The 288,358-nt window shown below is 37.0% G+C and overlaps 1 protein-coding gene across 8 annotated transcripts; it reads right to left on the minus strand.

The window, feature by feature from the left end:
- Positions 1-10,290: 10,290 nt before the first annotated feature.
- Positions 10,291-242,046, minus strand: LOC133532465 (nucleolysin TIAR). Of its 8 annotated transcripts, none has more exons than XM_061871153.1 (12): positions 241,712-242,034; positions 157,294-157,329; positions 133,755-133,776; positions 133,137-133,512; positions 44,222-44,309; positions 33,128-33,203; positions 31,536-31,638; positions 19,944-20,124; positions 18,732-18,861; positions 16,635-16,813; positions 11,563-11,722; positions 10,291-10,593 (listed from the first exon to the last, which is right to left on the minus strand). In XM_061871153.1, exons 4-12 carry the CDS (start codon positions 133,300-133,302, stop codon positions 10,552-10,554), a joined length of 1,125 nt encoding a protein of 374 aa, XP_061727137.1. In that variant the 5' UTR covers positions 133,303-133,512; positions 133,755-133,776; positions 157,294-157,329; positions 241,712-242,034; the 3' UTR covers positions 10,291-10,551. The 8 variants fall into 8 exon arrangements, with proteins under 8 accessions (XP_061727137.1, XP_061727136.1, XP_061727135.1 ...); XM_061871152.1 differs by having other exon boundaries at positions 133,137-133,615; XM_061871151.1 differs by lacking the exon at positions 133,755-133,776.
- Positions 242,047-288,358: the final 46,312 nt, after the last annotated feature.

Here is a 288,358-nt window from a genome sequence, read left to right on the forward strand (position 1 = left end):
TATAGTAATGTGGTAAATGTTCACATAATTATGAAGTGTTCACTCAGTTTCATTGCTATTACAGGTTATTTACATTTAATTATTATATTTTTTTAATAATTTTGTAGGTAATTAGTTTTAGTAAATGAAAAGCTGATGTAAACACACCTATCTTTATGTATTTTTTTAACCTGGGCAAATCAAAATATATTCAATTTAACAACGAAATTAAATCTAATAAAATAATTAACATAAATAAATTAACTAAGTATGTCATAACTAATTTCATTTTTATGAGATAAAAAAAAGCTACACTTGAGATAAAATAATATATAGTTTTAGGTTGGCCTAAAATCATATTAAACTATCAGAATATTTTTCTTACTTACAGGTTTTTTTAAATGTAATTAAAAAATGAAACTACAATCATTTGACTAAAACAAAACGCCATATCTTAAATATATTCTCCGTTAAGTTTTGATACACAAACGCAACGTTTGTTAAAATTATCAATAATATGCTGCAGTAAGAAAAAAAAACAAAGTATTTTTTGAGGCATCCTGCATGACCATCTTATTGTAAAGTAATAGCAATAAATCCGGTGAACACCTTTCAAACTAAAATTATAACTAATAGTAACAGTGACTTATGAACAATATTTTATATATATATTTTTTTTTGTATTTTTATTACACTTTACAATTAGCCCAACTTATCAAAAACTGACAATTTGACTAGGAGTCTGACAGATCGGGCCATTTTGACATTTACAGCGGTGACTGCCAGATAACAGAACAACTTAATAAATAGCTCAACAGAAACGCTCACAGACGAGCAAAGACCTAAAAGTACACTTATTCCTCTATTTTAAAAACTACATTAATATTTATGCAACATTAAAAAAAAATCTAATCAAAAGGGGGGGATAAAAAAAACGCCCCACTTTTTTCGTATTTTTGTTTTTTTTTTGGGGAACCTTAAATAGATCACATCACTATGATATAAATATATAAAGTCGCGTAGGATCAAGATTAATCAATAAATAGAGGGGGAGGTAAAATCACTAACACTTTCTGGTCATTTAGTTTCACTTTTGACGGCGATAGCTCATTCAAGCTCAGTACATGCGTTAGACAGCTGCGGGTGTAATATCACAGCACTCCACACTACAGTCGCCGAGTTTCTTGCGGGCCCCGTATCGAGTTACCCTCCTCTAATTTAGGAGGGATTTAAATCTTCTCAGTGTAACTATTAATATGTCCACTTTTAAAATAAACTATTTTTATCTTTACACGTGTATTGTAATATCACACCATATTTAATCTGAGATACGCCACTGTGATATGACATTGTTCACAAATATTAAATAAATAAAATTATGACTTTTTTACTTTTGGCTTTATGACGAAATAGGTAACATAAAAGCAACCAAAGTAATACATAGTATTTATTTAACTTGTGTATTACGGTGTGATTAGTAATGTGACGTCAGAAACATTCCAAATTTCCGAAATTGTGACATGAAATATTTCAGATAATTATTTTTATTTAAACTTCTCATATTTTTGTATGGTGATCGTAATTTTTCATTTCCGAAATGAAGCTTTTGTTTGCTGTGGAATTTTTCTGAAATATCCGAGAACTTGTTTTAAACGTTCCGCAACTGTGATATTACATTCGCAGCTAGTACAATACCAGGGTCTGCCTGCCCATCTACCGACCTAACCAAACAGAACTACCTAGTCTAGCTGTGACAACACTTATGGACGGTAGAAAAAAGGGGGGGCAGAAATAGGGGGAATAAAAATGATCATTTTTTCCGTTTTTTTTTGGAAAATAATGGGCTCATTTGAGAGATAGTATTCCTTTACGTCATTTTAGTTTTTTCGTAAATTTTATAATTTTACTGCTTTGAGATTCACCCAAATTAGGCAACGAAACGGAATTCGAAAATTAGCATTAAAATATAGAACAAGCTAAATATTCCAATAATTTGGAAAAAATAAGCATTTAAATATATTCCCCAACAAAGTAATCTTTACACGTATAGATTTGATGAGAGACATCTTCAAACAACACATAAGAAATTAAATATGGTCGACCTTTCAACTGTGCCTCTAAATAAGTTAGCATTTTCCATGATTTTTAGACAATGTTGAAGACATTTTTTCCGACCCTCTGACGCATACTGTTTACCAATGTACCGAAGAGACTTTTCAAAAATTGCAAAGTTTCCATGAAATGTTCTCGATATTTTTTTCTTCACGTTTATTGCCAAACCTTCTTACAGTTACTTTCGATTTATATGACACTTCAAGTAGACGTCAATGAGTGACGTAAATGTTAAATGAAACAGTCGTCAACAGTTACGAACATTGAGTAATAATCCCTAATCTGAACGGGAACTTTCTAAGTGGAAACATGCATGGGAATTTTCTCATGAAAGTTTCCAGAAATTTTGAGAATGTTTTTGGGCATGTTGAAAGGTCTAACCTTAAAATGGTCTAGCGGTTAAAAAACGAAATACTACGACATCTATTGCGCATTATTGCTGAGTTTATTGCAATATTCAAAATAGAAATCGACATACTACTTTTACTACACACATGCATACATGTAAGGAAAAAAATTGGGCTTGTAGCTCAATAGAAATGACAAACAATATAAACAAATCAATTTACCTTCAATACTTCGTAATCAGAATCACGCACTTTTTACGGATAACCTTGATTTTATCTACAGTTTATATACTATTAGAAATATTAGAACAAATTAAATTATTTTCAGAAAATATTCTTAGTATAATTCTTAGTATATGACATTTATTTCAGTTTATAGTTTATAAACTTACCTAATTTTTTTATTTATGTCATTTATTAGTTAAAATATAGTAATATAGTTGATATTATTTCAATGAAACTTTTGTAATAATGTTAGGTTATATGTCAAATGCTAACCAAATCTATCATGTTTGTTTACATTATTTGCCATTTTATTGAGCTCCATTTTATGTACTTCGCATCGATACGTTTATTTTTAACTACTCAGAAGGGACATTTGAGATTTAAAAATATTGTTTTAAATTACGATCACCCATGGACACCTGCAGCACCAGAAGAGTTGTACGTGCGTTGCCGGCCTTTAAGGGAGGACGCTCTTTTATTTAAGGTAAGAAGGTCTTATCGGTCCGGAAATACCTAGATGGCTCTTCAATATGATTATAACCCAGTACAGTTTATAATAATTTGCTATATTCCGTATTAACGACGTAAACCGTTGAAAAAAATTATCATTCAACTCAAAAAGTTGCGAAGATTGGCTAAATATGTTGTACCAAAAAACTCGCCTCTTTAACCAATCTGTCCTGCCCACCATGACCTACGGTGCCGAGACATGGACGCTCACTAAGGAGACTGTGCATAAAATTCGAGTGGCACAGAGAGCCATGGAGCGCGTCATGCTCGGCATCAAACTTCAAGACCGAGTGAGGAATGTCGAGATCCGACGTAGCACCAAGGTGCAAGACGTCGGACACGTCATTACCAAATTAAAATGGAGCTGGGCGGGACATGTTGCCAGGCAGAGTGATGGCAGGTGGGCCAAAATGCTAACGGAATGGTGGCCGCTTTCAGACGAAAAGAATGCCTGGCGTCCGTTGGCTCGTTGGGTGGACGACATTCGGAAGACTGCGGGTCACTTCTGGATGAGATTGGCTCGGGACCGGGATAAGTGGCGTACTAGAAGAGAGGCCTATGCTCAGCAGTGGGCGATAAAAGGCTGATATGATGATGATGATGATGACCAAAAAATTGGGTTACATTTGCCCTAGACCATTACTTTGGTGCTTGAGACAGAGATTAATTCGGTGAAGGTTTAGTTTCTGCTTTGAAATGATAGCATAATGTTATGTTTGATATTCTGTTTCTTTTTTATATGTGCTGAGTGTGTGGGCCAAAATTACCCGCAGTTGGGTTAATGTAACCCCACTTTATGGTACTTGATAATAATGATACCACAATCATTTCATGAACTGAATGAGTCACAAGTTATTTGTTTTGCATACTTTTAAATATCTAAAATAGACTACAGAAAAAGACTCTTAATAGTAAAATACGTACCGAAGCGTAGGTAATACAGCCCAAATAACAAATAACAAAAAAACATTGCGACTAGAAGATCTTTGTACATTTGACATTTCATGTCATTTAAGCAATAAAAAATCAACTATCACAACTAAAACACTTCAGACACATCTAACACTAGTTGGTAAAACACATAACATGTATCTCACTATTTTTGGCAACCCTAGAACTGTAGGGCTGTCGCTTAGAAAGTGTCTCTCTAAGCATAGTGCGAGAGCCGGCGAAAAACAGCTGGTACTCGTAATTTTTTAAATAATATTTTGAATCAATAAATCAAGTTTCGATTTTGTGATTTTGTTTGTACCTACGTTAGAAATATCAATACAGATCTTGATATTATTCTGACTAGAAAACCTTATTCTAATGTCATGTTATATCGCACTTTTAAAAAGAGATTTTTACATACTTACATACTCGCAAACGGGCCGTATTTCAATGCTAAAATGGCCAGATTTTAGATATATGTGTGACATAGCTGTTTTGTAGTTAAAACTAAAATTAAATAGATAACTGTTTCTCGCCATTTCCATTCTAGTGGAACAACCATCTTGGAAGAAACTTTCAGTCCATTCTTGATATCGATTTTTATTTTGAATATGTTTTTTTATATTAAAATATTGCTAATGGATAGCGCAGACTGGTGAAATCACCTTACACGTTTCAAAAAATATGTTTTTTGTGTACAAAACAACGAAGATTCTAAACACCGACTAGCATGACTAGAAACCAGGACTAACAGACAATACTACACCTCTATACCTATCGCGATTTCTGGAACATTTTAATCAAGTTTCCTTTGACTCTGTCGAGCGTGATAATTGTTTAGTTTACTTTCAACTCTAATGGGTTTATTCATAAACGCTTGTCAAGTCTAGTGAGCCCTCGATAATCGTTTAAAGTCCTTATCAACTTAGTGAACAAATCAAATAATTGAAATAAATAAAAAATATTGAATAATTTTCAAAGGCGCCTTGGTACAAATATTGCGTACTCGAGAATTTGGGACGATCATCACCGTAGCTGGGTAGACTAGAGATACAGGGCGTTAGCCGCGTAAGCTGAATAAGCCGGTACAAATCCGGCTTCCGCCAATTAAGGACATCTATTTCAGTTTATATTATATTATCTGTTATTTTAGACCTTAGTGTTTGTTAGGAAGGGTAAAATTTAACAAAGGTTTGCAAAGTTATATGAATAAAGGGGTTAGTTCTAAAACTTATGACATATGTATATTGAAAAAAAAAAATTAAAATGTATTTAAAACAATACTTATATAACGTTCTCCTGTCCTATTTGATACTAATGGTTCGAATCCCAGTAATTGCATTTTATGTTTATCTTCATTCTTTGTTTACAAGTTATAGATGATTTTTCTATTTTTTAAATATTAATCGTCTAGAACCAACAACATATACCTTATTGAACTTACGTGAGACCAGGTTCATTTATTTTAGAGTGTCCCAAAATATTTGTTTGTTTTGTTTCGGCACAAATGAGTATGTCTACAATTAATTATTAGTTTTGTAATAAATTATAACTTTTCAAATTTATATCGTTAATGTATCAGCTCTTAGAAGAATTTGTCAATAATATCGCAATAAAATTTTAAGTTTTAATGTTGTGTGAGTCGAATAGAAAGCTTTTTTTCTGCAAGTTGACAGAAATGTTCCAGAAATCGTCTTAATCGTCAGAAATCTCTTGGAGTTCCCGATTGTGTAATTGGTGTTTTTGTAGACGGATCAGCCCGAAGTAAAACGAAGTTTGGCACCGAGGGTGGGGGCGCTGGCTCCTGGACTATAACGATCTTTTGTCTTTGTGTGAATATTGAATTATGTGACGTTTAATTTTAAATATAAATGTTGTATGACGCTGGTTACGAAATAGAAAGCGCTGTCTCCTGGCCTAAAATATAATTTAGTCTACGTGTGAAGGTTAAATTTAGTGACGTTTAATTTTTACTCTAAAGGTTCTTTTATTAAAAAAATATTAATTGTTTTATATTGAAGGAAAATATCGTGAGGAAACCGGACTAATCCCAATAAGGCCTAGTTTACCCTCTGGGTTGGAAGGTCAGATGGCAATCGCTTTCGTAAAAACTAGTGCCTATAGGATTAGGTGCCAAGTGAACCTCGGGTCTAATGAGCTGTGGCAAAATGCCGGGAGAGCGCGAGGAAGATGATGATTTTTATTAAATGTTTTATGACGCTGGTAACGAAAGCCCCGGCTCCTGGACTAGAGAGCACGGTGTGAGGTTGTTTCGACACTGGCAGTTATATCGTTATATTATATTGTTCGTGTCACAATGTTATATAATATAACAGCCAATGTAGGAGCACATTAATGCTTCGTTTATAATTTGTTGATAAAATAACTTTGCGAATATTTTATAAGACGCTTGCTAGTTTTATGTGTGATAGTTAATCAATGTCGTTTTTTTATGTTATAATTTTATACTTGGAAAGTTTATGTAGGATGCGTAATAATTTAGCCATTATATTTTGGCATTTTTATTAGAAATACTTTTTATTTTGTTTTACTATATTTTATTTTTGCATAACAATCATCCACGTTACATAACGTAATTAATATAATATTATCATTCAATTGAATTATTTTTTCGAAGGAAAACATGTGTTTGTACTTTAGAAGTGTGAGTTTTGTTTCATAAGTTTAATTGTTAAAATACATAGTTTTGTATAGTTTTTATCTAAGTATTTTGATATACATTTATATATCATTTTTATGATTTAAGAATCAAACGAATCTGCCGCCAAAAAGAAAATAGAGTAATAAAGTTTTGCATGTAAAACTTCTACACGCTCTAATTTCAATGTATTATAATTTCTAGCATCACAAATACTGACATATCCGATCCATATCGTATCTAGACCTAATATTTGACATATTAAAGTTCGAATGGGGCCAGTACATAGATATATGTTACTTGAATGTTCAGAAATGAGAACGTAACTATGATTTTATGGGACCTATCAGATCGTATATATCATTTTTTTGTATTATATTTGTCTGTATGAGTAATAGACTAATGAAACTTTGTTTTGAGGGTACCAAGATCGTAATTGTCGACATGTTTGTATTTTTTATATGTATATTTGTATGAGTTGAAGGACCAAGATCGTATTAATTTGTCAAAATGTTTGTATTTTTTGTGTATTGAAAATGTTTATGAATGTATGTTTGTATGAGTAATTGCTCTTGCTTTGAAATTCCAAGATCGTATTTGATAAAAATTTTGTATTTATTAAATTATATTTGTATGAGTAATAGACTAAAAACTCTTGCTTTGAGGGTAACATGATCGTATTTGTTATTGTTTAGTATTTTTTATATGATTGTTTATTTGTATGTTTGTATGAGTAATATACTATTAACTCTTGCTTTTGTATTTTTATGTATTTTTTGTATGAATAGTGTGTATGTATGTATGTATGAGCGGACGCCCCCACACTGCGCAGACGGCGAAGATATAAGGCATCTCATAGTGAAGAACCGAAAGATTAGGATTACTCTAACACCTATTATATGCCGATCTACGTTAATTATATATATATTATGGTTATAAAATATTTGGTGTTTCCGTGGGATCTTAAACAATACCTTAATTATGGAATGGACAAAAAAAAACCACACAAAAACTGAATTACACAAAATTTGAATAGCCTATCTAAAAGATATAATATTTTAAGTTTTGCACATTGTATATATAATATACTTTAATATATGTAATTTCACCTAGCTAACATATCTACCATTTTATAATGGCTCATAATGATTATAGCTTATTATATCTTAGCATAGCTTAGTTTTAGCGTTAGCGTATATATATGTATAGTGAAGGAAGTATATAGCAACAAGAAAAGGCAACGATCTGCGTGTTTTTTCGGGGAATTAAAAAAAAATGCATTAAAAAAAAAGAAACGATCACAACTTCACTTTTCATACACGTACTCTGTACTTAAAACGATTGAGATAATTCTATGTCACATTTCTATGACAAATTCACACTTTTCTTAGGGAAAAAGTATTTACTTAATGATTTTTTTTAATTCCCCTTCTGCAGTCGGAAATGCTGAGTCTTAATCTAGTGGGTACATGCACTACACTATTTCAAGCGAATAATAGCCTTAAATATACCTAATCTCATAATATATGTTGACTATATCTAAATTTTCTATCTATTGGTTTCTTACTTTGATATCATAGCCTAGCAAACAAACTTAATACTATGGCATCTTTACTCTCGATTTGCGTTTACGACTTATCATCTGGGGTCAAATCGCGCCATTTGCGCTCGATTTCAGCTCTAAATGTATGTATATAAAGTTGATTTTTTCTTGACGCGGTATACTTGTATAGTAAAAATAATGTCACAGTTCTTAGGTAAAGTATATGCTATAGTATTATGTAATGTGCTTGAGGACGTACCTCTAACCGGCGTGCGTAAAAGCCCTCGCTTCGGTTTCCTTTCGATTGACTAGATGACACAATTGACTCAACGATTCGACCCTTATCTTAAATGAACTATATATAATAATATATAAATATTTTACTAGCGATATGTCTCTCAAGTTTGACTAATGCCCAACAGAAAGCTAATAGATGAAACAAATTAACTACACTCAATAAAACGATAACTTTCTCAATATAATATATAAAATACACCATTTACAAAATATTAATATCGAATTCTTAGGTATTGTGGATAGACACAGTACCTCCAAAAAGTTTCAAAAAAGACGATGTAGTACCGCTAGCTGTACTGGACGCTTGCGATTGTCGCATGCGACAGACACATCATGTCAGCGACGCGATAAATGACAAGCGACAAGCACCAGTGCGGCGCGCGGTCGAAACGAACGAACATTACCTACGACGATTACATGCCCTTAAATCTAAACAATAAATATTTTTTCTTTCTTAACCACCTATACAATAAATAAATCTAATATTTTTCACTAAGTTTTTTCGGTATTCCCTCGAACTTTTAAGTGTATCCGTTAAGTATAGACACAACCATGTTTAAGTAAGTAAGTCGCGGCCGTGTTTGTTTGGCAAGATCCGGACTAGCAGGAGTAGGCGTGCCGCATGCCACATGCCACAATGTTGCATACCACAATGGCGTATACCATAATGTTGCATGCCGCAATGATACATGCCACGCTGGTGCGCTTTAAGTTACCGCAGTGTTAAAAGTTGACGCAACCTACAAACAGCTGTATCAAGAATTATCTATATACCCTCATGAAAGTATAAGTGTTGACTAAGGTTTCATATATCGTTTACCAACCTGTTGTTTACAATAATTCAAAGTTATTTATCTCTGTTGCTAGATGGCGTTACAATCACTTTGATATAAAATTCAGAATTCCTTAATTACTTTTATACGCAGCTCTGTCACGCTGGGTAAACAAACGCCGCGTTTCAGCCGCACCAGCGTACAAAAAGCGCATGCCGCACGCCGCAGCCCAACGGAATATAAAATGTTTTATAAAACCTCTCACTCGGCTGCCTAGTCATCTACATTCCTACTAAACATTTTTCCAAAAATCTACATTTTTCCTCTAACTTACTCTATACTTGTGCTTTTTACGCATTCGTAAATCGAATAACCATCCGCAACCATATTGTGCCCGCGTGGTTCGCCTTAATCTAGCTTATTATATGAATATCTATAATATATCTTTAAAATTATTTCTTATGCATTCTGTAGATATAATCATAAGCATATAGAAACCAAATATTCGATAAGTGACTCACATTGCCTTTTCGACCCGTTCGGGTTACACTAAACGGCTTTAAGCCTAAAGAAAAGCTCACCCACCGAAACATCCTTAGTACTAAATATCCTTTTAGAACAGAACGGGGGGCTAGTCAAATAACAATCGTTTATAGAAAATGCCAATCAAAATGACGTTTCAAAAAGGCCGATCCATACCGCCATATATAAGATGATACTTGTCTACATGACAACAACATGATAAAGACAGTGTCTCTCACTTTCAACCTCACGGTGTTAAACAGCAGTGGCAGCATGGTTCCATTTTTATCACTTGTCACTATGCCCGTCACTTTCGCACTTACATACTTGTCAGAACGTGACAGACATGGTGACAAATGATAAAGAGCCGACCATCTTAGCCCTACAGTGTTGGTTATTTTATCACATGGATAAAACTATCCATAATACACCTGCCGGGCGCTTGCGGATTGTCTCATCACAATAACAACGCGATAAATGAATGATAATGTGGCTTTTCGTTGCATCATTCTGATATTTTACTTTTCGATACGCATTCATCGATATACGATTGTGTTGGCTACGGCCCAACAGAAAGGGGGTCGAAGTGGGAGGTTAGGGAGGGGGAGGGGGGGTTTAGACGCAGTCGGCGCGGCAGCAGCACCCGCGCCCTCACACCAGCAGGCTCGGTGCGAGCCACTCATCCTCACTAATCTGGAAAAAACGTGTCTTAATTATTTTCTAAAAAAGATCAAAGCTTAAAGATCAAAACGTCTTGCGTCGAATGATGGAGTGACAGTTCTTTCACTTTTGGTCGAGCTTAATTTAAAAAATAATTGAAATGTTTTTATGTCGAAATAAGTTAACGTGCTAAACTTCCAAGAAACGTCTACACATTTTTTTACATGACAGCTACTCTATATAAAAAATGAACTATCATATAGGGACTATCATTTGACTCGAGAGGTTTAAATAATAGTTATTGCTTTGGCACCATCTCACCTCCAACGGAAAAGCAGAGGGAAGGGCGGAAAGCGCCGTAATTTTAAACGTAATAAACATAAGAGCCTCGGTAGAGAGTACCATTTTGCGTTGAAACTCTAGGTCCATGGGATCCCAGCGCGGACTAGTTTTTTTTTTCAGAAATTGCTAGGTGGCTTCCTCGCACAACGTATCAGCATTGCGATACAACGAGAAAATGCCGCCAGTATCCTTGGTACAATGTCTCAAGGGCCTAATTTTAGATGTAAGCTAGTTTTTTTTTGTATAGTTACTGTAGTACCTCTCTACTTGTTAATTTCTGCAAAAAATAAGTTATTTGTGGTAATATGTAGTGTAGATAATAATTCGCAATTCGGTATACGAATAGATAATTCGCAACTCGTGTCGATTTAAAACACTCCCTTCGGTCCTGTTTTAACTTATCACCACTCGTTGCGAATTTTCCACTTTCCGTACTTGTATCGTAATTCGTACATAACTAGTGTTCGTATATCATACAAGATTTAGAATGTTTTATGCGAGTAAATAAAAAGCAACCCCTAGCACGTCACAATAGTTAATATTTACTTTACAAGGGAGAAAAGTTGTTGTTTAACCCCTCGTGCTATTGATAACCGAGCAAGCGAAGGATTCAAAATCGAACCACGCGCGTAGCGAGAATCCAGAAGTTGCAGAACTCACCGGCTGCACTTGAAAGTGCTGCACGGGGTAATGCAGCACCTGCGGCGGCTGCGACATCGCGGCGACCCCGCCGACGCCGCCAACGCCGCCGACGCCGCCGACTCCGCCGACGCCGCCAACGCCGCCGCCGAGCGCCCACGGCAGCTGCACGCCGCCCATTCTGGGGGGAACATCACTAAATAGTACATATTTTTTCGGTATTCCATACTGGGCGTTAGGATAGGTAAGTCACGCGAACTTAGAGGCCAATTAAACTAACATTTAGACATCATAATGATGTCATTTGTGACATTATCCATGAAAAGGGACCTTATTGTCGGAGGCGGTTACGCCATTATCAACGATGCTCCCATATTATAAACAACGCCGCGCTACGCAGTGCGGCGTAAGCGCCATCGACAATAAGGTCCCTTTTCATAGATAATGTCACATTTTGTTCTCATTCACCCGTGCATGTCCGGACAGGTATGAGCAAAATGCACGCTCGAAAGATAACTACATGAATGACATCATTTTGTTGACGTGGGTACGTTTAAACTGGCCTCTTAGCCGCCATATAATCAGAGTTACGTTCTCATTCTTAACGACATTCTGAAATAATATGAGAATTTGTTATGAACATTCAACTTTACAGAAGGTTTCTGAAAGTAACGAAGCGTTTTGCTTCAACATTTCTTATGCGAACTGCCAAGGAGTCGAATGCCCTGCCCGAGTCTGTGTTTCCGCATGAGTACAATCTGGGTCTCTTCAAGGCTAGGGTAAATAGGTATCTCATAGGTAAGCGTGCTCCACCGTAGACCGCATCATCACTTACCATCAGGTGAGATTGTGGTCAAACGCCTGCCTATCTTTATATAAAAAAAAAGTAAAGCAATTACTCAAACCTATTAAGATTTAGGTCACACTGAGCAACTTTTACTATGAGAATCTCAAAATCGCGAAAAAATTTCAACATCAGACCAGCAAAATGTATGAACCAGACATTTTTTTTGAGATTTCAGGGTTAGTCGCATGGTAAAAGTTTTTTTTTTTATACTACGTCGGTGGCAAACAAGCATACGGCCAGCCTGATGGTAAGCAGTCTCCGTGGCCTATGTACACCTGCAACTCCAGAGGAGTTACATGCGCGTTGCCGACCCTAACCCCTCCCCCCTCGTTGAGCTCTGGCAACCTTACTCACCGGCAGAAACACAACACTATGAGTAGGGTCAAGTTGTTCAGTATCTAAAAGTTAACGAGTTTAAGCAATTACTTTACTTTCAGATACATACTGTATATTTATATCTGGCATTAAATTACCTGTGCCGAAGACGGCCAGTCGTTTTTATTTTATTGTTAAACTGAACCCATTTACACTTATAAAAGTATTACCCCGACCACATACTCGATGACTATCATGGGAAGTAGCGAAGGAAGTAGATGTCAGGAATATTCGCATTCGAATTCGTATATATACGAATATTCGCATCATTTTAAACATTCGCATCAAATGAAGCGAATGTTTTGTGAATGCGAATGTGCGCAGGTCGTGTCCTGTCTCGTCGACTCGCGTATGGGCAGTGCGCGCAAACTGTTTTCATGTAATGCATTTTGACCAGTAGACAGCCTTTTCCAACACTTTATAACTTCCCGTTCTAAGGTAACTATGTTTTATGTACTAATAGATTTTTTCCTGATTTTTTCTAATCAGGAATGATAATAACAACTACATAATATTCCCTAACATTCGTATTCGCATTTGCATTCGGACATTCGCATGCTGGACGCGAATGTGAAGAATGCGACATACCAGACATCCCTAGTGTGGTCAAGTTACTTGTCATGCCGCTCGGAACTGGGCCTTCTTAACCATAGGTACCTTAGTTTTACTTGTTAGAAATTGTAATACTTTTACTTACAAAACTTCTACTTGTTCTAGATCAAGATCCCAGAGCCGCCAGACCTTACTTATTTTCTCATGACTAAAATGTATGGGATAATATAGAATAGAATAGAATAGAATAGAATAATTTTTATTCGTAGACACAAACAAGACACATTAAATGACATGATATAACAAAAACAAAGGAGGTATAAAGTGCCACGAAATGGCCTCATCTCAGCATGTTGCTGGTGGCTTCCAGCGCTGATCTTCCGATGAGACCATCAAGTGAGAAAAATCACGATAGGTAACAGACAAGAAGGAAAAAGACATAAAATAATATAGAGTGAACAAATTGAAAAATAGATAAAAGATAACGACTAAATTAAGTAAAGATTAAATTAAGTATCGGTCCGGTCCAACCATACCTTGGCTGAACATTACAGCTGCATACGCAACAAGCGCCAACGGTAGCTACACGAACTAAAAGGCAATGACAGACCAGACCAATATCGAGCGTCCATTATAATATATCAATTTACAAGATTTTTATATTATGAAAACAGCGTTATTATATACTTTTAAAGTCTGCATACTTGCTATATTGACCCGACGGCCATTTGTCCGGTACAAGGTGCTAAAGGTTGGTAAAAATATTACAAAATTTTCTTAAATTCTCATGCCTGTTTTTAAGTATGTTTTAGAAATCTGGCGGCTCTGGGATCTTGGACTATTCTACATACATATCTTCTTTGTGTATCAATTTTTAGCAACGAAGACTATTGGCAGACATAGAAATGGATAGAGGGGTTACGTACATGTTCATGCCAATGTCGTTCTGAAATGAGAGCGTAACTACGATTGTATGGAAGCGGCTTCCGGCCGAATGGAAAATTAAGTAATAATTTGTAACGTCACTTACTGAGCAGCACTGATGAATTGATCCATACATGTAAATGTTCAAAATAGTACATTACGATACAAGTGCAGAAAGTAGGAAACTCGCGACGAGTGGCGATAGATTAAATCGACACGAGTTGCGAATTAACTTTTCGCACGTGTATTGTACAACGTTTTACTGTACATATGGCCCTTTAAATTTTCTACATACGCACGCATAGTGCTAGTTACCGCACTAGGGCGGTAAATTAGCACCATATGTACTGTAATAGGACATTGTGTATTAAGGGTGGTAAACAAGAATTTACGAACAAGTGTTAATTAAGCCCGAAGCATAAGGCTAGGACTTAATAACACGAGTTCGTAATTCTTGTACCGCCCGTGGCACACAATGTTTTTCATCAGACTTGTGAGTAAAAATACTAAATTTTAAGCGAAATAATTCTTAAATACGGTGACATTTCAAACATTCCTCCGCTGTATTGTCATTTTTGACAGGTTAGGCGTCGAAGGCGCAGAACTAACCGGCATTCAGTCACGATTGAAAATTGTGTAAAAATAACAGCTATAAAATTCAACAAATTATTATTTATAAACTTAAAAAAGTCAGTGTTTTAAAAGTAAAACGTATTTATATCTACTTTAAAAAAAACATTATGCCCAATGTGCCCATGGGGTAATGAAAGAAAATAAATGTATTACCGCCCGTGAGCATATTATAGCTCATTCCATCTAAGTATGCTGGCATACAATAACACCGTTTACGAGCAAATGATGAAAATAAAGTAAAAGTATACAGCGAAAAAGAAAAAGTGCGATTTAAGTATTACAAATATATATAAAAAAAAAAAAAACAAAAAAAAAATACAAATTCGGATAACAACAGTGTAGTTTGAATCCGTACGAAACCTTAATACCAATAAACAATCTATTTGCATCCAGAGGTCACATCACAGCAAGATTAGTAAACATGGATAGCAAACACTAATTGATTTAGGTACATCGTAATTATATATTCCCTTTAGGCGTTAGGATAATAATGATTGTGTTGGTTCATTCATGATATTCTGTTTGAAAAATAACATTTGTTAAGATACTTAACTTAATACTTATAGCACAATCGGATTAAGACCAACCTCGAAATCTCCAGAACAGTCATGAAATTTGGTATGTATATAAATTAAAGTCCCATTTTTCATGCCCACACCATTTGACATTTGGGAACCTCGAGGAATCGCAGCCACCTTGGAAAATGTTTGCCATCCAGGAGAAATTCGCGTTTTACTCTAAATCTACATTCTTTATGAAATTATAGTGTAAGGCAACATTAAAGCTTATTAAATTCTACACAAAAATGTCCTGGATATCCTTAAATTAATATACATACCAAATTTTATGACTGTTCTAGAAATTTCGAGGTTGGTCTTAATCCGATTGTGCTATTAGGTCATATTGAATATTCGTCTAATCTCAAATACTGTATAAATTAGTCTTATCTAAAAGGCTGGTCGACTTCACAGGTGACCGAAGAGCTGGCAGCTTTCTCGCACAACGTATTAGCATCGCTATACAGCGGGGAAATGCTGCCAGCATCCTCGGCACCATGCCAAAGGGGCCAAATTTTTTTAGACATATTTTAATTTTATTTAGTATTAGTTTTTAGTTTTAATTTAGTTTTATTTAATAGATAAAAAAAAAAAAAAAATACTGTATTATATCGAGTTCGAAGTTTAATTTAGTTGAATAATTTACTTGTGTGTGTGAAAAAATATGTTTTTAAAAGTGTAATAAATTTCGCATTTAAAATACTGTAATATTTTCTATTATAATTTCTTTTCTTATCTCATTCTGATGCGTACAAAGTTTCTTTACGATAGGATCATCCGAAAGTGCGATATTACTGCCGACTGCATCGAGAATTTCATATGACAACTGACATTTCCTGCAGTAAAGCAATTTACCACAGCAGTGTCGCAGCGCGACATTGTACCGCAAATTTGCGGCAGTAATGTAGCGCTGCGAGACTGCCGCATAAGTGCAGCTGTGGTCGGAATTGCAACGTCACCTTTACGCAAAATATTTAGGACGCGGTAAGGCATGAATTGTGTATACATGCATTAGCTATAATTTATATATTATTTCAGTAAACACAATTTATGCTTATTTATGCTTTTTTTCAGGTCTTTTTGTTGTATTTTTCTCTTGTTGCGTTTCATCTTTTGTAAACTACAAATTGCATTTTGATATATTTATATGACTGTTTGGTTTGTGACTAAATAAATATTTTTTTTATTATTTTGATCGCACGTACCCCATATATTGCTGCTGGTAGCCAAACTGTCCGTACGAGTAGCCCTGCACGCCTTGCACGCCTTGCACGCCTTGCAGGAACCCACCCAGCTGCTGTGGGTACGTGTTGTACCAGTAGGAGGCGGGCGGGACGCCGCCGGTGTACGCCGCGCTGAACGGGCTGTAGGCGGTGCCGCCGAGCTGGAAATTGATAAATAAATGTTATAGGACATTTTACACACATTGAGTAAGCCCCACAATAAACTCAAGAAGGCTTGTGTTATGGTTTAATAACTTTAACGGTAGAACTGTAAAGGGATTTAGCTCTATACCCTACTGCAGTGGATATATTTGTGTTACTTGTCCACCGAGTGAAAAGAGGTCTCCTTTTTAGCTTGGAAGAATATAATCTGCAATGGCAGCATGGTTCCATTTTTATCGCTTGTCACTATGTCCGTCACTTTCGCACTTACATACTTGTTAGAACGTGATAGGCATGGTGACAAATGATAAAGTTGTCTGGATGTCCCCTACATTCCTCGCATTTTTCAAACGATTCTCGTGAAATTTGGTGAGCAGGTTCTTGAATTACATTTTTTTTACCAATTTTTTTTTTTAATGGTCCACTAGACTTAAATCGACCGGGATATAAACCGTGATTACCTTTAAAACAAACAATATAAAATTACCTTAAGCGAAAGTAACCGTGAATCATTAAAAACTGTTTTTGTAATGTTTCCGAAATGACGGAGCCTATAGCTCACAGAGCCACCAGTGTTTAAGCAATTTTCCGCCTTAAGTATCTTGAAATTTTAATAATAGCTCCAGACAAAATATAATTTTTACAACTTCATCAGTATTCACTTTAGAATTCCGTTTCACAGTCAATCCAGATAAATAATGTAAATTGGATCCATTTCAGGTACTACCAAGGAAAAGATCACAAGTTTTATGCTTAATTAGATTATAATTACTTTACTGAATTTTGCAAAAATCTTGGAATTTGCAAATGATTTTTTTTGAAAGCACTTTACTGTTATCTCTATTATATGACATAAAAGAAATATCTAAAATAAGTACGTACCTTACCTTACCTTCTAATCAATATAAATCTAAAACAGATAATATATACAGGGTGGAATTTCTTAATGGGTCAGCGAGGGCAGCTACCAGGTCCCGTGCTGCAACGCGAACAGTCTTAGAAGACCTTCCCTCGATTTCAAATTAATGAAGATTGGCGTAGTACGTTTGGAAAAAACATACAGGGTGTTTGAAAAAGGTCATTTTTGACAACCTTTTTTTTCATGCCAATCGATCCCATTGCTATGCAGAATCAAAAGCTTGTATGGGACCAAAAAGAAAAAAGCTAGAAAAGTCACAAATCGAGGAAAACTCTTCCCATACATTTTGTATGAACAAAAAAACTTTTATCGTATATAATTTTTTACATGTTATTTTTTTATGCCAATCGATTCTATTCCTATCCAGTGCCAATAGTTTCATAGGGGTCAACTTAAGGTAATATACTAAGAAGCCACAAATTAAAGATAGCTTTTTCCATACATTTACTATGGAGAAAACGTGAACATGAGGGCGACGGGCTGCCTGTTCACGTCGGTGTCGTGTCAAGAACTTGGCAACCAAGGTTCTCACCTGTACCCAACCCAACCTGTGTCAAACCCAAGGGGGTTTGAGCATTGTAAGGGTTCCTGAACTTTTCCCCTAGCTTTTCACGAGCTTCCAATTCACATCAGTGTCGTGTTAAAAACTTGGGAACCAAGGTTCTCACCTGTCCTGGGGATTGGGCATTGTAAGTTTCCCTGAATTCTTCCCCCAGCTTTCGACAAACTGCCCGTTTACGTTGGTGTCGTATTAAGAACCTGGGAACCAAGGTTCTCACCTGTCCTGGAGTTTGGTCATTGTAAGAGTCCCTGAACTCTTCCTCAGCTTTCGACGTGCTGCCCGTTCTCGTCGGTGTCTTGCTAAGAACCTGGGAATCAAGGTTCTCACCTATACTGGGGTTTGCGCGTTGTTGAGGACCCCGGATTCTTCCCCCAGTACTTGACGAGCTGCTGCCCCTTCACGTCGATGTTGAGAACCTGGGAACCAAGCTTCTCACCTGTCCCGGAGTCTGAGCGTTGTTAGGGTCCCCGGACTCCTTGCCCCAGGAGCATTTCACAGGCTGGCCATTCACGTCGGTGTTGTGGACCGCTACGATCGCGTGCGTTGCACTCTCCTTCGTTGAGAACCTGAAAATTAAGGGAACAACTTCAGTAATTGTCGAATATCATGATTAAACAAGTTTTTTGACTGGGAAAAGAAGGTTCTTCATATGTTGTTGTAGGCGATAGATACTTATTTTATATCTAAAGTAAGTTTGGGTATAATCTTATTCATTTAAAATATATAAATTTATTCCTGTTATTAAGAAAGCCAAAGATTTATTTATAATGTACACGAAAGTTTTCAAAAATCCCTGGCTACTTATTACGTCATTGTGTTAGTCGTAATTTTAATTATTAAGGTTTATTTCGTGCATGCTAACTCCATCTGTTGGACCTATAGTGTAAATATTCAAATAAAGTCTCAGAGGGCGCTGGCGTGTATAGTTGTATACTTAACCTATAACATATTGCGAATGTACCGTGGCCTATCTGCTCACCACGCGACACGCGAGCACTCTCTCATCATTTCACTTAAGAACCTAGTTTTTATCCATCTTCCACCTGCGTATCCTACAGTTGTTTTTGTAGAAGATTTGAGGTATGAAATAAATGCTTACTAAAATTATAATCTAAATGAATCCTGACCTGATGAAGGCTTATCCCTTTGAACACCCTGATCTGGAAAGATCCAAAGGGTCGAAATATTTTCTGGAGCAGATCCTCTAAGCCAGGCCTCTGCAGAATGTATCTTTCTATACTTTACTTCTTATATATATTTACTTTAGGTATATTTCTTAATTACTCTTTTAGTTATAGGTTAACTGGAAGAGATCCCTCTTATGGATAAGTTCGTCTTTGTACTACACAATTAAGTTCTATCTGATGTAATCAATATTCCTTTTTCCTCGTACAATAAAGTATTATTCACTTACATACTTACTTACTTAGAAATAAAGAAAATGTGGAAAAACTCACTGTCGCTGGCGAGATTTGAACTCGCGATTCTGGGATACCAGCCTATTGCCCTGCCAATTCAGCTACTAAGACTTATCAGAAGACAGTGAATATTTCCAACATCTTGAGCAGCTTCCCGGTGAGGCTGGCGGCCAAGCCCTTGCAGTACACGATGCAGTTGGTGGGCGAGCTCTGGTTGTAGAAACCCTGACCTGATGAAGGCATATCCCTTGTCCTTGAACACCCTAATCTCCTGGATGGAGCCGAAGGGCTGGAACGTCTTCTGGAGCAGCTCCTCGGTGAGGCCGGCGGCCAGGCCCCCGCAGTACACGGTGCAGTTGGTGGGCGAACTCTGGTTGTACACTTCGTCGAAGGTCAGCGGTTTTGAGTTTACTGGAACAGATAGATTTTACTAAGTATAATGATAGCTATTCGGTTTGTAATATATTGATGTTTTTTCATATATAAGCAAGTTATACAAAGAAATTTGGCACATAATTTAGTGGAAAAAAAATGCTTTTCCAAGTTTTTTAATTAAGTTAATGACGGATATATCCGCACTGTAGGTCTAACGCTGGAGACGGATTAATCTGTCACAGACCACAGAGCAACATAGACCTACGGGGATATGCATAAAGTTCAATTTCCGTTTTGATACTTCGTGGCGTCCAAGTGACAGCTTACGTGTTTGGCACGGCATCGAAATGTTTAACGAATCGTCAGTAGTTACATCCTGTATTCATTAAAAAAAAATACAAATATCGAATGTAATTATCTTCTAATTAGAACCTAAATGGTCGCGCACTGTGCGGTTTATGAGGAATTTCCTCCCGCGGACGCTCCGGCTGTGGAATGAGCTCTCTGCCGAGGTTTTCCCGAGGGTATACAGTATGGGGTTCTTCAAAAAAGGAGTGTACAGGTTTTTAAAGGGTCGGCAACGCGCATGTAGCACCTCTGGAGTTGCAGGCGTCCATAGGCAACGGTGACTGCTTACCATCAGGCGGGCCGTATGCTTCTTTGCCACCGACGTGGTATTAAAAAAACTCAATAGAAATCTTTAAAGCGACCATTCAGATGAATGTGGAGGACCCCGCTCGAAATCGCATTTTCATACACACGTGGTCATTTTCCTCTCTGAATATTAACTTAATTCAAATTATTTTGACACAATTTGTTGTATATGGAACACAGCTATGCCCCAACGTTTAAGCTTTTGCGAATTATTAATTATTACAAAAGTTAAGAGTATTTAAAAATTTGTATAAAAACCGTTTTCGCTCCTAATAATCACAAAATCTCAAAAAGTCAAACGCATGGGCAATAGCTATTGTTAATATACATCTAATTATGTAAAAATATTTTCCCTCAAGTCTTCAGAGTTCTATCCAAAGAGGAAAATGGGGGCTACGTTTGTATGGACAAGCGACCGTCCCCTTCCCTCTTAAACGGGTGATATTTTAAAACACATTGACCACAAACCGTTCCTTCCGAGAATGTTCCTTTGAACGGAAACTCGCTCGGAAATTGGGAAATAAATCACAAGACGTATAAAGAAGTTACATTTAACTTTTCTTCATGGTTTATCAGATGATTAAAAGGATACTTTAAATGTATCTTAAGGGCCTGTTTGATAATGTCCAAGTAAAGTATTGGATAGCTAATTGACAAATAAATTAACTGCCAGATAACATTTCCTACAAAACTTAGCACTTTACCAGTTAAGCTTATTTGAAGATTGTGAAACGCCAACGATGACGTTATTCGTCAGAAAATTGGCAAGTAGCTTATTCAGGACTTTACTTGGACATTATGAAAGGCCCTTACAATTTAAAGTTACTTGACAGGTCAGGCACTATTCACAGACAGTCGAATCGGCGTCTCTGTAGGTTTCATAAATTGAATAATTGACAATTCAAATAACCAGTGTAATTAGTAGATAGTGATAATTCAATCGGAAATCGGCTCTGAATATGAATGAGATCGGGATTGGTCCACCATTCATAATAATTGAAATTACTGCAATATTGTTAAAGGGAACAGTTACGAGCATAATAGGTTTGACGGATGAAATTAGGTTTAATTCACACGGTATTATCCTGCACGATTTTTTGCATTATACGTCTTAAGAGGAAATACTCGTACCAGCAGAGCCCTTTTTGAGATTTGAGTATTTTAGGTTGCGCTGACGGGGCGCTGCCCTTCCAATCCATCCCTTAAATTAAATATGTACAGTATTTAATGAAAATAAACAATTTTGTATTTGTATTCGGTGTGAAAATTAGTAACGAAAGAGTCATGTTATTAATGAAGAAAAAGGTGGAAGTCGTAACAACTATTAAAGAAAGGAAAGCTACATCTTTCGGGGAAACTCAAAATATGACTTATTAAAACGAATTATTGAAGGGAAGATTGAAGGGAAACGAGGACGTGGGAGAAGGAGAATATCATGGACAAGGAACATAAGAGTCTGGTTGGGCGTGGGCAGTACAGAGAAACTAATTCGCATGACTTCAGATAGAATGGCATATAGACATAAGGTCGCCAACCTTCGGGACGGAGAAGGCACTTAAAGAAGAAGAAAAAGAAGTGAGACCGATTTTTAAATGAATGAAAACCTACCGTGTGAACACCCGACTGGTTGTACGTTTAAAATCGAATACATAAAAAATATGCAGGACGTTGCCGTGTAAGCCTTGCCCTTTAATTTTAACTCCAAACTTATGATGTCTGGTCATCTAGAAAGTTTAATACCGTGCTCTTTATGTTGAAGTTAGTTGAACTGTTTAAGAGTATCCTATAAGATGTTGTGCAAGTAGCTTACTTTTAGACAGTAATACACCTAATGTGTGAATGTGACGCCCTCGCCAGACAGAGAATGAATGACTTTGGAGCAGGCTAGCTGGAACCAAAGGAATTCAAAATGCTATTCATGAGCTCCATCATCCGGCACATGGAGAGTCTAGGTAGCTGACGGATCTTTCCTGAGGGGGTAACTACACAGAAGATACTGCACTATGGGTCGAAGTGTATCCGCAAGAGCCCCCGAAAATCATAAGATAAGAGCTTAATTTTACTCTTAAAATTACCCCAATAAATAATAAATACCCAGATATGTTTTAGCCAGGAATATTACTACGCCCCCAGGTTACAGCCACTCAGTACGCTCGCGGAATGTATCTCCGTCCAATTTCCGCAGCTCGTAAATATATGAGCGATGTGACTCGAACTAACATCGTTAATAATACAGTGGAACCCCCAGTGGAGTCAAGGGAGACCCCAAAAACTTCGTGCTATAGATTTCGTCTTATTGCTGCTATATATGTAGCCGCCGTGCAGGTCAGGATCTCGACGACTCAAATAAAACTTCGATTTATAATGAAGTGAAGTACCTATACTCTTCCAAACGGTACTGGTTTAGAAGGGCCAAAACGGTTAAATGTAGAAAGTGGGTGTTGACAGTATGGAGGATGATGAAAGAGTGAATTTGCAATATTTGATCAGTACAAAAAGTGGTTTAAATTTAGATGCTTCTAATTGGCCGCGATATAGAATATGTGGAGCGCTCCTATTGGTGCTTATGAAAAGCCTCCGAATACTAGCCGAGCCCGACGGCTGCGTTTAGCTACTGCATTGGGAATATTTTTATATAATAATAAGTTGCATTCGCAACACTTATATATAGAGGGCATCGACTTAGCGAGGTTTTCATAGGTTTTTGTTCGCCTTAAAGACGAGACGCCCGCGCAAATGACAACTGATATGATTCCAATATCATTCGAATTTCGGTTTGAAGTCAGATGCAGGTTCGAACTGGCCTGTCTGACACACACTTGGCAGTACGAATACACTCATATTCTAATAGGGATACTTGACGTAGCACTTGGCATGAAAACTTAGCGTGGTCCGACTCTAGAAGCTCTTAGTACATTTTTGACTACAAAAAACGGTCTTACTAAAACCCATCTTAAAGGCCGGCAACGCACTTACAACACCTCTGGTGTTGTAGGTGTCCATGGGCGGCGGTAATCGCTTACCATCAGGTGATCCGTCTGCTCGTTTGCCTCCTCTACCATAAAAAAACTTATAATATACCCAATACAATAACACACTTTAAAAAAACTTTCAAAAATGTGGTTGGCAACTAAAAGTTTTGATTGGCCCTTTTAAATACTATTTAAATACTAATATACATATATATTTGTTACATAATCAATATAATCATCAAACATTTTTTGTGAGTACTAACGTTTGCTTAAGGGCAAGTGAACTTAGATATTATAATATCCTTGCTACGGCGCCCACTACCGGCATGGCACGGCAAGTGGTGAGTAAGGTTACCAGAGCTCAACGAGTGTGCGGAGTATTAGGGTCGGCAACGCGCCTGTAACTCCTCTGGAGTTACAAGACTGCTTACCATCAATGTTTGCTACCGACGTAGTACCTATATATTTAAAAAAAGATCCTTCAGCATATTACCGAGTCGTTCTCAGGCATGTTGAGGTGTCCTTAGGCATGCCGAGGCGTCTTAATACATGCCGAGGTGTAGTTGGGAATGCTGAGGCATCCCTCAGGCGTTCTCAAGCATACGAAAGTGTCTTAGACATGCCGAGGGGTTCTTAGCATTTCTGGATACCTTGGTATGCCTGAAAACGCCTGGGCATTCCCAAGCATACCTCGGCAATCTCGGCATGCCAGAACGCCTGGGCATTCCCAAGCACTCATCGGCAATCTCGGCATGCCTGAGGACGCCTCGGCATGCCTTAACCAACGCTTTATGTCATAAAGACAAACATCACTTTTGACGACCGATCTGGCCTAGTGGGTAGTGACACTGCCTATGAAGCCGATGGTCCCAGGTTCAAATCCTGGTAAGGGCATTTTATTCGTGTGATTAGCATGGATATTTCTTCCTTAGTCATGGTTGTTTTCTATGTATTTAAGTATTTATATATTGTATATGTCATTGTCTGAGAGTCCCTCAACACAAGTCTTATTGAGCTTACTGTGGGACTTAGTCAATTTGTATAATAATGTCCTATAATATTGATTTATTATTCATTTATCACTCAAACGCCAAGATCCCGGGCGTATGTAAACCTTATTTGAAAGTGTGAAGGTTTTGACAGCGTCCGCCATAACACCTATAGGTGTCCTTGGCGCTGTGGGCACGACTAGTAACGACGCCTTTAGGTGTTCTTGGTGGTCAAAAGGTTAAGGATGCCTCGGTAATACGCAGAAGGATCCCTTGCCATGCAATGTCGATAGTGGGCGCCTTAATTTCGTTTTCATAAAAACCTATACGTTTCCCCCGGCCGCCTAATTTCCGGTGCGACATTAACTACTTCCTCCACAGTCACTTCCGGTCTATTTAACAATGCAATAATATAAATTGCTCCAGACAAAAAGCATGACCTAGATTTTTTAGGTTATTCAGGTGTACTAATTGATTGGGTAAGCGAAAAATAGTAAGAACCGCTGACGGATCTAAAATCCGAGTGGCCGAAAAATTCGATGAATCTTCTCTAGAATATAATATATTCTAGGTATCTACTCTATCTACCTACGAGTAGGTGGTGGCCTAGCGGTAAAAGGCGTGCGACTTGCAATCCGGCGGTCGTGAGATCAAACTCGGCTTGTACCAATGAGTTTTTCGAAACTTATGTTAGAAATATAATTTGATAGCTTTTCGGTGAAGGAAACCATCGTGAGGAAACCGGAATAATCCCAATAAGGCCTAGTTTACCCTGTGGGTTGGAAGGTCAGATGGCAGTCGCTATCGTAAAAACTAGTGTCTACGTCAATTCTAGGGATTAGTTGCCGAGCGTACCCCAGGCTCCCATGAGCCGTAGCAAAATGCCGGGTCAACGCAAGGAAGAAGAAGAAGATCTACCTAGGTAGATAGATTTCCTTTGGTTTTTATAAACCATGCCTCGCACAGCTAAACTTGGCTATATTTACTATGGAATGAACTATCGCCTGCGGTATTTCCGGACTGATATGACCTTTAAACCTTCAAGATAAGAGCGTAATTCCATATCAAAGGCCGGCAATGCACTTAAAACCTCTTTGGTGTTGCGAGTGTCCATGGGTTGCGGTAATCGCTTACCATCAGGCAATTTGTCCGCTCGTTTACCTTCTATATCATAAAACACACCGAAACTAATTTTAAATCTTAAAGGGCTCCCTGGGGCCAATGACCTTCGATCTGAATCCCTTAGGTTTCTGTTTTTTGGAACCTATCATATGAACAGCAACGGCTTTAAGCAATATAGTATCCTATATTACTTAAAATTTCATTGGTGTCGAGATATTTGGCATCAAAGTTGAACAATTATGGGCCAAAAAACTGGTTTTCTGGCTATAATATTTTTTTATTACTTTAAAATTAAAATCTCTGACTAGTTTTTAAATACGTCAAAGACAAATCCAAATGTTAAATTTGCGTATATGTAAGATCATTCACAGCAATCGAGTAACGAAAAAAGTGTTTTTTTAGACAATTTATAAACAAAAAAACAAAAATAAATAAGTATTCATTTCTTTGAAAATCCGGTAGACCAGAATAGAGATAAAAGATTGAAGAACCGATAGCCGTTTGTCTTATAATTCTATCTATAGTGCAATTATAGGAGTAACGACTCAAAATTTGACAAAAATCGATGAAAACCGCGCAATGCGGGTTGGAGACTTCACACACAATCTATGAATTTCTTCGTGGATGTTTGCAGGTTTCTTCACGACGTTTTCCTTCACCGGAAAGCTAGTGGTAAATATCAAGTAATATTTCGTACATAAGCTCCGCAAAACTCATTGGTATGCACCAGGATTTGAACCCGCGACCTCCGGATTAAAAGTTGGACGTCAGATGCACTCGGCCACCACCGTTTAATGTTAATAAATGTTATTCTTAATCTTATAGCATTTATCCGACTTTATTCTGTTCAGTTTAATATAAGAATTTGTTTACATAAAGTTCACAGGAACCGTAATTGAAATGATAATTCCATTAACATTTATAAATACAAAAAAACAAAAACAGTTCAAAGGACGCAAATATAATGTCCAGGTAGCTATTCAACATTAGAACCACACAAATGCCTTCTAAGTATTCTTATATATTTACAAAAGTTACGTCTTCAATGAAATGTTATTGTTTATTGACCACAAAGAAGATAATGATTGTTATGGGAGCCTATAATGTCCCGCTGGGCAAAGGCTTCCCACTTTTTCCAGTTTTCCCGATCCTGTGCAATCTCTGGTCATTCCTTTAAAAATAAATCTAAGTCGTCTCGCCACCGCCGACGTGGTCTGCAAGATCCTCGTTTTGAGCAGGGCTGCTACTCTATGGCGATCTTGGACCACAGCACACTCTGCATTCGACAGATAGGACCAGCCCAGTCCCACTTTAGCTAAGCCGCTTTCCGAGCTACGTTGACTACTTTTGTTCTGGAGCGCAGCGTGGTGTTCCGGAACAAAAAGAATAACAACAAAAAAAAAGACGGATTTATATTTAAAAAAATTACGATCGTACTAGTTGAAATAAATCTCTTAACATACCTTATTAATGGCTCTGTAAGCTATATAGATCTTGCTAGCTCCCATGGTACAGTCACCATCAGATATATCGGAGCAACCGAGGTGGTCACAAATATCTAAACACGCGTCTATTATCAAGGAGTTAGAGCGCGTGTTCAGATATTTTTGAGCACCTTGGGCGCTCCGATATATTTGATGGCGACTGTAAGCATTTTTGAACAAAATGTTAAAAACCGAGCCAACAAAAAATCCATGTAATTATTTAGCCTACCCTCAAATTTCAAAAGAATCGTTTCAATAATGGGACCTGTAGATCAAACAGATATACGAAAGTTTATTTTTGCCCAAGCTGAAACGCAGATTAGCGCTTGGCCAATAAAAACTGAAATAAGTTTTTGGCAAAAATTTCGTTTTGGTACAAGCTTTTATCGCTGACTGTACTTTTCTTTCCACAGGCAACTAATACGTACTCATCGGGACGACAAAATTCTAAAAACCCCAAACACAATTAGGTTGCGTTGTTTCATCACACAGTTCCTATGGCCACCTCCTGTCTCCATCATCAGATCAGCTCGTTGGTACCATAATATTGCATTGTCACCCGACTTACATATGTATGAAAAATTTTAGCTCCATCGGAAACCGGGAAGTGGACCAAATTTAATTTGCTAGATTTGACCTGTACAAACATACGGCCCGATTCTAAAAATGATAAAGACACGTTTAAGATCCTGAAAAATCCTTAAAAGATCTATATCTAAACTACTTGTGAAAATTGAGGTTTATTTCGATTCCGCTGTGATCCCAATAAGATCTATCTACGATATTTCTAACGTCAAAGTGACATTGGTTGCCCGAATCGAGCTGCTTCTGTCAATTATACGACATACAAACGATATTTAAATGAGGACTTATGTAAATCAGAACTTATCGTTATCGTATCTCATTCTTCGAATCGGGCCAATAGTTTCATACGTACATTGCAAGTTAAATAAAAGCTTGTAAAAATGCCGTTACCTGGTTACAATTTAAAAGGCAGGGATCTTTAATAAATTAAACGCAAAAAGAGCTTATTTAGCTATGCAGCGGGCGGAAGATTAAAGTACCTACTAGAATGTATAAGTATTGTGTGGTGAGGGAAATTGAGTTTTATTATTAAGGGAGTTAGAACATTTGTGCGTGAGGGTTCAAATAACCAAACGAGAGGTCGCAATAAGAGTTTTGAATGATTCACGGTTAATTTCACTAGACTTACACCATGTTACACCACGCGCAGGGGAGCCTGGGGTCCGCTTGGCAACTAATCCCTAGAATTGGCGTAGGCTAGTTAGGGTTCCGTATCCAAATGGCAAAAATCGGCCAAGAGCATGTCGGGCCATGCTCAGAGTAGGGTTCCGTCGTTACTCTTCCGCCACAATAAGCTAAATTGGAGCTTAAAGTATGGTAGATTGTCAACCAAGGGATGAACTGTGGGTGTACGTCTTTTTACTATGAAGGGGAAACTTTTTGCGATAACTCAAAAACTTTACATGTAGGGGAGGTACCCTAAAAAAAAAAAAAAATATATTTTATTGTACGACTTCGTCGGCTTTGTTGATTTATATATCCATGGCAAATTTCAGCTTTCTAGCACTAACGACCACGGAGCAAAGCCTCGGACAGACAGCCAGACAGACATGGCGAAACTATAAGGGTTCCTAGTTGACTACGGAACCCTAAAAACGGAACCCTTATGGATTCGTCATGTCTGTCTGTCCGACTATGTCACAGCCACTTTTTTCCGAAACTATAAGAAGTATACCGTTCAAATTTGATAAGTAGATGTATTCTGTGAGCCGCATTAAGATTTTCACACAAAAATAAAAATAAAAAACCAATAAAATTTGGGGGTTCCCCACACTTAGAACTGAAACTCAATTTATTTTTCATCAAACCCATACATGTGGGGTATCCTATGGATAGGTCTTCAAAAAAGATATTGAGGTTTCCAATATCATTTTTTTCTAAACTGAATAGTTTGCACGAGATACACTTCCAAAGTGGTAAAATGTGACCCCCCCCCCCTCCTGTAACATCTAAAATAAGAAAATGGTAAAACTAAAAATAAATATATGATGTACATTACCATGCAAACATCCACCGCAAATTGGTTTGAACGAGATCTAGTAAGTAATATTTTTTAATACGTCATAAATGGTACGGAACCCTTCATGGGCGAGTCCGACTCGCACTTGGCCGCTTTTTTTACGAAAGTGACTGCTATCTGACCTTCCAACCCAGAGGGTAAACTAGGCCTTATTGGGATTAGTCCGGTTTCCTCACGATGTTTTTCTTTACTGAAAAGCTAGTGGTAAATATCAAATGATATTTCGTACATATTAAGTTCCGAAAAACTCATTGTTTTTGCGATTATACCTGTAAAACTGTCAACTTTTTATAGAAATGTAACCTATATATGTTCCTTCAGAACTATTGCTACTGACATTTCGTACAGCTTTCTTGATTGCCAGCACTCTTCATTACTCGGCCTTTTGTGTCCCGGATTCGATTCCGATGAATGCACGCCCTCAATACGGGCTTAGTGGCGACGAGAAATTAAAATGGACTTTTTAATGCCCGTGACACAGTTTTATGAGGGGTGTTCGTCGCACCACGCTAGACATCGTAAGTGACATTTGAAAACAAATAGGTAATATTTTCCTCGGTTGTTACCGCGATAGTTAGTCAAAAATAAAAGAATAGAATAGAGTAGAAAAACGTTTATTGCAAAACCATCTACAAACAGCACCACATTAGAAAACAAAAAAGTAAGAAAGAAGATCTAACACACTAAACAGTTATAACTACTTGTAACTTATACTAACATGCAATAGTTACAGTGATGATGCTGTAATAGAGGCTACAATTGGACACCACTCAGCATATGCTCTAACATATATCTGCTACAGCGCTGGTCTTCCGTGGAGCCCAGGGCAAGAAGATAGCTCAGAACAGTAAAGGCAGTGTCAGACAGTGATTTAGCAAGTATTCATATTTAACACAAGTTAGAAACTAATGCATGGAAAAATTTCAAAGCGGAAGTGAGTGGGTTGGGAATATCTAAAAATATATAAAAATATAAACAGGTAAAGTCAGACATGTACTTAGTTTAATATATAGTAGAGCATGTATACATAAAAAAGGCAACTCGTTAGCTGTGCGAGGTAGGAAATTTGCGGAGAAACGCACAGTTGAGGACTGCCAACCATCTGTGGTGAGTATGGATATGATGTCGTGTATAAGAGGCTATACTAACGTTTTTTTTGAGGTTTACACGTAGCCCAGTTGGTCCGGATATATCGGGACCTCGGCCACTGCCCGTTCATGATCCGGCCATATTGACTGTAGATCAAGGCTTGAAACCGGTTTTAAAAATAGAGGTAAATACCGGTTTATTTAGATTTTAATCAGAACTTTCATAAGAACGCGAACGTTTTACAAATTTTATTGTAACCTAAATAAACCAATTTATTTGACGGGCGACGAGCCATCTGGCCTGGTGGTATGCCGCATAAACAAAGACACTCACATAGGAAAAAACCGTCGACAGTCGACAGTTAATCAGAAAATAACTTCTAAATGTGCTCCTAAATACCGGTTTAAAAATAATGGTCTTACGAACGAAACCAAAATTTAAAGTTTTTGCGCCAAGAACGGTTTGGAAATTTGATCAGTTTCCAAGCCTTGCTGTAGATGATGGATCCACACCACATCTCATTCCTGAATAAGAGCTTGCGTACGAGTTCTCGCTTCATCTAAATGAGCCGTAAAAGAATATAATTGAGTATAATTACAGTGAGACACCTCATTCGGTTCTCGTATGTTTCTTTTATCCTAATGAATGTTTTAATTATACGGAATTTTGACTCTTAGAGACTCTAAACATCTCTAAGGATAATTTGATAAAAATCATTTAGTTCTGACATTTAAAGATATTTACACCACTAAATAATTTTAGTTATTTTTGTATCTTTTTGTGTTTTTTTTTTTAAATTGTAATTCGACATTTAGAGACTTTATATATCTCTAAGTAATAATAATATCTTACTTAATTTTTCTTTAAACAATAATACTTTAGTTTGCATTAATATTTTCAATGAAATGTATTGTATAAATTGTTGATATGCTTGTTTTTGTTTGTATGTAAATTCCATGTTGACGTGTAAAAGTGCCCTTGTGGCCTATTTGCTGAATAAATGTTGAAGTTGAAGAAGTTGAAATAAACTTACGTTCGTTTTTCGGCGCAGGAGGTTTACGCGTAGCCCAGTTGGTCCGGATGGACCGGGACCCCAGCCACTGCCCGTTCATGGCCGTAATCGCAGATTCTGCCTCCTGTGAATCACAACATTAAGAGATTAATACATATAAACATTACAAGTTAAATAAAAGCTTGTCATATAACCTTTACTAAGTCTGTACTTTACACGTTTGTACCTCTCTAATATAAACATTTGATTAGTTTTACCTCTGTGACCCGAAACCTCTTCGAGACGAACAAAAACCTATAAGTACCACTCTAAGTCGATACCTTCTTTTTAGAACTAAAACTCATAAATACGATTTTTTTAAGTATTTCCCTTAAGATTCGTGCTGTCGACGTTCTATTGTATTAGGTAACTGTTTAAACGATGAATTTTAGCTACTAAGCCACCATGTTTATCTACTGTTGCTACAGTACAAGTTTCATCATCATTCTTGGTCTTAAAAGTCTATTACAGACTTTAGAAACAGTGTCAGCTAGGGCGCCGACGTTTTTAAGGGAGCGGCAAACACGCCCACGAGCCTGGCAGGTGTAATGTACGCGTGGCGGACAGAAGTCGCTCTGATGACGCTTGGCTCGCTCACTTGCGAGTGTCTTAAACCAAACGTTATCGTGAATTTTACGCCCGTCAAACACCAGTTTGCTTCATTTGTCTCTGTCCTCGGCAAGATCCTCCCATTTGTGAACCGGTATGTTGAAGACGTGCATGTCTAGCTTGGCGAAATCCTTATGCCGTCATCGGCCGACTGACGCTTCTCTTGGCATCAACGATGGCGCCAAGCACAACACGCCGCGGCAAACGAGAAGGTTGCATTCGATGCACATGCCCCAGCCAGCGTAACCGTCTCCGCTTTAGCAGCGCAAAGAGGCTGGGAAGCTGAGGAAACTCAAGCAACCTCTCGTTCGTGACCCTATCCTTCCAGTGTATTTTCAAAATGTTCTGGATGCAGCGCATGTGGAAAGCGTTGACACGACGTTCGTAGTTCGACGATATATATTTTTTTTTTAATTAGCCCGTTTTCGAAGTTATATCAATACACCTTAATGAGTATTTCTCTTATCTCATGTTACCCAAGTTACCCCACTTGGCGAAACATGATAATAATTCAATTCAATAATTTATTTCAGTCATAATAAGACCATATCATTTGTTAGTAATACAATAAAATTAATCTTAATATGCTAATATTAGTAAAAGACAGATTCAAATAAAAATAAAAATACATTTTTTTACATAACATGAATAAAACTACCGCTGTAAGTGCAATAGCATCCAATGGTGCATTATATAAGTAGTAGTATTTATATATTTTTAACATTATTTGATTTCAAGTTTAATTTTTTCCTTATTATTTGTTAGTATTTTTTCCTGCACCAACATACACAAATGTCTCTGTTTGACCCAATGGCTGACTGGTAGAGAATGCCTTTTGGAATTAAGTTCGCCATTTGTACATTTTGCTTTATGTGTGCAATAAAGTTTAAATAAATAAATAAATGGTGCTGGAACGGGCAGTCTAACCTCTCGGCTAGCAATAATGAGAATTGAAGAGCACTTACCGATTTTTTGAGGAATGACACGAAGCCATAGCCCTTGGATTTGAGGGTCTGAGGGTCTCGGACAACTCGACAGTCCCTGGAACAAATGATTGTGGTTAGTGAAATAAATGAATTAGTAGATACTTAGTAGTACACTTTAAGTGCCAAGCGACCCATTTCCAATACACAATGAATACACCTAGCGTGTTTGGAAGTGAATGTGTTAAGCAAGGGTAGAAAATGGCAATTCCAGCTATGGGAGAAAAACGTTCCGGGAAACATCTTTCCTGTAGATTTTTTAAAAGTTTTAAATGTGTGTACATTTCATACCCTTGTATAGAATCTTCGTACTGTTTGTCTTGCAAAATAAACTATGTTCGTCATTTCATTTCATGTCGTTTTTAAGTTAATTTTACTATATATATATGGACTTCTGGGTCTGAAATAAAGGTATATTTAATTTAATTTTTTATTTTTATTTATTTAGTTATTATTTTATTATTTTAGAATTTTATTATACAGTACGTTACAGAATGAAAGGCAAAGAGACCCATTAATATTTAGGTCATACTGAGCAACTTTTTCTATGAGACCAACCCCAAAATCGCGAAAAAAAAATGTTTACTCTCCCATAAACAATAGGGTTGTTTCCATCTACAAATCTTAGGGCAGAATTGTATCCCAATAAATTCTTTTGGATTATAAGAACATGTTAAACTACTTTTAGGGGACCTGTAATGACCATATTTTTGTAAATATTGAATTTAAAATATCTTTTGGCACACGTCACGTGACCAAACTCGAAACGCCTTTGAAGATTCTGATGACGTCACAACTCTCTGATTGACACTGTTGACAGTTAGGCGATAAACAACAAATGACAAATGTCAGTTGACAGGTCGTATCTTCTACGTGTGTATGTAGTTATATGTCAAACCGTAAACTGTGACGTCACACAATTTTCAAAGAGCGTTTTGGGCGCGAAAGCATGCGTCAAAATATATTTTGTTAATTTAACATATTTAAAGCCGTTTTTAGTATAAAAGTTGAATTTTAGGGCAACTTTTAGTTAATATAGAACGTAATACAAGCGTTTCAAAAATTGGAAACAACCCTATTACAAGATTACAACATCAAACCAGTAAAATGAATAAAACAGCCAAATTCTTTTCCGCGATTTTAGGGTCTGTCCCATAGTAAAATATCAAACATTTATTCAGCAAATAGGCCATTGTCATTTCATGTACATTTTTACAAACAATAAAAATTACAAAATACAATTATACATATGGTATCGATGAAATAATATATACTTTATTAGAGATGTATACTGCCTCTTCTAAATGTCAAATTACACAAAAAAAACTATAACAAAAAAAAAAACCAACAAATACTAAAATTCTTTAGAGATGTATAAATCTCTCAGTGTCAGAGATAAAATATAGAAAAAAATTATTAAATTATCCTTAGAGATGTAGAGGGTCTCCAAGACTCGAATTCTTTTATAAATAATTAAGGACAAGAAATGAAATCAGACAAGTACTGAATGGAGTGTCTCACGTTAATGCCACTCAAAAGTAATGTTACATACTTATAACATAACATGTAGCCCGTGCAAGCTTAAACAGACCGGTCTCCACAAACAGCACCCGTTCACGAGTATGACGCGTATCTCAGCCATCATAAGTTGCTCAGTATGAGCTAAATATTAATGGGTCTCTTTCTTTGCCTTTCGTTATATTACATACTGTATAAGGTGAGGTGAGGTAAGACAAACATAGTTTATTTTGCTCGGGGCAAGACAAACCGTATGAGGATTCTATACAAGTGTTTGTCTTGCCCCGGTGACAGCCTTACCCCACCGGTAAGGTAACTTAGTAAACTTAGATGTATTGAACATGGGAAATCACGCTTCGTCCATTTATCTACACATATAAACTCTATGATGCGTTCAAACATCGAAAATTATAGCCAGCATAATGATAAACTATTTTGCTGCAACATTATTTTTTTTGATAATGTTATTATTGCGCCATATTTACATCGATATCGATTTAATAGACATTCGAATTTCGAACATCTCAGTTAAACAAAGGAATTTGAGTAGATCTCATTTCTAGTCAGTCGAGTTAATTTTTTATTGAGTGTGACATCAAACGCCGCAATGGCGGTCGTAACATGCGGTTCTTGAATACATGATAGCGAGCTTATAATTTGTGTGTAGAGTATAATACACCTTTCATTATGTAGCACTTGCGTATACTGCCATTATATTTATGATGTCGCCAAGGATCAGGAACCGGTTAAATTTCCAAACCGCAATCATGTACTTAGCGAAAAACCTTTTAATTTCTGTTTCGCTCGTAAAACCGTTATTTTTAAACCAGTGTTCAGGAGAACCTTTTCATAAAGTTCTTGTTAGATTAACCGGTTTAGAACAATAAAAACCGGTGTCTTTCCATGTGGGTGTCTTTGTTTACGCGACACACCACCAGGCCGGATGGCCGTGTCGTCGCTCGTCGAATAAACCGGTTTATTTCGGTTATAATAAAGTTCTTAACACGTTTGCGTTCTTATGAAAGTAAAGAGTAAAACCAAAATAAATCTGTATTTACCGCTATTTTTAAAACCGGTTCTGAAGCTTGGATGCCGCATAACCTCAATTCATAAAATATTTTTGACCGTTTAATTAAACATGCTTTTCCACGTTTCAGTTACATTTCTCCTTTTTTAACAAAACAAGGTTTTAAATTCGTCCAAAACTCTTATCGACGATGTAAACATTTTTACGAGGTACATTAAACATTTATGTCACAGAGAGAGACGAAAGATCTGGCCGGGCACGTGTCAGATAAGGACGGATGCGAGGGTCAGGAGGGTCGGCCATTTCATTTGGTTCAGTAGTCACGTCGGGTTTAGGGTTCCGCAGGTTGGATTGCAGATTTTATGGTTTTTGGAAAAGAGGCTTTAGTGTTATTCTAATAAAGTGGGTATTCCAAAAAATAAAGCTGATACTTTTGTGATAGCTTGTAAAGTTTTTAAGGCGCTCGCTGAGCACTGAGCGGACAGCCGTGCGTGTCCAGAATCCCTATCATTATTTAACAAAAACCTGTGGTTGATGAGTCAAAAATAAAATTACGCATTTTTAACCGACTTCAAAAAAGGAGGAGGTTCTCAATTCGACTGTTTTTTTTTTTGTATGTATGTTACTCGATATCTCCGAGAATCGTGAACCGATTTTCAATTTATCGTACGGGTATAACTCCGAGATGGTCCCGTTGACCAAGTCGGGGTCTCATGATGGGATCTTAGAGAAATCGAGGGAACTCTTCTAATGTTATAGGTACATGTATGGCGCTTTTGGTAATATTTGAAGTCGGTTTTATTTTTTGTTAAAAAGTTTTTTAGAAGCAATTTTCATAGTAAATAGCTTTTGTGTAGTTATTTATTTTAAGATTATTACAATAAAATGTTTACCCAGATATTGGTTGTTGCATTAATAAATAAATCATGCTTTGTATTTTTCGTGTATTACCTGACGAATAACTTTTTGAATTTAAATAGCGACTATTACATATTGATATTATACATAGACATTAACTGTTTTGGTAGGGCAATAAACAAGAATTTACAAACGAGTGTGAATTGAGACCTGAAGCTTTTGTGCAAAACTAGTTGCAAATTTTTAATGATTGGTTTTAGACCATGCTCGTGATTTTCTCCATCGAGCAACAGTTATACCGGGTGTGGCCTGTAATACGAGCAACAGTTATACCGGGTGTGGCCTGTAACACGAGCAACAGTTATACTGGGTGTCGCCTGTAACACGAGCAACAGTTATACCGGGTGTGGCCTGTACCACGAGCAACAGTTATACCGGGTGTGGCCTGTAACACGAGCAACAGTTATACCGGGTGTCGCCTGTAACACGAGCAACAGTTATACCGGGTGTGGCCTGTACCACGAGCAACAGTTATACCGGGTGTCGCCTGTAACACGAGCATCAGTTATACCGGGTGTGGCCTGTACCACGAGCAACAGTTATACCGGGTGTGGCCTGTAACACAAGCAACAGTTATACCGGGTGTGGCCTGTAACACGAGCAATAAATTTAACTGTAGACTGTACAGGCCAAGATTGCTACTTATTTGTATTTGTTGTTCAATCGTATTAAGATCTTAAAAAAGCGGACAAGTGCGAGTCAGACTCGCCCACCGAGGGCTCCGTACTTTTTAGTATTCGTTGTTATAGCGGCAACAGAAATAAGAGTACGTCATCTGTGAAAATTTCAACTGTCTATTATGGTTCATGAGATACAGCCTGATGACAGACGGACAGACAGACAGACGGACGGACAGCGGAGTCTTAGTATTAGGGTCCCGTTTTACCCTTTGGGTTCGGAACCCTAAAAAAGCGTTTCGATGTAGTTACGACCCTACATCTTAAAGCGGGAATGCGGAATGATATTTTTGTGACTTGTAAAGTTTTCAAATAATTACCTAATATTATGAGGTGTTCTTCATTTTTTTAATCTGAATAATTTATTAAAAACACAATTAAAATCATATCAAGACAGATGTCAGATCCACGACGCAGGCTTCGTCAATAAACACAAGCAAAAAAAAAAAACATCCACAACACGCTTCGTCATCGTAATATGCACCTATCCTACAAAATATATATCCACAACACGTTTCGTCAACGGCCTACCTAGTATCTATATAACAAAAAGCAATAAACAAATAGAAACCTACCCCCCACTCTGATTTTCACCCGGACCAAAAGTGCCAAAAATACTGGCGGCATTGGCATTGGCATTATTTAAAAAGTAACGATTTACTCTAAGAATAAATTAAATTACTTTTGTTACAAGTAGACACACTACTATCAAAGATGTATATAACTTCGTATACTATCTACACTATAAACGAAATAAATGCCATGTACAAAAAAATAAAAGAAGAAAAAAGAAGAAAGAAGAAGAAGGAAGAGAAAGGGAGTACCAGAAACCTTCAGAAATTGTCATATACTTGGGAATTTCGACCCATGCTACCGAGCCCAGGTGGCCGAGCGGCTCAGGCATTTGTCGCGTAAACGGAGGACGTTGGTTCGATTCCAGCCTTGGGCACTGAAGGCCTTGGTCATCTTTTCCTAAGTAACGACTTTGCGGAAATCCATATGAATTTAAACAAAAATATTACTTTACAAATCCGCGAAATTACAAATTAATTATTGAATTGCTCAACGAGGGGGGGGTCGGCAACGCGCATGTGACTCCTCTGGAGTTGCGGGCGTACATAGGCTACGGAGACTGCTTACCATCAGGCGGGCCGTATGCTTGTTTGCCACCGACGTAGTATAAAAAAAAATAGTAACATACTAGGTTACTTGCGAATTTTTTGCATTTCGCAGCAATGCCGCGCTGCAATTCTGTCAACATTAGAATGCAATCTTAAAGGTACATATTAGCCAAATTTCAAGGAAGGGACATGCTGTCGCTGCCTCTCAGAAATGGAATGCAACCTAAAATTATCTTCATATCTGAATAGATGTCGGCTTTCGGACGCCTCGTATTTTACTGCGATGATGCATCTGCCAACTCACAGACTAATATTCTAGAACGAGTCATACTTGGCGAGTGGGGCGCCATTCGTAGCGGAAAAATGAAGAACCAGGATATATCCGGGTGGTCTACATTTTTGTGTTCCTGCCGGTGAGTAAGTTTGCCAGAACTCAACGAGGGTGCGTAGTGTTAGGGCCGGCAACGTGCATGTAACTCCTCTGGAGTTGCAATAGTACATAAAAAACATTTAGTAATAGTAGTAAAACACTATTACAGGAAAAAACACACATTAGTACAACGGTAAGGGTATTTATTTGTGTGATGACCACAGATATTTCTTCCGGAGTCATGGATGTTTTCGACGTATTTAAGTACCTGTTTGTATATTTATATATATAATTGTCTGAGTACCCACAACATAAGCCTTCTTGGCTTACCGTGGGACTTAGTCAATTTGTGTAAGAATGTCCCTATAATATTTATTTTTATTTTTATAAAATATTTCAATGTCACTAATAAAAATTCAACAAACTTAAATTTAAATTATCAAAACTATAGTGTAATCGAACAAACATCAATATTAATATGCGCCTCCACCCTGCATCGTACCTGGCTCAAAAGTACCCATAATGCCTGCAGCATTTCCTCGCTGCACTGCAATTGAGATCTGTTGAACCAGGTACGATCCAGAGCGGGGGTCGCAGCCCCTCTCCCGAAGACGCCGACCCAGTTCTGCAATCAGGCGACGAGCCTCAGAGCCCCAGGGCCCCGCGGTCTCTATTGCCACCGGTACGAAATCGTATCTTGATTCCAGGGCGGAGTATTTAGTGTGCTTTAGCTTAGCGGCGGATTCCGCCGCTGAGCCAGCACACCGTGTGGTTTGCCTCAAGTGGGACGCGGCAAAGGTGCTTACACAAGTCGCGTCCCACAAGAGACAGCGTCCCCTTTATATAATGTATTTAATGAATTCAGTTTAAGGAGATTGGGATTCTTATTTACGTGTGTGTGTGTCATCCCATTCATTCTCACTTCGTTCCATTCGCCTCTCTCTAAATTGCACGACCAATAATAAAGTTCTGACCACAAAACGGTATTGGCGGCTATCCAAGTAGACCCGGGAATGTTTTGTTTATGGTTGTGAATGGAATCCATAAATAAACTATATTTATGTTTTTTCACGTATGCGCGATATGTTTTAGACATCATGAAAGCTGATAAGTTTAATTTGTTTTTTATTTTTCATTTAGTCGTATTTTAGTTTTAGTCTCTTAGGTTTTAAGGGATTAATTTTATTTTTCTTCATTACAACAAAATTTGTTATGTGCCGTAAAAAATACTGTATTTGAAAACAATAATAATAAATTATCAAATGTCAAAAAGTCTTAACTAAAAATATTAAAAATAGTAACTGCTATAGTAATAGTAACATTGTTAATTAAAGTAGAAAGGGTAGAAATATTTGTCAAGCAAAAATGCCTTATGCTTAGTTTGGAACCTGTTGACATTGGCCATGGTCTCCAAATCAGTTGGTAATCAATACAGAACAGAATAGTAACCTGTTAAACAAATGCAAACATATGTGAGCCTCAGTACACGCGGCTTAAATAGCTTGGACGCTAGACGCTACGCTGCACGCCTCGCCTCACGCTCCGCTTATCGCTGCCACTGAGGCCGTACACTAACGCTAACAACTGCATTTGGCGTGAACCCAAAACTACAAAGCGACGATAATTCGAAACCATTCTCGCATAGTTTTCAGTTTGTCTTAAGGGGAGACCGGGGTGATTTTGGATCAATAAATAAAATAAATACTTAAACAACTTTCGACCTGGTCCCACAATCATCATCACCGTCATAATTTTAGCCTCCACTGCTGAGCATAGGCCTCTCTTCGTGTACACCACTTATCTCGGTCCTGGGCTAGTCGCATCCAGAAGTGTCTCGCGATTTTCCGTATGTCATCCACCCAACGAGCCAACGGAAGCCATGTGCATCTGTCATCTGAAAGCGACCCCCAATCTGTCAACATTTTGTCCCACCTGCCATCACTCTGCCTGGCAATATGTCCCACAATATGTTCAGTAAAGCCAAGTGTACGATTTCGTCCCGGTTGCCGTTGAGACGGCGGGCCCTTGGTGTGCCGAGGCCAAAGCCTTTATCAAGAGCATAGGGCGTCGGCTGTCGACTGTTGACTTAAATACATAGAAAACACCCATGACTCAGGAATAAATATCCATGCTCATCACACGAATAAATGCCCTTACCAGGATTTGAACTCGGGACCATCAGCTTCGTAGGCAGGGTCACTACCCACTAGGCTAAACCGGTTGTCAGATTTATCTAGAGTTTTAAGTATGTATATCAAATAATTGATAGAATCAGGCGTTCTTTTGCGGATATCCATGCTAATTAAAACAAAAAAAATGTTAATTTATTAATCCATTATGTATAAGCAAAGTAACATTTCTTGTTTTAATTAGTATGTATATCTTCGTTTGGTACCCATAGTACTCAGGTACAAGCTATGCGTAATTTTGAGGCTAGGTCTATCTGTGTAAGATTCTTCGTTTATTATTTATTACCATGTCAACCTAACCCTGTTTGGTCCGTATATATATATTTTTCTTATTCTAATTCCGTTTACTGTCAGTAATCTCTAAGCCCGCTGACAGTGGGGCGGCATTGGCTTCTACCCAAATACTAGACGTTTTGCTTATAGCTCGATCTGTAGAAAGGACATCGTCGGTATGTTGTATAATATCGCCTTGCTCTTATATCGTATATATTGGAATATATCGAAATTGGATACTTTATATATCGACACATATAGTATTATTTCGACGACCGGTTTGGCCTAGTGGGTAGTGACCCTGCCTACAAAGCTGAAGGTCCCGGGTTCAAATCCTGGTAAGGGCATTTATTCGTGTGATGAGCATGGATATTTGTTCCTGAGTCATGGGTGTTTTCTATGTATTTAAGTATTTAGAAATATTTATATATTATATATATCGTTGTCTAAGTGCCCTCAACACAAGCCTTATTGAGCTTACTGTGGGACTTAGTCAATTTGTGTAATAATGTCCTATAATATAAAAAAAAAAAAAAAAATTTCAATTTCATTAGGTAACTTTAGCTATATAATAAATGCAGTTATTCATAATTTAAAACAGTATTAGGTCGATGTCGACACGTCGGTGGAAAACAAGCATACGGCCCGACTACAGCAGTCTTCATAGCCCACGTACGCTTAAAACTCCGGAGGAGTAACATGCGCGTTGCCGACCCTAACACTTCGCACCCTCGTTGAGCTCTGGCAATCTTACTCACCGGCGGGAACACAACACTATGAATAGGGTCTAGTGTTATTTGGCTGCGGTTTTCTGTAAGGTGGAGGTACTTCCCCAGTTGGGCTCGTTCTATTCTAGGAATGATATCCGCTGTGCTGTGACTTACCACACAAAGCGAGATGACATTCACCATGTTCATACCTCTCTTAAAATATTTCATAAGGTAACTTAATAATAACAATTCAGCCTGAATACGTCCCACTGCTGCTCCTCTCATGTTCGAGAGGATTAAAGCTATACAAGAAATGTAGGTATTTACATATTAAAATATGGAATCTACATGACTTTCTAGCCCAGTCAGTAGTGACCCTACCTATTAAGAAGCTAGAGACAGAGTTCGAATCTCGGAAAGGGCATTTATTAGTGTGTTGAATTTTTTATGAGAGTTAATGTGTCCAGCTGTCATGATTAATAATTTATTGCTTCAAATAAAAAGGTTTTTAATATCTGAAAGTATGTTTGAATTTTTTTTATATTACATCCGTGGCAAACAAGCATATGGCCCGCCTGATGGTAAGCAGTATCCGTAGCCTATGTAAGCCTGCAACTCCAGAGGAGTTACATGCGCGTTGCCGACCCTAACCCCCTCCCACCCCTCATTGAGCTCTGGCAACCTTACTCACCGGCAGGAACACAACACTATGAGTAGGGTCTAGTGTTATTTGGCTGCGGTTTTCTGTAAGGTGGAGGTACTTCCCCAGTTGGGCTCTGCTCTAGACCTGGAATGACATCCGCTGTGCTGTGCCCTACCACACAGAGCGAGATGACATTCACAATGTCCATGCCTCTCTTGTGGACGTAGTTTAAGGACGTACCTGGGTCCAAAACCTTGTATTTAATGAAGTGATTTACATAACCCCGCTGACAGTGGGCCGTATTGGCTTGTACCCAACTTCTAGACGGTTTGCTTATAGCTCTATGTCGAGTGGACATCGTCGGCATGTTTTAAATCTTCGTAACCCACTTTCAAGTGCCCTTAAATCGTAAATATTGGAATTTGTATACAGTGGGCTCGGATAACCCGACAGATTTTAAAGGTGAAAAAACGGACACGTTTTGCGAGTTTCCTTTACGACTTTAATGTCTGTCAGTAGGTATGTCTAAACCAAGTCATATAGTGGCAGTATAGAAACAAATTTTCACAAGAATTGTGCCTTCTCCACTCTCGATGGATCACGTTCTGCAACCTTGCTACCCGACAAAGGAGAGGGTTATAATTTTAGTAATACTTATGTATGTAATGACCAACCAGAAATATATGATCATTGTCAAGAGGGCGCTGTTATTCTCATGCATAGGGACTATAGGGTGTCAGTTCAGTTTCGTATGAAAAATATAGTTCCAATGAAATTCCGCAATATGGCGCGTGATCATATATTACTGGTCAGGCTTTATATGGGTATGTTTGTCGTATTTTCTAACGTAGCGTTCAATTAAAACTAGTGTTGGTTAAGACTCGAGTTGTTTGAGTCCTCTGCTTTGAAACTCGACTCAGTTTTTCAGACTCACATATTAATTCTAAGCTCGAGTTCTTTTCTTATAGAAATATTACTCGAAACTCTTCGTAGGGGGCGCCACTTCCAGAATCCATCACAATTTGAGGGTCTACCCCGAAACAAGAAAATAGAAATTTCGTTATCTAACCTCTCTATCACTCTTGCAAATTCGAGCGATAAAGAGGCAGACAATTTAGATTTTCACGTTTCCCGGTAGGCCCTTTGTAAACAAACCGCCTTGATGCATAAATGTCATATTTTATTATCTGTGAAAACTTATCAAAAGACAGTTTAAGGCACAGTATGGAGTGTGGAATTTATTAAAAGGAGTGAAATCTCTTATGGAAGAACTGTTGCAAAAGTGTCCAGCTGTCAGCTATAAATAATAGTTCCAAATCTCTCCAGAGAAGCGCTAGAGTAGCTAAGAACCTAGGCGTTATTGACGGAGTGAAGTGCGCTGTCTATGATTTGATTTTTTTGTTCAAGTATTCTAGGTATTGTAGCGCCACCTATTTAAGGTTTTTTGATGACAATTTTTGATATATGGCGATACCATAAAGGCACAATATGTATAAATTACTCAATGGTTTACGAAACGTGCTATTGTTGCACTCTGGCGGCAGAACATGGCAGTAATACTCCCTAATATTGTATACTCTACAGTCAATGATGCTTTACCGAGTAAATAGTGTGTGGTGTGGACACTTACGAGATCTCCCCGAAGGGCGCGAAGGCATCCCGGAGGCTTTGAGTTTCGATCTCGGGACTCAAGTCGCCGACGAAGATGTGGTAGTGTTCTGAAACAATGAAAAATTCAATAAAATTTATTATCAAGTCCGGTCGTGTATGGAGTATTGCAGCCACCTTTGGGATGGATCCGCTAAGTATCTGTTAACCGCCTTAGATTCTATAGAAAAACGCGCTAGGAAGCTAATTGGAGATGAGGGATTGGTAGAGGCTAGACTGCAGAGCCTAGAACATCGTAGAAAGGTAGCCTGTTTATCGGTGTTCTACAGGATGCATTTCGGGGAGTGTGCGATGGGATTACATAATCTAATCCCCCCATCTCCGTTCTGCCACCGTGGGACTAGACGCGGACTTGCGTTTCACCCTTACGTCGTTACTCTGCCGCTGATGCGCACTAAACGCTACGCATCCAGCTTTATCATGCGAACGGCTAAGGAGTGGAATTCATTTTTTGCAAATCTATTCCCCGTCCACTATAATTTGGATCTTTTTAAATCGAGAGTGAATAGACATCTTTAAGGTAAGCATGTTCCATCCTAGACTGCATCGGCACTTACCATCAGGTGAGATTGTGGTCAAATGCTTACCTTTTCCTAATAAAAAAACGGACACGGCGATATTTTTATTTAACTTCAGCAATTCTTTTTGTCATTAAATCATTGCCAATGATATCTTAATAAGCTTAACACACCGTACACCATTATACAATTAACTGTAAATAGGTATCGATTGTGAAGTAAGGTAAAAAATATATATCTTAAAATGCAGGCCCAGATTTAGAGACTTAGGACCCCTAGGCACTTGGTATGACCGTAAGTATTTAAGGGGCCCGGGCCTTGTGGACTTAGGCGAATATCCGACCCTGCTGAAATGTCCGTCCCATTACGTCACGTTTTAGTGTGATTTTTCACACTTTTTTGTTGGTGACGTGGAACGGACGTAGTGGAAGAAAACTAAATTTTCGTAATCTTTATTTTCACATTTTTAGGGTTCCGTACCAAAAAGGCACAAAAGGCACCCTTATGGTGCGACCCAGTCCGGCCGTCTGTCTGTCTATCTGTCACATCACTAAATATCTCGAAAACCACTTAAGCTATCGATTTGAAATAAGGAATACCAACAACGCTAACACAGACACATTGAAAGTATATATATTATATGGAAAATGCATGCCCAATATAAAAAGAGGGCAAAATTTCTCTTTTTTTTCGACAAACGCTCTTTTACAGTACTGAAGACACGTTAATTTACGCTCGGGGATCAATATTACGTCCTTTAAATTATAATTTTAATTAAATTAACTGAACATAACTAAACCAAAGTAAAGCAGGTTGTAACGAGACACTTTTATATTTATCGTACACCGTACAGTTAAGGTATTAAATACCGATACGAACAATGTGCCAAAAATATGTAAACACTACCTTGAAGTACGGGCAATAAGGGCGTGTATACATATTTTCGACACTTTGTCCGTGCCGATATTTAACACTTTGACTGTTCATCCGTGTGATTTTTTTTGCACTTTTTGTTCGTGACGTGACGTGGAACGGACGCAGTGAAGGAAACTAAAATTTTCGTACTCTTTTTTTCACACTTTCACTGTCTATAATCATGTAACAAATATTCTCATAAAAGTTCCTGAATAATAGCACAAAAGCTGACGTTATCTTCCATATAATATTCTTAATACGTCACGTGTCAATAAGCGAGCAGTCAGCGAACTGAGATATGGAACCCATCTATCTAGTTATAGAGGGCGGCACAAAAATACGTTGACAAAGATTTTTGGGAATATTTTTCTTTTTTAGGGTTCCGTACTCAAAGGGTAAAACAGGACCCTATTAAAGACTCCATTATCCATCTGTTTGTCTGTCTGTATTTCATGAACCGTTATAAATTAAAAATTAAATAATCATTTAATTCAGGCATAGCCCATATAACTAGACAGTTGAAATTTTCACAGATGATGTATTTCTGTTGCCGCTATGACAAGAAATACTAAACAGACTCCCATACAATTGTCGTGATTTTTTTGCCGTTTTTTACATAATGGTACGGAACACTTCGTGCGCGAGTCCGACTCGCACTTGGCCGGTTTAATTTTTATTGTTTACATAATTTTCTTACTTAATATTGAGTGTAAGGTCGTTCCACAAGCGTATCGCCTGAACAGTATAGGAGTAGGAATGGAAAGCTTAAGGCCACGGCACGGGTACGACGAACACCACTTGGGCGAGCATTAAGAGGCTGTCAATACCTAAAGCGCGCACACTGTCTATTTGTATCGGAGTAAATGAGATAGCACTGTCGCATGTTACTGGGCCTGGGCAAGGGAATAATAAGAAAAATATTTAAATAAAAAAAAGTGGATTATTAGTGTAATATTTTACTCAATAGCGGTTTAGATATAAATGTTTTGAAATTGTGATTTTAATTGCAGACCCATAAGTCAAAACAATAAAGACATAAAACCGTTTAATTGTGATTTTAAGACCAATCTTTGCAATTATTTTCTATCGAGCCGATTTCGTTCAATCATGTATCGAGTACAACCACGGTCTTTGAAATATAATTAATATGAACATATATTTTTCTTACTTGACTAAAACAAATAGTCTTTCTTAAAAAACTGTTTAAGTAACATCAATTTCAAGGACATTGGGTGTTGACAGCCTCTTAACAATTTTTTTGGATCTTAAGATATTCGGGTGTATTGGAATCAAAAAGAAAAGAAAATTCCGCACATGAAGGGTTAAACAAAACAATTTAGCATGAAAACTACTTTTAAACGAAAATTTCAAAGATAAGTTATAAAAGTTGTTAATATTTCGTAGTCAAAATACTTGTCAAATATGCCAAAGTATTATTAACATGAAAAAACGCTACACCCGCAAAACATGTAACGAATATTCAAATAAATCAGTTCAGTACCTAAAGACCTAAGATCTCCATCTGAGATTCGCTGTAAATCCTAGACCTAGTCCAGGCGACGCGCAGGTGGCACAATTTTTCCACAAAGGTAATCCAGCGGGCCAGATTGAATTACCTGATATACCAGAAAGCACAGACTTCTGGGTCGTGGATTTTTAGATTATGTTGAGACATCGGCATTTTGAGAGCAAAATTTAATAAAAGGCTCAGTTTAGGCTTTAATAAGTACAATTTTATAGGTTGTATAAAATTCGGTCAGGAGCATGTCGGGTCATGCTCAGAGTAGGGTTCCGTAGTTACTCTTCCGTCACAATAAGCTAAACTGGAGCTTAAAGTATGGTAGATTGTTAAGCAAGGTTAAACTATCATGTTGCATTGAAAGCCCTCGTCATCCACTCTGAAAGGTTCTGATGTGCTGTCTCTAGTATGATGCGCCCACGATTCCTGACATATACAGAATGACCTTAACCATTGGACAAACCCTGAAATCCCACGTAGGGTTACTTCTCAGGAATGCTCTGACGTTCAATAAATGGTTCAGCACACACATTTATTAGTGTCGTAAATAAAAAAGATAATCAAAAAGGTCGAAGAAGGTTACTATTCTTTACTATTCTTTGAGGATATTACCTTAGGAGCTACTAACACATACAGGCTGCTCCAAAGTAAAAAATGGTAATTTGTTAATTTCTTTGAAACCGCTACACCGGTTGTTATGATACTTTGTACACTGGTTCTAAATACCCTAATGCATATGTACATTTCGGCTTTGTCCAATGGCTAGGGACACACTGTATATGTATGTCATAACCTCATTTCTGTGTTCCAACATGACAGTAAAAACGGTTTACAGTCTACTATAAATCGGCATATATGTCAACATACAGGTTTAGTTTTATTTTTAATTTTGTTTATTATTGTATTAGGTTTTATTTATATGTAATTTTTATCAGAATAAGCTTGTATTTCTTTTCAATTCAATTCAAATATTCAAATATATTTTATTCATGTAGGCCTAGCAACAAGCACTTATGAATAGTAAGACAGTATTACATATAATTATCTTAAGCTAATTATCAGAGCAATTTAATGATGTTGTAAATATTATTCCATATATAATACTAACGAATGTAATTCATAGATCAAATTTATTACTAAAAATTTCACAAAATATAGTCATGCAAAAAAAAACTGTAATTGAAACATTTTTAAAACCATAATTATTTTTTTAATGTTATTAATCTTTCAAATGTAATTAATGTGTAAATGTCTTGGTTAAGCACTGTATAGTTGCATCTGGTTTTAAATAAATCAAAATTAAATGTATAATAATCTGAAATTTGGAGGTATATCGACGTGTGATGCAGCGACAAGGTTCCAACGGCTTTTGTATCTTGGCGTCCAACAACAATCATAATTTAATTTAATAAAAAAAAAAAAATCAGCCTATATACGTCCCACTGCTGGGCACAGGCCTCCTCTCATGTGCGAGAGGGCTCGGGCTATAGTCCCCACGCTATTGCGGATTGGGGACCCAATGCGGATTGGGGACTTCACATACACCTTTGAATTTCTTCGCAGATGTGTGCAGGTTTCCTCACGATGTTTTCCTTCACAAAAAAGCTAGTGGTAAATATCAAATGACATTTCGTACATAAGTTCCGAAAAACTCATTGGTACGAGCCAGGATTTGAACCCGCGACCTCCGGATTGAAAGTCGGACGCCATATCCACTCGGCCACCACCGCTTTTAATTTAATTTAATTTTAATATATTATTATTAATTTCACAGAAAACAAAGGAATATTTCATATTGATCGCGAAAAATTACAAAATCTAAATTGTTACCGATGGCGCATCGGTAACAGTGACAAAGCTGTTCTCGCTGGCACCATAAGCCTCTCTTATCGAGGGCTGCCACTCGCTCCACGTAATATAATAATATAATATAATATAATAACACGATATTCCTGTATCGCGGTTAGGGTTTAATTTAATCCCGAAATAACAACCTTTTACAACTTATTGAGGATTGTTAATACAGGCCCGAAAATAGTTTTTACAGGTTGGTCTGGAGTTAACTAACTTTAGGGTAATAATCGGGAAAACGGGCGTTTACTGTTGACAATATAATTGACCAAGCGAACGGGAAGCGCAAGCGAAGAGTCTCCGTTTCAGTTTGGGCAGTAATGTATTTCCTGATGTTCTCTTCCGGTGGCTTTCCCCAAGTAATTCTCGTGAAATTTTGAGATAGTATATGATTATATGTATTTTTTAAAATTAATAACACAATATTATTATTTCTGTCAGTACTTAATAAATAAAACTCTTATTTATTTCCCAAAAAAAAATACATAATAATAAGACTAACTATATACCTTAAATGAAATGAAAAAAAATGAAAATGAAAATATTTAATTCAGACACCAAGTTATCATATTTTTTTCTACAAGACTGTGTTAGTAAAATAACAAGAAAAATCTTTAAAATAAAGTTAACATTAATGTTAGTGGAACACATAATGCTCATTGGATCTAACATGCATTGTCATCCAGTGAGTTATAAGAGGGCTATCCACCCTTTCCGCAATCACCCTCAGGAGAGTGTTGGTGCTGCCCCGCACGCGGTCCCACAGGGACGCCACCCTCTTACGCAGCACTGCGTGGAAACCGTCTGTGCTCCACTCAGCGAACATTGCTGACGCGCTGCAGCGCCAGGGCAGCCCCAATAAACCCCTGAAAGCGTTGTTGTACTGGACACGCAGAGCACTAAAGGTTTTTTGGGTGTAGTTGCTCCACAGGTTGCACGTGTACAGGTTTTGGCAGTAGGTTTTAAATAATGTAATTTTTACCTCACGGGAACAGCGAGCAAACCTGCGTGACAACATGTTACCCCTAAACGATAGTGCTCTGCGTTCCCTCTCCAGGTCTTCATTATCTTTTAGAGTGTCTGTGACCCAATGGCCCAAATATTTAAATTTTGTAGCTGTCTGAAGAGGAGAACCGTCTAGGTTAATAGGTGGTATAGAATACGTTTTAGTACCAGACTTAAAGACTAAGATCTCACTCTTCTTGACATTATATTTGAGCCCGTGGGCCACAGAGTATCTCTCACATATACCCAGCAAGACTTTTAATGCGTTTATTGAGGGGCTCAGCAGCACCATATCGTCGGCATAGCTAATATTATTAACAAAACTGCCGTCCACTGAACAACCTACACCAGCGCTGCTGAGCTCCTCAATCAACCCATTTACATACAGATTAAAAAGTGTGGGTGACGTCAATCCGCCCTGTCTCACACCACATTTCATTTTATATGGGTCTGAGTATGCCCCAGCCCATCTCACAATATTTATTTGATGATCATACCAATACTCAAACATATTTGTTAACTCAACTGGTAAACCAGTCCCGCTGCGTAACTTGTGCCATAACAACTTATAAGATACAAGGTCAAATGCCTTCGACAAGTCCAAAAAACATGCAAAAACTGGCGTGTTCCGCTTAGTGTAGTATTGAACAGTATGCTTGAGACACAGTATAGCCGATTCAGTTGAAAGTCCGGGCCGAAACCCGAACTGGGCATCATGTAGGTTGATATGTCTATTCAGATACGAATTAAGCACACTGTCCAATACCTTCGCCAGTATAGTTGCCAGTGAGATTGGTCTATAGTTGGACCTGTCGGAGGCATCACCAGTCCTATTTTTTATAAATATATAAGATATTTCTTTACCAGTAATAAGATAGACAAATAAAAATAATGCGTTGCTTTATCTGAAACGAAAATATTTTATTTAATCTGTGTTTCTACCATTGAAACCATTTGTAAGAAAATAACTAAAGGAAAACCTACATACCTGAAACGAAAATAAACGACATTAAATGTCTATTCGTCTATCAGCATGTAAACTTAATCACTGATATTACTATTTCATAAATTATTTTAAATAAACGTTTTCTTTCGTACATTTCACATTTTTTATGACATATGTGACATTATCGACAGCCACGCATCCATAGAGTATGCGGCGGTCAAATAGGAAAAATAATAAAGTATAATTAATACTTTTTACATCTCCCCCCCTAAGGATAGAAAATTTTTCCAATAAAATTTTCGCAGGATCGTGAACTCTCCTCCGTTTCTTCTCCTTCTTCATCTATAATACGGACTGGAATAAGTTTCGTTATATGGAATAAGTTCGACTCTGCTTTTTTATGACCGACATCTATTCTGTATATAGAGTCTGAAATTTTCTCAGTAATTTTATAGGGTCCAATTTTCAGCTCATCTAATTTCCTTCTGTTTAGCTTGTTTCCATTTTCCACATACACCAAGTCTCCAACATTAAATTTATGATACCTTCGATTTTTGTCAAAAAATTTCTTATTGTAGTTGTGCGATTTTAAAGTATTTTCGAGTGCTATCTCTTTATCTATATTCCAATCACTTTGCAGTTCTTGCTTAAGTTCTTTTGGCAAAATTCTATCATCTGTACCATTCATAAGGTAAGATGGGGAAAAACCAGTGACTGAATGTTTTGTTTCATTGTATTTTTTTAGACATTCTTGTGCTATTGTGGCCCAAGCTCGTTTTTCTCCTCTTTCGTTTATTCTGCATCTTATCTTGTTTACTAATGTTTGATTTAATCTTTCATTTAATCCATTCGAGAAAGCTGTATTTACTGCTGTAAAAACTATGTTTATACCCTTGTTCTGCAAGAAAATCTTAAATTCTTTTGAATTAATTCCAGGGTATTGATCAGTAAGTATCATACCAATGTTGTTTGTTTCTGTTACATTTTTGAGTAGTTTAATAAAATCATCTGCGCTTTGGGTTTTGGATGTTAGTATATACGCATATCTGGTGAAGTGGTCAACCAACAAATGCAGATATTTTTTTGTTGATCTCGAACCTCCAAATCCTCCAATCGTGTCTATTGACATAATTTCAAAAGGTTTTGTAGCCGGACCCAAATGAGACATAAGTCCAAATTTGTCTTGTCCTCTTGATTTATTTTTTATACAAATTTCACATGTAGCGCAAACATTTTTGATATTAGTTGTTAAATTTTTAGCCGAATATAACGGACTAATAGTTTTCAGCATTTGTCCAACTCCAATGTGGCAAAACTGTTCATGTATATTTTTCAAAAGTGTTCTGCTAAACCTCTCTGATAGTAGTATTTTCTCTTTTGTCTTCATTTTTCTTAAATAAACGTTATGTTTCTTAATTAAATTCTCCTTTTTATTCTGTATATATTTATTTTGACTCTGATCTTTTAAAATATCTTCAAGTTTTATTAAATTAACAACTTTTAATTGTTCATCTTTATTTTCGTCACATTCTAAAACTGGATTTCTGCTTAAGCAGTCTGCTTCCAAGTTTGTTTTTCCTGGCGCATATTTTATTTGAAAATCATATTGAGACAGATAGTATGTCAAGTCACCCAGTTCTTCATCCGTTCTTGATTTAAGGTTCATATTTTCTAGGGGTTTGTGATCGGAGAAAACTGTGAATGATTTTCCAATCAGCCAGTATTGCCAGTATCTCACAGCCTCCTTAACAGCTAGACATTCCAAGTATATAGCTTTTTTTTTCTTTTGTGCCACATTCAATTTCTTAGAAAAATATGCAACTGGTTTTTCTTTTCCATTAGGCTGCATTTGTTTTAAAATAGCTCCAATGCCTTCCAATGAAGCGTCAGTATAAATATTTATTGGTAAATCTTGATCAAATATTTCCAGTACTGGTTGGGAGCATAGCAGGTTTTTTATTGTTTCGAATGCTTTCTGGCATTCTTCTGCCATACGAATTTTTGATTTTTTCTGAGTAAATTATGTAATGGGTCTAATATCATTGCACTTCTTGGTATATATTCATGATAAAAATTTATCTTCCCTAGAAATTGTCTAATATTTTTCTGGGTTTTTGGGACAGGAAAATTCTTTATAGATATTAAGTTATCTTTTACCGGTTGTATTGAGTTATTTTGGATTATGTGACCTAGATATTTGACCGAGTTTGATGCAAAAATGCACTTCGTAAATTTCAATCTAAACCCTTCAGTCTTTATTGCTTCCAACAATTGTGTCAGGTGATCAATATGCTCTGTGAATGTTCTAGAAAATATGAGAATATCATCTATATAATTAACAGCAAAAGCAGTAAGTTTATGTTTTCTTAATACATTGCTTAGTATCCTCTGAAAGATTGCAGGCGAGGTCTTTAACCCGAACGGCAACACTGTCCACTGAAAATGTCCTTCCTGTGTCACAAAACCAGTTTTCTTCCTGTCTTCGATTCGTAATGGGATAGACCAAAATGCAGAGTTTATATCCAAGGTAGAAAAGTAACTGCAATTCCTCGTTTTATTCATCAGATCATCTATTAATGGAAATGGCTGAGCCTGAGGAACTACTATTTTATTCAGATCCCTGAAGTCTATGCATAGTCTCGATTTTCTATTATCCTCTTTTTTAAATGCTAAAGTAACAGGAGCAGCAAATGGACTGTAAGACTCTTCTATTAGTTTATTGTCTAATAATTTTGCTATCTGTTGTTCGATCTCTTTTTTATCTTCTTCAGTGCACCTATAGGGCCTCTTACTACAGTATTTGTCAACTAATAAATCTATCCTTGCTTCATATTCATCAACTGTGCCAATATCGAACTTATGTTTTGCAAAAACTGACTTGTATTTATCAATTAATGTATTTATTTTAACTTTTTCTTCTCCATTCAAATGACCTATATTCATTTCAAAATCATCTTCCTTTACATGTTCATTAAAGTTTATTTTGTATTCTGTTTCACCTCGAGTTTCATTCTTTAATACTAAATCGTTAAAAATGTCTACTTTTTTATCATTTATAGGATCTTTGTCATTATTACTTCCTTCTTCTTTTTGAGAGATTTCTAAGTTTTCATCTTGTCTCAGTCTGAATAATTTTATTAGGTCTAATCCAATCAAAAAGTCATCTTTGAATTTTTCATCATCTAGAATATCTATATCTACATTCTTTTCCAGTTCGAAGATTTTTATTTTTAAGTTTGTCAAACCTTTTGTCTTATTAACACCACTAATTGTAATTAAATTTGCTTCGTTCAAACTGTTTCCTTTCCCTTTCAGTCTTAAAAGCTTGGAGTTAATAACAGAAACATTTGAACCTGAATCATAAAGTGCCTTCAATTCAAATTTATCATTTACTTTCAGTTTGACATATATTAATGGTGTTATTATTCGTTTTTTTGGTGCGTTTCATTTAATTCAGCTTCAATAACTGAGTTGTTGACATGTCTCACAACATTCTTTACATTCTTATCTTCGTCTTTTGTTCTAAACCAGCATAAGTTTTCTGGGTGGTAACGGGGTCCTTTATTTAATTTTTCGCAGATTTTACATGCGTTTAGATCTTCATTTTTATTGCTAGTTTTGGAGCTTCCCACTCTTCTCTTAAACACGTAACTTTTTCTATTTACCATGTGTTCCAGCTTGCTGACCTCATTAAATAAATCAACAGTATCATTTAATATTTCCCTGTCAATCTTGTTTATTATGTATTCCGGCAAACCAGATGCAATTAAATCCACCAATGTGCCGGCATCAATCGATCTTCTCATATCCAGTAATAATTTCTCTTTTTTAATAGCGTAGTCCAGCAATGAACCGTCTTTATATTTAAAAAACATTGCATTCGTAACTGGGTTCCATCCTTTATTTGCAAAAGAGTCACAGAATTTCTTTTTCCATTTGGACCAATCCGCGTCCATTGTTAATTTTATGATCATTGAACTAAACCAATCTGCACAACTCTTATCCATGAATAGCCTCAATATTTCAACCTTCTTCTCGTCTGCAATTTGAAAACGCTCACATTCTCTTTCGAAAATGTCTATCCACTGAACAGCGTTTGAATTCTTGGTTGAAAATTTCTCAATAACAAACTTCTCCGCAATATTTTTCAAACTCTGTTGTCGGTTTTCTTGTGTATTCTCTATTAATTTTTCCAATAATTTACCTAAGGCATCCGTATCTTTTTGAGGTTCAGTGGAGGGTTGTTTTTCATTTAATTCTTCTAGGTATTGATCTCCGAATTGTATGTTACCATCCTCGTCTATATAATTTTTCTTAAGTTCTTCGGTCATTGTTATCCAGACTCTTCTTATCTGATATCTCTTAGTTAAACTGTTTTTTACTTTACTATAAGCAGCTGTTTTCAGTATTTCTTTATGATAACCGACTGATTGTAGCTCTTCCGGAATAGCATAGATTTTATTATCACTCGTAGTTATAGAAGTAATACAGTAAATATTTGTCTTTCCATCACTTCCCGGCAATATCGTAAATTCGAAGCGAAGTTTCTCCATTTCCGATCGACTTAATAACAATAATGTCGTTTTATAAGATATTTCTTTACCAGTAATAAGATAGACAAATAAAAATAATGCGTTGCTTTATCTGAAACGAAAATATTTTATTTAATCTGTGTTTCTACCATTGAAACCATTTGTAAGAAAATAACTAAAGGAAAACCTACATACATGAAACGAAAATAAACGACATTAAATGTCTATTCGTCTATCAGCATGTAAACTTAATCACTGATATTACTATTTCATAAATTATTTTAAATAAACGTTTTCTTTCGTACATTTCACATTTTTTATGACATATGTGACATTATCGACAGCCACGCATCCATAGAGTATGCGGCGGTCAAATAGGAAAAATAATAAAGTATAATTAATACTTTTTACAAATATAAAGAAGCTAAAACCCGTTCTGAGCCACTCTGGGTCCAAAGAACTACATCACATCACACTAGCAGCGTTACCCCGCTGTATGGCGATGGAGACATGTTGAACAAGCCATGACTCAGAACGGGGGTCATTTCCTTTCTCCCTGAGTCGCTTGCCAAGCTCTCGGAAGAGCTCACGCGCCTCCCGCCCCCAGCACGGCTGTCTCGAAGGCGACGGGCACGAAGTCGTATTAGGTGACTTCCAAGGCAGAGTATTTCAGGCGCTTGATGCTTTTGGCGGCAGTCTCTGCTGCTGAGCCTGCCGACTTAGCAGTGTGTCAGCCTACATGGGATGCAGCAAATGAACTCACAGTTATGTATTGTATGAAACTAGTTTATATAGAATTGATGTATATCTAACTTTTGGGTCATAATAGGTCCGGAAAATAGAACCTTTTAATTGATAGAGTGAGCATGAAGCTTTTGCCGAATGTTCTTCTCTACAGGTTGCATTTCTCAACCTAGGTATTCTCATGAATGTTTGTAAGCAGGTTCGATAATTATACAGTATTTCGTACCCAAAGGTTGTCAGGAAGAGATCTCTCTTAAGGAATGAGACCGCCTGTTGTTACCTTTATCTAAATTTTATTTGCGTATGATTATGTACAATCTATTAGACGTTGACACGCCATTGTGAAAACAAACTGAATCGACAAAAATACAATATACAATACAGATGTAGTGAATAATCCTTTCCCATTCTTTTTTTTTCGGAAACGTACGAACGTGTTATGCTATTTCAGTCAGTCTCAGTACAAAAAGTACTGAGGTTGACTGAAGTAGCATGATAAATACGAACGATCCCGAGAAAATACGATGGGAAAGGATTATCCACTACATCTGTATTGTATATTGTATTTTTGTCGATTCAGTTTGTTTTTACAATGGCGAGGGTTCGCGTGATCTGCCAAGAAATAAGGTAGGCCAGGAAATAAGAAGAGGACAAATTATATGGCGCGCTCGCAAAAATTTCTACAGAAGTGATTACCTTCGCTCGGGCTTTTTACCATTTATCTAAATTTCGCTAAAAATAAACTTCTGTTTCAAATTTTGCTCGCCAGATGTCTCGACTGTAGCACTAACTAAAATAAATATAACAAAATAAAAGTGCTAGGGTATGCATGTAACGGAAAATAAATGAAGAATAGAAATGTTCGCACGCGCACGCAGGCGCCGGTCGCGCGCGCTCACGCACTGCTCAACTCCCTGCTCGAGGCGCAGCCACAGTGCGATTTGTTTGTGAGTGCGATGGGGCGAGTGATAATGGAATGCAAGAGGATATTAGAAAGAGATGCCTGAGAGTACTATACCGGTATGAATTCCTGTGTCTTAGCTGCTCATGTGTTATTGCTTTATAATGTTAATGCTTTATGTTGTTAATGTGTTCCAATTTGTGCCGCTTTGGCATTAGCTGTAAGGTGCAATTTGTTATTTGAAATAAATAAATAAAATAAATAAATGTTTTCATGGCGTTTGCCTTTGATTAAAAGTTGTAAAAAATCAAAATAAAACTGCAATGCCCCCTCTTTTTTTAGTAGCCTACATTGTGTCCCACTGCTGGGCAAAGGTATCCCCTGTCTTCCGCCATCGTCACGGCTTTGTGCATGCTCCCGCCAGTTGCCACAAAATGAGCCTCTGCCTCGGCTGATCTGTGGTGCTCATTCGGTTATTTTGGCCCATCTGTCCGGGTGCATCCTACAGATGTGTCCCGCCCAATCCCATTTGAGCTTGGTGGCCTTTACATCTACATCTGCGATATCAGTTTTGGAGCGCAGCTGTGTTCCTTTCTTCACATGATTCAACAGACTCCGAGATGCTGCGCTCCATTGCTCGCTGGCAAATCTCGAATCGGGACTTTTGATGAATATAAACTATTTATTATTAATACGAGTAATAGTGCGAACCCTACATCTGATCGAGTTTAGCGCCAATCAGCGATATAATTTGTTGAAAGAGACGCAATTTGCGATCATTCAGCCTCTCGCTCGCACGCTTATTTCATTAAGGTTGCTGAGTGCCTTTCATACCATATGTAAATATCTTGATACTGTAGGACACTTTACGGAGCTGGTTGGCGGTCACGGACATTAATAGTTGAGCCATTTAGAGCTCACTTTATAATGGAAACTTTATAGTTTAGCTATTGAAATAACAAAATTTGTTTGACACCTAGATAAATATAAATACATAAATATTATTTTATTTTCTATACTCGAGAAACAACAGAAGCGAGTACAATAATAGTATAAATGATAAGTTATCCATTGCAATAACCGGGCACCTACCTCCAAAAACTCTCTCACTAAGAATTATACACGGTGTTTTTTTTTATTTGCGTTAATTTCGAGGGTGCATTCCTGAGCTTAAATTAAGTAACTTTCTCAAAGACACCGGTATTCTAATTAACTCCATTTCGGAGATAATCAATCATTAATTTTTATCTTATAAGGCCCTTACGAGCGTGTTTAGTTTACTTATTGATTAGTGTTTAGTGCGAGTTCATACATTTGCTACTAAACGCAAGTACTATCTCAGACGATCGACGTTCGAAATGACATTGATATGTCACAGTTTTCAATTGTTTGGTTGAGTTAAATGTAATGCCCGTGTTACAACAACGCTATATGCAACATTTAGTTACTTTTTATTTAAAAAAAATAATAAAAAAAATCAAGAAAAAAATATTTGTTAACTAACTATGCCATTTAGTTTCCTTAAACGTACTTACCGATACCCCGAACTTAACGAAATTCAATAAAAACACGGTGTATACATATTATAATATAGATAAGGTAATGCTACAGTAAACTAGGCTAAACTTTTTTATTTATTTATTTATAAGGATTCTCTCATACAAAAAGTAGGTACTATTACTTATCGCTGTACGTTTCAATGAACGAAACTTATGATATTGGTTGGACATAATGTCCAATAATATTTATTTATTATTTACAGATCGACCTAGCCACAAACTAAGCAAAGTTATGAGTACAGTCAAGTGTAAAAATATGGGTGTACACATCTTACTCAAAAATATGTCCCATAGCATCTTATTCCAGTGTAATAAGAGCGTAGTACAGTCAGCATCAAAAGTAGCGGATGAAACAACGCGCCAAAAGTATCTAATATTCCGGATAACTTTTCCAAATATAGATAAATTTCTAAAATTCGCGCTCAAAAGTATATCTTTTACAGTCTTAGTTGTTCTATATTAAAGACATCACTTTTTGTTAAGCTGTTACAGAATGGTAGATACTTATGAAGCGTTATTTGATCCGCTACTTTTGATGCTGACTGTACCATATTTATGAGACGATTCTTTCGATACATATTTTTGCACTTGATTGTACTAGGCAACGATATATACATACTTATATAGATAAATACATAAAAAACATCCATGACTCAGGAACAAATACCCGTGTTCATCACACAAATAAATACCCTTACCGAGATTCGAACCCAGAGCCTCCCAGTTTCATATGCCACCATTATTAAAAATAAGTACCGTCCTAGTTTTTCTTAATAAAAATCTAGTTTAAACAAAGTCAACACTTATGTATAAAGGCGTGTCCACACGCGCGTGGCGTGACATATAAAGGCCTGTTCACACGTGACATGAATATTTACACGCCGCCCTGGTTGCATAATGACTACTTTTACCATGTTATAATCAGTCACATAGTCACTAGGGAGTTAGGTGTACACGGTGTTTTTTTTACGTCCGATAATTTCCAGGGTACATTCCAAGGAAACCCGTGAATAAGAATCAAAGTCAAATGGCGTTCTAAAAGTTTTAATTATGTGTCGAAAGATGGCAGTAAATTTACGTTGCTACAAAGTTTTCTTTGACAATGCACCTCTATTTCAAATTATTTTTGCTTCGTAAATACCCTATATGACACGGACCCCGGACGGAGCAGCCCAATATTTCCATCAAACATTGATATCCAACATACAATACATTTTAATATCCGGTATTCAACAAGTAGCTTTGTTGTCACTCCAACACGACAGTGACGCAGTGGAACTCACGTTTCTGAAGCTAACTACCAAAAATACATTATTCATATCTTATGCACTGAAAGCGGGTCATTGTTGTTCTATGATGTGTGCAGAAAAGTGATACGTTTCTGCTTTAGAGCATTTTACTCCCAAAGTACAAATTTTTTACGGTGAACTATTAAAATTAGATTTTTAACTACACATATTACTTTCCTTGTATTGGAAATGAAAAATAGATAGTTTAACTCGGGTAAAACAACTATTTCATCCTCTTCTTCTTTCTCCTGCCCTTATCCCACGTTATGTGGGGTCGGTACAACATATTCTTCTCTTCCATTCTCCTCTGTCTTTTGTCACCTCAGTAAATATTATTTATTTATTTTACATGGAGAACCAACAGCTATAACTATGCTAATAATAACATAAATAGTGACACAGAGCCAATTATAGGATCTCACATATAGCAACATCTTAATATTTAACATTATGCAACAATCCTACACCAATCGACTTAGCCCTCCAGCAGTGGCAGCATGGTTCCATTTTTATCGCTTGTCACTATGTCTGTCCTTTTCGCGCTTACATACTTGTTAGAACGCGACAGGCATAGTGACAAATGATAAAGAGCCGACCATCTTAGCCCTACTGAAAGCTCAATATTCATTAAAAATTGTTAGGTATATTCGGCAGGTATTTTAAGCTTATTGCACAGCTAATTATAAGAAAACACCACTTGTAAAAACTTACAAAAAAAAAAACTGCAAACGTAATAAATGCCCTTACCAGGATTTGAACCCGGTATCTCCGGCTTAGTAGGCAGGGTCACCACCGACTAGACTAGAAGACATAATATAAGACCGCCAGTTGCTACCTTTCTTTACATTGTAAATCTGTTTTTGTAAATTTGTCTTCTTTGTGGTGCAATAAAGAATATTTACTTACTTTACTTATGAACATAAGTTAAACAACAAACTTAGATCCCATGTACAATAAATAATTATTCTACAATCTTAAAGAAACTTTACCAAAATCGCAATTCCAATTCAAATTCTCTTGCTTGGATTATATTTGAGCAAAATATCTATAAAAATTTCATCCCTGATAAGTCCAAGCGTAAATACGATTCAGAAAGCCCGAACCAGAATGGCGTAAACGCCACAGTTGCTAAAATATATTTGTCGTTTTGTAAAATAGGATAAAAGTACTCAAATCAACATAAAAGTTGCGATATTACGTAATCCTGTTTTTATTTTTATTACAATTTTCTAAGAGCCATCGAGATACAGACATGTATTAAATAGACGTCGCATTTTGTGTAACAACGAAGTATACACCGTATATACATACCGAAGTATATACCGATAAGAGAGACGCTGGACCACCTTCCTCGAGCGCGCCTTCCATCCCGCAAACCTATTTGGTCTGACTACCAGCTACAGGGCCAAGGGCCATTTAATGTTTCTGCGGAGTGGAGAAAGCAGTGGCAAGAACAAGATGGTGACTCCAACATAGACCCCACTAAACTGCCGACTGGCTTTAAAGAACAACGGAAGATTTGGGTCACTATAAACCGTATCCGAACGGGAGTGGGGCGCTGCAATCACAACCTCCACAGATGGGGAATTTCGTCGACACCAGCCTGTGACTGTGGGGAGCCTATCCAAACAAACGCTCACATCGTAGAGAAATGTCCTAAGAGGCGGTTTGCCGGAGGCATGCAAGACCTGATTGCCCTCACAGCAGATGCAAGGGATTGGCTGCTCAATTTAGATTTAAAACTATAATTATATGTATATTTGTTTTTTTTTTTTTTGTAAATCCTCATTCAGGAAAAGCCATACGATATAATAATATAATACACCGTGAATTTTAATAACCTGACTGAATTTAAATCACACATCACAGTCACACACACAAATCTATTATAGAACCACTACATGGCCGCGTAGCCAACGTTACAATCGTTAACGCTCGGTAGCGTAGCGTAGTCATCTCTCTCTATCACTTCCATATTAGTGCCACTGTGACAGTAGCGTTTCGTTCGCCACGGAGCGTGAACGATATGCACGTTGGCTACGCGAGCAGGTCTTATTAAAGTTAATGTAGGGCAATATTTTAATATGTACTCGTAAAGTAAATGAAAATCGTGCCCCTGATTTTGACAGCTGTTGAAGGTGTCACTATACACTTATAAATAACTTTTTCATCCTTTTAAATACTAACCAAAGGAAATTCCTAACTATAAAGCCACACTTATGTACAAAGATCGCTGGAATGAGAAAGAAACTCGAAAACAGCGAAGAAAAGCCACAATGACAAAAGTTTCAAATAATATGACAATACAGGCGAGGCGAAGTTGGTGCTAGAAAGGCTTTCTGTTAGACAAGAAAAGCTATACTAATTTGAGAAAAGAAATGGGTCAATTGCGTTTTTTATTATATACGTGTTTTTTTTTAATTCCGTTAACTTCGGGGTATGGGTAATTTTATTTATTTAATCGTATGGCATACATATCGTAAAAAAAGAGACAATATAATTAATTAAATGTCTACACATAGACCAGTCAGCCACTTCATGGCTTCGTCGCTTAACGTGATCAGGTCTTCGGGAGGACCGGCGACATAACGCGTTATAGGGCAGTCTTGAATTATGTGCTGGATGGTTTGGGCTTTCGCACCGCAGCTGCAGGCCGGAGAATCCACCCACCCACAGCGGTGTTTGTAGTAGGTGCATCGACCGTGACCAGTACGAAGTCTATTAAGTCTACACCAGTCTCTTCTAGGGAGGTCCGAACCCATTATTCTGGAGCCAGGCGTAATTTCAGAGCCTAGTTTTCCCGCTATTGACAAATACCACGATTTTGCCCACTCGCGTTTTAGATTAAATTGAGTATCTGTTAGGTGTTTGGCGATACTACACGAGGGATTTCTAGATTTGAGGGGTATGGGTTATTACGCTTAAGGATACTAAATTAAAAAAATATATATATATATATTATAGGACATTATTACACAAATTGACTAAGTCCCACAGTAAGCTCAATAAGGCTTGTGTTGAGGGTACTTAGACAACGATATATATAATATATAAATACATAGATACATAGAAAACACCCATGACTCAGGAACAAATATCCATGCTCATCACACAAATACATGCCCTTACCAGGATTTGAACCCGGGACCATCAGCTTCGTAGGCAGGGTCACTACCCACTAGGCCAAACCGGTCGTCAATTCAAATGGCATAGTTAATTATCAATAACTTGTATTCCATTTATTTATTTAGTTTATTTTTGTAAAAAGTATTTTGATATTGCATGTAGTATGTTATAACGCGGGTATAACATTTAACCGAACCAAACAATTGATAACTGTGACATATCTATGTCATGTCGAACTTCGTTCGTCCGAGATAGTACGTACGTTTAGTAGCAAATGTATAAACTTGTACTAAACACTAATCATGTGTAAAGGTAAGTGCACACGCTCGTAAGCGCTTTATCAGGCAAAAATAAATTATTGTTTTTCTCCGAAATTTAGTTAATTAGAATACCGGTATCTTTGAGAAAGTTACTTAATTTAAGCTTAGGAATCAATACTTATATAACTCAGCATTGCCCCGAGCATATTAGGTTGGGCATAACTTGACGTCCCTTTGCGTCTACGACCACAGATAAGCAATAATTGAATATTGACAACCCTAAATAACCGAAAGGCGTACTATACATATATATACATAAGAAAGAGACAGCATGATTCGTCCCTGAATCTCTGTCTTTTTTTTTATAACGATAGGCAGGCGTTTGACCACGATCTCACCTGATGGTAAGTGATGATGCGGTCTACGGTGGAGCACGCTTACCTATGAGATAACTATATACCCTAGCCTTGAAGAGACCCAGATTGTACTCATGCGGAAACACAGACTCGGGCAGGGCATTCCACTCCTTGGCAGTTCGCATAAGGAATGTTGAAGCAAAACGCTTCGTGCGTATTTGTGGAATACCTACCATGAAGCGATGCCGGAGTGCCGATTGTCTGGTAGTCCGATGGTGAAATGGGGACGGAGGAATAAGGTTGTGCAGTTCCTAGGCACACTCTCCGAAATGTATCCTGTAAAAGATCGTTAGGCTGGCAACCTTGCGACGATGCTCCAGACTTTGGAGTCGAGCATTCGTCAGATCGTCATCATTAATGATTCTCTTGGCTCTCCTCTCAACTGACTCGAGCGCCTCAAGCTGGTATTTTGCTGAACCAAACTTCGGTTTTGTAGGAAGTTTCTCTTCTGTACGGTAGGATTATTACTTATTGTGTGTTTATATGTAAATTTAAAACGAATGTATCCTGTAATTGACTCACAAATCTGTAAATATATTCTTCACCTGACTGTGATCAATACGAAACGCGATCCCCAAAGACGGCCCTTGTTATAAATTGACAAATACGAATTACATTCATACAAAAATAAACTTTATTCTAAAAGGGTAAAGTTCATTTTCAAAGAAAATCTTAGAGGAAATTCACACTCGTACTTACATTGAAAAATAGACTTTCTGTGTAAATAAGTAGAGTTCATTTTGGAAGGACGTGTGTGAGAGGAAATGGGTGTTATATAATGAGACAGGGAATTGATCATGTGTTTGCGAAACAGACTGGAATCGTGTTTGTCAATTTAAAAGGGTACGTTGGGGTTATTACGGTTATGGGCGTGTTGGGGAAATATGTATGTATGTATGTGGTTGTTTTGACGACTTGTCTGGCCTAGTGGGTAGTGACCCTGCCTATGAAGCCGATGGTCCCGGGTTCAAATCCTGGTAAGGGCATTTATTCGTGTGATGAGCATGTATATTTGTTCCTGAGTCATGGGTGTTTTCTCTATTTATTTAACTATTTATAAATATTTATATATTATATATATCGTTGTCTAAGTACCCTCAACATAAGCCTTATTGAGCTTACTGTGGGACGTGACGTAGTCAATTTGTGTAATAATGTCCTATAAAATTTATTTATTTATTTATACCCCGGGCTTATATATAAAATGGCTTATCGGATAGGGTTTAATAACAACGTTATAGAATAAAAAAAATAAATAAAGAAGGCATTCGCTTTCACTTGTGTCGGGGTAAAAATTTGTAACTTTAGGGCTTCGAACTTAGTTACAAACAATACTTGTAACACGTTTAAAAACTTATCAAAATAACCCCAATACACCTTACGTATGTTACGGCTCATCAAAGTAAACATAGAATAAAATATATAGAAATAAGCATATTTATAAATAATACATTACGACAAAGGCCCAGCCTTGTATATTGTGTCACAAGAGAGCAAAATAGCATAAATATTTTGACGACCGGTTTGGCCTAGTGGGTAGTGACCCTGCCTACGAAGCTGATGGTCCCGGGTTCAAATCCTGGTAAGGGCATGTATTTGTGTGATGAGCATGGATATTTGTTCCTGAGTCATGGGTGTTTTTTATGTATTAAAGTATTCATAAATTATATATATTGTAGTGAATGCAATCCCGACTCGGGATTGCAAATTCGAGATCCCGCGGGATTAGAAATATCAATCCCGCGGGATCCCGGAATTTTCGGGATCCCGAGTAGATTAAAAAAAAAGTAAAATTTGAATGAATTAAAACGATAATAACGGTATGTTTGTGATGGTGACGTTAATTAAAATAACGTATTAATAGACAGAAAACAAAAAACTTTATTCTTTAATATTATTAACCAAATCATCATCAGTTTTCCTTGGAAATTAACAAAGGTAATCAAAACAATAAGTATAACTGTAATAAGAATCAAAACAACAAGGAATTAGAGAGTATTACAAGTGATTTTGAAAGTGACTTCTTAAAAAGCCAGCTGCTGAGAATGCCCTCTCCGACTCAACACTGGTTGGCAACAGCGTGTCGAAGCAATTATATGCAAACTGCAAAAATCTCCCACTTGTTCCTCCACACTCAAATAAATCCATTTCCTTTTTTATGACAGACTCGAATCTGTCTAAGCTCGTGGATACACGTGTAAAGGGACTTTTAGATGCTCGCAGAGTTTGTTCTCTTTAAGTGACATATTAGTTTGTACAGCAGTAGCACGTAAATTCAAATCTTCTGCAATCATTGAAAGAGGCAAGTCATCTTTGTTTAATACTGCCGTATTAATCTCTGCTTAGTTCGGTTCTTTACGATATAATACGTGTGTATCATCGCTGACGACTGCCGCCCAATCCCGTCAATCCCAAACGGGATCCCGTCATATTATGCGTCGGGATTGATCCCGAAAAATTACACGGGATCTCGCGAGATCGGGATCCCGCGGGATCGGGATTGCATTCCCTAATATATTGTTGTCTAAGTACCCTCAACACAAGCCTTATTGAGCTTACTGTGGGACTTAGTCAATTTGTGTAATAATGTCCTATAATATTTATTTATTTATTATTTATATTTACAGTGTGGACGTACATTGAATTCTGAACGAAGCGAAGGATTCCTTAATGAAGTCACAAGCGTAGCGAGGGATTCTAAAATATAATCCTGAGCGTAGTGAGGGAGTTAATTGTTAACGTCCATTGTGGAAATCATTTTGTATTGCTTTTTAATCACCTGAGAGGAACTTATTATTTTAGTTTGAAATTAGTAAAGATATAGTGTTCTTTCAGCAGGGAAGAAATGGTTATTTGTGTTCCAAGGAAGGAAAAGTAGGAAATTGCGTGCCGCATTCGGCGAGGGTGGCAAGCACGCCGGCTGGAATGTCCTACGTTTCTTCCCGTGCCGTGGTGCGCATACTAGTTTTCTGCTCGACGGAGGCGGAAAGCGGCAACTTCGTTTAGCGCAGCGGGAGCAAAGTTGACGCTTTCCGCCCGGAGGGCAGAAAATACATTTTTCTGAATAGGTGTCGTGAAAATGGCATTTATTTAAGTTGCAACGTTTGTATGTTTGAATACTTATTTGCAAGCTAAATTAGAGCCACTTCCCAATCTTCGATTAAATAAATAAATAAATATTATAGGACATTATTACACAAATTGACTAAGTCCCACAGATCAATGAAAGATGATGATGATGAGAGAGATGAAGTCGATTAAGCTGAAATTTCACATATGTAGAGAATGCCTTCTGGCATTAAGTCCGCCATTTGTACTCTTCATTTATTGTCCAATAAAGTTTAAATAAATAAATATGTTATATACGGTGCCCGTGAGCATTGCGTGAGATTTTAGAAACGCATTTCTAAGGCCAAAAGAAAAAAAATGTTATATGCGTTTAGGTCAATTTCACAAAAAAAAAATTGACTATTTTTCGTATGTACTTGTACAGTCGAGTTCATAAATATGTATACATTTTTTCACCTTATTGCAATGGATTAAGGCGAAGAAAGGCGACTGTATATAAAATGTAAACGTAAACGTATTTGTAAAACTGTACTCAAAAAAAATTTGAACTTTTTTTTTGAAAATCTCTTTTTTGCTAAGTGTTACTTGTCACTTTTCGATATACTAATCAATATCAATAAGGTTATTATTAGGGCTAGATCCCATAGTGGCAACATCGCCATCTAAAAAGCGATTTGCACTAAATAACAATAAATACAAATTATAAACGTCAGAAATTTAAAAGTATTATTATTAAGTAAAGTTTTTATGAATAAGTGACATAATTTAAAAAAAAAGCTATAACGCCCTCGGGAGCTATAGCTTTTTTTTTCACAATCCATAACTCCCGCGGGAACAAAATAGGCCTTTGTCCTTCAGTACACCTGCATAAAATGAGACCTTTTTCGAGTAAGTATGATGAAAATAATATTATGGTACCATTGAACTGATCTAACGACGGACATAGGAGGTGGCCATAGGAACTCTGTGAAAAAACAATTTAACCTAATTGTGTCTGGAGGTCCAATTCGAACTTTAAGTTACTTTTGATACTGACATATCTAATCAATATCGCATCTATGGAAGTTAGAGGCAAAAAAGTTACCTAAACGTATCAAGTAGTATTTTTGTTATATCATATATGGTTGGAAATAAATACACATACATATAATAGCTGTAACATACACTGACCAGTACCCCTAGTGTAAGTTTTATCGACATCATAACGTGACGAACGCGTTTGCGTTAAGTGTCATTTTGTATAGGATTTTGAGTTTCCAAAACGTCCCGCTTGGCGCGCTCTTTCTAAATCACATACAAAATGAGACTAAACGCAAACGCGTACGTCACGTTTCGAAATCGAATTTATTTACACTAGGGGTACTGAGTACTGCACTGAGACTGATAGTACATTACGATACAAGTGCGAAAAACGATACAAATGTGTATTTTACAACGTTTTACTGTACATATGGTCCTTTAAATATTCGATATAGTTACGTAATGTGCTAATTATTGCACTAGTGTGGTAACGTAGCACCATTTGTTGTACTGTACAAATCCTCAAAGTTTCGTTAAGTCTGTCTTTCCGCATGCCACAGTTTTTCTGACAAATATTTCTAGTAAAATAAAACATATTACTATAAACGATCGATTAACAAAGCAAAATTATTAAACTAAACATTTTGGAAATGTATCTAAAAACCACCGCTGGAAAACCTGTTTTTAAATAAATCAGTTTACCCGTTTGAGGGCTACAGTGCCATAGACAGACATACAGGCAAACACATACGCATTGCGGAATAGTACATTACGATACAAGTGCGAAAAATAGGAAATTCGAAAAATAGGAATTACCCATTCGCACATGTATCGTACAACGTTTTACAGTACAATTGGCCCTTTAAATGTTCGACACAGTAATGTAATATGCTAATTTTCGCACTAGTGCGGTAAAGTAGCACCATATGTACTGTAAAAACTATAACACCCCCTTTTTGCTGGAACAATTTGCCGCCACCCGTAGTTAACAGTAAGTCCCTGGCGGTTTTCAAACTGCGTTGCAAGGCATATTTACTGGACCTCCAAAAGGAAGTAACATACACTTTTGGTTGAATGACCTGCTCTATAGATATTTAAATTTAGTTATCATTTTTTTTTGTATTCACTGCGTATTGTTCGGTTTTGCTATCCTGTCTTAAATGTAATAGTGTTAATGTTTCTGCTGTCCTTAGCTAGATGTACAAATACGGCGGTGGCAGAATAACAGCGTCCGTTGCTGGAAGTCCTTAGGGCCGCTGTGCCCCGAGGCCTTTTGGCGCAGACATTAGCTGAGCCACTTTCCCTTTCAATTAGTTTGTAAGCTTTATTGTGTACTTTTATTATGTACCTATATTTAAACTTTTTGAATAAACGTCTTTATTATTATTATTTTTATTTTCAAGATTTCTCTTTCTCAGCCTAAGCTGGTAATTATAGTATCATCTACGGGCCAGAGCCAAGTAGATGAAACGTCGGATCAGGTTCAATTAATTCTTTCATCTTCTTGCAGAAACCTTCGTACGATTCTACAAGTATTTAGTATAGCTGCTTTCTGTAACTGTATATAAGTATTTGGTTTCAGGTCAATAAGTTTCAGACTGTGGTGGAGGTATTTAGGGATGATACCAGTGGTTGACAGAACTATAGGGACAATATATACTTTTTCCTGATGCCAGATCCTGATAATTTCATCTTTAAGGTCAGTATATTTTTGTACTTTTTCAGTAATAGTTTTATGTAGGTTGTGGGTGTTGGGGACAGCGATATCTATAAGGTAAGTGATTTTATGTATTTTGTCAGTCAAGGTTATGTCCGGTCGGTTATAGTGAGTCGTTCTATCGGTGAGTATGGCGCGGTCAAAGTACATTTTGTGGGTTTCGTTTTCCAGAATAGAGCTAGGGCTATATTTATAGTAGGGTGTGTTATTATGTGGTATAAGATTATGTTTCAGAGCTAGTTTTTGATGTACGATATTTGCTACCTGATTGTGTCGATGGGTGTAGTCTGTTTGTGTAAGATTAGAGCATGCTCCGGTGATATGCTGAATTGTTTCTGGATGGCTGTGACATTTTCTGCATCTATCATCAGAGAGTTGAGGGTCTTTGATTATATATTTTCTGTAATTTCTTGTATTTATGATTTGATCTTGGATGGCAATTATGAAACCCTCTGTTTCAGGGAACAAATATCCGAGTTTTAGGAACTTATTTGAAGCTACCGAATCTATGTGTGACTGTGATAGGTGCTGGGGGTGCCTCCCGTGCAAAACTTTTTTCTTCCACTGTTCTAATCTTAAGGCTATTATTATTTTTACGTCAGAGCAAGTCACTTAAAAAGTAGGTCAGGACAAAACAGCAGGTAAAAGAAAATAATACGTAATTATTTTCGTTTCCGTTAAGGATTCCGTTTGATCCCGCTGGTCCCATGATCCCATAGGACATTCTTTATTCTTTTTTTGTTGCAACTCTGGTATATTTATTTTATAGGCGCATATGTTTTTTTCATGGTATATTTCGTAGTTGTTTTTTAATATGACAGCTTTTGAGATATAGTAAATATAATAAATAAATATTATAGGACATTATTACACAAATTGACTTAAGTCTCACAGTAAGCTCAATAAGGCTTGTGTTGAGGGTACTTAGACAACGATATATATAATATATAAATATTTATAAATACTTAAATACATAGGAAACACCCATGACTTAGGAACAAATATCCATGATCATCACACGAATAAGTGCCCTTACCAGGATTTGAATCCGGGACCATCAGCTTCGTAGGCAGGGTTACTACCCACTAGACCAAACCGATGGTCGAAAATATTAAATTTAACTTTAATAAAAACAGGTTGATGTTATACAAAATATGTGATATAATTTTACAGTACATTATGGCGCTACTTTGCTGCACTAGTGCGATAATTAGCACATTACGTAACTATGTCAAAAATTTTAAGGGCCGTATGTACTGTAATACGTTGTATCATACATGTGCGAATAGGTAATTCGCAACTCGTGTCGATGTAGAACACTCCATTCGGACGTGTATTAATTTATCGCCACTCACTGCGAATTTCTTATTTTTCGCACTTGTATCGTAATGTACTAAAAAATAGAAATAGAAATAGAAATAGAAATTATTTATTGTCAGACCACAGGTAAAAATATATAAGATGTTATTGGTAATATGTCCTATCTATTATCTAAATATTAATTATAAAACACAAAATATAGGAAAAGGTCAATGTACGAAATTGTTCTTGCTTAGCGTCCTTACTTTAGGCGGGTGCTCTGTTCGTCGGTTTTCGCTACAAAATGTAAAAACGTGTTATAGGCTATAAGCGTAGCGCTTTTATGTAGCTTAGTCTGAAGTCTATTGTCCAAATAAAATGCAGCCAAATCATACTCAATTTAGAATAAAGTTCTATCTCAAATAAATCCAAGTTGGGTCATAAAATCAACCCCCCCCCTCCTCTTCAGTACCCAGGTGGCTGCAGTCGTAAAAACTTTGGTCGACTGTACTAACTCGGGAATCCGAGACTTTTAAAGGAGTTTGGGAGTTTTGGAAGTGGTTTAGTAGAAAAATCTTTAAACTCGGCTGCGATTTGCATTTAGCGGCCATTTTGGATTTGTGACGTCATGTTTTTTTGGTACCATCAAATAAAAACCAGTCAAGCCATGAAAAAACTAAAAATAAGTACATAAATATTATGGGAACGTTCTACATTTGTCAAGATATTATGAATGTCGCTCAGAATTAAGAGTTTTAACGTTTTTCCTCAATTACTCTGAAAATATATTTCTGTTTTGAATTTTGCTCGTGAAGTGCTCAGCTACGTTATCCTAAAATTATTGTACTGTCATTGTTCTTCATATAAATAAATAGATACTCATCGAAACAAATCTAACAAACCCTAACACAGCTAGGTTGCGTTGATCGTCGCGACTCGAATTGTCGACTGCCAGCGTATTTCGGATCGGCTTGACTCCTTGGCGCTGCGTAGAGATGTGGCCTCGCTCTGCATTTTCTATTGCATGTATAACGGGGAGTGCTCCGAGGAATTGTGCGGATTAATCCCTGCCGCTTCTTTTTACCATCGCCCTATGCGACAACAATTCCATCCTCATCACAAAAATGGTTAGCAGTCATCAACTGAAACTTCCTGCGTCGCACAGCTAAACTGTGGAATTAATTGTCGCCTGCGTTATTTCTGGACCAATACGACTTTCATGCCTTCAAAAAAAGAGCGTACTCCTATCTTAAAGGCCGGCATTGCACTTACGATCTCTCTGGTGTTGCGGGTGTCCATGAGTGGCGGTAATCGCTTACCATGAGGTGAACTGTCTGATCGTTTTTCTCCATATCATAAATAAATAAATATCATTTTATTTATTTGCGTAATTATTTTCGCAGTGCGAGCGTTATTTTTTATTAATATGCCGATATTAATGGCATGCAAAAAATACGCAAGTAATTGTAACGGGTTAGGTTAGAGGATTAGCAATAGGTATTTTTTTGTTTTTATTATAATAATAATTAATAAAGCCATTTATTCTAAAAAAATGTTTATATTACGTCAGTGGCAAACAAACATACGGGCCGCCTATGGACGCCTGCAACTCCAGAGGTTTTACATGCGCGTTGCCGACCATATGTAACACTCCGTACCCTCGTTGAGTTCTGGCAACTTACTCACCGGCAGGAACACATCACTATGAGTAGGGCCTAGTGTTACTTGGCTGCAGTTCTCTGTGTGTCTATATAAATTTCAAATAAATATTTTATAATTATAGTATATTCCTCAGTTGTGCGGTAAGCCATAGGCTTCCTCCAACTGTCTCCATTGGGCTCTGTCTGCAGCAACCCTCATCCAGTATGGCCTCAGAGAGACGAATGTCATATTTCCATCTTGTAATTGGATGTGCTTGCTTTCTAGTACAGCCTCTAGGGTACCATAGAGTAACCAGCGGTGGCATGGTTCCATTTTTATCACTTGTCACTATGCCCGTCACTTTCGCGTTTATACACTTGTCAGAACGTGACCGGCATGGTGACAAATGATAAAGAGCCGACCATCTTAGCCCTACTGGTTGCTCCATTGATCTATTGGGCAGGCATTCTATGAATGAATGAATGAATGAATATGTATTGCATGTCACATTACATAAATTGTTAAAGGTGGTACATTTTAGAAGGTATTCATTCATTCATTCATTTCTTTATTTATAAAATAACATTTTACACGTCAACTAGCTAATTACACTTCAATATTATAGCATATTATTAAGATAGTTACATTACAATATTTTACAGTTATTATAATCTAATATTTAATTAGGTTTCATTTAAAGTGTTTGTTCAGGGTCGGCAACCGTTATCGACGAATTCCTCGATATTATAACACGCTAAATTGGTTAATAATATTTTTAGTTTGTTTGCAAACAATTTATCGCTCTGTACTTCCGATATCTCTAATGGTATCGAGTTGTATAATTTGGCCCCCATGACGCCGAGGGACTTACGAGATTTAGCGAGTCTACTTCTTGGAATTATTATAAGATTACGTCTGCGAGTGCTCCTGCTATGTGCATGAGTCGTGTCGTAGTTGTGTAAGTTGGCTCGAGCGTACTTACATGCATTCAAGATGTAAACTGCCGGCAGCGTAAGTATTTTTGACTCCTTGAACAGGTCTTTCGCGGGGTGGTCATAAGGTTTGCGTGTTATTATTCTTATGGCGCGCTTCTGCATTTTGAATACTTTATCACGGTCAGCTGCTGTGCCCCATAGATCTATAGCTTGAGTTAGTAAGGAATGAAAATACCCATAATAGGCCTTTTTTATATTTTCAAATGATAGGGTTTTGGCAAGTCTAGAGAGTGCAAAGCACGCTGATGCCAACCTATCACACAGCGACTGAATGTGAGGGGACCACGTGAGGCCGGAGTCAATGGTGCAGCCGAGGTATTGAACCTGATCTACTTGCGGAACGTTGATTCCGTCAAGTGATATACTTAAGTTATTGTTGCTTGGTCTTAATTTGAAGTGCATGATGTTCGTCTTTTCTATGTTTAGTTGCAGGCCGTTAACAGAGAACCAGTTTGACAAATGGTACATTGCGTCATTTATTTTATATTGTAAGGTTTCATAGTTATCAGCATCTACCAATACACACGTATCGTCAGCAAAAGTTATGAATTCAAGGTCGGGACAAGCCGTAGGGATGTCGTTAATTAAAATTAAAAATAAATTATTCCCCATTGATGATCCCTGGGGCACAGCTCGATTTCCGATTTGTTCGAGTTCCGATACCGTATCTAGGACATACGTACACTGCCTTCTATTTTTTAAGAAGGAAGATATTGTATTGAAAAACCCTCCTTCGACTCCATATTCGGACAACTTTTTTAGAAGAAGCGTGTGGTCGACCATTTCAAAAGCGCGCGACAAGTCGCAGAATATCGCTGCGACCCGTCGCCCGCCCTCGAGGTGCGACAACACGCGCGCCACGACGTCACGACACGCGTCCGCCGTCGACCTGCCCGGCTGGTATGCGTACTGCTGACTATTTAGTAGGTCATTTGCCACTAGATATCTCATAAGTCTTGTACTAATTAAATTTTCGAATAGTTTCGAAAAAACGGGAATTAGGGATATCGGACGATAGCATTTCTCTAAACTCGTTTCACCTTTGCCCTTGTAAACTGGTAGAACTTTAATTAATTTTAAAATATCGGGATATACACCGTTTAAAATACATAGGTTAAATAACATTAGTAGAATTGATACAACTACGGGGGGCAAATAATCTAGTAAACGAGTTGACATGTCGTTAATGTCTTTTGAATCTTTTCTCTTTATTATTTTTATAGCTTTCATAATTTCTGTTAGAGTAAAAGGTTCGAATTGGAGGGAGGGCCTGTCTAGCGGCAGATATTTAGATAGATAAACGAGAGCGGAACGATAACACGGGTGTTTGTCACTTACGTTAGTACTTACGTAATACCGGTTTAGCCGGGACGCTGCGGCTGCGGCGCGTACCTTATCGCAGTTACCAGCTGATTGTGACACAAATAAGTTTATTGCACTGTTTTTGTTACTGTCATTTTTGCAGGTCTCGGAAGCGATTACTCGCCAAACACTTCGACACATATTTATATTTGGTTGTGATATTTGACTATTTATATAATCACTACGTTGATTTTTTAACATAGACCAGTAAGCTACTTCCAAATTTTGCAAAGTCAGAAGTACCTCGGCGTCAGTAGGGTGACTGATCAGTTTAACTTTTGTTTGCGTATTTTATCGCGTTGTTGTCGGATAGCGGCGCCGACCCAAACATTCACCGGTTTTTTTAATACTATTTTTTTAACAGGAAAACAAATGTCAAAATAGTGTTTTATAACATTCATAACTAACTCCATTTTGTCACCCGGGCACATACATTTGGATAATATACTATTCCAATCATACATGTCAAGGTTTGTAGTGAAGCTAGCTATGTTATTCTTAGTAAACGTTCGCCTCGGTACATGTTTGACCACTTGATTGTTTTTATGAATAACTACGGTAACATTAGTACATAAATGATCTGAGAGGTTAAGCTCGTTGCAAGAGATATTTAGTATGTCAGATTTAGGTATATTTGAAAATGCATGGTCAATACAAGTACTCGTGGAATTAGTTATTCTCGTAGGAATATTTATTAATTGCTTAAATCCAAATTGTTTTAGAATGTTATTAAGATTTTTGCATAATTTACAATTTGTCAGCAGATTGATGTTTATGTCACCGACTATTAATACTTTATAATTTTGTATGACTTCAAGGTTTAACAATTGAATGAGTTTTGAAAGATATAACTCTATATCGCCACTTGGCGGTCTGTATACGTGACGCCCTGCAACGGCATAGCAATTTAAGCCTTAAATTTAGATAACTTAAATCTATTAACATGTGGCCTGACCATTCCCACTTTAGATGGTCAATGCGATCAAGTATGTCTGTCATCTTTGTCTTCTTTCTTATCTTTGAGTTTATGATTGTTTTCATTAGTATGATTCTAATAACAATTTAATCTTCCACACACGATTAGATCCGCTTTGTAAATTCCATTACGTACATCAATTTGTACCCGCATCAGTGTCAATCTCTAAGTTTGCATCAAACTTGATCGGATTTAATTTAATCCCAAGAATCGTATTCTGATCGTAATAACAAGTTATGAATTTGATCTGGATTTGTCATGAACATGATCTGTCAAAGGTGACGTTTCTGCTTCAACAAATGTCATTTTTTATACTGACAGATCAAATCTAGATATATACAAGGTGTAATAAAAATAGCGGGGGCATATTCGTAATCAGAAGATTAGGAAAAAGCAAAAGAAAACATTTTTGACGCGAAAAATGATGTCCTTCGTATGGAAGGTTGACCAACTTGAGTGACCTGCCCCTTAGAAGTTTATTTTTTCAAATTAAGTCTTTTTTCTTCTACTTTTTAATCAGATCACGATAGCAAATATGTCCGTACGAATCTACTATTATTATTTATAATAAGTGACATTTATCCAAAAAATGATGTATCTACTAGTATTAGTTGAATATGTACAGTCAACCAATTTGAATCCTAGGCCACTATAGAACCATGCCGTAATGACTTCTACGACAGTGCTTATTGAGTGATGCGTGTCAAGTAGCAGGTTGCCAGAGCTCAACGAGGGTGGGAGGGGGTTAGGGTCGGCAACGCGCATGTAACTCCTCTGGAGTTGCAGGCGTGCATAGGCTACGGATACTGCTTACCATCAGGCAGGCCGTATGCTTGTTTGCCACCGAAGTAGTATAAAAAATAAAAAAAGTATCTAGTAAAGCGACAAGGTTCTATAGTGGATTCAAATTGGTTGACTATACCTACCTCAAAATGACCTGTAAAACATTGACTTTTATCAATAAATTTCTTGTATCTTATTGCACATTGTATATATCTGGATTTGTTATTGGTTTGATCTGTCAGTATCTAAAGTGACATTTGTTGAAGCAAAAACGTCACTTTTGACAGATCATGTTCATGACAAATCCAGATCAAATTCATAACTTAGATTTTATCAACCGATCAAGCATCTAGAAATCTACAAGGACTAGATGCTGAACTTCTGCATCCCACAACCTTGACGCTGAACAATTTTCTAAGAAAATTTTCCCAATGGACAGATGCCATAAGAACTAAAAACTGAACTATTACAATCAAGATACGCTTTTTGGGTTTAAATTAAATCCCCTCAAGTTTAATCCAAACTTAGAGATGACAGCCCCATCTCAATTGTTTTGAATAAAATTTTGCTCGCCCGATCCCTCGGATTTATCACTAGCTATCGGTTCGATTCGAAGAATGATTAGGATACGTTTATGATCTTGGAAAGATCGACTAAACGACATGACATAATTTACGTTTATTTCGATTCCGCTGTGATCCCAATAAGATCTATCTACGATACTTCTAAGTCTTCTAACGTCTAAGTGACATTGGTTGCCCGAATTAGCTGCTTCTGTCAATTATACGACATACAAACGATATTTAAATGAGAACTTATCTAAACCAGAACTTATCGTTATCGTATCTCATTCTTCGAATCGGGCCGTATAAGTGATGATGATGTAGTCATGTTATCCCTCACAAGGGGCATGTTCCATTTTCCAGCTCTTTCCAGCTGAGTCCAGTTGAGCCAGCCTCCTCAACTGATCGCCTCTATGTGGAACGAGGCCGCCCGACCGTCTACTGTCATATGTATTACTAGCTATACGTATTAATACGTATTATGTATCGTTACCTTGCATACTATGTATAGCAGTAAAATTTTAGTATAATACTTTACTAAAATTTTACTGCCACACGTAGAATGCAAGGTAAAGATACATAAATGAAAATAAATAAAAATGAGACTTGTAATCGTGTTTTTTTTCTATCTAGTCAGTTTATAAGATTTTGGTTGAAGTCTGCCCTTGTAAGTGTAGTGTATATTCCGTGTATTTTTTTTATTATGGCATTTGCCTTTAACTAAAACGTATATAAATAAACTTAAACGATTAATAGCTCTGTGAGCTGTAGAGCTCGCAAGCATTACTTAAAACCGAATAAATGTATGACTCAGCCAAAACTGAATTGACAAAAAAAACTGTCTCAATTATCGAACATTGTCACAAAATTTCACAAGACTTGCTTGAGAACTGCTACCAGTAGAGAACTTCCGGACATAAGATATCATTTTTGCCCTGGCTAAAACGGAGACCCTTGCTAAGGCTCGGTAAAAAAAAACTACTATTTTGTGTTTGCCGCTCTTTATAGGTATTTTGCTGAATTGAACGCTATGATATGTACCTAAGTAAGTTTAACAGAAATACAAATATCGTACAAATAAGTTTCAAGTTCAAGGTCATTCTTCGTATTTGTTTTCGTCACTCTTCGTCGTTGCCAAGTTTTATATCTCTATTTACGATCATATTTTCTCCCTACATCTACGACACAAGGTCAGAATAATATAAGGATATTCACATATTAATGTTATATAGTCAAAGAATGAACGAAAATCTTTATTTCAGGCAACTAGCGGCCCATACATAAATACCTTAAAACTAGCATTTATATTATAAAAATATAAACAAACACTACAAAACACATTAGGGCCTACGCTAGCTGACGCGGGTGCACGGAGCGGACGAGCGGGTTAACCAAGAATAGTATGAGCAACGCTAACTAAAGCGGACGCGGACCTACAAATAGCACCCGCGTGCGTGCGCACGCGGCGGGCGTCCGCGTCAGCTAGCGTAGGCCCTTATGTTTGCGATGCATTACGCAACCCCGTAGTGACTGGATATCACAAAGTAATTCGCCACAGATTCACAGATGACTTAAATATACTTAATAAAATATTTATATAAAATATTTGTATATAAGTAGTTAATAATTGTTATCAACTATTTACTCGTACCATCATCCTAGTTGTACGAATAGCATTAGTTAATGTAATGTACTGGTACTAATTAATTTAACCGTAAGATTACTGCATGTTCACTGGTAGAAGACACTTATATAAGATGTGGTTACCTATAATTAGATAAGCATCAGTCCTGATTGTCATATAGATTTAAGAGCATGTAAGATGTATTATCTGTTGGTAATCCTAAATAAATAAAATAAAATAAAAGTATCAGGGAGCCGGCCGCGGAACCGCCGAAACTTGACACTCTTCCAAAACCTTGTTGAAGGTCGCTAGACGTTCAGTTGGAAGTGTTGGAACACTCTCCACAAACGAATTAAAATTCGCATTGTGTCGATATTCAAAATTCGCGACCTTCATGGAGTCCGGACTTTAATGAAAATGAAAAATGATTTATTTAGGTATCAAAATTGCAGCTTATTACCCAGTAGAAAAGTATTAAATTTTTAGGAGCATTCTATTGTTAGAAAGCCTAGGAATAGTGTCCTGAGCCCTAAACTAGGTAAACCTGTCTTATAGGGATCAGGGAACCACCGCTATTTTTAGAAATGCAGCAAAGGTTAGTTGGGTACACAAATCTAAAAATTGGATAATCATTTCGCTTAATTAAGTATATACGTATACAATATCAGCTATTGTTTGTGACAACATTTTCAACTACCCGTATTATATATGTTTATATATATTTACTATTGGACTATTACTATTGTTTATTATATTGTTAGGATAATTACCTAAAACTGTATTTCACATGCTTTACGATGTGATCGACCTTCGTAAGGTAATGTAAGGGACACATACAGCAGCGTCGACGGTGTTGCAGGACGCAGCAAATGGTTGGGTCCAGTCGGTGCAGTACCGCACTGATTCTGACGAGCCGGGTTTCTTTTATTCTGCACCTTCTTGAAACCATCCTCGTCGCATCTCGACTCCCTTAGATTCGGTTGTGGTCAACAGGGCTCTGCACCCCGTTTTCTTCTCTTCTCCACCTTCTTGAAAACATCCTCGTCGCTTGCCGACTTCCTTGGTCGGCTGTGATTGGTTCTGCACCCCTTTCTTCGGCCGCTGCTTAGGCTTGGATACAGCAGACGGCTTTGCGGCAGTAGCTAACGTTGCGGGGCGAACGTACTCTCGTGTGATATGCGCGTCTCTGGAGACATAGACTTGGGGGGGGGGGGCTTTAGATAGGTTAATATTTTCCCATAAAAAACATTATCATGTAAAATGTTGCCAAGACGAAACCATAAGGCTCGCACTGTCAAAAAGATATGAGATCTCTTGTAGAGTTTACTTGTACGTCGGTGGCAAACAAGCGTACGGGCTGCCTATGGACGACTGAAACTCCAGAGGTTTTACGTGCGCGTTGCCGACCCTAACCCCCCCCTCGTTGAGCTCTGGCAACTAAGGTTGTCCGGCAGGAACACAACACTATGAGTAGGGTCTAGTGTTATTTGGCTACGGTTTTCTATAAGGTGGAGGTACTTCTCCAGTTGGGCTCTGGATGACAATTGATGACATTCACAATGCCCATACCTCCTAACCACTATGCCAACCATATATACTAACCATAGCTTCTAACTTTATATACAAGCCCTAACTTCACAACCCTAAGGGTTTTGATGATCATCAGTGAGTGAGTGAGTCAGTGACGAAATCGGGGTGTTTTAGATATGAATAAAATCTGAAGTATGAGAGCTATGCAATTGAAATTTTTTAATGTTTAATAAGTCCACTATTGACATTATATCCCAATTATGTTTATCTGGTATAATCCAAATTCAAGTTATGAGGGTTCAAAAAAACGACGAAGCGCTCCGAGAAAAGGTAAATAGTGCTTGCGCTTCGCTTTGCTCGTCTTGGCGGGGGCACTACCGTGCTCCCAGATTATTCTGTGAAAATTTCCAAGAATGTTTCCAAATTTTTAGAAACTTGTCGCAATTTGCACATAATAACCATTGGATATCCACTAATGCGGGTTCGAGTAAGATTCACGTAGTTCAATAGACAGTGTAAATTATGTAATGCAAACTTTACCTATAGTATATTTTATTAAAACCAAAAATCTTACACTTAGAACAAACTTAGAATAAAATGTAACCTAAAATTAAAACTAACTACTAAACTGAAATTAAAACGTACAAAAAGAAAAAAAAAATGAGTGACCTAGCCCAATAAGTTTATATTAAGCTAGATCACCCAGGTCAGATCCCTGTGGAAGGGTTCTCATAAGGCTGGTTGCCAAATTAATTTATGAGCGCTTGGGCACCACGGTCCTAAAGTTTCGACTGCAAAAGCCACAAATATATGCCGGTCAGTGAGAGCTATATAGGGACCGTGCGCGTTGGAGGCTCTGCCATCTTGTGGCCTGAATCGGAACAATAAACGTGCACATTTACACGTCACGTGTTGTGTTGTGCATGGTAGGTTCTGCCATGGACATTATTACACAAATTGACTAAGTCCCACAGTAAGCTCAATAAGGCTTGTGTTGAGGGTACTTAGACAACGATATATATAATATATAAATATTTATAAATACTTAAATACATAGAAAACACCCATGACTCAGGAACAAATATCCATGCTCATCACACGAATAAATGCCCTTACCAGGATTTGAACCCGGGATCATCGGCTTCGTAGGCAGGGTCACTACCCACTAGCTAGGCTAAACTGATCGTCAAAATAAATGGTCGCTAATTTCATGTTGCCGGCCACTGTCCGTCTGGTCCAGCGGGTTAAGTTAAGAATCGGACTGCTAAACGAGTGTTACGGGTTCGAATCTCGCCCAGTGACTAACTTTTGTTTTTTTTTATATGTTCAAGTTCATATATAATTTTTTAATTTTTATTGTTTTAGACAAGTTTAATTTAGTAAAAAAATTACCTATGTAATAAGAGAAATTGACAATAGATGGCGTTACTCTGTGACAAGTGCTGTAAGGTTAAAATCGATTGTAAATAATAATAATTGTCAGTTCACATTTTACTTTTTAAGTTTATGTAGATTATCACCTATACACCACCATATTACAATAAATAGTTATAACCGAGCAAAGCTCGGTCGCCCAGGTACTAGTTTTTAATATTAGACATGATCAGAGGTGGGGGCTTTGAATCTGCAATGATATTTCTGTAGGAATTTATTTATTTATTTTAAACTTTATTGCACATAAAAAAGAGTACAACAGGCGGACTTAATGTCAATAGGCATTTACATCACAGGCAAATTCTCTTGGTGCATCATAATGGACATTTAATGCTGGATTCAATTGATTGGATTGGATTTTGGTCGTAAAATATTAACTTGTTGATATTGTAGATTTTCCTTGATATTTTAAGCATAATATTTTCGAGTGAAAACAGTACATTACATAGCCAAGTATACCCTTTCTATGAGGTCTTTTTTTTTTTGCGAATGCCTTGCGTTCCCGTAAAAGGGTTGGTCTTGGACTGTCTAGAACACAAAATGACTAGTGTAATATTTTGCCTATATCCCTTTTAGTCTACATCGCAAACGGTCTAGAACACAAAATGCCTACAATTATTTAGGCCTTTATTTATCTACATTTCATCATTTTATCTTTACTTCAGCGATGTCGACGGAGCCCCGCTGCCGCTATTTCTGTGCGGTTTGGCCTTCGGCCATTAAAAGATAACTAACGAACCTAACCTACCTATAAGTGATCATTTTGTGTTCTAGACCGTTTGCGATGAAGACTAAAAGGGATATAGGCAAAATATTACACTAGTCATTTTGTGTTCTAGACAGTCCAAGACCAACCGCCGTAAAATAACTGTGTTACAGTCAGACGTTCATATTTTTCATGAGGATTGTATTGCGTTAAACAGACGATTATTACGTACATGAAAATATCCTACATGCTCCTGTCAAAACAAAACTATTTATTTAAATGGCTTTGAAACTTAATCCGACAGTTTCTCGGTCTCAGATACAAAGTTTAATATTTATACAAAGAGTTTAATTATGAAGTTTTATTTTAAAAATAAATTTTTTTATACTACGTCGGTGGCAAACAAGCATACGGCCCGCCTGATGGTAAGCAGTCTCCGTAGCCTATGTACGCCTGCAACTCCAGAGGAGTTACATGCGCGTTGTCGACCGTAACCCCGCCCCCCCTCGTTGAGCTCTGGCAACCTTACTCACCGACAGAAACACAACACTATGAGTAGGGTCTAGTGTTATTTGGCTGCTTTATTAGTGTTGTTTATTAAATACAAATATTTTTTAAAGTTATAAATTTCATACAACGAATTGGACGAGTTGTCTCAAATTCTAGTGGCGCCATCTACAATTAGCTTTCAGCCGCCTTCCGCATTAGCCCATCGCTCTGCCAACTGAGCTACTGAGCGGCTCGCACGGGACAGTGAATTATTTCATTTTTAATTTATAAAAGTAACTGTTAAATACAAACAGAAGATCTTCATAAAATATTTATATTAGAGCGACGGACTCGGATTAGCCGCGGAAGGAAAAATTAAGGGTGAGATAAAAGAAACATTATTTCATGGAATTTATTGTAGGGCTATAATACCCCGGGCGGTCCAAACCAGGGGCGAAAAGTTTATAAAACTAAGTTTATTATAAAGATATTGTTTGTGCGTGTGTTGCACTTAATATTGTTAAGAATTCGAGTCTTTAAATAAATAAATATTATAGGACATTATTACACACATTGACTAAGTTCCACAGTAAGCTCAATAAGGCTTGTGTTGAGGGTACTTAGACAACGATATATATAATATATACATACATACATACATATAATCACGCCTATTTCCCGAAGGGGTAGGCAGAAACCACAGATATCTACTTGCTACGATCCTGACATACCTCTTTCGCTTCCTTCACTTTCATGACATTCCTCATACACGCTCGTCGGTTTAGGGTGCTCTTGACCTGGCCTTTCTTCAGGATTCCATCAGAGAAAGTCCGCCGAGGTCTACCCCTTCCAGCTCCCTCTTCTACTTCTCCGTTATACACTCTCTTTGTTAACCTTCTTTCCACGTGTCCAAACCATCTCAACATACCTTTCTCAATTTTTGTCACTACATCTTCGTTCAGTCCACACTTTTCCCTTATCACACTTTTTAAAAAAAATATAATATATAATATTTATAAATACTTAAATACATAGAAAACACCCATGACTCAGGAACAAATATCCATGTTCATCACACAAATACATGCCCTTACCAGGATTTGAACCCGGGACCATCAGCTTCGTAGGCAGGCCAAACCGGTCGTCTTTATAAATTGAAGAACCTGGCTAATTTTTAAGAGACTCTGTTATTTTTTTATTATACGTATGGGAAACAAACGTAATAATAGAAACAATATCATTGTCCAACAGTCTCATTGTCCTCCCAAACATCAATCCATAGACCGTTATACTGTTCACTTTTACTACAATAGTCCCAATGCCTGCTGCGACCGGTTCATGGGTGTCTATTGTTGCGCCTGTGAACGGGTTCCAGCAGGCGTTCTACATGACATTAAAGCTCTCCAAGGGGCCTCTACGTGTTGGATCCATATCCCCACGCAAGCCTATCAAAAGACCGGGATTTATAGGCCCGTGAAATCCAAGGAGAAATAATATAATTAATTAAATGAAGAGTCACTAGGCGTGACTATCAAGATAGCCCTCGAACCGGAAGTCCAAAAGTGACGTTATTGGTTGAAGAGATATCACTTTTGACACTGACAGTTCAGTATCGTATCAGTGTGATATCTTATAAGCATTGTTCGAATAGGCCCCTTGTTGTATTAAAAACACAAGCTTTATTTACAAAATTTCCACGATTATGTGCTAGAAAAAAGCGTTAAACGCCACCCAATCGAACAACCCCGAAACCCAAATTACATCTTATTTGAATAGGAAATTACCAAAACTTGTAAATTCTCGGGAATTTTCGAGGCGATAAAAGGCGCAAAACTTTCTGGTCGCCCCTTTCGCTTTTAAAACGCGAATTTACATTGGTAATACTTTTGTGAGATGTATTCTTGTGACGAATACATTTGTTAATGACTATTTGGCGTTGTTCTGATACAGTGTAGAGAAATTTGGAGGTATTTTAATAACAAAACCTCTGTGAAATTCATATTTAAGGGGCTCCCTGGTGCCAATGACCTTCGATCTGAATCCCTTAATTTTCTAATGGTTTTTGGATATGGTTATCATATTAAGAGCAATGGCTTTAAGCAACATATTATTCTATGTGTACATCATTAAAGTTGAACAATTTTAGACCAAAAAACTGGTTTTCTGGCCATGACTTTTGTGTTAATTAGTTTAAAAAAAAATCCTTGCCCAGTGTTTAGAGACGTCAAAGGCGAACCCAAATATGTATATTTAAGATCCTTCACAGCAATAGAGTTATGAAAAATTTGTTTATTTATAAAATGAAAATAAAAAAATGTATTCATTTCTTTCAAAATCCGGCAGACAAGAATGTAGATAAAAGATTGAAGAACCGATAGCCTATAGACGAACCGGTAGACGTGCCTCGGCCAAAGCGGCACGCGCGTTTTCCTCACCTGAGCGCATCGCCTCGGCCGAGGCACGTCAACACTGGCTGGTTTGTGCGTGAGGAAATTTCTTCGCGCGTATGCTCGCTCTGTGTGGACCCGCCTTTATAATTCTATCTGCAGTGCACATGTAACAGTAACGGCTCAAAACTTGTCAAAAACCGATGTAAATTGTGGAGAGCCAAGAAAGACAAGAAAGTTAAATCAGACAAACAGACAAGAACAGAATTAAGTGTCTCACGTTAATGCCACTCAAAAGTAAAGTTACATACTTATAACTATGGAGTGTGGAATTAAAAGGAGTGAAATCTCTTAAGGTAGAACTGTTGCAAAAGTGTCCAGCTGTCAGCTATAAATAATAGTTCCAAATCTCTCCAGAGTAGTGCTGGAGTAGCTAAGAATGTAGGCGTTATTGACGGAGTGAAGTGTGCTGTCTATGATTTGTTTTTTTATCAAGTATTCTAGGTATTGTAGCGCCACCTATTTAAGGTTTTTTGATGACACTTTTTGTATATGGAGATCCCATTCCTTATCTCCACCTTCCGTAGTCTAGACTAGCTCCCACAGTGGCAACATCTCCATCAAAAAGGCGTTATGCACTATAACACAATAAAAAAAAAACATTTTTTTAAATTGGTATTAACTCAGAAACTAGGCGAATTAAAAAAAAAGTTAAAAGACCTTTTTGTGACTAAATACGATCCGGAATATATTGTTAAATCTTCAATTAATAAAAGTTTATTAATAACACTTGTTCAGCCTCTTTGAAGTTATATGTCAAATGTACTCTTTGGTTTATTTGATGAAATATAAAACGTCAGTCAATAAAGTCATGTTGTAATAAAAATACGTTTTCCTTACTAAAATTCAATAATTCACAATAATAGAGTAAACATGGTCCTTCGAACCGGATAGTTAAAATAAACAGAATAGTAAAGTTGTGTAAAAAGAGTGCACGTTACATTTACGTACTTTAGATAAAATTTTCGAAATTCATATTGAATATGTCAACAGCCGAGAAACTTATAAGTCTTATAACACTTCAACAAGACAGCTTAGAAACAACAGAAAAGGCCCACGTTAATTTCAAAAAGTCGCCAAAGGAAAGAATTACTGTAGGATACGTACAAGGGCGGCTAGAAACATTGGAAAATAACTACAAGGAATTCAAATCCATCCATCAAAAGTTGATAACCGCCGTTTCAAAGGAAGATAAATGCAAATTATCCTATTTTACGGAAGATCTATACGACACGTTTGAAGAACGTTATTATATATATAAGGGTGAATTAAAGACAGTTTTGCTGAAGTTTAATGCCGAAACAAGAGACAGCCAAATTACAGAAAATAGTTCAGGCAATCAAGCGTCAAGCAGTGATATAAAATTACCCCGTATTACTATTCCGACTTTCAGCGGTGAGTACACGGAGTGGCAATCCTTCCACGATTTGTTTAACACCTTAATTCATAAAAATAACTCGCTAGATGATGTGCAACGCATGCACTACCTCAAAGTTAACCTGAAAGGTGACGCGGAATACCTATTAAGACAATTTTCAATTACCGCCGAAAATTACAAACAAGCATGGACTATTTTGAAGAAAAGGTACGATAATAAAAGGTACATCGCAAATTGCCATTTTAAAAGGTTTTTTGGCCAGAAGACAATTGTCAAAGAATCAGCCACCGCTTTGAAACAACTGCTCGACACGTCTGTCGAATGTCTGAACTCTCTCAAAAATCTCGGTTTACCCATATCTCAATGGGATGCCATTGTAATTTACATCATTGTTTCAAAATTGGATACTGATAGCCATAAATATTGGGAAGAGTTAATAAATGGAGAAGATTCATCAGTATTTCCAACTTTCGAAAGATTGAAGTCTTTCCTAGAAACTCGGTTCAGAACTTTAGAAATGGTAGAACCAGATAATAAGAGTTGGAAACCAGCCGCCTCAAGGACGTTCCATGTCACAGCCAATGATGCTTGTTTAGAGATACAATGTGCATTTTGTAAAGAAGATCACTACATTTTCAACTGTAAACAATTCGCGAAGCAACCATTAGATGACAGATACAACTTTGTTCGAGAAAACAATCTCTGCTTTAACTGCCTCATACCCAATCATGCAGTGTGGCGATGTAGACAGAAGTCATCGTGCCAAGTGTGCAAGAGACGTCACCATTCATTACTGCATCGAGATTCAAAACCGGCTGAAGAAATGCAAGAAAACAATAAAGTTGACATGACCTTAGATGACTCAAAGGTAGTTGCGCACGTTAGACCAAATGAAGAAGCAACTGAGAAAAACATTATGTTAGCTACAGCGTTAGTAGATGTAGCATCGAAGTGTGGACCGTCGCAAGTGTGTCGAGCGTTCATTGACCCGGGATCTGAAATATCCTTCGTCACAGCTCGAGTTGTCGAGATGTTAAACTTGAAGAAAACGACAATTAGCGGAGTAGTCTCAGGAATTGAAGAAGGTAACGTGTGCATAAAAAATAAGGTGGAACTACAAATCTCGTCGAGGTATGAGCCCGATTTCGTCGTCAAGGTAAATGCATATGTACTAAAATCTATTACTCGTAGCTTACCAGCTAGGGAAGTAAATTGTAAACCGTGGCCTCAACTTGATGATGCAAAGTTAAAGTTAGCTGACCCCACCTTTAATATTCCGGGTAGAGTTGATATTCTTCTCGGTGCAGAGGTCTATGGCAAAATTCTTGAATCTGGGCTAATGAAGGGACCGGGCTATTTAGTAGCACAATATACACGCTTAGGTTGGATTGTGACAGGGGACACTAATACAACTTCTTCCAGACCTAACAAACACGCGAGCTTTCATGTTCTCCGCCAAGTAGAGGAAGACAACAATCTTTTGAAGAAATTTTGGGAGGTTGAAACAGAAGGTTATACAAACATGAAGGGATGGTCAAAGGAAGAAGAATTATGCGAAGATATTTACAAAACAACTACAAAAAGAGATGACACTGGAAGATATATAGTACACCTACCGTTGAAAGAAAGCGTGGAGGATACTGTGAAGTCATGCGGAGAGACCAAACAGCAAGCAACCTTGAGATTCAAACAGCTGGAAAGGAAGTTTGAGAAAAATGATCATTTGAAGAAGGAATACGCAAAAGTCATACATGAGTACCTGGAATTAGGTCACATGAAGAGAACTGAAGTGGAAGACGATGATGCAGCAGTGTACCTTCCACATCATGCTGTTATCAAGGAGACTAGAGACACTACGAAGGTTCGTGTTGTTTTTGACGCTTCAGCAAAAGGTTCTCATGGCGTCTCATTAAACAACGCTATGATGATAGGGCCCACACTGCAGCCGGGCTTACGAAGTCTAGTAATTCGCTGGAGAGCTCATAGAATATGTGTAATTGGAGACATTGTTAAGATGTATCGACAGGTGTGGATGACGGACAAACACACAGACTTACAGCGGATCGTTTGGAGAGATACACCTTCCGAAAAAATGGAGAGCTACAAATTACTTACTGTTACATTTGGAACTGCTGCTGCACCTTATCTCGCTGTTCGGACACTCAATCAATTGGCCGAGGATGAAGCACACACTTACCCAAGTGCGGCATCGGTAGTAAAAAACAGTTTCTACATGGACGATTTGATGACCGGACATGAGGATAAGTTTGAAATTAAGAAACTTTGCCAAGAGATTAACTGTCTGTTAAAGGCAGGCGGGTTTGAAATGCAGAAATGGTCAAGTAACTCTGAAGAGCTCCTCGAGTTTCTCCAACAAGGGAGAACATGTGAAGAACCTGAAAACAAAATTGAAATTAAATTAGACAGGGTTATAAAGATATTGGGACTTACGTGGGACAGAAAGAAAGATGTTTTCAAAATTACAGTAAACTTACCACAATCTAGAATCCCGACAACGAAAAGACAGATAATATCAGAAGTCGCAAGTCTCTTCGACCCATTCGGATGGTTAGCTCCTGTAATAATAACAGCTAAGGTGATGATTCAACGACTATGGCTATATAATCTGAGCTGGGATGATGAACTGCCACCTGAAGTTGTCGAGGAGTGGCGAAATTACCGTGAAAAGTTAAACGAACTTCAATCAATACAGATACCACGCTGGATCAAAATAACTTCTCGTAGCAAGAATATTCAACTTCATGGTTTTGCGGATGCATCTTCTGTTGCATATGCAGGTGTAGTCTACCTTCGAGTGATAGATGAAAATGATACTGTACATATTAGTATGCTTGCAGCAAAAACAAAGGTAGCACCTTTGAAACAATTGACTATACCGAGATTAGAGTTATGTGCTGCAGTATTGACAGCGAAACTTCTAAGAGAAATGTCAGATTTGTTACAGGTTTCGATGGACAATATATATGCTTGGACGGATTCAATGGTAGTGTTGTCTTGGCTACAGTCTCAACCAAGTCGATGGCAGTTGTTTGTCGGTAATAGAGTATCAGACATCATCCAACTCATCGACCACGACAAATGGAGACATGTTCCGTCAACAGACAACCCAGCGGATCTCGCTTCAAGGGGTGTAAGTTCAAGAGACATGGCCGACAGTGATATATGGTGGACGGGACCTAAATGGCTTAAATGTGAAAAAATAGATTTTGAAAGAACCAAAATACCATACACTGACCTCGAGATAAAGAAGATATTTCATGTAAGATTAGATGATAATCCAGTTTGGGAAACATTCTCATCTATGTCCAAATTGAAGAGAGTCTTAGCATGGTGTTTTAGATTTCGAAATCATACTGGTAACTCAAATAGAGAAAGGTATTTAACAGCAAGAACACAACAACAATTAATGGGCCAGCTTCCTGCTTCAAGGGTTACATCTCATCGCGCCTTCTTGAATAGTGGTGTCGACTACGCTGGACCTATACAGTTGAAGACTTCCAAAGGGAGAGGTTATAAGACTACGAAAGGATACATCTGCCTATTCGTTTGTATGTCCACGAGAGCTATTCATTTAGAAGCGGTTACAGATCTTACAGCACAAGGATTTATTGCAGCATTTAGAAGGTTTGTTGCCAGGCGAGGTCATTGTGCTCACCTTTGGAGCGATAACGGTACAAATTTTACAGGAGCGGCCAAAGAATTAAAGGACATGTTTTCCAAAGGTAAAATAAACATAGCGAGTGAAATAGCAGAGCTACTAGCTAACGATGGAACTACCTGGCACTTCATTCCACCAAGAGCACCAAATTTTGGTGGTTTGTGGGAGGCTGGTGTGCGATCAATGAAAAAACACCTCAATAGAGTAAGTAGTAATACAAAAATGACATATGAAGAAATATCGACATTATTGGCTCAAATTGAAGCGTGCTTAAATTCTCGACCTTTGTGTAAAATGGACGAAACATTAGCAACGTTAAGTCCATTAACACCTGGTCATTTTCTAATTGGCGAACCCTTAATCAACGTTCCTGAGATAAACTATGAAGAAAGAAATGTGAATTTGCTTACTAGATGGCAGTTCATACAAAATAGAATGCAAGATTTCTGGCGTAGGTGGAAAGTGGAGTATCTTAACACTTTACAACAACGATATAAGTGGCACGACACTGTGAAGTCTCCCTGTATTGGAGATATTGTTATTGTCAAAGAAGATGACATGCCTCCAACCAAATGGCTATTGGGTAAAATTAAGGAGCTACATCCCGGGGCGGACAATTTAGTCCGAGTTGTTACTCTTCAGTGTAAGGGTGATAATGTCATTAAAAGACCATTATCCAAATTAATTTTATTGCCAAGTAAAATGACATAGAGCGCTATAGGTTCATGGTGGGCGGTTAACTTTGCAATGTCACAGGAAGGTATTTATTGTTTTCGTTTGACAGGCTGATTGAATTATATTTCACTTAAGTTAGGTACTTTATTTGTGTTTGCTGACTAATATTGAACAGTGATATTAGTAAATAATGATATTATAAATGCTGTTATTGTGCATGTAATGTGTGTTACGTTTAATATTTTATTAAATTAGGATTTGTGACAACAGTTGCCATTTTTATGTTAATGTATTTTTTGTTACAGTCAAGCATAGATAGGTAGTATAAAATAAGTATTTTGGTGGGCGGTATGTTCAGCCTCTTTGAAGTTATATGTCAAATGTACTCTTTGGTTTATTTGATGAAATATAAAACGTCAGTCAATAAAGTCATGTTGTAATAAAAATACGTTTTCCTTACTAAAATTCAATAATTCACAATAATAGAGTAAACACACTTTTCGGTACATGGAGAATTCATTACTTACCTCTACCTTCCGTACTTATGACATAACATGTCTGTCAATCTAGCGCTGGTGGCCTAGCGGTAAGAGCGTGCGACTTGCAATCCGGAGGTCGCGGGTTCAAACCCCGGCTCGTACCAATGAGTTTTTCGGAACTTATGTACGAAATATCATTCGATATTTACCAGTCGCTTTTCGGTGAAGGAAAACATCGTGAGGAAACCGGACTAATCCCAACAAGGCCTAGTTTACCCTCTGGGTTGGAAGGTCAGATGGCAGTCGCTTTCGTAAAAACTAGTGCCTACGCCAAATCTTGGGATTAGTTGTCAAGCGGACCCCAGGCTCCCATGAGCCGTGGCAAAATGCCGGGACAACGCGAGGAAGAAGGAGAGATGTCTGTCAATCTGAATCGCCGTGATATAAACAGACTCTCATCATAATACATATCTTCATGAGAAGTATAAGCGGCTCATTATTCTGAAGATCAAAGGGTAACTTACAAAACGGCTCCGCCGCCTCGCTTGCAATTTAATGTCCCAAGTTTTGTTTAACCGACTTAGAAAGGGGGGTTACATTGTTCGTAGAATCGGTTAAGTTTACGTATATATGTGCTTTAAAAAGTAAGTACCTTATTAAACGCAAGGCATACAAGAAGGTCGCAAAAGTATTTATTTTTGTTGTATTCGTGCGTTGCATTTGTAAGATTACAATACAATATAATACAATACAAATCCTCTTTATTGCACAACCTCAAAATAACATTTACAAAAATGTGCCGATGAACCAAAAAGTAATATTATCTTTTTGGTTCATCGAAATGCCACAGACTTCGCTGGTTCGGCCATTTACTGAGGATGGGTGAGGATCGAGGTGTTAAGAAAGCTTATTTGGGACAACCGACTGGTCGCCGTCCAGTGGGTCGGCCCAGATACCGCTGGAGCGACAGTGTACAGGCGGATCTGTGCCAACTCAGAGCCGATAACTGGCAGGAAGTGGCACAAGATCGGGACAGGTGGCGTTCTCTCGTTTTGGAGGCCAAGACCCTCTTTGGATCACTGCGCCACAATAGTTAGTTAGTTTGGTTCATCGGATCGTATATTCTTTCTTTTCGGTTTCTTAACGTTTATAGCCGACAACTCAAAGCTGGCAGGAAGTGGCACAGGATCGGCACAGGTGGCGTTCTCTCGTTTTGAAGGCCAAGACCCTCTTTGGATCACTGCGCCACAATAGTTAGTTAGTTAGTTAGTTTAGTTCATAGTTTTTTCCTCACAAGTGTGATGAAAAACATTGTGTGCACGAATTACGAACTCGTGTTAATTAAGCTCCTCGTCTTTGGTTTCGTACTAAAAATTAACACTTGTTCGTAAACTCTTGTTTACCGCCCATAACACAGTGTACTATAGGGTGTTAGTTGGAGTCTTTGAAAAAGAAATATTTTTTTTCCTGTTCATTTTTTTCATTGCATTTGAGCTCTTAACACACTCCTGCCAACCTTTTGGTAGCGCTACGCTCGTAGCCGATCCCACCGTTTCTCGCTTTGTAGAGGAGAGCGACAACGAACAGTGAACCCGCCGAGCAGCTCCCGGTCTATTCAAGTATACTTACTTACTTATCAACTGTCTATACTCAATCTGTCAAGGTATACCTACTTATCTATATGGACCTAGTACTGTTGTATACTATTGTACGGCTACGGCATGGCGGTATCCGAATTATCTTCGCTCCCTTATTCTTTCAATCTCTTTTGTCTCGGAGATAAGGTTCTCATTATTCCAGTCCAAGTCACAAGAGGTCGTTGTGGTCGTTTGAAAATTATCAAAAAGTCCACGTAAACGAAATGAAGATGCTTTGTGACCAGGATGGACAGGGTACGCAACGAGTTCATACGGGGCAGTTTTAAGGTTGCGCCTATCACTGACAAAATGTCAGAGTTTCGCCTTAGATGGTATGGCCATATAATGAGGCGCAGTGAAGACCATGTGTTAAAAATCGCTCTAAATTTACCAGAACACAAGCGGGGTAGCGGCCGCCCGCCATTAACCTGGTGATCCAACATCGAGAGAGACCTTAAGAAAGCCCAATTGCAAAAACCGACATTCCGGGACCGACAGGCCTGGCGCAGAAGTGTGAGGAGACCCAACCTCAGATAACGGGAGCAGGGACGGACAAAGAAGAAGAAGAAGATTTACCAAAATGCACGATTGAAAATATACGAAGGTAATAAATGTAAGAGCCTCGGTAAATAGTACAATTTTGTTCCATTTGGTATTGACACTCTAGCACCATGCGTCCCAGCGCGCACAACTTTTTTGCAGAAGTCGCGAAATGTCTAAGGAAGTTTAGAAATACAATGCAAATATTAACCATACCGATTAATACGGCGCGCAATGGAAAACAACACGCAAGTAACGAGATACGAGGTTCATCGTCAACACAGAAGTTACGCGATAAAACTGTAACCCTTGTTGGCAGTTACTATAAAAACCTCGTATCTCGTAATGTCATGTTATGTTACGCCCGTAATGTTTGCTGTACATTGCTGCTCGGTGAGCAAAAAATAATTACGCGGTCATAATTAAGTAAAAAAAAAATCCGAATTGATGATTACACGCATAAATTCTATATCCGGTTTAATTTATTGCCCGTATTGGATTTGAACATTGTATTATATAGGTCATATTGAACAGCTTTTACTATGATACCAACCCCTAAATCGCAAAAAAAATCTATTGTCTTATAGAAAATAAACAATGACATATATTACGAAAAAAATTATGAGACAACAGATTTTTTTAGCAATTTCGGGGTTGATTTTATAGTAAAAATCGTTTAGTATGACCTATATATTCACCTCAAAATATGGCCAGACACAACAAAAACACTGTATAATGAAACCAAAAATATGTAATTCATTATTACCATACTATATGTACCATATGTCCTTGAGAATAAACTTTCTTTCTTTCATTCATTCATTCAATCATTCATTCATTCCACTGAAGATACACTCGTATTTCCAAACAGTTCAAATTCTTAGACGACCTCGCTAAACCTCGTCACTTAAGCCGCCTCCTGGCATCTCCGCGCCCTGAAGCATCGACACTGGATTCTCCGCTCCGCCTGGCGCTCCTAACTACGCTCCGAGGAACAATAAAGAATATTTAGATAAACAAAGTACTGATAAAGATTATTTTTTCACAAGCTTTTGTGCACTGCGCCCGGAGATCAATTCAAATTTAACGATCCGTTATGGTTAAAATTGAAAAAAGCGGCCAAGTGCGAGTCGGACTCGCCCATGAAGGGTTCCGTACCATTTATGACGTATTAAAAAAACTACTTACTAGATCTGGTTCAAACCAATTTTCGGTGGAAGTTTGCATGGTAATGTATATCATATATTTTTTTTAGATTTTTCATTCTGTTATTTTAGAAGTTACAGGGGGGGGGGGGGGGGGACACACTTTTTTTCACTTTGGAAGTGTCTCTCGCGCAAACAATTCAGTTTAGAAAAAAATGATATTAGAAACATAAATATCATTTTTTAAGACCTATCCGTAGATATCCCACACGTATGGGTTTGATGATATTTTTTTTTTTTAATTTTATGACGTATTAAAAAAAAAAACTACTTACTAGATCTCGTTCAAACCAATTTTCGGTGGAAGTTTGCATGGGAATGTATATCATATATTTTTTTTAGATTTTTTATTCTGTTATTATAGAAGTTACAGGGGGGACACATTTTTCCACTTTGGAAGAGTCTCTCGCGCAAACTATTCAGTTTAGAAAAAAATGATATTAGAAACCTCAATATCATTTTTAAAGACCTATCCATATATACCCCACACGTATGGGTTTGATGAAAAAAGATTTTTTGAGTTTCAGTTCTAAGTATGGGGAACCCCCAATTTTTTTTTTTTTTTCTATTTTTGTGTAAACATCTTAATGCGGTTCATAGAATACATCTACTTACCAAATTTGAACAGTATAGCTCTTATAGTTTCGGAAAAAAGTGGCTGTGACATAATCGGACAGACAGACGGACATGACGAATCTATAAGGGTTCCGTTTTTTGCCATTTGGCTACGGAACCCTAAAAAACGGTCAAAAGCATGTAGGGTTCCTTAGTTACCATTCTGTTGGAATAACATTGACATATGTCTAAGGACCGGTCTTACGGGCAATAAGAATGGGGCCAGTACAGCGGTGTCACGCACACGAATTTGGGCCAATCGTGCTGTCTAACGCTACAACGCGATTGGTTGATGATTTCGCATCACGCGTGCGATTGGTCGCAACTAGTTGCGTTAGACTGCACGATTGGCTTGAATTCGTGAGTGACACCACTGAACTTGCACCATTCTTAGTGCCCGTAAGGCCCTTCCATAGATATATGTCAATGCGGAATAAGCTTAACTGGGGCTATAAGTAAGTAATCGATCATGTTCCCTATAGTTTTAATGAATAATTATTAAGCTTCAGTTTTAAAAGTTTTTTCATATTTTTAGACCCATGTTTCAAAAGTTACAGGAGGACAGATTTCGGAGCGATTATTTCCAAAAATATTAACTGTATCAAAAATGGTTGTTGAAGACCCATAGTGGTTTTGACAGACCTAATCCAATGGTACCCCACAACATTGGGTTAAAGCGAAAAAAACAGTGAACGCTGTTTGCACCGTTAATGCTTGAGAAAGGAGACCTAGGCTCTCCGAAACATGTCGCGCGAGTGACTAAAAACACGTATATCAACCGTAAAATTAGTGTAATGTTAGTATGTCTGACGATAGTTTAAATTTGAATGTATAGGACAATCTTACACAAATTGATTAAGCCCTACAGTAAGCTCAAGAAGGCTTGTGTCATGGGTACTCATACATGGATATATATATGTAAGTATATTATTGTCATATGGTCCATAGCTCTGATTCGTCAAAATTCCTATATCGTCACTTTCCTATATTTTACACATTCCTATTTGGTCCACAGTGCTAATTCGTCCATATTCCTTCATGGTCCACATTGCTGGTATTGGTGGAAGTCAAATTGACAGGCCAACAAAAATTTCCAGTTGGAAAAAAGTAATACAAAAGTTAATGAAAAGTGCAGAAATTGTCTTTACAGTACATATGGGGCTACTTTATAGCACTAGTGCGAGAAGTAGCATATTATGTTACCGTGTCGAACATTTAAAGGGCCATATGTACTGTAAAACGTTGTACGATACATGTGCGAATTGGTAATTCGCAACTCGTGTCGATTTAAAACACTCTCTTCGGTCGTGTTTTAATTTATCGCCACTCGTTTCGAATTTCCTATTTTTCGCACTTGTATCGTAATGTACTATATTAATAGAAGGCAGTCAGTTTAATGAGTGGTAACAATAATATTGTCGAACTGGCACTGTGGACAAAATGGGAATGTAGACGATTTGAGACTGTAGTCAAAATATTAATGTGGACGAGTTAGGAAGGTGACTACTTAGGAATTGTATGCTGACGACATGGCAATGTGGACGATTTAAAAAGGTGACGAAATAGGATTGTCGACGAAGTCGGATTGTCAAAACAATTGAAATCGAGAACGATTGAAGTTATGCTGTTAATCTGCAGACAAGAACGGGAGAAGATGATGTCGGTGACGGTTCCTGGGTGAAACCCACTGGCTTGTTTAAGAAATGTAACGTGTGCTATGATTTGTAATCAGTCTTGCACAGTAAAGACTGTGAGTCGAACATCGTGTTTCATTGATCCTCGTCATCCACGATTGAAAGTTCTGATGTACTGTCTCTTGTATGACATGCCCACGATTCCCGACATATATATATCTAAATGTAAGTCTGGATCGCCATGTTGTAGGATAATTGTGTGTGAGGGCGCGGGGTCAACGCCCTATCGACCCAGCTGATGCAGATGTTTGTGTCTAATTTAGATAAGGGATGCTGCGTTTGTATCACGCAAGCTACGTATTTATATACTTACTGACCGAGTATTAGGAAAGATCTCAGTTTGATGGGCAGGTTTGATGGTAAATTAAGTAGATTTTATTTGTCGATGTAGTTTTTGTACCTTTTTTCAAAAGAGTGAAGACGTACTGTTAGGGTCCTACTGGACGTAGAAATGATAATGCGGAATGTATAAAAATAGGCTGGTTTATTCCGCCTTAATTACAGCTAAATCCCGACCAAACAATTATAAAAAAAGCGGCCAAGTGCGAGTCGGACTCGCCCATGAAGGGTTCCGTACCATTTATGACGTATTAAAAAAAACTACTTACTAGATCTGGTTAAAACCAATTTTCGTTGGAAGTTTGCATGGTAATGTATATCATATATTTTTTTTAGATTTTTCATTCTGTTATTTTAGAAGTTACAGGGGGGGGACACACATTTTTTCACTTTGGAAGTGTCTCACGCGCAAACTATTCAGTTTAGAAAAAAATGATATTAGAAACCTCAATATCATTTTTAAAGACCTATCCATAGATACCCCACACGTATAGGTTTGATGAAAAAAGATTTTTTGAGTTTCAGTTCTAAGTATGGGGAACCCCAAAAATTTATCGTTTTTTTTCTTTTTTTGTATATACATCATAATGCGGTTCATAGAATACATCTACTTACCAAGTTTGAACAGTATAGCTTTTATAGTTTCGGAAAAAAGTGGCTGTGACAGAATCGGACAGACAGACGGACATGACGAATCTATAAGGGTTCCGTTTTTTACCATTTGGCTACGGAACCCTAAAAACTACTACGGTATTCGTCAGTTGCCGGTGGAGTATGTGAAGCCGAGTGTGTGCCGCGCGGCGTTTGCGGCTTGCCGCGATGACGTCGCGCTCTGTCCGCCGCCCGCGCGTCTCCTCCCGTGCGTATGTCCAGTACTTATTAACACGTACAATTGTTTTCCTACTCCTCTACTGTTATCTGTCATTTATGCATTCATTAACACGAATATAAGAACATACATAAAAGATTTCAAGAAAAGTCTATATTGTCTATTCCTCATAAAAGCTCTTGTGCTTTTATAAGCTATAACGTTACTGCGATTAATGGCTACCAACCTAACAAAACCAAAACGAATACAGTTTTAAACTAAGTGCATTGCTGCCAACTTATAAAATATTCATTTGGTTGCATAGTAAAAATAATTACTTCATAAGTCAGAAACACGCATGTGACACCCGTAATATAGCAACACCCATAGACTACGAAGACCGCTTAGCGTTGCTTGTTAGTCTCCGTAGGCTACGGTGGCCAAAATTGAGAAAAAACTGTCCAAAAAATTAATTTAGCAAGTAGCAAGTACCAGGGCCTCATGAGTTACGAGGAGGTGTCGCCGACCGGCCGGCCGCGGCCGGGGGCGGGCCGGGCGCGTCACAAGGTATGCTCGCGCGTCTTGGCTGTATACTTTTGCTGTAATTTGTTTACCTAAATTAAGATTTATTTTTGTTGACTCGTAGGAAAAATATTGTATGCAACGTTTTATAAGTAGGTCAAAAAATTCTCGTGGCGTATTCCTTTACAATGTTCGCCTACGCCTTCGGCTCCGGCTCACATTGTAACTCACGCCACTCGCCTTTTTTGACCCTTCTTATACAACTGTTGCATAAAATACTATAAAAAGCTATGCTCGAAAAGCCTACAGCTCACAGAGCCAATGGTTTATAACTGTATACGTATTAACTTCTGTTCGTCACATTGTCCGCATTATTTAAGTAACACTATACCCTATAACACTAGACCCTACTCATAGTGTTGTGTTCCTGCCGGTAAGTAGGGTTGCCAGAGCTCAACGAGGGGGGGGCGGGTTTAGGGTCGGCAACGCGCATGTGACTCCTCTGTAGTTGCAGGCGTACATAGGCTACGGAGACTGCTTACCATCAGGCGGGCCGTAAGCTTGTTTGCCACCGACGTAGTATAAAAAAAAATACCTAATTAAAAGAAACCTGTCATAGCTGCCGCCTTACAGCCAAAATTACGCTCTCATTTTAATTAAATTTTTCATTCGTACAAATTACATACAAAAATATAGAAATGTTATATACAAAACTTCTACTCGCTGGCTACTGGAAGCGCTGGCGGCCTAGCGGTTAAGAGCGTGCGACTATCAATCCGGAGGTCGCGGGTTCAAACCCCGGCTTGTGCCAATGAGTATTTCGGAAATATCATCTGATATTTACCAATTGTGAAAACATCTTGAGGAAACCGGACTAATCCCAACAAGGCCTGTTTACCCCCTGGGTTGGAAGGTCAGATTGGCAGTCGTTTTCGTAAAAACTAGTGCCTACGCCAATTCTCGGGTTTAGTTTCCAAGCGGACCCCAGGCTCCCATGAGCCGTGGCAAAAATGCTGGGACAACGCGATGTGTAAACTATCTATTACTGGCTACCCTCCAATTACTGGCCACCTTATACTAAAATGGCTAAAATATATTTATTTATTTACACAATTCAAGTAAACTAAATAACTATGATTATTAAACAGAACCCCTTTTAGTATGAAGTGGCCAGTAATAGACGGTTTACCCTATATAGAAATATCTATAATACAGACATTTTCAAATAAAAATGTTGCCAAAACACGGCAGAGTTTCGCTGTTATGTAAGCGAAAGACAAAAGAACCTACTTATTCCGAAGCCCCACATAAGGTAAACAAAAGAAAGTCATTACAAAAGTGTACCTTTGCTGCTACTTTACATAAGTATCTTTCGTTTTTTAAAACAAATGAATGTAACCAAGCCGACTCCTAACACAGAAAAATGGCGCTAACGTATTAAGAATATGCAGTCAGTGTCAAATGGATAATAAATAAATAATAATGTGTAATACTTAATATAATTATAAAAACTATCATACATTTGTTATAATGCCATTTGATATAATATTATATGATATAATCAAATTTTTATTATACGTTTCTTTTGTTATATTGTGATTTTAAATAAACTGTCATTGATATAATGCCTACTGTAATATAATTTAAAGTTTATTGTATTATATTTTTGTTTAACGTTATATTTTTTTATAATTTTATTAAGTATACATAAATAGTATAACATATTTTGTCATATTTAATTTAACGATAACGTAAAGTTTTACATAATTTTAATAACAAGTAGTACGCAGGCCGTATAACTAAGTACCTACAGATTATGATCCCACCTAACCCAACCTAACCTATTCATTCAAGGTTAGGTTAGTATGCGGGGGTCGCAGTTCAAACCCAACCTAAGTCACATTTTTGCGAGGTATTTTATTCTACGGGGGGTCGAAGTTCTAACCTAACCTAACTCTCCTTTTGCTAGGTAGTTAGGTCTTGTTTCTGAATACTCTGTCACGTTTTTATCTATGTCTTCTATCAAATAAATAAAAAAGTTGAGTCCTATTGTATGTCTTTCTAGCTATAGATTATATTTTACATGATAATTATAAAAACTAAATCTCTTCTCATACAAAAAGCTGCATTACGTCACATTTTTTGGGAACAAAAAACAAGACAATGAAATAATTTTGACCCGGTTATTTATTAGTGCGGAGTCGCAGTTCCAACCTAACCTAACCCATTTATGTCATGCACTCATTATGCCACATAAATAATTATGTGATGTCACTTGTTAGAACAAACAATATGCTTTAGAGTATGTAATAATTATGGCAAAGTATATTAGACGAAGTGTAAATATACCTTATGACCATTATATTAAGTACAGGTTATACCTATTTAGGAAGCAGAGTTTCTAATTTAAGGAAATCTATGTGATTTGATGTTTATGAAATAAATTCATTCATTCATACCAATAATAACATTATGTTTGCCGTTAATTAGGTATTACGGTAGTATGCCATTTATAACGATATATCAAACTATAATATATGAAAAGTAATTACAAAAAATGTAGTGCACCCATTGTTCCCAAATGTTCAGCCAATATTATTGTTTATCAAGATATTATAATAATTTGAAAATAAATTAAAAGGGGCCGTAATAACTCATATTGGGAGCGGCTGAGGGTCAGATATCATTTGTGACTTTAAAATTACCATTTTCACCGAAAATTCTTGATTAAATACTTTAAGATTGGGAAATATGCTTACGGTGCTCCAAAATTCGATTTCGTAATTAAAAAATAAAATTATTATATGCCGATTTAAAGTAGTACTATCATGTACTCTTAAATGAGTTTGTGATATAGTTTTCATAGACAAAAACTGTACAAGCACAATTGGGTTCAGATTCTTTCCGTTGACTTGTTTCTGACCACTCTTTCACGCTTGCATTTGTGTCTTCTATCAAATAAATAAAAAAGTTGAGTGTTATTCAATGTTTGTTTGTTTAAACTTTATTGCACAAATTTACAAAAAGACAAAGGCGGACTTAACGCCTTGAGGTATTCTCTACCAGTCAACCCTTGGGCTAAACAGGAATAGTTTGGTGCAGGATTGCAAAGAGTTGATATGGAAATAGACACAAGTCGAGACTACTATGATACTATACTTACACAAATATATATTTTAAATATACATATTCAACATATATAAATAAACATACATATATATAATAATTATGTACCTTTTAGTGTGAGATTTCACGCAGACATTTAGTCACGAATGTTTTCAAATAAGTGCTTACGCAACTTGCTTTTGAATGTAAGCTTGCTCTGAGCAATGTCTTTCTAGCTGTAGATTATAATTCACATGAGAAAAAAAATTGTCATTCAAAAAGCTACACTTTGTCACATTTTTTGGAGAAAAACAGGACAACGAAAATAATTATATAATAAATAAATATTATAGGACAATATTACACAAATTGACTAAGTCCCACAGTAAGCTCAATAAGGCTTGTGTTGAGGGTAGCTTAGACAACGATATAATATAATATATAAATATTTATAAATACTTAAATACATAGAAAACACCCATGACTCAGGAACAAATATCCATGCTCTCACACGAATAAATGCCTTTACCAGGATTTTAACCCGGGATCATTAGCTTCGTAGGTAGGGTCACTACCCACTAGGCCAAACCGGTCGTCTATGATATGTGATTTTGACCCAATTACCCAATAGGTAGTAAAGTAGCTACATTTATCGGCTTTTATTAACCAAAGTCCTAGAAAATGACATAATGATTTATTTTCCGAAGCTCTCTGCCTTGTTTAAAGTATTTAAACGTTTAATTAAGGGCAGAGGCCTAATGACGCAAATGACGCACAGAAAGACAGTTAAATTTTATTATTCACAACGAGGGTCCGCTGTCTGTCAAGGATCACAAATGTTTACGTTTCGCGGGTTTTACTCAAAATTTGCATCATAAAAAAAAACAATAATCGCTTTTTGTGGCCATCTTGTGAGGGCGAGTCACCGTCTGCCGAAAATAAAATTGCATACCATTTTATTAGGCAGGCGTCGTCGGTTTTTTATACTACGTCGGTGAAAAACAAGCATACGGTTCGTGTGATGGTAAGCAGTCTCTGTAGCCTATGTACGCCTAGCACATGTTAGCCGCGACAGCAACTCGCGGCGAGATCGATCCCATAGCTAAATACATACCCCCTTATTCATAAACGTGTACCTACTAAAGTTACGATGCCGCTAATAATCGTTTGTCCCTTTCCATCATACCAATACGTCGGAAAGGGACAAACGATTATTAGCGGCATCGTAACTTTAGTAAACGTTTATGAATAAGTTAGTCCACTCCTTAACCTAGTTCATTTTAGATTCCATCGACTCTCAATAGTCCTTACCCTGGCCTCTGCGTGCGTCCCTTGACACGGGCAAGGACAGCATCCCCTCGGTGTATACCCTTTACATTTATTTGATAAAATAACTCATCCACGCATTATATGTACAGTCAACCAATTCCTAGGCCACTATAGAACCATGTCATAATGACTTCTACGACAGTGCTTATTGAGTGATGCGTGTCATGTATAGACTAGTTAAGGGCCTACTAAAGCCGTGAATACCGGTTCGTAAGCCACGCCCGATAGCTTCCTCACTCCCCGCTAGCACGCACACATGGAAGCGCTCCGCGGAGTCCGCGGCGCACGTGAAGGTGAAAGCTCCATCTAGCGTTACAAAAGTTAACTACGATTATACGCGGTCGGCCAGAAACTGAATTCTTAGAAAATAAAAAAGATGGCGTTATTACTTGCTACTAGAAAATAAAAAATTATATTGTTGTAAATTGTAATAAATCTGAGACTACAATATAGCCAATTTTTATTGTTGATTTTTGGAAGATGTCAATAGTATAGATAATTGTAGGTATAACACTACCTATCTTTTTAAATTCGGTATCTTACATTGTTAGTTATCATATTTTATTTAGTAATATATTGTTGAGGCAGGAAATACAGGGTGCCGTTTTCCGACGACCAATTTTTCGGATGATAGTGAATCACAGTTGTCACCTACATATAAAAAAGAAAAAAGTAAGTATATGGTAACAACGAAAACTACAAAAAAGTGAAACTTTTAAACAATTACTCAAACAATCAGGGTAATTCTTAAATTGTGTCCAGAAAAATATTTTTCACATATTGTTACGTATAAAAAGCATTTTTTGATGCATATGGTCAAGCTTAATACCCTCAGGAAAGGTAAATAAAATGAGTACATAATCACGGTTGTCACAAAGTGTCCCTCAGCCGTGACGTTTCGGCATTTTGGCGGCCAACTCCACTATTTTGAATTATACAATATTTTAAATATAGCCTAAGTTACTCCCATGACTACGACACATCGAATGACAGCTCATACATTGAAATTCGTCAAACTAACGCTGTAGAGCGTGACAAAGAATCGGATACAAATCATACATCCACATACACGCGGAAACCATTTTTCTGCTTCGGCAGTTGGGCAATAATAACAAATGAACGTAGCTAATACAATCCATTTCTAAAGAGTGAATATGCCTCTAAATTAATCAAACGAATTGAGAATGTCACGACCACGTATCTATATGACACGAACGTGGATTCAATAGTCCGTGGCGGGGAGAGAATTTTGAGGCCACTGTCGTGACAATTTGAAACATGTTCGGTATTACCTAAAAATTACCTTTTTGCAAATATTAAATAATTAGCTCAATCTCGAATGTATTAGGTATATCTTATGTTACAAACAATAACGTGAAATGAGCACTGACTTTTAAAAACTCAAACATGGCGGTGACGCGTTAAGGTTGACCTTTTTTTTTAAATTAACACAAAAAAATAATTTTCGACAACATTTCTCCCTTCAGCCATTTGCAAATCTGACACCAACACAGTATTGCTGTTCTAAAAAAAAAGCGTTAAAAAGGCTGCCAGACGTAAAGGTAACTTTCTACCGAGTACTGCATGTTTATGTTATCACGCGCGGCGGTGACACGAAAACTGATCACAAGACGTATGTTATTAAAATTGTTATAAAGTCGTTATATATCCATACAATTTTTAAACCGTATTGTGGAATAGGTGTAAGTGTTAACATTTGATATAAAATTCTTAAAAAACACTTTCAAAGAAAAATAAAATATCATAAAATCCGAGGAAGTCACACTACACGTTCCGTGACATTTAGAACTTCTTAATATGTTTCTAATAAATGCTCTTAGGATATTAGGTTGACATAAAACTAGAGGTAAATTACTAAGGATATTGATATTTAGTTTACTTATTTTCTTAAAAATATATGCTATTCTTACAGGTAACACAAAATTGACGTATGTATTTATGATTGTTATTTTGACTGTTTTTAATTTAAGTTAATTTGTATTGTATTTTCGTTTGTTTGTGATGTAATTATGGGTCTTTCACCTGAAATAAACGATTTCATAATATCGTTCCCGTGGCTTTGGTTCACTGTGATTTTCATTCCCGTGTGTTTTGATATAAAATGTATTCTTCATGGGCATGTACAATGTAAAATCATATGTCAAGTAAATGATTATTTACTTTCATGGATTAAGTAAAAATTATCGTAATCATAACAGTCGATCAAAGACATACTTATTTCTTTTCCCCTGGTTCTCATTCAATGCCTTTGGACTGGGGTTTCAACTAAAATCAACGTTTGGTACTTCGTTCTATAGATCTTAAAAATAACATTAAGTTGCTAAGAGCGTTCTACGATTCAGTGTATTATTTTGGAAGTAATTGTTCCGAAATTCATTGTCATTATGTCATTCCTTGTCATTCCCTTATCGGTTTTTTTCATTCCCTCGTCGCTTTTACATTCTTTTTATCGATTTTATTATTCCCCTGATAGGTAAGAAATTGACCAAAATGTATGCCTATTCGATTGATGGGCTTATATTGAAATTATATTTAATAATCTGATTTCAAAGAACGACCCTTCAATGCCCGCCATAAGCTAATTGGTTGGCTAATGGTTTCAAGAGCATGGACAAATAAAGTATTGACTAACATTATCAACACAGAATCGCGTTCCTCTGAAATGAAAAGTTTGATCGGGATATCCAAAATTGCACAACGCCGTCTATTAGGAACTACTTTAATTATCAGACAGTTAGACAAGAGGTTGAAGCACCGAACCAAGTGTAATGAACTGATACTGCTGTTAAATGGTGGTATCTGCTATAGCAGTTGCCTAAACTTACAGGAAAGACATTGTTAGTAAGCGATTTTGCTAAGTATAAAACTTTAATCGTCTTTGTCAAGACTAAGATATATTATTAAGGTAAAAAAGTATAATTTTAAAATCTGAAAAAAAATATTAAAAACAGTGTAAGTTCTAAGATATACATTATCAAAAACCATCCTGTATATGTTAACATTTATAGTATTTTTCAAACTCGATGGGTAGGGTGACAGGTGTTATCTCTATATAATTATTAACCTAAAAACGCCAAATCTCGCAAAATCGTATTGAAACGACAGCTGTCAGCGTACCCATATAAAAAAACTATAGATAGCACCATACACGAGCTGAATTTTCTTTTTTTTTTTTTATACTACGTCGGTGGCAAACAAGCATACGGCCCGCCTGATGGTAAGCCTGTATATGTTAACATTTATAGTATTTTTCAAACTCGATGGGTAGGGTGACAGGTGTTATCTCTATATAATTATTAACCTAAAAACGCCAAATCTCGCAAAATCGTATTGAAACGACAGCTGTCAGCGTACCCATATAAAAAAACTATAGATAGCACCACACACGAGCTGAATTTTCTTTTTTTTTTATACTACGTCGGTGGCAAACTAGCATACGGCCCGCCTGATGGTAAGCAGTCTCCGAAGCCTATGTACGCCTAGAGGAGTTACATGCGCGTTGCCGACCCTAAACTCGCCCCCCCCCCCCTCGTTGAGCTCTGGCAACCTTACTCACCGGCAGGAACACAACACTATGAGTAGGGTCTAGTGTTATTTGGCTGCGGTTTTCTGTACTGGCTGTGCCCTACCACACAAAGCGTGATGAAATTCACAATGCCCATACCTCTCTTATCACAATGCCCATCTCTCTCTTTGAATGGCAATTTTAAGAAAGGGACGATTCGGTACGTTTTTCTTATTGCTCCTTGTCAAGTAAAATCAAACTGAAAAGCATAGTTACTTTACTCTTTGCTGAAAAGTCATATTAGTCATTGACGTTTTGACAGTATCCTGTTAAATAAATTATGTGAATTGTTCTTAAGGCATGCGGATTACAAATCAGAGGTCGCTGGTTCAAACCCCGGCCCGTGCAAACGAGTTTTTTTTTTTCTAATAAACATGTTGATTTTTTTCGTTTTTTTTTTTATATAATAAGTATATTTGTTTTACATAAAGATTACCTAGGCTATAGAAAAATTGGTATGAATAAAATAAAATAATTCGTGTCATTAAAATATGTTTTTAATACACATATTTAAAAGAATAACCTTATTTCTGTATAAGACAGACAAGATTTACTTTTACAATAAAATAGAAAATAAGCAATAAAGATATTATATAGTAACAAAAAAAGAAAACAAAAAGTTACGATTAGATTCGATCGGTCTATAGATGTCTCGCTCGATTTTTTCTTTGGTGTCTACACGACCACACAGCTACCGATACATTACAGATGCTGTCGAAACTTCCTTACCCGTTGTAATTGTTCAAAGAGTATTTGACTTTGACGTAGCTAAGCAAACACGCACACATGCGTAACGTATAGGCCTGTAAAGATAGCTCCATTCGTAGTAGACCTCGGATTCCGTTACTAGTTAATAGAGCTACGACTCAACGTTTATTGGATATGTCGATTTTACGTAATTTGAAGCGCTGTGCGATTTGACATAGGTCTTACCTCTTTGAGGCACCACGGCCATCTAACATTACTGGCATAAAGGACGCATATATGACTTTGACGCATGACAAAAAGAGAAGTCGAACTGCGTAAAATGGGCGTTTTCTGTTGAATTCATAAAATCAAAAACGAGAATAAATCCGTTTGTATAAGATAATAAGTTAATATTTAGTTGAATGATGTTTAAGACGAGATGAAAACCTTTACTTTAAAGTGGATTATGCTGGATGAAGATGTGTTTTCTAGTTGCACTGAGGTAAACACTAAAAATGTAGATGTAACTTTGGATTTATATTCTATCGAGAAAATTTTAAGCCTTTTTGTTTCGACTAGTATCATACCTCTTATCATATAGTCAAGATACATATATCCGAAAATCACGTCTGTTTGTTTCCGGGGCTAGCCACTGCCACGCTTCAAAGATCCCGTTATTTTTCGATGCAGGGCCTTAAAGCGACAAGGTTCTATAGTGGCCTAGGATTTTAATTGGTTGACTGTACATAATAATATATAGGTAGGTGCATTTTTGTTGATATGGTGATTTTCGTTAAAACTATACCAAATATTAGTTTGTTCGCATATTTTTTGACACTTGTTACGCGTTTATTAAATAAAACTGTTTTTTCTATATATACATTTTTTTTTTTCTTTTATGAGCATAGCCAATCGGATTTTTGGGTTAATAAGCTAAAGCTTTTTGGACCCGGGTACGTCCTTAAACTACGTCCACAAGAGAGGTATGGGCATTGTGAATGTCATCTCGCTTTGTGTGGTAGGGCACGGCGCAGCGGATGTCATTCCAGGTCTGGAGCAGAGCCCAACTGGGGAAGTACCTCCACCTTACAGAAAACCGCAGCCAAATAACACTAGACCCTACTCATAGTGTTGTGTTCCCGCCGGTGAGTAAGGTTGCCAGAGCTCAAAGAGGGAAGGGAGGGTTGTTAGGGTCGGCAACGCGCATGTTACTCCTCTGGAGTTGCAGACGTACATAGGCTACGGAGACTGGTTATCATCAGGCGGGCGGTATGCTTGTTTGCCACCGACGTAGTATAAAAAAAATTAAATGGCTTCTAAAAATGAGCAATACTAATATTATGTTTGAACTCATCGATTACTTTTTTATTGTTAAATCGTAAATATAAAATAGAAAAACATGTAATCCGCGATTCCGGGCATACACAGCCATCTCGCTCACACTTAAGCTCAGTGAGAGTGAAAGAAGAACCTAAACCCGTACTAACTATGAAATACCAAAAAAATCAAACCAAATCAAATCAAAAAGAATAAATAAATTATCATTCGAAATCATCATTTATAAGTCAATTAATTCTACCAGCTAACATAAGGAAACAACTCAATATTTGCATCTGCGGTGGCATCATGGTTCCATTTTTATCACTTGTCACTATGCCTGTCACTTTCGCGCTTACATATTTGTTAGAACGTGACAGACATGGTGACAAATGATAAAGAGTCGACCATCTTAGCCCTACTGATTACTTTGCCCCACATGTGGATAAAATGCAACTTTCTCATTAGTTTTTGAACAATGTACAATGTAGGTTGGGGTACATCTCTAAAGAATTTTAGTATTTGTTGTTTGTATTTTTTATCATATTTTTTCGTGGAATTCGATAATTAGGGACTGTATACATCTCTAATAAACTATCTAAACTTTAATTGATTCCATATTTGAAACTGTATTTTGTTATTTATTATAAAAAAATTGACATGTAAAAGTGCCCCTGTGGCCTATTCGCAGAATAAATACAAATACAACAAATACAAATAATTTTATTGAAAACAGTATAAGTACAGTGTTAGCACTTAAAGACTAAGGATTAAGGATAAGGAAAAGTTTACAAATGCCTGAACTAGGAGTTCCTGTGTTTCAGGCAGAATAGGACCATATTAATTAATTTGTAATTATTCACTTAATTATAATTATAAATAGTACACAATAAAAATCTGGTAGGGTGATAACCTTAACAAAATAACTTATTTATGTATTCTATATCAAAGTACAGTAAGAAATCATTTTACTTGTTTTTTTTATTGTATGTCATTTGAAGGGCGCGTCGTAGAATATTCTTACAACCAGCATAGCTAAGTGGGTATAAGTCTAGTTTTGAATTTAACCTGTTGTACAAATAAGGGCCCAAACAGACAAAAAATCTAGATGAAAATACGTGTTTTCTTTGTACGGTTTGAATACATATAATATCTTAGCGCCTTTTGTTACTATATGCAGTGTTGAAAGGAATTTTGGTGTGCTGCTTAAGTGTTGTGCTTAATATAAATAGTTGACGAACAGTTAGTACTTCACATGCTTTATAAAGGAGTTCAGTGGGGTATAAGAATGGGCGGTAAGTAGCTACCTTTAGTACAGCTCTCTGGGCTCTTTCTAGGTTTAATAGTGTTGTTTTGTTTTAAATATATAAATGTTTGTTTGGTGTGGTGAAAAGTAAATTATCACTTTCGTCGGCTCGTTATCTGATTTGTGTGTTATCCTTAACTTTTTCACCAAATCGTTTCTTTTCCCCATTTCACAAGTGCCATCGTTTTTTTCCGAATTTTACGAATGGAGGACAATCATGAGATTGGTGGATTTCGGAGTCTAATTCCTTATTGCTATTGGTGGATTTCGTATCAATTTATTGGAGTTTATGGAATCCTTGAAGCCTATTGGTTTAAAAGGGCTGACGACAGCTTTAAATATCGTTACTCTACACTATATTCAAACCTATTTCGTAAAAAATTGTGAAAAAGATGATGGACTATGTCGGGATTTTATAGAGATTAGAAAATCATTTTTAGGTTTCTTTGATAATTTTTCATTATGAATGATCATATAGGATCTATAACGATTTAAAATAAAATTTGTTAGCCACCATTTCTGGCTTTCCATCACAAAAGGGTCCTTATTCTTCAAGTGAAATAAGGACCTTTTTTGAAATTCCAACAGAAAATCTCATAGAAAGGTCCTTATTGCACATGAAACATAAAAAGGGACCCTTTTATGATGGAAAGTCTCATTTACACAAAAAAGATATTACGCTGTCGGGTTAACTTTATTAAAAAAAAGAAACTGTTACAAATTACGGAGTTTTGTATAATAAAAACAAAAAAAACGATCGAATTGATAACCTCCTCCTCTTTTTCTGACGACCGGTTTGGCCTAATGGGTAGTGACCCTGCCTACGAAGCTGATGGTCCCGGGTTCAAATCCTGGTAAGGGCATTTATTCGTGTGATGAGCATGGATATTTGTTCCTGAGTCATGGGTGTTTTCTATTTATTTAAGTAATTTATAAATATTTATATATTATATATATCGTTGTCTAAGTACCCTCAACACAAGCCTTATTGAGCTTACTGTGGGACTTAGTCAATTTGTGTAATAACGTCCTATAATATTTATTTATTTATTTATTTTTGATGTCGCTCCTATAGAACTATTGGAGGTTTCAATTTTTCATGTTCATTTCAGGATTTCTTCGATTTTTCTTGCATTTTTGTATCAGGAATTATCTTATTCACTTTTCTTCACGTTTTTAATAATAATAAGTAACCTTACCACAGGGTTCTACTCGTAAATACGCTTACCTGAAACATAATTTATTTATTTAGTTAGTTTACTTATTTATTTATAATTTAAATTAGACTACGAAACATATATTATAAATAAGGTACCTATGTACCACTTTATTTATTTTTAGGTCAAAAATTAAACTATGAATGTTAAGAAACAATAACAAAATGTATTTTATTACTTATTGAATCATCGACGTATTTATACGAGCTTTGGCCGGTGTTGGCCGAACTTTAATTAGAATTGAAAAATAACCCTTACGAATTGAATCAATTATAACCGCTCGTTACGTTTTACCGTTCAATTTGTAATGGTTAGTTTTTAATTAGATTTGAAAAATGACCATTACAAATTGAACCATAAATTATAACCGCTCGTTACGTTTTACGGTTCAATTTGTAATGGTTATTTTTCAATATTTTCAATTCTTATTAACGTTCAGCCGTCACTGCTTGGAACTCAATGTGTGATATTAACTATATAATCGTTTTTTGTGAAAAGGGTGTAAATATTTAATAATTTTTTGGCAAAATTTCTGTTTTGTTACAATCTTTTATGGCTGACTGTACTTTTCTTTCCACAAGTAACTAATACTCATCGAGACAATTCTAAAAACCCCAAACACAATTAGGTTACGTTGTTTTATCACAGAGTTCCTATGGCCGCCTCCTGTCTCCATCATCAGATAATCTCGATGGTACCATAATATTGCATTGTCACCCGACTTACATATGTATGCAAATTTTCAGCTTCATCGGAAACCGGAAAGTGGGTCAAATTTAACTTGCAAGATTTGATTACAAACAGACAACGGTCAGATGAAAGTAAATAAAAGCTTGTAAAAAGTGGGCTTTGTTAGGACTGGGGCTTAAATGGGTCAGGTACCTTACCTTACAGACTAACATATATAATATGCATGTTATAAACTAAACATTATTTAGGTCACAAATAAATACATTTACTTTTTCAACATATATTTACTCGTATTTAGGAGCAAAACTGCCCCAAGACTAACATCTTAGTATAATATGGAGAAGTTGATGTCGATCAAAGGTACATAATACCTACTCCTAGAAATTTGCTACAAATCGGCTTAGGAAAAAATATACTTACATGCAATGGTATATGACCTACAACAAATATATACACATATATACGACTAAATACATATATATTCTATAAAACTAAAATACCACACACATCCTTTAAATTAAGTTTCGTCCGAAAGCCATAACTTTCTTAATTTCGCCGTTATCTTATTTGTTAGGCTGATTTGTATGAAATTTAATGAAGTACTGTTATGTATTATCATATACATATACCATTGAGCGATATCAACGTATTTACTTACAATTGGGACAGTTTTTCAATAAGTGTTTTATGAATTTAACTTTAAAATTGAACTTACAAACCCATTTAATAAACTAGTAACTGATACCCACTTTTGAATTAACAGCCTTGTTAATTTTAACGAACGTTCAAACGAATTTAGCAATTAATTAATATTAATTGCTGACTCCGATATAAATGTTATAATAATTATACCCCAGTCAACAAGAGGGGTGACCTCGACTCAGATGCCTCGGGGAATTAAACATAGAACATAGTGGATTAGTAGCTTATATCTTTCGCATCGAATGATGTTCCTTATTGCAGTTCTTCCAATTCCCTTCTGCTTGGACTTAATTAAAAAAAAAATGAGTAAATAATAATAAAAAATGTTATTTATTCAGGTATCAACCCATTAAATGACAATAACGCGACCTGTCTTCGGCTTGGAGTTCGCATCTGTGCTCCACACAGGTGCCCCTGCGGTAGTGAGGTCGACGAATTAGGACACCACGGGTTATCCTGTCAAAAAAGTGCTGGCCGCTTTTCCAGGCACGCCGCACTGAATGACATAATCCGCCGGTCTCTTGCATCCGTCAACGTGCCAGCTCTACTGGAGCCAACTGGCGTAGCCAGAGACGACGGCAAGAGACCGGACGGTATGTCCCTGATTCCCTGGAGTTTGGGAAGGGTGCTGGTGTGGGACGCAACCTGTGTAGACACACTAGCCCCTTCCCACCTCACCGGAACCAGTAACAGTGCGGGTGCCGCGGCTAAAGGGGCCGAAAAGCTTAAAATACAAAAGTACAGGGGTCTCGGCCCCGAATACATTTTTATGCCATTTGGGGTCGAGACGCTTGGCCCGTGGGGTCCTAATGCTCTACAACTTTTTAAAGAACTATCTAAAAGGCTGGTCGACTTCACAGGTGACCGAAGAGCTGGCAGCTTTCTCGCACAACGTATTAGCATCGCTATACAGCGGGGAAATGCTGCCAGCATCCTCGGCACCATGCCAAAGGGGCCAAATTTTTTAGACATATTTTAATTTTATTTAGTATTAGTTTTTAGTTTTAATTTAGTTTTATTTAATAGATAAGTTAGTTTATTTTTATAATGCCCAATTAAATGTACCTATTTTATCCCTTTCAACTAAAATATAAATATATTTTTCATAACGCAAATATACAATTAAATTAAATATACAATTAAATTACTCTAGACTAAAATTAAAGCTAATTATATAGGTTATAATATAACAGTTTTGGAACGATATTCATAGATATTTCAACATCGGTACCGAGAACTGTACCTCTAGTGTAAATTTATTCGTTAGCGAAACGTGACGAACGCGTTTGCGTTAAGTCTCATTTTGTATGGGATTTAGATGTCAATCCCAGTGTTTGCTTTTATATGATAAATTGATGAATTATGATGATCAAGCTCGAAGAAAGGTAGCCTTGGTACGGTTCTTTCTTCATTTACTACGAGGTCAGACATATAACAGGTACCTGTTAGCGCAAATATCTTTACTACGTAAACTACCCTTACTCAACCTCCCGAACACCAGTACCAAGTCGAATTTCCACTCACCTCTCTACCGAGCTCTAAAGCTTATTAACAGCATATTGACCCAGGACGATTCATTAGACCTATTTTCGACTCCTGAACCGAGATTCTTCGAGCCACAGCCGGGCGCTACCTCGAGGCTATAGTCGCCCCGAGCACCATTAGCACTAATTAGATAATATGTACTTATATTTAAATTCTGACTAACTGTTTTTGGTAGTAATTTATTATAGTTATGTTATAATTCAATTCTTATATTCCTATGTGTCATGTCTGGTGTATACTGTAAGTGACATTATTAAAATAAAATAATAAAAATAATAAAAAAATGATAAGAGCAAAATGGAGATATTTTAGATGTCGGGAGTTTCATTTAAGATGGAGGGCGCTTTTACCAAATATGACTTCAGAATCATAATGAAGGGCCGCGCCGCTCGGATCCTTAGATATCGATTTTCACCTTGATCGGATGAAAACTTCTAAAATTCAACCCGCCGCATTTTTTATTTATTTTGATCTCAAACTCATAATAAAAGGCCTCTCGGATCCTCAGATATCGGTTTTCATCTTGATCAGAGCAAAACCCAAAATCCCAAATGCCAGCTGAATTTTTCCAATTTTGACCTATCAAATTTACATTAATTTACATCTGACATATTTCTGTGCCACCTAACTAAACGTCGCAGGTGCCCTATAAGATGAACGACACAATGTATTAATTGGTTCGAAGGCTTAATTGCCTTTAAACACGTGCAATAAACGAACAGCCTTAAAATAAAATAATTAATTATCATACAAAAATATTGCATTTAAAACTAGTCTATATTGCATGAAACCGTCTACCTAGAGTTGGTTTCCATTGACATGTATTTTCAAGTGACAACGCTACAGCCAATCACAGCGCCTCATTTTATAATAGACCAATCGTAGTTCGGGTGGTTTAAATTGACTAATCATGGTCAAATAAGGTTTCGTCGAAGAAAACAAGACCTAAACTTTGACGAGTTGCAATTGGTCCGTTATTAGTATTGCGTGTTTTAATAGTGGGGCCACTTTTACGCTGATATTTTGTTTGACGTTAGTCTTCTATGTCTTTTTCGTTCGCTGTACCTATAGATTTATAAGCCTAAAAGTTCAATGGACGGCGCGGCGTGTGACGCGCGTTCAAGGTCATATTTCGGCAATGTTGTACGAATATCCATTGCCGGCGCCTCGCAGCCTATTATCACGAACTTAGGGAATCATCATATTACTACGCATGTTTCGGAAAAATAACACTTTTTTCTCCTATTAGGATCAAAAGAGCTTTGTAATTCTAGGTAAATATAAAATGGTCCCTAGACACTAATTTATTCTGACATACAATCTTCTTAAACATACTTCGTTTATTTTCACATTTACCGCCGAGCTACAGTCGTAGCGCTACGTCGTAGCCGATAACATGGGTTTCCCGATATGTAGCAGAAATGCTTCGTAGAAAACGACAACGTGTCTTGTTTAGCGGTGACGTGACGTTGAGGTGACGTGCCTGTTTAATGAAAAATACTTTTGAAATAGTACATTACGATACAAGTGCGAAAAACAGGAATTCGTGTCGAATTTATCGCCACTCGTTGCGAATTACATATTCGCACATGTATCGTACAACATGTTACAGTACATATGGCCCTTTAAATTTTCGACATAGTTACGTAATGTGCTAATTATCGCACTAGTGCGGTAAAGTAGCACCATATCTACTGTTAAATACGTTACAGCAAATATGTAAAACTTATAAAGTACATATGATTACTTACCTTAATTTGGTTTCATAAGTAATAATTACTTTAAATTTTTTAAACCATTTTTCAACAAAAATACACTTCAAGTTTGTGTACTTTTTTACTAATGCTAAAAAAATACGAATTATAAATTACTTACAATTTCCCACGCTGTCATTTTAACGAAACATCAATTCTAAATGACAGAACACATACAGGTGTCTATCAGACCAATCGAAACGTCATCCTACGATCACCCTGTATACGGTTCATCGTTCGCTAACACGTTTAAGCGTAACATTTTTGTAACCAATATCTTAAAAAGCTTTTTTTTGATAAAAACCTACAGCTTAAACTAAACCTTAAGGATTCATTTTTAGAGTCGAGATTCGAATGTAACTTTTGTTAAATTCCTTATAAACACACAACTTAAACTAAACCTTAAGTCTTACGCTCTAGAGTCGATAATCGTATGCAGCTTTTCATTATCAATTTTGTATTTCATGCAGAGTTTGAAATGCTTTGGCTGTTTTCCGCTCGAACAAAATTCAACTTTGGGTCAAAGAGTTATGGTAGGTATTTGTTTGTTTAGGAATTCACCCTCGTTTTGGGTTAGCGTATATAGGGGGATGTGAATTTTTAATTTAACGTCCGATCTTTTGCGATTAAAATAGGAGTATACTCAGGTCGAACAAATACTTAAATACATAGAAAGCACCCATATTCAACCTCTCCAACTTCAGCAACTGTACTACCCTTTATACTAGACTTTTGTCGCGAACGTATTGCGAACCAGCTAATATTTGCCAAAGTAACCGCTTCTAGGTTATTGGGATTTTTTTGAGGGAAGTTGAGAGGGTAGATGAGAACGACAGTAGGAAAAAGGAGGTTGTGTGCGAACAAATCGACGCGGCAGTGATATTTGCTTTTAGATCAAGTCAAGAACGTTCTTATGGTGTTATTAGAATATTGATGTGTCTCTGATATATTGTGCCAACGTTATCAGTACTCAGAGTGAACAGTGATCCAGTGAGGCTAATATGAACTTAAGGTAAACTTTGTGTGAGGAATGGGGTCGCTATAAGGGGAGGTTCGAAGGCGACAATTAAGCTCAAGAAACCAGGTGGATAATCATGTGATACTCATGTTATATGTAGGTAATGAAGTCGGACACCAGCACAACTCATATCGTCATCTCACTAACATCCAGGCCTCGTATAGGTATGTAGTACATTTACATATCGCTTTCCAGTATCCGTAAAAGCATTAGCTCATTCGATAGGTGAATAAGTATGGTGAGCTTGACGACAACTTTAAAACATTGTACAATCACGTCTAAAAATAATGATACGGACAAAGTGCCATAAATATGTATACACTACCTTAATTATGACGACCGGTCTGGCCTAGTAGATAGTGACCCTGCCTACGAAGCTGATGGTCCCGGGTTTAAATCCTGGTAAGGGCATGTATTCGTGTGATGAGCATGGATATTTGTTCCTGAATCATGGGTGTTTTCTATGTATTTAAGTTTTTATAAATATTTATATATTATATATATCGTTGTCTAAGTACCCTCAACACAAGCCTTATTGAGCTTACTGTGGGACTTAGTCAATTTGTGTAATAAAGTCCTATAATATTTATTTATTTATTATTTAATATATGGGCAATAAGGTCGTGTGTACATATTTTTGGCACTTTGTTCTTTACAAAATTTAATTAAAGACCCAATTCCAATTTTTCACTTTTACTAAAGGGATATTTACACCCTGAGGGAACGAGGGTTTAAATCGCACGTTTAATTGCCGACATGTGACGCTTTTTATCGATACTTAATGAAAATTTTTGGGTCTTTCCTGTTCGTTTCTTTCCACGTCAGATGATTGGTTCCGTTGAAATCATATTACATTTGATTAATTGCATACTTAATTAACAAGCCCCGTCACGAATGTTAAGGTCATTAAAAAAACCGGACAAATGCGAGTCGGACTCGTTTACCGATGGTTCCGTACTTTTTAGGGTTCCGTAGTCAACTAGGAACCCTTATAGTTTCGCCATGTCAGTCTGTCTGTCTATCTGTCTGTCTGTCTGAGGCTTTGCTCCGTGGTAGTTAGTGCTAGAAAGCTGAAATTTGAAATTTCAACTCTACAGTTAGGGGTATCGTTAGGTATCTCCAGGTCAGCTTATTGTGACGGAAGAGTAACTACGGAACCCTACACTGAGCGTGGCCCGACATGCTCTTGGCCGGTTTTAGTATTTTTAATGGTGTCAGACAACGGACAGCGGAGTCTTAGTAATAAGGTCCCGTTTTACCCTTTGGGAACAGAACCCAAAAAGGGTTGGCAAAACTGCGTTCCTACCCTAAATTCACCAATTAAATGACTACGCTTTAAGTAAATAAATACTGACGTAACTGGTGACCGAAGAGCTGGCTTCCTCGCACAACGTATCAGTATTGCGATACAACGAGGAAATGCCGCCAGCAAATGGTACAATGCCTTAAGGGCCTATTTTAGATTTCAGCTAATTATAGTAATCCTATGTAAACATTTTACCGTTATTAGGTACCTGCTTCATAAAATACCATAGTTCATGTTCAGATATTTTTGAGCACTTGGCCTCTAAAATTTTACATACCCACTCATACTGCATATTGAGATAGATAGATAAAATCTTTTTCACGTCAGCAGCTCGAACAAGGGTAATTTGCTGCTTAAAAACAGTGAGCAAAATCGCATTTTGCTCACCGAGTGAGACAAAATAACATTCAAGTGACCTTTAGATTCGAATGTCATTTCAACGTGCGGGGCCTAATACAAGTTCGAAATATTTGGATTCTATTGTCTTTATCCCTTTCACGTCATTAGCAAAAAGAAAGAGACAAAAAAGTGCATACTTAATTCAACGGTATATTGACGGTTTATAATATGACGACCAGTCTGGCCTAGTGGGTAGTGACCCTGCCTATGAAGCCGATGGTCCCGGGTTCAAATCCTGGTAAGGGCATTTATTTGTGTGATGAGCACGGATATTTGTTCCTGAGTCTTGGGTGTTTTCTATGTATTTAAGTATTTATACATATTTATATATTATATATATCGTCGTTTATAATGTCTTATTAAAAAAAAAAAAAAAAAAAAAAAAAAAAAAAAAAAAAAAAAAAAAAAAAAAAAAAAAAATAGACCCCCGAAATAAGTCAGACCGCATCGTTCCAAAACACCCTACGAGTCTTCATTCGTAATAATTAATTAATTAAATAAAAGTTTAAAATTTAATAAAAACACCATATTTTACGTATTTTATTATACAATCAAAACAATGAACTTATACAAATTTACGCAATTGTTACGCAGTAAATAATTCTACTTAACTACTTTTAACGATCTCTACTGTAGTTGACAAATAGTAGTATCCGCAATTCGGACCGTATCTTACAAAGTTTTTTTTTTACAAAAAAAAGTTGTCGATTGAACTGTCAATTGATGTTCGTTAATTCATTATTTTCGTATTATTTTATTGAAATTTCTTTCGTTTTGTTTTATTGCGGTAATTAAAGTTAATTGTTAGAATACCTTCAGAAAACATGAGTGAAATAGTGATCCGTCCGTCTGGAATACATTTTTTCAGGTTGTATTTTTTGATGGCTGACTGACGTGAAAAATTTTGTGTACTACACGAGATCAAAGTTATTTACATCTCGTGCGCTTTTGAGTCCCTTACTACGCTCAAGATTCTAAAAAAGGTTCACTCGCTACGCTCGTGAATCTATTACAGAATCTTTCGCTTGCACGGGACTCAAAACAAGCACTCGAAGAAATATCAAACTTTGCTCTCTTGTTGTACAAATAACTATATTCAACCACAACTTACATGCTTTGTGACACAAACAAATAACAAGAGAAAAAGAAAATTAACAAGAGACAAAGAAAAAGTAACATACAGTTTGACACTAATATCAATAACAATGTATTACGTGTCTTATTTTTAGATTAGTAGAGATATTAGTAGAGGGTCATGTGTTGTGGTAAAGAATAGGCGCTGACTCAGCATACATGCTGCGGAGACCACAGCGCTGATCTTCCGTCAGAACCTTAAAACCTACACTAATAAACGACCAGTGCAGCGCTAGTCAATGTACTTATATGTATAAATATAAATGCATATTACATATATTTGTACTGTAAGTATGTAGGTACTGTAAATATTTGCAAGAAAATATGACACGTAGTTATTATACTTATTAATTTATAAGATGTGAGCGCAAGTGGATAGGTAACGGCAGGTAATGGTGTGGTCAGGTGGGGTTAAGTTTTAGGCACTTCGTTTTTGGGTTCCTAATAGGTATTGTCGTAATTTAATTTTAAATTTTACGTAAATTACCTTAATATACAATTATCTCCCAATAGATCTGCTTTACTGTAATAGTATTTCATACAATCGTGATAAAATAGAGAGCTTTTCAGTCGACGAACGTGTTTATGCAACGGAGTTTGCTGAGTTGCCTAAGTAAGGTACGAGATTGAAAAGCTGGATTATATCACTATTGTATACAATTTTTCTGTGAGTCATCTAAAATAATACTTTTAAATAATACTTTACTTTTATAATTAATGAAAATTGGTCCCAGTAGACAAAAAATTTGTACAAAAGACAAACTCCGCGCCCGATTAGTATTTTCTATGGGAGCGCGGCGGCACGTGATTGGTAATTTTTTTTATAGTTGACTACAGCGTATCGAAAAGAATCTTATAGTTGAGTTGGGAGCCCATACATGAAAAGTACGCATAATCATAATCATAATCATAATCATAATAATTTATTGATAATATAAAATTACATGTCAGGGTTACAGTATGTAACTACAATATTATACAATGTTAAACTATAGGTTTAACTTTAACTTTATTAATTACATTTTATATAGCTGCTTGTGGTCGTAGAACGTCTGCTCGAGAAGCCATTTTTTAAGCTTCGATTTAAAAAGTGACGCACTTGGTGCTGCTATAATTTCCCGCGGTAGATGATTGTACATCTTACGACCCATGACGTGGGTGAGTTTTTTAGATTTCGCAAGTCTGCGAGGCTCTAGCGGCACCCTTCCGGCGCGGGCGCTGCGGGTCGCGTATCTTCGCGGGGGTTCGATAATGGGGTTCGCGTCCAATTCTTCGCGCACGTTAATTGCCATATGCAGTATCAAAAGTGAAGGCAGCGTTAATATGCCCAGCGACTTGAAGAGTGGTTTCGCAGAGCTGGTTTGCAAGCTTGCTATACCAAATCTCAATTCAACCAGTCGACGAGTAGAAAACAGCTTTTTCTGCGTTTACAGTATTCTCAAATAAAATAAAGCTATTAAGTAATTACGAAGTGCGTGACCCGTCCGCGTTTTAGTTTCAGAGCCTATTCCGAAAAAATATTCAATTCCGGCCCGATTCGAAGAATTAGATACGATAACGATCCATATCCATATCCATAGATATCCATGATAATAATAATAATAATAATTCAGCCTATATACGTCCCACTGCTGGGCACAGGCCTCCTCTCATGTGCAAGAGGGCTCGGGCTATAGTCCCCACGCTAGCCCAATGCGGATTGGGAACTTCACATACACCTTTGAATTTCTTCGCAGATGTATGCAGGTTTCCTCACGATGTTTTCCTTCACAGAAAAGCTAGTGGTAAATATCAAATGACATTTCGTACATAAGTTCCGAAAAACTCATTGGTACGAGCCAGGATTTGAACCCGCGACCTCCGGATTGAAAGTCGGACGTCATATCCACTCGGCCACCACCGCTTATATATCCATATGGATCGTTATCGTATCGCCCAGAGGGTCAACTAATAAAGATATCGATCGATATCGATAGAGGCCGTGAGTTCAAGTCTCACCCAAGACAGTAATTTTTCCATTTTTAAATTTATTCTAAGTTTGATAACGATGTCGTTTAGTCGTCGATCTTTTAAAGATCTTAAACGTGTCTTAATCATTCTTCAAATCGGGCGGGAATAGTTAAAACTGTACTTCACTACAGCCAGCCAAGTTCTCAGAATGAGGTCTAAAGGGACCCATTGATTACCAGTTCACCGGACGATATCGGCCTGTCAGCTATCGCAAAAGCTTACAATCGCGAATACCTGATAGGCCGATATCGATATCGGTCGGCGAACTGGTAATCATGTGGGCCCCTTTACCTATTGTTTTTTCTTACTAATGATTTGGGCAACCGTTTTCGATTAAGAGGCTGTCAATACCTAAAGCGCGCACACTGTCTATTTCTATCGGAGTAAATGAGATAGCACTATCGCATGTTACTGGGCAAGGGAATAATAAGAAAAATATTTAAATAAAAAAAGTGGATTATTAGTGTAATATTTTACACAACCACGGTTTAGATATAAATGTTTTGAAATTGTGATTTTAATTGCAGACCCATAAGTCAAAACAATAAAGACATAAAACCGTTTAATTGTGATTTTAAGACCAATCTTTGCAATTATTTTCTATCGAGCCGATTTCGTACAATCATGTATCGAGTACAACCACGGTCTTTGAAATATAATTAATATGAACTTTTCTAACTTGACTAAAACAAATAGTCTTTCTTAAAAAACTGTTTAAGTAACATCAATTTCAAGGACATTGGGTGTTGACAGCCTCTTAATTGTACAACCTCTTGCTAACTTAGCCGATAAACAGCTGCCAGAGGATCAAACAATATATATATTGTAGATAATTTAGTGTACTTCTTGCGAATAATGATCCCTGCTGCCAAGTTGCTGCTGCAATGTTGATAGAATTTTTTGGAAATTATGCACACTACTTTATTTACAAATGAAAAATTTTAAGAATCCAAATCTCGAAGGTTTTCGTATTAGTCCAGAAATACCGCGAGCGACAGTTTTCTGAGATAGCTCTCGGCCTATTCTGGTAAAAGTACGCACGCAAGGAAATAAGGTATTTTAACATATTTCACAAAAAATCTTAACAAAAGGTATTTGTTGACTGTGGTACAATGTTGTCTGGTTGAGAACGCTAGAGATAAGACCGTCTCTAGTTACCTGTTTATATTTTTCCGGTACAACGTGTCGTAGGGCACAGCACAGCGGATGGGTCCAGATCTAGAGCAGAGCCCAACTGGGGAAGTACCTCCTTACCTTACCTTACACAAAACAACAGCCAAATAACACTAGACCCTACTCATAGTGTTGTGTTGCCGGTGAGTAAGGTTGCCAGAGCTCAACGAGGGTGCGGAGTGTTAGGGTCGGCAACGCGCATGTAACTCCTCTGGAGTTGCAGGCGTACATAGGCTACGGAGACTGCTTACCATCAGGCGGGCCGTATGCTTGTTTCCCACCGACGTAATATAAAAAAAAACGAAGAATATATTTACTTAATCATTTTGGTGATTTTCACATACTAAAACAATTCAGTCTAAGCTTTCAAAATCCACTTAGTAATAAACAAAGATAGAAGCAATGAAAAGATTCACGCATATGACTCAAACTAGGTAGCTCAGTTGGTTAGAGCGATCGGACCGGTGTTCCGCAAGGTCGCAAGTTCGAGTCTTACCCGAAATGGTATTTTTTTCCATTTATCATTTAATGTACAAATTTATAACATAAACCTCTGTAGTAAAAGTCGGTTAATTATATAACCCCGTGTGTCGTGCCGCCTCGCCCCTTTAATCACCGCGGGGGCTAATGAACATGAAATTATTACACTTAGCCATGGCATACACTTTAGAGCGATGAAAACGTGTTACTTTGTATACTAAACTCTGACCACGCTAACTTTGCACTACACTGGCAGTATGAAAGCATACAGAATCAGAATTGAATTTAGTTTGCTATTTAGTTTTTTTTGCACCTCCTAATTAGTTAATTTAAGTTTCATTTCTCCACTACCTAAAGGTTGTCTGGAAGAGATCGCTCTGTAGCGATAAGGCCGCCTGTATCTTTATATTACGTCAGTGGCAAACAAGCATACGGCCTGCCTGATGGTAAGCAGTCTCCGTAGCCTATGTACACCTGCAACTCCAGAGGAGTTACATGCGCGTTTACCTCATCCACGCGCGTTCATGTTTACCTCTATCTTCATGTATTTTATGTGTTTCCATGTACATTTTTTCAGAGGTTGTGCAATAAAGAGGATTTGTATCGTAATTTAATTTGGACCCGGGTATTTCCTTAAACTACGTCCAAAAGAGAGGTATGGGCACTGTGAATGTCATCTCGCTTTGTGTGGTAGGGCACAGCCAGTGGATGTCATTCCAGGTCTGGAGCAGAGCCCAAGTGGGAAAGTACCTCCACCTTACAGAAAACCCCAGCCAAATAACCAGTGATCGGAACTATGGGCGTAAAACTTTAACAAAACTTATCAAGCGGACGTAAAAAGAGTGCTTATAGCCTTAAACATATTCGAATATCTATGAATGTAAATATTTTTATGGCTGTAAGTACTATACTATTCCTATCCCTATGGACATGAATATTTTTAGGGCTGTATGCACTATTTTATGTCCGCTTAACAAGTTTTGTTAAAGTTTTACTCCCATAGTTCCGATCGCTGCAAATAACAGTACACCGCACCCAAAATCTAAAATGCAAGTCGTAATACAAATTTAAATAGAATTGCCCATTTAGAAGCGACCTACTTAGCCTATGTAAACGGCAGCCTATTCAAATACGATGAAATAGTTTCTTTTTAGTCGTATCATTGACGACTATATTACAAGGAGTTAAGGCAGAGATTTGTTTGCAGGTTAAATTGGTGAAAGTTTTCACAGCAACGTTTGTGAATAAATATTTTGAAAGAAACAAGCAAAAACCCATTGTGCTAAAACTACTAGATTCGGGACAATAAAAGCTGATACTGAGATTTTTTTTATTAAAATGGCAACTATACAACCACCTACAATTTTTTCTGCTTTGCCCGAAGGTTGCATGGTAGGGACTGCCTCATGGTATCAAGTTCGCGTTTTGTACACTAAGTTTTTCTTTGGTGCTCTTCTGCTTAGACCTTTTCAATCTTAGAGATGTAGACATTTAATTCAATTTTTGCTATTCTGGTCTATCGGCCCGATTCGAAGAATGATTAAGACACGTGTAAGATCTTGGAAAGATCTTTAAAAGATCGATAGCTAAACGACATGTCAAAATTGACGTTTATTTATATTCCGCTGTGATCTCAATAAAATCTATCTCCGATATTTCTAACGTCAGAGTGACATTGGTTGCCCGAATCGAGCTGCTTCTGTCAATTATACGACATACAAACGATATCTAAATGAGAACTTATCGTTATTGTATTTCATTCTTCGAATCGGGCGATAAAGGGTCTTGACAGACGGACGGACAATAAAGTGATCTTATAAGGGTTCCATTTTTTTCGTTTGAGGTATTATATCGGTGACAAATAGTGGCAGTTAACTCCTCTTCTTCCTAGCGTTGTCCCGGCATATTGCCATGGCCCATGGGAGCCTGGGGTCCGCTTGACAACTAATCCCAAGATTTGGCGTAGGCACTAGTTTTTACGAAAACGACTGCCATCTGACCTTCCAACCCAGAGGGTAAAACTAGGCCTTGTTCGGATTAGTCCGGTTTCCTTACGATGTTTTCCTTCACCGAAAAGCGACTGGTAAATATCAAATGATATTTCGGTTTGAACCCGCGTCCTCCGGATTGCAAGTCGCACGCTCATACCGCTAGGCCACCAGCGCTTCCAAAAAAATGGTGGCAATCAACTGCCAGTTGACAAGTATTTAGTCCATGTAATGGTAAGCAGTTACCGTATTCTGTGGACGCCTTATTTTTAAACTGAAATAAATGTCATATACTAAGAAAAAGGGACCAAAGCCTCCAGTGTCCCAGGCTGGAATCGAACCAGCGTCCTCTGCTATCGCGGAAGGCGCATGAGCCACTCGGCCACCGGGTCACATCGGCATAGGTCGAATTTTTCCAAGTACATGCATTTCTTACTGAAGGCTTACGGCGCTCCCTAGCCATCCCTAAAGTTGAACAGTATTGTTCATACCTTCTAACTGGATCAACTCAGGTGATACCGAGCTAGCGAGAGAGATGGCGCTGCCAATCAATACAATTAGAAGTATTAGAACAAATTAAATTAAAATTATTCTGTAGCATTAGTTTATGAGACTGCTAGTTTAACAGTCCAGACGCGGTTTATTTATTTAGTACAAATTTTATTTTGACACTTGGAGAGACTTTACACCTCCAAATTTTATTAGTATTAGTACTCTCACATTGGGGACCTTTTACATCTCCAGATTTAATATGTTTTTAACCATAGAGACTATACATCTCTATTGTATTGTAGTAATTATTTATTTTAAGATTATTATAATGTAATGTTTACCCAGGTTGACTGTTGTATTTATAAATGTTGTTACGTATTTTTCATGTCACTATATGATGTTACTATAGATGTTGTATTGACTTGTAAAAGAGCCCTTGAGGCCTGCGTGCAGAATAAATTTTTGAATTTTTGAATTTTGAATTTTTGAATTAGAACTATTAGAACAAATTAAATTATTTTTAGAAAATATTTTAATTTGTTTTTATTTCAAGTAGAAACACTACTTTATAAATTATAAACTGAAATAAATGTCATATACCAAGAAAAAAAAACGCAGAAGGAAAAAGGGGGCGCCGTAAACCTTCAGTAAGAAATACATATACTTGGAAAAATTCGACCAATGCTGCCGTGACCCTGGTGGCCGAGTGGCTCAGCCTGCCGCGATAGCAGAGGACGCTGGTTCGATTCTAGCCTGGGGCACTGGAGGCCTTGGTGACTTTTTCTTGGTATATGACATTTATTTCAGTTTATAAATGAAATTATTTTCAGAAAATATTTTAATTTGTTTTTATTTGAAGTAGAAACACTACTATATAAATTACCTAAACTGAAATAGTTGTCATAAGAAAAAAAAAAACTGACTGAAAAAACTTTTTGACTGACATTATTGTATCTCTTTGGATTTCACGGGCCTATAAATCCCGGTCTTTTGATAGGCTTGCGTGGGGATATAGATCCAACACGTAGAGGCCCCTTGGAGAGCTTTAATGTCATGTAGAACGCCTGCTGGAACCCGTTCACAGGCGCAACAATTGACTGACATTATTATTATAAGGGGCTACCTATGTATTTGAGTAGGTAGAGCCCTGAGGCTACATTTACATAGGGCAGTTACACGTACTCCTGTGTCGTGTTACAATGCTCACAGTAAAATCTCACGCAGTAATCAGAGTCACGCTTAAATATAATATACCTGAATAGCCAAAATATGATAATACACTGAGTGATATTATATAGGGCCTGATTCGAAGAATGATTAAGAGATGCTTAAGATCTTGGAAAGAGATTGAAAAGATCGATAACTAAACAATATGTCAAAATTGACGTTTACTTAGATTCTGCTGTGATCTCAATAAGATCTATTTACGATATTTCTAAGGTCAAAGTGATATTGGTTGCCCAAATCGTGCTGCTTCTGTCAATCATACGACATACAAAAAACGATATCTAATTAAGAACTTATCGTTATCTTATCTTTTTGCGTACTTCATTCTTCGAATAGGGCTGTAAGTAAGGATCAATTTGCAAACATATGCTGGCAATTATATTTATATTTAAAAGTGTATTCTCACCAGCAAATATAGTATATTGTAAAGTAGGTAACAACATATCGGGTGTTTCCTGTAACACGAGCAAATAATTAAACAATATATTGTACTTCTCAAAAAATATAACTTTCTTTAGATTTTCTCTTTATTACAGAAATTAAATATTATTTTCAATGTAAGTTGCCATCAGTGTGTTTGACGTTGCCTGTCACGATTAAAAACGTCACAAAAATTGCAATACATTGCGCCTTAGAATAAACATTAAAGTGTAATAAAAATCCAAACATAAGTTCTTAGTTAAGTCCCTGCCGCTTCTTTTCGCCATCGCCCTACGCGACAACATTTCCATCCTCACCACTTAGATGGTTGGCAGTCCTCAACTGTGCGTTTTTCCAGAAACTTCCTGCCTCGCACAGCTAAACTGTGGAATGAACTGTCGCCTGCGGTATTTCCGGACCGATACGACCTTCAAGAAAAGAGCGTACTCCCATCTTAAATGCCCGCAACGTACTTACAACCCCTCTGGTGTTGCAGGTGTCCATGGGCGGCGGTAATCGCTTACCATCAGGTGATCCGTCTGCTCGTTTGCCTCCTCTACCATAAAGAAAAGTTATTTTAAAAAGTCGCTGACCAAATGTTGGTCAGTTTGAGGAGTATAGTACAGCCTACAGTTTAATTTATTGGTCCTGTTACAGGAAACACCCGGTAAACGTTGCTAACGAATTAGCTACCAATATTTTTACAGCTGATAGTATTCTGCTCTCAGTATATTTAAGTATGATGTTTTTTTGGAGAAAATTTGAAAACAAATTTGCTACGTTGAAACACCCTATTAATGAGATAATTACATGAGACCTCATTAAACAGATTCTAGAACCTCTTTTACCTAACACTTAACTGGCCACTTCAGGTTGATAAATCAAATGATACGTTGACAATGACATTTAAGTATGGAACGTATTTTTAAATAGATTTAGGTATAAATCTATTTAAAAAAATATATATATACAAATTATACAATGATTATTGTTTATTTTTATAGAATGGCCATCGCCAAGAACAAAGGAACAAGCCAAACATAGTCACCAACTGCTTGACCTAAAACTTAACATTCTAAAATTACAAACTACCCTTGTTTACTGTTCCTAGACTCCCTGCGAGCGAACTTGCCCAGCCCGACCCTCAAATATTCAGGCGCGCTAACAAGCCCCCCTTCCCCTAGGGTAAGGGGAGTTAATTCGTAATGCCTTGCCGACGGTGAGCAAGTTTTTATAATATTGCTACACGTGCAAAGTTGCGTTTTAAGACGATACGGGAGCTGAGATTTAAATATTTTAGGTGAATATATCCGTCCCGCTAACAGAAGCGGCTCCTAAAACTAGTGCGATAAGGACAACGCCTGGTTAGACGAAAAATTCTGCGTAAAAATCTCAAAACTTAACCAAATGTAACGAAATTTTGAGATCTAAATGGTAATGAAATTATATGTGTCGGACTGTTTTGATTTTATAGGCTAATTGATGTCAGTTTTGAATTTCGTGCCTCTGTTTGCAGCCTAGTAAAAAGCAAAACAGTCCGACACAGATATAATAATAATTCAGCCTATATACGTCCCACTGCTGGGCACAGGCCTCCTCTCTTGTGCGAGAGGGCTCGGGCTATAGGGAGCGTGCATGAACTGTAGGAGGCAGCACAGGAGCTGTCAGTTTTTGGCGCGAAGCGTAAATGTGAGGTTTATTGTTCCGATGTAGCACACAAGATGGCAGAACCTACTATGCACAAGAAAACACTTGACGTGTAAATGTGCATGTTTATGGTTCCGATTCAGACCACAAGATGGCAGACCCTCCAACGCGCACGGTCCCTATAGTCCCCACGCTAGCCCAATGCGGATTGGGGACTTCATATACACAGATATTAATAATAATAATCTGTGTTAAAAAACTCATTACTCTAGCTTCAAAAACTACGGAGGAAACAGTCGAGTACGTTTGTATGAAGAAATGAAATGACTTGAATGACACTCCTGTAGCCTCTTAAGGTGGAGTTTCTTATCTTATGTTTTTTTTTTATTTTATTAGCCTATTTGTGTGTCCCTGGCAAAGGCCTCCCCTCTAGCTTTCCAATCCTCCCTGTGCTGAGCAAGGTCCCGCCAGTCCCGCTGAAACGCATCCATCCATCCATACATCTTATGTTATGTGTGCAAAATTACGAAATGGATTTTTAAATTAATCGACTTCAAAAATTAGGTTCTCAAATAGAATCATTGTTTTTTAACCGACTTAAAGATTGAAAAGGACACGGTTCTCAATTTATCAGGATCTTTCCGTTTTTTTAAGTATGTACCTCGATTTTTCTAGAGTCAGACCAAGATAAGTTGGCAGCAATTTTGACAGCCCAGACAGTGCAAGCGTTACTTTAAACGTCAAACTTCTATGAAATCAATCTATTATATTCTTCAAGAAGCAGGTATTTAGAGTTCTCTAATGTTGGCAACGCACATTATAAGTGGGCACTGCTCCGATGTTGCTTATGTCCATGGGCGGCGATGACTGCTTCCCATCGGGCGGTTCGTCAGCTCGTTTGCTGCCTATTACATTAAAAAAATTGTGACGTTTACTTGCTCCTGACTAAACTATAATATTCATAAGCAAACGCTGAAGTCAACTTTAATGAATTTGACGAAACAAAACGATAGCTTAAATTTATTATACATTTTAGTTTGTATCATTTTGTATGGTAGAAACAATTGCTTCATAAGTCAGAAACGCACATGTGACACCCTTTATATTGCAACAACTATAGACTACGAAGATCGCTTAGCGATGCTTGTTAGTCTCCATAGGCTACTGCAGCCAAAGAGAATTTGAAATAGAGGCGTATTGTCAAAGAAAACTTTGTAGTGACGTAAATTTACTGCCATCTTTCGACAGAATTAAAACTCTCATAGATCAAAGGTATAGCAGCATCCTTTCGAGCGATGGCGCCATAACCTTTAAGTAGTCCCCAGTAAGATGGCGCCACTTTTTGATATTAACAAATTGAACACATATCATTATCAGTGAAAGAATAGGGATCGAAGTTAAATGGCGTTCTAAAAGTTTTAATTATGTGTCGAAAAGTGATAGCAAACTTACGTCGCTACAAAGTTTTCTTTCACAATACACATCTATTTCAAATTCTCTTTGGTCAATATCGATTTTTTTAATTTAATTTTTTCAATTATGATATGTCAAGATCTTAAAAGTGTCTAAGTCATTCTACGAATCGGGCTGTACTTCTTACGAGTATGGTAGATCTATACGATGTCCGCGAGGAAACAAAAAGATTTAACAATATATTCCGGATCGTATTTAGTCACAAAAAGGTCTTTTAACTTTTTTTTTAATTCGCCTAGTTTCTGAGTTGATACCAATTAAAAAAAATGTTTTTTTTTTTATTGTGTTATAGTGCATAACGCCTTTTTGATGGAGCTGTTGCCACTGTGGGAGCTAGTCTAGCCTACGGAAGGTGGAGATAAGGAATGGGATCTCCATATACAAAAACTGTCATCAAAAAACCTTAAATAGGTGGCGCTACGATACCTAGAATACTTGAAAAAAAATCAAATCATAGACAGCGCACTTCACTCCGTCAATAGCGCCTAGGTTCTTAGCTACTCTAGCGCTACTCTGGAGAGATTTGGAACTATTATTTATAGCTGACAGTTGGACACTTTTCCATAAGTTCTGCCTATGGAGATTGCGTTCCTTAACCCTACCTTCCATAGTCTAGACGTCCTTAATGTTGGCAGATATCAAAGTCTCAAGGAATACTTTGAATATAAGTAAGTAAGTAAATATTCTTTATTGCACCAACAATTATACATTTTACATACATGTAAAACTACAAATGAATTTTAAAGGAAAATAGAACCAGGTAACAACAGGCGGTCTTATCGCTAAAAAGCGATCTCTTCCAGACAACCTTTAGGTAGCAGGAAATATACTAGTTTTTACGAAAAAAAAAATCACCAATTCATATTAATCCATAAATTTTCCAAGAACATGTACTTGTTATGTATAAAAACATACAAAAAGTAATAAGAAAAAAAAGTTTTTGGCGGAATTGACTTAAATTTGTATAAGATTTTTCCTTCTTATTACCTAGAATACGTGGGTAAATTTTCTCCATTTCCTCGCGAGCCTTGTATATCATGTTTTTAAAGGTTGAATTGCCACCCATACCTTATTTATGTGGTCGTAAAGTGATCATGCAACACATAAAATATGCCAATATTGTCTGTAAACAATGAACCTCTATTTATTGGTAGTTTGCGGCGGAATATTATATAGATGAAGCTCTCTATTTTTGACTTCAAAAAGCGGTCCATCATTCATTATTTAAAAATTATGGCTTCAATTCATTGGGACTATTTTGCCAGTGTCGAGGTATTAGGAGCTTTCAATACGACTAAAATTGTACGGTTAGTACAAGACAGTGTACGGTGATTTAGCTGGACTTTACAAGTAGCACGCGGACTACCGGCCGTTGACTCCAAAATGGTGGTTAACTGCGCTTCAAGATTAATTCTCCATTCACTGCACACTATCACTAGTTTACTATATATTAGGCTATCGATACTTCACTTTAAACAATATAAATGAGCAAAAAACAAAGGAATTAATCACGAGGTTTGATAGTCAATATTAAGATGACACTCGAACCGGAAGTCCCAAAAAGTGGTCCACATGACTCTCACTTATTTGACATGTATCACCGACAGTTATCCTTTCCATTAATTAGGATGAGTAAATGAAAAAATATATACGAAGTGAGTGAATGAGTGAATTTTCTTTCTATCTTTTCTATGAAAACAAACACTTACCGAGTTTAGTGTGCATGTGTGTATGCTGGTGAACAAATGTTTACGAAGTGAGTGAATAAATGAACGGATATTTATGAAATGATTTAATGAGTGAACGAAAGAATAAACGAATGAGCAAATGTTTAAGAATTGAGTGAAAGAGTGAACGAATGATGAATGATAGAATGTTTTTGAAGTGAGTAATAAAAAAAATAAGATATTATTACACAAATTGACCAAGTCTCACAGTAAGTTCATTAAAGCTTGTGTTGTGTGTTTCATATGTCAGACCCACTAGGTCAGACCGGTCGTCGAATGAGTTAACGAAATAAATAATGAAAACTACTTTATTTCTATCTATGAATTAAAACACTTACCAAGTTTGGTGTGGGGGTGCGTATGTTGGTGCTGCTGAATCATCATGGGGTGCGGCAGCTGCAGTAGCTTGGGCTCCAGCTTGGCCTGCGCCACGGGGATGGGCCCGGCGTTGGTCATGGTCGTCATGGTGGCCGCGGGCATCATCAACGTCGACATGGCGAGCATCGTGGCAACATCACCTACTTCATTTCACTACACTATTACCTTTTTATCACTCTTTTCACTCTTTTTGTAGTTCAACCTTTTTTATAGATGAACTTTTTTTTAGATTGTTGTCCTACTTTTACGTTTTATCTTTTAGATTAGGAAACACTGTTTTTTGTATTTTGTTTTGTTGTTGACGGTCCTTTGGATGTATGTTTGAAATAAACTGCACTTTAAAAAAAAGCTTTGATTGGAACTTTTCGTTTTACTCGTATTTGTTTTTGTCTAGTATATTTATGTATAAACTGTTAGACGTATTTTGTATATTTTTAAGCTGTATTTTGAAAGTAAGTTCGGAAAACTTTGATCGGGAGGTAATTTTAGCACTGCCATAGAATAACTTCCGTAATATGAATATCCAGAGAGAAATATATTCAAACAAAAAGTCATCCACAGAAATGGGCTAATATTACCTAAGATTCAAAGAAACCCGAACTGATATTGTAATAATAAAAATAATGAGTTATTGATAATTTGATTAAATATTTTATCTAGTGTGGCCGTGAAATTTTATATTAATTTTATTCTAAAAGTAATTAAATGCCGGGCACTATAAAAATAAACTAACTTATCTATTAAATAAAACTAAATTAAAACTAAAAACTAATACTAAATAAAATTAAAATATGTCTAAAAAATTTGGCCCCTTTGGCATGGTGCCGAGGATGCTGGCAGCATTTCCCCGCTGTATAGCGATGCTAATACGTTGTGCGAGAAAGCTGCCAGCTCTTCGGTCACCTGTGAAGTCGACCAGCCTTTTAGATAGTTCTTTAAAAAGTTGTAGAGCATTAAATTTTATTCGCATAAAGTGCCGTACTTATTTGCGTAAGACTGGATGGAAGAATGATAATGATAATGAGAAATCGTTTATTATCTATTAGTGTGTAAATCTTTTATTTCCCGCAGGATTGTGTCATCTAACTTATGTCTAAAAAGATCTGCGTAAGCCGAAGGTGTCATGTCACAAGTGATAAGTTGAAAGATGTTAGTATTTGTGCTATATATGTTAAACTTATCGATTTTATTTAATTTTAAGCTGGGTGGAAGCTGGACTCCTTAGGAATTGTGAGATTGAAGACCTAGTGGCTGCGTTGGCTGGACCATCTTAAGAGAATGGACGAAGATTGGAACGTTAAAAAAGCGTACCTGGGTCGCCTAGCAGGAGGACGTCATATCGAACGCCCTAGGTATCGCTGGAGCGACATGGTGGAGGCGGATCTGCGCGAACTTCGAGTCAACAATTGGCGAGAGGTCGCACAGGACCGAGAAAAGTGGCGCTGTCTTGTGTCGGAGGCCAAGTCTCATTTTGGGGCGCTGAGCCAACGGAGTAAGTAAGTAAAGTGCCGTAGGTTCATAAAACGGAATGTTTAAAATATCGGACCGCTTTTTAGATCACAATAGCCAAAAAAAATATATCCCATTTTAGGGAGGGTTTTCTCTAGTGACTTCGTCGATTCCAATCCTAATTCACGAACTTAGGTTTAAAAAGTGTGTAGTAAAAATGTATGCACAAAAGTTAAAAAAATATGAAATTGCTTCAAAAATTGCGCTATTAGTAGTAACTTTTAATTGTAATATTGAATTGTAATTTTGAATTGTCATTTTATTGTAGAACAAATAAATATACAGAGTGAATTAAAACTTTTTAACAAGAAATATAACCGACTTCAAATATTACCAAAAGCGCCATACATGTACCTATAACATTTGAAGTTCCCTCGATTTCTCCAAGATCCCATCATCAAACCCCGACTTGGTGCCAACGTGACCATCTCGGGGTTATACCCGATCGATTAAAAAACAAAATTTTGAAAATCGGTTCAATATTTTCGGAGATATTGAGTAACATACCTACAAAAAAACAATTCAGGGAAATAATGAAATAATTTATTAATGCATGTGGAGAATGGGTGACAAATATTAGCTAAAATTGCTACTCTAGTAGTCTCACCAAACTCTACCTTTTCAGGCGTACATACATTTTAGACGATACACACACACACACACAGTCGAATTGAGAACCTCCTCCTTTTTTGAAGTCACGCTACTTAATTTAAAGAGATAATTTTATTCTTTATTTAACTCATACGTAACAAATGAATGTAGGTTATTCTTAACCCCTCACTGCTAAGCATAACTTATACGCCCATTAATTAAGTTGGCTAGCCGCCATTTTTGCAACATGGTCGTGTACGAGGGAATGCTTTCAGGGTTCAAATCCCGCGTGTTACATTTATTTAACTGACCCAGTTAAATGAGGGCAATTAATTTTAATGTAAATTGAATAAAACAATGTAAAAGGATTATTATAAATAAATATTATAAAATATTATAAATATTATTGGACATAATTACACAAATTGACTAAGTCCCACATTAAGCTCAATAAGGCTTGTGTTGAGGGTACTTAGACAACGATATATATAATATATAAATATTTATAAATACTTAAATACATAGAAAACACCCATGACCCAAGAACAAATATCCATGCTCATCACACGAATAACTGCCCTTACCAGGATTTGAACCCGGGACCATCGGCTTCATAGGCAGGGTCACTACCCACGAGGCCAGACCGGTCGTCAAATAAATCGTGTTTTCCAGCATTAGAACGAAAGATCTTGACATGATTTCCTTCAAGTCGTTTAATATCCGTCAAAATATCCCAAGAATTGGCGTAGGCACTTGTTTTAATGAAAGCGACTGCCATCTGACCTCCCAACCCAGAGGGCAAATTAGGCCTTATTGGGTTTAGACCGGTTTCCTCACGATGTTTTCCTTCACCGAAAAGCGACAGGTAAATATCAAATGATATGTCGTACATAAGTTCCGAAAAACTCATTAGTACGAGCCGAGGTTTGAACCCGTGATCTCCAGATTGCAAGTCGCACGCTCTTACCGCTAGGCCACCAGCGCTTCTATATGTTAATCAAAGTATTCATCTATAACATCTTATTTTCAGAGGTAAAGGGGAGAGTGGGGTCGATAGTTCCGGGTCAGATAGCGGAAGTAACCTTGTAACTCAATCTTTAATGCATATTTGATGATGTACCTACGTGTAGTATCTTACAACCCTTATGTTTACCCGGCTGTTATTTATGATCATTTCATTTTGACTCCTTTTTTTATACCTTTAAATTTTAATAGTATGTGTACTCTGATATTGGGGACCTTTTACATCTCCAAATTTAATGTATTTTTGATCATAGAGAATCTATATGTATTGACATCTCTGTTGCATTGTAGTAATTATTTATTTTAAGATTATTATAATGTAATGTCTACCCAGGTATTGGCTGTTGTATTTATAAATGTTTCTATGTATTTTTCTTGTCATTACCGGGATTGGAACCGGTTTTTTGCAAAAACTTCGAAATAACTATATATTTCGGTTTATTTTATATTCCAAATGTAGGACTCAGTTGGATCCGTAAGTGACCACATAGGCTCTCAGAGGGAACCATTATAACGGCTATCAAAGACCACACTAAGACCAGACACCAAAAAGAATGGGACAGTCTGACGGGTCTAAAGCACTCAAAGCTCTTCATACAAGGAGTAGACTCCGGTTGGAGCAAAACGCTATGGAAACTTAGTAGGAGACAACTCCAAATTATAACAGGGGTGTTTATGGGGTCAAATGGGTTTTGGCCAGGATGGGACACTCTGACAACACCGATTGTCGAATGTGTGGTGAAGAGGAAGAGACAGTAACACACCTAATGCGTGAATGTCACGCCCTCGCCAGACAAAGAATGAAGGACTTTGGAGCAGGCTATCTGGAACCAAAGGAATTCAAAAGGCTACCCATAAGCTCCATCATCCGACACATGGAAATGGTCAAAAAAGCTCTTGAGTAGCTAATGGGTCTTTCCTTAGGGGGCAACTACACAAAAGATCCCTATGGGTCGAAATGTATCCGCAAGGACCCCTGAAAATTAGAAGATTAAGACTCAGTTGTTTTTACATAACGACTTCATTTATCTAGTTCGTATTATTAGATTGCCCAATTAGAAATGAAATAAATAAAGAACGAAAAAATAACGTTTTCGTTCCCGTACAAAAAAACTCTGTCGTTAAATGATGTCAATGTTAATTTTTTGACTTGTGAAAGAGCCCTCGAGGTCTATTTGCAGAATACATTTTAGAATTTAGAATTGTCATTTATCACAAACAGAATAAACCTCCTCGTATCCGCTCGGCCACTGATCCAAAGACGTGGCACTAGGTATAAATAGGCACGACTTTTAGTTATAAATGTAGGTTCTTACCTAAATTTGTTCATAGGGCCTCTTTTAATGTCCAAGTCGAGTATCGGGTAGCTAATTAACAAATAAATTAACTGCCAGATAAACCTGTAAAACTTAGCTCTTTATCTATTATTTGAAGATTGTGAAACGCCAACGATGGCTTTATTCTTCAGGTAAGTAGCAAGTAGCTTATTCAGGACTTTACTTGGATATTGTGAAACAGGCCCTTAATATCGTATATTAATAAATTCTTTTTTTATACTCCGTCGGTGGCAAACAAGCAACGGCCTGGATGTAACATGCGCGTTGCCGACCCTTTAAAAACCTGCACACTCCTTTTTTTAAGAAACCCTCACTGTATCTCCTCGAGAAAACCTCGGCAACGTTCATTCCACAACAGAAAAACGGAAATATTTCGATTATTTTTAGGTATGTTTTAGTAATTAAGTCTATTTTTTTGTACTTAATATTTTAAGTGTAATAAAGTATAAATAAATAAATAATGTACATCGCCTCAACCCACAATCCCACACTGACGTGTAGACACACCTTCATCATACACACGTCTGTGAACCCCTTAATCTACATACACTCACCATTCATTACATTCTTTTTTTTTTTTTTTTTTTTTATAACGATAGGCAAGCGTTTGACCACGATCTCACCTGATGGTAAGTGATGATGCGGTCTACGGTGGAGCACGCTTACCTATGAGATACCTATTTAAGAGATACCTATTTACATTCACTCTTAACCAATTACCAAACCTCGCGTGCGCCATATTACCCGTTCGTTTCCGACTTGTTCCCTTACGGCTGTTTTACGTAAAACACAGGACCCTTCTTGACCGTCCCCGGTTATACGTGGCGCCCAACGTGGGGCCCGAACCCACAACCCTGAGATTAAGTCCCATGCTCTACCGACTGAGCTAGGCGGGCATTTTACTAAGTGGAATCACGTAGGTATTGATCTGACTATACATTTACTAGTACAATGTACTATACACGCACAGTCGGCGTCAACCGTCAGATTCCTAGCCCACAAATCAAACATTATCCGGGCGCGGCGGTCTACAGTAATGATTATAAGGTCACGTTTTACATTTAGCGGATCCAGCGCCCTCCAGTCCTTGTTGTAAAATATACTATGTATTTAAGTATTTATAATTATAATATATTATATATATCGTTGTCTAGGTACCTACAATACAAGCCTTATTGAGCTTACTGTGGGACTTAGTCAATTTGTGTAATAATGTCCTATAATATTTATTTATTTTATACTCGACCAATTGAAGAAGGCTCCGTTTCCATACATATTTTTAGCAATAAGCTTTTTAAGTCTTCTGCTCTTCTTAAGTTGATATGATGAGAAAGCAAGCGTTTAGTATCTAATATGAACCTAAAAGCGGTTCAATAACTTCCATGTTACGAACAAGTGTGTTGAGAAAATATTTTCCATAATGCCAACATTCAAGGAAGAAAGTGGCACCGACGTTTTTATGGCGAAGTGGTCGTCCATTTTCGCTTTAATATCGCATAATATTAACAACTTCTAACAACGGGAGTATCTAACTGGAATCATGTATAGTATCAAGCTGACTATACACGCAAATTCGGCGTCACCGTCGGATTCCTCGCCCTCTTCAAACATTATCCGGGCGCGGCTTACAGTAAATGATTATAAGGTCACGTTTCACATGAAGCGGAACTCGATGCACGTGAAACATAATTAAAATATCGGTTTCTAATCATGCCTCCTAATTTAAAAAATATATAGTTATTCATTAAAACAAAACAACCAAAACTATCGCATTCGAGTTTAAGATTTTGTTTTTATCGAGCACAGTTAGGATAAAAAAAAATATTACCTACTTATAGGAAATTTTTGCTTTCAATTAATTTGGATCCATTTCGCTTCCTTACTGAATAAACAGTTTCTTAGTTAATTTTGTATTAAGGTGCGGTAGGCTCAGAAAATGATTTTTTTTAAAGTCGTAGAGCTTTTTTGGATTACAATATGGCCGGACTTAAATTTTATTTAGCAATCTTGAGGTCTTTCTCGAAGATTTGTATTGATTCGAATTCTGAGTTTTTGGCTTTTGCTCGATAGAAAAAAAATGACAAACAAAGCCAAAAATATGAAAATCGCTTCTAAAACCACTGAACTAGACTGCTTCCATGCCACCATGCGCAAGCGCTGCGCCTCCCTGGTGCGCAGGGTGAGGGGCAGCTCCAACAGCATTCTGACAATGATTGCGAGCAGGTTCGACTGCGCATATATGAATCATTGTTGCATGATCCAACTTAATAAAAATGTTATTTATGATATTGATTATTAATGGGTATTTATGTGTCAGTTATGTGTAAATAGTGTAATATAAATAATTTGTGTATAATACTAGTATTTATTTGTGGTCTAATTTGTAATTGTGATTTTTAATTTAATTTTATTTTATTTCATTTGTAGTTTTAACTGTAAGATGTTTATAGACCCTGTCTGAAATAAAAGAATTTTATTTTATTTATTTATTTAAAACAGTCAAATCAAACTAGCCCCAAACTAATGGGGCTAGTCTGATTTGACTGTCCCCAAATATTTTGTTTTACCACGAGCGGTTGAAAACGCCTCCCGCTCCGCTTGTAAAAGGCAGTAACCTATTCCAGTAAATTTGGGCAAATAGCTCGTAATGCGTCCCGGGAACCCTTTTACCGTCCTCTGCCACAGCGGAGGTCGTTTACACTGGGAGCAAATGCGCCAAAAATATTTACACAGAATATGTTTCAAGCGTGGAATTTTTTTTCATGGTTACTAACGGTCCGATTCGAAGAATGATTAAGACACGATTAAGATGTTGGAAAGATCTGAAAATATCTATAACTAATAACGACATGTCAAAATTGACGTTTATTTAGATTCCGCTGTGATCCCAATAAGATCTATCAACGATATTTCTAACGTCGAAGTGACATTGGTTGCCCGAATCGAGCTGCTTCTGTCAATTATACGTCATACAAACGATATCTAAATGAGAACTTATCTAAACAAGAACTTATCGTTATCGTATTTCATTCTTCGAATCGGGCCGTAATATTTACATACATATTACATATAAAACATTCATAATACAGAACAAATATTTGTGATAATAAAATAAATAAGATAAATATTTGTATGTAATATGTCGTGTTTGACGACCGGTCTGGCCTAGTGGGTAGTGACCCTGCCTATGAAGCCGATGGTCCTGGGTACGAATCCCGGTAAGGGCATTTACTTGTGTGATGAGCACAAATATTTGTTTCTGAGTCTTGGCTGTTTTCTATTTATTTTTACTTTTGCATTTATAATATTATATACACACACACACGCACGCACGCACGCACGCGCACACACTCTCTCACACACACACACTCGCATACACATTACTCACACACACTTGAAAGATTCTAAAATCACATTTAAATTGAATATACCTAAACCGAATCACAATTTTAATTATATAAATTATTATCATAAACTATAAATTGTGTAACAAATAAATTAAGTATAGTTTGTTGCTTTGTGCCCTGATGGTAAGCAATCTCCGTAGCCTATGGACGCCTGCAATCCCAGAGGTGTTACATGCCGTTGCCGACCATAACACTCCGCACCCTCATGTTTTCTGTATTGTGTTAAACAATACACAAAACATGCACAATACACTTCGCTGGCTCGGTCACCTACTCAGAATGGGGGAGGATCGCGTAGTCAAGGAAGCGTACTTGGGGCGACCAACCGGCCGTCGACCGATCGGGCGCCCCAGGTACCGCTGGTGTGATGTCGTGGAGGCGGACCTGCGTCGGCTGAATGCCATGGCAGGAAACCGCGCTGGATCGGGACAGGTGGCGTTCTCTCGTTTCGGAGGCCAAGATTCTTTTTGGATCGCTGAGCCAAAGCAGTTAGTTAGTTAAACAAAATAAACTACATATTTTGTATTTTGTGTACTAGGGATAGTAGGAATTTGATTCAAAAATTCATTTATAACTCAGCTACCACAATTGATGACAAAATAAATTTTGTAGACATAAACGTAGGCACTATGTCGTTAAAATACATATTATGCAGCATAATGAAATTGTTATGACTCTCGCGGGAGCTACGACGTTTGGTTATTTCTCATATTTTTCTTTGCTACAATTCTGAGGCAAAAATAATGTTTTGATACCAATTTTTTTTATAAATTGACGGTCGACAAAAGGAAGTATTTATTGATTATGATCTTAACTTTGGGTTATGATTTTATGTAACCGTTAAGCGACCACTTCATTAAGGGCCTATTTCACAATGCCCATGTAAAGTCCAGAATAAGCTACTTGCCACTTATCTGACGAATAAAGTCATCGTTGGCGTTTCACAATCTGCAAATAAGCTTAACTGGTGGATAAAGTGCTAAGTCTTGCAGGATGTTTTATATGGCAGTTCATTTATTTGTTAATTAGCTATCTTTGTTAATTAGCATTTTTTTTTTTCAAAACTTAGGAATTTCTACTAAAAATCACGAGCGTTTTGATTGGTTCGAAATTTCTATATTATTTTCGAATACCATTCCGTTTACCGTCATTACTAGGTTTAGTTAGAAAAGGTAACAGAATAGAAACAATTTTGTATAACTACTTCTGAGTAGAAACAGCAAGAATATCCGGAATCTGGATAAAAGTGTAGTAAAATTAAATGTGGTAATTTTTTTTTATGTAATAGGCTGCAAACGAGCAGACGAGCCGCCTGATGGGAAGCAGTCATCGCCGCCCATGGACATAAGCAACATCGGAGGAGCCACTTATGCGTTGCCAACCTTTGAGAACCCTAAAAACCTGCTTCTTGAAGAACCCCATGTCATAGCGCAAGGGAAACACCTCAGAAGGTAGCTCATTCCACAACTTGCACGTTCTGGGAAAAAACGAGCGAGATGCCCGCTTAATTATTATAGATTATTATATTTTAATTTAATTCCGTCTTTGGATCACTGACTTGGGTACCATATCTCTCACACTGTTAACCGTCCATAGGTGGATCTTATTACAAAAGGCATAAGGTTCACCAATGGATTAAGAGTGTTGCTGTTTGTACATAGGTGTACGGTGTACCAAATATCGGTCCAGTTAACCAAGGCTCGGAAACCGGTTAAATTTCCAAACAGTTATCATGTACTTGGCACAAAACCTTTTAATTTTGGTTTCCCTCGTTGTTTTAAACCGGTTTTTATATGAACAGTTCTTGTCTTATTAACTGGTTTAGAGCAATAAAAACCAGTTTCTTCCAATGTCTGTGTCTATGTTTACGTGTCACACCACCAGGCGAATAAACCGGTTTTTTTAGGTTACACGTTCTTAAAACGTTCGCGTTCTTATAAAAGTTCGGAGAAAAACCGAATTAAACCGGTATTTAAGGAAGTCTCCTGGTTGGTTTCCGGTTCCGGTTATTTAATCAATTGTTTATTTTCTTTTCTTGTACATTTTTACTGATGCCAATAAAGAGTATTCTATATATCTTTTTACCGGTATTTTATAAACCGGTTTCAAGCTTTGGCTGTAACAAACGGACGAACAGACAGATAAACACACGAGTGATCCTTGAAGTGTTTCGTTATTTTCCGGAAACCTAAAACGTACCGGATTAAAGTTTCTCAAACATTGCTTGTGCTAAATAAAACGAAATGCTTTATTTTTACACCGAAATCGTCTACAACTGTCATGTCTACCGTCTGTCTGTCAGTCTGTCAGGCTTTATCCTTGGAGCACGATTTTCTTCAACAACATGCGATTTGGTAAATAAAGAATTAAGGTGAAAAATACCGTGTAAAAAGGAAATAGTATTGCTCTGTTTTTATTTTATGTTTTTACAAGCATTTATTTAAATTTCCCTGTTAGTATGTATGTTAGTTAGTTCGTGTGGGTCAAACTCCACAAAAATGTAATAGTTGGCCATAGTTTGACAAGCGTTTTGCCATGTTTTTTCGTGCCATCAAGCATGATTGGACGCTTGCCCCGTTTCCCCACATCCACAACTCTAAAGCCTGACTGAAAAAGCCCCATCTATTCAGGAATTCCGTTTCTGAGCAAAGCTCTTTGTACGATGTGATACAGACGTGCGGATTGAGTTCTTTACTCTGTCGATTCAGTGATACTAAATATATTTTCATCACACTTACTCGAAAAAGATCTTATTTCATGCACTGGTGCATTCAGGCATACATTCAGGTGTACTGAAGGACAAAGGCCTATATTGTTCCTGAGGGAGTTATTGATTGAGAAAAAAAAAGCTATTTCTACCTAGGGAATTATAACCTGTTTTTTAATTATGTCACTAATTCATACAAAAGTTACAAACCAAGTAGCTTAAAAGAGTTTTACTTTGAAAATACTGCCATTACTAATTTAATATGTTCATTTATGTTTAAAAATATTTAATTTGATCAATTTAATAGCCGTTTAAAATATTTTTACATAATTTTCAATCGTGGCTGAATGCCGAATAGGTTCGATGCCTCACCTGTCAAGAAATGACAATATGGCGGACGAATGTTTGAAATGTCACCGTATATAAGAATAATTCCGCTTAAAATTTAGTTTTTCTTCGCAAGTGTGATGAAAAACATTGTGTGTAACTCCGAGGGTAAGAACATTGCTAACTCGGGTCTTTAATTTACCACCCTCGCTTCCAAAATTTCACTTACCCCCCTCGTTACACAATGTACTATTTTCTCAATCTTGCAATGTAATGTTGACATGACTTACTTCAAATTAGGTCCGGAAATACTTCGTATCCGGAGCGATGAGTGAAGACGATACGTAAAGGAATCTCATACAGCCTTACACACCCAGGCCTGTACCTTCTGTAAGGCAACCTTCTTTTGTTTTTAAACGTCAAATTGTGACAACGTCTTGGCATTCAACCGTCAAGTAGTAGAAGATTCGTAATTTGTTTTGAGCTGTGTGACCTACGAATAAAACTTTACTATTTTTTATTTATTTCATTGCAGGTTTGAGAAAAGCACTATAAAAAACTCGGCGTGAAACGGGGTTGCCGGCCGCGTATCCTTATCCGTCTATCGGCCCGATTCGAAGACTGTGATACGATAACGATAAGTTCTCATTTAGATATCGTTTGTATATCGTAAATTTGACAGAAGCAGCTCAATTCGGGCAACCAATGTCACTTTGACGTTAGAAATATCGTAGATAGATCTTATTGGGATTACAGCGGAATCGAAATAAACGTCAATTTTGACGTTTAGTTATTGATCTTTTAAAGATCTTTCCAAGATCTTAAACGTGTCTTAATCATTCTTCGAATATGGGCCGTAAATCTACTTGGCCTGCAACCCTTCGTTTCCCGGCCTCTATAGTAATGTACTAATTTCATCTGACTAGGCAATGCGGTCTGTAAATAATAAATTTAGACCAAGGACTGTAATTTACGCCCAAAATTAGACAGGAGTTTTTTTTTCTTTTTTCCTCACAAGTGTGATGAAAAACATTGTATGTGCCACAGGCGGTAAAAGAATAACTAACTCGTGTTAGTCGTGTTTCACATACTTTTAATTTGTTTAAAACACCTTTTTTTCAAATAAAAGATAAATTTTTTTTTATACCACGACGGTGGCAAACAAGCATACGGCCCGCCTGATGGTAAGCAGTCACCGCAGCCTATGGACGCCTGCAACTCCAGAGGTGTTACATGCGCGTTGCCGACCCTAAAATCAATTAAAAAAAAATTTAAAAAAAAATATTTTTTTTAATCAGTTCACATCATACATCGTAAAACCAACATATGTGCATTACATCGCGATAATTAATTACACGATTTGCCGATAGATAGAGTTGTACACAATTATACTTAGTATACCTAGGTACTTCCGTTCAAAAGTCTTTCGCCTTTAGACTTACACGAAATAATTCGTTTGTATAGAACCCTCGGTGCGCGAGTAAAACGAACTCGCACTTGACCGGTTTTATTTTTATTTTTAATACATTTGCCTTTGCTTTAGACTGTGTTTCAGTTGAATGTTGTTCTTCAACCGTTCGGAACTCGGCTGTCAAACAGAACAATATTGACATCGAGGTCGTACCGGGCCCTTATTTACAACCTTCATTAGGATATTTGCGATCGCCAAGAAGCACTAGGGATGGGAATATGACAATATTTTATATCGATATTTTTATTTTATTTTTAACCGACTTCAAAATTGCGAACTAAGTAATTATTGATTTGTGGGAGACATTTCATGTTTTCTGGATTCTAGAAAAATACTGATATTAATATTTTTTTAGCTTCTTTTTACCATGGTTACTCATATTCATTGTTAATTTTTTTATGAAGTAAATATTTTTTTACATATAGAAAGTTTGGTAAGTTCTATGCTATTAAGGTCTGAAGGTTGAATGAGAAATGTTGTGAAATTACGAAATTCCATTCTTCTAATAATGCTGAGAATGCGATATTTGAACATTTAATAACTTGGATAAAAAATTGGCGGTAAAATTTCAAGCTTTGCGCATTCGTTCAAGGTAGCTACCATACAAGGTAAAAACATTCCGTAAACGACAATTTATGGGAATGCCCCTTTAAGTGTTCAATATAAATTTTCATTATAATAATTGACAAATGAATTCACATATCTAAATTTTTAACAGTAAATTATTTTACTGTTGTACTGCTCACGTATTATTGGATTAATGGTAACTAATATATAAATAATAATAAATAAATAAATATTGTAGGACATTATTACACGAATTGTGTTGTGTTTAGAAAAATACTTTTAAATACTTAAATACATAACACCCATGACTCAGGAACAAATATCCATGCTCATCATACGAATTAATACCCTTACCAGGTATTGAACCCGGGACAATCGGCTTCATAGGCAGGGTCACCCACTAGGCCAGACCGGTCGTCAATATATTACACATAATCCTCATATACATGATAATAACCAGTATTTTAACCCGTACATTATTTTATAAAAAAATAATATCCTGATAGTTATCGTAAAAGCGGATATAACGTGGCCTGGCATTAATAATAAAACACAAGTCATCGCACTCATAATAGGGACACGACATAGCTCTGTTTTCGTTAAAACTAGGTTATATATCTATGTACAATCAGCATCAAACAGATAGTGATGGGAAAAGTGAACCAATATATCGTAACACACATTTATTCCTATAACTCGAACCCACTTTTTTTTGTTTTTTGTTATGGGTTTAAAATTTTGGGTCCAGTCCCTGCGAAGTGTACCGGCGGCTGGATCCGTAAGGTCTGTGAGATGTTTAATATCTCTAATTAATTATGTGACACTGGGGTGATGTTGTGTTGTTATGAAAGGTGATGGTGGTAATGAATGTTAAGATATGAAGATGGATGGTGTAGATTAGTTGTTATGTGTTGTTGAACTTTTTTAGACTGTTGATTATGGTCCTGGATAGTTTGCAAAATGAGGTCAATGTACTTTCTCTGCTAATGAGGTCTGGGAGGCTGAAAGGTTGAATTTGGAGATTATGACAGATGATTTCATGGTTGAATCTTGCTATGCTGAATTTTGGGCATGATCGCAGAAGGTGGTCTATTGTTTGTGGGGTGTTTCTGTCACAGGGGCAGACTAAGTACATGTACAGGTGAAATTTTAATCACCGTTCATACTCTGAGTAGTGACTTTATAGTTCATACTTAACAATTTTTACTATAGGACCAATGCCAAAATCGAGAAAAAAAATTGGCTGTCCCATAGAAATCAGCGGCATCACATCAGCCCGAATGTATAAAATAGTTTTTTTTTTTGACATTTCGGCATGGGCCTTATTGTAAACCTCTTCGAGGACCTAGGGGTCTTGACATTACCAGGCGAACTTGTGTACCAGGTGGCGCTATTCACTCACTCAAACTTACACTTGTTCAAAAAACACGGTACAAATCAGAGTCATGCGCTCCGTAGCAATAAATACAGTTACCGTCTTGTTACTCCTAAGCATAAGCTTTCGAAGTCAGAGCGTTCTCCATACATTATGGGCCCGTCCGTTTATAACAGACTGCCCGCAGTGGTCAGAGATGCAGCCTCCACCGATATATTTAAATGTAGACTACGAAAGTGGCTACTAACCTTATCTTTGTATGACGTCGATGAGTTTTTTAAACTACCGTGTACATAGGTTATTAAGGTACTATGAAATTGTATTAACTTATATTATGTTGTTTATATGAAATGAGAATTAATGTGAATGAGATCTATATTAAATATTACTCTGTGACATTGATATGTTTGTTTTAAGTACTATTGTACCTATTATTAAGACATTATGACCTATAACTTTGGCGTTATTAATAAAGTTTTGTATTTGTATTTTGTATTATTTGTATTTGTAAAAATTGTTCAGTATGACCTAAAAAATCATTACGTAATGAACGGTGGTTAAAATTTCACCCTGTGTATTAAGAGGGAAGTATACCATACAAAAAAAAAAAAACGTTTTTCACTTCTTAATATTTTCCATTGTCCGTGATTATTTAGTATGTTATTGACACATTAAAAAACTATGTTTTTAGGTTTTCCTTTTTTTTCAAATTTTGCAAAACTATTTTTTTTTAACGAAATCGATAAACCTAGAATATATTACGCTCAAGCGATCGAAATGAAAATTAAAGTGATTTGTTAAGATTTAGTTAATAGAAAACGTTTTCTCCTGAAATGGAATTTCATAGAAAAAATACCGTTATTTCGCTAGGATTGCAAAGCTATTCTTTTCTCTTAATAAAGTTCCTAATTACAGTATTAAAGGACATTCTTACACAAATCGACTAAGCCCCGCAGTGACCTCAAGAAGACTTATTTTGAGGGTCGTCAGACAACGTTATATATAATATATAAATACTTAACTTTTTGACGACCGGTTTGGCCTAGTGGGTAGTGACCCTGCCTACGAAGCTGATGGTCCCGGGTTCAAATCCTAGTAAGGGCATTTATTCGTGTGATGAGCATGAATATTTGTTCCTGAGTCATGGGTGTTTTCTATGTATTTAAGTATTTCTAAATATTTATAATATCGTTGCCTAAGTACCCTCAACACAAGCCTTATTGAGCTTACTGTGGGACTTAGTCAATTTGTGTAATAATGTCCTATAATATTTATTTATTTATTTACTTAAATACATTCAAATATCTTTATTATGGCCGAATCTCACGGCGAACTTGCTTAAAACTATAGATATCAATGGCCATTTATATATATTTAGGTATTATATTTATATGTCATTCTCACTCTCTCGAAAAGTTTGTTTTATTTATTTATTTAACCTTTATTACACAATAATACAATCATACAAATATAAATAGTACGAAAATACAATTGTAAAAAAGGCGGTCTTAATTCTGTAAGGCATTCTCTACCAGTCTCTACCATCCTGTGGGCAAAGCGAGGTATAGCTATTGTCATTGGTTGCCGAGATTATTTGTCCAGGAAAACAGCAGTCTCTTCAATTCCATAATGTTAACATTTACTAAACATGCTATTTTCGGTTTCTGTTTAAAGAATTTTATTTCTCATAAGATTTTTTTACAATTCACTTACATGAGAATTAGGAGTAAATAAGTTAACATTGTACGGGTGAGCGTATGCATGCGTATTTACATTCACACAATACAAACAAGTGCCCTAAATTACCATATATTTTGTGTTAGCTAAAAGCCTTTTCCTAACTTCCAAAGTATAAAAAATCCTACCATTCATTCCTTACATTTTATTCAAAAATGCATTTTACAGCAACTCAATTCGTAAACGCAATTTTCAAAATAGCAATTTACTTAAAGACGGCTTTGTGAACATGACGTGACGTCACCGTTAAGAGGCGACTTGTGCGTTTTGTACGATTGTCGGACTTTGACTGTCATTTCTGAATGTTGTATTGCTTATAATGCAAAGGGTTTTATATAAGCTTGTGATCCTGAATACAAACTGAATCGACTGAGCATTAAAAAACTTGTCATAATAGCCTATTGTATCTAGACAGAACAACAACACAAAAAACGTTTCTATATCCATACATAAAACGATTGCGTTTTATGAAGTCATTACACACTATTACTACATAAATATGTGCGCATCTACCTACTTTCAAATATTCATTTTGCACTTAGCTGATAGAAATACTTTATTTCATACAGAAATCACGCAAAAAACGTTATTTTGGTGTCACTTTGATAAAAATATAACGGTTTTTGCGTGATTTCTGTATGAAACATAGTTTTTCTATCAATTTAGCACAAACTAATATTCGAAAGTAGATAGATACGCACATATTTATGTTGTAATAGTGTGTAATGACTTCATAAAACACAATTGTTTTTTGTATGGAAAACGAACCACTTTAACCCGCTCATGTATAACTATCGATATCGCCTGCTCCCAACCCTACAATTAACAGGGTTGACAGTAATGAAATTTCACAATGCAAACAAAAGCCGAGGACTTCATAAAATGGCCGCTATTTTACTTTCCTTCAGTACACGGGATATGTACACGAGCTCTAATTAACACTCGCGATTAAATATTCAAAAATTGTGGCTTTTCATCAGAAAAGGGACCTTATGCTTTATGTTCTTAAGGTCCTTTCCTTCAAAAAAAGGCTGCTACATGTGCATAACGACCATAATAAGATGTAATGTTTTGAAAAGATGTGTCCCGCCGAGTTTCTTGCCGGTCCATATTGGGATGCCCTCCTCCAATTGAGGAGGGATTTAAATCGTGGGTCAGAGGTGTAGGGTTAGAGCCGGTGTAGCTTTATTTGACGTTCATAAGCGCATTGTAATATGCCTACTTGAATTATAAACTATCTTTATCTTTAATATTTTAAATATTTTTTTTACCTTCAAGTACAGTGTTTATAAGTAGAAAAGCCAATACCTTGGCAATCATTATATTATAATAATCTTATAAAATATTATTACAATAAAGCATAGATGACCTATTATGAGCAATTACCTTTAGAAATAAGGACGGAAAACATCCGATACGATTTTCAAGCGTCGATTGAGAAACTTTTTATTATAAGTGATTTTTTTGAGATAACTGTATAATTTATTTTCCATATTTGACATTCGGCCCGATTCGAAGAATGAGATACGATAACGATAAGTTCTGGTTTAGATAAGTCCTTATTTAGATATCGTTTGTATGTCGTATAATTGACAGAAGCAGCTCTATTCGGGCAACCAATGTCACTTTGACGTTAGAAATATCGTAGATAGATCTTATTGGGATCACAGCGGAATCGAAATAAACGTCAATTTTGACATGTCGTTTAGTTATCGGTCTTCTAAAGATCTTTTCAAGATCTTAAACGTGTCTTAATCATTCTTCGAATCGTGCCGATTGTTTTTGTTTCTTATTGATTTCATTTTATTTTATTATTGCTTTTCTATAAATTCTGACGATCATTTTCAGGTGAAAAGTTCCATTTAATAATTGTTGCTATCTGGATTATGATGTTTTTAGTCATTATTAGAATTTATTTTTGACACCACAATATAGATTCATACAAATTGACATGAATGTAATTTGTAATGCAATCGTATGTTGTTAAATACATAAATCTGAATCAGATGTGTAAATCTCTATGGTGAATTATTAATTCAACTTGGAAATGTAAAAGACCCTAAAGTCATAGAAATTACTAATACTAATAAGGTTTAGGGTCAGCAACGCGCATGTAACTCCTCTGAAGTTGCAGGCGTACATAGGCTACGGAGACTGCTTACCATTAGGCATTGTTTGCTACCGACGTAAATTAAAAAAAAAGGAGTAAAGGAGTCAAAATTATTTTCGTTTTCTTGTTATTTGTCCCCAAAAAATATTTTCATTTTATTTCATTTCAGATTAAATTAGTGTTTAATTTATCTCATGGTAAATGAAATCTACAGCTAAAAAAATATGCAATAGCATGTCTTTTTTTAATAAAACAAGCATGACAGAGTGATCCAAAACAAGACAATGAAAATAAAATAGACCCAAGGCTCTCCAAGGATTAACAAAAAAAAACTAATTAAAATGTTTTTTATTTTTTTATAGGACATTATTACACAAATTGACTAAGTCCCACAGTAAGCTCAATAAGGCTTGTGTTGAGGGTACTTAGACAACGATATATATGTATAAATATTTATAAATACTTAAATACATAGAAAACACCCATGACTCAGGAACAAATATCCATGCTCATCACACGAATAAATATGCCCTTACCAGGATTTGAACCCGAGACCATCAGCTTCGTAGGCAGGGTCACTACCAAACCAAACCGGTCGACTAATTATATAAATTAAGTGTTCCGCAACAGGTCTTACAAACTAATGCTAAAGACAGGACGATTAGCAAGAATAATTTCGTACATAAACCCGCTATCTCTTTCGCACAAGTATAGTTATAATGTTGTCCCGCCTATGTTGCCGGAGGACAATGACACTGTGGGAGCGGGACAGTAATATAATTACGCACGTGCAATAGAGAACGGAACATTCGGGTCAATGTTCGAAATTCGTCATGCTAAGCTTCCTTTATTCATACAATTTGTTTGGACAGCTATGGTGGAGCCATTACTTAGTTTGCAGTACATATGGTGCTACTTTACCGCACTAGTGCGAAAATTAGCATATTACGTTACTGTGTCGAACATTTAAAGGGCCATATGTACTGTAAAACGTTGTACGATACATGTGCGAATAGATAATTCTCAACTCGTGTCGATTTAAAGCACTCCCTTCGGTTGTTTTAATTTATCGCCACTCGTTCCGAATTTTCTATTTTTCGCGTTTGTATCGTAACGTACTAATATACAATGAATTTATATTTATGGGTCGTATGCTTGTTTGCCACCGACGTAGTATTAAAAAAAAAAATCAACAAATCCCACTTTCTTATAAGTCTCATGACGCCAAATACGGACGCACTTGGTAAATTATATAAATAAATATTGGACATTATTACACAAATTGACTAAGCCCCACAGTAAGCTCAAGAAGGCTTGTGTTGTGGGTACTCAGAGAACGATATAAATAATATATAAATACTTAAATACATAGAAAACATCCATGACTCAGACAAAATAAATGCCCTTACCGAGATTCGAATCTAGGACCATCGGCTTCATAGGCAGAGTCACTACCCACTAAGCCAGACCGGTCGTCAAATCATTAATCATTATCTGTCAAAATATCGATCGCACATGTGTAATATGTCATTCGGTAGCTTAATAACTAGGGCAGCGGTGGACTAAATACGGCCCGCGGGCCAGCTTCGGGCCGCAGGTTTTAGCAGGTCCGCCGAAGGTCCTTCAAAAGATTTAGTATATGGCCCGTGAAGTAATAAAAATGCATTAGTGCTGCAATTTTGGCCCTCCTCTAAATTAAACTTTCTGGCCTCCAATGAAGAAAGATCGATAGATAGAATTTGAGGTAGATTTTTTTTGATATTCGTATTTTTAGGGTTCCGTAGCCAAATGGCAAAAAACGGAACCCTTATAGATTCGTCATGTCCGTCTGTCTGTCCGATTCTGTCACAGCCACTTTTTTCCGAAACTATAAAAGCTATACTGTTCAAACTTGGTAAGTAGATGTATTCTATGAACCGCATTATGATGTTCACACAAAAATAGAAAAAAAAACAATAAATTTTGGGGGTTCCCCATACTTAGAACTGAAACTCAAAAAATCTTTTTTCATCAAACTCATACGTGTGGGGTATCTATGGATAGGTCTTTAAAAATGATATTGAGGTTTCTAATATCATTTTTTTCTAAACTGAAAAGTTTGCGCGAGAGACACTTCCAAAGTGGTAAAAAGTGTGTCCCCCCCCCCGTAACTTCTAAAATAACAGAATGAAAAATCTAAAAAAAATATATGATATACATTGCCATGCAAACTTCCACCGAAAATTGGTTCGAACGAGATCTAGTAAGTAGTTTTTTTTTAATACGTCATAAAAATTAAAAAAAAAATTTTTTTTCATCAAACCCATACGTGTGGGGTATCTATGGATAGGTCTTCAAAAATGATATTTAGGTTTCTAATATCATTTTTTTCTAAACTGAATAGTTTGCGCGAGAGACACTTCCAAAGTGAAAAAATGTGTGTCCCCCCCCCTGTAACTTCTAAAATAACAGAATGAAAAATCTAAAAAAAATATATGATATACATTGCCATGCAAACTTCCACCGAAAATTGGTTCGAACGAGATCTAGTAAGTAGTTTTTTTTTTAATACGTCATAAAAATTAAAAAAAAAAAATTTTTTCATCAAACCCATACGTGTGGGGTATCTATGGATAGGTCTTCAAAAATGATATTTAAGTTTCTAATATAATTTTTTTCTAAACTGAATAGTTTGCGCGAGAGACACTTCCAAAGTGAAAAAATGTGTGTCCCCCCCCCCTGTAACTTCTAAAATAACAGAATGAAAAATCTAAAAAAAATATATGATATACATTACCATGCAAACTTCCACCGAAAATTGGTTTGAACGAGATCTAGTGAATAGTTTTTTTTTAATACGTCAATAAATTAAAAAAAAAACATTTTTTCATCAAACCCATACGTGTGGGGTATCTATGGATAGGTCTTCAAAAATGATATTTAGGTTTCTAACATCATTTTTTTCTAAACTGAATAGTTTGCGCGAGAGACAGTCCCAAAGTGGTAAAATGTGTGTCCAAAGTGGTAAAATGTTGAACAAGATCTAGCAAGTAGATTTTTTTTTAATACGTCTTAAATGGTACGGAACCCTTCATGCGCGAGTCCGACTCGCACTTGGCCGCTTTTTATTTTAAAGAATAGTTCACCACACCAACTGGTAAAGGCCCTCTTGACTGTTCAAAAACTAATGAGAAAGTTGCATTTTATCCACACGTGGGGCAAAGTAGTCAGATGCAAATTTTGAGTCGTTTTGGTAGAATTGACTTTTAAATGATGATTTTGAATGATATATTTTTATTATGTTCATTTTGATTTGTTTTCTTTTTGGTATTACATAGTTAATATTTTCCCCGCATTAGTGTGATGAAAAATGTTGTGTTTTACTCAAATGCAAAAATTTTCTAACCGCTCGTATTAATATTGAAGCCCGAGCAAGCGAAAAATTCTAAAATTGAACCACTATCGTAGCGAGCATCTTAAGCGTCGCGTGGGTTTTAAGGCACGTGGGTTAGACAAATTGAGCCACCGAGTGGAACACAATATTTTTCACCACACCAACGTGAGGAAAATTCTAACTGCAAAACACTAAACTAAATCTAACCTAATTAAATCTAAATGAAGGTTATTACATATATTCCATTCAAAATCGTCATTTAAAAGACAATTCTACCAGCTAAAATAATGAAACAACTCACTATTTTCATCAAAACTTTGCCACTCTTGTGGGTAAAATGCAACTTTGTCATTAGTTTTTGAACGATCAAGAGAGGCTTTACCAGCTGGTGTGGTGAAAACAAATAAGTTTCAACTAATTGAGATTTAAGGCCGTATTTAGGTTTGCTAAAAACACGATATGGATTAGATATGTCAGTGTCAAAAATGACGTTTGTTCAAAAAACGTCACTTTTGATACTAACATATGCAATCCATATCGTATCTTTAGGAAATTTTAGACATATCTGGTTCGAGCACCATCTTGAAGGTCACGCCTCGTGATTAATTCCGTTGTTTTTTGCTCATTAATATTTTTTAAAGTGTAATATCGATAGCTTATTATACAGAGTGCAGTGAATGGAGAATAAATGTTGCAACGCGTTTAACCACCATTTTGGAGTCAACAGCCGGTAGTCCACGTGCTACTTGTACAGTCCAGCTATCGCTTTACAAGAGCTAATAAAATCACCGTACACTGTCTTGTACTAACCGTACAATGTTAGTCGTATTTAAAGCTCCTAAAACCTTGATACTGGCGAAATAGTCCCACTGGACTGAAGCCATAATTTTAATAAGTTCTGGCTTATTTTACATTGCGTTGTTTTATCACAGAGTTCATATGCCCACCTCCTGTCTCCATCATCAGATCAGCGCGATGGCACCATAATATTGCATTGTCACCCGACTTACATATGTATGCAAATTTTCAGCTTCATCGGAAACTAGGAAGTTGGTCAAAAACTTGCAAGATTTGACCCGTATACGCAGATACATTGCAAGTGTTTTTTTTAAACCACGACGGTGGCAAGCAAGCATACGGCCAGCCTGATGGTAAGCAGTCACCGTAGCCTATGGACGCCTGCAGCACCAGAGGTATTACATGCGCGTTGCCGACCCTTTAGTGGGTAAAAAGTGAATAAAGAGCTTGTAATAAAAAAGAAGAAGAAGTAGAAGTATCTTAAAGGTCGTATAGGGCCGTTATTTTCTATATATAAAAGCCTAAAAGGGTTAATAGATAGAGGTCAAACTGACTATCGACCTCATGTGACCTTAACGTAAGGTCGAAAGACCCATTTTCAAGTCTAGCCTGCAGCTAATATGTTTTGATAGTAAAAACATGAAAAATATTAGACTTGCAGGCGCATTCGAACGTATACTATTTATTTTAACGTATACGTATACGTTTTGAGTTAAAACAAAATAGTGGTGCATTGCTTACTGAATTATTATATATGGAAACCGTCAAAAATATTTTTGACACACAATTTTATTGCCGACTGCACTTTCTCTTTTTTGTATGTCTATCAAGTACTTCTGAAGACCTTTCAAATGAGCCAAAACTCAATGTGTATAAGTTTTCCCATCGTAGAGTTCCTTTGGCTACCTTCCGACTGCATCATCAGATCAGCTCAATTTTAGTATACTATTGCATTGTCATCGGAAATACAGAAGTATAACAAATTTCAGCTCAAGCAGACACCAGGAAGTGGTTCAAATTTAAGTTACAAGATTTGAAGCACATCTATATATATATATGTAGATGTATACAAAGAAGATACGCGGTAAAGCTAAATAAAAGTGTGTAAAAAGTGTGTAAAAAGAGTGTAATAAAATAAAACTCTTCTGTTCTTTTATAAAACCTATGAAAAAGTGTTCATTAAAGCCTAAATTGATTACCCTTTGGTTATGCGGTCGTATCAAAAATACAAGCTGTATTTTGCGAGCCGCTTCTTACTATAGAGATTAAAATAAGTTTTTGGTAAAAAAAAATTTTTGGTACAAGCTTTTATCGTTGACTGTACCTTTCTTTCCACAGGCAACTAATACTCATCGAGACAATTTTAAAAACCCCAAACATAATTAGGTTGTGTTGTTTTATCAGAGAGTTCCTATGGCCGCCTCCTGTCTCCATCATCAGATCATCTCGATGGTACCATAATATTGCATTGTCACCCGACTTACATATGTATGCAAATTTTCAGCTATATCGAAAACCGGGAAGTGGGTCAAATTTAACTTGAAAGATTTGATAACAGAGAACGGGACAGGTGAAACTAAATAAAAGTTTGTAAATAAAATAAAAATATATAAATATACACCTTGTCCGCCCCAATATTTCTGACAAGTTATATTAAACATATAAATCGTATATGTTCTATCATTTTACCTATTTTTATTCCAACAATTCATAAATGAATAAGAAATGAAAACTTTTACCAGATAATTTTATTAAATAAGTTATTATTTGTAGGAGAAAATTAACCTGATTCTTTGTTTCCCTTCACACCGGAGCAGGTATCTGTAACAAAATAAATAAATATTAATATCATTATATTTAAACAATATCTTCTTCCTCGCGTTGTCCCGGCATATTGCCACGGCTCATGGGAGCCTGGGGTCCGCTTGACAACTAATCCCAAGATTTGGCGTAGGCACTAGTTTTTACGAAAGCGACTGCCATCTGACTTACCAACCCAGAGGGTAAACTAGGCCTGGTTGGTATTAGTCCGGTTTCCTCACGATGTTTTCCTTCAGCGAAAAGCGACTGGTATACCATATACACACACACACATATACCACATATGTATGTATGGTATATATTCGTACATAAGCTCTGAAAAACTCATTGGTACGAGCCAGGGTAATATTTAAACAATATATTAAATAAATAGTTACTTGTATTACGAGGAGGAAAAATTGTTGTATAACCGATTGAGCTATTGATAGCCGGGCGAGCGAAATATTCCAAATTTCTATAGAAATTGTACTTAATTGTTAAGGAATTAAAGCGAGTTGAATTTTTATATATACCTATGAAGCCGATGTTCCCAGGTTCAAATCCTGGTATTTATTTGTGTGATGACCAAGGTATGACCAAATTTTTGTTTCTGAGTCATGGTTATTTTCTATGTATTTAAATATTTATATTTTATAGTGTGTAAATTCAATATGGGTGAATATTTAAACGGCGGTTAGCATAGCATAGATCTAAGAAGCATATTGAAATAAATTTTATATCATAGGAATGCTAACCAGCGTTTATTCGCCCGTATTGAATTTACACACCATGTATAATAACGTCCTTGCCAGGCTTCGAGTCTAGGATCATAACTTTATAAACTGTGCTAAAACATATTAACGGGTTTATTCAAAGTGTATACATAATAAACGTATTAAAAAAACCGATATAAGAACATAAAATAACGTCGAGTATGAGTTAATAACAACCCAAATTTTCATTCAAAACGAACCGACTCGAGCGAAAAAGCTAAAACATAATTATTACTAAACACCATACGAATATTCGCCAGTCGTTCAAATTTACGACTATCCCCATCCCGTTCACTCCCATTCATCGTTATACATTTCGATTATGCCCCGTCTCTCTCGCCCCGCGCCTGCGCGGTGACTGCCTCTTTGTTCAGATGGTATTATGTACATTATATGTGTGTATATGAATGTATGGTTTACATTTTTGCTACGATCTTTTGAAGCTGTGAGTTTAGGATGCGTTATCCGACTTTTGTATTATTTTATTAGTGACATTGAACCGTTTTGGGAATGTTACCGGCTTCTTCATAGATAAAGATTAAGTTTATTTTTCAATAAGACATATTACAATGAGCTTATGAACGTCAAATAAAGCTACGCCAGCTGTAACCCTACATCTCTGCCTAGTACTCTAGTTAGCTCTATATAGCGATCCGGGCATTTATAAAGGCGTGCGCAGAACCGAAGCCAACATGTAGAGGCCCTTTTGACTCTTTAATGAAATGTAAGGGGTACATCAAGTGCCCTTGCCCGTGTCGTGGGACGCATGTGGAGGCAGCCGCCAGGGTATAAGGACTATTGAGAGTTGATGGAAACTAAAATGATATGGGTTATTGGGTGAAGGTGGTGGACTAAATACTGGGCTATGGGATAAAATAGGATGCCTGCCTAATAAGATAAGATAAGATAATGATTTATTTGCGTAAACATGGTAAATTGAAGTTGACATAATCATTATAAGCAGTAGGTATCACATGTTTAGCCAATGGCAGCATGCAGATATTGATCTTAAAATTAAGCTATATACATTCATAATAAACTATGTATTAACATTACATTAATTTCCCATTATACCTATTAATTAAATGTCATATTCATTATCATTATTCCAATACATAACTACACATAATTAATTTATAAATATCCAAATTTAATGTTATATTGACACAAAGTACGTTCATTTATAACTATTCATTAATTTAATGAAATACATGGTAAGTATATCATATACCGTAAAATGGGGTGAGTAGGGATAAAACTGACATTCAAACCTCGATAAAAAATATATTATAATGAATGTAAATTTGGTACGCTAATATTTATACATAAATAATAGTCGTCGTAATTAACTGTCGTTTCATTTCATAATTTTGACAATAAGCATAACATAGTGCATAATCCCACCTCACCCCGTAGTTGGGGTTATAAGGGATAGCAGGGTGAGTTGGGAAAATGTACGGGGTAAAACTTTCGGATTGAGAATTGCGGATTAGCGTGCTTTGATCCGCTGTCCGTTCCTCTCCGCTCATCCTTATCGCTGCTCTTCCGCGTGATCGCTCCCAGCCACCCTGGTCCTGCTCACGGCCCCATATCTTATACCTCTCACTTCGAGAGATTCCAGTTTTTTTATCGTTATAATTTGGCTATACTGATCCTGAATCTAGGCGCAATTAATTTTGTTTAGTATAAAGGACCGTGGGCTATTTTGTATGGAGCTTGGCTCCAAAACCAACACAGCTGAGAGTTAGGTCGTTAAATAGGTCTTCAAATCTAGTTCATTTAATTCTATGGGCACCAAGCGGAATTCCATTGCAGAACTGAGATATTTGTATTTTAGTCAAAATGTCATCACTCTTATTACCTATTTATGGTCCTTCCATTTTGACACTTGGAGACACTTTACACCTCTAAATCTTATTTGTATTAGTACTCTGACATTGGGGACCTTTTATATCTCCAGATTTAATGTATTATTAAGCATAGAGACTATACACTACTGTTATATTGTAGTAATTGGGTGAATCAACTTTTTTTGTTTTGTTATCCTGTCCCGTTGTCCAAGGGACAACAGTGGCACAGTTTGTTTGAAAAGACGTTGTATGCCGTTCTATTAACATGCTTAGTAGGGGGCCCATTATGGACATTGGTTATAACGACCACAAAAACGCAAGTTTAATACATTTAAGTACCATAAAATCAGTATTTCAATGAACTTTTGTCCCCTGGACAACTAATCGTAACCATGGCAACGAGTGACGCTAAAAAGTTGATTCTCCCAATTATTTATTTTAAGATTATATAATGTAATGTTTACCAATTTATTGGCTGTTGAATTTATAAATGTTGCTACGTATTTTTCATGTCACTATATGATGTTACTATAAATGTTGACTTGTAAAATAATTAATTTAGTCGTTATCTTTTATCTATTTTTCAATTTGTTCACTCTATATTATTTTATGTCTTTTTTCCTTCTTGTCTATTACCTTTCGTGATTTTTCTTACTTGATGGTCTCATCGGAAGATCAGCGCTGGAAGCCACCAGCAACATGCTGAGATGAGGCCATTTCGTGGCACTTTATACTTTCTTTGTCTTTGTTATATCATGTAATATAATGTGTCTTGTTTGTGTCTACGAATAAAAAATATTCTAATCTATTCTAAAAGGACCCTTGAGGCCTACTTGCAGAATACATTTTTGAATTGATTTTTTTTGAAAACCATTGCGTTCCTTCTGCCCCCTCTATGCCAAAACTGAAAATACGTCCAAAGATAGGTATGGGCATTGTGAATGTCAACTCGCTTTGTGTGGTAGGGCACAGCCAGCGGATGTCATTCCAGATCTAGAGCAGAGCCCAACTGGGGAAGTACCTCCACCTTGCAGAAAACCGCAGCCAAATAGCACTAGTCCCTACTCAAAGTGTTGTGTTGCCGGTGACTAAGGTTGCCACAGCTCAACGACGGTGCGGAGTGTTCGGCTCGGCAACGCGCATGTAACACCTTTGGAGTGGCAGGCATCTATAAGCTACGGACACTACTTACCAATAGGCAGGCCGTATATTTTTTGCCACCGACGTAGTATAAATAAAATAAAGTTTTTAAGCCATAGGTACCAACCCTCCTCATCAATATTATGAGTGGATTGACTATTTCTTGTCGTGATTATGTCCCGTCAGCCAGGGGACAATAGTTACACACTTTGCATAGTCCACTATGGAAAATACTTATAATTTTCACAAATGGCCGTTGTAATTCCCTAACATACTTATAAATGGGGTTGGAAAGATTCTCCTCTCTGCGAGTGCGGCGAGGAAGAGCAGACCGCTGACCATATTTTCCAACGCTGTCCCCTTCACTCGTATTCTGGACCAGCTGAAGATCTGGAGTCAGTCACGCCTGAGTTGGTTACCTGGCTTAGCGACCTCTAGGCTATACTCTGATTGCCTTCTTTATGCCTGCTTACGATTAAATAAAAATTTCACAAATACATGTTGATTAATTTAAATTTCATCATACCAGAATTTTAAGAGTGACACATGAGACAGTAACTATGGCAACAAGTGACAAGAGGAATTTTATTATTTAAATTACTTAACTGTAGATATTTGAAACCAAAATGATAGTCTTCTGAAAGTTTATTTTCAATTATTCGTATTCTATTTCAACTTGACCCGTTGTTTTCTTTTCATTGAGTTGAGACTAATCCCGAATTCATAGCTTCGGTAGTTTTCTTTAAATTTAGATTATTTAAATATTTCATTTTAGAATGAAACATTTACATAAACCTCTTTTAGTAGGTAGGTATTTATATTATAATAAGTGTAAAATGATTACCTTTTATAAAAAGAACATCTTAATCTGAGTCGGGAGGTAACCAAAGGAGCTCTTCGATGTAAAAACACAAATATCGAGTTTTTCTCAGAGTATAATTCAATATAAATAAGTTTTTGCCAAAAATTTCATTTCTGGTACAAGCTTTTATCGCTGACTGTTATTTTCTTTCCACAGGCAACTAATACTCATAGAGCCAATTCTAAAAACCCCAAACACAATTAGGTTGCGTTGTTTTACCACAGAGTTCCTATGTCCACCTCTTGTCTCAATCATCAGATCAGCTCGGTAGTACCATAATATTGCATTGTCACCCGACTTACATATATATGCAAATTTCAGCTCAATCAGAAACCGAGAAGTGGATCAAATTTAACTTGCAAGATTTGATTACAGACAGACAGACAACGGGACAGGTGAAACTAAATAAAAGCTTGTAATTAAAAACTAATTAACCGTCAAAAATATTTTTGACGCACACTTTTATTGCCGACTGCACTTTCTCTTTTTTGTATGTCTATCAAGTACTTCTCAAGACCTTTCAAATGAGCCTAAACTCAATGTGTTTTAGTTTTCCTATCGTAGAGTTCCTTTGGCTACCTTCCGACTGCATCATCAGATCAGCTCGATTTTAGTATACAATTGCATTGTCATCGGAAATACAGAAGTATACCAAATTTCAGCTCAAACAGACACCAGGATGTGGTTCAAATTTAAGTTACAAGATTTGAAGCACATATATGTGTAGATGTATACAAAGAAGATATGCGGTGGTGCAGCTAAATAAAAGTGTGTAATAAAAATGAAAAACACTTTCAAAGGTTTTATGTTCAACAACTTATTGCTATGGTTACGTCGCCTGGGTCACACTTTAAATAGTTAGTCATAATTAATTTCGAATTTTATTGCTATAAACAGGCATATTTTGGTAATATTAAGACCATTTCTTTGAATTATTAATACATTATACATTTAAATTATTAATTGATGTAAGAACCCACGTGTAACAGTATATTATCTTTATAATTCATCACGAGCTCACGAGATAAAACACCAGCAAAAAAAAATTACCTTTGCACACTTTAGCATTTTAAAACAAAGGTAACATTCAATCACAAAACAAATTCCCTATCAATCCCACATTCATTAACTATGTATACTCTTACCCCATTCCCGGATATCCGGGTCCTTTATCCGGGTCCATTACTAATGTATACTTTAATTGTAAAACTTCTCCAACTGGGGCCTTTACAACCTTAGTTTCCCTAATGTTATTTACCCAGTTGTTCCCCAGTTTACTCAATGCAGACACGGAAATATACAAGCATCCGTACATGGCAAAATGGTGTTCTGCCTTTTCGCCGAAGTTTCTCCGAATTTCATTTACCAACCAAATTTCGCTGTTTTATTAAATGTAATAGTTGGCAAACGAGCAGACGGATCACCTAATGGTAAGCGATTACCTCCACCCATGGACACCCGCCAGAAGAGTTGTAAGTGCGTTGCCAGCCTTTAAGATGAGAGTACGCTCTTTTGTTAAGGTTTGAAGGTCCGTAAATACCCAAGGCGACAGCTCAATGATAAGATAAAGATAAAAATAGTTTATTATTCAAGGAGGCATACTAAAATGCGCTTATGAAGGTCAAATAAAGCTACACGGGCTCTAACCCTACACCTCTGACCCGAGAAGATTTAAATCCCCCCTCAATTCGAGGACCGGCAATAAACTCGGCGGGACACATCTTTTCAAAACATTACATCTTATAATTAATATGCATTAAATAAGAAAAACAATTTAGATTACTATAGAAATCATGCAATTCATTCCACAGTTAAGATGTGCGAGGCGAGAAGTTTCAGTTGAGAACTGCCAACCATCTAAGTGGTGAAGATATAAATGTTGACGCGTAGGGCGATGGCGAAAAGAAGCGGCAGGGAATAATCCGAACAATTCCTGGAAGCAGTTTTTTTACTTTGGTTAACATTCGGCAAATTTTATCAACATTATTATATATCGGAGAACGGCTGAATCATGCCATTTAAGAGTTTATTGTCAAATGATTCGTTGATCATGGCATCTTTGACGAATGGAGAAAACTAGGGCGTTACCTAGTTAGTAACACCTGAGGAGCGTTGGTAAGGAGTGCCGCCAAGGCGTCATAGAGGGCGCTGTCAAGACAGACGAATGATGACATCGAGAACAATTGAAACTATGTTGCCAATCAGAATACGAGAAGGAACGAGAAAGTTCCTGAATCTAACCGACTGGTTTGCTTAGATTGAGGATAGTACTTATTATAACGAGTGCTATGATTAGTAATGGAGATACTTTACACCTCCAAATTTTATTAGTATTAGTACTCTGACGTTGGGGACCTTTTAAATCTCCAGATTTAATGTGTTTTTAACCATAGAGACTATACATCTCTATTGTATTGTAGTAATTATTTATTTTAAGATTATTATAATGTAATGTTTACCCAGGTATTGGCTGTTGTATTTATAAATGTTGTTATGTATTTTTCATGTCACTATATGATGTTACTATAAATGTTGTATTGACTTGTAAAAGAGCCCTTGAGGCCTACTTGCAGAACAAAATTTTGAATTTTAATTTTGAATAATCAGTCTTGTCTCGTTATTCATAATTAAAGGATCTAATGTAACGGCTTTAAATATGTTAAATTAACAAAATATATTTTGACAGATGCTTTCGCGCCCAAAACGATTTGTTAGATGAGTTTCCCAAACGCAGTTATTCCTTGCAGCTAATTTTCTTTTCGCATTTTTTCCCGAAAGCGATTATCCTAAACACTTTTTTTCTCTGCAGCTTATTTTTACAGTCGCTTTGCTTCTGATTCCGATTTTTTTTTGTCTGAATTTTAACCTGCAGTTAATTTTTCCTCTGCAGCTTATTTTTACAGTCGCTTTGCTTCTGTTTCTGATATTTTTTTGTCTGAATTTTAACCTGCAGTTAATTTTTCCTCTGCAGCTTATTTTTACAGTCGCTTTGCTTCTGTTTCTGATATTTTTTTGTCTGAATTTTAACCTGCAGTAAATTTTTCCTCTGCAGCTTATGTTTACAGTCGCTTTGCTTCTGTTTCTGATATTTTTTTTGTCTGACTTTTAACCTGCAGTTAATTTATAAATTATTTTTGTTTCGTTTTGTGTTTTTTTCTGTTTTTTCACCCGTAGCCATATTTCCTAATAGTTTTCTCACTGTTCCGTTTTTTCGTCTTGTCGTGTTATTTTAATGTCCGCGACCAGCTACCAGAGGGGAGAAGGGGGGGGGGGGGGATATATTATATATAATTTGAAAAAAGTCGAATTTGTATTTATGTAAAAATAATCATAATATTTAAAAAAAAATTGTGTAGCACCCATATTAATCTTTTAATGTAAGGTACACTCGGCTAATTCCGAAAATTACTAATATCACTAATATTCTACTAAACGCGGCTACATTATTTGCTCAGATTAGTGAGCGAGTGAAAAATTCCCGCTTTTTTGACATATCTTATTTATCTGCAATATATATATAATATCTTATTGTGTCCGTTGAGACACGGTGAAATAAAAAACCAATTTGTGTTGCTCTGAAAAGAGTGTACATTTTTATTAAGAACAAAGGTACAATGTATGCATGAAATGCATGTTTCATTGGACAAAAACTTAACTATAACTCTTACCTGAAAAGAGAAACAACATTTAAGGCTAATATTCCACGTATATCTTTATATTTTAGTTTATTCTTCATGTAACGTTATTTATTCAACGACTCCCTTGACATTTGACACGTCAAACTATACGTCAGTTCAAACACAAGAGTCACAGATAAAATATACAATTAATGAAGGAGAAGGCTTCATTTACATCTCCCCCTCCCACTCAGAAATATCATATCATGATATTTATACATATTCTATACTACCTAGGTACTTAAAATTATTTTGATATTGGAACAAGTTTAGTTATGTGGAAAAAGTTTGACTCCAATTTCCTGTGTCCCGTGTTTACCTTATAAATCGAGTTTGATATTTTTTCTATGATTTTATACGGACCAATTTTTACTTCATCCAGTTTCTTTCTATTTAAGCGATTTCCGTTTTCAACGTATACCAAGTCTCCTACTTTGAGTTCACACATTTTCCTGTTCTTATCATATTGTTGTTTATTGTAATTATGTGATTTTATCGTATTTTCTAACGCAATTTTTCTATCTTCTACTAAATTCTTCCACGTTCCTCCTTGCTTCAATTCTACCGGAAGAATATCTACACTTTGTCCTTCCAGCAAATATTTTGGAGAAAATCCTGTCACTGTATGTTCGGTTTCATTATACCGTTGGGTACATTCGTGAGCAATGGTTGTCCATGCCAACTTATCCTTTCTTTCATTAATTTTACACCTGATTTTATTGACCAGAGTTTGGTTTAATCTCTCGTTTAATCCGTTAGAAAATGGAGCATTTACTGCAGTAAATATAATGGGTATACCTACATGTTCTAAAAAGAGTTTAAATTCTCTTGAGTTTATACCCGGGTACTGATCAGACAGAATCATACCAATTTTACTGCCCTGAGGAACTTTTTGAACAAGCCTTATAAAATCACTAGCATTCTGTGTTTTTGATGTCAAGATAAAGGCATGTCTTGTAAAATGATCTACAAGTAAATGCAAATATGTTTTTGTGGAGCGTGAGCCACCAAATCCACCAATAGTATCTATAGACACTATTTCAAATGGGTATGTAGCAGGACCTAAATGTGACATTAATCCAAATTTATATTTGCCTCTAGATTTATTTTTTATGCAAATTTTACAGTTGTCACAAAACTCTCTGATATGCTTAGATAAATTTTTTGCTACATAAAAAGGTTTGATCTTGCTTTCCATTTGTTTTATGCCTATGTGACAGTAATAATTATGTGTGTTTTCAATAATCTTCTTACAAAAATCCTCAGTTAGAATAATCTTATCTTTTTTTTTAATATTTTTATAGTATACATGATCTTTTAGCTTCAGTTTGTTTCTATTTTGTCTTATATCTTCATTATTATCTTGGTCATTTATTATGTCCTCTAGTTTGATAAAATTAACGATTTTTAAAATTTCATGTTGATTTTCGCCTGGCTCTAATACCGGGTTCCTGCTCAAACAATCTGCCTCTAAGTTGTATTTTCCCGGAGAATAAACTACTTCAAAATTAAATTGTGACAGGTAATATGTCAGGTCTCCTAATTCTTCATCCGGCCTAGCTTTAATATTCATCCTTTCAAGAGGTTTATGGTCAGAGAAAACTGTGAACTTTTTCCCCATAAGCCAATGTTGCCAGTATTTTACTGCTTCCTTTATCGCTAAACATTCAAGGTATATAGCTTTTTTCTTTTTCTGAGTGTCATTTAATTTTCTTGAAAAATATGCGCATGGTTTCTCTTCTGCATTATCCTGCGGTTGTTTCAAGATCGCGCCTATGCCTTGGATTGATGCATCCGTGTAAATGTGTATTGGCAGATCCGGATCAAAGATTGCTAAAATTGGTTTTGAACACAGTAGTTTTTTTATGGTCTCAAAGGATTGTTGGCATTTTCCTGACCATATGAATTTCTGTCCTTTTCTTAATAAATTATGTAAAGGATCTAATATAATCGATATATTTGGAATGTATTTCCCGTAAAAGTTTATCTTACCCAAAAACTGACGAACATTTTTTTGTGTTTTTGGTGTTGGGAAATCTTTAATGGCAATTAAATTATCTTTCAGCGGAGATATAGTATTATTTTGTATCTCATGGCCTAAATATTTTACCGAATTTTGTGCGAAGTTACATTTTGAGAATTTCAATCTAAACCCTTCCTTGGATATTGCCTCCAACAGCAAAGATAAGTGTTTTATATGGTCTGCAAATGTTTCTGAAAATATTAAAATATCGTCAATGTAATTTACCGCGAAATCCGACAACTCATGTTTCCTTATAATACTGCTCAGTATTCTCTGAAAAATGGCAGGTGAGGTCTTTAAACCGAAAGGGAGACAGGTCCATTGATAGTGCCCTTCTTGCGTAATAAAAGCAGTTTTTTTCCTATCCTCAACCTTCATAGGGATTGACCAAAATGCTGAGTTTATGTCGAGTGTTGAGAAAAATCTACACTTCCCTGTTTTAATCATTAAGTCCTCAATTAGTGGAAACGGTTGTGATTGAGGAACTACAATTTTGTTTAGGTCTCGAAAATCTATACACAACCTTGTTTTTCTCCCATCTTCTTTCTTGTAAGCTAATGTTACTGGAGCGGCAAAAGGACTATAGGACTCCTCAATTAATTTTTTTTGTAATAGCTGTGATACCTGTTGTTCTATTTCCTTCCTATCCTCAATTGTGCACCTATAAGGCCTTTTACTACAATATTTATCTATTTGTAAGTCAATGTGTGCCTCATATTCTTTCACTGTACCTATATCAAACTTATCTTTTGCGAAAAGTGCTGTATATTTGCTAATCAGTTCATCTATTTCAGATTGCTGCAGCAAAGTCAGATGATTCACTGCAACAACAAAGTTTTCAACCTCTATGTGTTCATTAAAGTTTATTTCATATCTATTTTTAGTTTCATTTTGAGTTTCTTTTACTAAACATACATTTTTATGTTCTAAGCTCATATTTGTTTTTGTTCCTATCTCGGGACTCGATACACAGGGATACATTATAGCATTTCCGGAATTTCTTGTTTTCTCATTATTTTCTTTTCCTAACATCAGTGTATTTTGTGTAATTTCCAAAGTGTCATGTTGAGTGAGGTGAAATTTCCCTATGCAATCTAACCCAATCAAGAAATCATAGTCAAAATTTTCCTCATCTATTACAAACACATTAACATCATGTTCCATATCAAAAATCTTTATCCTTAAAGTCACCATTCCTATAGGTTTTTTTGCGCCATTAATTGTTTTCAAGTTTGCAGTTAAACCCTTATTGCTAATAGTGTTATTTTTAATACGTAACAACTTCGAATTAATCAAAGATACATTAGACCCTGAATCGTAAACTCCTAGAAGTTGTAAAGTATTATTTAACAATAGCTTAGTCTTAATTAATGGCGGAAACACTAGTTTTTTGGATCTATTTCATTTAATTCTACCTCTAACTCTGAATGATTAACGCTTCTTATTTGCTCCCGTTTTGGTCCGTCATTATTCTTATTTTTAAACCAACATAAGGATTCGGGATGATACCGGTTTCCTTTATTTTCTTTTTCACAAATTCTGCATGGATGATAGTCCTTTCCATTCTTCTCTTTAGTCTTATTTTCTAAACCCACAGTCTTTTTTCCCCAAATCTTCTTGCTCACCAAGTGCTCTAAACCTCTGAGACTATTAAATAAATCCTCGGTTTCCTTTAGATCTTCTCTGTCTAACCTATCAGCCACAAATATTGGTAAACCAATAGCAATAAGATCTATCAACGTAGACTTATCCATCCTTTTATTTATCTCTAGCAAAAGCCTTTCTTTTTTTATGGCATATTCAAGTAAAGATCCCTGTCTATATCTAAAAAACATTGCATACCTGACCGGCGACCAACCTTTGTCCGCATAAGTTTCACAAAACATTTTCTTCCATTGCGACCACTCTGAGTCCACTGTAAATTTAATTATCATTGACCTGTACCAGTCCAAACAGGAATCTTCCAAAAACAACCTCAGCGCCTCAATCTTCGGTATATCCTCTTCTATTCCTACACGACGGCACTCAGTCTCAAAAGTAGTTAACCATTGACTTGCATTAGTCGTTTTATTGGTAAATTTATCTAAAACCATTCTCTCGGTCTGCTTCTTTACGTTCTGATGCTTGAATATATCCCTCTTTTTATCAGCAAAATTTTCCAAAATCTTTGCCAGGGCCTCTTCTGAAATACCCGCAGCTGACGCTTGTGGTTGAGGTCCAACTGTAATCTCTTCTAACAAATATCCTTGAAACTGCATATTTCCGTCTTCATCCATATAAACCTCGAGCTGTTCTGGTGTCATCGATATCCATACTTGTCTCTTATCATGTCTTCTTTGTAACGTGAGTTTTACCTTTTCGTATGCTGGAGTTTTAATAATCATCTCGTGCAATCTTACTGGTTGCAACTTCTCAGGAATCAAAAAAATATTCTTGTCGGCATTCGTAATCGACGTCATGCAGCATACATTTGTTTTCGGATCTTCACCCGCTTTCACAACAAATTCAAACTTAAGTTTTTCCATGGTTGTTCAATAGCCGTAGAAATGTTGTTTTATAATATCTTATTGTGTCCGTTGAGACACGGTGAAATAAAAAACCAATTTGTGTTGCTCTGAAAAGAGTGTACATTTTTATTAAGAACAAAGGTACAATGTATGCATGAAATGCATGTTTCATTGGACAAAAACTTAACTATAACTCTTACCTGAAAAGAGAAACAACATTTAAGGCTAATATTCCACGTATATCTTTATATTTTAGTTTATTCTTCATGTAACGTTATTTATTCAACGACTCCCTTGACATTTGACACGTCAAACTATACGTCAGTTCAAACACAAGAGTCACAGATAAAATATACAATTAATGAAGGAGAAGGCTTCATTTACATATATAATAGATTTATCTTTATTTTTTATGAAATCTGTTTTTTGCTCCTAATTATTACAATAATAAAATAAAACCGGCCAAGAGCATGTCGGGCCATGCTCAGTGTAGGGTTCCGTAGTTACTCTTCCGTCACAATAAGCTAAACTGGAGCTTAAAGTATAGTAAATTGTTAACCAAGGGATGAAACGGTACCTTTCACCCGAGTTAAACAAATAGGCAAATTTGCATAATCAGTACCTAATGAAAGTAAGTCTTTTTACTATGAAGGGGAAACTTTTTGCGATAACTCAAAAACAGCTAAACTGATCATATCCGCTATAGTTTTCATTTAATGTCTTTTTTAAGCTCTACTTCCAAGATTTTTTTCATATTTTTTGGACCTATGGTTCAAATTTAGAGGGGGGGGGGGACACATTTTTTTTTCTTTAGGAGCAATTATCTCCGAATATATTCACTTTATCAAGAAATGTTTGTTGAAGACCCCTATTAGTTTTGAAAGACCTTTCCAACGATATCCCACACTGTAGGGTTGAAGCAAAAAAAAAAAGTTCATCCCCACCCTAAGTATAGGGGAGGTACCCTAAAAAAAAAATTTTAGATTTTATTGTACGACTTTGTCGGCTTTATTGATTTATATATCCATGCCAAATTTCAGCTTTCTAGCACTAACGACCACGGAGCAAAGCCTCGGACAGACAGACAGACAGACAGACAGACAGACATGGCGAAACTATGAGGGTTCCTAGTTGACTACGGAACCCTAAAAACGCGTTTGTAAACAAATTCGAGCATGTTAGAAATTGTTTTAGGGAAATATTGCGAGCAACAAATATACTACAGAGTAATAAAAGGAATGTAAAAAAACGCGTTTGTAAACAAATTCAAGCATGTAAAAAATTCGTTTTGGAAAATATTGCGAGCAAAAAACTATACTACAGAGTAATAAAACGAAAGTGAAAAAATGCGTTTGTGAACAAATGCGATCATAAAAGTCGCTACCGAGAAATAGTAAGACAGGGAAATTAAAAAAGTGGGAAAATTTGCGACTGTGAATAACGGCGAAAAGAAAATTAGCTGCAAGGAATAACTGCGTTTGGGAAACTCATCTAACAAATCCCCAAAACGCTCTTTGAAAATTGTGTGATGTCACAGTTTACGGTTTGACACATAACTACATACACACGTAGAAGATACGAACTGTCAACTGACATTTGTCATTTGTTGTTTATCGCCTAACTGTCAACAGTGCCAATCCGAGAGTTGTGACGTCATCAGAATCTTCAATGACGTTTCGAGTTTGGTCGCGTGACGTGTGCCAAAAGATATTTTAAATTCAATATTTACAAAAATATGGTCATTACAGGTCCCCTAAAAGTAGTTTAACATGTTCTTATAATCCAAAAGAATTTATTGGGATACAATTCTGCCCTAAGATTTGTTTGAAACAAACAACCCTATTGTATGTTTCTGATGATATTGTAGTACGATATCTGTTAAGTGTAACTAATAAAGAAAAATAAAAAATAAAATATGAATGTCATGTTATTTCAGAATGGGGTTATAAAATTCGCAATTCACACTATTTATTTTTTATTTCAATAATAGTAATATACACTTTATTGTACACAACACAGGTACAAATAAAGGTAAAATTTTAGACATACAGCTACAAAGACCAACCTATCCCGATAAGGGATCTCTTCCAGCTAACCTTCGAGTAGATTTTTTTATACTACGACGGTGGCAAACAAGCATACGGCCCGCCTGATAGTAAGCAGTCTCCGTAGTTTGTGTACGCCTGCAACTCCAGAGGAGTGACATGCGCGTTGCCGACCCTAACACTACGCTCCCTCGTTGAGCTCTGGCAACCTTACTCACCGGCAGGAACACAACACTATGAGTAGGGTCTAGTGTTATTTGGCTGCGGTTTTCTGTAAGGTGGAGGTACTTCCCCAGTTAGGCTTTGGATGAGGGGAGAGTTCAAATGATATAAGTAGACAAATTTATAGACCTACAAATAAATACAAAATAGTATGGCGGCAGTCAAGTTAGTCTTAAATGGACGGCCGTAGTGATGTCTCGCTCACACACCGGAGCCGCGTGCGGACCCAACATGAATACCGCCACACACTACACATTATTTAAGGAAGGGTCTCAATTTACATTTCATAAATAGAGGTCACGACCCCTAGGGTCCGCGTTAAATCTTTAAAGCACAATTAAAACAAAATGGCGGACTTTATGACGCATTCTTTGTCACTTAACGACCTTTTAGTTCTTTCAACGAGAATTTGAAATAGAGGTGTATTGTCAAAGATAACTATGTAGCGACGTAATTTTTTTGCCATCTTTCGACACATAATTAAGACTTTTAGAACGCCATCATTTCACTGATATGTGTTCATTTGTTAAATATCATAAAGTGGGCATTGGGCATTGTGAATGTCATCTCGCTCTGTGTGGTAGGGCACAGCACAGCGGATGTTATTCCAGATCTAGAGCAGAGCCCAACTGGGGAAGTACCTCCACCTTACAGAAAACAGCAGCCAAATAACACTAGACCCTACTCATAGTGTTGTGTTCCTGCCGGTGAGTAAGGTTGCCAGAGCTCAACGAGGGTGGGAGGGGGTTAGGGTCGGCAACGCGCATGTAACTCCTCTGGAGTTGCAGGCGTACATAGGCTACGGATACTGCTTACCATCAGGCAGGCCGTATGCTTGTTTGCCACCGACGTAGTATAAAAGAAAAAAAAAGTGGCGCCATTTTATCGGGCACTACCTAAAGGTTTTGGCGCCATCGCTCGAAACGATTCTGATATCTTTGGTCTTTGATCTGGGATCCCTTTCTTTCCCATATTCTTATTGTTCCGAATTTCGATAGTCAGAAATTGATATCCATATAATTAAAGAACATAAATATCAATAGTCATAATTTTTGCTAAGCATAACGTTTAATAGTTCGAACATTATCATTCTATAATATTAAATACTATAATCGCAAAAGTTATAAAATTGATTAGTATAACATTCTAAGGCCTATGCATTAATATTCAGAAATATTTTAAGGCATACATTTTAACGGACTAATGGTTATTATTCATATAGTTTTAATTACTAAAGTGAATTACACAAAACATGAACAAAAAATCATGTTTCCCCAGGTAGGTTCGTTAGTTACCTTGTGTCCCTCAGAGCGAAAATAGGAGTCCCGCAAAGCGGGGCTCCGTCGACTCGTTGGCGGCACGAAATGTATTAATAAGTTACATGAAATATAGGAAACAGAGGTAAACTCAGTAAGCCAAACAAAAAATCATGTTTCCCCAGGTAGGTTCGTTAGTTACCTTGTGTCCCTCAGAGCGAAAATAGGAGTCCCGCGAAGCGGGGCTCCGTCGACTCGTTGGCGGCACGAAATGGATTAATAAGTTACATGAAATATAGGATATCAAGTAAATATCGATCATTATACCTTGCGAAAATAAACCTTACGACAATTATTATAAACAAGCTTATTACCTTCTACATTATGTAATGATATAGAATCTGAGCTTTGAATATTATGACCGACAAATATTATGACTAACAATAATGATGACCTGCAAAAATCGGATCTACAATTTATGTCGTTAAATTTTATGACTATTAACAATATGACTAATAAAAATTATGGTAGAAAACGTTATGGACTGAGAAAATCGGAACTAAAAATTTATGGGAACCAATAGAGACCCCTTTGATCTACTAGATGGCGCCACTTTTTGATATTTTGTTAAATATCAAAAATTACGGTTGTGATTTTGACAATTTCATTGTTTGGTATGGCTCTATCTTTAGTAATAATAACTCAATGGATTTTTTGGAAAAATCATTCAACATATTGTTTTGCAATTGTTTTGTTTACTTGTAATACGTAAACAAAACAATTGCCTATGAAGCCGATAGTCCTGGGTTCGAATCCCGGTAAGAACATTGATTTGTGTGATGAGAACAGATATTAAATTTGATCCTGAGTCATTAATGTTTTCTATGTATTTATAAGTATTTGTATATTATATAAATAAATAAATAAAATAGAAAGTTTATTGTAGCAAAATAAAAATACAGCAACGAACAAACAAAACAAAGACACACAAGCATACAATAGGGTGAGGGTTGAGTTTAATGTGCAAAAATAAAAATAAATATTTTACATCATGTGCATGACTAAAATTATTGAGAAAAAAAGATGAACCTGACGTCATAGTAGTTAATCGTTTCGACTTAAAAAAAAGATGGAACTGACGTCATAGTCGCTAATCTTTTTGACTGTTCGAAAAAAAGATGAACCTGACGTCATAGTCGCTAATCGTATTAACGGTTCAAAAAAAAGATGAACCTGACGTCATAGCCGCTAATCGTTTTGACTGTTCGAAAAAAGAACTTGATTTGACCTAACAGTCAACCACCCTATAAGCATTAATTACAGCACAGTAGCAATAAGTATACAACTTTTTTTATAACACATTAAGCTGGCCATACACACTAGGGTATGCCTGCGCAGTTTTGCCGGTACAGTTCAATTGCACAGGTAAAGCAGTATTGGGACCGTGCGAAGTACGTGGTGGGGGTAAGTAAAGCGATCCCAGCGCATAAGATGGTAAAAATTTGAACTAACTGCGGATAGCGTCTTTAACATTTCGTACAAGTTATATGGCTCGAAATGAAACTTTGATTTACGATTTCTCCTGAAATATTCATTTAAATTGTATGGTGTAAGGGACCATTGTAATCTTTATGAAATGCTTAATATAACTAACGTATTTATTTTGATAATTGTTAATAATGTATCCATGTAAATAGCTTTGCAAATGCCACATATTACGTGATCTTTTTCTAGAAGTTAAGAATGGATATAGTAAGTTATCCTTAAAAGATAGACATTTCACATCGCGGACTTTTTTGTAGACCTATGAATGAGAAACAACCCCACCATACATTGTGTTGTTATAGCTCAAACGGATTAGGCAGCGTTTTCGATTAAAGCTCCTAGCCAGCGTGATTTTTTCCGACAACATCGTTTTATTTCAAACAATTTACACCAAAACTTAACAAGTTATATACTTAAGCCTTCCTCAAGAATCACTCTATTGATAGATGAAAGTCGTATGAAAATCCGTTCAGTAGTTTTTAGTTTTGGAGTAGTTTTATAAGATGTAGTGAATTGACGTTTTTCCCTAGACTTGCGGACACTAGGTTGCGTGACAGTCGTGCACGCTCCCAATAGGAAACTGTACAGTCGAATGCCACACACGCTCCGTTTTACCTGTGCAGTTGATAACACTGCGCAGGCATACCCTAGTGTGTATGGCCAGCTTTAGGTAAACGAGCAGACGGATCACCTGATGGTAAGCGATTACCACCCATGGACGCCTGCAACACCACAGGGGTTGTTAGTGCGTTGCCGGCCTTTAAGATAGGAGTACGCTCTTTTATATAATAATATTACATGTATAACTATATATATATCGTTGTCTGAGTACCCACAACACAAGCCTTTTTGCCTGCATTTTGTGACTCCCTATAATATCTATTTATTTAAACATTTCAAGTAACAAAAAGGCGTTAAAAAAGTTTTTGACCCTAACCTATAAAATTACTAATAATCTCCTTTTTGTACATAAAAATTGTATTGCTTCTGTAGCTGGCGTCGCCATAAATATCCATTTAAGCTAACGTGAGATTTATAAGCGCCCGAAATGACGTCTTTATTATCTAACTCATAACAGCCGTAATCATAAAATTCGGTTCTGACACCAAATCATTCGGAAACAAAGAAGATCTTCCTCGCGTTGTCCCGGCATTTTCATGGGAGCCTGGGGTCCGCTTGACAACTAATCACAAGATTTAGCGTAGTTACTAGTTTTTACGAAAGCGACTGCCATCTGATATTCCAAGTCAAAGGGAAAACTAGGCCTTGTTGGGATTAGACCGGTTTTTTCACGATGTTTTCTTTCACCGTTTACATAAGTTCTGATAAACTCATTGGTACGAGCCGGGGTTTGAACCCGCGACCTTCGGATTGCAAGTCGCACGCCCTTACTGCTAGGCTACCAGCGGAAACAAAGATGATATAAGAATAAAACAGAATAGAGTGTAGTTCAGTTTTTAGGGTTCCGTAGCCAAATGGCATAAAACGGAACCCCCCCCCCCCCTCTAACTTTTGAACCATAGGTCCAAAAAATATAAAAAAAATCGTGGAAGTAGAGCTTAAGAAATACATTAAATGAAAACTATAGCGGATATGATCAGTTTAGCTGTTTTTGAGTTATCGCAAAAAGTTTTCCCTTCATAGTAAAAAGACTTACTTTAATTAGGTACTGATTATGCAATTTTGCCTATTTGTTTAACTCGGGTGAAAGGTACCGTTTCATCCCTTGGTTAACAATTTACTATACTTTAAGCTCCAGTTTAGCTTATTGTGACGGAAGAGTAACTAGGGAACCCTACACTGAGCGTGGCCCGACATCCTCTTGGCCGGTTTTTTTAAATAAAATGGCTTCTGTCCATTGGAAAAATTTAGCGAGTGCCATGGTAGTGAGAGAAATACTAACCCCCTTATTCATAAACGTCTACTAAAGTTGACAAGCCGCTAATAATCGTTTGTCCCTTTCCGACGTATTGGTATGATGGAAAGGGACAAACGATTATTAGCGGCTTGTTAACTTTAGTAGACGTTTATGAATAAGGGGGTTAAATGTTAAATTTTGATTTATTTGTAAAAGTTGACCCTTCAACTCCTTTCCTTTCCAAGATCTTAAACTTGTATTACGGCCCGATTCGAAGAATTATTAAGTCATGTTTAAGATCTTTGTAAGATCTATAACTGTATCGTTTACCTTGGTAAAAAACCCGGTCAAGTGCGAGTCCAACTCGCCCACCGAGGACTTTTTTTTTACTTTTTAGTATTTGTTGTTACAGCGGCAACAGAAATACATCATCTGTGAAAATTTCAACTGTCTAGCTCTCTTCTTCTTCCTCGCGTTGTCCCGGCATTTTGCCACGGCTCATGGGAGCCTGGGGTCCGCTTGACAACTAATCCCAAGATTTGGCGTAGGCACTAATTTTTACGAAAGCGACTGCCATCTGACCTTCCAACCCAGAGGGTAAACTAGGCCTTGTTAGGATTAGTCCGGTTTCCTCACGATGTTTTCCTTCACCGAAAAGCGACTGGTAAATATCAAATGATATTTCGTACTTAAGTTCCGAAAAACTCATTGGTACGAGCCGGGGTTTGAACCCGCGACCTCCGGATTGCAAGTCGCACGCTCTTACCGCTAGGCCACCAGCGCTTTTCAACTGTCTAGCTATCACGGTTTATAAGATACAGCCTGGTAACAGACGGACAGACAAATAGACAGACAGACAGCGGAGTCTTAGTAATAGGGTCCCGTTTTACCCTCTGGGTTCGGAACCCTAGAAAACTAGATAAAAGCCGTTTTCTAATATTCAATAAATTGCTTAGGGCCATAATATATTATGTCCTTATTATACAGAGACCGTAACTTCAGCGCCGGGGACCAACCTATGAAATTACCTATCATAAAAATATTTAAATTTCTATATTTTATAGGAATTTAATATGGGAACTCCATAAGTACCGATTTTTAAATCGGTATTATGAAAGTGCCGATTAAAAAATATACTTAATAAAATGGGACCAACTTGGAGGTAACTCCTTTAAAAAAAAAAGAATTACTCAAGTCGGACCACAGGTGTCGGAGTAATCGGTGAACATACATAAAAAAACCGGCCAAGAGCATGTCGTGCCACGCTCAGTGTAGGGTTCTGTAGTTACTCTTCCGTCACAATAAGCTAAACTGGAGCTTAAAGTATAGTAAATTGTTAACCAAGGGATGAAACGGTACCTTTCACCCGAGTTAAACAAATAGGCAAATTTGCATAATCAGTACCTAATTAAAGTAAGTCTTTTTACTATGAAGGGGAAACTTTTTGCGATAACTCACAACAGCTGATCTGATTATATCCGCTATAGTTTTCATTTAATGTATTTCTTAAGCTCTACTTCCACGATTTTTTTTCATATTTTTTGGACCTATGGTTCAAAAGTTAGAGGGGGGGACACATTTTTTTTTATTTCGGAGCGATTATCTCCGAATATATTCACTTTATCAAAAAATGTTTGTGGAAGACCCCTATTAGTTTTGAAAGACCTTACCAACGATACCCCACACTGTAGGGTTGAAGCAAAAAAAACCTACTTTTTAACATTATTTCATTGTCTGTGTATTATTAACAATGAGGAATATTTACTTACTTAATAATACGAAAGTTGGCAATTTGAGGGATGTATGAGGCGAAAGTGTAAACGAAAGTGAAGACATTGAAAAATGTTTGCAATGTAAACACAATTGGACTGGAACTCAGTAATATTGAAGGTTGCTCAGGAATGAAATCTCCATGTACCAAAAAGTGTCATCCAACAACCTTAAATAGGCGCTACAATACCTTTGTTCAAGTACTCTTGAACAAAAAAATCTAATCATAGACAGCGCACTTCACTCCGTCAATAACGCCCAGGGTCATAGCTACTCAAGCGCTACTCTGGAGAGATTTGGAACTATTATTTATAGCTGACAGCTGGACACTTTTGCAACAGTTCTACCATAAGAGATTTCACTCGTAGTTTATCCAGGTAGGTTCCATCCAATTCAAGAAATTAGAGTCTGTCTAACCTTCAAAGTCCCAATGTACTTTTAAAAGGACAAAATAATAATAATTATAATGGGATAAAAGAAGGTTACGAATTCAAATCTGCAAACAGTTACTTAACTTCCATCTACCTTTGCACCGAATTGAACAGCACAAAGTAAGGGAGTGTCATTATGAACGACAATAAGAAATTTGACATTGCCACACATTGCAAATACCAAAGTGTGGGAACTTTAAAACATACACCAGCTATGAAAATATTCAGTAACATAATCGTAACGAGCAGGCCTAATTAGGCCCAACCCTAGTTTACGTCCGAGCTGCGTGACTGAGCGTGCTGACGCGCGTCGCACAGTGGAAGCTGAACTATTCGGGTCAAAAATTTTTTTAGTACGAGTCAAGGTTATGGTACTTTCCTGTGGACACAGTGGACATTATAAATTAACGAAAACCTAATTTTCATACTTGATCCTTATAGGCATATTAAAAATTTCAATAAATAAATAAAATAAAATAAAAATCATTTATTTCAGACAACACTGTTACACAGGGTCCATATGTTACAAAAAAAAATTAAAACTATGACTTAAGCCTGTACTTATAAAATAAATCACAGAAACAATAGATTAAGAATATAAAAGAATATTCCTAATGCACCTAGATTCAATACTACCATTATATAATAATGTCTACGGAACGAGAACTAATAATTTCATACTTACAAAAATAATAAATAGCCTTACGAAACATATACAAGATTTATACCTATCTAACTCTAAATCAATTAAAAAAGTTAAATATTATTTCATATCAAATAATTACGACTATATTTTGTAAACATATATTTGCTTTGTTATATAAATTAGTTTAATAAGTCCGAACCCTTGCTGTAATTAAGCCATTCATGACTTTAGCAGTAAGTAAACATGGAACTCTGCGATTTTTTTTTAAACTAATTGGAACTTTAATAAATAAATAAAAATAAAAAAAATGGCCTCTTTGGCCCCCTCCCTCCCTGCCCGCCTCTCCGATTAGATTGTACATGCAGATCAGTAAACCGGGCAAGGATGGTCCAGCCTATCTGCTATCATCTTTAGGATCCCGTTTCCGCTCGATTCTCAATCAGACTTTGGAACGTTCTGCCACTCTCTATCAGACAAGCGCAGACCAAATTCACATTCAAGCGCATGTTGCGCAAGCATTTCCTTGACAAACTTTCTTGAATCACACTTGGTATACATATAATTATGTATGTATCAATATATGTATGTATATTTGTTTTAAGTATACGCGTAAGTTTATCAATATATAGTTTTGACGACCGGTTTGGCCTAGTGGGTAGTTACCCTGCCTACGAAGCTGATGGTCCCGGGTTCAAATCCTGGTAAGGGCATTTATTTGTGTGATGAGCATAGATATTTGTTCCTGAGTCATGGGTTTTTTCTATGTATTTAAGTATTTATAAATATTTATATATTATATTATATCGTTGTCTAAGTACCCTTAACACAAGCCTTATTGAGCTTACTGTGGGACTTAGTCAATTTGTCTAATAATGTCCTATAATATTTATAATATTTATTTATTTATACTTTATATTTATATATAGTCTTGGTTAAAAATTCATTTACTTTACCTATGAAAGAATAAACGGTTTTCGAAAACTTTTGAGTAGCTCAGTTGGCAGAGCGATGGGCTAGTGATCCAGAGTCGCAAGTTCGAGTCACGCCCAAGACAGTGAATTTTCCCACGTTTTATTTATGTATTTCTAAACTTTGTGTTACATTTTTCAGGTTTTTCTGCTTCCAATTAAAATTAATTTTCTGCTTAAAATTAAGATCAATTTTCTGCTTAAAATTAATTTAATATTTTTCATTTCATTAGCGTGCAGTGGTATTGAAGCCTGTACAGGGTGGTTTGCGTGTCACTCGCACGTCGTTGGCGGGAAATATTATACCAAACGCCGCTTTTCGACGGATATGACGGGTTTTATACTAAACTAACTTTGGAAAAAGTTCAAATAAATATGGGCGCTGGAATTTGTCATTAAGTGTGTAATTTATGGTAAAGAGGTTTTTCGTATTGACTTGTGAAATATAAAAAGTTTAAACGATGGTTATAGTATTGTTTACAGTTATTTTTACGTAACTTATTTTATCCAAACTAAATTTTTTTTAGTTTTAAAAATCTAGTTTGGATTTGATACTAGAGCTCAACGAGGGGGGGAGGGGGTTTGGGTCGGCAACGCGCATGTAACTCCTCTGGAGTTGCAGGCGTACATAGGCTACGGATACTGCTTACCATCAAGCGGGCCGTATGCTTGTTTGCCACCGACGTAGTATTTAAAAAAATCGCTTGAATCGATAGATTCCCATCGGTATGCCTATTTTCTACATTTCTCATTACAGCAGAAAAGGCGAATCAGCTCCGGCTTGCCTCACAATCAGTCCAATTTGTCGTTTACAGATTACCAGTGTTGTCACATCTACCAACTTTTGGGTAGATCTACCTATTTTGCCTGCGTTCTACCTATCTACCTCCCTCGGCCTGAAATCTACCTATTTTTCAAAATGGTACAATTGTAAGTAATTCTCAATACATGTGACGGAACATTACTTAATTTCTACCGAATTTAGATTCAATGTAATGAAAACTTGCCAAAGAAACAGATTATACATGCAGATTCATTACCTACAAACAATGGAAATCCTCATTATTGTTTCGGTTTCTTTAATAAACACGTGTACTAACATCACAATATTAAAGACTAATAAATAATTTGAAAAAATGTATACACATTTTTAATCATCAAAATGTACTTGCTTTTTTTTTTTTTTTTTTTTTTTGTTTTTTTATTGTTTGTAAAAATGGACATGTAAAAGTGCCCCTGTGGCCTATTTGCTGAATAAATGTTTGATATTTGAGTGGTACATCTACCTGTTTTTCGTTTTAAAACCACCCATTTCTACCTATTTTTGCACCCTGTTCTACCACTTTGGCACCTTAGACGCCACTGTAACCCTTGGACCAATTTGTCTACTCCATATCACATTAGGAATTAGTGTAATTTAAGGGAAGGAAGCGTTAGAACACCGGAAGTGACCGGAAGTGCCCACCGGACGACTTCCGGCGACCTTTGTCACGCTGACAGACGGTGTGATAAGTGACATGTTTTGTCATGTCTGATCCGGACGTCTGGAGGTTGAGGTTAAAGGCAAATTGTATGTCAGGTCATCCTGTATGTGATTATTATCTTCGTTCTTTTTCATCACACTTGCTCGAAAAAGATCTTATTTTATGCAGGTACCGTAAAACTACCCAACTATAGTCCAATACTGCAACTATGGTCCACAAGTTCAAAAGGAAATTAAGTATCTATACCAATGTTCCTTTTGGTTTACTCCTAGTTTTACCTTCCATTTATAAACATACTTTGCCGTAGAACTACAAAAATGTAGTAAAATACACACCTGAACGAGAAAAATTGAGTTTATTTGTGGACCATAGTTGGGAGCTTTGGACTTTAGTTGGGTGGTTTTACGGTATATAGGTTTGACGACCGGTTTGGCCTAGTGGGTAGTGACTCTGCCTACGAAGCTGATGGTCCCGGGTTCAAATCCTGGTAAGGGCATTTATTCGTGTGATGAGCATGGATATTTGTTCCTGAGTCATGGGTGTTTTCTATGTATTTAAGTATTTATAAATATTTATATATTATATATATCGTTGTCTAAGTACCCTCAACACAAGCCTTATTGAGCTTACTGTGGGACTTAGTCAATTTGTGTAATAATGTCCTATAATATTAAAAAAAAAAAATTATAGATATAAAAGTAAAATAAAATACAACGTACAAAAATAATGCAAAATATGTACATATAAAATCGTCCTGTCCGCGGCCTAATAAAATCGAATTTAGCCACCCTGAATATTATTTTGACACTATAATTATGAGAGTACATTTTTATTAATTTTCAAACGGCGCAGTACGGCTAGCACATGATTACACGCGGGATAACTCGCGCCGCGAGAAACAACAGTCGCGTGTCACAAATTTCTATCTCGACTTGTCAGTTTCTCGATTTTGGTAGCATAAGTTGGCAGATCGAGAAAAGAATTCCACGCGAGAGAGCCATCCCGCGCGCGACTTAGCCAGTGTGGCCATTTATACTTGGAACAAACTTTTCTTTCGTGGCAACACTGAATCGGTACTAACATAATCGGAAAAATAATGAATAGTCAGCTTTAGGAACGGAGCGTCCCTAGTCACGATAACTTTGTCTCCTTCTCGCAGTATTAAGATTAAAGAAATAGCAAATATTATTTTGAAGTCGGAAATGACAATGTGTCAATCATAATTTGATTCGCTTTGTCGTTACAAGTTGGAGTACATTATAATATCTAAAGATAATTACCTACCTAATAATTAAATACCACTCCTTACGAATGATTGGTGTTTTTTTAAGATAATTGAGATTACACGAAAGTGTTGGCTAATAAGCTACCATCTTTACAAAGAAGACTGAAGATCTCATGATAATCCCCAACATATCTTCCTTGTGGCTGGCTAGTTGCTGCACCGCTGGCTTTGAAGATAGATTGATGACATGCACAAGTCTGTCATCAAACACGGCGCCTATACGTAAGCATGCTGCTGCTGGGCACAGCCATCCTGCCACGGAGGACATAGAAGGGCTCAAGTTGGGAACCTACTCCATACAACGACACTCGAATGTTAAAAACAATTATATTTGCGTGTTTTGTATTTTAGCGATCTATGGATGCAGCGTTAGTTTTTTAAGTTTTCTCATATTGCAAATACACAAAAACATTAAGTTATTTTATTTACTCTGACCTCTTTTAGATATTTAGATTTAAGTACGACTACTACGACTCCCACCGAACGGGCGGAGTCGGATCGCATTTCACATTTATGTGGCCGCAAGCCGGTCGGCTGCTCGCGGACGCGGAGACGCCTCCGGACGGATTCTATCGCTTCTGCGATATATAATATATAGGCACATTAAAAATGCGCTCCGGTGCGGCCTGACTCCAGCCAGTCGGTGGGAATCGTACATTAGGGTGGTAACTACAGAATACTCGTATTACGGCCGTGGCCTTTTGTAAGGTGGAGGTTGAGTTGGGCTGCCAGATTCATTATTTTGCATTATTTTATTTTCTGCGTATAATAAAATGATGCATATAGTAACAAAAGTGTACTTAGACACCTACTTAGGGTAAATAATAGGTACCTAAGTACAGTAGGTGTAGGTTACCTTACCCAATCTGAAGGCTTTCTCCAAAGTTTTAAAATACATTGCGTTTTTGTACTACTACTACTACTTCACTCGCTCATTGACCCAAACAAGATCTTGGCCTCTGACGCAAGAGAGCGCCACTCGGCCCTATCCTGCGCCACTTCACGCCAGTTGGGTATTCCGAGGGCGAACAGGTCTTTTAGGACTTCGTCACTCCAGCGTCCCAGATACCGGACGCCCAGACGGACGTTTTCCACCCGGGTGCACCACATACACTCTTCTCACAGCACGATCCTCTCCCATCCTCTCTAGGTGGTGCGTTTTTGTACACATATTATAAATCATTAGTACCCGGATATACCTATAATTAAACCCCAAGACCGCGGTTTATATCCCACAATCAATTGAAGCACGTGACGAGTTTTTGTACTTAGGTGGTGGTTTATTTAACTATTTGCGTATATATTTTTTAGGTGGTAGGTTGCATGCATTGACTGTAAAAATACGCGTGTAAGTGTAACGGGTTAGCACTGATTGACTAGCACTTAATTATTTCGTGGATTAGCGAAGTAATATTTTTGTATCAATTAATACGGATTTCCACAAAGTAATTTCTATTAATCACCCTCCAGTCAATTCGCCATCAAACTGTTTGCTTTGTTGATGTAGTGGCACAATCTTAGGCTTTTAATTTTTCTGTCGGGTTTTCATTTAACTTAAGAGAACAAACAAGTAAATGTGAAAAAATACAATCATTTTGTTATTACCGGCATGATATAGATATAGGTATCTTAATAAGCAAGTATGTTATAAAGCAATACCACGTACCTACACCTTACCTACCTAGCTAACGGACAAATCATAAAACTCAGGATTCATATTAAAATTACACAGAAAATTGCTGTAGTATGAAGTAAATACAAAATATAGAAAATTTACTTTCTTTTAGGACCAAAGTCAACAAAACTTCGACAAAATATGCTTCTCGCGACCCTCTAGCCTCGAAGACAGTTTCTCTCCTTTTGACGTTGAAACGCGGGATATTTTCTCTCCCATAGTGCACTTGTGCTACGAGTTTCGAGAGTATCCCGCGTGGAACTGTCAAACGACAAAATTATGTCGCTTTGACATTTGTCCGCGAGACAGCGGGTTGTCGCGCGCGTCTTATGCTACCGATTCGCGAGAAAGCTCTATGTCGCGGCATTTTCTCGCTTGTCGACTGTCGCGCCCGTCATGTGCTAACCGTGCAGATTTGTCAAATCTTACCGTTAATAATATACAATACTTAGTCAAGGAAAGTAGTAATGACTGACGCAATCTATAGTTATAAATATCAGGCTAGGCGGGATGCGTACTTGCATACCTCCAAGTAAAAACCGGCCAAGAGCATGTCGGGCCACGCTCAGTGTAGGGTTCCGTAGTTACTCTTCCGTCACAATAAACTAAACTGGAGCTTAAAGTATAGTAAATTGTTAACCAAGGGATGAAACGGTACCTTTCACCCGAGTTAAACAAATAGGCAAAGTTGCATAATCAGTACCTAATTAAAGTAAGTCTTTTTACCATGAAGGGGAAACTTTTTGCGATAACTCAAAAACAGCTAAACTGATCATGTCCGCTATAGTTTTCATTTAATGTCTTTCTTAAGCTCTACTTCCACGATTTTTTCATATTTTTTGGACCTATGGTTCAAAAGTTAGAGGGGGGGGGGACACATTTTTTTTTTCTTTCGGAGCGATTATCTCTGAATATATTCACTTTATTAAAAAATGTTTCTTGAAAACCCCTATTAGTTTTGAAGGACCTTTCCAACGATACCCCACACTCTAGGGTTGAAGCGAAAAAAAATTTCACCCCCACTTTACGAGTAGGGGAGATACCCTAAAAAAAATATTTTTTTAGATTTTATTGTACGACTTTGTTGGCTTTATTGATTTATATATCCATGCCGAATTTCAGCTTTCTAGCACTAATGACCACGGAGCAAAGCCTCGGACAGACAGACAGACAGACGGACATGGCGAAACTATAAGGGTTCCTAGTTGACTACGGAACCCTTAAAAAGAAAGAAAAGTGGCCTTAACTTGCAAGCTTACTTAATCAGATTTGTCATAAAATATGTTTCAAACGTCATACATTCCTATCTACCCCTCTGGGATGCCATAATTCAAATTAAACCTCCCTTCCGCTAAAACCACCCCTATCTCAAACGCCAAAAGATTTTAAACGCTACAACTAAACGTATTCTAGGAAAAGGACCATTTTGAAAAGTCATAAGGTCCTTTTTCCATATTTCTACGTGCTGGAGCGAATTTTGCAACGAATATGCTTTTATACTTTGGAAAAAGGTTTTAAATTCCTTATTTTTACAAAGGACTTGTGACGTTTTGGATTTAAGTGAAAGAACGCTAATATAGCCTGATGAAGGTATATTTTAGAGCACGTTTCATTAAAAAATTAGGTCGCACACACCCTCATGTGTGCACGCACACATATATCATAGGTTACGATCGGGTTCGCGCCAACTAGAAGGGTGAGCCGGAGATCGGTTCGAATTTAACAATTTGTTAAAGCCTGACCAGAAATATATGATCATTGTCAAGAGGGCGCTGTTATACTCATGTTACGCTCATTTTGACGACCGGTTTGGCCTAGTGGGTAGTGACCCTGTCACGAAGCTGATGGTCCCGGGTTCAAATCCTGGTAAGGGCATTTATTCGTGTGATGAGCATGGATATTTGTTCCTGAGTCATGGGTGTTTTCTATGTATTTAAGTATTTATAAATATTTATATATTATATATATCGTTGTCTAAGTACCCTCAACACAAGCCATATTGAGCTTACTGTGGGACTTAGTCAATTTGTGTAATAATGTCCTATAATATTTATTTATTTATTTATAGGGTGACAGTTCAGTTTAATATAAAAAAAATTGTTACATGTAAATTCCGCAATATGGCTGGTGATTATATATTACTGGTCAGGCTAGTGGCTGGTGGTGGTCTGGTTAAATATAGGACTCATGGCATTTAAGCAACACAACGGTCAGAAATGAGAGTTAAATTCTGACGCTCGCACTCGACGATTGAAATTGACGTTTATAGTTGTCGTAAAATTTATTTTTCAATAAAACGTACGGAATCGAATGGAACCAATTTTTTTGAGATTTTGGATTGTATTTTTTTATAATCTCAATATTTTTTATAATAAATGGCCCATTTTCTATCCATTTAGCTACGTTTTGTTATAATATTGAACATGTGTCAAGTACCCAATTGAACTGTCGGTTTATTTTTTATTTATTTGCAAGATCCTGCCCGTCCGGATATTCTCCTACAGGTCGCAGTTCTCAATCAATGTTCGATTATTCAATAGATTTTTTTGTCAATTCAGTTTCTGGCGTTTTCAAAATGGCGGAGCAATGGGGATTCGTCAGGTCTACAGCTCACAGAGCCACTATCATATTAGTTAGATTATTTATTATGTATGCATTTATATCCGTTGACTTTCTGGTACCTTTTTGTAAATTTTGCTGCATTTGTCACCCTCTTTTCACTCTTATCATCTACTCAAAGGTTAACTGGAAGAGATCCCGCAATAAGTTCTCCTTTGTACTTCTTACTCATTGTACGTTACTTTTAATACGTATTTTTGTGCAATAAAGAGTTTACTACTATTACTAGATTAATACAATGATTACATCATACCTACCATGTGGTAGGTGTGTACCCTGCCATTCCCTTGGCAGGCTGCTAATTAAAAAGTTTGTGTCCAAACGTACGAGGGTTAGGCAGACTTTTAGGAATTGAGACCTAATGTTAGGCAATGCGATGTACGAGCATGTATTGCATTACATAAGGCGCCTAGAGAACGATTTGTTCTAGCAAATTTATGTAATTTTTTATTTAAACTATACGGGACTTTTTAGCGTTTACTTTTAAAAAAATCTCACTTTTTTTTTTCAACTATGTTATGCGAATGTTTAAGGAGTGGAACTCAATTCCTGAACATTTATTCTCAGCCCACTACATAACTTGCTGAGTAGCCTAATGAAGGTGGAGATTGAAAAGCTTGATTATATCACTATCGCCTTAGATCACCTTACGTACATAATAGTCATGTATTTCTTATTAATTGCTTCGTAGTTTCACATGTAAAATGTATTGTTATTGGTTCAATAAAGAATATTTAAAAACTAACATGGAACTCTTATTTGAACATGATCGAGCGAATCGTTTTTAAGTTTTCGTAAAAAAAAATGATTAGAAACGTCACACGCCTGTTTTTATACCATTAAAAATAAAATAAAGATCATTTGTATTGTAAACACTAAACTAAGTTAAAAGGTGAAAGGCATTTAAATAACGAAACTCAATATCTTTGTCTAAAGCGTTGTATCTCATAATTGTTTCCCTTTGGTCCTTTAATATTCCGCCGCGCACTTTAATATCAACTCGGAAGTAAGGAAATAAATTAAACACACTGCTCCCTAAGGTATAAAAAAAATAAAGATTCCTATAGATATATAATATATATACAATGGCTTTTGCATTGTTTGTTGGAAACCTTTTTTTGGGGTATAATATCATATCATTTATTAAATGACAACTATGGTATTACAAGGTATTTATATATAGGGCAGCTTGTGGCGAGCTGTTGGGGAGTAGCGACCCCGCGTACCGGAGTGCTCCTGGGGAGTTCTGTTACCCGCAAGGAATAGGATTATCTGGCTCTGGCTTGCCTTAGCCGGCCGGCCAGAGTGGAGTCTTAGAGCTATAAGCTCCAAAAGTGTAACATGCATAAGACGCGAGTTGGCACAGTAGCTGCTTGCAGCCACTGGGTAGAAAGCGGCGTACACCTCTCGACACCCCTGAGCCGCTCACACCGGTGTTGCCTTTGAGCCAACCTCGATGTCGCTTTTTAAATTTTTAATAATCCTTAGAGATGTAAAGGATCTCCAAGACTTGAATTCTGATATAAATAATTAAAAGATACGAAATTAAATCAGACAAACAGACAAGAAACGAATGAAGTGTCTCACGTTATGGCACTCAAAAGTAAAGTTATATACTTATATCATGCAGAGCGTGTAAGCTTAAACAAACCGATCTCCACAAACAGCACCCGTTCTCGAGTATGACGGGTATCTTAGCCATCGCCTCCCTTAACCTTCATTCGGGAAAGTGGCGACCCGACCAACGACGCCACCGTACGCAAAGAATTTTAAGAAGAAGAAAATAAATGCTACTTTATTTGGTTTATGAAAGATTCTAATTATATTGAAACGGAGTGTACATCAAAATGCACATTGGGCCTTACGAGAATAGACCCATATAGTCGAACGCTCGGTAGACGCTGCAAATAGCAACCTTCTCAAAACTTCGTCTAAACAATCACTGTGTACAGAAAAACTACAGTATGCTAACAAAGCAGCCATGTTAAAACAACCGTGTATCTAAAACTAGTAGTTTCGCTACTCAAAAAGTTTGAGAAATTACCTAGCTTGCTAGCTGTTTTCATTTTAACAGCGTTTCAACGAATTGGGTTTATTTCGTTTTCATCACACTTACTCAAAAATACCTTATTTCATGCAGGTATACTGAAGGACAAAGTCCTATTTTGTTCTCGCGGGAGTTATGGATTGTAAAAAAAAGCCATAACTTAGGGAGTTATAATTTTCTTTTTTATTATGTCACTTATTCATACAAACCAAGTAGCGTAATGAGTTTTACTTTGAAAATACTGACGTTTATAATTTAAACTTATTATTTATGTTTAAAATTATTTAATTTGATTAATTTAATAGCCGATGCTACCTAAAGGTTGTCTGGAAGAGATCGCTTTTTAGCGATAAGACCGCCTGTTGTTACCTGGTTCTATTTTCCTTTAAAATTCATTTGTAGTTTTACATGTATGTAAAATGTATAATTGTTGGTGCAATAAAGAATATTTACTTACTTACTTACTTACTTTAAAAATATTACAAAATGGCGGACGAATGTTTGATGTCACCGTATTTAAGAATTATTTCGCTTAAACTTTAGTTTTTTCTTCGCCAGTGTGATGAAAAACATTGTGTGTAGCTCCAGGGGTAAGAATATTGCAAACTCAGGTCTTTAATTCCCTCCAGCCTGTGGCTGTCGGGAATTACCACCCTCGTATCCAAAATTTCACTTACCCCCCTTGTTGCACAATGTACTATAACAGAATAACTTTACATACACAATACATTATAACTTTTTGTACTCTCGCGGTTTGTATACATATTTAGTGATTTAAACGGTCATCCTATCCCTATCCGGCGTTCGCACGTTGAAGTCAAGGGATCTATTTTCGGACCAGTATGCAGATGTTGCAAGTATTTAATTGTGTCGTGCTATAGAAACATAAACCGGTCACAATTCAACCTTCAACATTTTTAAAAACTATTGTTGGCTAGTTTAGTGTATGGCCATGGCCGCATATAGTGCAACCCAGCTGAAACGTCCGATAAGGTGAAAATACTGAAATAATAATGCGATATAACACTCAATACACACCAACACCACAACGTTCCTACGCCGCTACTGCCGCCAAACCGCCTGCTGTGTCCAAGACTAAGCAGCGGCCGAAGAATGGGGTGCAGAGCCTTCGTGCTTGAACAGGCTTTCACAATGATCGATCACAGCTGACTCTAAAAGAGTCGGGATGCAACAGAGATGGTTTCAAAAAAGTGGAGAGGAGACAGAAGCCAGTTCGTCAGAATCAGTGCGGTACCGCACCGAGTGGACCCAATCATTTGCTGCATCCTGCAATACCGACGACGCTGCTGTATGTGTCCCGATTACACTTACGAAGGTCGAGGAGATCGTAAAGTATGTACAAGTCAAGTCCGATTGGTCCTGAGGGTCGTGAAGTTAGAATCTCGACACAGTGTGAATTTTAATTCTTTTGTGGTGAGCGTTCCGACTGAACACCTAGCGACCTTCACCAAGGAGGAGTTTTGGCCGAAAAAAGTCAAGTTCCGGTGGTTCCGCGAACTGCAACGTTTATAATAATATGTATGCTAGTTTATAAGGTATTTATATATGGGCTAGAAGTTGCCTGAAAATAAAAAAATCAAGTCAAGTTCAAAAGTCAAGTTCCGGTGGACACTGCGAACTGCAACGTTTATAATAATATGTATGCTAGTTTATAAGGTATTTATCTATGGGCCAGGAGTTGCCTGAAAATAAAATAAAAACATGCATTTCAAAACACTAGCATAAACAGTACACCACTTTCACAAAAGCAAATTCCCATTGTTAACGGTAAATATTTAATCAGATTTCCACACTCCCTTAACACAAAACGACTATTCTTTCGCAAAATTCTTTACACAAGTTCTAAAAGTAATACTACTGTTTTTTTCTCCAACTCTGACCCTTTGATGTTATTTTCTTTGATCCGGAGAATCCGTCTGACTTTAATACAACGAAAGCTTTATCTTTTATTTAAGGTTATACGTATTGAAAGCAATATAAGGGGAATAAAAATGCACATACTCTTTTATATATACTTAGAATGTTGCCTCTCTCTCCCAACACGACAAGCACAGAGCTAATTTTCCTTTAAACGCCAACATGTATAGTATAGATTGTTAACCAAGGGAAGAAAGGGACTCATTTCTGTCGAGGTAGTTTTTAGTCCGAGGCTGAAATTATTTCTTTCACCTGAGTTAAACACTCTAATTTTCATTTCGAATACGAGAAAAGTAAAAAACATGTATTTTTTAACACATGACTATAGTTTTTATAGCATTTCTTGAGGGTACTTCAATTAACCATTTAGGTAAAAGTGTCGTTATTTATGGAATGGGGAGTTAAATATCAAAATAAATCGTATAGCAAATCCATTTAAAACCAAATTTCAATCGCTTATCGTAAAATAAATTAAAAAATCTTGCTTGGAAAATAAATTGCTGCAAATGAATGTTACGTGGCAAATAAAATACTATAGGGCAGAAACTTATCACTTATTAGAACAAAAATGACCCTCTTTCAGAGAATGATAATTAAAAAATACTTTTCGGACGTACACCAACGTTGTTAGACCATATATATATAGTACCCATATAAAACTATCAGAAAAATTCAACGCCAGACCAGCCAAATGTACGAAATATTATTTCGTAATTTTATTTCGTGATTCCGGGTGCTCAGTGTGTCCTAAACATTTTCGGGTTTGAGTAAATGGTTGTATTAATAGAAGAATTGCGTAAATATTCAAGTTTATTGGCAATAGTGCCAGAGTCAACAATAACTGTGAACTAGGTCGATCGAACTCAGTGAATAATTGCATAAGTATATAATTATATTATTGCAGTCTAATATGTGTACGGTTAGTTGTATAATATTAAATATGTCGAGTTAATATCGAAAAATTCTTTATCTATTACACCCATGACGTAAACCCTCTATGATGTGTTTAAAACTTAACAGTCTAGACACAATTTATTTAGTACAATTTTTTTTTCCAATTTTTGATACTTGGAGATACTTTACATCTCCAAATCTCATTAGTATCACTCTGACATTGGAGACCTTTTACATCTCCAAGTCTGTTGTATTATTTACCATAGAGATACATTTCTGTTGTATTATGGTAAATTATTTATTTTAAGATTATTATAATGTAATGTTTACCCAGGTATTGGCTGTGTATTTATAAATTTAATGTTGTTATGTATTTTTCATGTCACTATATGATGTTACTATAAATGTTGTAAAAGAGCCCTTGAGGCCTAATCGCAGGATACATTTTTTAATTTTGAAAAAAACCGTAAATTACGACCAGCATAGAGATAACTGTTTTATTACAACAAATTGCTCAACTGTGAAGATAGTAGTAGTAAACTCTTAATTGTTCAAAAATACATAAAATTTGTAAGAAGTACAAGAGCGAACTTATCCCTTCGATGTATCTCTTCCAGTTAACCTGGAGATGATATATTATAGTATTTTATGTAACAGGTACATAATAAGGGGTATTAAATATCAAGGGCCAAAGTTACAAAACGAAACGATGAGTTTTGTAAAAACAGGTCCGAGAATTTTCAGAAGTACCCTTAAAAACTGTTTATTCCAAGCACATACAAAATCGCTTACTGTCAATTTTTACAGTAGAATTAAAAAGAAAGGACGGTTGAGTAATATAGTCCTTTGCGCCCTTAGAATATTAAATACGAGTACAGTCAGCGTCAAATATTTTGTAGCAACCAAAGTAGCCAAATAGTTCGGTACACCATATATTTAGTATGGTGTACCGAACTATTTGGCCACTTTGACTGCTACGAAGTATTTGACGCTGACTGTACATCGGTTGAGGCCGTGTCGCACATCTTTTTAACTCTTAACGCAAAAATAGGAGTGTTGAGTGTACGTTTGATACCAATGTCTGCCTGTTTGTTTTTTTATTTTTTATTTATTGAATCAAAAGAAGATTACAAGAAGCCTTAACTACTAATCTGCCAAACTGCAGTACGTGTACGTGTAATGTAGTGTGTGTCTGTCTGTGGCGCCGTAGCTCTTAAACAGGTGATCCTATTTGGATGTGGTATTTACATTTAAAAGCAGATTGTCTAGCGCTGGTTCTTAGACATGTTTTACCAAAATCGGCTCATCCGTTTGTGTATTGGCGGTTTTTAGAATTAGAAAGTGTTTCAATTATGCTAAGAAATTAAGGATAACAAACTCAGTCTCTGGTGAGATTCGAACTTACGACTCCGGAACATCAGACCGCCACTCTACCAACTGAGCTACTGAGATTCGCCCGTTGACAGCGAATATTTCGACCGGCTCCCTACTAATATTATAAATGGGAAAGTAATTATGTCTGTCTGTTTGTCTGTCTGTCTGTCTGCCTGTCTGTCTGAACCGATGAAATTTCTTACAGAACCACTAGTTTATTAGTTTAATAGTAAATTGTAAAGCTGACAATGAGAAATTGTTCCCATTTAGTAGCTAAATTAGAATCGTGGGCGTAATTATGGTAGCAAAGGTCACAAAGGATTTAATTATTAACTTATGCAATTTTTTATAAAGGTCGAGAAAATGCGTAACCTTTTTTACGGCGCGTAAATAGTTATTTACGATACAAGTGCGGAAAGTAGGAAATTCGCATTGAGTGGTGATAAATTCAAGCATGATCGAAGGGAAGGTTTTAAATCGACACTAGTTGCGAATTACCTATTCGCACATGTATCGTACAATGTTTTACAATACATATGGCCCTTTAAATGTTCGATACAATAACGTAATATGCTAATTTTCGCACTAGTGCGGCAAAGTAGCACCATATGTGCTGTAATAGTTATTTACAGTACATATGGTGCTACTTTACCGCACTAGTCGTATCGTAAATAACTATTATTTTCGCGCCGTAATTTATCGCCACTCGTTTGAATTTCCTATTTTTCGCACTTGTATCGTAATGTACTATACAAGTGCGGAAAGTAGGGAATTCGCATTGAGTGGTGATGAATTAAAGCATGACCGAAGGGAGGGTTTTTAATCGACACGAACTGCGAATTATCTATTCGCACATGTATCGTACAACGTTTTACAGTACATATGGCTCTTCAAAGTTTCGACATGCACAAAAAGTGCTCATTCCCGCACGCGTGCACCATATATACTGTAAATACATATATCAGTATAAAGCTTATAATATGGAAAGTTACCATAAACTTATTGAAACCCGGTATGTACTTTTACACGCGAATTCCTGTTGATACCGTATCTACCGTAAATATTTATTATGTAACCATAAATGTACTTTGTTACTCATGGCATTATTACACAACAACAACTTTAAGATGTGTTCTTGTGTTCTTTACTCAAGTGTTCTTTACTCAAGTGTTCTTTACCTAAGTGTTCTTTACTCAAGAAGAAAATTCGAACTTAAAATTATAAAACTTGATCACATTTTGAAATAAAGCCGTGTATCACCTTGCAGGATTTAACGCCTTGTCTGTAACTTTCTGTACAAAACAGTCTGCCGATTCTTGCGGAGGAGGGGCACGTCAGATAAATGTCAGTCAATACACTACGTGGGTAATACTGAAAGTTTCAGGAATGGGCCATTTAGAGGTCACGCAATGAAAATGTTTATTTATTGAAAATGGTTTGGTTGGTGATGATTTGTATTTTTTTATTTTATACTACGTCGGTGGCAAACAAGCATATGGCCTGCCTGATGGTAAGCAGTCTCCGTAGCCTATGTACACCTGCGACTCCAGAGAATAACAGAGATTTTAGGAATGCTGTTTGAAAATATATGTCAGGGATTTTTTAAAGTTTTTTTTTAACATTCCAGTAACTTTCAGTATGACCTAAGTAAGTAAGTAAGTTTTCGATACAGGGGTAAGCTCTTAAAGGCAACTCCAGATGTTAAATCCTCCAAGTGTATCACGTTCCACGTTATTGTACGTCCGAGTACAAACTTTAAAAGTTTCAGCCGCATTTTCAACCTCTAAGGAGCTGGAAAAGAGTCTTTCTTAGTGGTGCCCTAAACATTAGAAAAAACATATATGTGAGACTGTAAACACATGCCAATAAGTTTCGTATGTAAAACTTCCACTCGTCTTATTTATTTGTATTACATTTTTTTATATGAATAGGCAACAAACGAGCAGACGAGCCGCCTGATGGGAAGCAGTCATCGCCGCCCATGGACATAAGCAACATCGGAGGAGCCACTTATGCGTTGCCAACCTTTGAGAACCCTAAATACCTGCTTCTTGAAGAACCCCATGTCATAGCGCAAGGGAAATACCTCAGAAAGTGGCTCATAATCACAACTTGTACGTTCTGGGCAAAAACGAGCGAGATGCCAGCTTGTTCTTGATTTGCCACGTGCCGAAAAAGTGAGGCGGGAGGTGCGGTGGTATATCGTGATCGTGGCACCAATTCATAAACTTCTTTAGAACATTCCCCATTGTACAAACGGTAGAACAGGCACAGAGAGCCAACGTCTCTCGGAAGGCTGAGAGGTTCCAAACCGAGTGTGAGATCGGGATAACCAACAATACGAACTGCCCTACGAAGAGTCAAGTGGAAGGAGTTGGTATTTCGGTGCTCCAGACCAGAGGTGAGAACAGTACTGCATATGTGGTCGAACCTGCGCTTTGTATAACGAAAGCCGGTGACCTGGTGTGAAGTACTGTTTCGCTCTATTGAGCACCCCGACCTTCTTAGAGGCCTGTTTGGCTTTGAGTTCCAAATGACCCCGAAACTGGACTTCGTTCGTAATGTCGACACCGAGTATCCAGATACTCTTGGAGATGGTAAGGAATTTTGGCGCTAAGACAAATGGGGTTTTCTGAGCGGAAAACGCACAAACTTGTATCCTACTGGGGTTAAATTGGACGACTGAAGACTGGATGGGGTTGAACTGGACGATTTCGGATTTCTAATTACGAAAACTAATACCAGACATTGATATATGTTACTTGAATGTCCATGTCTCAGGTTGTTCCAAAATGTCATTTCGAAATGAGAGCGTAATTTCAATTGTATGGCGCGGCAAGATTCCTGTAACACTTAAACATCAAAAATACAAATATATACATTTAGATAATGATAACACATCAATAACAAATTCAAAAGTACGATTCTCCTTCAAGAAACTTGTATGACATTCAGTACACTGGTCTTTAAAAAGACCCATGTCATTGCCACTGTAACTAGGTCTGTCCTTATTTAGCATTTACAAGACATAGCGGTTCAAGTTACGCTGGTTTTCAAGCAACATTAGTCACAGTGACAGCTATCTTTGGAGCAACAGGTCTGGTTAAATACGAATATAGAATTGAGATGTATTCTCCAAACTCTCAAAGGCTTAGAAAAGTTTTGATCTGGAGAACTCTTGGAACAACACTTTTGAAGTTAAATCCGTTTGATAATAAGACTTCCGTGAGACACAGACATACGAAAGTAACTGATTTCTCTCTGTGTATCTGTTACCCGTTCATGCCTAAACCGCTGTACCAATTTAGTTGAAATTTTGGTATATGAGTTCGAGTCCCGGAGAAAGCCTTTGTTGCTGTTGTTGGTCCTAGGACACCCCGGAGGTTAATAGGGCCTCCACAAGATTTTTCCACGCCTTTCTATCTTGAGCAACCGTCTTGGGTTCGTTCCAGCTCAGTCTTACGGCTCGCAGCTCGTTCTCGGATACCCTGCTACAATTTAGGAGAGATTCAAATCTTCTCGGGTCAGCTGAGGTGTAGGGTTAGAGCCGGCGTAGTTTGATTTAACGTTTATAAGCGCATTATAATATGCCTACTTGGAAAATAAACTATCTTTATCTCTGCGCACCGCCTCCAGGCCGCCGCACAGACGCCATACTGGCGCTGTTCGCATCTCCTTTTCGAAGGGTATTTTCGATCCATCTTCATTTCCGCAGCGCTACTTCTTGGGCAATCAGAGAAAGATGTAGGATAGTTTTATTAATAATCATCTTTATCAACCCACGAACACGAAGTCACGGGCATAAACTAGTATTAAACATGTTAAAATGAGTAACGAATTTTAAGTCGAAAATTGCTTAACATGTTTCTCTTCATAATGATTAGCATGAGAGGGAGCATGCGTTGGCGGACCGAACATCGACATCTAGTCAGCGCTATGGAAAATATAGTCGGTCATACAAGTTTGTCAGTAGAAAAAGACCTTTATCATTTTTTTAATTTGCCGCATTTTTCTACTGACGAAAATGGCTTGACAGACTTTAGCGTCGCTGCGCAGTAGCGTCAACGCCGACGAGCAGCAGCCACAGAGCTGACTAGACGCCGACGCTCGGGAGATGCTAGTGTGTGGGATGGCCCTTAGCTATACTTTTTGTAAGTAATTATAAAACTATATTATACTTTGTAAAAAACCCTGTATTGTATTATGTTGGATTGTTGTGAAGTCAGTTCTCTCCTGTCAAAGATTATTTATTCATCATTTTAACCATCACACGCATAATAATGAACACTTTAAACAGAATATTCAAACAGTTTACAACAAAAATATTCGCTAAATTGAAATTTCAGAGATTAGTCTCAGATCAAAGGGAGCGCTGGTTTATTTCGAGAAGGTATTAAGCGCCGGGAATAACGTATTAACTTAGGGTCTTTTGAGTGAAGGGCGATATGTAAGGGTGTGGTGCAAGGGATGGGATAAAGGCGGCATATTTCGCCGTGAGTTCAATTTCGGTGTATGTGACAGTCCAAATGAAAAGGGACCTTATGGCGGTCGGCGTTTACACCATTATTAGCGCCATAAGGTCCTACACGACGTAAGCTCCAACCGCCATAAGGTCCCTTTTGATTTAGTTCTTAAACTTTCACGATTTTTTCTCATTATTATTGACTAAAACGGGATTAACGGCCCGATTTGACCTTTAAGCTATGTCAAATATTAGGTCTAGATACGATATGGATATGGATCGAATATGTCAATGTCAAAAGTGACGTTTCTTCAGACAGTTATGCGACAATGAACGTCAAGATAGCCAAGATGACAATCATACAACGACAGACGCCAAACGGATATAATAGTAGATTGTTAACTTGGCGCTCGAACGCAGGATATATTTCATTATGTAGTATTTTATATATATTTTTTAGTTTAATGGAACATATGTAGTTTATAAGTAGGGGGAGTCCAGGAGACTTGACCAGGTGGGAGACTGGGACCATCCCCCCCGGCCTCCCCCTAGAGTTTTTTATTCATTTAATATAATTTTCTTTCGGCACCAACTGTTTGCTTGTCAGCAATGTAATGAGAAATGAGAGGGCCTACTGCGTACCACGTTCGACGTGTTGCCTCTCTATCGCACTTATAAATAAATAAAAAAATAAACCGCACGTAAGTTTCGACAGGGAGGCAAAACATCGAACGCGGTTCGTGGTAGGCCCCCTGTTTGGCCATATGGTTGTCTAATAGAGAACGCCACTTGGCATTAAGTCCGCCATTTGTACATTATTGTATGTGTATATTTTGTGCAATAAAGTAAAAATTTATAAATTATATTTACGTAGCCACCAAATAACTTTAATTAAATTAATTATTCGCTACAGCCTCTCACTTGTAACTGGCGATGTCTAACGACCTGACAAGCGCCACGTCATGCTGGGGCGGGGGTTCAATCCAGACCCGGCCCAAAATGCTTAACAACTTAGTGACAGGCTTTTTGTACCTGCTTAAGGGGAGATATCAATGTTCTGGGTCATTATTCGTGTTAAAACTGTTAAATTTAAGTTATATTGTATAATTAACTGAATACGAAATTGGATGTCCCTGGTTGGTTCCCGGCAAAGTTTACGGATAATTTGGCGACCGCTTTGGTCTAGTGGGTAGTGACTGCCTAATGAAGCCGATGGTCCCGGGTTCAAATCCTGGTAAGGGCATTTATTTTTGTGATGAGCACGGATATTTGTTCCTGAGTCGTGGGTTTTTCTATGTATTTATATATTATATAAATCGTTGCCTTAGTGCCTACAACACAAGCCTTATCGAGCTTACTGTGGGACTGTCAATTTGTGTCATAAATGTAATAATGTCCTATAATATTTTAAATATATATACATATACTCGTATATTTAATTGTTCCATGTTTCTTGCCTGGATTCGAATCCAGGACTTTGCGATTCGTAAGGTACGGACTACCAATGCTAAAACGTAGTTTTATACTCTAGCAATCCACCATACAAAAGTAATTGGTATTAATGGTATAAAAAAAATGTTTTTTTTTTTTTAAATTGAATAAATCAAAACAAAAGCAACTTTTGTTCGAGTTTTATATTATATAATCAAATATTATTTCATTGGAGGTAATTTGTCCTAATTTTAGGACCGTGGGACACTAGAGGTTAAATAAACATCGACACGTAAAAACTTTTTTCACCGCTGTCACAGGTGCAGTCACGCTCCGTGAATGTTGAGCCAAGGGTTCTAGCTAAATTGGACATCCATAGCGTAAGTATTGAATTACCAATTTAGTTAGGTCCCTCAACGGCTCATCAATCATGGAACAGTCACGTCTGAAAAAACCGATACGGACAAAGTTCTAAAAATATGTATACACGATCTTATTGCCCATATATTAAGGTATTAACTTACTAGTTTGGAGCAACGACCAAAAATGAGTCTTGGCCTACCGACTGCGCCATGTCAGGGTAGGCGTCAATGATACTTGAGTTGGACTGTTTATTAATAATCTAGGGTAGGTGCTATTCTCAACTACCGACATAACACAAGAGGACGCCATTTTACTCGGCATAATTTGTTAAGAGCCCGGTAACGATTTTAGAGCAAAAATGTAAGATTGATAGATTTAGTCGTTGAAATTGTACACCTTTTGTTACATAATATGTAAATAACAAGTATTGGTTTCTATTAGCACGTCTTCTCATCTTGCTTTTTAATAATGAGGTCACAAGCGTCCGTAACCGGTAATATGTGACCAGAAGGGACAGTTTTTAAAAATTCATCAAAAAATTATGGTGGTAATTTTTACAAAATGACGTATAAGAACAGTTTAGGCAAACGTTGGAGATTGTTTAAGTATCAAAATTGCATAGAAATTGCCACTTGTTTTGATTTTGTCTAACTTTTATTTATAGTACTTCAAATTTATAATAACAAAAATGTAGTTTATTAAAGTTGAAGTACAGGACAAGTGTAATACTAAATTACCATTTTTTGCAGTCCAACTTCATTCATCCATCCATGTTTGAAATCAGTGTTTTACGTGTGTTTACCAAAACGTCCCATCAGAAAAAAAAACATTAATAATTAAGTAAATCTGTTTAAAAAAAAGAGATATTAAAATGAAAGATAACAAGACGTGCTAATAAGTTAATTAAAGGTGTACAATTTCATCGACTAAATTTATCTCTTTGACATTTTTGCGACTAAAATCGATAACGGCCTCTAAAGTTTTTTTTTTTATATACTACGTCGGTGGCAAACAAGCATACGGCCTGCCTGATGGTAAGCAGTCTCCGTAGCCTATGTACACCTGCAACTCCAGAGGAGTTACATGCGCGTTGCCGACCCTAACCCCACCCCCCTCGTTGAGCTCTGGCAACCTTACTCACCGGCAGGAACACAACACTATGAGTAGGGTCAAGTGTTATTTGGCTGCGGTTTTCTGTAAGGTGGAGGCACTTCCCCAGTTGGGCTCTGCTCTAGATCTGGAATGACATCTGCTGTGCTGTGCCCTACCACACAAAGCGAGATGACATTCACAATGCCCATACCTTTCTTGTGGACATAGTTTAAGGACATACCCGGGTCCGGGTTTTGTGTTTGTCATCCGTGCGAAGCCGGGGCAAGTAGTTATCTCTGCAATTGAAAATAATTCGAAATTTTTATGATAGTTAAAATAAGATGCCGACGAAACTTATAACTCTTCGAAACCTAGTCGGTCGAAAAGGCTATTCAAGGAGAAAGTTTCAAGAAAATCTTTACTTAAGAAAACAAGCATTATTTCGTTGTTATTTGAAGGAGAAACCGAGTTCTTGTAAGAAAATATGCTCGCGGTTGACTGAAAAAACAACAGCGTTGTGTTTTGTTATCGAGTCTGTTGTTCCAACGTGTTATTAAAAGTGGAGAGAATAGAATCTTGAGTTGTTCAGGCGTGTATCGGTGTAGTTTTGACCGGTGTGGCCTAGTGGGTAGTGACCCTGCCTACGAAGCTGATGGTCCCGGGTTCAAATCCTGGTAAGGGCATGTATTTGTGTGATGAGCATGGATATTTGTTCCTGAGTCATGGGTGTTTTCTATGTATTTAAGTATTTATAAATATTTATATATTATATATATCGTTGTCTAAGTACCCTCAACCTTATTGAGCTTACTGTGGGACTTAGTCAATTTGTGTAATAATGTCCTATAATAATAAAATAAAATAAAAGTTTTAACCTTTTGGTGGTCAAAAATAGTGGATTCAAACCGCGGTTATGCTGTATCTTAGAACAGAAAAATCGTTAGTGAAAATTTTACATTGAATCCGTGAATTTGACTTTGTTTGCTAAAAGTATTTTTGGGAAATAAATATAAATATTGTATCAAAAGTAAACAAATGCATGGCTCCGCCATTTTGAAAAAAAAAACGAAATATTTAAGAAAAGAGCGTACTCCCATCTTAAATGCCGGTAACGCACTAACAACCCCTCTGATGTTGCAGGTGTCCATGGGTGGCGGTAATCGCTTACCATCAGGTGATCCGTCTGCTCGTTTTTCGAACGATAAAACAAATCGATTTAATCATCGAACCTGGGCTATAACCGCGAAAATCGAAGTTCGTCAATTGCGGGCATTTTTCTCTGTCACTCTTATTACATCTTAATGAGAGTAAAAGAGAAAGATTCCCGCAATTTGCGAATTTCGGTTTTCTCGGTAGGCGCCCTGCTAACAAAACACGAGAATAGATTTGAGAATTGCGTCCTGTTTAAATTTACATACACGACAGAATTTATGCCTAGTTGAAACGGAGATTTTCTCTTTTTCATGATATAGCAAGCAAACCAGCAGACGTATGGCCTGATGGTAAGCGATTATCGTGGCCCATAGACACCCGCAACACTAGAAAGGTTGTGCGTTGCCGGCCTTTAAGATGGAATACGCTCTTCGCTAACGCTCGGTCAATAATATAGCTCTACAAATATTGATAACGCTATATCTTATGCACTTATACGTTTTTTGGCACTGCCAACTATCTACCAAGTACTTACTTAAGTTTATCTTAACTCGAGGGATCAAAGGGTTCGCCAGATAGAGGTCGAGTAGTGGAGTGGTGGTCGAGCATTGCAGTGTTCGCAGCGCCTTAAGAGGAATTCTTAGTTGCGTTTTCTCCATACAAACGCTCTCGACTGTTTACTCCCTGGATTTTTAACCTAGAGCAATGATTTTTTCAAATAAGATCAATATCATCAATATCCGTGCCGCTATGATTTGCTTTTTTGGATTATTATATTTTGAAGAAACTTACATTGCCTCGAAAATCGCAAAAACGACTCAATTGGATTGGCTGCAAAAAAGGCGCAGTACACAAATATGTCACCAAATATCCAAAAAATAAAAACATAGCAGCATAGCTTATTTCTTTCTCTTACGGTTTCCAAAATTTCATAAAGATCGGTTGCGTTTAAGAGGAGGAAACAGTCGAGAGCGAAACCTCGATTTTTGAGTTTTTTTGCGTGTGAATTTTAGTCCTAGCTGCAGTTGTCTTTATCGCACGCACGCACTCCCGTCCACCGCAGTGCGACAGAAACATAGCTTCAAAAATTCGAGATTTGAAAAGTTGTTCAGCTAGGAATTGCTCTTAATGTACCGTTCGGATTCAGACTCTACCAGCTATCAATAATAAATAAATAATAAAAATATCAAACTAAGCAATGCTTGTACGAAGGCTCGGAACCGGTTTATAAAATACCGGTAAATACCGGTTTATTTCGGTTTTTCTCCTAACTTTTGTAACTTGGCAAAATCGGTTTATTCGACGAGTGACGAAACGGCCGACCAGCCTGGTGATGTGCCGCGAAAACATAGACACCGACATAGGAAGAAACCGGCTTTTATTGTTCTAAACCGGTTAATTTAACAAGAACTGTTCTCATAAAAACCGGTTTAAAAATAAAGATTTTTCGAGCGAAAATGAAATTAAAAGGTTTTGCCCCAAGTACGTGATAGCGGTTTGGAAATTTAACCGGTTTCCGAGCATTGGATTGTAACCACAGTGTAAAAAGTAACAGTAGACCGACGCCATTTATGTTTGCGTAAATGCCGACACCGGGTTATCACAGATTTTTACAAAACTGCCCAAAAGAACAGCTGGATAAAACAATATGGGCAGCCCTATAAGTAGTACCGAGCTGCTAACAATGGCGATGTATACAGCTCAGGTGCGCGCGACTTGCCCCTCGCACCCCGCACGGTTGACGGCGGGTCTAGACGGCGTCGTCGAATGACTGTATTGTTTTATAGACTGCTTGTATTATGGGTACTAGGCGAAGACCTAGACCGGGCAGGGGCCGGGCCGGGGCTTCTGGCGCTTCGTTTTCTAATATACTGTCATAGAAAATGACGTGTTTAATGCCTCGGAACGGGCCCAGCCTGGTCTAGCGTGAGTCATCCATTATATAGATAAATACGTATACATAGAAAACTTGACTTTTTTGGCCAATAACCATTCGAAAATGCAGCATGAGCACGCTAATATCTAATAACTCAGTAATAGTTCAATACGTAAACTAATGAGCCAAAATGTATCCCACTGTTAACATTTTTCAATTCCATCTTATTTCTTTCTCTTTTGTTCTTCTCGTTCAATGTTTAAACTCAGTCTCACTGTCAAGCAACATAATTATAAGCATAATAGTTATTATTAATTTTGTAATTACGCACGTCATGTACTTTACGCAGTTTCTACCTGTGGAAACTTGTAATTGGGTTACTGTTTTTATTTCGAAACCTATTTGTTACTTTAGCTGTAAGTTTTTCTAAGAAATAAAAATAAAATAAATAAATAATAAGTTCAATAGGTTAAGTTGTTAAATTGTATGAAGAACTGAGCGCCTCTCGCCAATAAACAGCTACAGTTTGGCGGGAATAAATATGTATTATATATAAGTTTTAATTTTAATATAAATAAAGAAGACGTATGGAGTATATGCCGGCAAACACCCATTGAAGAAAAAATCATAACACGGAAATGGGGATGGATAGGACATACTATTCGAAGAGGGGTAACGAATAATGCTACCATAGCTTTCGCTTGGAAACCGGTGGCTCCGGGCGTCCTGTACACTCTTGGCAAACGGTCCGTCCTAAGTGAGGTGCGAGCGGTCGGGTTGAGCTGGAGCGAGGCCAGAAGGCGAGCTGAAGGTAGGAAGGCGTGGCGCGAGTTTGTGAAGGCCCTTTGTACCTCTGGGGTGCCTTAGGACAACAACAAACTGGCGACATGGGATTGAGAACAATTTATATAAAGGCGACCAAATAAGAACAAAGCGATCCTGACCTCTCAGTTCGAGTCGAACTACTGTTTAGCAAAATGAATCTACTGAGGCGAGTAATGTCAAATCAAATTAAGATTATGAAAGGTAGAATCAGCCCCATGAGGCGTAGACTTCTGAAACGGCATTCGCTAAGACGGCACAAGTTCGGAACTAACTGAAAGTAAACGTTAACTACGAGTATCTAGGACTTACAAACACAAATAATAATCTAGATTCGAAGTAAACGTAGTATCTAATATAGTATTTTATACACTCGTGATATAATAGAGAGCTTTTCAGCCGAGTACCGTATTTTGGCAACGAAGCTTGCTGAGTTGCCAAAGTGAGGTACGAGATTGAAAAGCTTGATTATATCACTATTGTATACAATACTTTTTCTACGAGTCAATAAAAATAATACTTTAAACTAATAAAATCATACAGGCAAACAAGCAAGTATACAGCAATTTAAGATACGCGAGCAGCCGCGATACCTTCATACTCGCACGCGCCCCGGCCGCCGGGACCCGGCGGGGTGGGCGGCGACACCTCCTCGTAACTCATGAGGCCCTGGTACTTGCTCCTTGGTAAATTAAATTTTTAGACAGTTTTTTCTCAATTTTGGCCACCGTAGCCTATGGAGACTAACAAGCAATGGTAAGCGGTTTTGGTAGTCTATGGATGTTGCTATATTAAGGGTGTCACATGTGCGTTTATGACTTATGAAGCGATTGTTTCTACTATACAACCTAAAATTATTAATTAATTTGAGCTATCGTTTTGTTTCGTCCTTTTGACCGCGGCGAGCTGTGAATGGTCTATTTCATTATAGTTGACTAAACCGTTTCGAAATTAATATTATAGTTGAGTTGGGAGCCCATACATCAAAAGTACCCAATTACAGTTTGGTATACGAAATCTTAATTCAACCATTACAGTCGACGAGTAGAATAGTACATTACGATACAAGTGCGAAAAATAGGAAATTCGAAACGAGTGGCGATAAATTAAAACACGACCGAAGGGAGTGTTTTAAATCGACACGAGTTGCGAATTACCTATTCGCACATGTATCGTACAACGTTTTACAGTACATATGGCCCTTTAAATGTTCGACACAGTAACGTAATATGCTACTTCTCGCACTAGTGCTATAAAGTAGCCCCATATGTACTGTAAAAAGATATTACATTCTCTCATTTCAGTTGTAGATGTACAAATGAAAAGCTTTCAATATGAGTTTCTAAAACTCATATAACAAGTGGAAAAAATATCACTACTTACTATAAAACAAAACGAAATATAAGCATAACTAATTTAATTTTTTTTGTTTTAATACATTACTATAGAGGTCGAGAAACGAAGGGTAAGGGTTGTAAGCCAAGTAGATATAGACATACGCGGATAGAGACACGCGGCCGGCAACCCCGTTTGTGCGTTTGTGTGTGCGTCTGTGTTAGTATACTCAAACTTGCAATAACGAACCTACTACTATTTGATGGTTGAATGCCAAGACTACGGAAGGTGGAGGTAAGGAAATAAATCCCCATGTACCAAAAAGTGTCATCAAAAAACCTTAAATAGGTGGCGCTACAATACCTGGAATACTTGAACAAAAAAATCACATCATAGACAGCGCACTTCACTCCGTCAATAGCGCCTAGGTTCTTAGCTACTCTAGCGTTACTCTGGAGAGATTTGGAACTATTATTTATAGCTGACAGCTGGACACTTTTGCAACAGTTCTACCATAAGAGATGTCACTCCTCTTAATTCTACACTTCATAGCCAAGACGTTGTGCCACTATTTGACGTTTAAAAACAAAAGAAGGTTATGTTATAGGTGTGTAAGGCTGTACGACATTCCTTTACATATCGTTTTCACTCATCGCTCCAGATACGAAGTATTTCCGGACCTAATTTGAAGTAAGTCATGTCTACATTTTATTTGACACAATATTTCTAGTACTTTTTTTATGTTTTAATAAAAATCTTTATCCATGAAAACATTTAGCAATGAAAACAAAGTTTTGTAAAATGGAACCGCTGAGAAAATACGGAATTCTGTATTATTTGACAATTTTCTTATACACGGTGCTCACGAGGTACCCGCAGGATTTTAACCACGTACTTCTGAGGTCAAAAGAAGGAAAAAATGTTAAATGGGTGACAGTAAATTTCGCCAAAAACCAAAATTTTTTTTTTGTTTTATTTTTTTCAAATTTTGAACGTATTTGTACATAAAACTGGCATTGGAAATAATTTTTAACGTTTTTTTTTTTGTATAAAACTAGTTCTTGCAAAGATTACTTGTCACTTTTTGACATCTATCACTAAGGATATTTAGACTACGCCCCATAATGGCATCATCGCGATCAAAAAGGCGTTTTGCACTAAGTTACGATAAGAAGATGTTTGTTTTTTTTTTACATTGGTATTAACTCTGAAACTTGGCGAAATCCAGAAAAGTTTATATGACATTTTAGTCTCTAAATGTGATCAGTAATACACTGTCAAAATCTTTCGGTTTCCTCATGTAGCACCGTGTATATATTCTTAGCCGTTTTAGTGTACGTTTCCACATTGCCGTATATTCCTGCACTCGAAGCACGCCACTCCAATTACTCTTGTTCAACTGTTGCTGCAACTGGCAAAAGATTAATGTCCGTTTTCTAATCCAGTACTCTTTTTCTATTTATCGATTAAATGACTGCCAGTGAGATGAAAATCAACTTCATAAGAAGCGTGAGGCCCCGGCGGGGTACGATGCCCCTTTTTTATACTACGTCGATGGCAAACAAGCATACGACCCGCCTGATGCTAAGCAGTGTCCGTAGCCTATGTACGCCTGTAACTTCAGAGGAGTTACATGCGCGTTACCGACCCTAACACTCCGCACCCTCGCGCTCGGTGAGCTCTGGCATCCTTACTCACCGGCAGGAACACAATACTATGAGTAGGGTCTGATATTTGGCTGCGGTTTTCTGTAAGGTGGAAGTACTTCCCAAGTTGGGCTCTGCTCTAGATCTGGAATGACATCCACTGGCTGTGCCCTACCACACAAAGCGAGATGATATTCACAATGCCCATACCTCTCTTTTGAACGTAGTTTAAGGGCGTACCCGGATATCTATGGGATCCTAAAAGTTCTTAGGAATATTCATACAATATTATGAGGCTATTTGCGCCTGTGACGCTTGTGGCGTTGTATCTTAGCAATTGTTCTACATATATATATATATATATATAGTCCTCCATGTCGTACCCAACAACGGCGACCTTTATAATTTCCTCTGATGAGCACGTATATGGCTCGCGAAACCGAACTTAGTCTTAAATGCCCGGTCGCACTGTGCACAATTAAAGCTGCCCTTGGTCGTTATATGTGTATGCGTAGGACGGCTTAGGTCGAGACTTCCGTTGAAGGCGCTTTTGGTCCAGGTGTTCAAGTCGAGCTTCTTCGAAAGTAGCTACACCTTCTCTTACCATATTGCGCCATTCTGATCTCTGAACCGCAAGCTCCTCCCAACGCTCTAATGGGATGTCGCAAGCTTTGAGCTGATATATCTCAGAAACTTACACATACAATGGTAACTTCTACATAGAATGGTATTGATTGAATTATAAAGACGCTTAATCGTATTTAATTTTTTTAATATTTTTTATTGTTGACTTTATCTTTATGTATATGACATTCGCAATTTTTCTCTATTTATTTGACATTACGAGTAGTATCAGAATAAGCTTGAATTGATGATACTGGTTTCTTTATTTTTGATGATGTTATTTTCATTATTAAATGATTAATTATTTTTGCTCGCGTTATTCCGGCATTTTTGCCACGACTCATGGGAGCCTGGGGTCCGCTTGATAACTAATCCCTAGAATTAGCGTAGGCTCTAGTTTTTAAGAAAGCGACTGCCCTCTGAACTAGGTCTTATTGGGATTGATCCGGTTTCCTCACGATGTTTTCTTTCATCGAAAAGCAACTGGTAAATATCAAATGATATTTCGTACATAAGTTTCGAAAAACTCATTGGTACAGTCAGCATCAATAGTAGCGGATGAAACAACGCGTCAAAAGTTGTATGTACCTATATACATTTCAGCTCAATAAGAGTGTGAGGATTTATGAAAACACTAGCAAGGTTTGATTATATAAAGTGCTCACGAGGAAGCCGAAAGATTTTAAAAGCATATTCATTATTACATTTATTATTATTATATTTATTATTAGTTTATTACTCGAAATAAACGAATTTTGATTTGATATTCATTATATAAATAAATAAATATTATAGGACATTATTACACACATTGACTAAGTCCCACAGTAAGCTCAATAAGGCTTGTGTTGAGGGTACTTAGACAACGATACATATAATATATAAATATTTATAAATACTTAAATATATAGAAAACACCCATGACTCAGGAACAAATATCCATGCTCATTACACGAATAAATGCCCTTACCAGGATTTGAACCCGGAACCATCGGCTTCATAGGCAGGGTCACTACCCACTAGGCCAGATCGGTCGTCAAAATTATCTGATATGGTATGTTTTTTCTACAAATTACTCGTTAAGACGAAATCTTTATCTTACCCTACCACGGTCGAATTTTTTTCAGTTCCAAAAAAGCATGAATTATATCCGTTTGGCTCGGAACGACATTCGGAAAATTGCGGGACACTTCTGGATGCGATTAACTCAGGACCGGGGCAAGTGGCGTACTGGAAGAGAGGCCTATGCTCAGCAGTGGGTGATAAAAGGCTGATATTATGATGATGATGATGAATTATATATAGCAATTAAAGTATTTAACCATCTACCAGATGATATTAAAGAATCTGAACACCTGAGAGTATTCTCGAAGAATCTTAAAAACTATTTGGCTACGAGACCCTTTTACAGTCTCGATGAGTATTTTATTTTGGTAAATTATATTACTAATTATTGCTTTTGACATTTAAGAGGCTGTCAACACACAATGTCCTTGAAATTGATGTTACTTAAACAGTTTTTTAAGAAAGACTATTTGTTTTAGTCAAGTAAGAAAAATATATGTTCATATTAATTATATTCCAAAGACCATGGTCGTACTCGATACACGATTGAACGAAATCGGCTCGATAGAAAATAATTGCAAAGATTGGTCTTAAAATCACAATTAAACGGTTTTATGTCTTTATTGTTTTGACTTATGGGTCTGCAATTAAAATCACAATTTCAAAACATTTATATCTATACCGTGGTCGAGTTAAATATTACACTAATAATCCACTTTTTTTTATTTAAATATTTTTCTTATTATTCCCTTGCCCAGGCCCAGTAACATGCGACAGTACTATCTCATTTACTCCGATACAAATAGACAGTGTGCGCGCTTTAGGTATTGACAGCCTCTTAATGAAATATAGTTATTCAATAGCATGAATTTATAACTACTTATTACTCAGTTTTAAGTTTATTTTTATTATTATCTTTATTTGAGTTAAAACGCTGAATGTTGTTAAAAATAATTATGTGCTTATAGCATATTTTTAAATGTCCATCCTTAGGTTAGTTAGGATATTTATCAGTATTTTGCCAAATGTTATTTAAAATTTCATTTTGAATGTTATGCATGATTTAGGCTAAGTTTATTTTATTGTATAAAAATAAAAGCAAATAATGAAACATAAACATAAACTCCGTTCTCTGAACCTATAGCACCTGAAATCCGACGTTTCAACTGGGTTGGGCCAACTGTGGTCACGGCACCGCGGAAGACTGACGTCCCAGCAAAATTTCAACGGAGATATTGGTAAATAACACTAAACTACCCGACGTTACTTTACGTAAATTTTCAGGGTAGACAAAAAAAAAATAAACTACTAAGTTTATGTTTAATGTTTATTATTTACGGCACTTACGACGTATGCACCCACAGAGGAGGGCTAAACTATCCACAGAGGTGGGCTAAACTATCCTCAGAGGTGGGCTAAACTATCCACAGAGGTGGGCTAAACTATCCACAGAGGCGGGCTAAACTATCCACAGAGGTGGGCTAAACTATCCACAGAGGTGGGCTAAACTATCCAAGGAGTGGGTGCCACAACGTAAACGCCGGCATGGTCGGCCTAAGTGGAGATCAAAACTTCAAGAAAAGAGCGTACTCTGGTGTTGCAGGTGTCCATGGGCGGCGGTGATCGCTTAACATCGGGTAAGCCGGGTGATCCGGCTGCTCGTTTGCCTCCTGTATCAAAAAAAAGATGGCGGGACGACCTGGACGCATTTCACAGCAACTGGACGGATGCTGCAGTTCATCGGGAAGATTGGAAGTCTAGGGGGGGAGGCTTTTGGTCCCCCCGAGGGTTGCCCACCTTGTCGTGGTGGAGGGGCTTAGTAGCCGTGGCTTGGTCTCCCACGGTGAAGCGAAGAGGCAACCAGGGCCGGCCTGTTTGAGGTGCTGGCTGGCCCGAGGAGGACGCTCCAAGTGGGCTTGATAAGCCCGCTTGTGACGCGTTGGAGGTGGACCGTCGAGGAAGAGGAGTGTCGGTATTGCGGTTAGCCGTTCTCCCTATCCTCGACGGCCGAGGTGGGATCGCAGGGGAAGAGGCGTGATGGTATCACGATGCGCCACTCTCCCTATCCCCTGCGACCTCGGCGGGGCCGTTCCGCTGTAGCGGCGTTGGTGGGGCTGCAGAGGAAGAGGAGTGTCGGTGTTACGGTGTGCCGTTCTCCCTGTCCTCTGCAGCCGAGTTGTGGTTTGCGGCAGAACCATGGACCTCATCTGCCGCCGGGCGCTGGGGAGTTTTCTGGCGCCCGTGGCCTCCTTGTGGCGGGCTCGGGGGGGTCCGCTACACTGCAGGACGGAGGCCGAGGAGGAAGGCGCGTCGAACCATCTGGCGCGCCTCGCGTGAAGGGCCTTCGGGCATCCGCGAAGGAGCCGCTCGCGGGCGGCTGCCGCCGGTGGGGTCGCGGATGAGTACGCAAGTGTTCCCGTAACCCCACCAATAAGGCGGCGAGGTGGCATATGGGGGGTTTTTAGTGGGTATACCGTGGGCCTCATTAGCCTAGACGGGAGTCCCACATAACCACTCGGGTCACCCCCCGCACCCGGGTGGTATGCGGAATGCATTTTCCCCTCTAGAAAAAAAAAAAAAAAAAAAAAAAAGGGGAGGCTTTTGGTCCCCTAATTGATCACTGGTCCCCTAATTGACGATAATTGTACCCGTCCTCTCTATTGACATTTTAGGGTGTAACGTAGAATTGAATGTAAAAGTAATGAAATTCGTATCATTAAATATGTGTACTAAACGCGAAAGTAAAATGAAATATTAGGTTAAATAAAACCTCTATTATAATCGTCCGGAGTCATAACTCACATTTACAAATCTAGGTTAAAAGAGTTTCAATAACCGATCCGGAAATCAAATATTCCTGGCCGCGAGCCAAAAGTTGGCTGCCTCACCTGTTTCAACAAAGTCTAGATTGTTGGCCTAGACTTACGAGTACTGTTAGACCTAGTATTAAACAGGTCAATTCACATCATTGCATTTTAAGTTAGATTGTTAGATTCAAATCAAAGAGTAACTACTATTATTTTCGTAGTCGACATCTAGCATCGAGTAGCGGAACTCTCAGTACTGCTACTCGACAATAGATGTCGCGGCAAACAGTCTAATGCTCAACGATTTTCCATTAATATTGTAACCGCTAATAGAGTAACCGGAACTCAGTTTTCAACTCCCACGTTTACTCTGGTCATAATATTTGCTGAAAATCTTTGAGCTTTAGACTTTTGGTTTGCCGCGACATCTATGGTCGAGTAGCAGTACTGAGAGTTCCGCTACTTGACGCTAGATGTAGACTACGAAAATAATAGTATTTTTGGTAACAAAACCGTTGTGTGGAGTGAGCACTCTTGGTCTTCTTAATTCCCTTTGTCTATATGTCAACTTTGTATATCTATGAAAATATGTCAAAAACCCATAGTTCTTTTTACGAGGCCGTGCCGTACAGTTGCAATCGTGGCCCACAAGTGGTCTTCAGGTCAGCATTATGCTGATGAGAGCCCATTTCGTGGTAAACATTATCTATATGTTTTAGCCTTTCTTTGTAATATATATACTTCTGTACCCGTAGTGTAAATTTGATCGACATCATAACGTGACGAACGCGTTTGCGTTAAGTCTCATTTTGTATAGGATTTTGGGTTTCCAAAACGTCCCGCTTGGCGCGCTCTTTCTAAATCCAATACAAAATGAGACTAAACGCAAACGCGTATATCACGTTTCGAAATCGAATTTATTTACACTAGGGGTACTGTATGTAATTTAAGTTTTACCACGAAAATAAATGATTTATTATTGATGATTATCAATTCGGCAACGTTTTAATACTGAACACCTTTGACCTTCTTATTTTCTTGATCAGAATCATTGCTACTATTGACCGTCGAGGTCTGAACTCACGACCTTCCGTGTTTGTTGTTGTGTGAATGGATAATGACACTGCCACACCCTGTTCTCAAATTTAACACAAAGTTAGTTTAGAAGGTCCCTACACGCGTTCCGTCCTCTCATCCATGAACCCCTCAACTTGTCATGTAACGTTGAAATTTTAGCCTAGGTGCTACTACTAGCTTTGCGACTACTAGTATTACGATAGTTTCCGCCCAAGTTCAGTGAGGGACGTTGGGGTCATTCCGATAGGTTTATAGGGTTTAGTAACCAAAGGGTCAAACGGGACCCTATTACTGAGGGCCTCCGGTAGCTGGCGCGGGTGCACGGAGCGGACGAGCGGGTTAACGAAAAATATGAGCAACGCTAACTGAAGCGGACGCGTGCGGCGGATTTCACCTACAAATAGCACCCGCGTGCGTGCGCACGCGGCGGGCGTCCGCGTCAGCTAGCGTAGGCCCTGAGACTCCGCTGTCCGTCCGTCCGTCCGTCCGTCTGTCACCAGGCTGTACTCATGAACCGTGATAGTTAGCCAGTTGAAATTTCTACAAATTATGTATTTCTGTTGCCGCTATAACAACAAATACTAAAAACAGAATAAAATAAATATTTTTTTCCAATCTCGAGGTTCTCATCCAATCACCGAAGTTAAGCAACGTCGGGCGGGGTCAGTACTTGGATGGGTGATCGTTTTTATAGATAATGGTACGGAACCCTTCCTGTGCGAGTCCGACTCGCACTTGGCCGGTTTTTTATTGGATGTTTATAATAAGTATAGCTCTCGCATCATATGGATGGTCCCTATGAGAGTTCCTTCAAGTTTCTATTGGTTGGGCTTCATTTAAAGAATAATTGAAGATATTATTATAAATATGTCTATATATATTATATTGCTCTAAGTAACTATACAATGGAGGTGCCTGCTTAACTGTGCTCAACACGTTACCTTCAAGACTTCCCCAATCCAAGTGAACGAGTCTGTACTACACCCTCTTTAGCTTCCGCTTACCCCTGCCACTTCCTAACTCAAGTATTGCCAGGTAAATAAATAAATATAAAAGGACATTATTACACAAATTGACTAAGTCCCACAGTAAGCTAAGGCTAAAACATTAAACATTACCCATCACCACAAAATAAAAAATAAACAGAAGGTCCGTTCTCGTCGTTCTTGAAAATACATACCTAAACTTTCCCGACTCACTAGGGTTGCTTCTATATTAATTGGAATTTTAAAAAGGAGTAGGTAATATAAGTTTACAGACATACATACATCGATTCGTTTATACATAAATCTTATCATGTTTACATTCCTTAGAGACTGCAATTTGACGTACATGACAGTAGGTACCTACGTAGCGGCGGGGACGTCAAGTGAGCAACGCGCACAGCCCGACTAAGCTCTGCCCAAGAGTACCCGAGAACGCCTGTAAATGTAACGTCTGTGTGCGTAAATGTTACGTCTGTGTGCGTAAATTTTACGTCTGTGTGCGTAAATGTCACGTCTGTGTGCGTGCGGCGAAAATGGCACTTTGTACTGAGCGGACTCTCGCTCCGGCGCGCGCCGCCGCTATTTACTTTGTGCCATCACCCTGATATTAAACTTAGGTATTTTAAGAATGTTGCCAAGTAAAATTCATATTTGCTAACACTAATAGGTAAACAATCATAACAATATATATTATAGCATAAATACATTTATTTTAAAATACAAAACTTATAAATTACCTAAGTGGAGCGCGAGACATAGAGCTGCGTCCATCGCAGCATCAACGCAGAACCCCAGAGCCCTAAACGCGTTGTTATATTGGACTCGCAAGTCGCTGTATGCCCGCTGCGTACAATTGGTCCACTGGCCGCAGGTTTAAAACGATATTATGTTTTTACCGTATTTTTTACTTATCATACATTTCTAAATAATATAATGTATGTTGCGACCTTCGATATGTCTAACCGTACAAATCTTTCTGCCATTTTTACGGGCGAAAATGTGCACACAGTCGCTCTTACCTCACTCACTCACTCTCTACACGACCGATCCGATCCGGCAGATCAGAATAGAGATAAAAGATTGAAGAACCGATAGCCGTTTGTCTTATAATTCTATCTATAGTGCAAATGAAGGAGTAACGACTCGTAACTAGCGAAAAATCGATTATAACCGTGGGGAGCCCCTTAAGGAGATATTTTTGAGTCTTGGAATTACCCATTGATAGAATAACCTCAATGCACCGAAAGATAGGAGTCGGGTGCTCTAACTGTTACACGTGCCGCGTTGGCATGAATTATGTAATTAGGGCTCTTGTTAACGGGTACCTACATACTACAAACTTCTTCCCTCTTCAACCGGCCGTAAAGAAATAAGTAAGCATAGAGTGTGTGACTTCTAGGCTCCGGTGTATGTAAAAGAGTTAAACAAAATACAGATTAACGGTCCGATTCGAAGACTGAGATACTATAACGATAAGTTCTGGTTTAGATAAGTTCTCATTTAGATATCGTTTGTATTTTATTTTATTTTTATACCACGACGGTGGCAAACAAGCATACGGCCCGCCTGATGGTAAGCAGTCACCGCAGCCTATGGACGCCTGCAACTCCAGAGGTGTTACATGCGCGTTGCCGACCCTTTAAAAACCTGTACACTCCTTTTTTGAAGAACCCCATACTGTAGACCCTCGGGAAAACCTCGGAAGGGAGCTCATTCCACAGCCGGAGCGTCCGCGGGAGGAAATGACAGCGGGAGGATGATGTATGACGTATAATTGACAGAAGCAGCTCGATTCGGGCAACCAATGTCACTTTGACGTTAGAAATATCGTAGATATATGAATTAGTGTGGAATTAAAAGGAGTGAAATCTCTTATGGTAGAACTGTTGCAAAAGTGTTCAGCTGTCAGCTATAAATAATAGTTCCAAATATCTCCAGAGTAGCGCTAGAGTAGCTAAGAACATGTTACTGACGGAGTGAAGTGCGCTGTCTATGATTTGTTTTTTTTTTTTTCAAATATTCTAGATTCTAGGTATTGTAGCGCCACCTATTTAAGGTTTTTTGATGACACTTTTTGGTACATGGAGGTTCCATTCCTTACCTCCACCTTCATACGTAGATAGATCTTATTGGGATCACAGCGGAATCGAAATAAACATCAATTTTGACATGTCGTTTAGTTATCGATCTTTTAAAGATCTTAAACGTGTCTTAATAATTTTTCGAATCGGGCCGTGTGATCGTGTGCTTTGGGACCTATCTGCCCGTCATGGCCCATGACGGTTGACAACGGAGTGTTGACTTGCAGGTAGTTCGCATTTCACTTTTATTATGGACTGTGGATTTAAGAGTAGATTTAAGAGAGTTTATGGTAGAACTGTTGCAAAAGTGTCCAGCTGTCAGCTATAAATAATAATTCCAAATCTCTCCAGAGTAGCGCTAGAGTAGCTAAGAACCTAGGCGCTATTGACGGAGTGAAGTGCGCTGTCTATGATTTGATTTTTTTGTTCAAGTATTCTAGGTATTGTAGCGCCACCTATTTAAGGTTTTTTGATGACACTTTTTGGTACATGGAGATTTATTTCCTTATCTCCACCTTCCGTAACTTTTATTGTGTATACGTCATAGAGTGCTGACTATACATTTCATACCAAAACGCTTATTGTTTTCGTAGTCGACATCTAGCGTCAAGCGGATTTATCAGTACTGCTAGTTGACAATAGATATAGCGACGAACGAAAAGTCAAATGATCAACAATTTTCAGCTCGTATTATAACCGGATTAACTGGAACTCTATTTTCAACTTCTTTTACAGGCAAAGGAGTTTCGAGCGAAGGCGCCATAACCTTTACGTTGTGCCCGGTAAGATGGCGCCACTTTTTGATATTTAACTTTTTTTTATGGAGGATAGGCAGACGTTTTACCACGATCTCACCTGATGGTAAGTAATGATGCGGTCTACGGTGGAGCACGCTTACCTATGAGATACCTATTTACTCTTACCTTGAAGAGATACCTTGGCAGTGGAATATCAAATTTAACGCATATTAGTGAAAGAATAGAGATCAACGTCAAATGGCGTTCTAAAAGTTTTAATCATGTGTCGAAAGATGGCAGTAAATTTACGTGGCTACAAAGTTTTCTTTGACAATCCACCTCTATTCCTAATTACCTTTGCCAATAGTCATAAAATATATCTTAAACTATAAAAACACACAATTATGGTTACGACGCATTTCGCAACCCCGCAGTGTCCTTTCCCAACCTTTCGGTCAAACTCCACCTTGTGGAAGGTCGCTAGACGATCAGTCGGAACGCTCACCACAAAAGAATTAAAATTCACATTGTTTCGAGTGTCCAACTTTGCGACCCTCAGATTTGGACTTGATTCGTATATACTTTACGGTGTCCTTGACGTTTCGTAAACGGTAAACGAGACGCATATAAAATAAAAATAATATTATATGACATTATTACACAAATTGACTAAGTCCCACAGTAAGCTCAATAAGGCTTGTGTTGAGGGTACTTAGACAACGATATATATAATATATAAATATTTATAAATACTTAAATACATACAAAACACCCATGACTCAGGAACAAATATCCATGCTCATCACACGAATAAATGCCCTTACCAGGATTTGAACCCGGGACCATCAGCTTCGTAGGCAGGGTCACTACCCACTAGGCCAGACCGGTCGTCGTCGTCATATAGCATCGTATATTAGTGATGACATGGCCACACTTTACTGCAAATACCACGCAGAGTTAGCTTGGTTCGACAATAAATGGGTACAGTCAGCACCAGTACTATCGGATGAAAAAAGTTTCTGGCATTTTCTAATACTTTTCCTAATAAATATATAATTATATCTATAACAGTCGCAGTCTAATTGTACTAAAGTGAGGTTCAATAGAAATTGCAAATAACAAACAAATATGTCAGATTTCATTACAATTTGACCTATAACCTTAAAGGCTGGCGATTTTTTCATTGAAATAAGTCAAAATGATAATTATACAAGACCCAAGCAAGTTTGTTTACAAACGTATGCTTCACAAGCACCTGCTGAGTTACTGCTGCAACACAAGTTAGTCCTCCTCCGCGCATATGCATAGTTTTTACAATTTCTATTATTTGGATGGATTGTGTGAAAGAGGATATGAGAAAGAAAGGAGTGAGTGCTGAGGTGACGAAAGATAGAGGAGAATGGAAGAGAAGAACATGTTGTGCCGACCCCACATAACGTGGGATAAGGGCAGGAGGAAGAAGAAGGAGATTTGCAATTTCTATTCATATTTCATTCATAAAACTTTGAACCTGCGGTGGCCGCATGGTTCCATTTTGATCACCTGTCACTATGCCCGTCACTTTCGCGCTTACATACCTGTTAGACCGTGACAGGCATGGTGACAAATGATAAATAGCTGACCATCTTAGCCCTACTGATTTTGTTAAATTAGGTTTTATGCCTTTCTTACAAATTCATAAGTCCAAATGACAGATAAAGACATACGATTCATAGCCAATTTATATAGTATTGTTAAGTTATTAAACAATGGTTAAATACTTTTGACTCGTAGTTTGATCCACTACTTTTGACGCCGACTGTACCTACAGTTTAACTACAAAGAGCATTAAATAAATTACTTAATATTGAAAACTATTTCGATTTAATATACATGAAAATTCAATTATAAGTGACAGGATTAATGAAACTTATAGAAGTAAATAATGAATAAACAACTACTTTACACAATTACTTTTAAACCCGGGTATGTCCTTAAACTACGTCCAAAAGAGGGCACTGTGAATGAGGATGTCATTCCAGATCTAGAGCAGGGCCCAACTGGGGAAGTACCTTAGCACCAAATCGCAGATAAATATCAACCGCTATTGATATAACTGTGAATATCATTGCAAAACCGTTGTATTATTTCGTTCATAATAAACCGATTAATTGACAAAACATTACCTCCAAAAATATGTTCTTTGTTCTTATCGGTAAGTTAACAGAACATTATTTTTTAGCGATATAATATCGGTGGGGCCCAGCGCGCACAAATTTTTTGCAGATATCGCGAAACGTCTGGTTGACGTAACGGATGATCGAAGAGCTGGCGGCTTCCTCTCACAACGTATCAACATTGCGATACAACGAGAAAATGCCGCGAGCATCCTTGGTACAATGCCTTAAGGGCGTATTTTAGATTTAAGCTAGTTATAGTAATCCTTTTGTATATGTATACCTATACATTATTATTGTAAATAAAATTTTATGCCGGTTAAACTCACAATGTTTGAAAGGGAGAAAAAAACTCGGTCGTTCTACGCCTTGCTTTGACATTTTCAATTAAACCGGTTAAGTTCGTACTACAAGATGAAATTGCGAACGAATTTGGCATAAACTGGTATATCAATTGAACAGAACCGGTAACCGCAAATAGAAACGGAGTCCTTTTCGCGCGCGGCTGAATGAACGAAACCGGTTTGAAAAATAAAACGGTTTCTGAGCCCTGGTTGGCACATTACCACATACCTGGGACCTGTGGCACAGCATTAGTTACATAAAAATAAAATAAAATAATAAAAATACTTTTATTCAGTAACTATGATTTGGTATACAGTAGCTGTGCTGGTGCCTCTTTGTAAGTATTTAAGATACTTGTGTTAAGAGAACACCGCTCTTCCACAGGATGTTTTGCTTACAATATAACATGTTCGTATAGGTACATATATTATCTTTCGATGATATTGCATTTTAGCATTTTACTTAATAAAAACAAAACAATAGAATTATAACAACTGCAACAACTTATGTATATATATTTTTAGGGTAGAATGTATATATGAACGCTATTAATTTTATTATATACTTTAGCTGATCGAAACTCATATTGTCTTTTAGCAAAAACTGATTTAGTTTGTGGCGCAGAGATTGCATTTGGTTTTTTCCGTTTATTAATATTATTAGTGTTAATTTTATAAGTTAATGTTTTGTGGCGTTTTAGGACTGCATTTAATTCACTGAAATAGAAAACCCAGCGAAATTCTAAAGGCAGTGGCACATACTCGTCTTTGCGACACAATTTCATTTATTAAACTTTAGTGTAAAAGTACTTCACTGGCGTTTGTGTCCTTATTTTATTAAGTAGGTAAGAGTCAAGGGATCGTTACCGGTATTCTGGCTACCGGTTTTAAATTACCGGTATAATCAATAACGATATTCATGTCTATTAGAAATATTGGCATTAGACAACAATACCTGTATTTGACATGTTATCCTTAAAAACCATTACCGGTAATATATGTCAATGTCAATTACAGAAAAGTCAAATAGTAGTATGTATGACATACGTCGCAAATTAATTTTCTTATCCAGTACTTAATAATAGTAGACACTTTGTCAGAGTGAGAGAGATCGAGTGACATTACAATATCACACCTGTAGTCTAATTCTAAAGCTTGTAATGTTTTGTAGCATTGCATGTAAACATGTCTATGTCTTCTTCTGTGTCTATGTTCTACGCCTATGTATTGGACTTTAATAGTAGTTTCTTTTTTTTCACATCTTACCATCAACATCTTGCCTTATTTTTTGATTGACATCTTACCTTTCAAGTGTATATAAATAGCGGTATTGAATAAAGGTATTTAATATTGTAAATAGCGGTAAAAACAAAAGCGAAATGAAAACAATACCTCCAATAGGAATATAGGTATTCTTTTTATAGCGGTAATAGTTTGTAAATTTTTTTTATACCACATCGGTGGCAAACAAGCATACGGCCCGCCTGATGGTAAGCAGTCGCCGTAGCCTACAACTCCAGAGGTGTTACATGCGCGTTGCCGACCCTTTAAAAAGCTGTACACACCTTTTTTGAAGAACCCCATACTGTATACCCTCGGGAAAACCTCGGCAGGGAGCTCATTCCACAGCCGGAGCGTCCGCGGGAGGAAATTCCTCTTAAACCGCACAGTGCGCGACCATTTAGCCTAAACTCGAGTAGATGGCAACACCGTTTCATATTTAATTTAACATATATCAGTGAAAGCACATCGGTCAAATAGCCACATGCCATTCTACGAGTTTTAGTCCTATGTCGAAAGATGGCAGTAAATTTAGTTGACTACAAACGGCCCGATTCGAAAAATGAGATACGATAACGATAATATCTGGTTTAGATAAATTCTCATTTAGATGTATGTATGTCGTATAATTGAGAGAAGCAGCTCGAATCGGGCAACCAATGTCACTTTGACGTTAGAAATATCGTAGATAGATCAGTGGAATCGAAATAAACGTCAATTTTGACATGTCGTTTTGTTATCGATCTTAACGTGTCTTAATCATTCTACTCTGTCACGATAAAGCAGGTAAATCCAAAAACAACCATCATTATAATCATTATGAGTAGTCTAGGCCTAAGATGGTCGGCTCTTTATCATTTGTCAACATGTCTGTCACGTTCTAACAAGTATGTAAGCGTGAAAGTGACGGGCATAGTGACAAGCGATAAAAAAGGAAACAATGCTGCCACTGCAGATCTAGGTATTCTATTCAAATTCAACCCATACCTGATATTTTAATAACCAGTTTAACTCTAACTAGCTCCATATAGCGACGTCACGTATTTAGAGGTCTCACTATACTGGATAGGGTAACTATGACACCAACTTAAATTAAGGTCTTTGTTTTATGCATGTTTTATGACAAGTGAAAACAACATCTGTACCCCTAGTGTAAATAAATTCGATTTCGAAACGTGACGTACGCGTTTGCGTTTAGTCTCATTTTGTATTGGATTTAGAAAGAGCGCGCCAAGCGGGACGTTTTGGAAACTCAAAATCCTATACAAAATGAGACTTAACGCAAACGCGTTCGTCACGTTATGATGTCGATCAAATTTACACTAGGGGTACAGGTCAAGAGCTGTTACAAAAGTTATATTGGTAAAAAACTTCGGCTTAGTGGACTAGTTCGAATTCTGGTGATATTTATCCATTACTTTGAATACCAGTCTGGCCTAATGGGTTTCAAAATTCAAATTCAAATTCAATTTTTTTTTCTGCAAGTAGGCCTCAAGGGCTCTTTTACAAGTCAGTACAACATTTATAGTAACATCATATAGTGACATGAAAAATACATAACAACATTTATAAATACAACAGCAAATACCTGGGTAAACATTACATTATAATAATCTTAAAATAAATAATTACTACAATACAATAGAGATTATATATTATATACCCTATGGTTAAAAATACATAACATCCGGGGATGTAAAAGGTCCCCAACGTCAGAGTACTAATACTAATAAGATTTGGAAGTGTAAAGTCTCTCCAAGTGTCAAAATAAAATTTATACTGAATAAAATATTGAGCAGTCTTATAAACTAATGCTACAGTCACATCTCTGTTTGGCCCAAAGGTTGACTGGTAGAGCATGCCTTGGGGCATTAAATCCGCCTTTCGTAACTGTATATTTTTACTGTGCAATAAAGTTTAAATAAATAAATAAATAAGCAGCGCAAAAATTTCATTGATGTTTTATTTATAATAATTTTAGATAAAAATTGAAAAGCATTTAGTATCATTAAAACTGATTTTTTAAATTATTATTATTAATTTTAATAAGCGTAAAAAATGTCGTTTAACTGACCGAGCGTTAGCGACGATCTCGGTTTCAGCTCCGGCAAAAATGCTTTCGTACGAGTATATCCGTATGATTTCCTCTACAGGTCACAATTATTAACAGATGCTCTTGAAATTTTGTGAGTAGGTTCAATGATTAATATATTTTATAAAATAAATAAATAAATATTATAAGACATTATTACACAAATTGACTAAGTCCCACAGTAAGCTCAATAAGGCTTGTGTTGAGGGTACTTAGACAACGATATATATAATACATAAATATTTATAAATACTTAAATACATAGAAAACACCCATGACTCAGGAACAAATATCTATGCTCATCACACGAATAAATGCCCTTACCAGGATTTGAACCCGGGACCATCGGCTTCGTAGGCAGGGTCACTACCAACTAGGCCAGACCGGTCGTCGTGTTTGTCGATTCAGATTTCGATTTTATTCAAAATAGCGGAGGCATACATTCATTCAGTTCTTAATTATGTTCACGAGGCCTACAGCTCACAAAGCTACCAGTCTTTATTATTTATTAAGAACAACATTTGAACCTATTGCGTCGACAAGCTATAACAAATAGCGTTTCGTATTTTCTAGTCATCTATTACAGTTTTATTATGCAAATTGAAAAGTGCAAGTATTCAACAAGCAAGCCTGGGAACACACAGATGCAGTCAAGGGCGGAATGTCTAGCATATCAAAATCAATGAATGTCACCTGACAGAACTGGCAGGATAAGGCAGGATCACAGAACAGAATACTAATAGGGAGTACTCCTCTAGGCGGTCGTGCCCGGAGAAGTCAACTGAGCGTTGGTCAGAAGTTGTATAGGTATGTACACCGTGGGTCAATTAAACCCGACAGATTTTAAAGGTGTAATCTTGACCGCATTTAGGGTGTAAAATGTCATACAAAGTTTCCTGAAGTCGATCTTGTTTTAGATATTATGATTTTTTTTTCTGTTATAACTTAGTGAAAAACAAGTCTCTAGTCTAGTCCACTATGTGACTTGGTTTAGACATACCTACTGACAGACATGAAAGTTTTAAAGTAAACTCGCAATTTATATCTGTAGATACTTATAAAAACTTTACTCAATCGTTGTAATGATAAAGATTAAAATAAAGATATTCTATTATTCAAGTAGGCATATTACAATGCGCTTATGAACGTTATATAAAGCTACACCGACTCTAACCCTACACCTAGCGCTGGGCCATCGTCTAGAGCCATTAGACTTTTTGTTTGCCGCAACATCTATTGTCGAGTAGCAGTACTGAGAGTTCCGCTACTTGACGCTAGATGTAGACTACGAAAATAATAGTATTTTTGGTAACAAAACCGTTGTATAGAGTGAGAATTTTTGGTCTTCTTAATTCTCTTTGCCATAGGTGCAATTTTACTTGTGAAGTGTTACGATTCGAGTAATGAAGCGTCAATCTCATTCTAGCGTCCACACGTACACAATTTCACAGTGGAATCGGCGAGCACAATATCCTGTGTTTGCGTCCACACCACCTGATTGAATTGGCAGTGCAATCAGATTGGGCGAAAATGAAAGGCTATAGGCAAACCTTTTGACGACCGGTTTGGCCTAGTGGGTAGTGACCCTGCCTACGAAGCCGATGGTCCCGGGTTCAAATCCTGGTAAGGGCATTTATTCGTATGATGAACATGGATATTTGTTCCTGAGTCATGGGTGTTTTCTATGTATTTAAGTATTTATAAATATTTATATATTATATATATATCGTTGTCTAAGTACCCTCAATACAAGCCTTATTGAGCATACTGTGGGACATTTGTGTAATAACCTCTAAATTTTCCGTCAAAACACTTCAATACTGTAGTTGTGATTTTTCGATTAATTCTTATTTTTAGGGTACCATACTCAAGTAGTAAGATTACTTAGTAATCTTATACTAAGTAATCATGGTCACCTCTATAACTTTTGACATACGCTATAGGGAGCGTGCATGAACTGTAGGAGGCAGCACAGGAGCCGTCAGATTTTTGGCGCGAGGCGTAAATGTGATGTTTTTTGTTCCGATGTAGCCCACAAGATGGCAGAACCTACTATGCACAAGAAAACACGTGACGTGTAAATGTACATGTTTATGGTTCCGATTCAGGCCACAAGATGGCAGACCCTCCAACGCGCACGGTCCCTATATGGAACGCGACAAGACGCCATATTGAGTCGGGTGACCAAATTGTACGCAAAAATGTTTTCTGTCATCTGAATAATGATTATAATTATTAGTGAAAATAAATATGATCTTTAAATTCTATATGATGTGTTGTTCTATTGCTCCACGACCCCGAAATCATCGTGTATAGTTAGATATATAGAAAACATCCATAATTTAGGGACAAATATATGAGATAAAAAACGCAAATCGCTTACTATCAATCGATCCATCATAAAAAAAGCGGCCAAGTGCGAGTCGGACTCGCCCATGAAGGGTTCCGTACCATTTATGACGTACTAAAAAAACTACTTACTAGATCTCGTTCAAACCAATTTTCGGCGGAAGTTTGCATGGTAATGTACATCATATATATTTTTTTAGTTTTATCATTTTCTTATTTTAGATGTTACAGGGGGACATACATTTTACTACTTTGCAAGTGTCTGTCGCGCAAAGTATTCAGTTTAGACAAAAATTATATAAGAAACCTCAATATCATTTTTAAAGACCTATTCATACCCCACACGTATGGGTTTGATGAAAAAACATTTTTGAGTTTCAGTTCTAAGTATGGGGAGCCCCCAAAATTTATTGTATTTTTTTCTATTTTAGTATGAAAACATTTATCGTTGCCGACCCTAAACCCCTCTCCCCTCGTTGAGCTCTGGCAACCTTACTCACCGGCAGGGACACACCACTATGAGTAGGGTCTAGTGTTATTTGACTGCGGTTTTCTGTAAGGTGGAGGTACTTCCCCAGTTGGGCTCTGTTCTAGATCTGGAATAACATCCGCTGTGCTGTGCCCTACCACACAAAGCAAGATGACATTCACAATGCCCATACCTCTCTTTTAGACGTATTTTAAGGACGTACTCGGGTCCAATCCGGGTCCGGGAATTTGACCAAAACTCACTATAACATTATTTACTCCCTATGGCCTCAGGAATGCGTGGTTAAAATCTGTCAGGTTTTACCAGCCCACTATATTTGTATCAAAACAAATGAAATACACCGGTCATAGTTAATACCGGTGCCCTGTTTGTGTACCCGACGATTCGCGGGAGACGTGAGTGGAATCCGCCATGTTGCAATATGGCGGCAGCTGTCAAACTGACGAGGCTTTTGTGCTTATTGGGCCGAATTAGATTAGGTGATAACACCGAGGGATGCTGTTTTACCCTACTTAAGAGAAAAGTAGACCATCGCTTGTGAAGACGCGTATATGGGAAAACAATATTGTATCTAAAGCCCAACCAGAAATATATGATCATTGTCAAGAGAGCGTTGTTAGTCTCATATATTCATAGAGAAACATATAGGGTGACAGTTCAGTTAAGTATGAAAATTTAGTTCCAATGAAATTCCGCAATATGGTGCGTGATCATATATTACTGGTCAGGCTTTATATAAATTTTGACGACCGGTCTTGCCTAGTGGGTGTAGTGACCCTGCCTATGAAGCCGATGGTGCCGGGTTCAAATCCTGATAAGGGCATTTATTTATGTGATGAGCATGGATATTTGTACCTGAGTCATGGGTGTTTTCTATGTATTTTAGTATTTTATACAATCGTTATATAATAGAGAGCTTTTCAGTCGAGTACGTGTTTAGGCAACGAAGCTTGCTGAGTTGCCTAAGTTAGGTACGAGATTGAAAAGCTTGATTATATGACTATTGTATATAATACTTTTTCTACGAGACCTCAAAAATAATATTTTGTTTACTATAAAATCTAAACCAATGAAAATTAGTAAATATCTAAGTAGACAAAAATGTAGTACAAAAATATTAACGCAGGAGCTAGCCCGCCCGTCCCCTATTCTATGGGAGCGCGGCGGCAAATGATTGGTATTTTTTTTTATAGTTGACTACAGCATATCGAAATAAATTTTATAGTTGAGTTGGGAGCCCATACATGAAAAGTATGCAATTATAGTACGAAACTATTATACACAAAACCTTTAAAAATGGGAGGTTTATTACGGTAGTCAGCAACGCGTAACACTCCTGTAGTTGCAGGCCTCCATAGGCTAAGTTGATCACTTACTACCAAGCGAGCCGTATTCTATTTTGAAACATGTGAAGCGCTTAATCGCCTTAATACGTAAGTAAATAAAAAAAAAGTGGCTGTGACATAATCGGACAGACAGACGGACATGACGAATCTATAAGGGTTCCGTTTTTTGCCATTTGGCTACGGAACCATAATAATGTTAATATGATGATGACGAATCATAAATTGTACATCAACCTTCGCTTTAATATGTACACAGTGATATTTCGTAGCTGTCTACGGCGTAGACCCTCTACGACCCGGAGCTACGCCGTAGGCATCGCTTTGAACTTCAAAGCATCGGTCGTTTCAAAAACGTCTCAACTGTCATGTTATTTTAAGTCAAATACGACGTTTTGAAGTATAACTTAATGGCTACTGAAGTTGCTTTTATCGTATTGTTAAATTAGGCAATTTAGTTATTTATTATGTTATTATAAAATGTTTGTTTCGTTTGTAGTATCTTGATGGTTTATATTATAAAAAAATAATCTACATGAAGGTATAATCTGGTCGTAATCACAGGTTATGAATTTGTTCTGGATTTGATCTGAGTACCTGGGCGACCGAGCCCAGTAACTATTTATTGTAATATGGTGGTGATAATCTTAACTACATTTTTTTACTAAATTAAACTTGTCTAAAACAATAAAAAATAAAAAAATTATATATAAACTTGAACATATAAAAAAAAAAACAAAAGTTAGTCACCGGGCGAGATTCGACCCCGTAACACTCGTTGCTAGCCGTCCGCGTCTTAACCCGCTGGACCAGACGGACAGTGGCTGGCAACACGAAATTAACGACCATATTCTGCGTCGAAAGAAAAACGCATGAAAACTCGAAAACACGCGTTTTCCCAAACATAAGACTAATCTTGATCGATTGTTTACCCCCAAAAACCCCCATATACCAAATTTCAGCGAAATCGTTAGAGCCGTTTCCGAGATCACAGAAATATATATATATATATATACAAGAATTGCTCGTTTAAAGGTATAAGATATGGATACGATCTGTCAGTGTCAAAATAACATTTTTATAATCAGAAACGTAATATGTAAGCTGAGAGAGGAGACCCCCATACATACAATCACGGCCCGATTCGAAGAATGATTAAAACACGTTTAAGATCTTGTAAAGGAACGCGAGCGGCCTTAAAAAAACTAACGGCTGTTCTATGTAATTGCTGCTTTTTGTTCGTTTCTTAGGGATACCATACTTTACTTTGATTTACATTGCTACAGACAAGTACAGTTTGACGATATAAGTACGGCATATTCAGGGAGATAATTTCCGTATATTTCGTGGGCAAAGTTCTAGGTAAAATATCCTAACTCTGCCCACTATAAACACCTTAAATGAGACATTTTCTTTGACAAACACACACGATGTTTAGCCAAACCGTTGTCACAGAGAAAGCTTTTGACTAAGCCCGCTTTTGTGGCACTAAGCCCGATATCTGAACCATAGTCGGAATCGATCCTGCATTAAGAAATCCGTATTAAAAATAACAAAAAGTGATTTAAAAATCTACGTTATATTTATTGATATACGTAGACATTTTTTTCATGGTACAACAGCCTCATTTTCTGTTAAAGGCAATTATTGACAATCAATTTTAATATCTTTATCTTATTATATATTATTATAGAAATAAGAGCTTTTAACGTTGTTTTATTATGTAGTTAGTAATATGAATGCTAGTTTTAAATGACTATATACATACTAACCTTGATTCTCTGACATTACGGCATATTCATGGAGAATATAGGTACAAGTAGATAATTTCCGTATATTTTGTGGGCAAAGTTCTAGGTAAAATATCCTAACTTTGCCCACTATAAACACCTTAAATGAGACATTTTCTTTGACAAACACACACGATGCTTAGCCGAACCGTTGTCACAGAGAAAGCTTTTGACTAAGCCCGCTTTTGTGGCACTAAGCCCGATATCTGAACCATAGTCGGAATCGATCCTGCATTGAGAAATCCGTATTAAAAATAACAAAAAGTGATTTAAAATTCTACGTCATATTTATTGATATACGTAGACATTTTTTTCATGGTACAACAGCCTCATTTTCTGTTAAAGGCAATTATTGACAATCAATTTTAATATCTTTATCTTATTATATATTATTATATAAATAAGAGCTTTTAACGTTGTATTATTATGTAGTTAGTAATATGAATGCTAGTTATAAATGACTATATACATATTAACCTTGATTCTCTGACATTACGGCATATTCATGGAGAATATAGGTACAACTAGATAATTTCCGTATATTTTGTGGGCAAAGTTCTAGGTAAAATATCCTAACTTTGCCCACTTTAAACACCTTAAATGAGACATTTTCTTTGACAAACACACACGATGTTTAGCCAAACCGTTGTCACAGAGAAAGCTTTTGACTATGCATTAAGCCCGCATTTACCTGAGCCGCAGCCGGGATCGATCCTGCATCTAATACATTAAGAGTACCCATATAGAAGGGAGTAATTTCCTTATAATAATGGGTAAAGTTATAAAAAATTCTAACTTTGCCCACAAAACATACCTAAATACAAAATATTATTACTTACTCATTGAAATTTTATTGATTTAATGCCTTAAGGCATTCTATTCCAGTCAACCACTGAGCCAAAGACATGTTCTTTGTAAAGCACGTCTAATATCGTGTGTTTAGCCAAATCGTTGTCACAGAGAAAGCTTTTGACTATGCATTAAGCCCGCTTTTACCTGAGCCGCAGCCGGGATCGATCCTGCATCCGATACATTAAGAAATTGGGTCAAGCGATACATTACTCGTAGCTTACTGCACGCAGAGGGTTCCTTCAGGGTGTCTAACGGTCCCTATTCAAACTATGCTTATAGGAATATCTCATTTCACGAAGGCGGGTTTAAGCGGAACCGAGACTCTAACCCTAATGGGGATCAAGATGGCCGACTTCGTGATATGAAATACTCCAGAGTTTTTAAATATAAACAATAAACCTACTTATAATAAATAAATAAATAAATATTATAGGACATTATTACACAAATTGACTAAGTCCCACAGTAAGCTCAATAAGACTTGTGTTGAGGGTACTTAGACAACGATATATATAATATATAAATATTTATAAATACTTAAACACATAGAAAACACCCATGACTCAGGAACAAATATTCATGCTCATCACACGAATAAATGCCCTTACCAGGATTTGAACCCGGGATCATCTGCTTCGTAGGCAGGGTCACTACCCACTAGGCCTAACCGGTCGTCATCATATTAGAGTGCAAGAGCGATTACAGCGGCAGTTAAGCCCTAGGGGGCTTTGTTCGCTGGCATTATTTTTAGAAAGTATGTATTGTAAATTGAAGACCTAGTGGCTGAACCTAACATCATGGGAGAAAGTAAAGCCCACAGACTCCGTTGGTTGGGCCACCTTGAGAGAATGGACGAAGATTGGAACGTAAAAAGAGCGTACCTGGGTCGCCTAGCAGGAGGACGTCCTATCGGACGCCCCAGGTATCGCTGGAGCGACATGGTGGAGGCGGATCTGCGCGAGCTTCGAGTCGAAAATTGGCGAGAAGTCGCACAGGACCGAGAAAAGTAGCGCTGTCTTGTCTCGGAGGCCAAATCTCATTGTGGGTCGCTGAGCCAACGGAGTAAGTAAGTAAATATGTATACGTTTTGTGTAAATAAAAAAAAAGATGTCACAACGATACGATACCGATCTTTTAGTGCTAAGAGGGTTGTATACACATGATCGTCCATGAAAAAAGAGAAAATGTTTTTCCACTTATAAATATATTTTAGGAAACCTGCACACATCTGCGAAGAAATTCAAAGGTGTATGTGAAGTCCTCAATCCGCATTGGGCTAGCATGGGGACTATAGCCCGAGCCTTCTCGCGCTTGAGAGGAGGCCTGTGCCCAGCAGTGGGACGTATATAGGCTGAATTATTATTATTATTTTAAATATTTTCCATTCTCCATGATATTTTAGTATGCTAACAGACACAATGAAAACAAACAAACAAACGTTTATTCAGCAAATAAGCCACAGGGGCACTTTTACGTGTGAAATTTTTAAAATCACTAAAAGAACAAAATACTATTACAAATATTTAATCAATCAAATATTAGATACTAGAAAAACTATAATTATACGTTTTCCTTTTTTTTTGCAAAATTTGCAATACATTTTTGTAAGCGAAACCTATAAATCTAGTATATATTATGCTGAAGTGATCGACATAAAGTGATTTGTTAAGATTTAGTTAGTGGAAAACGTTTTCTCCCGAGCTGGAATTTCATTGAAAAAGTACCGTTATTTCGCTTGGATCGCAAAGCTATTTTCCCTCTTAATAGTAAAGACTCGCCTACCGAGGGTTCCGTACTTTTTAGCATTTGTTGGTAGAGGAAACTACCTATAAAGCGAAATTATAGTTATGAAATATTTTTTCCACGTTTAATAATCAAGAATAGGTAAATCTCTCTACGCCCCTTTTTAGGGTTCCGTAGTCAACTAGGAACCCTTATAGTTTCGCCATGTCCGTCTGTCTGTCTGTCTGTCCGAGGCTTTGCTCCGTGGTCGTTAGTACTAGAAAGCTGAAATTTTTCATGGATATATAAATCAATAAAGCCGACAAAGTCGTACAATAAAATCTAAAAAAATAATTTTTTTTAGGGTACCTCCCCTACACGTCAAGTGGGGGTGAAATTTTTTTTTCGCTTGAACCCTAGAGTGTGGGGTATCGTTGGAAAGGTCTTTCAAAACTAATAGGGGTTTTCAAAAAAATTTTTTTGATAAAGTGAATATATTCTGAGATAATCGCTCCGAAAGAAAAAAAAAAGTGTCCCCCCCCTCTAACTTTTGAACCATAGGTCCAAAAAATATGAAAAAAATCGTGGAAGTAGAGCTTAAGAAATACATTAAATGAAAACTATAGCGGACATGATCAGTTTAGCTGTTTTTGAGCTATGGCAAAAAGTTTCCCCTTCATAGTAAAAAGACTTACTTTAATTAGGAACTGATTATGCAAATTTGCCTATTTGTTTAACTCGGGTGAAAGTTACCGTTTCATCCCTTGGTTAACAATTTACTATACTTTGAGCTCCAGTTTAGCTTATTGTGACGGAAGAGTAACTACGGAACCCTACGCTGAGCGTGGCCCGACATGCTCTTGGCCGGTTTTTTTTTAAATTTAACACGATTTCTACTTGCATTTATGTACAGTAAGTTGCAGAGATAACTGACCACCCTGCAAAAAATATTCTACGCTAGCGGATCAGTTATCTCTACAACTTAGTGTACTATCTTCAACAGTTTTCGCTACATTCCGAAATCCCTGATGTATATGTTACCTGCATCGAAACTCACACATACTTGTATCTCTAGAAAACAAAACACCGAATATGTAGAAGCCTGTACCCCTAGTGTAAATATTTTCGACAGCGAAACGTAACGTACGCGTTTGCGTTAAGTGTCATTTTGTATGAGATTTTTGACTTTCCAAAACATCCCGCTTGGCGCGCTGTTTAAAAACCCATACAAAATGAGACTTAACGCAAACGCGTACGTCACGTTTCAAAATCGAATTTATTTACACTAGGGGTACTGATATAGAATGTGATAGAAACTGTACATCGTGGGCCCATTTACCTCGACAGATTTTTAAGGTGACCCTCGGCCCGATTCGAAGAACGATAAGTTCTGGTTTAGATAAGTTTTCATTTAGATATCGTTTGTATGTCGTATAATTGACAGAAGCAGCTCTATTCGGGCAACCAATGTCACTTTGACGTTAGAAATATCGTAGATACTCGTAGATCCTATTGGGATCTCAGCAGAATTGAAATAAACGTCAATTTTGACATGTCGTTTTGTTATCGGTCTTTTAAAGATCTTTTCAAGAACTTAAACATGTCTTAATCATTCTTCGAATCGGGCCGCCTGCCTATGATGCCGAATATCCTGGGTTCGAATCCCGGGAAGGGCATTTATTTGTGTAATGGGCGGGGATATTTGTTCCTGAGTCATGGGTGTTTTCTATGTATATATGTATGTATTTATCTATGTAAGTATGTTTATCGTTGCCTAGTATCTATAGTACAAGTTTAGGACCTAACCTTAGTTTGGGGCTAGGTCGGTCTGTGTGAAATGGCCTTTTTTTGAAAAATTTGTTTCTGTCGGCCCGATTCGAAGAATGATTAAGACCCATTTAAGATCTTGGAAAGATCCTTAAAAGATAAATAACAAAACGACATGTCAAAATTGACATTTATTTCGATTCCGCTGAGATCCCAATAAGATCTATCTACGATATTTCTAACGTCAAAGTGACATCAGTTGCCCGAATCGAGCTGCTTCTGTCAATTATACGACATACAAACGATATCTAAATGAGAACTTATCTAAACCAGAACTTATCGTTATCGCATCTTATTTTTCGAATCGGGCCGTGTAATTACTAGGTGAAAAACGCATTTTTGACCTCGACACTGCCACCATGTGACTGTTCAGACATATCTACTGACACACATTCAAATTTAAAGGAAACTCGCAATTTTTATCTGTAAATAACAAACCTACTATTCTTAATACTTATTCGTTACAAAGTTTTTTTTCACCATAAATGTTAAAAGAAATAACGTGTTGTGTGCAAAAAACACCACACACACGCACACACAATTTTCAGTGTTAAAAAGGGAACGGTTAAAAGTCAAATAACATTTTTGGCTCCTTATTCAATCAATTCATTATTTATCAGGAATGCATACATACATAAATATCGTCGGTCTGCCTATATTCACGGACTGTAATGCCCCTCCGGCCAATATTAAAATTATTATTGACGACCGGTTTGGCTTAGTGGGTAGTGACCCTGCCTACGAAGCTGATGGTCCCGGGTTCAAATCCTGGTAAGGGCATTTGTTCGTGTGATGAGCATGGATATTTGTTCCTGAGTCATGGGTGTTTTCTATGTATTTAAGTATTTATTAATATTTATATATTATATATATCGTTGTCTAAGTACCCTCAACACAAGCCTTATTGAGCTTACTGTGGGACTTAGTCAATTTGTGTAATAATGTCCTATAATATTTGTTTATTTATTATTTATTTAAATTATTAATCAATTAATCGAATCAATTGAATTAATCATTAACCAATATATTGTTGACATTGACGTTTTTTCTTAGATTTACTGATAAGATTTTCTGTCCTTTATTTTCGTTTTATTTAATTGTTATTAAGTAAAATGGTATTATTATGTTACCGAATACTCTAGAATAGAATATGTAGAATAATAATATTGTGTGCCCTTACAGGGTGTCATGATCTAACTTATATAATGTAACACCTATTATGTACATGACAATACAGTATTGAATAAATTGAAATTGAAATTGCATGGTTAAAATCTGTCAGATTATATGGGTCCACGGTGTATATGGCTTTTGTCATTGTTTTTACACACTTTTATTCCTAATTGTATTTCTTATATGCATGTCTGTAAGCTAATGTAAAGTCTAAGAAAAAATCGTGGAGTTACCTTCAAAAGATGGCGCTGAAAGCAATGTTTCTAGTACGGAAGGTGGAGATAAGGAACGAAATCTCCATGTACCAAAAAGTGTCATCAAAAAACTTTAAATAGGTGGCGCTACAATACCTAGAGTACTTGAACAAAAAAAAACAAATCATAGACAGCGCAATTCACTCCGTCAATAACGCCTAGGTTCTTAGCTACTCTAGCGCTACTCTGGAGAGATTTGGAACTATTATTTATAGCTGACAGCTGGACACTTTTGCATAAGTTCTGCCATAAGAGATGCCACTCCTCTTAATTCCACACTCCATAGTTTCTAGGAAACTGAACTGTCAAACGTTAATTTTTTATATTAGCTGTCAAATTCAAAGCACGAATCTGATTACGAATTTGACGATTATTAAATTCAATAATTATTTTTCACATTAAATGTTTAGCGAAATTTATATATCTTCCAAACCCTTTATATAGGAGATAAACACGTTTCCATAACAAAAAAAAACAAATTGAGTTTTTTCAACGCATTGTTATGGTATAACAAAGAGAAGTGTTAACAAATTTTATGGATTTAGGCGGTTTTTACATTGAGTGCGGCCGCACGCCGCTGCGGTGTGCGAGAGGGACATCGCCTTATTTGTACATAGTGCAGTCTCGCTCACAAACCGGAGAAATAACCGTGGGTAGTCTAAACTGAATTAAGAAGAAAGAAGGGAGATAGTAGTTTGAGAAAACATTTTTTGTTTCAGATATATTTTTGTAGTGTTTGTCGAAGTCTGGTGGCCTAGCGGTAAGAGCGTGCGACTTGCAATCCAGAGGTCGCGGTTTCAAACCCCGGCTCGTACCAATGAGTTTTTCGGAACTTATGTACGAAATATCATTTGATATTTACCAGTCGCTTTTCCGTGAAGGAAAATATCGTGAGGAAACTGGACTAATCCCAATAATGCCTAGTTTACCCTCCGAGTTGGAAGGTCAGATGGCAGTTGCTTTCGTAAAAACTAATATCCTAAATATATTATAAACAAAAACTTTAAATAAGGCAATTTTTATAATATTTGTATAATAATATATACAGTTAATTATTAATAATACACTGAATTTTGGGATATAAATGCCCCCAATGTTAGAAAAAGTACTACTTCAAAAAAATTGGAGGCGTCACGGCTAGAGATGGGCAATTTCTGAAACATTTCCCTAACGGTGACATATTTTAATTACATGATTGTCAGGAAATGTTTCTGATAGAAATATTACCGAATTTTCATGTAACCTTTCTGCTACTTCTGACGTCAGTAGAACGGATTGTGATCGGAAAATTTGACATTATGTTACAGTAACCAGTGGCTATTAAGGGATATCGTACCCGGTTATTGTACAATGGACGGAAATTCAAGACCACGTTACGCCGCGACTTCTTCCTTTTTTTTTTACATATTTGCTATTTGTTTTGCTTCGTATGTGTATATTAAACATAATAATATATACCTACAGATGTAGTGAATAATCCTTTCTCATCATATTTCCACAAATCGTCAGGTGACAAGCAAAACTCACTAATCACTAAAAAATTATTAAACAAAAATAAGCCTTATTCCTGTAGTAATATGGTTAATTATGGCTATGAACTTGTGGTGGTAATTAGTGACTTTTGCTTGTCACCTGGCGAAATACGTGTCATGCTATTTCAGTCGATCTCAGTACAAAAAGTACTGAGGTTGACTGAAATAGCATGATAAATACGAACGTTTCCGAGAAAACACGAAGGGAAAGGGTTATTCACTATATCTGTACATTTGTACTTTACTCTTTCATAATCGTTATCCTAATAAACCATAATACCTATACGTAATGTTTTTATTGAGCATTATAGACTCCGTTTGACGTTTCATTCTATTTAGTAATATGCTGTTAATTCGGATGTAAAAAAAATTGTGAACAGCTTTGAGACAAGACAGCAGGCAGAGCTTTAACGAATTTTATATCCTAACATATTATGTAGCAAAGTCACCCCTCCGCGTCTGTCTGCCTGTTCGCTAAAAGAGATAAACCAAGGAAAATTAAAAGAAATATTAAGCGATTTTTTTCCATTTGGAACTTACATGAAATTTAAGGTAAGTTTCACTTTGGAAACTTACAAGCTGCCCATCACTAGTCACGGCTCTCCAAAAACCTCTCCACTCTCTATATGTACAATGGGAATCTCTAATATCAATCAAATAACAACTCAGATCAAAAAGCACGTAACTACCCCATAGTCACATTGAAATATCCATCGAATATGTACAGATTAAGGTTGATATTTCTTTGAACACCTACAGGTTATATTTTTGCAAGATAGATAGGTGTATTTGTTTGTTTCGTTTTGGACTTTATGTAGTTACTATAAGGTTGGATTTTGGATGGCGAATGGATGTTTGGTATATCAATCAAATTGTCCTGAGCGTTAGTTTAACCTAATACTCGTTTATATGGCGCCACAAATAATTGGATTCATGTGACAATATTCCAGTTAGGGTATCTTTTTAGGGTTCCGTAGACAACTTGAACTTTTCTTATGTTTTACCCCCTTTTACAGGGACCGTTGGAGGGCCTGCCATCTTGTGGCCTGAATGGGAAACATAAACATGTACATTGACACTTCACGCCAAAACAAGTGCTGCCATCTACCGTTCTCGTACGTTTTCTTGTATATAGTAGGTTCCGCCATCTCGTGGACAACTTCATATTTACACCTCGCGCCAAAAATCTGACGTCTCCGATGCTGCTCCCCCTTCTTCTTCTTCCTCATGAGAGCTCATGGGAGCCTGGGGTCCGCTTGACAACTAATCTCAAGATTTGGCGTAGGCACTAATTTTTACGAAAGCTACTGCCATCTGCCCTTCCAACCCAGAGGGTAAACTAGGCCTTGTTGGGATTAGTCCGGTTTCCTCACGATGTTTTCCTTCACCGAAAAGCGGCTGGTAAATATCAAATGATATTTCGTACATAAGTTCCGAAAAACTCATTGGTACGAGCCGGGGTTTGAACCCGCGACCTCCGGATTGCAAGTCGCACGCTCTTACCGCTAGGCCACCAGCGCTTCTTTCGATGCTGCTCCCCCTATGAACAAATATCTGTGCTCATCACACAAATGTCCTTACCGGGATTCGAACCCTGGAGCATCGGCTTCATAGGCAGGGTCACTACCCACTAGGCCAGACCGGTCATCAAAAGGCCGGTACAACGCAATGAAGACAAATCTTCCCCTCCGTTTGGTGGTAACACAAATACTATTGTAGTTAAATAAAAAGAGATTTGTTAAAAACCTTGTTTTGTTCAAAGGATATTGACTTCTTTCTCCTTTTAATTATTAGTAAAACTAAGCCGTAATTTTTTTTAGATAAATGTGAACGATTTTTTTTCGATAATTTTATCGGATCACTTTACAGGACAATTGATTTAAAATAGAAAAAAAAAATTCTAGAATTCCGTTAAAACTTATGACGTTTCGGACGATATATAACAAAATATATTTTAATACAAAAATACACCATAATTATGAAAATAAAAGCCTATCTTTACAACTATTTTGTTACAACCTACTTCTGAAAATGTATCTGAATAATTTAACATTTTACGTTATTTCTAATTTCCTATTCTAATTTTAGTTATTCGATCCGTTTCCGATACAATACTCATCTGGAGTTGCAGGCGTACATAGGAGACTGCTTACCATCTGGCGGGCCATATGCTTGTTTGCCTCCGACGTAGTATAAAAAAAAAGAAAAAGTGATAATAATGACGCCCTGCAGCCGCCGCTTGGTATGAAGGGTAGTGGTGTATTATATTTATTTGCTTTTAATGCATTACTTTCTTGCAAACATATTCGTCTGGAAGGACGTATAACTTGTGTAAATGTAGCACTCATTTAGCTATAATACATATACAGGGTGACCTTAGCCATTGGACAAACCCAGAAACTTGGTTACTTCTCAGGAATGCTCTGACATTAATATTTTTTGAATTAGAACAAAATTAGCTTTAGCTTATTGTGACGGAAGAGTAACTACGGAACCATACTCTGAGCATGGTCCGATATGCTCTTGGCCGATTTTTTAAAAGGAAACTTTACATAAACTTAAGAGAGAAGTGTAAAAAAAATCGTCCGAGAAAGAAAACGTTTGTCCACTTCAACATATTTATCATTTTCCATGATTTTTTTCAAACTTTCAAACAAGAACAAAATCAAACTAATTTGTTAAGATTTTGTGATGGAAAACGTTTTTTCCCGAAATGGAATATCATAGAAAAAATGCCATTATTTCGCTAGTAACGCAATTAACGCAAAGCTATTCTTCCTCGTCAAGTCTCGCCTTAAAAATATTGCTTTTGAATATCAGTTTAAACTCAATTAGCAGCTTATTGAGAACGCAGATCGACCGGTAGCTTGCAGCGTGTTTTGTTAACTAGGCCAAAATACTTTTTCTGCTCTCTACGCAGAAAGCGCCAACTTTCGGCACGCGGCGACCGAAGTTGCCGCTTTCTTGCCCCGTCGAACAGAAAAATAGCATTTCACATTGATTTATGAATGTTTTTAGAGAGACTTTTCTTACTTTTCTGCCCTAGGTATGTAATATATCATTTAATGCCTAAAAACTTGTCCCTTTTCAAATTGAATACAATAACTACTGCAAAAAATGTAGGTAACTTATGAGAAAATTACACTTGTTTTCAAAAATAATAATTAATTACAATGTAATACATAACATGGAATAAAATTCTTTCGTTTTCCTTAATTCAACTGTTTTAATATGTAACTCTGTTATTATTTATTGTGTCCCAAAGATTTATTAGCATAATTTTAAAAATGAAGTAAATAGAGTGATATTTATTTGAAACACTTGAGCTCCAAAAGTTTCTTATTGTTTACCACTAACCAATGCTCTTCCCACAATTTTTTTTCGAATAAAATATAAGGTTTTCGTAAAGTAACGCAGTTATTTTTGGGACATCCCATGTTTTATATCCATCCCAATAAAGGCATAAATATTATAGTTATTCTGAAAACTTCGCTGCCGTGATGAAAGACTATTATAGAAAAATAAATGAAATGTTATATTTTACACATTGAGTACCGGGAACCCGCTCGGCAGGTTCTCTGTTCGTGGTCGCTTTCCTCTACAACGTGGGAAAACGCTGGGATCGGCTACGAGCGTAGCACTACGAAAACGATGGTAGCGAATGTGTTAACTAATTTGTCTCTCGAAACAAAATTTGTACTCAATTTCTATTAGCCATTAAAAAATATTTTGGCCGAAGTACCTAGATTTCGTGTATTAGGGTACCTATCCTAAGCCGTACTTTCGTTAATTGATTCATCAAATTCCTTAGACCTTTTAAAGGACTTACGATAGACATCAGAATAGTACTATTATTAATATTTCCTAGCACATTATGATTAATTTGTTGACTATATATTATTAAAAATAAATAATTAGTATTGGACATCCTACACAGATTGACTAAGTCCCACAGTTAGCTCAATAAGGCTTGTGTTGTGGGTACTTAGAGAACGATATATTTAATATATAAATATTTATAAATACTTAAATATATAGAAAATACCCATGACTTAGGAACAAATATCTATGCTCACTACTCAAATAAGTAAATGGTCTTACCGGGATTTGAACCCGGGACCACCGGCTTCATAGGCAGGGTCACTATCCGCTAGAGCAGACAGGTCGCAAAACAAAGGATTTTTTTTCTAAAACTATTGAGATTTTGCGATTTCAATGCAAAATGGACAATATTACATCCTTTAAATAAGGATCATATCCAATATTTCTGAAAAGTATGATAGCAATACTTAGAAAAAAGTTTTTGTTTCTATTAAGATATACTAGTGGATGATTTAAAAATAATATTCGTTAAAAAAATATGTAAAGTCTGATGAAAAAACATCAATTTCTAAAAAAAAGGGGGTTCTAAATTTATTTTGTGTTAACTAATGGCAACAATGAAAATTGTAGAATATTATCCTCTTAAACTTACAATACAGATTATTCAAAAAATCCAATTGCAAAATATTCAATTTCCCGTTAAAACAAAGGTGTCCTTTGACATAATTATGAAGCCGACCGCTCCGTATAGAAATAGCGATCCGTTCTTGCAACATGGCTGAACATGAACTGTCAACACCAAAACGTCGTAACCGACGCGAAAACTAAAGAAAAAAAAATCAATTTCCATACAAAAAATTTTACTATGCAATTGAATTATTAAAATTATTCCTCCTCAAGCGCTGATCTTTTGTCTTTGTGTGTCACTTACTTCGTTTTGGAATTGCGACGCTCCGGAACAAAGGACGCAGTGCATGCGACTCACTTATTTCAAAAACGGCTTAAACACCACATATAGCTGAATTTCCCCTTGATGAATGAAAACCACTAACATTTTTATGCATACCCTTTGTTTAAATCTAAATAAATCACGGCCACACTAATTTTACCACGTATTTCAATTTTAATATTAACCCGTTAACCACGATGATTTTTTTTGCGCAATTGATTTTTTTAAATGTTTTTTTTTTGTATTTTTTTTTAATTTCACGTTGACGCACCTCCTCGAGCGCCGCGGACACACTAAGGCTCTGCAGGAAGGCAGTATGCATTGATTGGGCGTAGCTTTGCCCGTATAGCTGTCTCAGTCTAACGCGTGGACGCTTTGTCTCGCTTGCACGCGTACGACCGACGAAATTTGGCATCGCGAATGTTAGTAAATTTAATTACTAGTGCTGAACATAGTTTTTCTATCGATTCCTATAGAATAATGAATTGGGTAATGTTTTAAATGTTAAATGTAATGTTTTTGTGAGTAGGTTTTATAAATGGCGGGCTTAAAATATTTTTTTAGTAATAATGCATGAAACAGGATCTAATATGTAAAGTAGCTTTCATTTGTGAAGTTATCTATATGAATTGTTATTTCAAAGTAGCTTATTTAGACGATCGGTCTGGCCTAGTGGGTAGTGACCCTGCCTATAAAGCTGATGGTTCCGGGTTCAAATCTTAGTAAGAGCATATATTTGTATGATGAACACGGATATTTGTTTCTGAGTCATGGGTGTTTTCTATGTATTTAAGTATTTATAATCATATATTATATATATATATATATATATATATATATATATATATATATATATATAGCTGTCTAGTTACCTACAACTACAACACAAGCCTCATTGAGTTTACTGTGGGACTTAGTCAGTTTGTGTAATAATATCCTATAATATTTATTTATTACAAAATATTTTATTTTAATTTAAGCATGATCATGTACCTATGTGTAAATTTAAAAATAAAATGTATTTAATTATTTAAGCGGTGGTGGTCGAGTGAATATGACGACTTTCTATCCGGAAGTCGCGGGTTCAAATCCTGGCTCGTTTTTGTGGCTTGTTTTGGTTTTTTGGTCATTTGATAATTACTGCTTGATTTTTAGTGAAGGTAAAAATCGTAACGAAAACCTGCATATTCGTACATCTGCGAAGAAATTCAAACGTGTATGTAAAATCCCCAATCCGCATTGGGCCAGCGTGGGGACTATAGCCCAAGCCGAAGCTATGAGAGGAGGCCTGTGCCCAGCAGTGGGACGTAATTATTGTGGGACTGGATTATTATTTTATAATTTACAATTGTGGTATTTGTATTCCTTTAAAAATGGTATATGTTGCTAATATTCCTTACTAATAGGTTAACTGGAAGAGATCCCTCTTAGGGATAAGTTCGTCTTTGTACACAATTATGTTCTATCTGATGTTATCAATATTTATTTTTTCTCGTGTAAGTATTCACTTACTAATATATTTTTCATGCGAAATTAACGGCTCGATTCGAATTTCGAGAATACGTCAAATACTAGGTCTAATTACGATATGAATCTGATATGTCAATGTCAAAAGTCACATCTTTGTTTGAACAAACGTCACTTTTGAAAGTAATCGGCCGTAAAAGTCTGTCAGGTATTTTATCAAATTTCTATGTACATATAACGACTTTTGACGACCGGTCTGGCCTAGTGGGTAGTGACCCTGCCTACGAAGCCGATGGTCCCGGGTTCAAATCCTGGTAAGGGCATTTATTCGTGTGATGAGCATGGATATTTGGTCCTGAGTCATGGGTGATTTCTATGTATTTAAGTATTTATAAATATTTATATATTATATATATCGTTGTCTAAGTACCCTCAACACAAGCCTTATTGAGCTTACTATGGGACTTAGTCAATTTGTGTAATAATGTCCTATAATATTTATTATTTATTTATATAAAAGTAGCTACTGTATGTTATTGCATGATTTCTACAGTAATCTAAATTGTATTCTTTTTCTTATTTAATGCATGTTAATTATAAGATGTAATGTTTTGAAAAGATGTGTCCCGCCGAGATACTTGCCGGTACATATTGGCATACCCTCCTCCAATAGGGTTGTTTCCATCTACAAATCTTAGGGCAGAATTGTATCCCAATAAATTCTTTTGGATTTTAAGAATATGTTAAACTACTTTTAGGGGACCTGTAATGACCATAATTTTGTAAATATTAAATTTAAAATATCTTTTGGCACACGTCACGTGACCAAACTCGAAACGTCTTTGAAGATTAGGATGACGTCACAACTCTCGGATTGACACTGTTGACAGTTAGGAGATAAACAACAAATGACAAATGTCAGTTGACAGTTCGTATCTACTACGTGTGTATGTAGATATGTGTCAAACCGTAAACTGTGACGTCACACAATTTTCAAAGAGCGTTTTGGGCGCGAAAGCATCCGTGAAAATATATTTTGTTTTTAACATATTTAAAGCCGTTTTTAGCATAAAAGTTGAATTTTAGGGCAACTTTTAGTTAATATAGAACGTAATACAAACGTTTCAAAAAATTGGAAACAACCCTATTGAGGAGGGATTTAAATCTTCTCGGGTCAGAGGTGTAGGGTTAGAGCCGGTGTAGCTTTATTTGACGTTCATAAGCGCATTGTAATATGCCTACTTGAATAATAAACTATCTTTATATTTATATGTCCGTATATATGTATACTGGCGCGAGAGAGCCTCGCAGGCAAATGATAAAAAAATCATCATTTCCATATCATTTTGATGTCAAAATGTGAGTTAGAATTGTCCTCCTGTCAGTGGGGGAAACTGCAGAGTTCGGGCGTTCCCGGCTCCGTTCCGCTCAGCATTGTTCCGAGCAGTTATTAGGGTTGGCACAACTTGAAGTCACTTACTTGGACGACCAGAGATGATATAATGACTTGAATTTTGACAACCCTAAATAGCTGAAAGGGATATTAGAAAGTGACAACATGATTCGTCCCTGAATCGCTGTCAAACTTTGGTTATGTAGGAAGTGCTTTTTCTGTACGGTAGTACTGTTATTTATTCTATGCTCCTGTCCACGTTTAAATTGACGAATCTGTTTTGATAAGGTTGGACCTGTGTATGTCCTTAAACTACGTCCAAAAGAGAGGTATGGCCATTGTGAATGTCGTCTCGCTTTGTGTGGTAGGGCACAGCGTAGCGGATGTCATTCCAGATCTAGAGCAGAGCCCAACTGGGGAAGTACCTCCACCTTGCAGAAAAGTGCAGCCAAATAGCACTAGACGCTACTCATAGTGTTGTGTTGCCGGTGAGTAAGGTTGCCAGAGCTCAACGAGGGTGCGGAGTGTCAGGGTTGGCACGGCACACGTAACTCTGGAATTGCAGGCGTCCATAGGCTACAGATACTGCTTACCATCAGGCGGGCCGTATGCTTGTCTGCCTCTGACGTAGTATAAAAAAAACTACTTGTTAATAAATCATGTTATATTTTAAATATCTTCTTCTTCACGTGCCAGCTCCGTCCAGGAGGTTGGCGACCATACGTCTATATGTCTCTCTATTTTAAATATACTGTAATCCATTCCAGGAAGCGTAGCGGCTCTACGCGCTACGCCGTAGCAGGTTCGTAGCAGCTACGACCTTGTAATGTTTGCTCTTAGCTCGGCCATATGGGCAAATATTATTATTGGCCGAGTTGACTTAGTGCAAGTAGGGGAGGCGTGGCTAACACGGACAGGGTGGGTAACATGGATAGCCCTTATACTCACCGTTAGCTGGCAATTTAAAACACATAATATTGTTAACTTAAGTTCAGTTTTAACTCTAATATTTCATTGATTCCATACTTCTAATTGTATTGTGTTATTTTAATAGTTTGTAAAAAAAATACATGTAAAACTGTCGCTGTGGCTTATTTGCCGAATAAATGTTTGATATTTGATATTTGAGGTATATTCTCATTTCTCTTATTAATTTTATTTTATTTTCCTTTTGTAAAAATTTGATACTTATATTCTCTGAAATATCTACGTATTTATAATTTTGATGTACGTATACACGGTGTGGCACGAGGAACCTGAAAGATTTTAACCACGCATTTCTGAGGCCAAAAAGGAAAAAACGTTACATGAATTTATATAAAATTCGGCAAAAAAATACTGCATTCGTACATATAAAGTTAATGTTATTGATAAAACTGGCACTTAAAATGAATTTCTACTTTTTTTTCGTAAAACCTAGATTTTGCAGATTGTTACTTGTCACTTTTTGGACATCTATCAATAAGGTTATTTATACTGGCATTTATAATGTCATCGTCACAGTCAAAATGGCTTTTTGCACTAAATAACAATACGAGTATGTTTTTTTTATATTTATATTTATTTATTTAACACAGTGCAAGCTTACAGTACTACACTAATTCGCTTACACACTAGAAAAATAAAAAATAAAAAAATACAAACAGATAAAATGTCTAGAAAAAAAATATTGGTATTAACTCTGAAACTAGGCGAATTACAGAAAAAAATATATGAAATTTTAGTCATTAAATGTTATCAAGAATACACAGATAATATCTTTCGGTTTATACGTGTTACACCGTGTTTATTTTTAAATCAAATTTCTATAAACCAAACTACCAGTATGTAATTTCATAAAGTTAAATTGTATATTTTCTTATTTAATGCATGTTAATTAAAAGATGTGTCCCGCCGAGTTTTTTGCCGGTCCCATATTGGGATACCCTCCTCCGTTTGACGGGGGATTTAAATCTTCTCGGATCAGAGGTGTAGGGTTAGAGCCGGTGTAGTGTATTTGACCTTCATAAGGGTATTGTAATATGCCTACTTGAATAATAAACTATCTTTATATAATCTTTAACTACTGAAAACACGTTTTCCCAAGGCAATATGGAAAACTAATTTAAATTAGGGAAATGCGTTAACATTAAAACGTTACGTAAACATTTATACAGCGAACGATACGAACGTTAACACAATTCACTGACACTATTTTCGTAGAGCTACGCTCGTAGCCGATCCCAGCGTTTTCCCGCTTTGTAGAGTAAAGCGACTACAAACAGAGAACCCACCGAGTGGGTACCCGGCACTCGATGTGTTTAGAGATTCATTTTGCCCTATCTTCCCCTACTCGACAAGCATAAATATATTCAAGCGTGTTACGGAGGGGTAAGCAAGCCTCATGAATTTCTAAATCTATACATAGTTACTCACGTCGTCGGCTGAGGATGCGTTTGTGATATATACAATTTTGAGCAAAATTGTATTTATAAATTCCTAAAATACCAAAAAATATACTTTAGTATAAAAATATTATACGACATTATCACACAAATTGACTAAGTCCCACAGTAAGCTCAATAAGGCTTTGTGTTATGGGTACTTAGACAACGAATATATAATATATAAATACTTAAAAACATAAAAAACACCCATGACACAGAAACAAATATCCATGCTATCACACGAATAAATGCCCTTACCAGGTTTTGAACCCGAGACCATCGATTTCATAAGCAGGGCCACTACTCACTAGGCCAGACAGGTGGTCGAGGTAGAGGCAGATATTTGATACTTATTGGTTAAAAAAAAAAAATTTTTCAAAAAAAGTTGTGGCATATCCGCATTTTAGTAGTCTAAATTTACACTACTAAAATGCGGATATTTATCACAGTGACTTATCAAAAATTTTGTGTCATTGTACGTTAAATATTTACTCATCAAAAACGGATATAAGCAGTAATAAAAATGCTTTTACAGTACATATGGTGCTACTTTATAGCTCTAGTGCAAAAATTAGCATATTACTTTACTGTGTCGAACATTTAAAGGGCCATATGTACTGTAAAACGTTGTACGATACATGTGCGAATAGGTAATTCGCAACTCGTGTCGATTTAAAACACTCCCTTCGGTCGTGTTTTAATTTATCGCCACTCGTTTCGAATTTCCAATTTTTCGCACTTGTATCGTAATGTACTATTACAGTACATATGGTGCTACTTTTCTGCACTAGTACGTAAATTAGCACATTATGTAACTATGTCGAAAATTTAAAGGGCCATATGTACTGTAAAACGTGCGAATAGGTAATTCGCAACTCTTGTCGATTTTTCCTATTTTTCGCACTTGTATCGTAAATAACTATTATACACAAAAGCGTATACTACTCACACTATTATTTGAAAAGAAAATATATTAATTCTGACAAGTAAGTGAAACTGAAATCGTTATCCTCATACAGTAAAAAGTTATATTTTGATCTTGTTCGGAAATTAAGAAAAAAAAGAACAGTAACGTTACGTTGTCAAAAGTGACGTTTTCTTAAAAACACAAACGTCACTTTTGACACTGATATATCCGATTCATATCGTATCTAGAGATTTATTTAATTATTTAACGTATATTAAAGTTTGAATCGGGCTGTGTGTCTTCTAAGAATTCATTTTCAGTTATTTGAATATTTCTGCCATTTCTGAGCGAGCAAATTTGAACAGACAGAATTTTAAATGTCAAATTAAGTATATTATGGTTTATTGATAAGAATGTTTGAGTTTAATATTGACACATACTCCATTACACTGCGTGTATTTTAATTTTATAGAACCGCAAATTATAGTATTTTAAACAATCGTTATATAATGGAGAGCTTTTTTGTGTTAAGGCCATGAAGCTTGCTGAGTGGCTTTATTAGGTACGAAATTGAAAAGCTTGATTATATCACTATTGTATACAATAATTTTTCTATGAGTTGACAGAAATAATACTTTAAACTAGTGAAATCATAAAGGTAAATACACCAAAAGTATACAGCTTAGATACGCGAGCAGCCGCGATACATTCATACTCGCACGCGCCCGGCCGCCGGGGCCCGGCGGGGTGGTCAACGACACCTTCTCGTAACTCATGAGGCCCTGGTACTTGCTCTGCGCTAAAATCAATTTTATTTTACAGCATATGTGCTGGGTTGAGGAATAGACAATATAGACTTTTGTTCAAACCTATTAGGTATATATGTTCTTATATTAGTATTCATTAATGTATAAATGACAGATAACAATAGAGGAGTAGAAAATAGTAGATTGTACAACGAGCGCATAAAGCGATCAATTTTCATCCTGGTCCGAGCGCAGCGAGGATAAATATAGTCGAGGATAAAAATGGACATTAATGCATGAGTTACACACTCTGTTTTTCACTTCGATTGCGAGGAAATTATAATAATAATAAAATAATGGGGTCGGAGTGGACCCCAAGGGGACCCGCAGGACTCTCAGCTCTGGCTTGCCTTCATTGGCCGTCCTGAGAGGAGTCGTTAGAGCTAAATGCTCCAGGGGTGGAAGTGAAAACTTGCATAAGACGCGAGTTGGCACAGTGGCTGTTATCAGCCACTGGGTAGAAAGCGGCGTACACCTCTCGACACCCCTGAGCCGCTCACACCGGTGTTGCTCCTGGTCGTCTTCACGACGGCATTTTCAGGGGCCCATCTAGTGGGCGGCGAGTCACCGCCTGCCTCGATAACTAGTGAAAACATTGTTATGGCAGGTGTCCGGATGTCTTTGCAATAACCCAGTCTCATTGTCCTCCCAAACTTCAATCCATAGACCGTTATACTGTTCACTTTACTACAATAGTCCCAATGCCTGTTGCGACCGGTTCATGGGTGTCTATTGTTGCGCCCGTGAACGGGTTCCAGCAGGCGTTCTACATGACATTAAAGCTCTCCAAGAGGCCTCTACGTGTTGGATCTATATCCCCACGCAAGCCTATCAAAAGACCGGGATTTATAGGCCCGTGAAATCCAAGGATAAAATAATAAATACCATTTATTTCAAGTATGTTACACTCATATCTTGGTTAGTAAAAATTTATTCTAAAACATACATATATTAATTTATACAAAAATTATTACTATACAAAAATATCCAATATTTTAGGTTATTTTGCCATATTTTTTCAAGACTAAAAAAAATCGTACTCGGGCCGGTCGGGGGCGCGCCTGAGGGGCGTGGGCGGGGGCAGTTTGTATGGCAAATTTTGGAATAAATAAGTTAATAATGACATTTAGTAGGTATTTTGTGTAAACCAAAGATATAGATTTAAGAATTAGATATAAGTAAAAATATTTGTACACCGCATTCACGGTAGAATATGAAAGCACTAATTCTAATTTAAGATCAAATCAATGTACTTACCATATTCTGACAAATAAATACATTTCATTTCATTTCATTTCATTTCATTTCAGGTGATTTTACTTTAGGCTCTAGAGCAGTAAGAAACTTTATGTCGCTTACACGCGATTTAAATGTCAATCTTGCGAGTATGAGAAGTGAACAAAAATATTTAAGCACGACTTCCACTTGATTTCGCATGCACCGATCTTTAAGGTCATATAAAAACAAAAAAAAAACATTTATTCTGGTAAAAAAAACCATGATTTTACAATTATGTTTTCTTCTGCCAAACTGCAAGACAGTTTGTTGGCAGAGGAAACTCCCTTAAATACAGATGGGTTAGCTTATTGCCTAGTTAATTAATAAGTAAGTACGGTACATCTTATAGCTTATTGTGGTGGTAATTTAATTTTGTTTAATAGAACCGTTTTCATTTTACATTTAAACATTCTAAATGATTTACATTCCCTTATATCATACGGTATTTCATTATACAATTTGGGGACCAGATACTTTCTACTTCTTTTTCCATAATAATTATTACGGCACGACGGACCTCTAACATTTTTTTTACTTATTGTTCTTGTTAATCTAGGACGATTAATATAGTTTTAAAATTCATCTTTATTGAACTGCTCTAAAGGCAGCAACATCCCTACTTCCTCATGCACCGGCAACATACGGCATTCCACAAATAATTCCTCATAGTCACATTTTTAAATTAAATAAACATTTATTTCAGAATTATTTCCATATTATATTATATTAGTAACTTTATTACCTTATACTAAACCTATATTAATAACTATTTTATTTTATAATTTAGTACACTAGCTCGATTATAATGGGCATGTAGGCTGCTCCAGTACTGCCAGAAAGCGCCATCTACCCTGTCCGCGACTGTGGCAAGGAGACTGTTGGCGCTGCCGCGCACGCGCCGCACCAGCGACGCCACCCGCTCGCGCACGATGGCGTGGAAGCCGTCGGTGCGCGCCTCCGCGGACATACCGCTAGCGCTGCAATAGCGCGGCAGCCCCAACAGCATCCTAAAAGCATTATTATATTGCACACGCAGGGCGCTGTAAGTTTTTTGAGTAAAGTTGATCCATAGGCTGCAGGTTTTTTACAGCGAGTTTTAGTTTTTGACCATATTTGTAACAAATTATCAAAGCTTAATCAGATTCTAGGAACGAAAGCTACCCTAACATATACACTCGTGTATTTATATGTATGTTAGTTATCAAGGAACGTATTTAATAATGGACAAACAGCCAGATTGTCATCCCGTGCGTGACTACGGTCGGCAGAAAAGGCGTTTGCATCCTTGTATTTCATATGTTTTTATGAAATATATATATATTTTTTATACTACGTCGGTGGCACGAAAGCATACGGCCCGCCTGATGGTAAGCAGTCTCCGTAGCCTATGTACGCCTGCAACTCCAGAGGAGTTACATGCGCGTTGCCGATCCTAAACCCCCCTCCCCTCGTTGAGCTCTGGCAACCTTACTCACCGACAGGAACACAACACTATCAGTAGGGTCTAGTGTTATTTGGCTGCGGTTTTCTGTAAGGTGGAGGTACTTCCCCAGTTGGGCTCTGCTCTAGATCTGGAATGACATCCGCTGTGCTGTGCCCTACCACACAGAGCGAGATGACATTCACAATGCCCATACCTCTCTTTAAGGACGTACCCGGGTCCAGTTGAATGCCAAGTGTCACAATTTGACGTTTAAAAACAAAAGGTTGCTTCACAGGCCTAGGCGTCTAAGGCTGTATGAAATTCCTTTACATATAATCTTCACTCGTCGCTCTGAATACGTAGTATTTCCGGACCTAATAGGACATATGTATACATAACAGAGCAAGTTAAACAAAAGCTTGTAAAAGCGATGCTTTTTAACATATTTGAGGTAAATACCTGCGTATATATTAACGTACCCGGGTCCAAATAACGAATAAATAGGTAGCTAACGAGCAGACCAGCCGCCTGATGGGAACCAGTCGTCACCGCCCAAGGACATAAGAAACATCAAAGGAGCCACTCATGCGTTGCCAACCTTTGGAACTCTAAATACCTGCTTCTTGAAGAACCCTCTCATAGCGCAAGGGAAACTATGTTTTTCTTTTTCGTTACCTACCTCATTAAAGGTATACCGGTGTAACACGAAGCATCCGAAAATTTTGAACAGTGTATTCCTGATCACATTTAAAAACTAAAATGGCATATATTTTTTCACCTCAGCAGCTCGAGCCTACTTTCGTCACTCCAGGGAGTGTGGAAAGTGCAACTTTCCTTACTCCAGGGAGTGAGACAAAGTAGCTTTTTAATTTAGTGAAGACCATAAATACAGGAATAAAAACTTTACTTGATGTTGAATTGTTTTAACCTTTAACATGTCCTCACTACTGAGGTGAAAAGTTGTATGTCACACGAGAGTAAAGTATTTTACATCTCGTGTTTTTGAGTCCCTCGCAAGAAAAACTAACTTTCCTCTCTTGTTGCACAAATAACTATTTTCGCCTATAGCTTCAGAGCTAATAACAATATCTCCGTAATGTTTTTTTTTTTATGGCAATGATGCCAAGTATGGGGCATAGTCTAAATAACTTTATGTATAGATGCCAAAAAGTGACAAGAAACACTACAAAAACTAGGTTTCACGAAAAAAATATTTTAAGTGTCAGTTTTACCAATAATATTAACTGTATATTTTACATCAAAAAAATTAAATTTTTAGCCATATTTAAATAAACACATTCATACGTTTTTTTCCTTCTTTTGGTCTCAAAAACTCGTGGTTAAATTTTTTCGGGTGTATTATAATTATGCTATTTAGGTACCAGTTCGTGACGAAACCGGAGTAATACTACTAAGGCAGTGTCTTACGTGAGCGAACAACTCGCGAAAGCGAAGCGGCGCGGCGCGGGTGATTTCAATCCTTTGATAACTATGGAAGTGTCCTACGTGGGCGATCTCCGAATGCCGTTGGGCCGCCGCGCCGCGCCGCGTCGCATTCGCGAGTCATCGCTCACGTAAGGCGCTGCGTAACATGCCAATTCAAGTTATAGTTATTAAATCTCATTCCAATATGATACTGATCGGTCAGTGTCAAAAGTGACTTTTTTGGATTTAGATATTAGATCTCATTTAAATATGATACTGATCTGATACTGATCCGTCAGTGTCTAAAGTGAGGTTGAAGGTTGACATACTGCACACTTCAGCAGGTCCTCTAAAGGAGATTGGAACCAACTCATATTGGGATGATGTCGGATGTTATATTAGTATTACAATATTGTTGGAATTAGCCTGTAAGATATTCCGTCGCTGTTTATTATAAATAAGTTATCGCAAAGCTCGCTTAAATAATAATAATAATAAATATTTTTTCTTTATTTCGGACAAACAATGTATCCATAGAGTGTTAGTACAACAAGAAAATATTTTAACCTAGTGTTAGCATTTATAAATATAATTTAAACACGATGAGCTAATTTATAATATATATACCTGCATTAATACATCATCCATCCATTTAAATGGATTTTTATGTATGTATGTGTACTCTAAGCTTAATTATGTCTATACGAATATAAAATGAAATGAAAATGTTTTATTCAAGCAAATATTTTCCATATGTACAATAAAATTAAACTTATTAAACTAAAATATGCTGACGTTACATCGGTGAAGGAATGCTCGACCCGCGGCCATTTCGTGTTGTAATTCGGAGACGGCCTTGGGTTAACATTGTCTTTATTTATTCATATGAATAATAACACAATATAATGAATTAAGACTTGACTTTTCTATAAGTTTATTAAAGTTTGACTTTGGGATCTGCATAGGTATATTAATCGATTTCAATAAATATCAAAAAAATCCAAAAAATCCGAGGATCATAGGGCCAACGTATGATGACCGTCTATCTGCTTCTTCTTCTTCTTCTTCCTCGCGTTGTCCCGGCATTTCGCCAAAGCGCATGGGAGCCTGGGGTCCGCTTGACAATTAATCCCAAGATTTGGCATAGGCACTAGTTTTTACGAAAGCGACTGCCATCTGACCTTCCAACCCAGAGGGTAAACTAGACCTTGTTGGGATTAGTCCGGTTTCCTCGCGATGTTTTCCTTCACCGAAAAGCGACTGGTAAATTTCAAATGATATTTCGTACATAAGTTCCGAAAAACTCATTGGTACGAGCCAGGATTTGAACCCGCGACCTCCGGATTGAAAGTCGGACGTCATATCCACTCGGCCACCACCGCTTCCAAATCCAAATTGTGTAATAATATTTTCTCTACCGTCAATATCTCTCTGCTCTGCCTAAAGGTAGACTGGTAGAGAATGCCTCATGGCATTGAGTCCGCCTTTTGTTCTATAATGTTTTCTTTTGTGCAATAAAGATTAAATAAATAAATATCCAGGGAGGAAAACTGGGACCACGTTTGTAATGGATAAACGGCCCTTTCCTCTTAACATCAGATTCCTATAAGTTGGATTCCTCTCCTATACCCATTTTCAATGATCTACATACGTATGATAATCAATTAAGAATATTTGTATTGTTATACTTCGACTTTGACTTGGTCCGCTAACGGCAAGTTGCGGGCCTGTTGGGAAATCAAGGTGTGTACACACACATACCCGCACTCGTGTACGGCGTGGGCCAAGGAACAAGCGGGCAGCGGATTAAAGGTGCGACCAGACCGCAGCTTAAAAAACGGTCACGATACGGAATCGCAGTGACGTGCTTCACGCGAATCTTTTTTGTTTACAAAACAGTTGCGTCTTTTACGTCACCGGTGTGGTGTCTGCCATAAGATCTCCGTGTAATATCTTTTGCGATTTTTACGCAGATCAATTTACGGTGCGTCAGCGTATTTTAAGCAGCGGTGTGGGGAGCATGCGTCAAAAACGGTACGCATACGACGCGTCACTGCGATTCCGTATCGTGACCGTTTTTTAAGCTGCGGTCTGGTCGCACCTTAAGAGAGACCTCACACTAGCGTCGAGCGTTAGCGTCTAACCATGTCTATGCCTGCTTCTCGACGCAACGTTGGCACAACTGCACAGGCCGCGTAGCCAACGTGCATATCGTTCACACTCCGTGGCGAACGAAACGCATCTGTTACAGTCGCACTAATATGGAAGAGTGATAGAGAGAGATAGCTACGATAGGCTACGGAGCGTTAACGATTGTAACGTTGGCTACGCGGCCAGAGATACAATTTTCCATAGCGCTGACTAGACCCCGACGCTCAAAAGACGCTAGACTCTCTAAAATGCAAGCTCCGAGCGAGCGATCGCCGTTGGATAAAACAAATGTATAGCGGTCGGCATTAGCGCCGAGCATGCGTTCCGGGGTTTTCAGGTAAGAGCATTTTAACATTGGCCGATGAAGCAAAAAAAATGCCTTTTTATACTTTTTCTGCATTGAATTATTATTTTTTGTTTAAAAGAAATAGCTATAGGAACATTCGATAACGAACAACGTGTAAATGTTCTAAGATTAACAAGAATAAGGTTAAGATTAGGATTTAAAATTTGCAAGATACGATGAATGAGACGGAATTTAAGGCCGTTGATACATTAAACTTTATCATTTCCTCTCGTCGCTACCTGCTACCATCCAGAGCGCAGGCTTAAGGTGATAAGCGAGAAGCGATTTTAAGTAAGTATTATTGGTAAGGGCATGCTTTACTACATATACCCTCTCTTTATTTTCTGGAACAAAAAAAAATAACTTTTGTTTTTCTGAGTGTGTGTTTATACAAAAATGTAGTTATGAATAAAATAACGTATCGAAGATGAAACTGCGAGGGCAATCTGAACCACCCAAGAGTAACATAGTACGTTTTAAAAATGTATTTGGTATGCCGTCATCAGAATTAAGTGGCAACAAGTTGTTACAACAGGCGTCAAGTCGAGAGGAAGGACATCATTATTAACCAATTCTTTTGTGTCATCTTCGGACACATCTGTTTGTAATTCCTGACATACATTGACAAATTGGTTCAGCAAACATCTACCAGTCATAGTTAGATCTATCCTAGTATACAGCAGTGCGTATTATTTGAGAGTATGACTTAAATAGTTATTTATTTTACAAGGGAGCAAAATTGTTGTTTAACCCTTCGTGCTTATATTGATACCTGAGCAAGATAGATAGATAGATAGATAGATAGATAGATAGATAGATAGATAGATAGATAGATAGATAGATAGATAGATAGATAGATAGATAGATAGATAGATAGATAGATAGATAGATAGATAGATAGATAGATAGATAGATAGATAGATAGATAGATAGATAGATAGATAGATAGATAGATAGATAGATAGATAGATAGATAGATAGATAGATAGATAGATAGATAGATAGATAGATAGATAGATAGATAGATAGATAGATAGATAGATAGATAGATAGATAGATAGATAGATAGATAGATAGATAGATAGATAGATAGATAGATATATAGATAGATAGATAGATAGATAGATAGATAGATAGATAGATAGATAGATAGATAGATAGATAGATAGATAGATAGATAGATAGATAGATAGATAGATAGATAGATAGATAGATAGATAGATAGATAGATAGATAGATAGATAGATAGATAGATAGATAGATAGATAGATAGATAGATAGATAGATAGATAGATAGATAGATAGATAGATAGATAGATAGATAGATAGATAGATCGATAGAGAGATAGATAGATAGATAGATAGAGAGATAGATAGATAGATAGATAGATAGATAGATAGATAGATAGATAGATAGATAGATAGATAGATAGATAGATAGATAGATAGATAGATAGATAGATAGATAGATAGATAGATAGATAGATAGATAGATAGATAGATAGATAGATAGATAGATAGATAGATAGATAGATAGATAGATAGATAGATAGATAGATAGATAGATAGATAGATAGATAGATAGATAGATAGATAGATAGATAGATATATAGAAATATAGATAGATAGATAGATAGATAGATAGATATATAGATATATAGATAGATAGATAGATAGATAGATAGATAGATAGATAGATAGATAGATAGATAGATAGATAGATAGATAGATAGATAGATAGATAGATAGATATATAGATAGATAGATAGATAGATAGATAGATAGATAGATAGATAGATAGATAGATAGATAGATAGATATATAGATAGATAGATAGATAGATAGATAGATAGATAGATAGATAGATAGATAGATAGATAGATAGATAGATAGATAGATAGATAGATAGATAGATAGATAGATAGATAGATAGATAGATAGATAGATAGATAGATAGATAGATAGATAGATAGATAGATAGATAGATAGATAGATAGATAGATAGATAGATAGATAGATAGATAGATAGATAGATAGATAGATAGATAGATAGATAGATAGATAGATAGATAGATAGATAGATCGATAGATAGATAGATAGATAGATAGATAGATAGATAGATAGATAGATAGATAGATAGATAGATAGATAGATAGATAGATAGATAGATAGATAGATAGATAGCTAGATAGATAGATAGATAGATAGATAGATAGATAGATAGATAGATAGATAGATAGATAGATAGATAGATAGATAGATAGATAGATAGATAGATAGATAGATAGATAGATAGATAGATAGATAGATAGATAGATAGATAGATAGATAGATAGATAGATAGATAGATAGATAGATAGATAGATAGATAGATAGATAGATAGATAGATAGATAGATAGATAGATAGATAGATAGATAGACACTTTATTCATTTCCACAACATACATGGTAATTACAAGGAGAGATACTTATTAAACATTAACATGCAGCTTAAATTAAAAGACAATAACTAAAGGACATAACCAGGTGTCGTGGCAGAGAATTGGCGCTGGCTCAGCATGATGATGCGGCAAGCCACATCGCTGATATTCTGCCAGGACCTTACATAAAAGTTTGTGCAACGCTTTATAACGTACCTCATAGCGAGCGAGTAGTTCCGAAACTTGACCACGAGCATAACGAGTGGTTCGAAAAGTGAAATCTTGAGCGTCGCGAGGGTTAAACAAACTTTGCTCCAGAGTGTAACACAAAAATTTTCATCACACCAACGCGAAGAAATTGCTTACTCTAAAACAATAAAATCAAAACCAAATAAAAGTCATTAAATATTTATCATTCAAAATCATCACTTAAAAGTCAATTCTACAAACCGAAAGGACGCAACAACTCAAAATTTGCATCAGATTTGGCAGCCAGTTACGAAAACCATAGTTATGAAAACGGACCAAAGGGATTACTTTGCCACTCTTGTGGATAAAATGCAACTTTCTTATCAACTTTTATTTACAATAACAATATACACATGTTTTTATACAATAACAATATACATAATGAAATATACAATAAGTATAAACAGAACTTTTAAGAGCTGGTGTTCGCTGCCCGCCTTTCCTCATGCCACACGCCACGCACCATGGCCGACCGCTGTGCAAAATTTATGGCGCTCGAATAACCAAGTACCTGTACGCAAAGGGGGTATGTGTACGCAAAGCAGCCTTTTCGCGTTTAACTCTGAGCTCAATTAGGCCAGTTTAGTATTGATCGAACTGTACTTATATCAGGCATTCAATTGGTTTTAGAAAACAGAAAAAACGTCAATTATGACATGTCGTTTAGTTATCTTTTAAAGGTCTTTCCAAGATCTTAAACGTGTCTTAATCAGTCTTCGAATCGGGCCGTAGGTCTTTATTTTCAAGCACGAGCCACCGTGCCCGCCTACAACGAAATACAAGACCACCCCCAACTGGTTATCTTGTCCTACAGTCGAGTTCATAAATATGTATATTTATGTGTCCTATTTAAGGTAAAGCGGTATTTGCCACCGAATCAGCTTCTCCCCCTATATCAAGCACAGGTCCGCTCGTGCATGGAATACTGCTGCCACCTATGGGACGGTTCCGCCAAATATCAGCTGCGGCCCTGGACTCGATAGAACGCCGGGCTCATGAACTCTTTAGCGATGACCCGTCTATCAAATCAAAATTACAGAGCCTTGAGCATCGCCGTCGATTCGCTAGCCTATCGGTGTTCTATTATCGGATACATTTCGGGGAGTGCGCACAGGAACTGCACGACCTGATCCCACCTTCCCCTTTCCATCATCGGACATCCAGGCGTGGGGAGCGAATGCACCCGTTCGTGGTAAACGTTCCATTTGTTCGTACGAAACGGTTTGCTTCCTCTTTTTTGGTACTCTGTATTCCCTGATAAATATGACCTCGATCGCTTTAAGGCAAGAGTAAATAGGCTACTACTGAACCGGTGAGCTCCATCTTAGGCCCTGTCTTCATTTTCCATCAGGTGTGACTAGAGCCAATCGCCAATCAGTTTTTTTATATATATATATTGTCACCTTATTGCAATGGATTACGGTGAAAAAATGTATACATATTAAATACTGTCGCGCAGCGCCAATAGTGACTTACTATAGAGGCCGGGAAACGAAGGGTTGCAGACCAAGTACGTATATAGAGTAGACCGTAGCGATCCCGGATAGGGATACGCGGCCGACAACCCCGTTACTCGCCGAAATTTGTTTAGTGCTTTTCTCAAACTTACAATGAAAAAAAAAATTAGTTAATTTGTTTCAACATCCGAAAACAAAACACCTTACGCTGCAGCGCTGCGCTCCATAAGGTGTTGGTGTCCAAGCTTCTTAGTAGACGCACTAAACTACGGATCTATAAGACCGGGATTCGCCCCATCCTGATGTATGGGTGTGAGGCTTGGACATTAACACTCAAGGAGGAGAACAGCCTTCTGCTTCTGTTCAAAGAACGTAAGGTGTTAATGAAGATTCTAGGACCTGTCAAAAGAAACGATGGCAGTTGGAGGATTCGAAAGAATGCCGAAATAGAAGAGCCGAGCCGAATATAATAGGTACCAAAGCACATCGTCTCCGCTGGCTTGGCCATCTCGGAAGGATGGGTGACGATCGGGCAGTCAAGAGGGTTTACGCTGTCCTGTTGGTCATCCTAAATATCGTTGGGCGGATAGAGTGGAGGCAGACCTCTGTGAGCTCGGCGTCAGCGAAAGGTGGCGCGAGTCCGCTCTGGACCGAGAAAAGTAGCATGCTCTTGTGTTGGAGGCCAAGACTCATTTTGGGTCATCGCGCCAGCCAAGTAAGTAAGTAATTTGTTTTATTCGTCGGTTAATACAGCTACAAACAAATTACGAATCTACTACTATTTGATAGTTGAAATTTTTTTATACTACGTCGGTGGCAAACAAGCATACGGCCCGCCTGATGGTAAGCAGTATCCGTAGCCTATGTACGCCTGCAACTCCAGAGGAGTTACATGCGCGTTGCCGACCCTAACCCCCTCCCGCCCCTCGTTAAACTCTGGCAACCTTACTCACCGGCAGGAACACAACACTATGAGTAGGGTCTAGTGTTATTTGGCTGCGATTTTCTGTAAGGTGGAGGTACTTCCCCAGTTGGGCTCTGCTCTAGATCTGGAATGACATCCGCTGTGCTGTGCCCTACCACACAGAGCGAGATGACATTCACAATGCCCATACCTCTCTTTAAGGACGTACCCGGGTCCAGTTGAATGCCAAGTGTCACAATTTGACGTTTAAAAACAAAAGGTTGCTTCACATGCCTAGGCGTCTAAGGCTGTATGAAATTCCTTTACATATCATCTTCACTCGTCGCTCTGAATACATACTACGTATTCCGGACCTAAGAGGACATTATGTATACATAACAGAGCAAGTTAAACAAAAGCTTGTAAAAGCGATGCTTTTTAACATATTTGAGGTAAATACCTGCGTATATATTAATGAGATTTTTTTGTACGCCGGTTTGCCTTGAGGCCGATATACGAAAAGAATAATTACCATGAAAAAATATGAGTACAAAGGGATAATTTGTTTTTGGCCTTATTGCTATATTTGTTGTTTTTGAAGTAAAAAGGAAACATTGTGGTTGTTTCTGACATTTTGTAATTTTATTTGCTGTTACAGGATGTTTGTCATGTTTTTCAGATGATAATAATTATACAAGCTGAATACACAGGGTGTCGACTAGAGTGACCAGTTGTCCCGTATTTCAGGCACGAATTTTTCATTGTCCCGTAATTTGGCGAAACCAATTTACGTAACGTAATTTTATGAATCAATGGCATTTATTGATAAAAATACCTGCTCAAACAATATAAATATAGTATAAAAAAAATACAACCCTACAACACTAGACCCTACTCATAGTGTTGTGTTCCTGCCGGTGAGTAAGGTTGCCAGAGCTCAACGAGGGGGGGGGGGGGGTCGGCAACGCGCATGTAACCCCTCTGGAGTTGCAGGCGTACATAGGCTACGGAGACTGCTTACCATCAGGCGGGCCGTATGCTTGTTAGCCACCGACGTAGTATTTAAAAAAAAAACAATTTTTTCGGTAACTTTAACCTGCAGATGCCACTTTTTTGAGAATCACTCATTTATTTTCTAGCACACAGCCGGTGAACGCCGCTCTTTCGAGCGAGCGCATTATTCGATCGAATGACCTGGGTAAGAGTGAGTGAGTGTGATACAGCGCAGAAGCGAAGAGAGAGGGGGAGACGGCGAGGGCGCGTGCCGCGCGAAATTGTTGTTTTTAAATATTTAATACCGTTTCTTAAAGTCTTTCATTTTGAAATTAAGCAATTATATATGTTATATAATCGATAATGCCAAATTGTAGTAATAAAAAATACGACAGTTAATTTGTTTTAAAATTGTATAAATACGGTTATTTTATTTATTTTTTAATTCTTAATTTTTAAGTAAGTTTCCTGTAAGTGCTTGATATTTTTCAGTGACTTCTATTATTATAATAAAATAAGGGTGACAGCTAGTAACTACAGTAAATAATTAATTTTAAGAATGGATCTTATTTTTAATATTTATATTTCAAAGCTTTGATGAGCCATGTTGCTTGAAATAAATGCAATACAATACAATAAAAATACGGTCTATCCCGTATGTTAATCTCGAATCCCGTATTTCAATGCAGTTGTCCCGTAAAACCAGAAATCAGATCTGGTCACCCTAGTGTCGACCGACAGATTTCCGATTCAAATTCACATGATTTTCGAACGCGAAGTGCAAGAGAGACGAGGGTGGTTTAATTTCGTGAGTGTTGCGGATTGATTAGTGTCAATATACTGCAGTACCCGAACTATGAGTCATTGACAGTGTCAAAATTGACATATACACTATCGACTACTACTACTACTACGTCCGTAACTACGTCCAAAAGAGAGGTATTTGAATAGAATAGAATAAAAGAAATTTATTCATATTCATATTCATATATTTATTCATAATAATTCATATTATATGTCACAATAATATTTAAATTAATTATTTGTAAAACATGATTTGTAACATTGTACATAATAATAATAAAATATAATTAATATTAAATCTAAGTTTTTAGGTACTTGTTTTGTACTCTATAAACTCATTAAAGCTATTACGAGTAAGTGTGCTCGATCAGCCATTTTTTCAATTGCATTTTAAAACACATTACTGACGGCGCATTCGTGACATGACCCGGCAGCAATATAAATGTACAATGTCAAAACTTACGAAAATACGAGAACAATAAAAATAAAAACGATAAATTAATAAAAGAACACCAATAATATCTCCCAATAAGAATCGTCAACACACAACAATATAAAAACAATGAAATAATATCTCTATCCCTATATCTAGACCCTACGAATAGTGTTAATTTATAATAGACAGTATTTATAAAAACTAGGTACATGATACCGTGTAGAAAGAACAAATTCAAGAAAGAAAGACTAATATAAGACAAAAGATTCTTCATACATTCTTCATACCTTGTTTGTAATATAGGTATCCCATTATAGATTCCACGTCCATCAGAGCTGTGCTGAGCTGAGCTGTTTACTATAAAGTCGCCCTGTATAAATACTACACTATACTGGATACGCCAGTTACGGAAAGAGAGACCTAAGCCCTCCTACGTGTACACGTTCAACGCAGCTGGCCAACTTTATTGTCACGCGTGCAATAGAGTATTTAAGAGCAAGTTGGGCCTGGCCAGCCACATTAGGGCTCACGCTAGACAACGTTCATAATGTGTTTATTTGGGGTCGCCGTCATCGAAAACGATGAGGAGGACTATATATATATATATATATATATATATATATATATAAATATATATATATATATACTGGATAATAAGGATAGTGGTATTAATGTAGCTCCCCCCCCCCTTCTCCGCGCTCGGAGCTAATTGTGTGATCAAATATTCATTTTCCGCTCTGTTGGGATAATTAATAGTGGATGGGGCCGGTTGAACAAGAACAAGGTTAACTAACGGTTAAAGTGCAGGTTCAGAAAACGGATTTAAAAAGCCGGCCAAGTGCGAGTCGGACTTGCACAAGAAGTGTTCCGTATCTATAAAAACGGTCACCCATCCAAGTACTGACCCCGCCCGACGTTGCTTAACTTCGGTGATTGGATGAGAACCTCGAGATTGGAAAGAAATATTTATTTTATTCTGTTTTTAGTATTTGTTGTTATAGCGGCAACAGGAATACATAATCTGTAGAAATTTCAACTGGCTAACTATCACGGTTCATGAAATACAGCCTGGTGACAGACGGACGGACGGACAGCGGAGTCTCAGTAATAGGGTCCCGTTTGACCCTTTGGGAACCCTAAAAAAGACGTAACGCTTTTTTGGATCACAATACGGTTGTCATAAATTTAATGAGCAATCTTGAGGCTAATTAATAATTTTGCAGCTCAACTATTTATTAAGCAATTAAATTATAACAGAATCAGATCGATATTAGTTATAATGTTATGCCAGACGACCGGTCTGGCCTAGTGGGTAGTGACCCTGCCTATGAAGCCGATGGTCCCGGGTTCAAATCCTGGTAAGGGCATTTATTCGTGTGATGAGCATGGATATTTTGTTCCTGAGTCATGGGTGTTTTCTACGTATTTAAGTATTTATAAATATTTATATATTATATATATCGTTGTCTAAGTACCCTCAACACAAGCCTTATTGAGCTTACTGTGGGACTTAGTCAATTTATGTAATAATGTCCTATAATATTTATTTATTTATTTATTATTAATGTTGACCGTTTGTAAATTATTTGCGGGATAAGAGTTGTAGCTCGATTTTTATTTCTAACCAGCAAAATGTTTGTTTGCTGTCCAAATGATTTAATGGCTATTTTTTACAGATTAGTTTAAAAAACGGCTGATCATTTAATTCCCAAATATAATTTAAAGAAACGGCGTGAATTGTCTAAACGTCAGTTAACCATCTCGTGCCACCGGGCCCACATTAACGCTATATAATCCACGTTTGACTGCTTGCTTTTAGACAAATATTCATAATCATGATTTAAGTACACTGATCTGCTGTAAAGAGGGGATTATCAGCATAAACTAGTTTACGTGTAAATTTGCCACATCTAAATATTGTAAACAAAAGATATTTAAATAAATTATATAAGAGAATTTCACACAGTTCGACCTAAAAGTACCTAAGGGGGCGTCCATAAATTACGTGAGGCGTTCAAGGGGGGGAGGGGGTTAAGCTTAATCTTACCAAATCTCACTCGGGGGGAGGGGCGTTTTTAGCAAATATCACGTATTTTTTTTCTTAGTGGAAAAAAGTGTAAATTTGCGTGGAAGTAAAGTTGAATCGGAATAAAAAAAATTTTTTGAAAAAAATAGCAAATTTCACAAAATAGTGTTTGCCGTATCTGCCGGGACCCCGCAGAGCAGCACAGTAGCCCTTCGATTGTTTAACAGTTATCGACCAGCCGTATCGACACGTGTGACAAACGACGCAGCGTAAAGAGCCGAGTAATAGCGATGCTCGTACAAGTTTTGACCTGCTTCGTTTACCCGAGTAAATATTTCACTTAATAACCATTCTAGAGACGTTTTTAATGATTCAGAATGAACTTCCGAGAATATTATAATGCTTACATTAAAAGACAAGACACGTCTACAAGACAAAAATATGCTGTCAAGAAGAAATGGTAAAATTATGGAATAAAGCAAAACAAAAGTTCCCGATGAAGAGGATTTGGTTAAACTTGTTCAACATGAGGTTAATCAGCTTCTTAGAGAAGCAGAGGAAAGAAAGGCCCGAAATACTCTGGCGTTCCTCTTTAAAGTAGGTTTAATATCTTCATAAATTTATATTATAAATTTGATTCTATGTGCAAAACATTTCAAGATCGCGGTGCAGAAAAATAAACTCAAGCACTTTCAATAGATGTGTAAGTTTTTTATAAATTTCATCTCCAGAAATTGTTACAAAAAACAAAAGAAATGTAGGCCTGAAAGTGAAATTTTTAATTTAGATATGCTAAAAATACAGATTAAACGTATTAATGCACCTTTATTTATTATTATTATCAATTCATTATTTTTTTATAATTATTATTATTTATTAGTATTTTATTATTATAATTATTTAATTTTATCGCATCGATTTTCAACTACCGCAATACTCTGAAATCTCAATTACTAGTCTTTGCTAGTCTTGAATAAAAGTAATAATATGAATTAGTTTTGCTTATTTTTTTATAATCCATCGCGATTACAGCCTGTACACAAATTTAAAAAATCTCACGTGACATTTAGGAGGGGGGGGGCTTAAGAAAAACATGACGAAATCTCACCAAGGGGGGGGGGTCAAAAAATTCTCAAAAAAGCCACACGTAATTTATGGACGCCCCCTAAGCTAAATAACGGCCGGATTCGAACTTTAGAATACGTCAACTATTAGGTCAAGATACGATGTGGATTTATAACATTTGACGTATCTTAAAGATCGAATAGGGCCAAATGACTTGTGTTGTGGGTAGGTGTAATATTAAGAATTCTTTATTTACAAAATGTTGTCCAAATCTGAGGCCCTATTCGATCAAAATAAAATATTGACCCAAAACGTATTAAGTATGGAAGGCAGAGGCAAGGAACAGAATCTCCATATACCAAAAAGTGTCCGACAAAAAACCATAAATAGGTGGCGCTACAATACCTAGAATACTTGAGAAAAAAATCTAATCATAGACAGCGCACTTCACTCCGTCAATAACGCCTAGGTTCTTAGCTACTCTAGCGCTACTCTGGAGAGATTTGGAACTGTTATTTATAGCTGACAGCTGGACACTTTTGCAACAGTTCTGCTTAAGGAGATTCTGTTCCTTGCCTCTACCTTTTTAGTATTAAGCTATATTTTCGTATTTCTATTCGACGGATGGAGATCAAATCGATAAAATGTTATGTTTATGATGTTATGTGTTGTTGTGACTTCGCTGGCTCGGTCACCTACTCAGAATGGGGGAGGATCGCGTAGTCAAGGAAGCGTACTTGGGGCGACCAACCGGCCGTCGACCGATCGGGCGCCCCAGGTACCGCTGGTGCGATGTCGTGGAGGCGGACCTGCGTCGGCTGAATGCCATGGCAGGAAACAGCGCTGGATCGGGACAGGTGGCGTTCTCTCGTTTCGGAGGCCAAGATTCTTTTTGGATCGTTAAGCCAAAGCAGTTAGTTAGTTATGTTTATTCATTATTGTAATTTACGAGATAATTTAATCTATAAATTATGTTTGGTGTGATAAAACCTCTTTGAACGAACATTTGAAATCTAATAGTTGGTTAAAAAAAAAAATTACTTGACCAAATTAAGAAGGTTCCGTTTCCATGCATATTATTAGCAATCAGTTACTTTCTTGACTCAGTCGGATAATATAATGAAAAAGCACGAGTGTTATAATATACTGAAAAAGCACGCGTGTTTAATATCTAGGATTATGAGCCAAAAATCGGTGGAATAAAAACGTCGTTTTGAGCAAGTGTGTTGAAAAAAAGTAAACGTTACTGTCATTTAGAGTTCAAGCTAATTTGGTTAGTCAATAATAACGGTTGAAATGTCCAATGTAAAGTAAACACAAAACGGCCGTAACTGTACATTTTTCTCCGAAAACCCCCATTAATTACTATAAAGCTAGTATAATAAATTAATAAATACAAAACTGTTGAATATAAATAGTAGACTTGCTTCCAAAAACACTAAACAGCCTTCCGAAACATTTACAAGATTTATACCTAACCAATCCTGAATCAACTAAAGATATAAAAAAATACTTGTTATCATCTAATAACCATGAACATATTTTATAAAGGATAACATTAGAATAATATTAATGTAACATGTGTACAATATTATAACATAAAGCAAGCAAGAAACTTAAAGCGCAGCTGATCGCACAGGCATGCTACAGCGTTGACGAGTTTCTTCGTGTAATAGTTCATAACTAACGCGTAAAAATAGTGTCATCTTAATGCTTGATTAATTATACAGTACCTGGGCGACCGAGCTTTGCTCGGTTATAACTATTTATTGTAATGGTGGTGTACAGGTGACAATCTTAACTACTTACATTTTTTTACTAAATTAAACTTGTCTAAAACAATAAAAATTAAAAACATATATATAAAGTTGAACATATAAAAAAAAAACAAAAGTTTGTCACCGGGCGAGATTCGAACCCGTAACACTCGTTTAGCAGTCCGCGTGTTAACCCGCTGGACCAGACGGACAGTGGCCGGCAGCACAAAATTAGCGACCATATTGTGTGTCGTAAGAAAAACGCATGAAAACTCGAAAACACGCGTTTTCCCAAACATAAGACTAATCTAGATAGATTGTATACCCCCAAAAGCCCCCATATACCAAATTTCAGCGAAATCGTTAGAGCGGTTTCCGAGATCCCGGAAATATATATATATATATATATACAAGAATTGCTTGTTTAAAGGTATAAGATATAAGATTTAGTTGTAAATGTTATAATTTGTAAATACTATTAGTTATTTAATCTTATTATGTAAATATTTAATGTAATCCTGACTTGTAAAACAACGATTTTACTAATAAATAAATAAATCAATCAATCATAACTAAATTCTTAGTGCATTAGTCCGAACTCTGGCTGTAAATAAGCCATCTTTGACTTAGCAGTTACGAAATAAGAAACTCTGCGATTAATGTTTAGAACTTTAATAATAAAAAAAAAAGATTGTTAACCAAGGGATGAAGGGCACTCATTACTGTCGAGGTAGTTTGGCGTTCGAACGCAGTAAGAGCGCCTATAGTTCGAGACTGAAATGGTTCACCCGAGTAAAACGCTCTACTTTTCATTTCGAATGCGCACGGAGATAAAAAATATTGTTCAAATTAAAAACCTGTACCCCTAGTGTAAATAAATTCTATTTCGAAACGTGACGTACGCGTTTGCGTTTAGTCTCATTTTGTATTGGATTTAGAAAGAGCGCGCCAAGCGGGACGTTTTGGAAACTCAAAATCCCATACAAAATGAGACTTAACGCAAACGCGTTCGTCACGTTTCGAAATCGAATTTATTTACACTAGGGGTACTGATATCTAAAAGACGGTAATATCAAACTCTATTAATTAAAAAAAAATTCAAGGCGATACAAAATATTTTATTTTCAAGGAAATTTTATTAATTTCATAGTATAGGAAATACAAAACGGTTTTACATAATCGTTAAATTAATATTCTTTACTCGGAATAACAGAGTTGTGCAAATTCTATAAAACTTTCCTTGAGTTTATAAATGGTGTACTAGCTCCAGTACGTAAAGATTACTAGATAATACAAATGAGATTTAAGTCGGTCGCTACAAATGAGTATTAATAATTAAAAGTCAATTCTAATTTCTATACATTTTAATTGCTTATCACTGCGTACTGGGAAAGTACAGAAAAAAACATTTTTTTTTTTCATGTACCCACTTTCAGAGCATGATAAATGAAATAAACATAACTTCCCTAGCCACAGTCGAGTAAACCTAAGTAAACAACGTTTTGTCGAGTTTCGTAATTGCAGCGAATATTTTCGTTTCATCAACGCAGAGACGAGCTGGTTTTTTTTACAATAATTAGCGTTTTCCAGTTTCCATTTTTGTTTAACAGACGCACAGTTTGATTATGACAGTATGTTAACATTAAGAGTCTTACGAACCGTTCGTCGACTCGAATTTTGCCAACCCTAAATAGCCGAAAGGGATAATACCATACATAAGAAAGGGATAGCATGATTCGTCCCTGAATCGCGGTCAAACTTCGGTTTTGCAGGAAGTTTATTTTCTGTACTGTAGTACTATTACTTATTCTGTACAAAAACGTTACTTTTGACACTGACATATCCGAACCATATCGTATATCTAGACCTTATATTTATGACGTATCAACCAACAACGTGGCAACCAATGTCACTTTGACGTTAGAAATATCGTAGATAGATCTTATTGGGATCACAGCTGAATTGAAATAAACGTCAATTTTGATATGTCGTTTAGCTATCGATCTTTTAAAGATCTTTCCAAGATCTTAAACGAGTCTTAATCATTCTTCGAATCGGGCCGTAAGTCAAGGTACTGCGAAAGTTATTCACTGGTACCGCTATGGTTTCTGCTTGTACTGAATTGTGATTTTTAAGTAAAATCTAATTAACGACCAAATATTTAATAAAGCTCTTTTCAAAACGCTTTGTTCATTATTTTTACTTTATACTGTTATCGACAGAATTACTAGGAAAACAATATTTTTTATATAGGACATTATTGCTAAAATTGACTAAGTCCCACAGTAAGCTCAATAAGGCTTGTGTTGAGGGTACTTAGACAACGATATATATAATATATAAATATTTATAAATACTTAAATACATAGAAACCATCCATGACTCAGGAACAAATATCCACTGCTCATCATGCCCTTGCCAGGATTTGAACCCGGGACCATCGGCTTCATAGGCAGGGTCACTACCCACTAGGCCGGATCAGTCGTCAAAATATAAATATAACAGGATACCTCTGTCAGGATCATGGCAAGTGGAAATCCGTGGTCTCTGCTTACCCCTCCGGGAAATAGGCGTGATTATATGTATGTATGTACATTTTAAAGCATTTGCCCATTGGCTGCCCATACACAACAGGTGAATTTCAGCCTTTTCTCAACACCAGAGAGCCTAAATTGCTACTTAATCTATACATTAAAAGCATATTTTCCCTTTTAATCAGCTTTAGAGAAATAAAGATGGTAGATTTATTCAAAACGGGCCATCCCTTTCCACGTTATAATCTTACGCCACCGAGTTTTGTCACAGACGTCACTTTTGTCTGGAAAGAGCAATGTCACTGCAGTTTTATAATTTGTTGCTCTGATCCAAGCTCCACCGATGAATTGCTGTCGGATACTTTTAACAATTGGAAAGAATAATGTCACATTTAGATAGGTTCTCATTCGTTTATTCTCAAGCGCCGCAAATATTCAGCACTAGGAAGCAGCTACATGTTTGCGGCGTTTGGCGATGAAACCTTGGGGCCATGGGGGCCAAGTGCGCGTCGGCTTTTTAAAGATTAGTCGGCGCGCCTAATAGAGGCCTCGGGCGACCAGAGGGCTGGCCACTATTTCGCGCAGCGTATAAGTATCGCCATACAGCGGGGAAATACGGCCAGCCTTCTAGGCACCTTGCCCATTGACGGCGATTTGGGCCAATTTTTTTATCTTTAGTTTAAGTTGTTAGTAAGTTTTATTATGTATGTTTATTTCTTTGTTTTTGGAGATTAAAAGTATTGTTTATTATTTTTGATTGGTTGGCTATTCATTTAGATTGTAGATGCAATGATATGTTACTTTGTGAGTTATAGTCATTACAACATTACATACAAAAAAAACACTATGTTAAAACTTAAAATCTAAAACCAAAACGCATGCACATAAAAGACAAAAAAAAAGCAAACAAAGACACTAAAACTAACAAAAAAAGAAAAAAAAAAACAAAACAATTGATTAATATACTGCCCTACTTATAATATCAACCCCATTCCGACTCCCACCAAGTCCAAATAATAAATAATAATAATAATAAAAGCCTTTTATTACCCAGCTATAAATGTTACAAATATATAGAGTTAACACATTTTTTTTTTAATTTACAATACAAAAAAAATTAAAACTAAGTTTTGATTATGTGTGTTTATATGTGGGTTTGTCCATTTTTGGACGCAGGCCAAGTCCAAAAGTACCAAAAATATTTGCGGAATTGCCGCGCTGGATGTCACATTTAGCTTAAGAAAAAATCAGCAAAAATTCGTGTAGTTTTGTAAATTGGTATAGTTATACCTTATATCTGTACAAATAGCATTATAATTACTTCAGACAAAGGTTTCACCATTAAATTTCCTACAAATTTGGTTATGTCGCACCTAATAAAAATGTATCACTGACAATGTATAATTAATACAAATAAACGAATATGAATATGAATATGTTCATTGTACGATCAATACTTTAGGAGCTACAGAATGTTCAAGTTAACAAAGAGACAAAAATAGACGATATAAGAAAACGTAGTTTTTTCGTAATTGTTCATCATAACTCAAATATTTAGTTTAGGATAAGTAAGCTTAGTCACCTGAACAAATATAAAAAAATTGGCCTTGAGGATGTCGGGCCATGCTCAGTGTAGGGTTACGTAATTCGTCAAAATAGACTTTCTGCAAAAACTTAAAAACGGCCAGACCGATCAGGTTCGCTGTCATTTTACTTGAAAGTTACTACTAAGCTAAGCTTTACTTTCACGTTTTTAGGGTTCCGTACTCAAAGGGTAAAACGGGACCTATTACTAAGACTCCGCTTTCCGTCCGTCCGTCTATCACCAGGCTGTATCTCATGAACCGTAATAGCTAGACAGTTGCAATTTTCACAGATGATGTATTTCTGTTGCCACTATAACAACAAATACTAAAAAGTACGGAACCCTCGGTGGGCGAGTCCGACTCGCACTTGTCCGGTTTTTTTTTATATTTTTTGGACTCATTGTTCAGGAGTTAGGGGAAGTAGAGGGGAAACATTATTTTTTTCTTTCAGAGCGATTATTGCTTTCTTATTGAGCAGCATATCACACATGTATCATAATGTACCTACTTTTTTTAAACACCTTCCAGTGTTTTTACAGCTAATTCCCTGTACCAGCGGGCCTAGGTTGTATAAATGTGAAGACATTTGCATATCTGCATGTATAGCAGGACAGATTCGGGTTTAAAAAGGTCAGAGGCGTTTAAAAAAGGTTTCAGTTCAAATTACGGGCATTTTTTTTTTTATACTACGTCGGTGGCAAACAAGCATACGGCCCGCCTGATGGTAAGCAGTCTCCGTAGCCTATGTACGCCTGCAACTCCAGAGGAGTTACATGCGCGTTGCCGACCCTAAACCCGCCCCCCCTCGTTGAGCTCTGGCAACCTTACTCACCGGCAGGAACAACACTATGAGTAGGGTCTAGTGTTATTTGGCTGCTGTTTTCTGTAAGGTGGAGGTACTTCCCCAGTTGGGCTCTGCTCTAGATCTGGAATGACATCCACTGGCTGTGCCCTACCACACAAAGCGAGATGACATTCACAATGCCCATACCTCTCTTATGGACGTAGTTTAAGGACGTACCCGGGTCCTTAAACTACGTCCGTATTTTAATCTACTAGAACGATATTCATTACATAGTCTAGTAAATAAAAAAGATTGACAACCGGTAACATCTTGACTACTAATCTGACCTAGTGGGTAGTGACCCTGCCTATGAAGCTGGGAATTTATTTGTGTCATGAGCTCAGATATTTGTTCCTGAGTCATCGGTGTTTTCTATGGATTTAAGTATTAATAAATATGTAAGTATATTATATATATATATATATATATATATATATATATATATCGTTGTCTAAGTACCCACAACACAAGCCTTATTGAGCTTACTGTGGGACTTAGTCAATTGGTGTAATAATGTCCTATAATATTCATTTATTTATATATCAACTTCGCAATATGTTTGCTCGATGTTTCACTTACCGAATTTTAATTTGACCGAACGCGTTTTTTCTGAGAGATACATCTCATGTTTCTGCCCTTGGACCACTACCATCTACTGACTAGGCTAGAAGGTCGTCATTTAGTAGCATCTGTTAATATTCCCCTTGCTCCCCTATCTAGTCTGTACAATATTCCCCGTGCTCCCCTATCTAGTCTGTACAATATTCCCCGTGCTTCCCTATCTAGTCTGAACAATATTCCCCGTGCTCCCGTATCTAGTCTTTACAATATTCCCCGTGCTCCCCTATCTAGTCTGTACAATATTTTCCGTGCTCCCCTATCTAGTCTGTACAATATTCCCCGTGTTCCCCTATCTACTCTGTACAGTACTCCCAGTGCTCCCCTATGTACCCTGTACAGTATTCCCCGTGCTCCCCTAGTCCCCTATCTAGTTCGCTCGGCCTAGCCCGGCCTAGTTCGCGATGTTATTTTATTAAGAAACACATAAACATGCCGACGAGCCTGTTTGCTGCGAGCTGCGATCAACATACACTAGGGGTGGGCGCATGTCGATAGAATATCGAAAAGTATCTATAAAGTAAGTAACGAATCACTTCAGAATGTCGTGTAATTCCAAAAACCATACACATTTGCATCATGTCAAAGTCCATTTTCAAAATTACCTGACGGAACTATCAGCATATACCTTACTGAAACTTTTGGTCTAGTGGAAACACATGCGATAAACCAAAGGCTCAAGCCCCGGCTCGTACCAATGAATTTCTAAAAAATGCGTAGACAACAAATAATGTAAGCCTTTTATAGAAGTTTTATTTAAGAACATCGTGGTTTTAATATCAGTATACCGTATAGTATATCAGCGACCGGTCTGGCCTAGTGGGTAGTGACCCTATCTATGAAGCCGATGGCCCTGGGTTTGAATCCTGGTAAGGGCATTTGTGTGATGACCAGAGATATTTGTTCCTGAGTCATGGATATTTTCTATGTATTTAAGTTATTTGTATGTTATACTCGTATATATCGTTGTCTGAGAGTGCCCACAACACAACTCCAACCTTCTTGGCTTACCCGGACTTAGTCAATTTGTGTAAGAATGTCCCTATAATATTTATTTATTTTATTTTATAAATGGGATCAAACCCAATAAGGCCTAGTTTTATTTCTGGTTTATAGGGCTACTTGGCAGTGACTTTCAGAAGAACTATTGCCTTAGCTGATTCTTGGGATTAGGAAGATTAAAGAGCTTTCCAGGCCCCTTTAGGATATATCCGGGAAAAGTCTGAAATGAGGAGAAGAAAACTAAATATAAAACTTTCGTTAAATATAAAGCCAAAAAATTATATTTCGTATTACGAACAATAATAGCAGTAATGTGTTAGACTAATTTGTTGCATTTCACGTGCATACCAAAAATATTTTTTTGCAAATAAATAACACAATGAATAAATCGATATTTAAAACACGACCCCATCCCTACTAAGGATACAGGTGAACTTAGCATTAACTATCTCTTTATACATCACTTAACTATGACACTGTTTCCTTCTGCCAATCCAAATCCAACCTTCCCCCTTTCAGGTAAGATTCAAATTTCTTTGAACTTACTTCAGACTTAAGTCCTTTCGCGGGCGGAATGTTCACTCCTTTATGAACGGCGATATACAAGGTGATTTCAACCTTGTATGTTAACAGTTAAGGTTGAAATTTGTTTGTGTTTGGATGCAGTATGTTTGTTGTATACGTATGTAGAAGGTTGTAGTGCTCGGTTATGAGAAGCGAAATTGAAAGGATTACCTTAAATTTTCTTAATAAAGGTGTAATAGGTTTTTTCATTAACCTGCTGAGAAACGGAGAGAATCTTTACATAAATAATGAGTTAATTTGTCTAGAATGTCTTGAACTTCAGCAATATTATTTTCTGAAACTATCCAGACAAAAGTATTGATCACACACACCAATGTGCCAAAGAAAAAAAATGCAAATCCCATGAAATGTTCTCGGTTTTTTTTTTTCTGCACGATCATAAACCTTCTTAGTTACTTTTGATTTCTATAACACTTAATATTGTTGCCTGTGGAAAGTAGAAGAATTCATTTGTTCTTAGAGTGATACTCGCAAAATTATAACTTTATCTACACAATTTAGGAAATTTCCCAGGTTTCAGTTACTATTTTTCTTTTCTTATTCTCTTTTTCTTTGTATCTTAAAGATTTACAATTTAATTTATATTTACAATTCTTGTACAGCACAAGTCACAAGTCTACCCACAGATAAATAATAAATAAATAAATAAATATTATAGGACATTATTACAAAAATTGACTAAGTCCCACAGTAAGCTCAATAAGGCTTGTGTTGAGGGTACTTAGACAACGATATATATAATATATAAATATTTATAAATACTTAAATACATAGAAAACACCCATGACTCAGGAACAAATATCAATGCTCATCACACGAATAAATGGCCCTACCAGGATTTGAACCCGGGACCATCGGCTTCATAGGCAGGGTCACTACCCACGAGGCCAGACCAGTCGTCGAATTGTCGAAAAGTCATACAGATGATATTTTATTTTGTGTAAATTCCCGGAAATTGGACCCGGGTACGTCCTTAAACTACGTCCATAAGAGAGGTATGGGCATTGTGAATGTCATCTCGCTTTGTGTGGTAGGGCACAGCCAGTGGATGTCATTCCAGATCTAGAGCAGAGCCCAACTGGGGAAGTACCACCACCTTACAGAAAACAGCAGCCAAATAACACTAGACCCTACTCATAGTGTTGTGTTCCTGCCGGTGAGTAAGGTTGCCAGAGCTCAACGAGGGGGGGAGGGGGTTAGGGTCGGCAACGCGCATGTAACTCTTCTGGAGTTGCAGGCGTACATAGGCTACGGAGGCTGCTTACCATCAGGCGGGCCGTATGCTTGTTTGCCACCGACGTAGTATTAAAAAAAAAAAAAAAAAAAAGGGAGTTCTGTTATTGGCTATGCTTATAAGTACTCATGTTTTTTGTATATTATTCATTATAAACGCTGTAGAACTTCTCAATAAATAAATTAAATCAAACGCTTTCTTTGATGATTTTTTTGTCAAAAACTTATTTCTTTTCAAATCACATTGTTGTTGCTAACCGATATTTTTAGGGTTCTAGATTCGTCATGTCCGTCTGTCTGTCCGATTATTTTTATTGTAAACTGTACTATATCTCCCGCAGGACAGGACAGACCTTGTGTGGGAGTCAGCATAAATGTTATTATTTTATTTATGAAATAAACATGTTTTATTATTTTTTATTTTTTTATGGTAGAGGAGGCAAACGAGCAGACGGATCACCTGATGGTAAGCGATTACCGCCGCCCATGGACACCTGCAACACCAGAGGGGTTGTAAGTGCGTTGCCGGCCTTTGAGATGGGAGTACGCTCTTTTCTTGAAGGTTTGAAGGTCGTATCGGTCCGGAAATACCGCAGGCGACAGTTCATTCCACAACGCACAGTTGACGGTCTATTTTTAGGGTTCCGTACCTCAAAAGGAAAAAATGGAACCATTTGTTCTCCGTCCTCCGTCTATCTGCCTGTCACGGCCCTTTATCTCGAGAATTCGTGGAGGTATAGAGTTAAAATTAAATCCATATACTCAGGTTAACAGTCAATCCTTAAAGTAAACGTAATATAGGAGATAAGGATGTTTTTGCCACAAAAAAACGTATATTTCGACACTCGCAAGGAAATCAAAAGTACTTCCCGTTTACATAGAACTATTTATGTATTTAATCGCATGGCAAGTGACAGGCTACGAAGCTTATTGAGAGCAGTGTAGCAGCCAAGGTTGATTACTCTCTAGCACCACCCGGGAGACACGTGCAAGGCAACACGGGGTAATCTTCTTGCGGACGCGAGTAATCTTCGTCTCCTTCGTCATAGAACTATGAAATTCGGCGAGTAATATCGTCTTACACTACAAGTAAATAGAAAATCTGAAAACTATAAAAATGTAAGGAATAAAAATGTCACTAATTCCGTGGAAGATGGGACGGGTACTGGTGTGGGACCCCGTCTCATCTCCACGGCACAACTGCAAAAGCCGGCGCGGCGGCAGAGGCGGCCGAAAAATTGAAAAAGATCAAATATAGGGGTCTCGGCCCCGAATACGATTTCGTGCCTTTTGGCGTCGAGACCCCTGGCCCGTGGGGTCCGAACGTGTCTACACTATTCAAAGATTTAGCTAAAAAAAATAGCAGTCGCCACCGGTGATCGTAGAGCTGGCAGCTTCCTCGCACAGAGAATAAGTATTCCGATACAACGAGGAAATGCTGCCAGCATCTACGGCACCATGCCGCAGGGGGATAGTTTTTAATTATTTATTTTAAGATAAGTTTTATTTATTTTTAGATTTAGATTTTAAGTTTTATAGGTTATATATTGTTAAAAAGGAATAAAAATAAAATTAAAAATAATTAAAATTTGTACGGAACCCTCGATGGACGAGTCCGACTTAGCCGATTTTTTTACACCAACTAACCTTTGTTGGCAGCAACGATAGCAGCCCCCGGCCCTGGAGCAGGATTCAGGCTCTGTGAACAAAGAAAAAAGTATATAATATCTACATGTAAAAACGTAGACCTTTCCTCTAACATAAAGGTACATTGTTAGTTTTACTTAATCCACATGTTAGTTTATACTTAAACTAATAAAAATACATAGGTACATAGGGGTCCATCTTAATAGGGGTGAGTCAGTCTGCCAGAAATAAAATTGCATTTTTTTATACTACGTCGGTGGCTAAGACTCATACGGCCCGCCTGATGGTAAACAGTCGCCGTAGCCTACGGACGCCGGCAACTACAGAGGTGTTACATGCGCGTTACCAACCCTAGTTTCAGGACATACCTGGGTCTAAAACCTGGGTCTAGGTCCATAGCGTTTTATTAGGCAAGCGCCCGGTTTTTTATCCCATAGCCCAGTATTTAGTCCATCGCTTTCACCCAATAGCCCAGTTCATTTTAGATTCCATCAACTCTCAATGGTCTTTGTGGTCCTAGCGGGTGCTGCCTCTGCGTGCGTCCCATGAACCCGCATACCCATTTTGGAAACCTTGATCCCTAAATACATAAAATTAACGCCTGTGAAAGTACCAAATCCTCTATTGCGGTCCCATTTTCTTGACCCTCAGCAGATTGCCCCGGGGCACTATTCTGGGAACAACACCCTTCCTCAACCTGGCAACAGGTACTTTTAGTTGGCAACAGGCATTGTTTACGGTGTTTGGTGTGTTATTGTGTCCACCTCGGGCTAAATTTGTTTCCATTACGTTAAATCCAACGCAGAACATTTAGCTCGCATGAATGAGTTGTTTTTAGGGTTCTGTAGTCAACTAGGAACCCTTATAGTTTCGCCACGTCCGTCTGTCTTCTGTCTGTCTGTCTGTCCGAGGCTTTGCTCCGTGGTCGTTAGTACTAGAAAGCTGAAATTCGACATGGATATATAAATCAATAAAGCCGACAAAGCCGTACAATAAAATCAAAAAATATAATTTTTTTAGGGTACCTCCCCTACACGTAAAGTGGGGGTGAACATTTTTTTTTGCTTCAACCCTACAGTGTGGGATATCATTGGAAAGGTCTTTCAAAACTAATAGGGGTCCTCAACAAACATTTCTTGATAAAGTGAATATATTCGGAGCTAATTACTCCGAAAGAAAAAAAAAAGTGTCTCCCCCTCTAACTTTTGAACCATAGGTCCAAAAAATGTGAAAAAATTCTTGGAAGTAGAGCTTAAGAAAGACATTAAATGAAAACTATAGCAGATATGATCAGTTTAGCTGTTTTTGAGTTATCGCAAAAAGTTTCCCCTTCATAGTAAAAAAGACGTACACCCACAGTTCATCCCTTGGTTAACAATCTACCATACTTTAAGCTCCAGTTTAGCTTATTGTGACGGAAGAGTAACTACGGAACCCTACTCTGAGCATGGCCCGACATGCTCTTGGCCGGTTTTTTTTATGTATACTTCGCGTACATTTGGGATAAGCGTTCGAGTAAGTGTAAAGGTGTGCGCTGCCGTCTCGGCCTAAGGTTCTGGTTGCCCCAAGGCACTGTTCTGGGTACAACACCCTTCCTCAACCTGGCAACAGGTACTTTTAGTTAGCAACAAGCATTATTAACGGCGTTTGCTATGTTATTGTGTCCACCTCCGGCTAAATCTGTTTCCATTAGATAAAGATATATGTACTACGTGGGAATGTCCGTCAAATTTGTCAACGTATGACGGGAATTAGGCACAAAAGATCTGAGAGATCTGTCCGTGATTCTCGCCACATTTTTTTATATGAGGCAAACGAACAATAAATCATCCGATGGAAGCAATTACCATCGCCCAAGGACACCTGCAATCCCAGAGGGTTTGCAAGTGCGTTGCCAGCCTTTAAGATCGAAGTACGCTCTTTTCTTAAAGGTTTGATGGTCGTATCGGTCCGGAAATACCGCAGGCGACAGATCATGCCACAGTTTAGCTGTGCGAGGCAGGAAGTTTCTGGAGAAACGCACAGGAGGACTGCCAACCATCTAAGTGGTGAGGATGGAAATGTTGTCGCGTAGGGCATTAGCGAAAAGAAGCGGCAGGGATTAATCCGAACAATTCCTCGAGCTCCCCGTTATACAAATACTTGCGATAAAAAATGCAGTGCGAGGTGTATGTAACATTGTCAATTATTTTCACCAGACACATTTAATTTTGTCAGACACAATTATTAATCATATACTGACCGCAGAAACTGGACTCACATAAGTACTAGTACCTACATACATACATTAACATATTATGTTTTTTTTTTAAGTTTTTATGGTTCCTTACCCAAAGGGTAAAACGGGAACCTATTACTAAGACTCCACTGTCCGTCCGTCTGTCTGTCCGTCTGTCACCAGGCTGTATCTCATGTACTGTGATAGTTAGACAGTTGAAATTTTCACAGATGATGTATTTCTGTTGCCGCTATAACAAGAAATACTAAAAAGTACGGAACCCTCGGCGGGCGAGTCCGTTTTTTTTAGATGATTAGATTATTTAAATATAAAGATTGAGTTATGTTATAGTACCAAAAATCTTACAATGCAACCAATAATTCTAATTTTTATACTATTATATCAAATTTCTTGACAATGTCCTATTTTTTTCATACTACGTCGGTGGCAATGGCAAACAAGCATACCGCCAATCTGATGGTAAGCAAAATGCGTAGCCTATGTACGCTTGCATCTCCAGAGGATTTACTTGCACGTTGCCATACCCAACACTCCGCACATTCGTTGAGCTCTACCTATTTTTCTTACGTGTAAGTGAATTACGAGGGGGGGGCGGGTTTAGGGTCGGCAACGCGCATGTAACTCCTCTGGAGTCGCAGGCGTACATAGGCTACGGAGACTGCTTACCATCAGGCGGCCCGTATGCTTGTTTGCCACCGAAGTAGTATAAAAAATAAAATAGAAAAATTGATGTAATACTGACAAGCTTGCAATGTATTTAAATAATAAATAAAATTGTGACATGAAAATAAACAATGCCGTGCCGGATAACAATGGGGCCCTTCCACGTGACATGACTCCGCTAATTAGACTCATGTTCGACCCGTTGCTATGACGGGATTTCACGTCTATCCCAATTTTAGGACGACCAATCACGGGACACGGATTTTGGCCAATAGGGTTGTTTCCAATTTTTTGAAACGCTTGTATTACGTTCTATATTAACTAAAAGTTGCCCTAAAATTCGTCTTTTATACTAAAAACGGATTTAAATATGTTAAATTAACAAAATATATTTTGACGGATGCTTTCGCGCCCAAAACGCTCTTTGAAAATTGTGTGACGTCACAGTTTACGGTTTGACACATAACTACATACACACGTAGAAGATACGAGCTGTCAACTGACATTTGTCATTTGTTGTTTATCGCGTAACTGTCAACAGTGTCAATCCGAGAGTTGTGACCTTATCAGAATCTTCAATGACGTTTCTAGTTTGGTCACGTGACGTGTGCTAAAAGATATTTTAAATTCAATATTTACAAAAATATGGTCATTACAGGTCCCGTAAAAGTAGTTTAACATGTTCTTATAATCCAAAAGAATTTATTGGGATACAATTCTGCCCTAAGATTTGTAGATGGAAACAACCCTATTGGTACGTCTCATTTTTAGCGACCTCGCCTATGCTTCGATTTTTTTAGCGGTAGAAAAAGTGTAATCAATCTTGACGTGTCTTTTTATTGAAAAACCTATTTTTTTTAACTCACTGTAAATATGTTTACAATAATATATATATATAAAAAAAAAAAAAACATTTATTTCAGACCTTGGTCCATACAGTGTTAGTTTGTCTAACACTGTATGGACCAAGCATATATGATCATTACTATTTTTTGAGTAATATTTGTAGTTACCTATAGGTAAAAAACTTAAGTAAGTCCCCTGTTGTATGTAGTTGTGACGTGTTCGAATAGACAATACATGTTTAAAAGACACACACAAACAAAACAAATGTCTATTCGAACACGTCACAACTACATACAACAGGTGACTTACTTAAGTTTATTACCTATAATATTTTTTAGGTGATTTCACTAAAAAGACACGTCAAGATTGTTTACCTTTTTCCTAATTCTAAAAAACGAAGTATAGGCAAAGAGAATTAAGAAGACCAACGATTTACCGCTAATATTGTAACTAGAGTAACCGGAACTCAATTTTCAACTCCTACGCTTACTCTGGTTATAATATTAGCTGAAAATCTTTGAGCATTAGACTTTTTGTTTGCCGCGACATCTATGATCGAGTAGCAGTACTGAGAGTTCCGCTATTTGACGCTAGATGTAGACTACAAAAACCGTTGTATGGAGTGAGCACTCTTGGTCTTTTTAATTCTCTTTGGTATAGGTAATGTACGACCGAAGTTTCAGTTTCGGCCAAAAACCTGCGTAACCATTCAGCAGGACCAAAACTGTACTGACCAAACTTCGTTTGTTTCCGGCCGAAGGTTCGGTTTCAGCTGAAACGTGATTGTATCAAAGAAATTAGCAGTACCCCTAGTGTACATTTATTCGATAGCGAAACGTACTCGTTTGCGTTAAGTGTAACTTTGTATGGGATTTTGAGTTTTAAAAACGCCCGCTTGGTGCGCTGTTTCCAAATCCCATACAAAATGAGACTAGACTAGCCGCGTACGTCACGCTATAAAACGCATTTACACTAGGTATTCTGATAAGGCGGGGACGGCCGCCGCAGTAATGACGCAACAGTTGTGCAGCTGCAGTCAACATTTGAACGTAACCATTAATATAAATCATTCAGTACCTACAAACGTAGTAAGGCAAGATAACTCGATCGTAGATCAATCTTATTTCAATATAACTTTGATATTCTCTGAGGATAACCGCACTTTGTATTTAAATCAGACAATGAAGTTCGAATAGCCACAAAGACACTTTAGAAAGGACAGAAAAATGGACTTGAACAATTAAGATAGAAGTACTAGTGCTCGACGCTGCACTTGTCACCGACATGGGCACTTTATTTCATGGAAATATAGGTTGAATTTGAACAACGAAGATTTTTCTGTATTCGAACTTAATCCTTGTTACTTTGACATAAAGTGCCCATGTCGAGTACTAGTGCAGCGTCGAGCACTAGTACTTCTACCTTATTGCGTTATTAATAAACGCTTTTCGAGCTGGAATTAGGTATTTAATCGTTTTAATCTGTCATTTTGACTTCTGTGTTTGTAACAAAAGGATGATTATGAAATTTATCTACAAGGTAAAGATCCGTAGCAAGCTCGGTTCTCCATACAAATGTAGTTACACTCACAATTTAAAATAACTAGCTAGATTACTCTGAAACTTTGTACTTACAATAGCATAAAGTACTCGTTTATCTACTGTAATTAGTTTATGTAGCTTCAGATACCATAGTTAAAAAAAAACTGCGTATTTAAGTTTTTCATACAAAATTTGTTTTTGCTCTATTTCGTTTGTTTTATAAACTGGAGCTATATAAACTAATTACAGGACTAGATATACCTCATGTTATTATATGTGCAAAGTTTCATTACAATCCAACACGTATTTTTAAAATGGGAATGAAACTCCGGATGGATGAAATGGCGACAGGTCTCTGGAACAACTTGCGATCCATGAATGTCCCTTAAACTTAAGGGGAAAATCTACAGGACGATCGTGAGACCTGTTGTAATGTATGGATGCTGGGCGACGAAAGTGACGGACGAAAGAAGAGTGCACGCAGCGGAAATGAGAATGTTGGGATGGATGTGTGGAGTGACGAGAAAGGATCGGATTAAAAATGAGTATATAAGGGGAAGTTTGAAAGTAGCACCGGTAGCGGAGAAGATAAGGAGTGGTAGGTTAGCGTGGTATGGGCATTTAATGAGGAGGGATGAATGCCATATAGGAAAAAGAATGTTAGGAATGAATGTTGATGGACGGAGAGCGGATGGTAGACCCAAAAAACGATGGATGGATTGTGTGAAAGAGGATATGAGAAAGAAAGGCGTGAGTGCTGAGGTGACGAAAGATAGAGGAGAATGGAAGAGAAGAACATGTTGTGCCGACCCCACATAACGTGGGATAAGGGAAGGAGGAAGAAGAAGGGAATGAAACTCCGTTTGTATGGGAAGATAAAATCCGTCGAACTTGCCAGGCTGTCTTAATATTGTATTATCACCCAACATTATACGTATGTATGTAAAGTTTCAGCTCGATTGAATAATGGGAAATGGATCTAATTTAGCTTGCAGGATTTGATCCGAGCATATGCCCGGGTAATTTGATAGCTAGGTATAATACACCGTGTTTTTTTTTTTTGATTTGCGTTAATTTCAAGGGTGAATTCCTAAGCTTAAATTAAGTAACTTTCTCAAAGACACCGGTATTCTAATTAACTCCATTTCGGAGATAATCAATATTTTATTTTTATCTTATAAAGCCCTTACGAGTGTGTACACTTACCTTAGGGCCCGTTCACATATTGGTTAGTGTTTAGACTGTTTAGTACGGGTTAATACATTTGCTACTAAACGTAAGTACTATCTCGGACGATCGATGTTCGAAATGACATTGACATGTCACAGTTTTCAATTGTTTGATTGAGATAAATGCTATATGCTACATTTAATTACTGTTTATAACAAAATATATATTTTATATATATATATTTTTTTTTTTTTTTAAATATCTATGTCATGTAGTTTCCTTAAACGTACTTGACAATACCCCGAAGTTAACGGAATTCAATAAAAACACGGTGTATATAGGACATATCTATCAAATTAAGCTTGTAAAATAGCCAAATTGTTATTTAAATACTGTTTTCTTCTTTAAGTCGAGCTCGTCATATAATTTTCTGGGGTTTCCGAACATTTTATGTCGTATTTTGAGGAATCACAGCGTGGTGTTACTTTACTAAGATTTACTTCGTAAAAAGCACATTTTAGTTGACTAATTTCCTAAGTATTACGTACAGTCATCATCAATAGTAGCGGATGAAACAACGCGCCAAAAGTATCTGAAATCCCGAATAACTTATCCAAATAAGTATAGATACATTTCTAAAATTCACATTCAAAAGTATATCTTTTACAGTCTTAGTTGTTCTATATTAAAGACATCACTTTTTGTTAAGCTGTAACAGAATCTACATACTTATGAAGCGTTATTTGATCCGTTACTTTCGATGCTGACTGTACCACATTTGCCCACAAATTATATAGATATAAAAAGATTTTATGTAATTGGTATAGGTATAAGAAATAGAAAACAGAGCCTGTTATTATATTACTTGGTTATCTTTTAGTAATATTTTGGTCCAAATAAAACTCAACTTGTCTAAAACTGAGACCTAAGAAATTGAAAAAGATATTCTAATGTCGTCTTCCCCAATAATAGGGTTGTTTCCAATTTTTTGAAATGCTTGTATTACGTTCTATATTAACTAAAAGTTGCCCTTAAATTCAATTTTTATACTAAAAACGGGTTTAAATATGTTAAATTAACAAAATATATTTTGCCGGATGCTTTCGCGCCCAAAACGCTCTTTGAAAATTGTGTGACGTCACAGTTTACGGTTTGACACATAACTACATACACACGTAGAAGATACGAGCTGTCAACTGACATTTGTCATTTGTTGTTTATCGCCTAACTGTCAACAGTGTCAATCCGAGAGTTGTGACGTCATCAGAATCTTCAAAGACGTTTCGAGTTTGGTCACGTGACGTGTGCCAAAAGATATTTTAAATTCAATATTTACAAAAATATGGCCATTACAGGTCCCCTAAAACTCCTAAAAGTAGTTTAACATGTTCTTATAATTCAAAAGAATTTATTGGGATACAATTCTGCCCTAATATTTGTAGATGGAAACAACCCTATTGTTCTACAACAAGGCAAATGGCGGTAATTTTAAGGTTCAAACAATTAAACCATTATTATCAATACTAATATTATTTTTGATGTTGTCTGAGTGTTTTCTTCCATTCATCGCGACACATCGAGAAATAAGTACCTAAGCATAGAGTGCTCACTGCATACATCAGTTTTCTTACCAAAACGCTTATTATATTCGCAGTCGACATCTAGCGTCAAGTAGCGGTATTATCAGTACCGCTCCTGCCAAGAATATTCTTAGAAAGAGTATTGTACCCCAACACTGTCCCAAGGGCACATCCGGCCGAGGGTCAAGAAAAATGTAGTCTCAAACCCAATCCATGTTAGACAAAACTTACCTTAATAGGATATTCAGGATTGAATGGCAAATAACAATAAGATCTATTTTTTATTGAATAAAAACTACGGTGAAGGAAAACATTGTGCGGAAACCTGCATACCACTGATTTAAACTTTCACAATTTATACACATTAGGTATTGAAAACCTACGGCCCTATTCTAAGAATGAAATACGCAAAAGATAAGATAACGATAAGTTCTAGTTTAGATAAGTTCTCAATTAGATATCGTTTGTATGACGTATAATTGACAGAAGTAGCACGATTCGGGCAGCCAATGCCACTTTGACGTTAGAAATATCGTAAATAGATCTTATTGAGATCACAGCAGAATCGAAATAAACGTCAATTTTGACATATCGTTTAGTTATCGATCTTTTCAATCTCTTTCCAAGATCTTAAGCATCTCTTAATCATTCTTCGAATCGGGCCCCTAGTGCTAGGGTACAGAGGCGGCGTTAGGCGTGCGCAACGCGACGTGGGCCATCGCTTATGGCCTCGTACCTCAAATAAGTATACGTTGGACACAACTTAAAATATTGATTATTTCGTGTGCCACCAGAGGGCCTCACTATATGTACCTTTGACATAAAATTGTGGTCTTGCCCCGCCACTCCGCGGCTAGATATTGATGTTAACTTTAGCTACGGGGATAACGCCGTCCTCGAAACGTCGAAGGTAAACTTTAACCTTAATATGCTATTAAGTCCCGTTCTATTATTTAATATTAAAACCTGCATACGTCTGCGAAGAATTTCAAAGGTTAGAAGGTCCCCAATCCGCATTAGGCCAGCGTGGGGACTATAGCCCAAGTTTTCTCGCGTATTAAAATAGGCCTGTGCCCAGCAGCGGGACGTTGTATATAAGCTGAATTATTTTTATTTGTATGTCCCATAACCCTACAATGGTGATCCAGACATTCGGGAGGTGTACGCGAAACCGAAGCCAACACGTTGAGCCCCTTTTGACATATAAGGGGAACACCAGGGATGCTATTAGCTATAACTATTATTAAAAACTGATTAATTGTTAAGGAATGAGCACAAGACCACGTCTATTAAAATAAAAATAAACACAAAAAATTCAAAAATAAATTCAGGTATAGCAACCCATATGACACATTACAACATACAATTAAAATATAAAAATAAAAATGATTCAAAATACATTAAATAATTCAATCACAAATTACAAACTTACAAACATAATTAATTATTATACAAAAAATTAAATTATTATTATTTAGCTTATTGTCCGCTACATGTCCCTACCTAAAAATCCTTTGCATGTAATTTTAAATTTTGAGCAAAAAGAAACTGATACTATAAGCTAGTTATAGTATTCATCTGTATATATCCATTATGTATATTGTTATTGTCAATAAATACATTGTTCATGTCAAAAGAAACTGAAAACATTTTACAGCAAATGTAACTTAACTTCGATTATAGCACCATCTATGAAACATTTTCACGTACCACTAAACGAGTGAGCAGAGAAAGAAAACTGACCTAGCTTTCCAACTTTCCGTCAAGTTCAACCACTCTCTAAGAGATGGCGCCACTTGGAAAGGAAAATGTTTTCACGTAGGCTTCTCACAATTAAAAGGATTTAAATCTTCATAATAGTTATTCCAAAGTAGACCTTGCGTTTTAAGCTGTTGGGTAGTTTTTCAAATGGCAAATTATCAGTCGGTTGTAAAGTAAAACAATGGAAATTTAAAGGTAATATGAACCTAAGTAACTTAAAGGTTGTTAGGTCGTTTTTATACTGTTTATTATTATACAGTGTTATCGGACACTAAAAATAGGTTGCAAAAACTGTTCTTTGTTCTTGTTCAAGTACAGTGCGCAAAAAAAGCAGTGGAAATTGCAAAATGGACAGGAACAAATGGTACAGTGTTTTACGAAAAAACATTGCAAGGTTCAACGCATATGATGGTTGAACTTTTTCGCTTATCGTGTGTCACTCGCACTAACATACATATTTAAATCTGTAGGGCTAAGATGGTCGGCTCTTTATCATTTGTCACCATGCCTGTCACGTTCTAACAAGTATGTAAGTGCGAAAGTGACGGGCGTAATGACAAGTGATAAAAATGGAACCATGATACCGCCGCTGATGGCTACGGTGACAGTCGACAAAAGCGTGACCATCTTGGGTCCATTGGTCTTAAATTTGAGTCTGCGAGTTCAGTTCATTATTGAAGCTTCGTACGGTCACGTCTGAAATATCGGTACGAAAAAAGTGCCAAAAATATCTATACACGACTTTATTGCCCATATATTAAGGTAGTGTATACATATTTTTGGCACATTTTTCCTACCGATATTTTCAGACGTGACTGTATTCGCACAGTTAAACGACCTTCGAACCTTCAAGAAAAGAGCATACTCCCATCTTTAATGCCAGCAACGCTTTTGCAAACTTGCAGGTTTTCTGGTGCTGCAGGTGTCTATGGGCGACGGTAATTGCTTACGATCAGGCGTATCATTTGCTCGTTTGCCTCCTTTATCATTAAAAAAAACATTCTGTAGGATTTTAATTGGGCCGCAAGCAATATTGAGATTTTTA

This window comes from Cydia pomonella, chromosome 27 (genome assembly GCF_033807575.1).
Source record: "Cydia pomonella isolate Wapato2018A chromosome 27, ilCydPomo1, whole genome shotgun sequence".
NCBI lineage: Eukaryota > Metazoa > Arthropoda > Insecta > Lepidoptera > Tortricidae > Cydia > Cydia pomonella.

Coding starts and splice junctions, on each gene's coding strand:
- LOC133532465 (XM_061871155.1), bottom strand. CDS start 133,302: ATGCTCGCCATGTCGACGTTGATGATGCCCGCGGCCACCATGACGACC. Junction 20,125..31,535: donor TCCTGCGCCGAAAAACGAAC/GTAAGTTTATTT, acceptor TATCTGTTCCAG/TAAACTCAAAACCGCTGACC. Junction 18,862..19,943: donor AAGGGATATGCCTTCATCAG/GTCAGGGTTTCT, acceptor CTTAATTTTCAG/GTTCTCAACGAAGGAGAGTG.